Source organism: Aptenodytes patagonicus, chromosome 5 (genome assembly GCF_965638725.1).
Source record: "Aptenodytes patagonicus chromosome 5, bAptPat1.pri.cur, whole genome shotgun sequence".
Classification (NCBI taxonomy): Eukaryota; Metazoa; Chordata; class Aves; order Sphenisciformes; family Spheniscidae; genus Aptenodytes; species Aptenodytes patagonicus.
In genome coordinates this window covers 69,877,602-70,165,959 of record NC_134953.1, presented here as the reverse complement: position 1 = coordinate 70,165,959, position 288,358 = coordinate 69,877,602, and the positions used below count along the sequence as shown (strand labels likewise).

Here is a 288,358-nt window from a genome sequence, read left to right as displayed (position 1 = left end):
GCATGCAGCTGCAATATTTTTGGATCCTTTTTATGCTGTTTACCCAGTTGGTTTAAGATGTTTTTGAGGTTTTACAGCCCTGTGTAAAGAGCAAAGTTTCCTGCAATTAACATATGCTGTAAATTAATTAATTTTGGTACTTGAAGGTGTTTCATAAACTCTTGTAAAACAATTCAGTGACAAAACAATTTGTGAAGTTTCACCCATAGTTCAAAGCCCTCATCCTGCAAGGACAAATACACATATTTTACTTTCTGTAATTTAGCAGATGTTTATATCTAAAGGATGACTGATGTGCTTAGAGTCAAACCTGGTGAAAGTCTTCAGCAGACCTAGATCTTCAGTAACAGGCTGAAGCTACTTTTGGCCCGTAAATATCGATAAATTACTTTAAAACTAAGCATTTGAAAATTACTTTCAGTTTTACTCATTTGCCAACCTTGGTTTTCTCAGGACTCAGATCCTTGCAGAAAGATAAAGGATACATATAACAGTTTTGCACATGGACCAGCCAGGGACATAAATTGCTACAGTGCAATATATGCTATTCTGATGATTGAGAACAAGACTTTGCCATCCTTTCCCAATTTTTCTGAACTAAACAGGAATTTTGCTTTCATAAAATCTGCATACGAGCTGATCAACATGGTGCTCAGGTTGCTTTTGAATTTTCTTAAGTTTTATGGATTGAAATACATACACAAACACACATGTGTGTGCAAAAAATTGCTGGTTTGATTTTCTAAGCTGTCAGTTATTCTCTAGTAACTGTAGACTGTAATCCAGGACAAAGTCAAAACATATCCTTCCTGCCTATAGAGATTGGTCCTAAAGTTTTTTAGGGTTACAAAACCATCAGCTTACACACTAATCAGATCTTACAATATTTACTGTCTGCTTAGTAGGATTGATCTAGGGTCTACTCAAGAGATTTGGAAAATAACGGTATCTATCTTCACAGTTGTTATCTTGCTTTAATACAGGAATGAGTCCTCTACTTTACCTCATTCCTGTAGTAGGACACATGTTCAACTTTCCTATAAGTCACAGTCCCAACTTCACCTAGTGACTAAGCAGTCAACTGCAGTATCGTTTTTATTAGCCCACTTCCTTGGCAATTCTGCAATCTGAGCCCCTATCTGGAGCTCCCATCAGGCCCCAGGAAGGAAACCCAGCTGTGAAGTATGACATCTAGCCTGGCTCCATAGAAGCAAGTCACTGGGTGATCTACAGAGTTCACAAGCTGCAGATCTGGAAAGAACAGGTCAAAGATAGATGTGAGGACACACAGAAAATTGTCCCTCACCAGTCAGCTCCTTTACGCAATTTCATGACCCAGCTAAATGTAAGTTAATGTTTTCACAAATAATTTTTTTCTGCCTGGGATCTCCTTCCAGTGTGCTGAACAACTTCAGGGTTGAGAACACAAAAAAACATAATAGCTAAAATGAATGACCAAGACAGAGTGCTGTAACAGACAGAGGCCTAAGGGGTGGGGAGCAGTAAGAACAGGAATAGGAAAAAGGGAACTCCTTAAACCCAGATGTGTAGGATTCCCCGTGACCGTACTGAAATGATCCACATGTTATGTGACTCTGGGCTCCATCATTCCTGTGTAGCAGTCTGAGCATCTGAAAGTCTCCATGGAAAGTGGCTCTATATCTCTTTACCCTTCCAATGCAAAACTCAGAGTGACCTCTGCACTAGCTCCCCATGTCACTGTACATGAAATAATTTTCATTTAAAAATAACAGGAACCCATGGGTTCTATGTTTAGCCTTAGATGATTCCGAATTTGTGATATACTAAGAATTAATTCTCCTCTGCAGGCACCTGAGATTTCAGTCATGTGTATGACTGAACGGTTAAAACATGTAAGAGCTAATGCAGATCTATAATTCCCACTACCCATTCATGTCTGGCTTGAGTGGGTGGTCTAAGTGTCATCACAATGCAAAGAAAAATAAATACAATAGTTCATTTAAACATACCTGTTATTTCCTTTCTGTTACACCAAGAGTATACAATAATGACAGTAGTTTCTCTTTTTTCTTTCTACACACAGAATTATCAATACAGCAAAGTTGATAATCTGAAGAAGGAAGCGCTTTATAGGAGGTCACAAATGCACAGCAATTTTTATTATTGCAAGTCCACCTCATTCCATATGACTATTTAACATCCTTTTTGCTTTGTTGCTGTATTGCATTTTCCAGTCTCAGCTTTGTTCTCTGAACACTGAATGTCATGGCTCATGAGCTGACTTTGTCAGCCTTTGCCCACTATCTCCCACTATCATCTACATAGCTCTTTCGGGTTGCATTATCTGTAACATGTTTCTCAAGAGCTAGTTTAAAAGTGGATGATGAGGTATTACAGTCTTTGCTTCCCTTATCCAACACACATGGATCTTCCCATAAGACAACGCACAGGCAGTATCTGTCCTGTTTGCCAGTCTTTCTTCGCTTTTGTAAACCAAGAATATAATACAGTTCATAGTTTTCCCCTCGTATGCCTGTTTACATTTCTACAGTTTCATAACTTCTATAAATCAAAAGGTTCAAGGGGCATTTTCAAGGCTGACAAGTTCAAAATGTGACTGCTGTCCTACAAGTGAAGGCTGCAACAGCTGTGAAGTCCCAATTTCCAGAAGTGCTACATGTGTTAAGTTTGCAGACAATGGTATAATGGTAAACACAAATGTGGTAAGAAGTGCATAAAAAGCTCTATTATTAAATTCTAAATTAGAAGTAGAGCAGCTCCATTTTCCTGCATCTACCCATGACTGCATCAGTACCTGATAATATATACCTCTGCATCTTACTGTTTCACCTTTCTTGCTGCCCATCTTTTCATGGATCCCTAGGGCAAGTAAAAACTTTACTCCCTGAACCACTCAGTCATGAACTTCTATATCTACAGTCCCAACAAATTGCAGGTTTTATTAGCTGGGACTGCTATGTCCTGTTTTCTGCAGAACTGACTGACATTGTTTCATTAAAGGGACTGCAGGTGCTAAAAAGGTAGTGTTTCAAAACAAAGTTGAGGAGCACATTCAGAATCTGTTGATTTTGTCAACCTTCATTTTTCAGTTCCGTTACAATTATCAGTAGAAGCCACCTGCTACTTCTTGTGGGGACAGAAGTAGGACGCACAGTGGCCACATGCAATTAAAATTTTTTGTTGTATTTAAAAGTTATTTAATTTAATTCCATCTTCAGGTATTTCAACTCTCAATAATCTGAAGTAACATAAGACGTATTGGATATGTCATTGCTTTGTGACTGTCAGTTAGGGTTCCTACAGACCTGGGACCGCAAACCTTTATGACTTTAAGCATGACATTTACCTGGCACTCAATTTTCCTGTTTAGAAAGCAATAACAGTGGCTTCATGGCACTGGTGTGTGGATAGACAAATTTAATGGCTGTGAGACACTCCAGTACTGTTGAGAGGTGGCCACAGAAGAATTCAGGTAAAATCTGTAATACTAATGGAGTAATCCAGTAAGGGTTATAGTAACCGTATACATAAACACTTCAAGCTGGCCAAACACTTCTGGATGACTAGTGCAAATTAATGACCAGCCTTGGTTGTCCATTTCATTCTCTGATTTTTGTTCATTTGAGAAACAGTGTGTGAAAAATGCAAAGGCGGGTTCACAGTTTCCCTCTTTGGTAGCTGGCGGTGGACTATTTCTTCATACTGCTTTAACTTGAATCCTATTACCCATGTCAACAAAATAGTGACAGCTAAAATGAGCTGCAGTGTGGTTTTGGAATATCTCTCTCCTGACCTTCTCTATATACAGGTAATATTTTCTAGGGCTTGGTTATTGTTCCTGAATACATATAGAAGGCTATATAGGGCCTCGATATAGCTTCTTTGTATTTGCAAGGTGGCAAAAATAATTAAAAAACTGGCCTCACGGAGTTTAACTCTGAATTTGAAAATTAAATTATACAGAAGACAATTTCATGAGTCATAAAAGTAAAGATTCTAGACAAAGAATGTTCATCATGGATCTAACTCTCATTACTACAATTTTTCATACTATGAACTGATTTTAAATAATAGGGATGCTCCCTGGTAGTGCCCATTAGTCCCTTGGTGCATGCTAAAGAATGGATTCACAGAGTGGTAGATATTGAAGTTCAAGGATGCTTTCTGACACAAAAATGCAAGAAGCCCTCAGACTCCTGAAAGGCAACAGAATACAATATAATCCTGCTGATAAAGAAAGGAAAATGCCAACCAGCCAGTGCAGCTTCCCAAATGTCTACTCAAAGCATGGAGGGCAGCGAGACTGTTCTGGAAATGGAGAGAATTGTATATAAATGAGCAGAGCTGCACAAAGATAAGAGCAACTGGATGTGCACTGGGGTAATTTTAGTTAAGAAACAGTAAATAAAAGAATATTTGAAGACATCAAGAAGAAAAAAATACACTAATGATAAATTAGACCAGGTAATAAATGATCAGGAGGATTACCTTACTAATGATTAAAAAAATGACTGAGCTGCCTGCACCGTGGGTTTGTTTTAGTTTTTTTTAAGTTTGGTCTGTAAAAAAGAGAAATAAGAAAAGGTGGTATGGACAGTTAAGTAGCAAAGAAAACTGGTATCTCCATATGGCTAGCTCAGGAGCCCAAAGCTTTTACCACCCTTCCCTAGGGCAGACTAACCTGGAGGCAGGCAGGTTTTCCCCAGATGTCTACCTTCACTTCAGGGAAAGTTTGCTGAACCCAAAAAGTTTCAATGAACTGTTGTTATCAATTAAATTTGACTTCACTGTATTTCTACAACAAGCTACACTAACATTTGCAAGAGGTATCCTGAGCCTGGCTGGAGCATAAAATTAGGAGTTTGCATCAAGTCAGAAAACTCTGACAGTTTGTATTTCTTTAATTCTGGGAGGTGGAAACAGCACAGTGCATAGAGAAATATGAGGATATGGAGCTAGACAAGGCCTCAGGAGGAGTTCTCCTTGCTCTGAGACAGAATCAGGAATAGTCACCCTATTTTCCTTTTCCCAAAATCCTCTGGGAAAAGCTTGCAAAACTTCCTGAGGTAGCCTGCTCCCAACCTTTCGTCCTATAAATTGAACAGTTTTCCTAACATCAAAACAACACTACGTGTTTCAAACAGACCCATTTCTTCCTTTTTGTTGTAAGTAGACACAGGGAAATAAAAAACCTGTATCACTGTCCTCTTCATGACAACATTTTTCGCAGGTGATTATTATATTCAGCTGCCTTCTTTAGCAATCAAGGCTATCAACCTTTCATTTCTAAACCTTGTATTGTTCTTGCTGGCATTCTCTCAGCTTTCTCAGAATTGTCCACATGTTTAAGTGTGAGGTTGCAAATGGAGTACAGTGGTCCTGGAGAGTCCCAGCAGTACTAAAAATCATGGCATAATTAGATCACACTCCTGTTCCACACTTCAGAACGGCATTTGCTTTTTTCATGCAGCGTCACATTTGTGCAGTGGCTCCTATTCAGTTTATGGCCAGATAATTATCTGCGGTGATTTTGCATAACTGATCACTTCACAGTGTGTTGGTGTTTCCATCTAGAGATCTGTCTGTATTGGATGTCACCTTACTGATTTCAGAATGTTTTTCCAATTTATCATCACTATTTTCAGTTCTCATCTTCCCCTTGCAGACCTTCCCAACCTCTGGTTGGTCTCATCTACATTATTTTTTTTACCCTGTTTCACAATCTCGATCAACAGTGAAATGCTTATACAACCATACATAGGAAAGATCCTTGTGGGATTCCACTTGTTATGTCTTCAGAGTTTGATGTACCAACAGACTTAGCAAAACAACTCTCCCAAAATCTTATTAAAAATGTATTGAAATTATCTTGGATATGATCACTGTCTTAGCAACAGGATGCAAGCAAAAATTGCTATGAACAGGAGGCTAGCATGCTTTATCTACAACAGTGACAATTTAAAGGAAGTAGAAAATACATATTTCATATATCAGCATATCATTTCATAATAAATTTGGCACTTTTATATTCTAGTCAAAGACAGAGAAATCGTACAAAAAACTCTTAGACATTAGAAATAAGAGTAAAAATAGTAAGAATTAAATTCCTCCAAAAATCAAAGTCATGCTTTGTTACGCTGTGAAGCACTGCAATTCTATGAAAGGACACACTGGAAAGTCCAAAGAGACAGCCAAGCATGGCAAATTAAAACTTACAGTGAAGGGCTGAAGCAGCCAAAACAGCAACTGACTCTGGGTTGTAGAAATATTGTATCACAGCCCAAGAAGGTGATCATCTTTCCCCTTGCAGCTTTGGTGAGACTGCCGAATTCTGTACATAGCTTTTGGCACTCTGATACTGGAAAGATGTCAGTGAACTAAACATAATTCAGAAAAAACCCTGAGTGATTATGTGTAGATTAGAGAGGATGCTTTTGAAGAAGGATTAAAATACCTAAGATAAGATTTGCTAAGGAATCTAAATACGTAGATATTATAACATCTACAAATATTTGACAAAGAAGAAGCGAAATTTTTCAGAGTTATACAATGGATCATAATAATGAGTTACAAAATGAAGGCAAAAAAGCAAATATAACCAGAATACTAGAAGAAGCTTCCTAACTCCATGGCCAAGGTACGTGTCTACTAGGAATTAATGTCCCTTTTGTCAGAAGTAGCGGAACTTGCCTGAGAAATTCGATGAAAGCCAGGAAATGGATGTCATCTTAATGAACTTTCTGACCATATGACAGAGTGTTATCTAACTTCCATCTAACTTTCTATCTCACTTAACTGTATCAGAAACTAGACTCCAGATTCAATTTGGAGTATGGAGTTTGAAAAATAGGATCTCTTAGTAAACCTTTCCAGAAGCCAGTGAAAGATGATCAAGTCAGGCAAAACTGCTATTAAAGATGTCTCTCAGACTTAATGAATAATCATTGCTTGCTACTGTTAAGAGACAAATGGAATGTTTAGTTCTGTTCTTGTCTGAGCAGCTGACCAGCAAGGGGAGGAAGTTACTAAAAGAAAAAAAGAGTGTCCTGGTCATATGGATGACAAGATTAGATTAGATTCAGTTAGATTACTGGGAATCATAGAAAGATCAGGGCCTCTCTTTTAGATGACTCCCACAGCTGCATTCATAGTAAAGATCCTGCTTTTTAGACTTCACTGAGAATTTCTCTGAACTCCATCCTTCTTTAGGAGACTTCCTATTTTCAAAATATCTTATTTATCTGGATCTACAATTCATACTGTTAACAAGCATCCTGCGCCAGTGGAACTAAAACCTGCTGGAATTTCTACATACAGGATTGTACATTTAGTTTGTGAAATATTCCACTCATTTGAGGCAAAAGCTGCAAATGGCACTTTCACTGGAAGAGATAGTGGTATTCATACCATGTGAGCTCACCTGCTTCAACTTGAAATAAAGAACATCCTACCAAAGAAATGAGAAACGGAATTTTAAAGCTCTGCGTTGTACCCCCTTCCTTCGTCCAAAAGTGATCCTGCCTTATAAGTGAGATGGATGACAACTGGTGCATGCCAGGTATTTTGGTATCCGTTATGTCTTTAATTATTGCACCCTAAGAGTGCCAGGTGCTTTGTAACCAGGTAAGGGCCAAGGCCTGAGGAACTGACAATCTAACTAGGTTAGATGTTAACATGATCCCTAGCAAAGCAGCCCGAGGTGCTAAGTAGAGCTAATACAACACAACACAGCCCAGTTTCTCCCACAGTGATTTTCAGAAGAGAAAGAATGAACTCTACATGAGTATGCAAATATTTGGTATCACTGTCATTTTAGTCTGGGTAACAGGGTGCAGTCTGTTGGACCACCCTCACTGAGATTAAAAGATTTGCAAGTAGATTTGCCTTCAAGATTTGGCCTTTTGTAAAAGAAGCAATGACTTAAGTAACCAATGCAGGACTTAAACGGAGGCTCAGAGAATGTATATAAAATGGTTAAACAAGAGAAAAATACTACCCTTTTAATTAATCCACATTAATCCTTTTTTCTATGAAAGAAAACACTTCCCAGTATTTCCATTGTTTCTACCACAACGTGTTGTTTCAAAAATACTGTCTGAATCTGCTTTTAAAACCTAAATCAGACTATGAAATTGTGTATGTTTAAGTATTTTGCTGAACTGCAGTCCATATATATATTGATTTTTTAAAAACTATCCTGTGTTTTTTTTTTTTAAATAACCAGCTTCAATCTTAGTTCTGTAGAAGCTCACACAACTTATTGGTGGACATTTTCCTGAAAAACCTATACACAGAGAAAGATTAGGTACATGTCTCTTTCTGGACTTAAACAACCATTGTTGATACAGAAAACAAGTGGAAACAAAATAGAGATAAAGAATGGAAACTGTGTGTTTTGGCAGACAGATCTGCATTACCTTATACATTATTATTAATATTCATATTGTGCCCTGGGGTAGTCACACAATGTATCAAGAAAAAATTAAAAGGTGTAACTTATCAGAGTCTTTTAATCTGTTCAAGAGATTTCTTTGAGTTATATTAAATTGGCAATGTCAAAATCCAGAGACTGCTACCCATCTCTGACGAAGTTATCAAAATCAGATGAGAGAAAGCTGTGCTATAGTTGTTAGGCAGGAAGCCTGGCCAGGTTTTCTGCCATACTTGCTGATGAAACAAAAGCTATAGCTTGTAGAGAACAATTGAATATTTCCATGTGTTATGCCAGTAATAGCTTTCCCTGTAGAGAAGTGTCTCTTGCTTCCAGCTAACAGCAATGCTAGCTACCTAAAATCTGACAAATGGATTGTGTTCAAAGTTGGCTAATTGGAATCTCAGTAGTGTGGATGTGAGTTTTGTCGCTTAAAGCTATGACAGTTCTGTTCTCAATGGTAACTTAAATAGAAAGCACAGACTATTCTTTTGTCATCCATTGCTTTATGGTCACAAGTGCTTGCTGTCACAATTGTCAATATACTCAAAACAGAATTATTGTGAAAATAGTTTCTATGCATTCTTGAAGAATTTGAGCTGATTCAAAAAAGCCTCTCAAACGTGAAGATAAAATAGTACACTAAAACTGCTTATATAATATTGTTCTTGAAGCCTAAAAAGAACATAAAATTTAATCCAATTTTGGAAAGTTTAGGATTTGGGATTGTCAGAAGTATGCAGTAATTTCAATTTATTTCTGATTCTTAAAATAAATACCTTTCTGCAAAAGTACAAGTTGTAAGATATGGAGGAGCCACACTTAATATCTCCATTTAATACTATATTTACTCCTAAAATATGTGATAAATGTTGTCAATAACTGATTGTTTACACTGATTTTAGACTAGGCCGAATGTTCACTCCCCTGACTGCTTTCAGATGGGAATGTATAATGGCAAATTAGCAGACAGCACACTCATCTGGGTTATGCCCATTGCACATGACAAAGAATCCTCATTAACATTTGAGAAAAGCATATTCATAGTCTTTACAGCCTAATAAACACTGAAAAAACACCCCAGTAAGCTTGATTCAGTTCTCACTATTACTTCAATTAAGCAGTGTACTTAGATAGTACATAGTTTAAACAGGTAAGTAAGCAATGTCTTTGAATTAAGGGCTCCATTTGAATGCCTGCAGTTTGTTATTTGCTTACATCAGACCTGAAGCAAGAAGATGTAGGAAACAGCTGCAGGAATCATACAGACAACATTTGGACTTCAGATAGTCTGATCAGTAATAAACTAATGATATGAGATCATGGGTGTGTATGTTTTCAGGATCAGCATCTTTCTGTTGGTTAACTCCATTGAAGTCAATAGAGTTGAAGCAACCAAAGTGAAAACGTGAACTGGTATTTTCTTCTTGTAGCTTAAACGGGTTTCTTTAGTAAATCATCTCAGATGCCAGTCTGTTAAATTCAGTGTTCAGAAAATGGAACAAAAACCTCCAACCTTTTTTAAAATGTAATTTTTACAACCATTTAAAGTGTTCTACAAATTAATTGTAGCAGACTTCCTGAAACTTTGGAAGAAAAGATGGGATAAACATGGCAAGAGACTCTTTACTGTCTATTCAAACTGAGCTCCCACTCAGAGACCTCACAAATCTCTTCCATAAATACATGTTTATCCAATGCTGTGGCAAATCATTGCTGAATGTATTAACAATTCCAGTAACCACTTACATATGTGAGTTCTTTTTCATATGACTCATCACTATAAACGTATCTCAAAAATGAAACCGAGAATAAAAAAGATTGAGTTGATTTGTAATTCATAAGTCAGAAATAACTTTTTTAAAAACAGATTGTGTAACAGCAGAATTTGTCATAGTCTCAAACCAAAAAGTTTCCACTTCGTTCTAAAAAGCATAAGTAAAATAAAAATAAAAATTTTGTATTTTGAAGGCAAGCAGTGACTGAATAATATAACCTTATTTTACTAAGCCTTCACTATTTCAAGGCAGTAATTTCCACTTTATGTTCGGCCACCTCAAATCAATCCAGGGATTTGACAAAAAGGGTACAGCAGTATTTCCTCCAGTTTCTCTGAGCTGGCTTGCAGTAGTCTGAACTACTATTATGTCTGAACGTGACCTAATACATGGCAAGGCAGATTGCTTTTTATCATATCTCCTTACTGTCCTTGCAATCCAGATGAAACTAAGACTAAAGACTCAATTCACTTCTAGGGTAGTCCAACTTCCCCCAGCATCTCTCAAGAAGCCAAACCACTGGTGATAAAAAGGCCATGTGAGGCAAAGCACTATAGGCTGTTTGTGAGTGTGTTTGAGTTACATGCTTGAGGAGCATTGCAAAAGTGAGCTGGCAAGGCGCTGAGGATTATCATAACCCTTGTGCATCTATGCTGACTAAATTCGGAACGGTGCTCATGTTTGCAGAAGGCCCAGTCCTGTATGTATGTATGTACGTATGTGTGTGTGTACATACCTAGGGATTCATTCCAGAGATCACTGGCATATAAAATACAAATCTATATTAATTGTCCACTCTCTTATAACATGCGTACACATTTACACCTGCAATGCCAGGATCTAAAATAAAGGTACATGAAAGTACTGGGTCTGATTCTAATTTGCACTAAGGTAACTGTACCTGCTTTTGACCATGTTATGGGGCTGTAAATGGGGAGTAAATCTCAGCTAAGCAGATCTTTTTAAAGACTCCTTTTCATTGTTCAACAGGTGTCCAAGACTTCATGTAAATTAGAATCAGGCCCCACCAAAAAACAGGACAGTACATATTCAGATGACTAATAACCATGGTTTCAATGCATGTCAACATCCACAAGGAGATAAATTCATAGTGTAATTAAAATAGTTTAGAAATTCAGAAAGTGAAACACTATATTTGCAGTTTGATTCACAGAAAGACATTAAATAGTGTTATTTTTCTCATCTCATAGAAAACCTTGTTTATATTTATTGAAGAAGTGTCTACATAAGCATCTTTTTTGTATAGTTCATGAAAATAACAGAGGAGTAAGGCCATTTATTAACTGGAACCTGACAACATGTACACATGTGGTCTTATTTGCATAATAATTCAATTTAACTTCTGTGGAACTACAGACATGAGCAAGCAGCTCATGTCTTTAAAAGTTCATAAGATCAACCTGTGTCTGTTTTCCTCCTTCAGTATTGTTAAATTTGGCCCAGTGTAACACATGTGAGTACTGGGCTGCATAAGTATAAAGGGCTGATGCTCCTTCACATACTGGTTTATACTGTAAAATAATCTTCCCTAACTTATAGAAATTCAAGAAAGAATGACACTGGGCACGATATTTTCATTACATTAAAAATCTAACAAAAAATAAACAAATCCATTTTAAAAAGAAAGTAAGAATATGTACACTCAGTTAAATGCCACTGTAGTGATTTGGCAAGTTAATGGAAAAAGCAGTGCTTCTGTTTGTAGAAGTTACTATTCTGCAAGTAATTTTTTGCTATTTTTGCTATTATTTTGCTACTTATTCTAATTTAGATTAGAAAATTTGCATTTTCATTCTTTTACATTGTCCTAAAGAAAATTAGACATATACGGTTTCCTGCAGCGGAGATATACACAATATACAGGACTTCCATTTTGCTTTTTTTATTTAACTAATACTATCACAGAAACTTTTTAGCTTTGGATGAAAAATCACATCTCAGTAACTTTACAGAATGTCAAGAACTGTTAGGTTAATATAACAGATTTTTAGCTGCTTGCTTTTTATTCTCCTGTGTATAGCTCTCACTACCCCTATTTTCCTTCATTTGATCATAACACTAGTAATAAAACTTCACTTCACCCTAATAAAATAGAGTCAAAGCACCTCATTTCATATATTTCTATTCTATTTTAAATAGACACTGATTACTGATCTGAAAACATACCTTCCTATACTGTTGTACCTTTCTACCTCATTTTTCCATTTATATCCATTGTTGACTGTGATGGAATTATACTAGCAAAACAATATGATCCCAGCCTTGAGAAGATGTCTCTCTGCTAGGTCAAACAATTTGCCATAATGAAAATTGCAAAAAGAAAATAAGTGCATTCACCAAACAGTCAAGAACACTGTCCTTTCTTCTCCATGCCTCATGATAACAGATTGGCCTTGCCAACTTCCATCACAAAAACATTTTCATCTGTAGAAGATCTTATAATTCTTGTTTTGAGTGATTGCTTTTAGATGACACATAGCAATAAATAGCTTCTGAAAGACTGCAAGCCAACTAGAGCAGCAGAATATTGAATACATAAAACTGCTATTAAAGAAGGTTAAGGCTGTGTCATAAACTATCTAAAATGTTATTATTATTTCAAACTCAAGCTGATATGTTGGTGTACTGTTGGGAGAAAAGAAAAGGATACAATAGCAGGAGTGAAAGCAGAGTCAGAGTCAGAAAAAGTTGCTGTAATGATGACTTTGAGATGACTTCAGTACAAACAAGAGCAGATCCACTGTGGGTTACACAGTCTACACGAATGATACCATACCAAAGTCATTCAACTCCCAAGTCACAGGAGAATTTTTTTTTCGACTAACAGTCTAGAAGATGCAAGGATTGGCTTCATTTGCAATGAATACAATGTGGACAAGAGCCATAACTCGGGAACTGAAAGTTAAACTACATTTCTTCTGTCTTTTCTGTCTCCATTACTAATGATTTTACAGCTGGAATGTAGTTGATGGTGTTCATGCAGAACAGAAAGCAGAAAGGTCCTATTAAGTCCAAAGGTACATAATTCAGTTGTATTAACAAGTACAACTTGTATTAACAAGTACAACTTTACCGTTCAACTAACATAATGCCTATGTACACATGCACTCCTCTCCCACTCCTCAGCAGCATGCTAAAGCACAGCCTTTTGAGGGTTCTTTGGCTCTTAAAGCCTTAAAAATGGTGTCGGGCAACCATCAGTGTCATAGAAGCATGTTCCCAGACCACTGCTGTGTGTATCTTCATTTGCCCCCATGAAAGGCTCATCTCTGCCTTACAATACTGACTTCCGCACTAGCTGGTAGGAAAATATGCATTGTTTACCTTTTCCACAAAGTCGAGGAGAAGCCTTTTCCACCGACAGAAGCCTTCATACTTTCACAGAGCTTGGGCAGAATAGAGCCTACGCTAGACAATTTTTCTAGTGCATTTTAGAGATTGTGATATTCCAAATCCCCATCCAGGACTCAAACCTCAACGACACAGCACTCTGGTCCTCACCTTAGCACTTTGCCTTCACAGTTAGCTTGTGAATGGTCGTACTCTTACAGTGAAATTTGACCTATGAACCATACACTTGAGCCTTAAACAACAGGAACATTTTAATTCATGTGTGAAAAAACAGTGCAAAAGACTTGCCATATTTTTCAGATTATGCTACAAACTAATGCCCCAACCTCATAAGCCTACCTACCGCTTCTTATAGGTGTTAGGAAAAGCCTAAAGAGCATGGGCAGATTTATGGGCTGCACAGTCAGCCAGGAGGAGTTTCAGGGTGCGCAGCCTCTTCTTGATAGCACTGATGAGTTCAGCATATATCTGACTCCGTTGAGAGTTAAAAAAACAAAGTAGGTAGTTCCACACAGGATTGGGAAAGTGCTATCCCTTTTTTGGAGCGTTCATAGCCATTACCTGATGGATAACATGGTAAGTTTGCTATTCTCAAAAGGACATCAACAAGAGTTAAACTTTTAACAGCTAGACAGCTTTCTGGGCTTTCAGCGAAGAGGAGGCACCATTCTGGGGTGGCTATTTGGAGGAAAGAAGCCTCAAATTTTGATCTTTAAGTAGAGTCAGATATGGCTGCACCCAGATTTCTTGATCAGGAACCATATTCTCAGTGTGTTTATTTTTATGCTTCAGCTTTTGACTTCAATTCTATTCACTGTCACTTGTGAGGATGTCTGATGGTGAAACATAGCAAAAGAAAAGCCAGTATTGAAAGGTTGGGTTTTCCAGAATGGATTATACTTGTAAAAAATCCAAAGACATTGATCAGGTGACTGCAGTTAATGAACACAACAATGAAGGCTTTCTGTACCAAGTTATTTATCTATAACCATTTTACGCAACCTTATGGTCACAGGGAGAAAAAATGTCTCCTTTTCCTTAGCTAGCTTTGGTCATTAATGTAACTTAAAACAATCTCATGGGCTTTATTTAGTCACTTCATCAACCTCTGGAGTCCAAGCAGCGTAAAGGCATTGTACTCAGAGTTCCCAGATACACCCTGGTGAGGTAGTTACTATTTCTAGAAACCTCTGCAGACAGCCAGAATACATAGCTGAACTCCTTGTCCACTGGACTTGGTGATGACCCTTCAGGAGCATTTGTGATTTAATCAGCCTTTTCCAGAAATCTCCACTGGAAGATGTCCACTCATCCAGTTTACAGAAAATTTACATGGTAAATATAACTCAGAAAGATTTTGTAAAACACTTCTGAAACCATTGTCTCTTTAATATAACAGCAAAAGAAATGTTCAGATTTGTGCTCAAAAATAATGTTATAGGCACTTCACTGTCTTCATTTTCTCACCACTAGCTTGGATAAAGCCCAGTGGAGTAACCCATGGTCTTTCTATGACCATGGAGCTTTTTCAGCCTATCTTGCTTAGTAGCCTTGGCTGGTCCTGTAGCTAAATCAGGTCTTACTGTGGCACCTCTGGTCTTTATCTCTCCAGACACCATTTCCTGGATCTTCTTTTTAGATGAGTCTCCAAATTAGTAATTTATCCAAATTTTCTGTTTGGTAAATTTCCATTGCTTCAAACTCAAAATGCTTCCTTGCAATCTACCGCTATCAAACAACTTTGTCAGCTACCTTGTTCCTAACATCTTTCCATCTTAATAATCTTCTCATTAAGCGTTGACTAACATCAGCTACCTGTGTTAAGGGAAAAATATGCTAAAACCTATTTTAGCAATTTGGTTTACTCACTCATACTGCCAAATAAAATATAGCAATTTTATACCTTCACTATATCTTTGAAACTACGTAATTCTCCAACCAGTCATAGATACAAGTTTCTCAGTTAATGTTGATGGGCATTGGCTCAAACATTGGAAGATCACTGAAAGAATCAATCAAGCTACTGAACAGATGATTTCTGCACAATAGTATTGTTGCAGCCATGACGGTTTGTGGGTATAAGAGAGAAGATGATGATACTTGTAACTACTGTAATGAAAAATGTAAATGGGAATTATTTCTAGCCTACGTGAAATACAAACTATATTATTTAACTAAGTTATATGGCTTGCAAAATGACTTATGATTTATATGTGAATCATACATCTGGTTGAAATGTCTGAAATCCACAATCTGATAATCTGCTGACTGTGAAACTCTGTTTTGGCTTGGATTGTGAACAATGAATATGTTTCATTTTCTTCCACCCAATGCCCCAAAGAGCTGAAAACAAGGTGAAGTTAATTAAATAAATAATTTCTGCTACCTATTTGCATATGTTAACACTGATCACATTGTAAAATTTTTTTTTTCCCTTCCAGTTTATTAGCCGGTGGATTTTTTTCTCTCTGCTTTTGTATATTGTTGAGTTTTGCAACCCAGGGATCCTGGAAAGCGAAGGCTGTTCTGTAGCTGTAAAACTGACATTTACAGTAGAAATTTGCTACATCTACTTTGCTCAAAACAAACTCCTCCACAAGAGAACAGAACATCTGAATAGCATCTTCAACACCTTGGCATATCTAGTATAACTGTAATCTAGTGCCAGACACTGAAAGAATTAATTACCCAGTACCTCAGTACAGAAAACATGATTATAACAAGCAGATAAATGTCATGTACGCAGACATGATGTGGTAACAACTTTCTACTTTGATAAGGATGTAGATTTGAACTGCAATCTAGAAGTAGAGATCATGAGGGTTTTTCTTTGCCTTCCTCTGTAGAAAATCTACCTCCATACAGAAAGAAACAAGCAAATTTTTTTTTTTTTGTGACCTCTCTTCTTTCTGTTTCTATCATCAGTATATGTTCTACAATATGGGGAGGAATTTGGATGAGAAAAATGTTTCTCTTTAAAAGTACTTAAATAAAAATCTCTATTTTCGGTAAATCAAATATCTTTATCACTATACCATCTTATTTTTGCTATAACGTATGAGGTAGAAGATATGAAATACTGCATATACTGATATGAAATGCTGCAATTTTAGGTTAATCACTGAAAAAAATTATAGCTTGATAATGAGGTTAAGAATGAAAACGTGGTATATAAAAAACCTTATGTGATATACATTTCAAATGCAGTTTTAATCAACCCCTTATGGAAGAGTGTGAAATCTAAGTAATAAAAATGACATACTGCCTATGAGAGTTTTAAAGTGACACAAAGTTATATCCGAAAAAGAGGCTGGATAACCTCACAAATAGGGTTATTGGGCATGGTGTATCAACTTTCCCAGGAAATTGATTGTGGCTGACAATTGTTGGTACCAGCAATTTCCAGAACAGCCCCTCCATGCTTGTCAGCAACATAAACTAATGCAAGTGTTAGTATAGGTGTCTCAAAACCATTTTTCAGTGTCATTATAGAAAGACTAATTGAGACCAGATAGCACACACAAACTATAGAGATCATGAGTGTCTTATGAAAGAAAGAGGATTACTAATGGTTATAGACAGAGTGATAATTGTAAGGGCTTTTACTTATTTTTAATAAAGCATACACATCAGGTCCGAATGTAACATTTCAAATCAACAAGTCCCTCTCACACAAATATGAAGTAAACCCTAGCATACTTATTAACTTATCTAGAAATGTCAAGTAATGAAGCAAGGGGCATTAAATAGATCATTTTATTACCACGACTGTAGCTAACACTAGGAGCTAGGCTTCTTTTACAACAAAGAAAAAGCCCAACAAATTTTACATGACAAAAGATAAATCAGTGCTCTCGAAAAGCTATTAAGCCATAAGTGTTAATTTCCCTTAGTTAAATCTTTGCTCCATCACCTTGTTATATATGAATCATTTCATAAAAGTGAAAAAATGGTGCTTTAGAAATATTACAGTCACAGCTTTATGTCTTCCTGAATAGGTCAGGTTCTTAAACTTTCAGTAAAGGGTACCTAAATACAGCTATCTTTGAAAAAGCTAAAAAAAGGTGACACACATAGTGCACTGAAGAGAATCTGTGAAAAATCAAGAATACAGACATATCTCAGATAGATCTCATTGACTTTTAGAAACACTTTGAACAACAGCTGTAGCCACTGGGGTGCTGTAATGACATACCCCATTATAAAATGTAACACTAAGTAAATGTAGGAGTGGAAATTTAACAATTGGACGTTTAATGGCTGCAATTATGGCAAAAGAATAATGAACCTATTAGACAGAAGAACTGGCAATTACTCTAAGGCTTATTGCAATACAGCTGTGAAAAAAGTAATACAGAAGCATGCTTAAAAATGGTTATTAAAGGGGGATAATGCATTCTGTTTACCTTGACAGAAGCAATTTTTCTTCTGAAATGAAATGGAGCTTTTTGGCTATCAGACATGGGAGCTCAGATGTGATGGATCCCGCTATTTAAAGGTAATGTATTTTCAGGTATGCTTTTCTAGGTATAAATGATGTCTACACTAAGACTAAAAGGCTAGATTTATCAGCCAACAAACAGACAGAGGACAATGTTTAAGAACACACATAAATGAAAAATAAATAGCATGCAAAAATTTAAGGTACCCTCTAAGCAGTCTAAGTAGCTACTCTTCCTAAATGGAAATGTTAAATGTTAGTTGTCTCCTATCAAGACAGATTAGGTGCCAGACCCATTACAAAATTCCCACGTTGGGATTCAGATATAATTTATTTGGCTTGCTTAATTTTCAGCTGTACACATCCCAGTGAGGGTATAAGTGAATGGAAAGAAGTAAAGTGTGGTAAAGATGAAACAAGGAAGACTGTAGAAGAAAGCCTCAATTGTCTTGTATGGAAGTGTAATATTTGATTAAAGCAGTATATAATTTTTAAAATTTCGGTTTCCCTTAGATAGCCAGAGTCAACAACTAAGGGTATAAAGTCCATGGAAGTGTTAGTAAATGATACAGGACGTGTTGCTTGTCCACATAATTAGCAATCTGACAAATTCAGAGGATAGCTGTGTCAACCTTGCCCAGGCCAATGATTTAACTGGTGACTCTACGTTTTGGAAAGTTAAATGTTCCACACCAAGTCATGGCAGTGTTCCTAAAAGATACATCTCAAGCCCGACTAATAATCAATCTGTGTTCATCAGCTTTCTACTTCATTCAGTATTTCATAAGGGATTTATTAAATACACTGCAGCTCTCAGCCATATGTTCCTATGAAAGAGCTCAAAACTTAAATATGGATCTAAATTTGGATGGCAGTGAGTGCAACTAAAGAAAGGGCCTCAGGGCCCATACCTTATCATTTGGTGCAGACAGTTAGAAAGAAATGAAGACTTGCCATTAAAAGGCAATGAAAATAGGATCGACTAATTGAGAAATAGAGTCTTAGAAGACACAAAACACAGTGCCTTGTGAAGGGCTTCATAAGGCCAGGAACCAAAGTAATCAAAAAGTTATGCATTAGCAAAATTCTCATCAAGAGCTTTGCCCTAAGCTTGCTTACATCACAGAAATGAATATGTACCAAAATAGGTTTACTCTTGGCTTAGACAGCACGACTAGCAATCTGTGTGTATTTCGTTCAGGTTCTGGGACTGGCTTTGGCTGCTTTATGCAGCTGTGGCTGCTCAAAGCAGCTGGAAAACTGCTATAAGGGGCCATAAAAATGTTCCAGTTTGCTCTAAATTATTCAATAGGTCATTTAGGCCCAAAGCCAGTACGTGAACATGGGTACAGAAAAGTGGTTTTGAGCTATGGCTATCAGTTCCTGGTATGGGAATTAATTTTGAGAATGAAAGGGATGATGTTGAAATTTGACCTACTGCCTTAAAAAGGTTTCTGTTTAAAAGCAACATGAGATGAAAATCAAGCTATTCGTAATGTGTATCAAATATCCACCTTGCACTTTGGTTCTTTTTTGTTACATACTTTGGCTACTCTATGGAACTAACTAGTATAGTTACTATATATATATATATATATATATAGTATACATATTCCCTGCATACTTTCCTCTGAAAGTGTCAGTTCCTGGAAATAAGTCCCCAGATTGCTGTGAGAGCAGGAGGGCTATTGGTCTAGAAGAAACAGGCTTTTGAAGCTTAGGAGTGGGGACAATATAGGCTATGGAGAAGCACGTTACAGAGACAGAAGCAGAGAAGACCACTAAGGAGTTCTGAGGTAAACATAACCTTATATTACTTGTCCAGAGTCAGAACTCCGTTATTTGTGAAATGCAGGCTGTTTATTTATTCTTAAAATATATAAAATATATATATATATTTACAGATGACTTGTAGGTGCTATAGTGTGAAAATACAGTATACCCTGAAGTTAGTGACACTTATACCATCACTCCTTAAGCATGCCTGCCAGACAAAATGTCACGATACTGTAAGTGATGTCTCTTTTCCCACATGTACTTCCTCCTTGTTTCCCTTATCTTTGCCCAAGACACTGCTGTAGAGGTTTCAGACCATACTTACACTAGCAGTGTATTGCATCAGCGTGCAAATTATACTTACATCTATCGATGTGCAAGTGGCTGTTTCACCACTGTCTAAATTATTAGACTTCTCTTTAGACTGCAATGTATCAGTGGTGTCTCTGGCTGGAAAGGTAGCATTTTCACACATTCAACCCAAGAATGACTAAGAACGTAGCTTTAAAAGCATAGCCTGTTTGATTAGTGTTGATACATGCATCAGAAACTAGTAATAAACAGAAAATCCAAGAAGGTGAGTATGAAGGAAAGTGGAAAAAAACATGCCATGAAAAACTGCCATTAAAGCAGGATGTTATCCTCAGTTGTCATCTACTGAGGATATATTTGTTCACCAAGTAATAAATAAACATATCCTCAGGTTCTCTGCTTTGAAATGATACTACAGAAAAGCGCATTGCTACTATAATCAAGTTTAGGCTATCATTTGGTTGATGGCAAATAGATGGTGTTAGTTAACTATCTCTGGAAGGAATGATTCATTGCAGAAGGAGGAGCAGTATTTCAAAGACCTCCCTTCAAACTTAGCTCCCCAGAGATGAGGCATATTACACGAGACTAGAGAAGAATAGAGACTGTCTTTGAAGAAACGTTAACATGCAGTGCCATGTTTTAAATGTTTTAATTGCTGGTATTCAGCATTTGTATGAGCAAGATAGTCTGTTTATATAAAATTTCTCTTCCTTGTTAACTTCCTTGTTCCTCAGAAATTGCTGAGAGGAGTTTGTGCTTTTTCTCTACAAGCTGTACATATTCATCTGGGTGCCCCTGTGCTCAGCCTCCTTCAGAGAGAAAGCCCTTGCTCTTATACTTTCTGAAAGTTCTTACAATATGTGTGCTTTCTGCAGCATGGCTATCTTTCAAATATTACAGAAAGTCACTATTAAAAAAATACAGGTACTATACAGAAGGGTAAAGCCAGACTGGTTAATTTTGAATCTTCTTGAATGTGGTGATATAATTGATTTCCTGAATTCTAAAAATTGCCATTCAGATAGTCAATACACTAGGGACAGAGACTCAAGATAACGATTATCCTATAAAGCTTCCCTTTTATTATTTTCTTCTTTTTTTTTGGTTTCATTCTCATGCTACATCAGACCTTTTTAAATGAGCTGTAGGTTGTCCTGGTTCATTTAGCTCCATCTGTCTGCTTCAAACATGGTTTTATTATGTGGTAGACTGTCTACAAGTGTCTTCTTTCTACAGTAACCTTTTAAATTAAATATGCTAGCAGAGTATGACAGCTTGCTAACCAAGGATTTGCCCTGTTTTCGTGAGAGGTTCCTCTCAAAGAAAAATTCTCTTTTCACAAAAAAATTGCAGAAATTCTGCTTACTATGTTGGGGCATGTCAACTCTGTGCAGTGAAATAGAGGACAGGTCTCCGTATTAGTGGCAATCCAAGGCTGGTAGCAGCACCATATAGATGTAGTAGTTTGGATCTGGAAGCAGAAAAGTGTTGATCAAGTGGCTCTGTGACCAAGCTGAGAATCCCTGCTGTGATACTGAGGGGCATGAGATGTTTTGGGTCCAAGCTGCTTTGTGTACACCTACGTAGGTGTTTCTAAGTTGTAAGACACAAACTCTACAATGTAAGCTACATCTGTCAACATAGCTAAAAATGCATCCAAAGGTGTATCTGTGAAGACCACAGTGCATAGTGAAGAAATGCTTTAAATGGGCTAAGTGGAATATCCACAACATTCTTGCCATTAACTACTCAGTAAGATGAGTGGGAAACATCAGCTTAAATGGCGCTGACTGTGTGACAGACACTTTCAGGTCTAGTACATAAGAAGTTAAACATTCCCTGACACCAGACTACAGCATCAAATTCCTAACTGGAATAACTTATAAACACCTGAATTCTGACTACTTGAGGGAAATAAATATGAATAATTAGCTCACATATTTTTAATGATTGTCTGGTTTTTTTGCAGACAGCAAAAGGTAACTCTTTATGCACTGTTACATTTCTTGAGAGTGCAACTAGGCTGTATTATTTATAAGACAAGGACATTACTTGCTTAGCTTTTGGAAATCTTCTATGCTTTAGAACTGGACTGGCATCTTCATAGCACTGAGATGTTGCTTAAAAGCAAAACCGAATCATGACTCCCAAAGACTCACAAACTTGAAGTACATCTGCAAACATCAGAAAATGTTTAGAAAGTTTGGGTAAACTCAAATTTCATGAGAATTGTTTATCTCTAATTTGCGTGCATGAGTCATGTAATTGTCAGTGAGTGATGAAATAGGGAAGCAGGTGGTAATGTCTGCACACTGGTTTATGAGTGGAGCCTTCTGAGGCAGGATGTGTTTCAGTCTGTAGGAGAGTTACTGGGAAATGTGACAGACTGAGTTCTTTTTGTTACTGGACAAACAGAATAGATCTGAAAAAGCAGTTTAACAGGCCAGGAAGATAAATGCTCTGGCTATCTTAGAAATTCTGTTATAAGAAAAGAAAGATGATTTCTCGGATGACAGATGTGAAAATATTGCAGGCTCAAAAAATACAAAGCACTCTGAGGGCTCCTATTATAACTAGCTCATCCAAAGAGAAGAGAATAAGGAAGATCAGAGAGATACATTTGCATTGAGGAAGAAAAAATCACACCCCTTTTATTCTGCCCAATGGCCTCATGAAAAAAAAAAACAAACCACCTCGTTATAAAATTGAGATCCACTGTCTGTGTTCTTCTACTCTAGCACAGGCTGTCATATTGGTGCCTGACATTTGCATATTCCCATTGAATTTATACTGCTTGCAGATCTTTCTAAGCAGTGTTATACCACAAAAAATAATGTACTAAATATCCAGTAATACAGCATCCTTTGGACTAAAGACAAGAAAGGGAAAGAAAAACAGGTATATATTCTTCCAAAATAATGTTTTGGAAACTGTTGGACTATATAACTATGTTGTACTTCTGGAATGTTTCTAATCACTAGTTTTTACATGCTGCTATTTTGGCTGCTAAAAGAACAAAAAAAGCCGAGACCAATGAGATGGAAGTTCAGCTTTGCTGGTTCAGCTCAGGATTGGTTCAAAAATTAACAGCAGCATGATAATGGATACACATATGATGTAGTTGTAAATCTTGGGAAAGCACTGCACAGTACTTACAGTGTAAAATTCTCCACCTGTCATAAACTAAGCAATCCTGTAGGTTTGTTGACAGCCACGCCACGTTTCAGATTACAGTGGACAGAATTAAAGTTCTCTTAATTGCTGGGTCACTAATGCAGAACAATGAAATTTAGTAGAAGCATTGCTAACTGCAAAAAACATTCAGAAGTACTCTGACATTGAGATCAGCATTTCTGACTTGTCCATTTTGAAAGATGACAGCTCTATACTGAAAGCTAAAGGCAAATGTTTTGTCATTGGCTTGTTGCATTACAAGCTCCATTTAGGGCTAAACCATCCGTACTGTGCCAGGAGATAGAAACCATGTAAACCACTACAAACTTGAGAGTCATTGTGGGATCTCAACTGTATACATCTCTTCCTCACTGAAATACAGTTTCCTAGTAGTAAAGTCTTTGAATGGACTCTGGAAAGAAACCTGCATGGGAAAGAAGTGAAATTCTCCAGTGGTTTGCTCTGAAAGCTGCAGTTTGTTTATCGGAACACTTAGCTTGAGGAGCTGTCTGAAAAGTGAAAGCCATTTTATTGCAACTAGTGAGCAGAACTAGCTGGAAGAAGAAAGGGCAGGAGGTATCTATTTGGACCAAGGGTGCTAAGCAGAATGAGAATCAAAGGTGAAGCAAGAGCTATCAAAGAGAATTTTCTTATGTTCAGTGCTCTAAGCTCTTTGAGAGAAAATGTCCCTAGGATTAAAAAATGCTTTGCCAAGCATGTTTTTGTCATTATTACCTCAGTACCAACCCATGAACGTAGTGAAGTTGCCAGACTCTCTGGTTCTGTCGTGTCTTCCAGTGCATTAGTAGATCAGTGCAAAGCAAGTTAATTAAGTCCTGTTCTTTGCTTTATATGTTCTTATGTCTGTTAGTGAACAGGTTGACAAAGCCAATTCATATCCAACAAAGAACAGCCTAACAAATTCTAGCATTTGTGAAATGTCAAGTAAATTTGTGTGCTCACAGAATCCAGAGTGTATTTCTAGACACTGTAATTCCTCCAGGCTTGGAAAATAAGTAGGATCACAACAGCAATAGGCTTTAGGAAAACAGACAGAAAGCCCACACTCCCATGGTGGTTATAAATCTCCAGTACCATACCTGCCAACCTAAGTAGCATTCTTCTGTCACCGTTTGCTTAATTTATGCATACATTCATCTAGGAAATATAAGCCTAACCTACAAAGTAATCTGGATGGAATGAGAACTCATACAAAACACCAAATTACTAACCGTTAATTATCAATCATCTGCTCTGATCCTTTATTTCTGATTTCTTCATGGATAGACTTCTGTGATCAACATGCATAAGTAAAAGCTATTGTAACTCTGTCTGCAGGAAGAGCAGCACTTGGCAAATAAAACATTCCTTGAGACAAGGTAAAATTGCATACAGGTCTATAGTTTTCTGCTCTTCACTAGTGCTTAGAAGTAGTTCTCTTTGGCTAAATTAATTTCTTAATGACAATCAATTATGATACTTGTTGCTGGTTTATATTACATTTTGCAGATTTCTAGTTTTGTGCCACTGAGATATAAACTTCCTGACCTTCAATACATTAAGCTAATGTACTACCACATTAATGTAATCAGATGATCAGAGCGCTTCCCACCATCTGCGATTTACTTTTACAGTGATCAGTGCAGAAGCCATCACGTTTCAGTTGTGTTGTCCACTATAATAACAATCTCCTTGCTATGTAGTTTTTAGTTCATTATTCTAGTGCAGTCACACTTTCCACAAAAAAAGCTGCTGGCTATGAGAAAATTTAACTTGCTGAATACAAAAGGAAAGTCAGCTTTTATGAAAAATGTAAATTTGACACATTAGGGAGAGGCGATATCTTTTATTATACAAGCAAATACAGTAAGGACAAACAGACCAGACTTGGGTGCGCAAGGCCTTCTTCAGGTGAGGGTTTTTTTTCCCCTCAATAATTATAATAGCTGTGGTAATAATCTGTATGACTTTTTCTTGAGAACCTTGCCTTATCTGTATTCTTAGACTATATCATAGCAACAACATTTTTTTGCTATGTGTGTATGCAAAACTGAAACCCTAGGGATCTCAAAATCATTTGTATTTTTTCTGTATGTTGTACTGTTTATGTACCTTTAAACCATAAACAGTTCCTGCATGGAGATATGGGTGTGCAACACTGAAATTGCATCACAAATATTTGATACAGGAAATTAAGAAGTTTCCTTGGTTAGAACAAGCAGAAGGAATTAGGTTACAACGCAATGGTTACAAGAATTGAAAACATCATATTTTTCCAAAACTACGCATGAGGTCACACAGGAGAGGAAATCCTAAAGAGGGCTCGCTGCACGTCAGCAGCTTGTTCAGTAGTGTCATAGAATCAAGTACTAACTCCAAGAGTCTTTAGGCATCTAGACTTGGTTTGGAGGCATGTGCTCCTTCCAGTAATGGAGGTGACAGAGCAATGCAAACAGGAAATGCATAATAAACCTGCATACTTTGTAAAACTCATAAGCTTATCTTACAAGCTGGTTACATGATATATTCTCTTTGAAAATGTTATAGATAAACTTGTGCCAGCCACAGTCCATCAATTTTATGAAATGATATTTAATGAATGCAGCAGATTCCCATAGTATAGGAATAACTACAGAACCATCATGAATAATGAACATAATGAAAAGAAATATACCTCCAAGCACAGAACAAACTACTGACTGCATCAAAAATTAAAAAAAAAAAGAGGGTGACTTAAATAGTTACTTGCAAATATCATTCTGTAAACAAATTTGAATATAAAAGCCACACAGAGTTTGTTATTCTTCAAATTTGTATAAGGGATTTGTCATCTCTGAAATGACAATCCATTCAAAGTACAAAGGCAAATGTGCTGAAGGTGCCAGTTTGATTTACCAGAAATACCAGGAAATAGGGCAGAATACAGCTGAACATAAATTCCTATGAAAAGTTATCCTCAAGTGAGTGATCACCAGGGAGTAAAATGCTTGTGCCTCCACTTCATAGAGATATCGAGGAACAATAGTGCACTTATCACTAATCAGTACCATTGCCACTGTACTCCAGAAAATTGTATTTACAGAGGTTTATTGCTTCCTTTATTTTACTGTCCCCAAATATAAGACAGACTTGGATCAAAAATGGCCCTCACCTTTCCCCAAGCAGAAATAAAAATACACAAAAAATCCCCAAATCACTTGCCTCCCTATTCAGACAACAGTTTGAAAATAAAAAGAAATGGATTTTCTTTTGTTTTCCAGTGTACTGCATACCATATTCAGGCCAGTATCACATATTGAAAGATTAGATAGCTGATAGTGTGACCACCTGACAGACTTGGCTCAAAGATAACTCTAAAGTCTGTATTTGCTACCCAGCTCAGGTTGTCCCCCTTTAGCTGTGTTCAATCTGAGCCTAAGGAAGGGAGGGTCTGCGGTTGAACCTGTCAGTGTTAAGCCTTCTTGGCAAACTGTAGATTTCTCTATCATCTTACTGCATTTAGCATCTCCCTGCCTGCCTGTGCGGCTCCTCGTTAAAGGGGAAAGTGAATTCACAGTAAGGAGAAGGAAGAAACAAACATCCCAAACGGGATGACACATTTCAAAATACTTTACAGATAGGGGAGAGGCCGCTCCCACAGGAGAGACTGGGTGAGAGTAACCTTAAACTCCATTCTGAAAGTTAGCTGTGTAGCCCCACCTTGGTGTCCATGTAAATAACCACCAGGGCAGGTGAAAGGAATCTGGGTTTATCTCCTCCCTCTTCTGAACTAAACACTAAGCTGTACTTCAGTGGGAATCTGGGATAGGGAAGTTCCTCCTCCCTGCTGTGTTATAGCACCATAAATAACAATTTTTGTTATGTAAAAAATGGTAAACAAAACAGTAAAGAGTTATCCTAAAAATGCTGGATCTAACTGTACTGCTGTTCTTAAAGATAATTAGTAAAAACTTGGCAAAAGCAGAAAAGGCACACGTATGGTCCTGTGTCTGGCATGAAGTATAGACATCCAGAATCCAAAATTTTATAGAGGGTAGTTACATCTCAGTTAATGAGTCTCTTGACTCAGCTGATGCATGTACGCTCCTTAGTGCCAAAAGTACACATACCCTGGATAACGTAGTGTTACCTCCACTACAGACAAAAATGTTTTCAGTTGGTTATAGACATAGTAAGGGAAAAGAAAGTGACTTTATTTTTTTGGAAGCTACTGTCTCCTGTGCACAAGAAGTGTCAAGGAGAAGTTATGAACTTATGAGTGACACCAAGATAGAATGGAAAAATTGGCAGAGAAGTTGAAGGAATATAAAGAGGAAAGTAGGAGGCAAACTACTACTAAATGAGTGATGCAGATGTTAATTTGAATACAGAAATGTTGTTTACATTTTTAGGGTGACTAAGATGTGTTTTAAGGGATCTCAGAATTAATTAGGGACTTATTCATGCAAAGCAGTGGTATGCATGGGGCCTAGTATCAGTAACTCTGCTTCTCACTGGCTTTTTTTTAATGTTTCAGGAAGCCAATTAAAAAAACACAATTATAAGCAATCTGGTTATGTCATTGCATTTCCCGGATGGTAAGTCTGTAAAATGGTGCTTGGACTTTGTATAATTGGGCCCACAGAAGTCTCCCAGAGGAATTGAAATGGATGTAGAAGAGATACATGGGTTTTTGTTTGGGTTCATTTGGAATGAAAAGGCACAGCCCTACTGCAAAGCGTATTTGTGAAGCTGGGAAAAAAATAAATGTGGTTGTTGCCATCTGGCTCTTTCAAAATGATCCCTACAGAGATCTGTCTCTGTCTATTTATACCATATCCGTTGTCATCATATCTGACTGTTCTGTGAGACGGCACTGTGGGCAAGAAACATATAGGATGATACTCTAAAAATTATGGAGATGATTCTCAGTGAAAATCAGCATAGCAAGGTTAATGAATGAAGTACATAGTTTACACCACATGAGAATCCGCCCTTATGAATGAATTGCCCATTGTTAAAAGATTTTAGAACTACACTTGTCATGGTTGTTCTTAGTGTGTTCATCCTGCCTCAGAGACCGGGAAAAAGGTAAAATGGCTTTTTCGCTTTCCTTTTCTGATGAGCATTTCTACGTATGTACAAATGTAGTCTCATTCACACTAGTCATGGACCCTCTCTAAGTGTATTCACACACAAATACATATTATGTTAGAAAAGCTTATATATCCACCTATGACATTCTCTTTAAGAAGCAAGGCTAAGAGGAGCTTGGAGGGGCACTGAAGAGAGAACAATTAAAGGTAAATATCTGTAAATTAAATACAACTATTATATAGCTAACAATGAGGGTGGGTAGGCAGTGTTCGCTATTTTATATCTAATATTCAGGGATACAAACAGAATGTTTTTCTCCTCTGAAAGCTCTTCCATTTGTAGCTTTTGCCTGTGTATCTCCAGCTTCCCTTCCCCTTTATACTCTCCTTTTTAAGGCAATAAACCCTCTAACAGGCCCTAGCAAGGCTCACTTTCTGATTAAAAACATTGTGGGCATTCACTCAAGGAACAGGGACAATACCATGTGATTTAGGCATCCATTCACACCATTCAAATGTTAATTATTCACAGTAAAAAGTCCATGAGGAAGCCACATGAAAACATGTTAACAATATATTAACAACAAAAGTACTAACAAAAGATACTTACCTGATTTGCAGGAGGGAGCTGGTTTCAACAATTAAAAGGGGCCACATTCAGCCAAACAGTTTCTTCTTTCCTAATTTCATATCCCACCCAAATGATAAAACTGTTCAAAATATTTGACCAGCCAAGGGGAAAAACCCACATGAACTCCACTGAGTTTCTTGGTACACCAGAAGAAATGTTGTAAACGTCAAGTGTTTATAAGTAGTGTTCTATCAGTCTTTGTAAACTGTACCACTAAGACTCTCAAAAGAACCAAAACCAACCCAACCTCAAAAAAACCCCTGACATCATAATCTTTAAAACTAAAAAAGGGTTCTGAAATTTTATTCTTTCTTATCAAATCCAGTCTAACCCTAGGCAGGAGGCACAGACAATTGCATTACTCACATACAGCATACTTCTACAGATCCTAACCCCCCAAAAAAGGGTCTCTCAGCTTTTAACTGTTTAATGATTTCTGAAAGCTTTGAAAATGGTTTTAGGTCTAATATCACAGGTCTAGCATTACTGCTACTTAGGCATGTAAAGACAGCATAAAAATTGCTAGGTGTTCAAATGTGAAGGAGCATCTACAGCAATACAGCACTGAATGGCTTGATTCTGCTCCTGTTTAACTCAACTGAGAGCAATAAGGGTTAGTTCAGTGCTGGTTTAAGTTTCCACAACATGCCCTAACTGCTCACTGCTGGCCCAGCACCACTGATAGTTGTTTTGGCAAAACACTGCTATGGAAATCCTTGCTAAGATACAGGAACTTGCACTGGGGTGAAGGACTGGTGGGAATGCCAACACCCTAACGTAGAATTCTCACTGAACCCTTCCTGGGCTCCACCTCACAGCAAATGGCCTGATTCTGATGCACTACTTAGTGTAAAAGGGTATGAAATTTAAATCAAAATCAGTCATAAGATTTTCTCCTAGTGGCAAATCCACTCAACCATATTTGAAGTAGAAGGTGTTCCTAATTCATCCACCAGGATTTTCACCCTAACCACAGCTTCCAATTTAAAAAAAACCAACCTAGTTCAGGGAGTATGAAATAAGATAACAGTGATAGCTGATACAGGTGAACACCAGGTTAGTGTTAAAATCTTCACAGGACTTACTCTTGGAAAGGCTGTGAAATGTGAATATTTATCTGAGCCTGAATACATACTACACAGCAAGTCTCTAGTATATTCATTTTTCTTCAGCATTTTGCTATAAATAACTCCTCTAGAGAGGCCTGGTAGCTGATTCTTTCCCTACCTTTCAGCCACCTCTTAGAAGAGCTTCTTCTACTTTCCACTCTTTAGGAATCACTTTTGTATCTTGTCTTCTAATCACATCTAGCTCCTTTGCTGGAGGTTGATTTTTCTTTCACATTTTTTTCTTCAAGAGAAATACCATTTTTCCAACTGCAACCTTTTGTGCCTTTCTCTTCAAGTCACACAACTATCATTCTGCAGCTCCCTCTAAAAAACCTTCTATTTTATATAATTACTCATAGATCAAAATAGCAGAGAATGTCTTTCCTACTGTAGTTTTTTAGAGTGTTTCTGGTAACTATATAAGGAGAAAAGGCTTTGCACTATACTTCTTTTGTGTCCTAGTTGGATATTACTTGTGTTTAGATCTTGACATAACAGGAGCTTGAAATTAATTTTCATGAATATTTGTTGTAAAAAGAGGACACATTTGAAATGATAATATTTAGATTCTATTAAGGTGCAATCGACCAGCTTGCAGACAGTAGAACAGAGGCTCAGGAAGAAATTACCTAAGATCCCTGTAGGACTCAACATTCAGGGCCAGATCCTCCGTTTGGCTTCAATGGAGCAATGCTGATGTACTCCCACACACAATCTGGCCTTGTTCTCCGCAGTGCTATTGCACCCAATACTTTTTTTTTTAACAGGTTTGCCTTTGTCTGATTCAAAGATTTTTTTATATTTAAGCAACTTTTCTTTATTTAAAAAAAATCTTCTGTGTTTAAAAGGTCTAAAATGCAACCAATGAACTATGTGTCAGCCTCTTGGCTTGATAATTTTTTATTCAGTCTCCATGTGCAAACTCAAAGACCTTCAATACCCATTTCCTTTCTGATGCATCTCCCACAGATGCGTAATATTGCCTGGAAACTCTTCCAGAGATGAATGTGCTGAAACTTCATTGTATAGGGGTAAAATATTATATTACATAATATCAAATTTTAGTCTCAGAGATTTTCATCTGGAGATATGAACAAAATGTAATATTCCAACTTCTGTATTCAAGTGTCAAGTATTTAACTGCCAGACAAATGCTCTATCAGCTGGACCCCTCGGGAACTCCAGTGATATCTGGAGCTCATCAGACAATTCTTAGAAATTTTTTTCCTGGGAATTTCTTGGGAAAGTATCTCAAGCTAGACTGCACCTATGTAAAAGCAGCAGTCCAAAAGTAAAACAGTGCTTGCATCCCACATGCCTAGATAAAACATCTTCACGGGTTTATTGTCCAATGTTCTGCAGTAACAGATATGAATGGCAAGCAAACCCCAGAAATTAATAAGATCCTTTCATGCATGTGTCTACAGGGAGTCTTCATTAGCATTAAAGTTGAACCTCTAAAGAGATGGCTAGACATTTTGCATGGCACTCCTCCTGGCCCTTTACTGACGGTATTTTATTAGTATCTTCACTGAGATATTACTTACGTAATAAGAGTTTATGACAGCACAAGTGCTTGTATGAGAGGACTGCACTTCATTAGAACATATTTTCTGACATCGTGTATTCTTCATTAACTTTTAAACATTTTACTAATTAGATTTCACTTTGTGAAATGGACACTAAGTAGGATGGCTTTTATCCTGGCTCCTACTCAGTGAAAAATTATGGGATTGTGAACAGCAAATGTTAATTGAATATATAGCAGTAGCTGAGTTCTGCTGCTGCCCTTCTCTTCCTGCTGCCCTTTTTGAGACTGAAGGCTGCCATTATTGTTTCATTCCTTTGATCTCTTATAAGGGCAGCAGAGAAAGGTCAGGCTGCTCTTTTCTTTCCTCTCCTCCAGATCAGCTGGCAGTCCAGACCTCTCCAAATCTCTTCCCATAGTTTTCTATCACACAACATCTCCCTGCACACCTTACTTCTATTCTTACCTCTGATTTATTTTTCTAGTACTAACACATCAAAAATTAGGCACCTACAGCTCTCCAGGCACCTAGATAACCTCTCACAAAATGAATGACTAGCACTTGCCATATGATAAGATAGGAGCAAGAAAGACACCTACAGCAAAATGTGATACAACCCTCCAACAGTTTCATGAAAATCCTCTTGCTGCCTCCTGTCAGCCCATCTATCTCTGCGACCAAAGGGGAAACAAGCAATCTGCCTCGCAACTGGTCCTGAAAGTTAACAAAGAAAGATGTCCATAGGAACAGTGAGTCACTGCCTCCACCTTCCCACTTATTTTTGTTTAACCCTAATGTCCCAATCTAATTGAAGCTTATGTGATCACAGACACTCTGCTCATTTGCAAGTCTGTCTGCCTCCACCGAGTAACTTTGGATTTCACTGGATAATTTAAAACTAATTTAACAGAAAAACAAAAGTCTCAAATATAGGCATGAGTTTCATGAAGCTCAGCAGCCAGCTAATAGGAGAGAGCCCCTACTAGCACTTTGAATGAAGGAAAGGCAGGAGTGCTTCAAATTGTCTCTCTTTTGTTCAGTTCGCCCAGAGGCCAGGAGGAAGTAGCAAACAGGTGAGTCAGTACACATGTTAACTGGACCAGAAGTCTACACATAGCTTTAAACCAGCCAAAGTATGTTTTCTTTTGACCACCAGACAGGGCAGAGGTTGGTAGAGAATATGAGAAGGAGCTCTGAAGCCACCTTAACTTCAGAAGTTACTGCAGTAGAAAGTGTATATGGGGACACAAGAAAGGGATAGGAGTAGTGTGGGAAAAGACAGAGGACAGAGATATCACAAAATATGAGGATTTTTAAGGGATATGGGTGAATCTGGAGCTAAATCAATGGAGAAATGCAGACTATTAAGGATAAATCCATTGCTAACCAGACTTCATTACTCCCAGAACTAGTAATAGGGCTATGGCTTATGTCCCTTCACTGGCAATAAGTACAGAAACCATATCAGACAGAGCTTCTTCTAAGGATTCACTCAGATTATTTAGCTTTCTAGATCAAAGTCAACAGCTTCAAATGAATCTGGAAGACAATGGCATGAACAGCCTTATGGGGTAACAAGAAACTTCAGCTTTTATCGATATCAGTGAAGTGAGATCAATAAATGCAGTCACATAACCTTCAAAAACTCAGGCAAGTCTAGTTAATTCATTATAAATGAGTGTATCAGCACTTGGTCTGTTCAGGCGTCAACTTTTTTAGGTTGAGATAATATACAGAATTTACTGGTAAAATTTTTACTGTGTTATCTTTCCAAATAGCCTGACTACAGTATTCGTGCTGTACCCTGAAAGCGTAGGGCTTCCAGAGGACCCTTGCCCAGGCCTAATGAAGGCTTTGTAAAATTCTCCATAGAAATCGCTGCATATGGAATCAGGCTGATCCTGGATAGCAATGGCGATGTCCTTATTAATTCAAACATTTCCTTATTAAGAGGTTTTAGTACTTTCATTAACATTAATAGCATGAGAGCAATATCTTGTTAAGAGGAAATACAGTAGCGGAAGGAAGAATGCTCCAGAGAGGAAGATTTCCACGGGGCTTAAAGATCCTTGGCATAGGATGCAAATGGGAGTGACTTCTGTGTCTCAGAAAAGTTACCTTGCTTTGCCCACAGAAGAAACATGTCTGACTCTGAGTTCAATTAAATATTGCCCCCAGGCTTGATTCCCATAGCCAATGAGTTTGATGTTAACTATTCCTTATACATTACAATTTATGAATGTACTGATTTTGTATAACTTGGGTGCGGGTACCACTGCTTTGGAAAATCCAAAGCAAACATGTTGTATGGATTTCTCAAGTATCTGAATACAATTTGCGCACTTGTTCAAGAGAAACGCATAGATCTGGAATAAAATTCCAGAAAAGTTATAGACTGCTTACTTGTTCATCTCCCAGTTCACATTCATTTTCAGGCAAAATATTATTGAGCTAAATTACGCAAGTAAATTTGGATCACCAAAGTGAGAAGGCAAGCTTAATCTATCCTGAAATGTCTTTTTGTTTCCAGAAGTTTTAAACCTTTAATATTGGGAAAAAAAAAGTATATTCAGCAATTCATACTGGGGCCTGATGCCATCTATTCTAGTGCCTGTTGTGCCCATACTGGTAATGCTGCTATGAAACGTGACTCTAGGCACACTCAAAGGTGTGGCATGGGAGGAATTAAACTGCTTCTTTCATGTCTTCATAGCTAATACCATTTATCTAGTTATTATGTAGACTGATCAGAGGAAGAAAGTTTAGATACTTGGTGACTTGTCACACTAGGGCCTTCAACTGTTTGAAATAGTAGATTATTTTCAGACAGTTGCTGCTGTTAAATTATGCATTTTTGGTTTGTGATGCATATAATCAGTCACTGTATTCACAAATTCAAGATTTCCCAGTGGGAAAAGTTTTAAAGATAGGACTTCTATTGCTTTCATGCCTTACCAAGATGGAGGCAAGCAACACGTTTTCAGCAACAAATATCTTGGGAAATATACTAAGGGCTCAATCCTGCCATTCTCAGAAATTTTAGGATTTACTGCTACCAATAGAATGGTTAAGGCAGTATGCTAAGCCCAGATCTATTCTGCGTTCTGTACAGAAAACTGTTTTGAGGGAAAAAACAGGGAGGGTATCTAATTCCAGACCAAAAGGGTAATATATGTGTCAAAAAATTTACTCAAAAGAATGAATGTTAGTTTCTTTGGTTTACACATTATCAAAACTATCCACCATTTTTGTGACCAAAAGAGGAACAAACCCCTGTAAGCAGTACTAAAAACTCTCTTCTCAAGCACTGAAAGAACCTCTTCCCAATCAGGAGGAACGGACAGTTTTGCAGCTGTCCTGTGCAGCATCTGCATATCCAAGCCTGTGACATAGCCTGTCAGCACTAACTGCAGACACACAAAATGGTTGCACGCCTTCTCTGGGAAACAACTGACCTTGGTGCCTGCACACACCTTATTTTGCCCCTGACAAATCTTTTGCATTTTATATGAAGTAAAAAGGAGACCGTGTGCAGGAAATCCACCTAGATTTGCCCCATACATTCCACCAGGAGCTTAGATTCTTTTGATGTATTAAAAACAGAAATACATTGTCACTGACAGACTGAAACATAATGCTTGATATGGAGATGTACAGTGATGTAACATCACTGAGGCCCAGACAGTTTTGAAATGCGAGTGAAATCATAGGCCCCTTAGCTCGCTAGATGCAGTCAAAACAGTATCTAAGATTTCAAGCCTTACAATATTTAAGGGAGAGGAATATCGAAATACAGATCCAAGCATTGTCTGGTACATCTACCCCCATTAATATTGTGTGGGAATATTCCCACAGGATGAGGAGAATGTGAAAGATAGGCCAGCTTTGCTTATGCATCATTGCCCAGAAGAGAAGGATATCAACACAGTTTTTACATTTCAAATCTTTGTTTTGCTTAACATCGAAGTTACTTCCAGAGCCCCCCTGTGAGAATCAAGACATCATTACTCTGGGTGCTGAACAGACAGTTGGTGTATAGCCTGATTCTGGCCTGAAGATTTTTCCCTTCCCAGACAAGATATATGTCGCCAACTTTGACAATAACATTTCATGCAATTCTTTTTGATTAGAAATGTGCTCAGAAAACAGTCCATTAAAACTGAATGAAAGGTCAAGTCTCCATTTGGGTAATTATGTTGTTTTCAAGAGTGATCAGAGAGAACTATGGCAACATATTGTGGATTAGTATCTGCCACCATATGGCACTTCAAAATGACAAATAGAAACAATGCGTATACTTTGTTAAAGAAGCAAATTGTAAGCAATTTTAAAAACTGTTTTATAAAATCAGCCCTTGGTATTAAATACAGGAAACCTGTGGGATATTTTGTTTGTAACAGCATTGCTGTTCAGGTATAGAAATATCTGACACCATCAAGTCCTGGGCAATTCTTTTTTTTACTTCTGATTATTTTACTTTTTCATTTGTACTATCTAAGAAATCTGTAAGGTATCTCTAGCCCCAAGGAAACATTTGAGTTGCTTAAATACATGCTTAAAAGGTAAAGCAAAGACACCCAAGTACAAAGGTTGAGTATTTAGCCCTATTAAAATCAACAGAAAAAAAAAATTTCTAGAAATTTAAATGGGACAGAGTTTTCATATCAGTACTGCTGACAGAAAAAAAACCCCAAATTGTTCCTCTTCCCCACTGCTTCCCCTTTCTGCAAATCATGAGATGGGCTTAAAAATTAAGAATACAAAAAGAAAAATAGTTTGGTTTTTTTTTTACCTCTTTCTTGCTTTCAAACCACTGAAATGTACACAGATCAGTTCTGAGTTTTTTCTGCAAGATGAACTGCATTTTTTTTTCTTTTCAAAGAGAGTTCTCGTACGAATCAGGTCTTCAGGAAAAATCACAAAGTCTTGTGAAATATGACATCTTCAAGAATTCAGAGCGGTGTGCAATGGCGGGCCTTGGCAGGCCTGGACAGCACCCACCTGGAAACTTTGAGCTCCTGCTGCTGGGAGACGTTGAGCAGAGAGCAGAGATGGCAGGATTTTGGCACACAAGTTTGAAGAACGAGTTTTACAAGGGTGCCATTTACCCGGCACCGTCCTTCCCAGCTGTGCCCAGGCCAGGAAAGCTCTCCCAGGGCAAAAGGGTGGCCCTTTGCCTGCAGCCACTCCACATGGAGCTCTGGGGTGGAAATGGCTGGCTGGAACTCTCCAGAGCAATCCCTGCTGCCCGGCAGGCTGTAAATGCACCCATAACAGGTCCTAGGCACCACCCGGCCCACGTTGGCTGCCAGAGCTGGGACAGAGCTGCCGCTGCCCTTGACCGCCACAGCCTCCATCTTGTCTGCCCCCCGCTGAGGGACCTGTCGCCCCCTTCAGAACCGCTTCCTCCAATGAGAGGCCGGCGAAGGACAGCCAACCCTTTGCCTTTCTTGGAGAGTGACACTCCTCTTCTCCTGTGAAAGCCCACCTCTCTGTCAGGTAGGGAATGTCCCGCCCAAAGCCTGCTGGCCAGGCTGAGCAGAGGTGGCTGCCTCACGCCTCAGCCTTTTGGCGGGAATGTGTCTCTCTGCTTCAAGCTTCACCTCTAAGACTGGGATGAAGTAACTGAGACAGACAGAAACTTCTCCCAAACAAAATAAACAGAGCTGTTTTGATCAAAAACCTGCGGAAACAAACCATGCGAACAATCACATGGAAATCGTGCAGTCTCCCTCCTACCTTATCATTCCAATTACATTCTCCTAATCTACAAAATTGAAAGGTAATGAGCAGTATTTCCTTAAACCACATTAAATAACACTGTCAAAATGCAAATTTATTCATTAAGTATAAATGAGTGTGTTAAATATTCATGAATTGTTGCTTGCAGTATATAATTAATCCCATGGTCTGTGTGTCCAAAAGCATTTAGAAGATAAAGAGTTGCAAAAACGCTGCTGTAGAATGATAACATTTAAAGCATGTTTTTAAAAGCAAAGGTCGCTAGCCCTTTGGATCCTAAACTATTACCAGTGCTTATAATTCATTGTAATACCTCTTCAGCATGTACACATGCTTTCATGATTCAAGGTTTGTATCCTCAACTCTTGCTGTCTAATAATCTATTCAAGAGAAGAAATACTTGAGAGCGGAAGGTGCTATTAAATTATCCCATTCACTACCGATGCACTCAAATTAGTACACTACTTTCCACATTTTAAAATTCCCAAGGATTGCAAAGCTGCCCTTGAAAAATGATGCAGTTTGACTCCCTGGCCCTCCTTTTTCTGAAAAAAGTGCATTCCGACACTTACTTGAACTGTCACTAAGGCTAGTTGCCATTTCAAGTATCATGAAAGATAAAACAAAGGCTTCAGCACCAGAAAAAGACTGGTCTCTTTTTTTCTGTGCTTTATAGCCATTTGCGGATACAAAGAACAAACCCCAAGTCCTGTACTAAGCTTTAAGTAGGTGCTCCCATTGATGCCAATGAGAAGCATGGCACATAAAGCACTGGGATGTTATGCCTAAATATCCTTAGCTTAAATATTCACTCTTTTCTCTGCCTTTCTTAAATTCCCGCTGCTTCCTTTCATGTAATGGAAACTGCTTTCAGAAACTCTTTGCCAGCCTGCTTCATACTTTTTTGGGAAGAATCTTTGAGGTACTGATGAAAAGAACTGATTTTTTCAAGATAGCATGAAGACATAACAAAAAATAAAATCATTATAGTGTTCATAGTAATTCTCTCCACAATCACTTGATGATCTCAAGTTGCTTACTGTATACAGCTTTCAGCTAGTTGTGCACGTATAAACTCTGCAGTCTCCCCTTCCTTACACAACACTTTCAGAAAAAAAAGTACATGGCAGTGACTTGGATCTATGATGTTTTAGTGTATGAGATTTTTACCATGTCATTTTTTGTGTGTACGTGTGTGTGTGTGAATTAATCAACACAATACCAAAAAGTGATGCACAATTCCAAGTAACTCAACCTGTTGTTCACAGCACAGGCCATAGAAACTAGGTATTTAAGAAGAGCTGTGAGGCTGTGCTCTGTCAAATTTTTTTCATATTTTTCCTTGCAAAAATGTAACAAATGGTATGTCATTTGTGTGCAGACATGCTTTGTTCCTTCAGAGCCAGCAAGAATATCTCTGCATGGCATGGGCTTGTACTGTACCATGTGGATGCATCCTGCAAAGTTAGGTGCAGGAGGATTTTCAGTTTCTATACAGTATCTTCAGGGGACACATTTGCATAGCTCTCTTCCTAGTTCTGCAGAATTAATACATAGGACAAGGAAGCAATCAGACTTTTTGCTAGGTGACATCACCATACATCAAGTGTCTTTCATCAATCAAGTCACTAAGATGATGAAACAATGCAACTTGTAGTGCGTCAGAACAATGAACTGAACACCTTTTCTGAAGTGCTGACAAAAAAAAGGCAATGTGAGACCAAATAGATTTGATTAGCCTTATTTCAAGGCCTGAGCAGTAGCGCTTGATGAACTATAGGCACTATAAGAATAGGTTGAAAGCAAAGTTGGTCACAGAAAGCAGGATAATGTTTCATTGTATCTATTAAACAGGTAAGTCATCAAACCCCACAGCCAGGCAGCTGCAATCCAAACACTGTTGACACTCAATTTACAAGACATTTGTGAAAAGTGCTTTTGTTGTAATTAAAAAGCTGTGCACGTCTACCCAGATGCGTTGTAACCAGTACCTTATCTCCTGTGCCAAGATGAGGACAGACCTCACCTGTCAAAGACAATTTAGATAGCTCTCCTCTGGTCAGGAGAAGAGTTAATCAGAAATTCTCTAGTAGAATGTTTTGCTTTTTCCAGTGACGAACGCTAGTTGGTTGTCATTTAAATCTCCCATAGAAAGATGCAGATTTTGATCAATCTTCTGACAAAACAAGCCAGTTCTTCATCTGTTTCATTTTTCGACAGTTCCTCTTCTCACTTTACATACTGTCTCAGAACCTAGACTCTGTAGTTCCCAAACTCTGCCGATCCAGAAGAGATGGGAGCTGCTAACCCAGGGACTGGGCTGCCCATGGAACTCTGGTTTCTCTGTGCAACAATAAAAAGAAGGGCCCAAGCAGATGTATTAGAACAGCCTACATGTTCATTCATTTCAAACAGATGGCTTTCCCCCATCTCCCACTCACCCCCACCCAAATTTCAGAAGCCTCCAGAGGCAGAATTGTTTTTCAAAAAAGGACAGTTAGGGATCATATGTAGCCAAACCAATCTGGGGAAAAGGCTGAAGATACAAAGATGATTGGAAAGACTGTTTTGCAAAGGAAAAGTAGATAACAGTACAGTGTTCCTGCACAGCCTGGACTCAAGGTATGTCTTTAAGATTGAACAGACAGAGAACAAGGATCTACAGTGATTACACATTAAGCATCAGTGACTCTGCTTCATAGTGGGTTGTCTCACAGATCTTAGACAAGTTCAGGGAACCCTGAATGTTGCTGAAGGAGAAGAATGCCTGCATGATCCTCTAGGATATTATCCTTGGCTGGCAAATGAAGGAAGACAGGAAAAAAAAGATTCTGAACATGGAACATCTGTCTTTTGATGCAGGTGAAAGGATGGCACAGTTTGGGTGGTCTCCTGTTCAGTAGAAAGGCAAACAGCCTGCTAGGGAAGAGGCTGAAAATGAGTGCTGAAAGGGGAATTGATGAAAAAAAACCAAACTCAAACAAACAAAAAAACAAATGAGTCTTTATTCAGCATGAAATCAAGATGGCAAAACCAAAATTAGTCAAGGATGTAAAAGTAGTAGATTTTCTATAAACCAATACTAAAGAGTCTGGGTAAAAAAGGAAAGGAATCAGAATTACCTATTTATAAATTCAGCGTAGCTGGTATTACTGACACTAAATGGGAAGAACTGCATAACTGAAACATTAAAATCAATGGTTATAACCTATTTTTGAAAGATCAAGTAGAGAGAAGGGGAAGAAGAATGGAACTCTACGGTAAAAATGACAGTCTGTTTTCAGGACACTGGCAGCTCAGAAGCAAATGATCTTGAATGCAATGGATCAATACTCTAACAGATAAAACACTAGATGGGATAGTAGCTGCTGTCTGCAAATCACCAAATCATAGAAGAGAGCGGGTGACTGGATGCCTTTGCACCTTCTATAATGTGTAGGAGCAAAAAAGCTGCACTATCATCTGAGATTTCAGTCTGCCTGACATACGCTTAAAGTTTCATGATGCTGGTACTAAAACCTCTGCAGAATTTTTGAAAATTATATATGAACATTTCTTAAACCAAAAAGGGAAACTCTCCAAAAATGAGAATTTTATGTGAGATCTCATCTCACAAATAATGAAAAGAGATCAGAGGACTTGATAAGAGAACTAAATATTAGTGGCTATGATGATAGCTTGATTGCTCTTTATGGGCATAAAGAGAATGAAGCCCAAACAGTAATATGGATGGTGCAGTCTTTTTACCAAACTGAAAGTTATTGTAAAGGAGAATCAGCTAGGAGAGAGAACTGATCAATAATTGGAAAATACAAATATTTTATTTAACAGCTGTAAAATTAGGAAGAAAGCTGTGTGTGTTTAAAAAATATCTAGCTCAAAGGGTTAATGAAAGCCTCTACATAATTGTAAATCAATGAAATGAAGAAAGAAAGTTGATAACACTGAATATAGAGTAGTAGTAAGGAATTACATAAGTAATTCCTTCAATAAGCGTGGCCAAGTTGTAAGGAGAAATTTATGGCCAGAGAATTAAGGACAATATTTTTCAAACACATCAGGAATCCTGACAATGGTACCAGTTCTTTATCTGATTGAAGTGGAAGATTTGTTAAGAGTAATGAAGACAGGAAAGAAGTGTTCAATAAGTATTTGTGTTCGGTATTTAAGGAAAAGACAGACAATCGGTGATGCTCTATGAGGATGATGAACTACCAGGCAGCAAAAAACCCCAAAGCAAAACACTAAATAGAAGCTACTGAAGTAAGAAACATTTGCATAGGAAATTTCAGATAACTTGTCTCCAAGAGTGTTAAAGAGCTGACGGAAATCTCCATTGTTATTACTGCTTTTTGCTAAGTCTTGGAACAATTGGGAAAGTTCCAGAAAGCTGGGAGAAAACTTATGTTGTGTTAATATTTAAGAAGGATAAACTTAATGACCTAGATAATTACAGTCCTGTCAGTCTGAAATTGATCTGGAGCAAAGTAATGGAATGGCTGACAGGGGACTCAATTACTAACTAATTAAAGAGGAGAAATATGGTAAATGCCAATCTAAGTCCAATATGGGAAATAGATACGGCCAAACACATTTGCTGGCTTTTTTTCCCAATTGTAACTACAAGCAAAACACAACACTGTTGATATACTTTGATTCTATATGACATTCGATGTGGTATTCACAACATTTGAGTTAGGAAACCATGATAGTCCAAAATTGACATGTCGCACATTAAATGAATCAAAAACTGGTTAACTGACATTTCAAAATGTGAATTTAAATGGGGAATGATCACAGAATAGATATTCTGCTGGGGTAGCTTCCTGGGCATACTCTAGTTAACATTTTTATCAACATTTTGGAAGAAAACCCACAGGTTTGCAGAAGACTCAATCATTAAGGGAGAAGTCAGTAATAAAAAGAAAAGATCACTGAGACTAGTTGACAAGGATTACTGAGTGATCTGGTGCAAACTAATAAAATAAGATCCAAATGTAAAGCCACAAGAACAAAAGAAAAGGGGAAAGGCTGGCTCTTCTATAAGGGTTTGAAAAGCTCTAAGGGGGATAATTCAATAATTAAACTATTTTTTTTTTACTTAAGTATCTGGTTCTATGATAAATAATCAAATAAATTTGCATTCACATCTCATGCCACTACTATTAAGTATTAATGTACTTCAAGAGTAATATACAAACCCAATGTCCTGCATGGAAAAAGGGTGAAATGAATCCATATTACATCATGCTATTAATATGCATTCACAGCTCATGCTGTAGTGGTTCTGAAGGGAACATTATGGTATATTCAGAGAGTATGTCTGAAAAATAACACACAAATTCTGAAGGGAACATTATGGTATATTCAGAGAGTATGTCTGAAAAATAACACACAGATTCTTAACAAGCCCCTTGGCAGCGTATCAGATTTGAAGGAACCTCAAAGCTGAGCATGTGAATGGCATTTCTTCCCTTTGTTTAGTTTTAGTCTTACCACAGAAATTCTCTTTTTCCTTCCCCTCATTGCGGTGGCTGAGAAAATAGCCCAGTTTGTAAAGGAAACAAATTTCGGTGCCACGAGTACCTGAGTACCAGAATCTGGCCCAAAATTAGATGGTAACAATTGCTGCATTATATATGCCAGTGCTGACAAACACACCTGGAATCTCCAGTCCTTTCACAAACCCAGTTAGTCTATATGCGTTTAATTCAGCACATACAGACCAAGTTAAAATTTACACATTGAAGCCTGTTGCTTTTTAATCATGTTCTTTGCTGGACAATAAGACAGGAAAGTTAGAGGCTAGTTAGAGGCTAGAGGAGTTCTAGTTCCTTTCCTCTCTTAGCACCATGGGGTCCGCTGCACGGTGGAAAAGAAGTTATGCAGGTCCTCCTCATACTCTTGTCAACACTGTAGCTGCAAGTAGAGGTTCACACCTTTTCATGAGATGTGATCTTTCCCACAGCCCCTCAGTCTTACACAACTCTCTCAAGCATGTGCTGAATGTCCACTCCTAGGGGTTTCAATGACTTGACTTCTGAGCGTGCTGTGCTCTGAGAGTGCTTGAAGGATGTACCCTTTATGGATAGGATCCAGTGTACCTTTCCTACAGATCTCCATTTCTGTGTGCAAGTGTGCGTGCAATGTGTGTTTTAACACACAGAAATAAACACAAGTTCTTCTAAGTGTAGGTTTTGTGGCTGAGTTTACCCAACATTACTGGATATGTTTAGGATAGATGCCTTAAAATGTCTTTAAAGTCAATTAAGAAATAATTTAGGTATAGTGCATGTTTGTGTGTAGCAGATTATAATACTTTCTGGAACAGAGATCTTTGTTTCTTTGAGTTCAGTGAACTGTTAGGTATTATTATAGTGGCATATACATAAACAAGAATAAAAGTGTTTAGCACAAAATCATGTATAAGTTATGTCAGACAATTGGAAAATTGTATACATTTATTCATATTTTAAAATAACCCAGGCACAATTTTGCAAGTACATAGAAGCACATTCTCCAAATGGGAGCAAAAGCTAAGTAACATATAGCAAGAAAACACAATGGCAGAACATCTAAAATAAGTATAAATAGTATGGAAGTTTTCTAAATCTACAGTGATATCTACTATGAATACACTTGTCAGCATTACAAAAAGGTAACCAAAGAATACATGTAATAAATAGCATAACATGAACTTTCTAAATAAGTTTATGTTAGCAGCATATAGTAGCAACTGTCTAAGAACAGAAGAATGCTTGTACACTGCATATACATGCACATATGCACACATATACAGATACAACTGGAAGGCCACAAGAACAAAAATACCCTGGGAAAATGAAGGGCATTTTTATGTGTGATGCAGTATATAAAAACAATGCATGCATTAGCAAGTATCCAGCATGTTCGTGATAAAAATCACATCCACAAGTGGAATCACAGTTAACTCTTCATCAAACCAAGCACTTTCCATGCTCTACCCATGCTGGATTACTCTGTCCTATACCACATTCCTGACTTATGGAGCACATTTGGATGCTTATCTTAGGAGGAGTCATGAGCCCTTGATTCCCATGATCTGACAAGAGGAATCAGATCTCAGATTTGAAAGAAAAATACCTATGCAAAAAAAATACCCATGCAAAGCCGGAGGGGGGTGGGTGGGTGGGGAACAACAAAGGGCTTCTATTTAGCCGAAAGGTGGGCTAACAGGAATTTCACTTTCCTGTGGGGCAGTCCAGTATAGTGGCCTCACTTAAAAAGCTTTAGTTTGCATGATGGAGTGGTCCTGAGGATGTGAACTAGATTTTGGATGAAACTAAAAGATGTGCTCCAATCACTAGTGGCATTCAGCCCATGGAACCAAACTAGACACTGTGCATGGTGTGGAGATCAGGTCCTTAGCACCAACAGTTTCAGGCTACAGATCTGATCCAGCAGAGCTAATTGCTTGCTAATGTAGACATAGGCTTTGGAAATACACAGAATAAACATGAATCAACAAGTACTATAACCTATATTTACTATGTAAGAGATTAGTCTTATTTGTTCTTACTTGCCACTATCTGGAAAAAAAGACGTTCCCTATAGACACTGTGATTGCAGATGTGTGTGCATGTGTCTGTATGAGGAGGGGACAGATGAACAGCCAAAAGAGCAGTGAGCACACAATTGTTTTTTTCTCCAGTCATCCTCAGAAAGACTATTTCCAGCAGCAACAATATGAAAAAACTACAGGCATCTTAGCCAATCTTCTACACGTGCAATTCCTGTTAAAAAGATACTCCCATAAGTGTCAAAAATTTGTGATTGCTGCCCTGCCAACATCTCGACACTATCCATGTCAATGAAGTAATTCCTGATGTTACACTCAGATGTGAGATTTCCTTATAACAGAACACAGAATTGTGACTGTGAGCACTACAGTAGGTTCACAAAAGCAAGTTTAACTATTTCTGATATTCCAGTGAAAAATGTCAGATTTAGTAAATATTTCCTGACTGCTTTCAACAATTTATTTGCTGCCAGCTGCTAATGGCACTTACAGAGCTCCAGCAAAGTGCTCTGGGCAACACATGATATGAGAGAAGGAAAAAGCACTACTTCCGCTGCTTAAACTAAGTTTACACACGACTTACATTATTTATTATAGTGCGAGAATAAAATGTGTAACATGCTATCATGCATAATACATGGTAAGAACATGCATTAGTTCAAGTTTACAGTCTCTTTATGGGCCGTAAATCAGAACAGCAGTGGCAGATGCTGACAACTGCATATCTTGAGGAATTCCCAGAAAGAGCAGCAAGCAATGCAAAAAAGACATGAAATCAGCTGTTCCGAGACACCCATAAAATGGTGACTCCTTGTGAGTTAATCTTACAAACAATAACAAAACCCAGTGATAACTTTCCCACCATATTCAAAGAAACTGAGTTCAGCACCTGAGGTGAGACTGTGCCCCAAGCAAGAGCGTGCTGCTGTCTTGAGGAAGCGTCCCTGCTCTGACACCCGTCACTCCTCACCCCCCAGTTAGCATCACCGCTCCCCTGGCCCCACAGAAGGGGAGGACAGGGCAGACTTTGTGCAGCTCACAGGTTGCATAAGTCAGCTGGAGAACGCTGGATGGGGCTGGAAAGGGCCCAAAGCTGCGGCTGGGTGGGGAGCCTAAGAAAGCCGGGGGAGCAGGCCCAGGCATGCCCCGCAGATCATAATGGCTTCCACAGAAGCCCTGTCTTTCAATGGGGAGACACCCTCTCTTTCTCCTTCAGCTCCTTTCTGGAGGGTTTGCCCAGGGGAGTCCAATCCAGAACAGACACAAGAGACTTCTGTAGATTATGCAATACAAGGTTTACAAAAAGCTTGCTTTTCTCTGTGTCATTAGCTATACATCACAGCAATAGCCAGAAAAATATACATTAATCCAGTGGTTGGCTATTTACCATATCATTCTTCACTCTCCCATGATTAAGTCACATTACTCTGCATCCTCTCAGGAAAGAAGGAACAGAATGAGACACATCTGCTGAAAATGAAACACTTTCTCCTCAAAAGAATTATGCCTAGTCAGGAAACCCAGGCCTTTTTCAGTAAATACATGACTCTCTCTTGTATGCAGTAAATACAAGACTCTCTTGTACGCAGTACATCACAATGCCCACAGACAGCTCCTCTATGCTCCTTTGGCACTAACACAGAGTTTCACTCCTGTGGGTGCCCTAAGGTTCATCATAAACAAACCCCAGACTTGCTTGAGCACAACTAAAGACATATGCTATTTCTGAGATACAGGCAGGAGAAAAAAAAAAAATCAGCAAAATATAAGCATCAGTGTGTAAAGTGCTTCTGATTTTCTACGTACTAAGGGCACCATCCAGTTATAATTCATGAGTGGTTACTTATTTAATTCTTACTTACCTGGACACGTCCTCTGGTTGAGCATCTGTGCTCTGCTGCCAGCAATCTTTGTGTGGGGTCCTACTTTTGTCCAGCCCACGAGCAGGTGAATAAAGACCGTCTGCATCAGCCCTCCAAGTGTTGGATGGGCTCCTTTTTATTAGCTATGCAATGCATTACGTGCACATGGTACTTGTCAGACAAAACACTGCTTACCTTAGTACCCAGGAGTGCAAAGATTTTACTGGGATGAGTGCTGTATTCATGAACTTGTCAAAGTGATTTCCATTAGTTTTGAATTGAGTCCTCAGAGATTCCTAAATCGGTGAGACTTCAGATAATTTAAGTTGTGTCAGGCTGACTTCTTCATCCCTGGTGTTGTTTATATAGAAATCTTTAACACCACAGAATTTGTCTCTACTTTTTCCTGTAAAGGGCATGTTTTCCCATTGCTGGTAATTCCTATTGGAGAGAGTAGGACAATAGTTCTACACAGGAGCTAAAGGCATTTGAAGAAACAGAATACTTTGGAAAAGTATTTCCAGGAGAGATCAATGGGTACTCCTCTCCTAAAGCACTTTAGGGGCATTTTTTAGAAGTTGGAACACCATCTGCTCCTAAGTAGAACTATTCCTCAGTCCTCCCCGCTTACTGATGTAACTGATACGAGCAGTCTGCAGATGGAGCCTCCCAGCCCAGATGGAAAGGGAATTTGGCTGGATACATAGACTACTTTTTTCTTTCTGTGAAGAGGCCTTGGTATAAGCAGGGGGATGTGATCTGGACATCTAGTGGGGATGAGAAGGTTGGGATCACGTCTGCTGTATCTGTTTGGAAAAACAAAACCTAGTTTTTTATATTATTCAGTCAATTACCTGTGAATTAGTAATTAGCCAGTCAAAAATATTTTTTTTCTTAGGAAAATTTCTGCTCCTATTTAAAACCTTTTTTTCCTTGAAAAAAAATTAAATCAGAAGGTAATACAACATAAAACATAAAGTGTATTAAAATTTAAACGGTTATTAAAACCAATCCTACAGCAAGCCAAACAATAAATGCCTCCCCCCCCCCCTTCAAAAAGTGTATTTTAAAAAAATAACTAAATTATAAAAGAAAACATTTGGTGACTACTTAGCTGACGGCAAAAAAAAAAAAGCGCCAAATTATTTCTGAGTATTCCTCTATTAGCAGCAATGTGAAGATCTATTTTGAAAACCTCAGGTAAACTCCCTGCTTGTTTTATACACATGAGTAGTTGATTAAAATAGGACTGCTTGAATGAATAAGCAATTAGGATCTGATTACATTCAGGTAAACTGTAGTTTATTCTTTTTTTTAGAGAATTAATAAATGATTCTCAGCTGATGTCTTAACTGCTCTCAGAAGGTGAATCATCAAGGTCTCTTACTACACAGCCAAGTACTGAGATTCTTCAGTACCACAGTGCTGATTTTTAACAGATTTTGACAAAGTCATTTCTTTGTAGAATCATCTTTAACACAGCGGTCACAGCTCCTTACTCATATAATAAAAATCATGCAAATATGTGCTTAGTTTATGCTAAAGACAGGCTCATTTAAATAAGGGAACTGATGTTCATTTACTCTAGTGTGAATGAAGCCTGCTGCAATGTTTCTAAAAGTGGATCTGCTCTTACTGCAGATCCAAGCAGAGAGCAACACTTTTACTTTGCTCTGTGACAACTGCACTCTAATGATGTTCTCAATTTTGCTGTACATTTAGCTGTTCTTAGAGCTGTATTTTTCTTAGCTAGCCTTTGCATGAGATATTGTTTCATACGGCATGCAAGCACTCTACAAGGAGCTTCAGTATGAAGCACATATTTTACAACAGATTTATGGTGATTTGGTAAGTCTTAATTATCTTAAAAACTTTCTCAGGCTTAAAAACTGCCTTGCATGAACACAACTCAGGCAGAATCCTTATGCTGTGCTTCTTGGGGAGAAAGATTATGCTTCATGAGGACACTTCTCATGTAAGTCTGTCCAGCCCAACTGCACTTCCATGTGCAGCACTTTCATAGTAACTTTCTATTAACCCAAAGACCTTCTAAATACAAGTTCAATTTGACTGATGTTCTCCTTTTCAGCTCCTCTTCCCACAAGGGAGCTATAGGTTTTCCCAGCCTGCCCTGTACAATATGTGTGGAACATTCTCCCTAGTTCTGCGTGTCCTGCACAAATCCTGCATTACAATTTTTTTATTAGCTTTCCATCTATCCAGCCATCCATCTGAACTGAAAAGATGCATATGCATATGGCGATAAATCTAGCTCACTGTCTTTTGCTACTACAACTCTTCATCCATCCATGACCCTTCCCCCTCTTGATTTCATCCCATGCTATATTAGCCTACAATTGATTTTAAACTCCAGGGACAAGAAGCAGCCACTTTAAATTATCTGTATATTATAGCATTGCCTGTAGCCTTCAGATACTTTGGGCACCTCTTCTGCAAGGCATTATACAAATACATTGCAAATGAGAATATCTATCTCAAGAGCCTACAAGAATGTCAGTCAAGACAGGGAGTAGGAAAATATTATTGTTCTCCTTTTCCGAACAGGAAGGTGAGATATCAAGTCATGCAGGAAGTCTGAGACAGAGCCTGTATTTGAATAGAGATGTTTATCCAGGATCATAAACATGGCCCCAGCCTTTGTCTGACAACCAGCAAGAACACTTACAGCACTAAGAAAGCAGTGGAAGCTGAGCTATATTAAAAATAAAATCAGAAAGCTGCATTTACAGTAGAAAATAGAAGGGGCAAGAGAGATGATACCCTGGCATCACCTACCAACAGGAACAAGAAAACAATGATCAGGAGGAGAAACACTGGTGAAGAGATTTCCTCCCCATCCTAAGAGTTGCAGCTGCTGATGAGAGAATATATATGCTATGAACATATAAAATATAGATTTATATATACAAATATACAATAGCAAATAGTCAGTATACAAATACTTACATGTAAAAATAGCTTTTTACTTTCCCCTTTTCATGATTTACAAAAGCATACAAAGTTTCCTGTTGGTTAATGTTTAAGTAGTGTGAGTAAACCGTGTGTCATGTTCCACACATAATTCTTTCAAGTGTTCACAGTATTGGCTATTACAGTGTTGAATCTGACATTCCAGATGTTACAATATTTGTAGGACACATTCTAAACTTAAAGCATTAATTTAAATACAGTTTAAATAAAACTCACATGTATCGTTGAATTATGGTCATATTACAAATGAGTCTGCTGCAGTTAGAAATTTCCATATGAGTGAGCTTGGAAATACATATTTCAACTAGAGATGAGTATATTTTAAAGTTCTTGAACTGCCTCTTGATGTGCAGATAATACTGCGAGGTGGTGACTTCTTTCAACTCCATCTGAAGCAATGCAAGCTGAGAGAACTCAGTATTACAAATTATCCTCAGTAGGAAAGCGGATGCACAGAACAATTCGCCATCAGATCCAGACATGCTGTCACTTTCTTCAAATACCCAACAGACAAGAATAAATGACAGGTACCATTGTTTTTGTGTTAAGAATAAATGCTTTGTAGCATTCTTCATCAGGAAAGTGCTTTATGGACTTAAATTAATCCTCACAACTCCCATGTAAGGTAGATAGCTACTATCCCCGTTTTTAAAGATGGAGAAACTGGATATTTAAAATAAATTATGATGGCTGCATGGGAAATACTGTCAAAATACTAGTGTTTGGGTGTTGGAGCAACTCAAAAGCACAACTGGAGTAAATGGAGATGTTAATGAGACAACTTTACACTAAGCAGCTTGGGTACTGACAGCAGGCTTGCTACAACAGCCAAAGGTTCAGCATGGGCTGCAAAACACAGTCTTTGCTAAGTGCCACGCTGCTGGAGCTAAACTGTGGGACAACAGCCTCAAAAAGTACAAAACACACCATCTAAGATGGTGCAGCCTGACCAGGGTGGAAGGAAGCTGCGTTTCAGAAGTTATGAATTAATCAGGAGCTTTGAGTAAATAATATCTTCTCATGCGAGAGTTGTGTACAGTTCAAGAACCATGTTTAGCTCATCTCTAATTTTACCATATATGCAAGTGCTCACATGTATCAATGTATTCAGGTGTTTTTTAAAATTTACTCACTCATAGACCTTGGAGGTTTGTATTTTTCCTCATATTTCTTTTGTGGAAAATTTTTACTAATACCACAAATGGAACTAGTGCTGCAGTACTACAAATGAGCTACAAATACTAGTTTTAATTAACTAAGGTGATGGACAAGTTTTAAAGGACCGCCATGTTCTCTGTGTGCACCTGTATATACAGGAAATCTCACCTGTCTTTAACTACTGCTGCCTTGAAGTAAAATCCAGTTAAAGTATAAAGTGCATTGTGTGGAGTAAAACCCTAAGAAATAACAAACAATGTGTCTGCCTTCCACAGATTGATTAATTTTGCTTAACAGCTGAACCATCACCCTCTTTGTCTTTTAGTTTTTAGTTTAGCGTTACCTAAGCTGAGAAAGGCCAGCCAGATGTAAGCAAAATTATTGTAAACTGAGACATTTTTGTAATATGCTGTTAAGGGAGAGTTAAGAAAACCAGTATCAAGACACTGTCCAGTTGGGGTGTGTAAATATTATTGTGTGCTTCTTGGCCCATTTAGCAAATACGTTCTTTTCCGTGATAAACCTATGGCCTCCATATGGAGCGTTTTCATGCAGAAAGTATTCCTCACACTCATCTCTTCCTGGCTCGTAATAGTGGTAGGGAACTTTACGAAAGCCTTCTGACCTAGGGGAAAAAAAAGATACACTTAGGTATTATTTCCAAGAAAAACATGAATATATACTGCACCTGGATTCACTGAAATCCTTTCCATGTGTCAGCACCTGAGCTCCTTTGCTAAATTGTATAAGGGCTTTCATTACAGCATGATTTGTATGAATTTTCCTACAGAAAATGAAGCTACGTGTATCTCTCAAAATACACTGATCTTATCATTCACTAAGAAGCTGATGGGCTGGCTCTTATGGATACTGCACATTTTGTTTAACCTGGGAGAACTCAGTCCATAAGGCTCCATCCCTAAGCAAAGTCTTCTCATTGGGTAGTCCCAGCTCTTGAAACTGGTTCTTGAACTGTCTGAATAAGGCAGTTATAAGAATAATATACATTATAAGTAGGTAATGCAGTAAGAATTGCAGCTTTAAGGAAACCCATCCTTCTCTGCTGCCACAGACTGAATTGCTGTCATGCTGTTTACTGGTTTTATGTCAGGGCTATGCAACGCCCTGAACTCTGTGAGGACAACTTTAGTCCTGTCACCCTTATCTCAGGGAGCCTACTGTGTTTTCATAAACAAAGACCAACATATGTTCGTTCCATCTGGATGACTCACTCAATCAGTGAGATCTGCAAGTTCTAACAAGTCAGTCTCTAATGTTAAGATACCCTAATTAAACAGCTGTGACTCAAATTCCTTTTTTTTTTTTTTTTTTTAGGGTCTGCCAGGAATGATTCCCACACTGGAGTAACACAGAATGTGGAGTGAGGGTCTGCACAAAGACTTCAGGAGCACCCACTGGACTGGTTACATGCAAGACTTGAACCAGCCTAGGTACAGAAGAATAGATTTGTACTAGTATCATCATTGTTTATGACATTTCCTGCTTTTCTGAATGAGGAATAGTTTCATTTTGTATTTTGCTACCATATACTGTAGATTAAAGCATTTAACTTGGACTTTTAAAAATTGTGTTTAGAGTTACACTTCTGACAATAGGATTAATACATTGTCACCGTAAGGTCACTAACAGTAGTTGGTTGGAATTTATGTCAGTTTACTGTGATAAAACTCACAGGACTTGTTTTATTATCTAATTAGAAACCCCCTACTACTCAAAACAAGCCATATATAACCTAGAAAGTTCAAGTAGGTTGCTCAATGGTGGTGAAATGTAATTTCAGGTAACTATCCTGGGCTAATCAGTTCCTTTCACTTCCAGGTGTATTTGATATTCAGAGAACTAATATATTCGTATTTCCTCCATAGATTTGTTTTAGCAGTAGAAGTAAGTACATTTTTGTCAGAAGAGTATGAACATACTTTGTTTCCAGCTAATTCAGAAACTGCAGAAGATCTTTGATTAAAAATAGTTCCTTATGACATCTGATGTTAGATTTTGTAAATGTTTTTATTTTATCAACAGCAAATGCCATATCAGGACTAAATATGCTGACAATAGTGTCACATCAATGCAAAACACTGGGAAATGACTGCCTGATCCATTTTTTGGATTTATGATATTAAAATCAATTGTGAAATTTTGACAAGACATCAGAATTGTAGATGCATGAAAATAATTTCCTGTGATCTTACTTGCAGTAGGTGTCATTTATCATCCCATAGACGTGAATTCCATAGCAGGCATCCATAGCCAAAATTAAGGTAAACCAACCCGTACTGAGATATGAACCTGACTGGACTCTGTAAAAATACAACATACACAAAACAAATTGCAATGAGAAATTATCAGCACTTTATCAAAGAAATATAATCTATTACCTGGGACAAAAGGCATTAAGCAACTTGACAATCTGTCAAAACCATACAATTATTTTGAATTATTTATAGATATGCTCTCATTCTTGCCAGCTTGGGGCCTCAAGCTATTGTCCACAGAAAAAATACCATGTTAAATATCCGAAGTCAAACAATGCATCTCCCATAAGACAGAAGATAATTTATTTTTACATTCGAAAGACAGCAATTAGTAGAGTGTGTTAAATGAGATGAAGTTCACGAAAAAGCAAACTACCGGCAGAGTTTGTGCTGTGTGCATGTGAGTATGCACCACCCTCTTCCACAAGCAAAATCTTAATCTGCAGTGGGCTATCTTCAGCTTGAAAATTCACACGGTAATGAAACTTAAGGACATTTTGGTAGAAAACCACCTAATACAAGGCTTTGAAAAACAAAATTCTGTGCGTATCCCTTTAGGTAATTTTGTCTTATCATTCTTTAAGATAACATAGCAGAGAGAAAAACACAAAAGGACAGTGCCCAGATTGATAACCTTTTCTCAAATAACTAGTTTCATTAAATCAGTCCAAAAGTATTACCTCCATGAGTGTGAACAAATGACATGTGTAAGGATTTGGCTCACACATTTGCTATGCAAGCAAATGTATGCATTGTTAACTGCAGGCCAGATCCTGTTCACTCTACTCACACAAGTGTTACTAATGGGGGACTGGGAGTCAACAGGGCTACCCATATAACCTGGGCAAGCAAGACTTACTGTTTTAAAACCTCATAAGTAATGAGAACACACTTAGCCCTCACTGCTTAAAAACTGGCTGAAGTCCAGTTTTGTGCATGTATTGCTTTCAGTTTGACTGAAATCAATGAAAATAATTACCTTAAAATTACAAATAACTTGTCCAATTTCCAAAGAAAGATATCACAAAAGTCATAAAACCAACTTAATAGAGCCCCAACTTTGGCTCAGTCTGAGAGAGTTGGGTGTGAGGGAGAGGAAGGGATAATTTACCTTTGTGCCACATCTTTTAGCTCTTAGCTTTTGGGTATAGCAGGGAGCAGTCTGTTCTCCATCATAAGTTAAAGTAGCCTAAGGTTTGCACACAATTAAGTTTTGCCGCAAAAGAACTTCCAAGTAGGCCTATGTGCGAATCAGTTATCCCCATCAACAAAATCTTCTGAAAACATTTTCATCCTGGGGTAGGAATAAAGCTTTCATGTGAAAAAAAAAAAATCATATAGCATCTTATGCAGCCTATAAAACCCATCTTCCCTGTGAGACAGAAGAACCAACCTCAGGTGTTTCTTCCTGGTTCAGAGCAAGAACGTACTATGGTCTCCTGCCTCCCAGGTAAATCTGCCAATCAGTGGCTTTTGGCTCAGATTCTGTGTTACTTCCTTGCTCTTTCTTGTTGAAGTTTGACTAAATACTAATTAAGATGATGGGTGAAAAAGTAGTTATACAACCTTTATAATGACATTTACTGACACATACAGGACTGAGATTCAAATTCCTTCTCTGATGAATACCTGTTATTATGGATAGTAGAAAAGCTCCAAGAGCTTTACATTCCTAAAGAAACTCCAGTATGCTCCAGTTCAAACAAATTTTTTTTTTTTTAGTGAAAAACAATTACCTCAACTTCCAGAGAGTTTTACTGTACTCAAGAACACTCAAAGTAGCTTGGGCTACATCTTCCTTTCCTTGCCCATGTCTATCATCCTTCATGGGTTAGCTGGTGTGAACTTCTATCTCTACCATTCCTGAAACATCCTTTTCCTTGGGGAAACTCTTAAGTATCTGTTTAGCTGCTTTTGTAAAGGACCATTCTGGAAACAATAAATAAAGGGTTAACTTAGCACTGAAGAATGACAAGTGGGAACAAAAGGCAGGGTGTCAAATACCTGTGTTTCATTAGGTGGACACCAGCTATAATTGTGCTTCTTTACTTGACACCTTTATAGCCATGAAACTGTACATCTGTTTATCTGTCCCGTTAGGATCTTCATTTCTTCAAACAGAATGTTCTGCTACTGTCTAGCAAAGAGAATTCCCAATCTGATTCAAGTTATTTCAGAGTAACATTCTGCCATGATAAAAAGCTGCATTGCTTCTCTAACTCGCTTTCTGCTCTTGCACCGGAAGAACGCTAGCCTTGAGCTTTTAAAGCCATTTAGAATAATAATAACCATTTATAAGAACACTATCAGGACCCTTCCAATAATGGAGGTTTATTGGAGAGTACTATATTGACAGTAGCATCTGAAATTTGCTATACTCAGGAGGAAAAGGGAATTTTAAAAAAGAATTAATCAATATTTCATGTCTTGTTTTAACACCATTGGACCTTAGTCCTCTCATCTATATACTACACTGGCAGGATAAATAAAAACAGCAGAGTTCCCAGATACCTTCCCTGGGAGATGAAGTACGTGGCAGAATACAGATTATATACTTTAAAACAAAGCACTTACATTCCTCCCATTTTTTCCTCTGAAGATACATAGGGATACAAGGGAATATACTTAAGCAGTGGGGATTCTGGATGATTTGGTAACACCTTAGAATTCAATCTGGTACTGTAAACATACTTTCAACATTCTAATGAAAGCAATATTAGAAATGTGAAAATTTTAGCTATCCCTAAAAAGTCATAAATCTCTGAATACCTTTTAAAATATCATCCCATAAAACTGTAGTGCAAAGCAATGTCTCAGCCCTTGCTATTATGTTAACTCCGTGCACTCAATTTCTTTCTCTACAGAAGAGTTTTACACGTTTTTTGGCCAGGGCTTTTGACACTCATTAGAAAGAGTTCCTCTTGTTACTGTAATTGCATTCAAATTTCAAATTTCACACACTGAAAATAAAAGAATCCTCCATTTATGTGTAGCATAAGGCTATGTTACTGCACAAATCTGAGGGAAGGAGGACATTAATCCCAAAACAGGGAAAACAGAAAATTTGTTAAACATCATCTGTAGAACTGCTATAGGCAAATCTATTGTGAAATATGTATGTGCAGCAAATCCAAAATTATTCCCTATGGCTCACAGTGACTTTTTCTTATACTCTAAAATTAATGGGGCACCAGATCTAGGCAGGAAATTGTTTCAACAGCTCAGGAGAAAATAATGCACTATTTTTCAAAAAATGCATTTAAAAAGAAGATGGTTTTGCTTTCAAGACATGATTTACAGCTAGATGCAGCAATAAAAAGGCAATGCTCACAAAAAGTTACTTTGTCTGTTTATCTTGAAAATGAAAGCTTATTTTGCATACTTCCTACATTATTAGGATTCTTAAAGAAATGTTAGTTATTGGGATGTAATTCATTCTGCTAAATACCATCCAGCATTTCAGAAAAGTACATAGGCATATGCTTAACATTAAACACATGAAAAGACCAGTGGAATCAACTTAATTAAGATGCTTGAAGCAAAGTATATGCTTGCCTATCCTGCTCTTAGTGAAGGTTTAAGTGCTTAAAATGTCATTATTTAATCTCAGAATATAAAAGTAAGCTCCAAGATTAATAGTTATTTGCAAATTTCAAGTCTCAAAACACAGAATTTGCATTTTTAGTAATGCTTTCCATAAACTCCAGTAGAAAGAACTGACTATAGTTTCTCGCAACACCTTAAAAAGGAGACTTGCCTTCTGTATTTTAGAAGGAAACAGTAAAAACCATGTTTAGGATTGCTGGAATTGTAATGTGTGATACATAAAGCTTTAATTAAAAATTAATTAAAAATAAAAGCAATTAGACAGGGTTCTTTAGCCTTAGCTTTCCAATGTTCTACAAAAAGCATAAGAAATTAATATAAAGAAGATGGAATAGAGAGTGCCCCATAAAAATGTTGGCAACTGAAATTCATCTTCTTTGACATCGATAACCATGCTTTGATGTAGGCTAAATGAAGGAAAAACTAGTTCCTTCTCTCATCAGGGGAAAATGGAGGAACATCAAATATTTTCTTAATGATCAAGGGCAGGTGAGTTCAAACTGGGTAAAAGTTTAGTTGTCGCTTGAATTCTGATTTTACCATTGAATTCCAGGAAGTTCTTTTCTTTGTTCAATTGTTCCAGGATTTTTTATCTGCACAATCAATTCTAGCTCTATGGTTCAACAGACTGTAATTTCCAGTGGGGACTTCAGTGGTAAAAAAATAAAAATGAAAAAAAAAGTTTGTTAAGACAGAGATGATCTGTAGACAAGCAATTTCATGTCAATCTGATTGCAGAAAAGATTTAGAAGCCTATTTTTTAATTCTTTACTGGAAGAAATTAGAGAGCGCAGAAGGTCAATTAAGAATGTTAATTAAGATGAAAAACAAATAAATTTAGGACTTCAAGAAGCTATTAAGTAACAGAGAGCTTTCCAAAAGCATTAACTAGACACTTTTCCTTTTTTGCTTAATTTCAAAATATTGCAGTAAAATAAAATTCAGCAATGACAGATTGAAATGACAAGATTCTCCAGGCCAATTAATTGACAAAAAAATTATCTTTTCATAAAGACTGTTTATAGACTCTAATCCTCAGATGACCCTCCTACCGAACTACTGAATCTGCAGCAGTTTTATTTGCAGCAGCTTGTCAGGCCCCTTGATTAATAAGTAAGTATAAATAAGGATATTGGTCTAAACAAACAAAGAGACCTGTAATCCACAGAGTAGAGGCTTCATAACATGAGATGTCCTTTCAACATGCTAAAAGATTTGTAAAAATGATTCAAAATAAATAGAAATATTTTCAAGAATTGTGTCAAGATTAACTTAGACTATGTTCATGTAGTCATGAATCTGGTACTTATTTGTATCCGCAGTGCATCAAGATACCGTTAATCTTCTGGGAGGGGGTCAGTATACTCTGGTTTTGGCTGGCGCTTTGCCACTTGCCCTGTGTCAGCCTCATCTGTGACTGACCCTCAGGAACGAGGGTAGAAGGTACATGTCCCCTCTGTACTCCCTTGTGAAAGACAACCAGCTCTTTTTCTCCCTGGGTACTGTAGATTTTTGCATTGCTGAATAATGGTATGTTTCCTTACAACTAAAACTATGGAAAATTTATCTACCAGCACAAACTGGTGATCCATTACTTAATTCTATACTAACCAAATTAATGCTACCATTGTACTTACGTTGACTGAGATTTCTTTTTTTCTGAGGAAGCATCTCTGAATATAGCTGCTGAACAACTCTCCTTCTTTGCCAAATTAAACACCCACATTCCCCAATTCACAGGTTTGGTCTATGCCTTCCTCTTCATATCAAAAGTAGACTTGTAAATGACAGATTAGAATGAGCTGACAGAAAAATGCCCCCGCCTCTGAGAGAATGGCAAGGCTCATTTTCCTAGCACCTCTCCTTTGAGGAGCACATATACTTCTCATGCCAGAAAGCTGTTTTCTTGAGAGGAAAAAAGGAAGTACATTTGGTACGGGAGAAGGGTAAAACTCTAAATGCTGAAGAGTATTAGCACTAGCCTAGATTTAATTCTGTTTTCTGTAAGACTCGGTGCTTTGTTGCTACTAATTTTATTATAAACTTTCTGCAGAAAAAATAGCACAAGAAGAGCAATGAAGATGAAAGCACAGAGAATTGATTTCACCTGGTAAAAATGGTTGCTATTTCTGCATTATAAAGATACCTGTTAGGCAGTTGTTTATCATAATTATTCATTCTTTTGTACGTGTGTGTGTGCACGCATGTGCTTGCTTTGCATTCCATAATGATGCAGGACATCTAATAATAAACACTCATGCCCCTCTAGCAGTGAGCAGACTGTCTCACACATTCAAAAGCCCACACGGTGCTTCAGGTCATTCTGAAAAGTGAAACATTTATATATGGACAGATGTTTTATTATCCATCATGTGTGGTTTTATGCAAAGCTTAAACAAGTGGAATGCATTATGAGCAGCACAGACCATACTCCAGATTCAGACAGTGGCTGTGCCCAGCAAGATGTACCTGGGAATGGAGAAGTGATGCACTCCTGCCAGCCCAAACTCTTGTTAGATCATCCTTACTGTGAATCCTGAAAATAAACTGCAGTCAGGTGGCATACTGTCCAATTAATCTCCAGAAATATAGGTTTTCTATCTATATTAATACTGCACCAATGGAACACAGAGGACAAGAGTCCATTTCAGCTGAATTTCCTACAAACCCGCAGCAAAGGCTACTCCTAGGTCACAAACTAGCCCATGAGAATCTCCCCTCCAATCTGATTTAAAAAGAGATGTAACGATTAATAAATCCTATGTCAAAATGGCCTTGAAAAAAAGACAGGAAGGACACTTCTGAATGATCACAAAAGGGAACACAGAAATGATGGGTTTGTATTTAACATCTAATTTTAAAAAAACCCAACAACTATTTGACTTACTATTTACAATTTTTAGCAAGACAGGCAAAACCAATATTAGAAATAAGGGAGAGTCTGTTACTGCAATTACTGAAATCCATGCAGCATCTGCTTGGGTATGTAATTTATGCATATAGTTCCAATCTTTGTGTTATGTACATATTTTTTTATTTCTTCCTCTCTTTCTCTGCTCTATTCAATATACGCACGGAAACCTGAAACAAAGGGGAAAAAAAAAAGCAGCTTAAAGAAATTGACTTCTGCTGCACAGGCTTCTATAGTTTCCTTATTTCTGATTCCTTGACCTGACTTTGATGCATCTCAGCTCAGTCGTGAACTCAGGCAACAAGAGAAGGAAGTCATTTCATCCAGGCAGAGAGGGCTCCTTCAGATGCCTGTGCTGCTGAGCTCAGAGAAGAAAAGGAGAATTCCTGTTTATCAAGAGTAACCATAGAGGTCCAGCTTGCTGCAAAGCACACAGAAAAGAAGCAAGACTGAAGAATTATAATTGTAAACCCTGCCTTCCAGCCTATATATATATATATATATATATATTTATGTTTTATTTTGAGGTGATTCTCGTGCAGGAAAACCTGTGCTAATCTTTTCACGTTGAATGGCATCCCCTGTAGAGAACAAGAATTGCTAACTAAATTTCTTACAGCTGTTGTGCTTCTGCAGCTCGCACTGACTCTTCAGATACAAATTGTGCTCTTGGTGCAAGCTGTTTACAGAACAGTAAATCCCAGTCCTAATCTTTTTTTCTCCCCCACTCTCTTCTTTAATCCTCCTTTTCCAGAAATACATATTATCTTGATTTCTCTTGATTCAAGAATTCTTTATTTCCCTTTCTTAAGTACAAACTGTGGTCTGAGGCACAGCCCATGCTATTGCATGCGCTCAAGTTATTAATAAAAGATGCCTTTTGTAAGTGCCCTGGTTGCAGTTGCCACCTGGGATCTGAAGTCAAGCAGTTTATGCATGATTACCAATAACCTTGACCCACTGGAGGTGTATTGTGCAGAAAGAGAAGTGTATGGCACCACACATCTCCATTTGCACTTGGATTTCATTGATGAGCAAATGGATATTTAAATCAGAAGAGGATCCACAGAAGTGTGGACCATTACAACCATGCAATTATGTTTGGAACGAAGGGGAACTAAATTCACATAAGCAGATCTGAGGGCTAAGCTTTTGGCATCTTTACACAGACATTTTTCTCTTCAAAAATCACCCGAGTAAAATTCACTCCACCCTTACGAAGACTGATCTTATCAGGAAATGCAACTCTTCTGGTCTATGCCAGCATAGCACTTGCTCCACAGTACAATTACTTATGCTTGCAGTGGTTGAAGCAAATGGGTGGTAATGCCAAATCTGCTTTCCCTGGACAGTACTCAAGCCTGCAAGTTAGTTGTGGCACCATGGTGTACTCCTATCCCACCGTTCTCCGCTTTCCATTGGCCTATGCTAGGTCAAAGACTGACTGCAATCCCTGATGGCTGTGACAAAGGGAGTGATGGCTGAAACCTTGACACAGGTTTCATGACTTGTGCCACGGGCCTCTGCAGGGCAGCTTCATGTGCTCTTCTCTTCACCAGTAGCTGCATCCAGATTGCTAAGTGCTGGTTCAACATTTTCCCACAGCATGAAAGGGAGCAGAGAAGGATTTAGATTTTCATCCTTTGTAACCAAAAATTAATCAAAACTCAAAAGTGTGCCAAGTGGAAGAAAAAAAGACAACAGTGACTTTTTCCTGCATCTACATTTAAATCAATACTTGCTGTCTTGGGTCTGCACATTTTTCTCCAGGGAGGATGTAAACTAAACAGAGCTGCAGTTAATCCAGGATCCCCGAAGAGAATTAATTAAGCAGGCTTTCCCACCCTTTTCTTTTGGTATTAAAGGGCACTTACTACTCCTAGCTGCATATCTTAGTGAAATCTATTGTAGGTGAATACAGAAGAAATTTCTTGATTAGCTCTTACCTTGTCAAGACAAGATGCTGAAGGGAGTTCATCTAACCTTGGGTGAAAGCAGCTTAAATTTTTCATAAAAGCATTTTCTATCAGGCTTTTTTTTATGTTTAAAGCAAAACATATGAGACAACTTTCTAAAGGCGCACATTGTATGTCTGTGACATTGGGATGTAAGCAGAGGCTTTTATAAAGGTATTTTGTCTTATTGCTATGGTGAAAATGAAAGAACAGCTAACACGAGACTGTACCCTAACTCTGTTCATTTGAGTGGGGAGAACATCGGACCAGATACTCAGCTGATAGAAACCACACTGATGTACATCAGCTGATATCCTTTTAAATTTTCTACAATCTGCAGTCATTGTGTTAGTTCAATCACTACCTCTTTGATGTTAACATGGAAGGGAAGGCAGTGTTACATTTTTCTCCCTACATTTCACATTTATCTGAGAACGTTGCTTTTCACCAGGATGGAAGCTCCTCCAAAAAAAGCTTATGGAGGGCCAGCCGTAATGTTAATGGGAAGTTTCATTTCGGAAAGGAAAATATTCACTGAAAAAAGAGAACGCAAACCCCACAGGTAAGGCTGCCTTTGATGCATATCCCTCTATCAACAACTTGTCTCTCCCCAGCTGTGGTATTCATAAAAGTGTGTCCAGGTATTCTAAAATTAATTCCTAATTTGTTGCTAAATTACTCACTGATTATTTACATTACAGCAGCACTGCAAATCCTCGCTGTGCAGGGCACTGTGTACCCACATGTGACAGTCCTTGACCCAAAGAGCTTAACTGTCAAATAATCAAGAGAAACAGGTTCTTTGGAGAACGTACTCATCCTTATCCCTAGTTCTCACAGGGAACTGATGCATACTGAGATTTCCTCCCTTACATTTAAGGCATGTATATAAGTAGTAATTTCACATGCATGCGAAAGTCTCCCCACCAAGTATAGCAGGTAGAATGGAATAAAATAAATGCAAGGCCTTCTCGTACTGTTCATAGAAACTTCCTACAATACTGCACTGTGTTATAAAGCCACATTCTCTAAAATTGAATGCGGAGCCACAGTGCTCTTCTCTACACTGCCTATTTGCACGAACCAAAAGTTCATTTTAGATTATGGAACATCAATATTTTTAGCAAAAATGAAATCTTAAATCCAGACAAATTATTCTGATGTGGAAAAAAGGAGGTAAAAATAGAACTTGCGTGGGTCTGAATTTTAATTCAAATGCAAGAGGCCATAATGTAACCCATCAGTCAAGCTTTGAAGATGAACTGCTAATTAACACAGATGTTGCCTTCCCTTTTACTACTGTAACTTTCTCCAGATTAACTTTTCCTTAAAGTAAAAAAAGAACAAAATATTTCTCTTTCCTTTTGTTTTTTTGACATACAATTTAATGAAACACACACACATATATAGGTATCATATTACTGTTTAGTATCAATATTATGGTCTTGCTTACTCTCTATATTCCACCTAAATGTTTCTAGTCTTTCACTGCTTTCTTAATTAACTCACCTCTGTCCAACTGTCTAGAAAGAAGCAAATAATCCTAGCTTCTGAGCTACTGAAACTTCCCCTACCTTCTCCATTGCTCTGTTTACATAGTAGCTGGCTTTCTGATGGGCACCTCTCACTGATGTACATTGTGGACAGAAGAGGTTGAGGTCTAATTAAAGCCCCACTTGAAACACAGGGTCCCAAATCCTCAGGACACGCAAGATTACCTTCTGTCTTCCCCCTTCTGTTCACCAAGAGCCACTACATTTATTCAGCAGGGTCTTCTGAAGGCCAGATGCCTGCAGCCACTGACACAAAGATTTACACTGAAGGCAGCACCTTGGTTGCAGACAGACACTTTTGGCAGAATCATAGAATCATAGAATCATTGAGGTTGGAAAAGACCTCTAGGATCATCGAGTCCAACCGTCGACCCAACACCACCACCCACTAAACCATGTCCCTAAGCGCCTCATCTACGCGTCTTTTAAATACTTCCAGGGATGGGGACTCAACCACTTCCCTGGGCAGCCTGTTCCAATGTTTAACCACTCTTTCAGTAAAGAAATTTTTCGTTACATCCAATCTAAACCTCCCCTGCCGCAACTTGAGGCCATTTCCTCTCGTCCTATCGCTTGTTACTTGGGAGAAGAGACCGACACCCACCTCGCTACAACCTCCTTTCAGGTAGTTGTAGAGAGCGATGAGGTCTCCCCTCGGCCTCCTTTTCTCCAGGCTAAACAACCCCAGTTCCCTCAGCCGCTCCTCATAAGACTTGTTCTCCAGACCCCTCACCAGCCTCGTCGCCCTTCTCTGGACACGCTCCAGCACCTCAACGTCCTTCTTGTAGTGAGGGGCCCAAAACTGAACACAGTATTCGAGGTGTGGCCTCACCAGGGCTGAGTACAGGGGCACGATCACTTCCCTACTCCTGCTGGCCACACTATTTCTGATACAGGCCAGGATGCCATTGGCCTTCTTGGCCGCCTGGGCACACTGCCGGCTCATGTTCAGCCGGCTGCCGACCAGCACCCCCAGGTCCTTTTCCGCCGGGCAGCTTTCCAGCCACTCTTCCCCAAGCCTGTAGCGCTGCATGGGGTTGTTGTGGCTGAAGTGCAGGACCCGGCACTTGGCCTTGTTGAACCTCATACAATTGAACAGACAAAGAATGGTGCATTTTTTTCTCTCAGATGGCAGCCTTTGGAAAAAAGAGTGATACAGCAAACAATTTAGAAAAGCAGAAGACTGACGCAGAGAAGCTCATAGGAAGAGGAACTATGGATCAGAGTAGATTCCCTTCTAGCCCACTGCACAGTTCCTTCAACACTGGACAATTTCAGACTATTTTCTTCCCATATTCATTGAACAGACCGCAGGAGGGTAATCGTACGAATGGAAGCTGGGAGAAAAATCTCCATACTTATTAGAATGGCAGTGAAATGCTCTAAAAGAGAATTTTTATGGCTTCCCTGCTATCAACTGAAGTAGCAAATCAGTTAATTTTCCAAGTCTTTCACAGTCCAGCTTTTTGAGAACAGTAAACTCGAGTATTATCGGACTAATCATCTAGCCAGCTCACTGTCAGTGTAAGCTAATGCCTAGTTATCAAGTATGGTGAAGAATTCAGTTAGCTTCAGGGATCTGATATTTCCAGTGAACCAAAGTTATTAGAACACATTCATGAAGCTGGACAGTGGTCCTTTGCTTTATAAATAAATGCTCTGATTTCTCCTCCACATGTTATATTGCTCTTAGTGACATCATCTTTTCGGTGATTCCCAGTATCAGCTAGTTAAGACTTGGATATGTTGCCAATGCAGGCAAGCAGCTCTTTAGAAGGCCACACACCTGACAGCATGCATCAGAGGAGGCTGTTGCTGCTCCCTAGGCATCAAAGTTTAGGACATCACAGTTAACTGAATTCTTATCTATAAGATTTGCATAAGAAACATTAAAACAAGCTAATTCATTACAACCAGAAACTACAGCCCACTTGTTACAAAGTAGATGACTCAAGACTACATCTTTTTGGCACCAAATTGTAAAATTTAAAACTGCCCAAAATCTGTTATATGGTTACATTACAGAGAACCTCAGGTAACACTAGTAGCTACATTGCTGGAAGGAATACCAGATTAAAAATTAAGAGTTCAATCACACACAATACCAGAGATAGCGTCACAATTAGCTTTACAAAACAACATCATTCTTTATGAGGCTTTTTCTTTGCCTCTTCATGCTATTTGCCTGATAAGCCCTTGCCAACAAAGACATTATACTAATTACAATTAGTTATACAAAGTGTGGGACAACCAAAATGATTTATTGATTTTTCCTCACAAAATAAACCTTATTTTGAATTCCAAATATACAGTAAGAAAAACAAAGCAGAAGCCCCAGATGGCATGTTTACTCCAGACAGGTATGAATGTGAATATACTTATAGAGACACTCAATCCATTTAAAACTTTAATCTTACAGTAGTTGTTTGGAAAAATCAGTGCAGAGTAGGTTTTATGCAATTAAATTCCTTTTCCGCCGAGCAGAGACATTTAAGGTACAAAGCCAAGACCTGAGCTGTTTTCAAAAAAACTTAGAAGTAAGAGGATCTTCCAACAATAGTTTAAAAAAAAAAGTGTCCAGGCCAACAAATAAAAGTATGCACGTTTATCATGCAATATTAATGCAGCACTGACTATGTTTGCATTTGATATAATCTATTATCCACAAGCAGTCTGAAGAGATGAAAGAATATGAAGCTGTGTTAATTATCTTTTTGTGTTAAATATCAATCTGTTGTTACTACCACTTCGTATCTAGGCATGGAAAGAACAAAGGAATCTTTCTGCTTCAGTTCTTTGGGAACTCATTCTAAGCATTTCTACAAGACCTTCCTTTGTCCTCCATCCTGCAACATCATGAATGCTCCTCAAATCATGCTGAGAATTTGCTCATCCTGTGAATATCCCCAGTGTTCAAATGTATTTCCATGAAGGATGTACATGGACTGAGAGTCTGAGCAGAATACAGCGCTTGATCCTTCATGGGGACCCTCCTCACAAGGCTGTATCTTAAATTCCTTTGAAGTTCCAAAAAAATACCTAGACTTACTGAAAAATGAATAGCTGATCCAGTTTTATGTTCTCCCAGTCCTTTTTATATGCCCCATCCCCAGAGCTCCAACTCACTCAAGCACTTAGATGTAAACCTTCCGTAATACAGACAATGAATATAACAAGTAAATAAGCTTAGATGCAACAGCCACACTCACAAACCAGCGGGTTTACTCCCTGATCGCTGCAGTGCCTTTTGCCACTACACTAGCCATTTTGTCCTCAGTCTTGACAAGAGAAGGCATAGCACTTAGGCAAAACACATTTCTTCTTTTTTTTCTAGTCTTCAAGTCAGCATTATCTGATTAGGTCTACTTCCTACGGCTTGTTCAGTCTTGCTTATCAGACACACTGGAAAATATTTCCAATAATAAGCCACCAGAAATCTGCCTTCATATCTGGTGTCAGGCTACATATAACAGAAACCTTTTCATTTTAGTTTTAAAGTATTGCTTCATTCAACAAGCCGACTGCTGGCTGACACACAATCTAACCTAAAGGCTATGGATCAGCAGGTAAATGCAGAAATTCTATTAGTTTTCAGACCTGAGGTTTACGCCTTTCATTTCAAATGAAATCAAAATCCTACACATGAATAGGTAAAGCACAGAGTAAAGATCCTTTCTTAAAACCATCCATTACCTATTACATGAGTGCGAGGAAGAAAGCAGTTTCTGCATCTTGTAGATACTGAATTTCTTGTGCTCAATGACTCTGGCAAGGATGGTAAATAGCAGATATAAGAGAGATCCATTCTGAGGAAAAATTAAAACCATGACGAACGTTATATTAGGCAATGTGAAATCCTGCAAAGGTACAAAGACAGGCATATTCAGGTACGCTTGGTATTAACAAAACCTCTCCAAACTTGTGTAAACTGGACTTCCTTACTTAAATCCGAATTTAAAAGTCACAGGCAAACTTGTCTATAGTTTAAATGTTTTGGAAATGAGCATCTTCATTTAGCACCAGAGGAAGGAAATAGTGCAAAAGTGCATATTACAAAGTATCCAGAATGTTTATGAAAATATTTCTTTTTCCAAACTGAAAGAAAAAAACATCAACAGAGAGATTTCATTCCTTTGTTCCTTCTATAAGTGTACATACTTTTGATACGCAATCAGGTTTCCTACCCAGTTTTATATATAAATACAAGAGATTTATGAATGATTGACACCTGACTTCATTTTACCATTTGCTCTAAAGAGATATGTTCACTGGAAGTTCTCAGAGCACATGCGTCACCATTTTAACACAGTATACAGACTGAATCCCCAAATTAATAGCAGTGAGTATGATTCACTTCTGGTGTGGTCAGGCAGAACTTCACTGAAGTCACTGGAACCACTTCTGCCAGAGTTGAATTTCTCTGCGAGACTGGTATATTGTCTGGTATACAGGCAGAAGTACCTTTTGGAGATAAGGCCCCCTAATATGGGGCTCACCCTAAACCCGTGGAAAGAACACATCTAGATTCTAGCTTTGTGACTCAGAGATTTCTTTATTATATACACAGTTCCTGTATAATTGTGCCACACACTGTTTGCCTTCAAAATGGTGGATGATGATTGTCTTAGAGCAAGAAGATCAATTGTGATTACCTAATCACGATTATGATCACACTAACAGTGGGTTTTTTCTGCATGTCTCGTTCTGTGCATTCAGTTAAGGAAATTGTTCCATGGTTTTGCTATTTATTCAGGAAAAAATACAGAAGTAAAGCATGACTTTTTCTTCTTTGAAAAATTAGCTGTAATATTTGTCTTTGGAGTATGGCACTAAACAGTAAAGAAGCTACTCAGCTTGTTGAGCTCCCTCTTTCTCATTATACAAGCCTACTCATATCTTTCATTTGTATATTGTGTTTATTTGTATTTAATCTATATTTTTCTCTGGCAATGGGTTTGATAGCCTCTTGTTTCATTTTCTGCTGATGCTATCTTATAGCTTGATGATTACAAGTGAGTTGGTATTCTTTATCATAGCTCTTAGCTATTACAATATTCAGTCCTCAGGTATGGATTTCCCATACATTTTCTGCAAGAGAGGTAGAACTGTAGCTGTTACACAAAACTGAGAAGAAACAGAAGTCTACACAGTGTGAGATTTCTCCTTACGTGTTCAGTCGGATCAAGAAATGTTACGTCAGCTGGCTTAGAGTAAAAGCAAATGGAAACCTCAAGATGCAATGTCCAGGGCCAGCTCTCAGTTAAGTTCAATAAGCCAATTAAATCACAGCTTACAAAGGAATAACAAATAGCCATGATCATTCTGGTTTATCTCACAGAAGATGATAATAGAAATGCTGGTTTATTTTGCCCTTCTGACAGGTATATGCCAGCACTTCTCCTGATTCTGCGTAAGAACTTTTGACAAGGAAACAGTGCTCTGTACTCTCCAGTCAAAGGCTGACCTAAATGGTGCCTCAAAATTAACATTCTGTTGGGATATACTAAAATCAGGGCTGCAGAAAGCTAATATAAAATATAGGGCCTGAGTTGGCACCATCGCTTATGTGGTACCTTTCATCCCAAAAGGTTCTTGGTAGACTACATACACACTGACAAATGCAGCCACTTGTGGGGGAATGTGGAAGGTGTTTAACAGCATGGCAATCATAAAGGACAATTTAGGATGAGGACGAAGAACCATGTATCAAGTAAAATCCCCAACAGCAGAGGAGATGCTTGTTCAATGCTGGCAAGAGAGGAATATTGATATGGAGCAGTTTCCTAATGCATTCTTGAATTACCTTGGAAATCGCTCATCTAAGTATTGACCGGATCTGACTACATTTAACTTGTTTGATCTGATGAGATCAGGTTGTATGGCTGCAAGTTTGTGATAAGAAGCCAGTGTTAGAAATAAACTGCAGATCTCAGAAAAGCAAAGCAAGAAAACCCACAACCCTAAACCATTCATATGGAAATTATTCCATATAAACAGGTAATTTCTTCTTGAACTGCTCATATAATAGTCTATATCCATCTATCATTATGGAAACTACAGGGATACACAGATTATTACCATATGAAACAATGCAGACGTCTTACGTCTCCTCATAGGTTTACTAGCATTGCTCAGGGCTTTGCTATTTTAGAGTAATGTCATTATCCTTTATCTTTATGCTGTGTACTATTGTCCTCCGTTGTGCAGTATTCATTATTACACACTTTGTTATGCACTACCTCTGCAGATGTATATAATATGCACAGATTAAGCTAACTGATTGGGCTGGTTTTGTCTGGGATAGAGTTAATTTTCTTTATAGTAGCTAGCATGGGGCTGTGTTTTGGATTTGTGCTGAAAACAGGGTTGATAATACAGGGATGTTTTCATCACTGCTGAGCAGTGCTGACACAGAGTCAAGGCCTTTTCTGCCTCTCACCCCACCCCACCAGCGAGGAGGCTGGGGGTGCACAAGAAGGTGGGAGGGGACACAGCCGGGACAGCTGACCCCAATGACCAAAGGGATATCCCACACCATATGACATCATGCTCAGCATAGAAAGCTGGGGGAAGAAGAAGGAAGGGGGGGACGTTCGGAGTGATCACGTTTGTCTTTCCATGTAACCGTTAGGCGTGATGGAGCCCTGCTTTCCTGGAGATGGCTGAACACCTGCCTGCCGATGGAAGCAGCGAATGAATTCCTTGCTTTGCTTTGCTTGTGTGCGCGGCTTTTGCTTTACTTATTAAACTGTCTTTATCTCAACCCATGAGTTTTCTCACTTTTACTTTTCTGATTCTCTCCCTCATCCCACCAGGGCAGGAATAAGGGAGCAGCTGTGTAGTGCTTAGTTGTTGGCTGCGGTTAAACCACGACACTGATTTACTGATAACATAGACGTACACTGCACTTAGATCTATCACAGGTATTCCTTATGCTTACAAGACAAAGCAAACGAGTTATCTTTTATATACTAGAGGATCACTCTTTGTAAATGTTGAATGATTTCAGTGGTGACATTCTGACTTTGTTTTCCTTCAATTTGCTCCTAAGAGGATGTAAGAAATAAAAATTTACTGGTAGGGGGAAGGAATATAAATTAAACTATTTTATATAGTTTAATATAAAGACCATTCCTTAAAATGACTCAGACAATAAATTTCAGCAATTGTTCAAGAGCAAAAGCTTTTGTAAGTACCTGAGAACAACAATACAGGGTGGAGGAAGAAGAGAGAACATCTTCAACTGAGATCATTCAAGTTTGCCATTTACTTGTACAAGCATAACCAGAAAGCTGCTCTTCAAATAGGGAACTGTCACTTCTCCTCTGGGCCTTGAGTGATGCTTTGCTCTTGTTTTACCTTTGTATTTTTATTTGGTTTCTTTAAGTGCATGCAAAGGATTAGTTTGAAATGATGCTTGTTTTCACACATTGTAGAATGAGTTTCCCATTTCTAACTTGCAAACTGCAGTGTTAGAAATAGCCTCCATAACATTTAAACAGAGTTTATAAAGGCTGTAAGAAGCAGCTGGAGTGGAAGTGTTTTGTACAGAGCAGTGTTTGAAAAGATGCTAGATATTATCTCCCTCAGTCTTCAAATACCACAGCAAATCAGCACGTAAGACAAACCTCATTTCTTCCAGGAAGGGTTTTTTTAACTTACTTTCACAGAGATTTCTGGAGTTTCCCTTTAAGAAGAGAGTCTGGGATGAAGGCATAACAAATACAAAATTATCTCCTCTTGATAACTTATTTCACTACTGCATAAATTGCATGAAATGCAATTCTGTATTGCATGAATGCGTGAAAATTAACCATGGGAAAAATGCATTTTGCACTGCAATCCAGAACTGAAATATACATTGCCAACATGCTCCTTTCTAAGCAGTTTGATACTGCAAGTAAACGAGACCTCACAGTGTTACGCAAGGTATGCAAGGACAAATATTACCAACAAGCAGAAAAGCTAAGACTGGGGTGGACAGAGCTAGGTCTACACAGCTCAGTTAAATCTGTGCTGAGCTTATATACCATCCTCACTCATGCTCAGCAGCTTGTCAGACACCGCCTGAGTCTAGCTGTGTGGTAGATGGTGTTACAGCCTGTCAGACACTGCCTGAATCGAGCTGTGTGGCAGATGATGTTACAGCCTGTCAGACACTGCCTGAATCGAGCTGTGTGGTAGATGATGTTACTGCTCCAACTGTTTATCACCACCAAACAACTGGAGTTTACTGATCCCACAGTTCTGGCAGCACATGATGCGGTCTCTAACCTGCTTCAAGCAAAATCACCAGACTAATCCAACTCACTTTGGAAGCACAACAGCAGATAGCTGACTTTGCGCTGGGCAGTTAGGAAGTGGCTGTGTCTTAAAGCAATCCGGCCAGGAATATGTATCTTGACCCTCCGGGAATGTGCATTCATGAGCCTTGGTAGAGCAGCTTCCTAGAATTTTCTATTAACAGGAAATTGGGAAAATAAATGCATCTGAGGAGAGCAAAATAGCTGATATTTTGATTGCGGACAAGTAAATAGCTACAAAAAGACTTTGTGCCTATAAAGACAATTATTGGGACCACATCTTTTTCAAGCCTGGATTGAAGCATGCCTAGTATCCACATACAAAGATCATCGTTGTAATGGTAATTGCTTTGCCACTCCAGGAGTCCACTCCAGGAGCCTGAGTGGCAGACATAGCTATGACTAAATATCATTCAATTCACCTCTTTGTATCTTTTACCTGGCATCACATTGTTATCTACCTGAACAGTGGTTATAAACCCCCACAATTAAAATATTATACAATGCAACAGAATATTGCCAACTTGAGACAAGACCACTAGTAAAGCACTCCTCCCTAAGCAAATAATGGTGAGAGCTTTTCAGTACTTTGCCTTAGATGCTTAACTTTGTTCAAAAATAATCATGAGGAAAGGCAGAAAAGATATTTGACAGAGTGGTTAGGAGGAGGCTTACATTACTATGGATTTTCATTCAGTAGCAGCAGGCAGAAGATGAGTTCAATGCACCTTCTAGAAAATGATCTACCCTTTTCTTTCCTCCTATTTGTTAAAAAAAAAGTTTCAATCCAAATTATTTTTTTCCAAAATGTCATAAAAATGAAGGGGTAAAATTATTTATGTTCTTTGTGATGTCTTTTGGTTTTTGGTCTGACATTACACTGTACTGTGCTCATATCCAAATGACTTTGTGGATAGAGGGCCTCAGCTGCCCAAGTGCTAAGAATTAGCATTTGCACAAAGTTGTACTGAATTATTAAGTTGCCTTCACATTTTGGAGTGCTCCAAAATAAATAGCAATCTTTCAGTTTCTGTTCAAAGTACTTCCTGAAAGCAAAATGAATTAAACTATTAGCACACCTGTAAATTAAGTAGGCGTTCTGACTTACTAACTGAAGCACAGAGAAGCTATGTGAGAGATCCAAACGGCTTGCTCTTGCTCCCATTGAAACCACCAGCAGTACTCTCATTGTCTTCAGGGTCATAGCATCAAGCCCAGAGTAAGCAGCAAATCAACAAAATACAAATCTAATTCTCAATCAATTGCAATACCGATGCATAGTAGACTATAGGACAACAGGAAGACAATGTGCTTGGCAAACACAGGTTGCACGAAGCAACAGCTAATACGGCATATCCCACAAGGGGTATGCAGGCATTTGCAACATGACTATCTGTATACAATTTGTCCCAGCAGTTCTTGAATGTCTCCCTTACAGTTGGGCAACGTGCCAGTAATCATGCAATTGTGACAGAAAAGCAATTGGAGGCCTATTTAAAAAGTGAAAATCCCTGTCTGCTTCTGCCCCTGAATCTCAAGCAGACCTGATAAACCTGATGACTCCCTATTAGGAAAAACATACTCCACAAATTATTATAAATAACTAAGTGGGATGTATGCTTAGTTTTTGCATGCAAAGAAAAACCATCCTGGCTGGAGTGCATGGAGAACTTTTCAAAGTACAGAATTTCAAACAAGATTAAACCCCAGTAAATCCTCTTTCATTGTGCCTCGCTGTGCAGACTGTGCTTTCACTGAACACAGGTTTGAAATATGGGGGAGCTGATTTCCCAGAGTGCCATCCTTCATTGGCTCAAATTCTCACAGAGGTTTGTTTTCTCAGCCAACCCTGCACGTTCCTCCTACTAACGAGTGCAACTGTACTACAAAACAGACATCAAAACGACCGCTATGCCACAGAATCCAGGTTCCTACAAACAAGAAATAGAAAAGAGCCAGATATTGTTCAACCCCATCTCCCCAAACGGTGCAGAATGCCCATCAATAAATTGACCTGATGTTCCTGGTGGTTTTGTATTTCTTGTTCTCTATCTTTTCCAAAAATGTCCTTTTCAATAAAATTTGAATAAATCTTCAAAGATTTAAATGAACTGCTCTGGAAAGGGCAAGCAATCAACTTTGAAGCCAAAGGAAAATAACCATTTTTTATTACAGAAGTTATATATCATTCAGAAACAGTATCTTAATTTTAACCTATATGGCATCCACAAATGGGCTTGAGCGTCACCTGAAATAAACAAAATCTTGCTGAAAGAAAAAATGTACTGATACCTTTTTTCCAAGTTCTAACAAAAGACAGGAATTATTTAGAAGAAAAACAGTGCAAGTATGGTAAATACTGCAAATATTTCTTTGGTATGAAGCAGAAATTATTTTATAGCTTTCCTATGAGGAACTGTGAAACCCATTTTCTTTTCCTGCAAAGAGAAGTAAAAATCTTCTGAAAGTCTATTAACTATTACACTCTAAAATATGTATTAGGCACAGAGATAAACTCTCCTAAGAAAACAGTAAGAAAAAATCTAGTCAAAAGTTTCTAATCATGAAACTGTATATTACCCTTCCGGTTTCTTCTGGAATAAAAATGAGTATCACAGTGATTAAAAGGATGAAAACCATCAATTAATTAATTAATTTGTAAGGGCAGAGGAGTAAAATCCTTAAAATCCCCGATGTATTCCCATGGGTTTTGCTGAGCCATTTTACACCTTCTGAGGCACCTGCCAAGAAAAGGTCAGTTGAACTAATCCGTGCTTACACCTTGGCTTCTCCATTGAAACATGTCATCTCTCCACTGTAGAGTTACTACTTGCTGCCTATGACACTAAGTCTCAGAAACAGGCTAGACTTGATCCTGAATGGAGGTGTGACTGATGTGTCTTTCATAAGCCAAAGAAATCTATACACTGGGTGTCTCAGGAGAGTAATAGTCCAACTTCCTTTGGAGTATTTTCCTCTTCTGTCTGGCTTTCAGACCACTCCTTTTCCTGATACAGTAACTACAGAGCAGAAAAGGAACCATCAATAAAAATTCAACATCAAAGAATTAACTTTGTGGGACAAAACTCGAAGGAAAGTCAAATGTATTTGCCTATGTTCATTTACCCAAAAACCAGGGCTTAAACATGCGCTACTAGTCGTGAATTCATCTTCTCTAACTGTGAAACCACAGCTTCCCTGGTTGGTCTCACAGGCTTTTCCCACACAAAGCCATCTCTTCATAAATTGGGAATCCTAAAATCTCACAGTGAATGCCTGTCAGCAAACAAACAAATGAAACAACACATCACAGAATAAAAGCAGCCATAAAAAAAACCCCTCATGTATAAAAACTAGTTGTCAGATAGCTGACAACTCCATTCTGTCTTCCTGTAGCTTGTAACATCCAGGAAACAACCCCTTCACATTTATCACGATTTACCAATACCACTTTCTCAGGTCTCAGAGCTTGGACCAGCTACAATTGCCACCCACTCCATATTCATGGAATCCATCTCCTTCTCATGCCATCTGTTCTTTGTCCTGGACTAATCATGATATATAGGGCAATGTGATTGCTGCCTGCTCTGAATGCTGCTCCTAGTATCTTCCCATAGGTTTCAGCAGAATCACAACTGTGAGGCTATGTGTATCGTCTCTAAACCCCTGATGTAAAACCACTGGAGCAGAAAGGCAAGTTTTAGGACTAGTACTACTTCTTACGCTGTTATCACTCCTTGTTCAGTGTTGGAAGAGAGATTCTTTCTGATTTCTTACCACAACTATCCTTCAAAGCAGCATTTGGTGCAAACAAATCTAGTTGATAATGGCTTCTGTTGTTTGTGTTCAGTTTTGGGCCCCCCACTACAAGAAAGACACTGAGGTGCTAGAGTGAGTCCAAAGAAGAGTAATGAAGCTGGTGAAGGGTCTAGAGCACAAGTCTTATGGGGAGCGGCTGAGGGAAGTGGGATTGTTTAGCCTGGAGAAAAGGAGGCTGAGGGGAGACCTCATCGCTCTCTACAACTACCTGAAAGGAGGTTGTAGCGAGGTGGGTGTCGGTCTCTTCTCCCAAGTAACAAGCGATAGGACAGAGGAAATGGCCTCAAGCTGCACCAGGGGAGGTTTAGATTGGATATTAGGAAAAATTTCTTCCCCGAAAGGGTTGTCAAGCATTGGAACAGGCTGCCCAGGGAAGTGGTTGAGTCCCCATCCCTGGAGGTATTTAAAAGAGGTGTAGATGTGGTGCTTAGGGACATGGTTTAGTGGTGGACTTGGCAGTGCTAGGTTAACGGTTGGTTGGACTTGATGATCTTAAAGGGCTTTTCCAACCTAAACAATTCTATGATTCTATTCTGTAACACAGGATCATGTTTTGAAATTGGACTTTGAAAGATATCTAAGATTTACCTCTGAAAATTAGGCTTTGATTGGTCTATTTGGGAGTAAGGCTGGTTATCGGTGATAACACATGCATTTAGACTCTTAAAGAAACCTGACAGGTGCCAGACATAAGAAATTATCATTTTCCTCTGTGAGTCTGGCTCGATTACACACATGTTCAGATTTCATTTTTGTTAGCCAAAACACTGTTTAAAAAATCATTTTACAGGTTTTAGGAAGCCTGTAGTCATTTATTCAGATTTTTTCCTTTTTTATTTCAGTAAAGAAAAATGTTCCCATGGTTTAAAGAACACATCTTTCTCTATATCTGCCTCTGCTTACCCGTGAGGGGGAAAAGGCTCTGGTAATCTACAGTACAAGCAGGAAAGGTGACAATGGGAAAACTTATCTTTTAAAATGCTTTCCTGTTTTACTTCAGGTAAAACAGGCAGTTAATATGCTAGAGGCTGTTTTCTGTGTAGCCTGGAACACTAAAGAGAAGCAGCATGCTAAATATCATATATAGAGCCTGCATCATAACACTGCAGCTTAGTTTCTATAGGAAAATCTGTAACAACTTGAGATGGACGGACAGCAACAAAAGTTTAACCAGTTTTGAAGCAAAAAGTTAAATACCAGTGAGAATGTTTCTTACTATCTGCCCACAATTAAGAACACTAAATAGTTTGAAAAACTACAGTGAGGGCAATATATGCAGCAAACCACATAAGACTTTACCCTTGCAAACAAAGTTCACGAGCATTTTTGCTCACAGGAAAAGCATCTTAGTTCAAATTTGTATGATAAGTAAATATTCCCACTTCTCTGCTGGTTTGGAAGAGAGGTTAATAGAGGTGAAACATTCAACCAACATCTCTAACACACACATTTTTCTGTGCAAGAAATCGTTATTATTCCCGCTTCATGATTTTATCAGCCTGGATGTAAGATCTGCAAAATGGAGAAAGGTTTACAAAATGCAAAAATGACTTTTAGAGCAAAACAGATTTATATATTTATGTTTCTGGTCAGAAAGTAAGCTAGGGCAGTCATTTCATTGAATAAACAAAGACCAAGTCATCACCTCTCTCTTTGCTGTGGTCAAAGTCGGGATTTGCAGACCTTATCCACTGAGACTTGGATCTTCAGACCTATCCAGGCTGGTACGATTCAATCCAAGCAGTAGTAACATTTAAGTGGATTCTGTTTCTATTCTGCTTGAATTAACTGTCTGAAAGATTCATTACTTACATAGTTCAAGGCTCTGAACAAATCCGAATTAACTTCAGTGGTTCATTTTCATAGGACAGAGTTAGTTTGTACACAAGTGCAATCTGAATTTTATCAGTGACTTAGGCTGGTTTGATATGCATGGGACAAAAAACCCCTAAGGTACTTGAGTATGTTAGAACCTGATTTCCTTAATTCACATTAAAACCAAATGTATAGAGTGTTGTAGTTTAAAAAATCTTTGATGCTAATAGCACAAGTGATAAAATATGGGTCTAATCAAAATGACTCAGTATTGCACATTAAACCCTGCAGTACCCAATTACTCATTGCTGTTTCTGGTGAGAAATGGGATATTCAAGGGTATAACCTAACCTACAGCCATAAATAACACATGTATTAAAAAGAACAGGTTGATGGCAGGGCTACTAAATGCTGTTCTTTTACTGCATGATCTTAGCTTTGAATCCATCGGTGGTAGTAGTAGTAGTAGTAGCAGTAGTAGTAGTAGTAGTAGTACAGTAGTTACATGGTTCAGTCTTATTTAAAAGCAAGCAGATCCACAGACTCAGTAAAATCATAAAGTGGTTGTGCTCGTCAGAAAGCAACATTAATAAGCTTCGGCTTGGTATGGGGATGATCTTCCTTTAAAAAAACGGACTCACATGTTTTGTTTTGAACTTGTCATTTTGATTTGTCTGGGAGTCTCTTCTTGATTTGCCTTGAAAAACCTTACGAGGGACAAAGAGAGACCTTTTTGGGATGTCTTGTCACATGAAAAGGCTTTATCTTACTGTCCACCCAGTTTGCTAAATAAGCAACCTGTCATGCTTGTATTAATTCACTCAGGCCAAAGCTGAAATTCATTTTGAAGCTCGATTTTCAACATTTTTCTTCTTGAATCTATTGAGCTTGTTGTGTACAAACACAAAGCTGTCTGTCATAGAAAGGGAAAACTACTATAAAGAAAAGAAGACACCCCCACCCCCCCATAATATGCTCTGGATTGGTTTTTTTTTCCTCCTTTCAGTTCAAACAAGTGTCTGTTTTGTGCTGCAGAGATTGGTACAACACCTCATCCATTTCAAAAGAGAGACTGCTTTATGAACTCATGGAAAATGGTTATTTTATACAGCAACTTGCAGATATGATCCTCTGACAAGCAGCGCTCATTAAAAGAGCATCAGCTGGCTCAAGCAGTAGTCGTGGTTGTTATTGAAGTAAGTCAGACCCTTGGGGATTTTAACACCGTTTGTTCAACAAACAGTCTCATTCTGTCCAGCTGTAAAAAAAAAAAAAAAATCCAATTTAAAAATAAATCTTTTGTAACGGGCTCAAGGAAATGTATGGTATGGGAGGATTGAGAAGTTAGCTATTATACAGGCATTCTGTTCACATCCAGGATGATTCTGCCTTGATAAACGGACAGTGACACTATTGGCAAACCTGGGATTTGAATGGTTCATTAATGCAACTGCACACTAAGTAATGTACTTGGGTGTCAGCCTTCTCCTGGGTCTTCTTCCTCATTGTAATGCTCTTTTTCCTCCTGGATATGCTTAAAAAATATCCTGGTACTCCTGTCAATATATTAGTTTCGAAAATGTTACTATGGGCCTGGAACTGTTGTGTGTATATGTAACTGTGCATTGACACGTGCATTGGCTTGATGCATTCTGGTGATGCGAGTTCAGCCTCCTGTAGAGATCCAAATTATGATACGATTGCACTGAGCTTACAGACTTCTCTCATGCTGGGATGGAGATGGTGTGAGGAACTAAATTCACAAAACAGAGCAATGTGCTCATACTGCATGGTTTGAATAGCTCTTCCAGCTGCACGCAGTGCACATCTTGCTTTTCTTTAGAGGAGTGCGGAGATTAGATATGGCTGAGCTGGGGATGCGAGGTATTCAGTTCTTCCCCTTCACTAACATGATCCTTCTCCTTCTGATCCCAGCTTCCACCATTCCTTCCTTCCCTCTTCTTTTTTTTAATCATATTCCACAGTTCCCACATCTACCTGCCAGGGACCAAATGTCTAATCCAATGGTTTGTACAGCCCATGGCTCTGTTCCAACAGGGTGAGTGCTCAAAGGCCCTGGCAAGAATATTTTAATGTGTCATTTAGGATTTAGGATCTATTTGAAAAAGACAATTGGAATCGGTACTGTTGGTAAGGCAAGGTTTTAAAGTGCACATAGAGTAGGGGAGGATTCAGTATCAAGGGGAATGACATCCAAAAGGGACAGACTTAGTAATTCCTTCCATCTGTCACCTGTAGATGACAGAAAGTTGATTAGGCCATCTTTGTGAGATCAGAGGGGAAAAACATATTTTCAGCACAATTATGTAGCATCATGTTTAACTATTCTCATATTTGTCAGCAAGAATTGCTAGTCATTGGATGGCTTATATAAATTTATTGTGTGAACTCAGAAAAGGTGTGTGTAATTGTTTCAAACATGTTTCATTAGATTTTAAATTGTAGACTGATGTGACTGGTGCAGAATAAAGTGACCTCGTGCTTCCTGCCCCAGGAAATTCTTGGAAATTAGATATTTCAACTCAGTGGGATTCACATTGCAATGTATTTTAAATTACAAGAACTGTGTCTTTTGCTTGCTGTTGTCCATCTGCGTTATATTCTTTGATTTACTCCTATACACCGAATGTATAGATTGCTTCTTATCTACATAGCTTAGTGCATCTTTCTTACACAGAAAAATCAGGAAGGAAATCTCAAAGGAAATTATGTTGGAATTAAACAGCTGCAAGGAATCGTCAAATGCATTCTGGCCAGACCCAGCAGGAGTGTTTGAAATAGTTTGAGTTCATGTGAAAACTCACCTCACACGGACTTTTTGAAGATAGAAGTCTCTGGTCAGGATTTTTTGAAATTTTACAGAATTGCTCAGTTCTCCCCAGTCCTATGAAGACATTACCAACACTCAGCAGAGCTCTCCTTTGCTAGTGGCTACTGATTGTAATCCCTTTCCCCTGCCCCCACAGGTAGGGAATGTGAACAAATATCCACAGCAGTTAATGGGATCATCTTAAATCCTTCAGAGGCAACTATCCTACTCCATTAACCCACCGGGGACTGGTTGTAACACAGGCCACAGTGTGGTTCAATTCCCAACCTATCTCAATTGCCACAATATTTCTCAGGGCGCCATTTACCAATGCATCTTTGCACACAAATGAGGCCGAATGCACTGAACCAATGAAGATTACCTACTGTTCAAACTGTAAAGCACATCAAGGAGCATGCCTAACTAATTCCACCGCTGGGCTAAGATCATGCTGTATATTTGACAGTAAGCACAGTCTTTCCAGCTTGCCCAGGGGAACCTCCACTCTTATCGTTTTGGCTTTTGACATGCAGCACCTACAGAACAAAAATACTCAGCAAGTTGCAAACAGTAAGGGTGCACTTGAAAACTTCTTGTTCCAAGCCCAGATATCTGATATTGAACATGCCCGTTGGCACATTCCAAGCAAGAGCAATTTTAAAAACTAAACTGAACGTACTATTATTGATCTGATTTTTGTCTGCTGTGCAAGGTGCAGCCTTTCCCCCTGAAGCACCTATGCAGTTCACACAGCTGAAGGCCACTGAACTAGAGAACAAGCTGATTGATTTCCTATTTGTGTCCAACAGCACTTTAGTGGCATTAAATATTATTTAGTTGCACTGATTACATTTTAATGAAATTACCAAAAAATCCTCAACCAAAAATAACAACAACCACCTCTGCCCTAACCAGTAGCATTGTTCTAGCTCTGAAGCAAGCACACCGTCTGGTTGCATTGGAGGGTCACGTCTTGATTAAGCAGAGTGTCAAGAGTATTGATAGCATCTTTTCAGTATTCTGGGGAGTAGCCATCAATAAAACCCCAACAGAGTACAATGACTTCTACTCTCTTTTTATTAATCATGAAAATATATTTACAGTTGGAGCAGAAGTGCATTGTACAGAAGCATCAGTCCTCTCTGCTCACATCCACATTGCAATCCTCTTTCATTTTATAGGAATTGAAGTCTAAAATGGAAGTCAGTTCACATGAATCTTCCTGTTGCAAACAATTATTGTTACCAGAAATCGTCAAGGAAAATCAAAACAAAGCTCACAGGCAAATCAAAACGACAAGTTCAAAACAAAAGCACATTAAAGCTTAAAGAAAAAAAATAGATCTATTTCCTTTACCAACTCCAACTTAATAAAGAAGATTCTGACAAGCACAGTCCTGTTATATACACAGCTGCCTGAGTCCACATTCCTGATTGTTTTGTATGAAATGGTGTCAAGAAACTACCCTTTCAATAGTACTAAATGGGAAACATCTCAAGTGTATTTACTTTAAAAATCAAATGCAGGTGAGCAGGACATTAGTTTAATTTTTTTTTTATGGTAAAATTCCTCTCATTTCTGGGCTGCAGTTGTCAGTTTGTTTGCAGATTGTTTGACTTGTCCAGAGGATGCAGAATGTGGACAGAATCTCAAATTTTCAGAGAACAGCAGAGGGGAGAAGTTTTCTCCTGCAGATCAGCAGTATGTGGTGTGGGTCAGATAGGCAAGTTTGCCTGTTCATGAAAACCATGCAAATAAAAATCTTTCCCCTCACTATACAGAGAAAATCTTTCCAGAAAGAATTCACTGCAACCACTCACTGCCTGATCTCTGATTTACTTGTTTTACCAATCCCAAGTGGTGCAAATAGTCTCCTGGGATACGTCAGACTGCTCCCGTCCCGCTAGCTCCGCATGGGAGATATTCAGCATCTCACGTGATTTGGCCCTTAACACACAGAGGCAAAAAAAGAAGAATAAAAAAACTAAAATAAAATACTTGCATGGTTCATGTGCATGAAACAAGGAATCCTCCTGAACACGTACTGCAGAGGGTGAGCAGCTAGTGAAATGGAGCTCCTACCTAGAAAGGGAAAAAACGTTCTATTTCCTATGTCAATCCCATGGCAAATATTTGCAAGGACTAAGCAAGCATACTTAATTGGCTACTCTTTTTGTAAGCAGAAGCCACAGAAGATGTTTATCTTCAGATCTGATTTCATACATTAGCTGTCACCAAGGAAATTAAACATTCAGCAAGTCACTCTCTCTGTCAAATATGGAGACAGTTGGCAAATCTGGGCCATAAAGGTAGAGACTAATTACCGGCTGTATGAATTGTTGCTGTTTTCCTCTGTCAATTACGTCATGGTTAATCATGGAGTGAACTCCTGAGAGTTTTGTATCATTCCTCCCTGCATTTTTCACAAATAAAAAGTAAACAAATACAACCAGAGGTCATTCTAAGCTCTCTCTATCCACTGGCAGGAAGAAGTTCTGGGAGTTGCAGCATATCTCTCCATGAAGATGAATTTAAACATTTTAATTTCACAAGATGATTTAAAACTACCAGATCAAGACATGTCGTGATTTATTTTATGAATTTGAATAATATTTATGCACGCATTTACTTCTGGTAAAAGATTTTCTGGTTACTATTTGTAGGCGTTTCTTGCTCTTTTGGGCTCAGAATCATTTACATTGGGCTACATACGACTTGTCATAAATGGTCCAGAGCGAAGAGTGAAGTAAAAGAGAAGAATGGAAGGACTGTATATATTGAAGGTCAGTCTTCTTAGTCATAGTTATTGAACTAAGCATTTTTCCCTATGAGGCCACTCTGGACTGGGTGATCCAGAAGGATCAGCTATATCAGATAAAAGCTAAATGTCATAAAAAGGTAGAAACAGGATTTACTATTAAAAAAAGAAATATATCTGCCTATGTTGGGCAGCCAGCAGCCTATCAGTATTCCTCTAGCACTTTAGAAAAGACAAGCATCCCAGTTTGCTCCACAGGTTTTTTTTAGAAAATATGTTATTACAGTTGAATTCATTAAATAAACCTAGATATCAACGTTAGCCAATATCTACACAGAATTTCCCACAGGAGACTAGCTGAAAAGAATATTGTAAAAATGTCATTAAGGTACGCAGATAGGTGAGGGAATGAAATCTTTACAAATACTAATTTAGGGCACTAGAAGCACAGTTTGAGGTAAGTTTGCCTTGGATCGCAAGGACAGTCTAATCCAATTCTGATATGAGTTAAGCAGTCTCCTTCCATCAACTTCGACACATAGGCCTAAATCCACTATAAGCAGATAGAGAAGGAAACTATTCACACCTGTTAGCGTTACCCATCAGTTCCTTCCTCCCTACAGATAGTTTTGGTCACACTGTAATTAGCAAAATGTCTATCAATGCTCCTGAAAGGACTCTGCCAAGAGCAAGCATTATTCTCACTTCTACCTTATAGATCCATAAATACCTTTACAGAAGTATTTTCCTCCTTTCATCTGACACTAAGGAATAGTAAGGTGAAGAACCTGCTCTGTACCAAATGGCAACTCTTGCTGACAGAACTGAAGAAAGACCTCAATAATTTTGATTTCAAATACAGGAAAGCCCTATGTACTACACTTCACTTTAAAAATTGTTAAGACTGTGCATAAGAAAAAACATATGAACAATTGCATCTAACTACATGATCAAAATTATCTTTAAATGGGGTAGCTGGTTATGGTTTGCACTTGGCACTGCTCAGTGATATAGCACGGGTATAAGACAGCAGTCTTCACACAGTTCTGTGTCAGAACAAGCCATTTGTATAATTTGAATCATTTGAATTGACTAAGATAACAGCATGTCAGTCTTATACTGGAAAGAGTGGCAATGTGTGAAATAAACAAGACATGCTGCTCAGATAAAGAATAAAAACTAGCAATTATTGAGGGGTTGTCATTTGAGTTTGCTAGGCATAGAACTGATTCAGAGCATCACCATCTTTCTTTTCTGCATTAGAGAAGCTGACTGGTGTAAGATCTCTGTTGTTTCTTGCCTACTGATCCAGGGATACTGTATGTCCTGGTTTCGGCAGTTGTGGGAATAGAGGCCAGCAAATATATTTGCCTTCATCTGGAAGGTGAACTACTGGAATATGTTAAACATGTAAGGCTGTTACAGAGGTTATGCCAGTTCTGCTGTGGGGAGGAAGAGCTTATAGGAAAGAGGGGACTTTGTGTAAACATATAGAAGAAAGAGGCTCAAAAAGTAACAAAATATTTGCTAAGTTTAGACACAGATTTACTGTAATACACAAAACCCATGTGTTTTGCTACCTATGTTTCAGTTCAGCTCCTTATCATCTGGCAAGCAAGCTCCACTGCCTTGTGTGGGATTCAGCAAGATTACGATTCTGGCACTTGCTTTCACTGAAGGGAATTGTGATCCGACATGAACCTCCTTTTCATACCTACCTTCTTTATGTGGTTACAATTAGATCTAAACCTCCCTGCAGCTGTTTTAGAAATTCAAACCTTAGCATAAATACTCAAAACTTATACATAATCTTTTGCTAAAGACTGTAATTCCTGACTACATAGAGATTGATAACCTCAATTTATAGATACATACATTTTAAAGAACGCAATTCATTTAATTCTTCACTAGAGTTACTGATAACTAAACAAATAATGGGTAATAGTGTGTTTGGAGCAAAGAGGCTGTATTCTGGGCTGCGAGGGATATCGTGAAATCCATCCACTCCTGTGAACTGCATATCCCCAATTTGGCATGGCAGGAAGTACGTGTCATTCAGGCTACAACCAAATGAAGACTGGAGTATTCCCGTGCATGCTATTATGACAAGGTGACCTACTTAGTGGGTGAGGGAAAGGCTGTGGATGTTGTCTATCTAGACTTCAGTAAAGCCTTTGACACCATTTCCCACAGCATTCTCCTGGAGAAACTGGCTGCTCATGGCTTGGATGGGCGTACTCTTTGCTGGGTAAAAAACCGGCTGGATGGCCAGCCCGAAGAGTTGTGGTGAATGGAGTTACATCCAGTTGGTGGCCAGTCACAAGTGGTGTTCCCCAGGGCTCAGTACTGGGGCCAGTTCTGTTTGATATCTTTATCAATGATCTGGACGAGGGGATCGAGTGCACCCTCAGTAAGTTTGCAGACGACACCAAGTTGGGTGGGAGCGTTGATCTGCTCGAGGGTAGGAACGCTCTGCAGAGGGACCTGGACAGGCTGGATTCATGGGCTGAGGCCAACTGTATGAGGTTCAACAAGGCCAAGTGCCGGGTCCTGCACTTCGGCCACAACAACCCCATGCAGCGCTACAGGCTTGGGGAAGAGTGGCTGGAAAGCTGCCCGGCGGAAAAGGACCTGGGGGTGTTGGTCGACAGCCGGCTGAACATGAGCCAGCAGTGTGCCCAGGTGGCCAAGAAGGCCAATGGCATCCTGGCCTGTATCAGCAATAGCGTGGCCAGCAGGAGTAGGGAAGTGATCGTGCCCCTGTACTCGGCACTGGTGAGGCCACACCTCGAATACTGTGTTCAGTTTTGGGCCCCTCACTACAAGAAGGACATTGAGGTGCTGGAGCGTGTCCAGAGAAGGGCAACGAGGCTGGTGAGGGGTCTGGAGAACAAGTCTTATGAGGAGCGGCTGAGGGAACTGGGGTTGTTTAGCCTGGAGAAAAGGAGGCTGAGGGGAGACCTCATCGCTCTCTACAACTACCTGAAAGGAGGTTGTAGCGAGGCGGGTGTTGGTCTCTTCTCCCAAGTAACAAGCGATAGGACGAGAGGAAATGGCCTCAAGTTGCACCAGGGGAGGTTTAGATTGGATATTAGGAAAAATTTCTTTCCTGAAAGAGTGGTTAAACATTGGAACAGGCTGCCCAGGGAAGTGGTTGAGTCCCCATCCCTGGAGGTATTTAAAAGAGGTGTAGATGTGGTGCTTAGGGACATGGCTTAGTGGTGGACTTGGCAGTGCTAGGTTAACGGTTGGACTTGATGATCTTAAAGGGCTTTTCCAACCTAAACAATTCTATGATTCTATGACTCTATGACCGTAAAAATAATTAATTGCTTATTAACCTATAAAGGATTATCTTGAACCAGTAAGATTCTGCTAGTTGGACTTGAGCCATTTGATTATTTACTACTTCTGTTTACAGGGAATTGGGGACTACCACTACTCACCCTATCAGCCATTATGAGAAAATGACTTTTTCCAATCAAGCTATTATGGTTACATGGTTTTACCTTTTCCATTTCCTGATAGTATGAATTACTATAATATTGACATAAATAGAATACATCTTCTTTTTCCTTCTTCTTCTTCTTCTTTTTGCCTTATTTTAACAATTGGGCAGCTTTCAGATTTGGCCATAGGGCTGTTAAAATTAACTGCAAATGACAATAAATGTCATGGAATGGCATGACAAGACCAAAAGCAAAACACGGTAATATTGGGTACTAATGCTGAATCATTGTAGTGGTAAATTTGTATCATATAGAATCTGAAAGTGATACCTCACTGGTTACATTCCTGACAGGCTCATGCATAACAAATCTTTAGTCCATGGTGGAGAGAGGTACACTGGTTATTTCCAGCTCATTTCTAATTCTGGACTAGGTCCATGCAATTATTTGAAAACTGTCTGCAATAAGCTGATTGTTTCAGCACCTATTTCTTATACAGCAACAAAAGGGGTGAAAAAAAGAAAAAAAGAAACAACACAGAAGTGACAATTTGAGGGGATTGCAAGCTTACTCAGCCATCACTGGGATGCCTGAAAGGCCAGGCACTTAGCTTTCCTTGGTACAGATTAATTAGCCAGCTGTAACTCCTAGATCTCTATCTTTAAATAATGACTTGCATAAATGTCTGAAGACAAGAATTTACCACTGCTACATTACACACAGCTATGGCTGCAAGATATTACTACCAGTTGCAATTGAAGTTTGCAGGAAACTGATGTAAGGTTTTTCCATGAAGAGTAAGAAAATTAACCCTGACACCTATATAATTCCACCTGGGCTCACCTCCATTTCTGATATAACACTACAGCAAATTGCATCCTTATACTTCTTATACAACCATGGAATTGGTAATATTAAAAAATCTGGTAAGGTGTCTGTGTTTTAGCTAGAATTAATACTTGTGAAAAGGGAAAAGCTTGGGAAATGTTGCAGTAAGCAATGGCAGGTGAATTTGTCCCAAGGCTCATGAAAACTACATTACACACATTCACACACGGGTACTTATAACTTCAGTGAAGGTAAGCAGAACTATTTTGCCATTTTTCAGATTGTTTTTGTATATTTGTGCTTATTACCATTGGGCTCACAACTCTCTCTTCTTCTGAGCAGATGCACTGAAGTAGGTTTAACTACCTGCAGGTTTCAGATAAGAGTTGTTCCTTTTTCCAACTCAGGTTTGAATTCCCTCAATTCATGTAAAATTTCTGTCTGCAGTCATGGTAAAGACAAAGTGCAGGATGAAAGGAATAGCTGCCTGCAGAGTGATCCTCGATAACTGCATACCACAGGACATTGTCGTCAGCTGGAATAGCATTCAGGATTCAGGTGTCATTCATAAATGTGATTTTTAACAAAACGATAGTCAACAGAATTGCCATAACATTACAGTGCGGAGAGGGAGAAGATATCAAACACTCCAGAGCTGATCTATGCTGCAATAATAAGTGAATTACCAACATTTTGCAGTAGGTTTGTCTCAAGGAATACAAAAATAACTCAGCTTTGAAACATCCCAGTAGTTATTTAATAGGCGCAAAAGATCAACAGATAATTACAGTGTATTTTGGTAATTACAGTGGATATGATTTATGGTATATTTTAATTAACACAGAGAGCCTAGCATGAAGGATGAACACTTAAAAGTCAAGACAAACATATGAATACTTCGCCTATAAAAATAAATCCAGTAAGTAACATGTACTTCACCGATATTTGCAAGAAACTGCAAAGCTACATAAGAACAGCCCTTTTCCATTTGTTCTGTAAATGGCTGATGAGTTACAGGACCATCTCTCACTATTTGCCAGATTCAGTAAGACAAGGTATGTTCCCCATCATGAGCATATACCTTTAAGAAGTCCAAAGGAAAGAAAACACCTAGTGCTTCCGTTTAAATAGGTGACACCAAATGCTATTTTCTTAGTATTATTTCAGCCTTATGCTAATGAATTCCAACACTGTTTTAGGTGAGACTCTCCTCAATTATGCAAACTTTGGTCTTTAGTCTAGAGGTCATTATGCGACACACAAAAATTGTATAGTAATGAGGTTATTCACATTCTGTTACAGTGCATAAGAATTGGAAACCAAAAGTGACATTAACTTTCTTCCTGGTCTTTTTCATCTTCATAGATTTAGGCTAATAACACAGTGGTATGGTATGACTGGGATAAGAATATTTCAGAACACAGCATCATACCAATCTCACAAAGCAAACATCGTAGTGGGGAGTATTGCATTAACACCCCGCTTCTGAGCTCTAGGAGATGAATTTCCTATATAATACAGTGTGATGTTTACCAATTCATGACAATGACCTGGCTTCCTACTTCCTCAGAAAACAGCAAAAATGAAAATGTCACATGTATTTGCATTCAGGAGGTTACTGTGTATCACTGCACACTTCTCATGCTGTCTAAACAAAAGTCTGTTTTCTGCTGTCAGTCTAATGGCTCAGCTGCTAACCCAATCTGAACTGCCTTTGGGAGGCAGCAGGGGACTCTAGCTACCAGTAGCTTGAGGCATGAAGAAGATGAGGCACTTTGTTCCCTAAAGAAAGAGAAAAGCTACCCTCAAGACAGCCCGCATCCCACAGGATCTTCTTCTGGAAGTTATTGGATAGGCTGGAAGTGTGACTACAAGCAAGTAGAGGTGGCAGAGGATGGCCGGTGTGGGAAGCTGGAACTAGCTTGTGCATAGGAAAGGGGTTTGACTTGATGACAACAGGATTTCAGATTAGGGAGTTGCCTTAGCTCAGGCTGACCCAGAATACATCTTCAAGGACAAAAGACCATACTTGGTACATGCATGGATAAGGACATCCACGTGCTGGTATCTCAGCTTAAACTCTCTCTGTTTCAGCTCACTATTTTGTTGGAACTTTTTATACCTAAAAGAATGACTTTATAAAATGTGTGTATAATGTACGGTCCTGGTGTCTTTAAAACACATCTTACTCTGTAGCTACCAGAGTAGCTGATTAAGACAAAAATAGGTTTGGGGTTGTTTCCCCCTAAATGTTCATTAAAAATCTGCTGATATCTACAAAGCCAAGCAAAGATTGTAACTCTACTTCAGAGTGACATTCCAGTCTGGGCAAGGCAAACTGCCCAGCACCCTAATTTTGTGGAATATCAACAGTGATGTAGAACACTTAGTTCCCAGAAGAAAGAGAAGAGCTGTGGTCAGGCCAGCTCATATCCCATGAGGTGTCTTTCTGGGAGTGATGAGGATGTGCTGGAACAAAAAGACAGGGCCAGAACTTGATTTCCATTTTATGGGAATTTTTGACAGTCCAAAATTCAATTTCACTGCAAACTAATAAAGATAATTTCCAAAGCAGAACTCTACAAGCTGTGTCATCAGCCATTTTTTAGCCTGAAATTTCCATTTCAAAATGAGTTTTGAATTTTCATTTATTATTTCTCCAGTAAAACAGCAGTAACCTCTGTTATGCACTATTTTGAGTGTACTGTAAATATGACCTATAAGAATCATGCTATATTCAGAAAATGGACACGGCTGATTAATACTCAGTATTCCTCTGCTTTTCTGAATGAAGGATACACCTGTGTAGCACAAAGCAGTGCAATGCAAAATATAGATATTCAACTTTAGCTAGAGGAGTGAAGTGCAAACAAGTTCCATGTCTCCTGTCTGCATAGTAATAAAACCGTGCAAGAAATGTCTATCCAAGTGGCCTGACCTTCTAAAGTAATGAATACCCAGCAGCTACCAGAGAAGTTGCTGTACCTCGGAATTCATTTAAACTAGAGCTATTTATTAAGGGGAAGATTTTCACAAGGAAAACGTGAGTTATGGGAACAGAAATGCCAGGTGTACCTTGGGAAATCTTGTCACTGTAAAACTCTAGAGTGAACATCTAACTAAGTGTGCAAATCTTAGTTATATTTTCACTGTGTTTTATACACAATGGCTGACAAATGAAAAGTAATTATTAATTTGTGGTGACACTTAGTAACTCTTTTGGGCAATGCTGAAGTCAGAACTCCTAATCCAGCATTTATCCTCCCCCCAGTTCTCCCTCTTTTCCTCTTCCAGGAGATCTGTGGCCCTGCCAATATGTGCAAAAAACATCATGACATAATCCTGTTACATAAAGTGTTCTTTAAAAATTAGTTCTTCCAAAACAATCTCTTTTGTGACTTTCTGTGGAGTCACAAGGGGAAGAATCCCATCATGTCTTAATGCACCTTCCAGAATTTCTCAACTTTTGGGAGATAATAGATGTTCTCTGACTCCTTTGTGTGAAATGCCAACATATTTATGTTGAGATCCAGGGTCTGAAGTTGAAGCATTATTACAAAAGCAGCGAAATAGCAAGAAGTTCTAAATGCAATTTTCTGTGAGACAGAAGTACATTCTGTTCCACGTTTACATTCAATGATCTTTACATGCTGAATGCAATACCATTATCACATCTATTTGAATTCTTTTTCTGCTAACAGCACAAAAGAAATAATTCTTAATCACACAGCCAACTTAGACTTGCAAGACATTAGGAGACCGAAGTTTCCTTCCAAGCTGAAAGGGCTGCATCATGAGAGACGCGGAGGTGAAGGAGAGCTATTGTTTACCTGCAGGAGAAAACCTGTACTGTACACACTGCACATCGGCAGAGTGCCCAGCACTGGGCTGCTCTGCTCACGCGATCAGTTCCGTACAGCTTCAATCTGAAAGAATTACTCTGGATCCAGAAAAAGAAACTTCTTGTTGAGACTGTGCCAATTGTTTAGCATCTTGCTAATGGTGCTGAATGTGCCACTAGTGAGCACTTGAGGTCTGGAGCAACAGTGTATGAATGAGGATACAAAATTATTTGTCTCACTTGACTGTATTCTTTGCCTTTACTTGGCCCAGGCAGGTTAGAGGAGGAGTCTACCTGTTGTATTTGCAAGAAAGGATCAGTTTCCATTAGGAAATAATGTCTGAGATCGGCAAGCCTGCCTACTCAAGTGCAGGTGCAGCTGAAATTTGGAAATGAGAGAATGTGTTGTAATTGCATCCAACACTGAGGGAGGGTCTTCCAGGAAAACCTCTGCCTGTGCTCCCCCTTCCAGGCTGGGAAGCAGCAGAGATTACAGCCGGTGATTTTCATTGCTCTCATCCCTGAGGATTTTTGTGCAGGAGCCTGAGAAGGGATAGGGTCTCTGTTCTGCACAGAGAAGCAAACATAGCTGTACTAGGACAAAATCCTGGTATAAACATGCTCTGCTGTAAAAAGTAACTTGGATCAATGTGGCTTTCTGTACTGTCAAATACCAGCAGTACTGCATTGGACCATTTTCTCTGAGTGATCCAGCACAGGCCAGATGCTATTTCAGTACCATTAGAGGTAGAACTAAAGCTAATGGGCCATACTGGTACTGCGGAGGGAGGTGAAACAGTGGGGACAGGGAGTTCCCATAATGAGTGGCTTCAGAGCTTCTGGACCTAAATGATCCTTTCCCTGAATCCATTGGACTGGGAGGTGCAAAACTCATCTATTCAGAAACTAAGGTACCTTCCTCATCAGAGAACTGAGTTATATTATAAATTACAGGTTTTGGGTGAATGGGTTGAGTAGCTCCTGAGCCTAAAAAAATTCTTAGTTCAAACTATGTCTCAAACTTTCCTAATCATTCACTTTGTCATTCAAATACATATAAACATATATATGTGTATGTAATCTGAAACCTTCCTTCTGCAAATGACTGTGATGACATTTCTGGTATCTTCCTTACAATTAAAGAAGCTTTAATTTATTCCATCGCACAAGAAGGGAAGGACTCTACGCTCCAAACATGCACTCTCTTTTTTCAAGATCATGCTTGTGGGGCAGTTTCACTACATGGTTATAAGAGTGCAATCTTGAAACCTCTGAGATGAACTCTGTCCCGTCAATTCTGAATTCTACTCCACTAGCGGCATTAACATGCAAAAAATCTGCTGGAACATGCAATTTTTATCACAACTATTAATGAAATGCAACATCATAAACAATAAAGTTTAATTAGTAACTAAAGTGTCTATGGCAATTAAATAAGAAGGAAGTGTTCTGGAACACAGCAGGATGGATTATACTTTGAGTCATTTACATTGCAAATGGATTTTAGAGATGTTATTGATGGAAGTTTGGGGGAAATTAAGATTTTTAGAAAATAAGACATTGACTCTATGACACTCAAATGCATAACTTGGCTTAACATGAACTTGGTAACTGGAACTGCAGGTGGAAATAATGGGAGTAGCTAATAATATGAAGTGCGCTGAAGAAACATTAAAAAAAAGCATAAGAGAATCTAGTGCAATGATGTGACTCATTAGTGTCAGGACAAAATAGCACTTGAAATTAAAGAATACATATTCAGTTATACAGTAAGGAAAAAATGTTAATGTATTTCATGCCTGAGTATTTGAAACTGAACACAGCTGCTTACTATATAGTCATAACTCTCCCTGAAACACTGTAATCATTTAAGATTCAGAGCAAAGGTCCTATTTCAAGACAATTTGTGAATAACTTAAGTGGACAAGTGGTGGAACACTGTCTACTTGTTTCAACTCACAGTTCATTCCACCTGAATTATTCAACCTGCAACAGCAAAGCCGGATAATCGTTAGGAGAAGGCTGAGTAAGAACAAAAATAAAGAGGAAAAGAGCCAGGCGGCTGTGACTTGAGGCCAAGATATCTCCTCTGCGACAGGAAGGTAAAGCATTAGTGTTCGCTCTTTTGCAGAAAAAGTCAGTGAAAGCTGGATGGGGAAGGAATTATCACTGGCTGATTCACTAGGAAAGTGAGTTTTCAGTTTTGCACAGGTTGCCCTGAAAGCAAGGAAATCCTCCTGGGTTTGCAAGAGGTCAGGTCACCTCCAAACCAGGCTTGACCTCATGCACCTCATTACCCAGACTGCATCAAGACTCACTAACTCTGTGATCCCCCCGGGAATGGGTGCTCAAGCATGCTGAAACAATGCTGGTCTTGGTACAGTGACTGTGACTGCGCGAACTGCACCTGCGAGCCTCACAGTGGCTATCCAGCTTTTGACCTATCCATGAGGATATACTTAGGAAGAGGCAATTTTGGGTTCTTCATTTGCAGGGTACAGGAATTTGAATTGTTCCCACTGACGGTAGCTATAATACGGGCAGTTGAAGATTCATTTTTATGATAATAAGAATGGAAAAATATTGCCTTTTGATTCTTTCATTTCACAGGTTTCCATGAACTTGAAATGTTTTACTTTTCAGACCAACCCAATCTTTAAAACACTGTCTGCCATCTCTAATTGCCCTTGTGTTCATTTTTTTTCCTACTGTTTTCTCATCTCTCCTCCACTATCCCATGCTCAGCATATCAATCTTAGTGAAATTTAAGAGACAAAATTCCCGGCTTTGGTGCTATATTAGAATTTCAGTTGGTTTCATAAGGATCTTTGGCATTATCTACTTTCTCCTTAAGGTGAGTAAACAGAGCAAAAGGTATTTGTCAATAGCTTCATAAATAAAATCCCTTGACGCTTCTGCTCCTACTCTCACCCCTCTTTCTTTGCATATTTACAAGCATCCCAGCACCAAAAGATAGGATTTTCAAAAGCATTTAGGTGATTGTTTACTTTGCTGCTAGTGCAATAGGAGGTAAAAGTGCCCCTTACCTAATGGGAGCCCTGATAAGCCTTTGCTGATAGTAACTCCCATCTCCAAGGTTTTTTTTCCCAAGAATGTTTGTGGAATAAGCACCGTAAGAAGCCATATCTTAGCCACGGGGATGTCTGCTCTACAGGATAGATTCTCCGTGGAATATCTGCCGCTCTCCAGTGAACCACAGAGAGGGTTGTTTCTGCTGCACAGCCTTGGCCGGTGACAAACTTCTCTCTCCCTTGCTCCTCAGTATTACATGGAAACACTGCCAGTAGCTTTCTTCTGTTCTGAGGTACAGTGGGCAAAGTGAATAGCCACATATCCTTCTGAGAGCTGCTTTGCACTCTAACACTCACATCTGTACAACATGAAAGCAATGCAAAGGCATAAAAACACTAAAAGCAAAAAATCCAAATGTGCTATTCAAAGGCTTGAAGTTTTTGCTTTATGCTTTTCTAATAGCTCTGAAATGAAATGACACTAGATCTTTTTAACTGCGTGCAGAAAATCTGATCTTGCAAGTGCCGGCTGCTCCCCTCCTGGTGCGAGCACTTCTCTTATTGCTTTGGAACTCCGGTGCTCAATGCACGTGCTTCGTACCTGTGGGACCAATCTTATAGTTTATATTTTTACTATTGCAAGGTGAAAGAAAAAACAGAACTCTCAGAATTTGTATTGTTAATGTGTGGAGTGGCCACAGAGCTGACTTTTGGAGCAAAGCTTAGCAACTGGAGGGCACGTGCAAATGTCTGCATACTAAGTGGCTGAGAGCTTGTTTTCCCGTGAACTCAAACTTCAGCCAAATGACATGACATGGAAATGGCTCCTTCAGGATTGGCTCATCAGTGCTCTTGAGACCTCTGATTCACCTACCATTTTAAATGCAAAAACTTCCACAAGTTTTGTAAATATTAAGCAAAATAATGGTGTGCGCACACATGTATGGGCAGGTTTTCAGGCAGCTTGGGAAAAATGCACTCTGTGTTTGTTGCCACAAAAAAGCACCTTTTTTCCTCTGTGAATGTCAACTTGTTATGGGTGGTGGTGAATTCTGACAACCAGAGACCAGTATGTACTTATTCAGCCCTGTGTGGATGAGGAAAGACAGCAACATATGAGATCTAAACATTTTGCAAAGGGTCTTGGATCTTTAAAATGAGCCAAATCTAAATCCCAACTCTGAAAAACATTTACCTTTGAGATATTTGCTAACAGCTAGGCTCAGACCAGAGGTCTAGAGTTTGAATTTTTTTGTTCCCTGATACTTGTTTCTTCCCTGTGCATAACAATGCAACAAATAGGGAAGAAAGGCTGCCTTATAATTAGAGCACAAGACACAGCATGGGGAGAGAGGATATTCACACAGCTTAATTGAGACACTTTTCCCCAGGCTTTCTACAGCCATTGAAGAGAGAGAACTTCAGAAGGCAACTCAGGGCCCCTAAGTAGGCCTCTATTTTTAATCATCTCTCTCTCCGATGACTCTCGAAAGGACTCCAATAGCTGTGAAAAGAGGCTTTCTCTCCAATGAATACAGAAGGAGCAAGAAAGCCAAATCTCCTAATGTAGGTTTCTGAGTAGGAGTTTAAAGCTCTTCAGTTCTGTTTTTGCTTATTCCACAAGACTCTGTGCCTGACAAAAAGCAGGTACCTCAGTTTTCTCATCTGCAAAATGGGAGAGCTGGTGCCCCTTCCATCCACTGGCTCCAGGGCTGTGAGGCTAATGTTGGAGCCTGTGAAGCACTGTGCCTGTGCAATCGGAGTACAAGATGCAGAACAGACAGGATGTGATGCTTCACACGGCAGCACACTGGATTCCATCTCTAACAGCAGATGTCCACAGATAACCTAACTAGAAGTTAGTTTAGTCCAGTCCTTAACGGCTACATACAGAAATTGGAATATGAAGAGAGATGCTGATATAAATGCTGTGCGTCGTATTGAGAGGCAGTTTTCCTGACAGTAGTGCTATCCCGGATGTAGCGTAGCTATTTTAAAATGTTTTATGATTTTTAAGCATCATAAAGGTCAAAGTTTAATAACTGTGGTGTATAATTCCCTCTACCTTTAGCTCTACTTCTAGTGTTATTAACTTATCCACAGTCTAGACATAATATGCAGTGCAGCAGTTCAAGTAATGCTCTGCCAAGCTGACAGGATCAGCTTCTCAGGGGATGTAAGGGTAATTCACCCTCCAACTTTATTGAATCCTCTTTGGACCAAAACCTGCTAGTTGAACAAAAGTTGCCACAATGTGTCATATGCTACAGCATATGAGAGATGTGAGATATGGCAACCATTTGTAATTGAAAACACACAGTTGAGTGCAAGAGGAAGCTAGCTGTGTTTCAGAAAATGAATGGGATGGTTCCACATGTATAAATAGCAGTTTTCACTAACGTTATCCAGCTCCAAAGAATAAAAGGCTTGCTTTTGCTTCCACTGGAAGCAGATTCAGGCTCTAAATTGATTAGGGTAGCCACTTTTCTTGGATTACTGTAAGAGCAAAACGTGGCCCAAGTCAATGTGTCACTGTGGAGGAATCCACATTCTAACAGCATCAACACAATCAGTGCCCCAAATTCAATTAAAATAACAATTTACTCAATTAACTTGGCCTTTTTTCCTAGCTCTGGATTTTCTCAACTGCATCCATGAGGAGACTGATCTAAAACACACCCAAGCCAACGAATGACTACCACTGGCTTCAACAGTTTTAGATCAGCAGCTGTTTAAATGAACTTCGACAGCCTTTTGCTCTAAGAATTGATCACAAATATTTAGTAGTAAAAAGCCCAGCATTTTTAAGTTGTTATGTAACAACAGTGATTTTTCATATAGGTCACAGAAACTTGTGTCTGGCCTACAACTAGGTGAGCATTAACATGAATTTTTGCACATTCAAAATTAAAACTCTGTTCCTACAAAAACTCATAAATGAAATATTGAAATTTACTTTCTGTAAATGTTTATACCAGATGTGATTGCTTGACTGTTTGCAGAGTTAATGTGAGAGTGTGAAGTAAATTAATTTAAAAATTAAAATGAATATTCATAGAAGTTTTTAGTTCACGTTATTCATCCAGCTTTGTTTAATACAGAGGCCGAGGAACAAACGTGCATGGAGGCAAGACCATAATACCAGTCTCCTTTCTTTTGCCTCAATCTTTTACACTTTCTGGGCATAGCCTGCTACTCTCCAGTTCTGGCGGTCAGCAAACCTTCATTAGTAATAACATTTGTATCAAAAAAGAAAGGAAATAACTTTGTTTTGCTCATCCCAAGATACAAATGTGGAAAAAAATGTGGTATTTCTTAGCTGTAGAAACATTGTACTGGGGATAACCTCCCTTCCTGTGCTTGAGTCTATCTTCAGAATTAGTATTAATGCCGTGACACCATGCAACAGACATATGGAAGTGTTATTTGTTTCTCATTTACCAAACCGATAAGAATATGGAAATAGTTTCAGTCCATTTGTTTGATGAGCTTCCTAAGCCAGTAATAAACAAATCAATACAATTAGTTTTGGCTCATCATCATTAGAAACCTTCACTACTGGGATACAATTTAATTATACCTCTTGTTCCACAGCAAAGGAAAGCCTTTGAAAATGGACTACTTTGCCAACTATCGAACCAGGAGGGAGGAGCGAGAGGATACATCAGTGATGAAGGAGTTATTATCTAAGCAGGGTGTACAACATATAAAGCATATTGTGCAATACAATTTCCCTGATTGCAAGTCTGAAATATTCCTGCCATTAAGTGCTTATGAGCAACCCAATGTGAAATCCAGCTGTAAAACGACTGTGTATATGACATGCTTCATGTGAATGTTGCAATTAATACGGCATGCATCAATCACTTTTGGACTTGATTACAAACTGCACTAATCCTAATTGATTAATTAAGCTGCAAAGTTACATACAGTAATGTAGGTTAAAAAATCCTCACCATATGTGCGCTAATGTCCCAAAATACATTTTCATTGTGGAGATTAATGCTGTTACTTTGCTCTCGGCTGTGCATCTAGAGTCTAACAAGAAGGGCTGCACTAAACAAGGATATCCCCGAAACTAGAAATTCTTCAGTATAGGAATGCAGCTAGCTAACACAGAGGTAAGGGAAATAAACATCCACATTCAAACCCTCAGAAATACTTTCGGGAGGAAAGATCTACACCTGACTTTCCTGAAGAACTCCTGAACCACAGTTCTGCTGTGGCAATGCCTGCTGCAGAACAGTCCTCACCTCGGGGGGGAAAACAGAAAATCTCGAGTTTTAGGTGCACTGAATGCACATTTAGAGTGGCAACTCTCCAACACCGTCAATCAATGCCTCAAGACTTTAATCGGTATTTGCGCACCATCTCTTTGTGCCACAGTTGCAGTCAATCTTCTCTAAACCACGTCTGACAGGCCTGAAAGCGAAGATTACTCCAGAGAGGGGGCACCCGGGGTAGAACGGTGCCAACCTGCATAGGGAGAGGGGCCCAGATAACCTGTAGCTGGAGATGAAAGAGGTACGCAGGAGAGGAAAGAAACCTCTAGCGATCTCCCCATCGTGTCACCTTATCAAAGGCTAGGTCTGCCAGGCTTTTATTTGCCACGGTTTCAATCCTCCAGGGAAAATATCTTTGTGAAATCTAAGGTGACTTGATACATAAATAATGTGATTGGGATCACTCAAAAAACATTACATGCACTGCACATCCAGTGCAAAGCTCACCATTGTATTTATAACAATGCATCTTTGGATGACACATTTTAGATCGACTTGTAGGGACTTTTTACACGATCAATAAACGTTATCTCCAAACTAATTGCTTGGATGTTTAAAAGTGTATTTCTGCTCAGTACCCAGCACCAGGCACTGGTAATCAATGCATTCTACTGCATAATTATCATCCTAATTTTCATCTTATTTTTGAGTGACACTAAAAGGAAAAAGAAATTGTGTTTTTAAAATACAGCAACTGCTGCATGTGTACTTCGAAAAACTGGGGCATATTTTAGGTTTCTCTATGGAGACTTAAGATGCTAACTTCAGACCACCTTTTTTTAGGTATCTTGCTGTAAATAGACACATAAAAATTACAGTAGGTTGCCTTAGCTGTAATTCAAGTGTCATAATGACAATATGAGCACTGTAAGCCACTGAGATGTAGTCCATCTAAGGCTCTGCTTTCAAAGTATGTGAGGTTGATTTTCAGTTTCAGCTGGTCTCCAGTGTCATCAGAAAGGACCAATTCATTCTGGAAGGTAGGTATGAAAGGAAAATTACGCAAAGCTTCCCCAGTAATGCCAAAGTGACACTGCCAATTCAAGTATCTCGGCAGTACAGTCCCAGAGTGAGCATCTGAAGATTTCCAGAAAATAATAGGATTTTTTAAAAGCTTCTTATACAGGCCTCTACGTTTTGCTTGGCAAAGTCTGTGAAAAATAGTATGGTCTGTTTCATGTTTGTTTATGGTTACTTTTGTAATCAGGATGTGATGCAGTAATGTATTTTTGACTGCATACATGTATGCATTTGCCCTTCCTAAGGTTTAACACTTTAGCTTCTCTTTCACCAGGTCCCTGGATCATAACCCCAAAGTAATGGTCTAGTATCACTTAAATTGTCATCTGAGTACAAAGCTATTAAACACAGCTGAGCTGATAAAAGGAAGGAAGCTACTACTGGTGAAATGTATTGATGGCTGAGCGCTGTAACAAATTTATCAGTTTCTTCTATAATGTATTATCACTAGTAACTGGTGTGGCAGAATGGAGAGGGCACCTTGTTGTTGGAGCTGTTAAAAGCCCATTTTTTCTGAGGAAGTTTGCACTGTTCAGATTGAAGTGTTCTGTTTTGCTGTATTGTCTTTGTCACACCTTCCTCAGCCTCACAGGACACGACATTGGCTGCAAGCCAATAAAGCAAATCATACAAGAGGCTACAGTTAACATGAAAGGGGTGTGAGCTTGGGGGAGGAAATGCAAATTTACTAGCATAGTCATGCCTGAAGAGCATGGGGAGTTGAACCTTTGGCACAGTTCAAGGATCTCTCAACGGGCCTGCGCCTGCCTCACTCATTGCCTCTGCAGAGAGCTGAGGGGAAAAGCCAGCAGCAACCTTAACTCAAATGACTCTACAGCGAAAAAAGGAAAGTTAATCAAATACAGGCTGTTACGTTAAAAACGTAGCAAGACCATTTTCCAGGATGTCTTATCCTCTGCAGCGCAGTAAATCAGCCACATAAATATAGGAAAACTTGATCCAAACATCTTTTGCTTTGATGGCAAGACCCTAGGGCTGTGAGATTTCACAATTTTATTGTAAGTTTTACAATATCTATCATTCTTTGATTGGAATTTGATTCCACTTTCTGGAATCAATTGACTAGATGGGAGGTGCCACTTTTGCTAAACCAAGAAGTTTTCTAGCCATCATGATTTCAGAGAACAGCTGGAAAACATAAACTCTGGAAGCCCAAGAACAAGAACACAAATTAATAGAATTCCATGTTTATCATTCTGAAATCTCATCACCTTGGGAGGCTCAGCTCCAGCCTTGAACACCTGGGAACGATGGCATTAAGACACTTACTGACACCTCAAACAAGCTCCTGTTCCTGGCCCAGAATCTACACAGGGACTCAGAGGAGAAGCTCCACAGTATGTGTCAATGCAGATGTGATGACGAGCACATGTGCCATTTCCAAAGACACATCTTGCAGCATCTGGTGTTTTTGCCAACAGTACTGTTTCACTGCACCGAAGAGATGAAGTTCAAAAAGCAAGAAAACTAACACACTTTGGGACTTGAAGGTAGGACAGCTGACTGAAGCTGTGACCTTGCACGCCAGTGAAAAAATGTAAGGCTTGTTACTACATGTCTAGAAACCCTTTCGGAAAAGAAAACACAAGTGCATTTATCTCAGTGGGCATTCATTCAAAAAAGTGCACACATTTTGTGCTTTTATCTCAACATCTGATTATATACATGCAAAACAATATTTGATTCTGTCATCAAGTGGGTAATTTTGTTGTTTTATTGTTTCTTTTAAAACAGATGATAGCTGCAAACAGTGCAAAATCAGACTAAAAGCTTTAAATGCACAAAAGCTTACCTATGCATTTTCTATGGTGCATCACTATCTGACAGCTCTTCACTGATCGGGTCATTCAGATCCACAGTTACAAAGTCCGTTAGGATCTTGCAGTGAATTCTGCTGGCTGATTGTTCTAACAGTACTAAGAGGATAAAGCAGTAAGGCAAAATTCTCTATTTCTAGAATGCAGTTATAATAATAGGCCCATAACTCCTACAGCAACCACTTAGCAATATTCAAATGCTGTAAAATACCGTAGCTGTGAAATCTAACAGTCATAACTTTGAGACCCCTCAAAATTGCTCTGCTTTCCAAGATTTAGTTAAGCTTATCTGGGAAATTTATGCCAATGGGAAACATACATGTTCATCTGCAGATACGAGTTCAAAGGACAAGTCTTATGATTTCAGAATATATTCTTCCATTTTAATTGAACCCAGGATGTTGAAAGCATGCTGTAAAACTCAGTCCTTTTCCAGTGTCATTATTTCCTCCAAAACTGGGTGGTTTGAGTGGTTGATTGTTATGGAAATGAATGAAAAATGTCGAGAGATTCTGAATTTTGAGTGTTCTGCTCCTGATATCAGATCAGACTGTATTGTAATATGTAATTAATGGTGTATCTGCCCAGTGTACTCAATTACACTGCTTTTATAAACTGAAATAAATATTTCTTGTATGTATACATCCAGATGGTTGACTTACATTAGTTGTATGACCTATAACTTTGAATATCTTTATATGCAGTTAAAATCTCAAGCATATTGTTCCATCACCATAGTTTCTTGACTATAATATGATATTAATTCAGCAAGTCACTTAAAAAGCATTTGAGATGAGCTAAAACAAACAGTAAGAATTTCACCTAATCTAAAGATCCAGTAACAAGGGAAAGCTCTGGTTTTATAATCTTGCTTCAGAAGAGAAAGTCTTTCACATAATCACTCAAAATTTTAATTTCTCTGCACAGAATGAAATTCCAAATGGTTTTTGGCAGTCGTAACTCTTATGCAAACCTATTTCATTTTAGTAGCTGAACATCAATTCATACCATAATGAAAAGCAAATCTTCAAAGTTCTCTTTCTCTCCCTCTTCCCTAGCATTTAATACAAATCGATGACACAACGTGACCGCTATCACAACATCTCTCCTTGCAGATTATTTTCTTAGTTAGCTTCACACATTTAATCAACGATGCTAAGATACTAAAATCACTTTGCTGCCTTTTTTCCAATTTATCAAGACTCAATCTCCCTCCAACTTTCAGTCAGCATGTAAGTTAAATAATACTGGTTGAATGTGGATTGATTTGAGGGTAATAGTTATATGTGAAATAGCATATATTGTATTTAAATTTAGTGATCTAATTTAAGCAGAGGAATTTTTGAGTACGTGTATCACAGACGGCACGGTAGTTTATCTTTCAAAAGGTCTCCTGTTATAAACTGTAAACTTCACTCAACAAGCTCAGTAAAACATTTTATATATATAAACTGACTCCTAATTGTGTGCTGACATTTGTAATAGTGCAACAATCCCACGGATCTTTCTATTTCATTTGACAAAGTGCGTTTTACAATATTATTCGCTCTTTCTCTCTTGAGATATATAAAGGTTTAACTGGAGCTCCAGGATACACTGTGCACAGTCAGAGAATTCCTCAACAGCCAGCCAACCTCTTTATTACTCCTTCATTCCCCAGGTTTATGAAAAGGGCTGTTAATTCAGTAGGCAGCACTCCTACCTCTGTCCTGGTGCTGCTGGAGTGATGGCCCCGATTCCTCCTGCACTTGCACTGTTCTAAGTCTGCAATAACTCCAGTGAAATCATCAGTAAAACTGGTCTTTGTGAGGGGAAAATGAAGCCCTTTATCTTTCAGAGCGTAAGTGTTCTTTCTTACTGTAAAGTAAGTGCTTTTTCTGTATTGAAGCTATTAAAAATGTCAGAGTTCATCTTGCAAGGCCAGAGACATTTAACTTTTATGACGAAATTCCAGTTTGAATAATTACAAGAACCAGTTAAAAATAAGTTTTCAACAAAAAGGTGCAACGTTTTCATGAAAACATTTTCCTTCCATGCTGCATTTTCCCCACTGTGTCAAATGCACATTTGTTGTTTCCTTTCATTCTTAAATGTCTATATGCTGTTTAGCAGCCATTGCATTTCATCCCAGAGGTGGCTGCATTTCACAGTGGATAAAAGAGACTCTTTTATAAATAGTAAAGTTAATTATTTCATCTTATTTCTTCATTTCCACCAAGATTAGCTGTTATAAATAAATACATTTACAGTCATCAAATACTACTGCCTAATTTCCCATTAGAGTCATTCTCTACACTTCTTTTCCATAAAATCAGACTCAGCTTTTTTATACAAAGAGGGCACATGATTTTTAATTCCACTAGGATTATGTCTTTGGGTCAAAGCATAATTGCCTACAATAAATAGAAGCATAAAAGAGTGACTTGGAAATGGAGAGACAATATGCTGGACCTGTTTAAAAGACATCTGGTGCCCCAATTCACTGATAGCAATGCTGAAGGGCATTTGTTTTCCCCTGCTGTGTGAAAATTCAATTTCCTTTGAACTAGGGGGAAATCATATTTTTATTGATTAAAGGGAACGAAAAAAAGCAGACAGATACCCAATTTTGTGGGTATCACACAGAGCATCTCTGGCCTTGCATATGGTGTACTACTGCTTTAAATAAAATACTGTTGGTCTTAATTCCTTTAGACAGCGGCCAGATCTAGGGAGCCAAGTGTGCATCTGTGGGAAGACCAACGGAGAAACAATTCCAGATCTTTACATTTAGAGTTAGCCTCGGGCTCTAACTATTATTCAGTAGGGCAGCTTGGCAGGGAAGGCATATAATGTTTTGTAAGGTAAGAAAGGGTTTCTGTTCCCCACCCTGGCACCAGATGGAACTAGTGAACTACAATTAAAGTAATGTTTGCTCCATTCACAGATGAACTGACAGACTAAAAACTATGGGGGATGTATGCTCAGCATTGCTCTGGAAAGGAGGTGCAAACGGAGCTTTTAAAATCCTAATAGTTGTGTGCTAGGTAACCTCTGCACCCCTCTCACCAGCTCTAAATTCTCCTGAGTTGCTGCAGCTACCTGCCAGTCCCTAAAACACCACCAAGAAGCTCTTCTCAATGTCAGCATCCTCACAGTGACTCCTGGACACACACCTTGCACTGACTGTATGTGCTTTGCACAATTGGCTTTCTGATCCCTCAAGGTTATTCACATGAGGGGAGTAAATGCCTTTTCAATCAGCTGTAGAGCAGCTGTGAACAGCTGGAACAATGAAAGACAGCCTGCTAGAGCTGGATCCCCTCCATTCAACTATCCTACCACTGTGGCGACACCTGAACCTCCCAAAAGCATGGGAAGGTGATGGAGATTCAAGTATCCCCAACTACCGTGGGGCAGCTGCCATCCGCTGGGCTACTACAACCCAGCAATGGCTCTACATCGTGAGGGGGTGGGCGGTAGGGGGTCCTGGGCACACGTGCAGAGAAGGCAGCAGTGTCACAAGGACCTACTGCAAGCCTTTCCTGAGGCCCCAGCCTGGCCAGTGGGCACACTCTTGTTAACAGCTTTAGCGCCGGTGAGCAGCAAGAAACATTTGGAATAGTAACATTCAGAGCTGAAACCTGCTCGTGACACATGGGAAAGTTAATTCACTCCTGGACAGCAGACGCCACAAAAGGTTAGTCACAGAGACATAGGTCTGAACAGGCGCTGTAACCACAGTCGAGCATCATCTTAAGGTATTTCACTCCTTTGCGAATAGTTTCTATCATTCCCTCCAGTGGGTTCACTGCTCTGCCCTTGGTCCCACATCCCACGGGGGAACAGGGAACAACGTTAAGTGTCAGGTAGAGTCACACGACAGTCTACAGACAAGTCTGACTCAGCTACAGCTCTATAGGTCCCACAGGGTAAGATTACAACGTCAGGAGAGAATGTGCTACAGAGAAAGCAAGCTCTGTCCACACTCGTGTTGCCAAATTATCAACCTACTGGTGTAGTAAAGGCTTACAATGTGAGTTCCTAAACAAACACGCACCTCTCAGTGCAGATACTTCAGTCTACCTGTTACAAAGAAAAGGCATTCCCCCAAACAAACACATTTAGCTTTCCCCCCTTCTTTTAAAAAAGAAAACGCAAATTTAGTGAAAAATAGTCTGTGTCCAACCAATGCTCTAAGAACTGAGAAGACCAAATGTTATTGTGCCAATGGGATGAATGAATTTCAGAAGAAAAGGCAGTCAACTAAAACTGCCAACCATACTCGCATACTGAAGTCCACCGTACTCTTGGCCTGAATGTCCCAGTTGAGTTTAGTCACTACAGAACCAGCACAAAGCAATTTCAGCCATTTCTAAACTCAATTTTTGCACGGGAAGGATTCCGGATAACTTTGGACAGTAATCTCACTGCAGTGAGCTACATCAAGACTTTTCTATATCCAAGCGAACTCTTACAGATCTAGGATGTTTGTAGGGCTTCCATATAACAATTAAAAGCTTCCCAATATTGTTCACTATAACCACTGCCATGGAAAAATACTTAGCAGTTATTATTCCTACTCTTGGAAAAGGCACTCCAGCTATCTGGCCAAAATTCTACGGGGTTTTTTGGTACCTCTCTTGCTCACTTTTCCATGTAATTTTTTTCCTCTGTCCCAGGGTGGAATTAATTTTCAGACCCAGTTTTATGTTGCCAGAAAGAAGTAATACTTAAGAACCAGGATGGCAACCAGACCGAAAAGAGTATGATATAGCAGATGAACTTTCTGCTATACTAAACGTGAAAGATACCACCTCTGTCATGCCTTTACCAAAACCTTGAACTAAGTACAACAGCATGCTAAATAACTGCACATACCTATTAGAAGTTATAACACATAAACAGAAGACAGTTAACCACAATTTACCTCACCTTCCTTTGCTAATGAAGAGTTAAATGTCTAGGTCAGGCATCTAGACTCTCTCTAGTCAACAGAGAAGGGGCAGAAAATTTGCTTCACCTATCTTTAGGCAACTCTTTCAGAAATGCTTTTCAGAGATGCTTACTGAAAACTGCCTGAAGGGAGGTGAGGGAACTACCTAAACCAAATGCCTGTCCTCCACACTGCCAAAGCGACCCACTGAAAGTCTACCTGCATTAGGGATTTCACATCTCAACCTTATGTCATTTCAATGAAGTTCTCTGTATTTTATATTTAATATGTTAAGAATACAAATTCAGTCAGTTATCTGTGTTTAATGCAAGCCTTTGGTTTTCACGGGGCTGGGAGCTCTTGCCTGCAGTAGCTATCTCCTTTTACATTAGCATTCTGTGTCAAGAAGCTGCACCCTATGACATTAAGGGTCTAAAAGTTTTATGACTGTATTCTGTAGCACTAAAATCAAAGAATCCAAATCAATGCTACAGATCACAGAATGCATCATTGGGAGTTTCTCACCATTAAAAATACATGTCTCATGATATATGTTGTAAATACACACTCAATCAATTTTTAAAACATATATTGCTCTGAGTGTGTAGTGATGGGAATGGGAATGGCAAGGATGTCACTGAGATATTCCTGCCCAAACGTCTCCCCTGAGTGGAAGATGTTTTATTGAACTGATATGTGAAACTATCAAGACAGTTGTTACAAATACAGATACACACAGTTTGTTAGTTACAGCCAGACTCTTTTGTAGAACTGACGACTAAAGTTATGGCCAGTAATAATGCTAAAAACTGATTCTGTAAGGCCAATACTTCTATAATCCATAACGGTGCAGATCGCATGATGAGATACAACTTTTCTTCATATAATCTTCCACAAGGCTTATAAATACATTTTCCTCTGATAGATAAAGTAATGGTCCAGCAGAATTCTATCTTTTTCCTGAAAATTTATTCAAACGATGAAAATCAGGCTATTTTATTAGCCTTGCTATTACATGGGTGATTACAGGTGATTTTTTAGGAATCAGACAAGGAAGCGGAAAAGAAAAAACAACCATAAGCCAGTCCAAATGAAAGCAAACCGTACCATTTTGAATTCTGTTCTGCTGCGATGCACAGGAATGTAAGAAATGAAAGCATCTATTAAGTACAAGGTGGGAAAGGCTGCTGATCAGACTACTTAGCATCCAAAGGGCACGATAAAAGAAGTGAAAAGGGTCTAAACTTTCTGTGTGCCTCTGCAGCCCACTTGGTACCACTCAGTGCTAAGCTGATAGGACTTCTTAAACTGTAACATTGTAAGGTAATTTGGACTTCAATTGTACTTTAAATAGAGAGGGGTCCCCTAGGAATTATAAGAATCAATTACTGCATATTAGACACAGCAGATATAACTTTTGTGTGAGCCTTTAATTTGAAACCAATAGGTTTGGTCCTCAGTAGAAAAGCATGCACTTTGTAACTTTGACTTTAAACGGTATTTCCTCAGAAGTTTTTCAGCTGAGATTCTCTGTATCACATTGCCTTCCTATCCACTCCTTTCACTTCATTGCTTTTGCACATCAGAGACTGAGTTACACTTTGGAGTCTTTCACTTTTAAAGCAATGACTGAACTGTATACATTGCTATTGCAGATTTCTTCAAAATGTTTAAAAATATTACTAAACAATAAACCTCTACATTGGTTTATTATACCAGTCTTTTACCCCAGAGACTTAAGGTCAAATCTAGATTAGACAAACTGGTGTAACCTCATAGTTTCACCGGTCCGTGGCAGTGCTTCATGTACATAGTAAAAGACCAGTTTACATCAGTTGGACCAGCAATCTTTGCTCAGGAGAGAAGCCAGAGCCTGGGACAGCAGTGCTACAGTGAACTGGGACTGATGCAAACTCACAGAACTGGAAAGGTTTTACCAGGTTCTGGTGGATGACATTAGTCTGTCACTTTTACGGGCGCTCAAATTATTCAAGCTATTTAGACATAAGCTAAGATTTTCAGAGAATAAGAAGGATACAACTTGCCAAAGCAGATCAGGAATCTAATCCCTGTTTACAGGGACAGAAAGTCATTATTACTAGACGGCCGATTGCGTGCAAGATGCATTGTTGTCTGTAGTTGCAGAAAGCAGGGAATGTTCATATCACAAAATTATCATGCCTCGCAAAGTACGCTTTGTGATAGCCTGAAAAGGAATGAATGGGCAGAGAGACCAAGACATTAGAAACAATGTTTTCTGCTTAAAATATAGTATCTAGATATTTAAATGCATCTTTCTGCTGTGATATTGGAGTACATTACTTTTAGACATGGACAGGATATACTGCAAAACCTCAATCTTCAGTATATTCCCATCATATCCATCTTTTATTTACTACTAGTAGCATTTTATAATACTGATACCTGCAACACCAGCAATCATGCAGAGCTTCATAATCAATGTTTAGAAAAACAGCACAAGAGATTTAGACAAATGTTACCAGAAAATCTCTGCTTCTTCAACTAATGAAAACATCCTACAGTAGTGTTCCCAATTCTGCTTTCTAGGTATTTCGTGGGAATTCCAGATACTTCAGTAGAAAAAAAAATTCAAGATGCCTAAATTACTCAGGGAACTGTTTCATTTTCAGATGTAATACAGGCTATTTGGTCAAAGGAGGTGCTTCGGAAAATGGTTTTCCCTATATTTGTGCCATGTCTACCGATTGTAAACAGTAGTTACTGATGATCAAGAAATGTAAACAGGAATAAAACACTGGCAAAACTTAGCTGCCAGCTCTCAAATTTCCTAGAAGTAACTGAAACATCTTCCTCACTTTGAAGAGAGAAACCAGCTCCTGATGCAGCATCCCATGTAGCAATCCTGCCTGTGAACAAAAGCGCAACACAACGTCTGACCTCCTGACTTTGGTGGGGGATGTGCACGTTGAAAACCAGATTAAAGATCTGCTGTTCAGACCAGACTTGGATTTACAGGGATTTGGTGGCAGTGAGGCGAGGGGAAGAAGGTGGTAATGGCTGGCTAAGAAAGCTGTAGCACTGTTCAATTCACAGTGCAGGTGAAGGGAAATCTGCAGCACACAGCAAGCACGGCTTTGCCACCTTTCCTGAAATGAAAGTTTGCATCAGGTTCTATCAATGCTATCTGGATGCCACTGCAAAGGCATCTGAGCTCACAGTTTACCATGTTGAGTAAGAAGAATAGCAGCATATTGTGGACTATTTTCATCAGGTTTTCTTCAGCTAATTTCATTCCTCTCATGCTATAAGATCTCTCATAGCAGCTCAGAAATGCCTAATGAAAAGAGAAATAGTGTATCTGATTCCAGTCATGCTGTTCTATGGGAATTAATCGGAATCATCATTACCTTAAACACTTCCATTCAGAGTGGGTTTTATGATGAGCTCAAGAAAAGTAAATGCTGTTTCAAATAGGTACCTCTATATATTAAATCAAATAAATGAATGATAAAGTGCTGGCACTTTTTGGCTATAATCCTGTTATTGCTTAGAGCCATTTCTAATGCAAATGAAGAATGATGTAGCAGAGCTATTTAGCAATTTTCTTTGATGGGCAGTGCTGACTGCTGGAAAGCGGCAGGAATGCAACTGCTCAGATGTGGAGTGCTCCAACATGTCTTGTGAGATTCCTTCCCAAATCTAATGATCACCCCTCGCTCCTGCAAAGCGTGAACTTTAAACAAGGCTCAGCTGAGAAATACAAGCCTATCTTTGTACAGAGGCCAAGACACAAGAGCTGGGTCTAGTCATACAGAATTTTAGGAAACGTGCAATTTCTAGTGAATTCACATAGGAAGTTGCACTTCTGCCTGTTTATAAAAACGCACTTGATATGGATTTGATCATCACTTGGTCATCCAGGACTCCCTCCCAGGTAAGCATGAACTTACATAGGCAAGAATACACTCTTGTGCTTTCTAAATGTCAGGGTAGTGCATCAGGGGCCAATTGGGAACCCTGACTGAAGGATATCTTCAGAGCTCTGCCATAGACTTGCAGGATGATACCTGTGCACAACTTGACAAATGACTCCCCGCATGAGTTTTACAATCAGGAAAATGGGGAAATTAAAGCTGATTTAACGTCCTGCAGTGCTTTAAGGTCTGTGGATGATATGCATTATGAAATGTTAAATATTATTAATGAAATCTAACTGGAGGAAGAGCACTGGCTTCAATCTTGGGAAGGAAGATGGGCTTGGAAACTGTCCCTCTATTTAATAAAGCATTGCATAAGGCCAGTAGGAGGTTGTCATCAAGTAAGAGCGTACATACAAATTATGGTAGATTATATGTCTACTGTAAATTCAAGCACAGAAAACTTCTTCAGAGACTGCAAACTATCTGGACAATGTGAAATGGTGCATAAACATCAGCTTTACAATGGAATAGCATGGGCTCTCTTCAGGATATATATGGGAAAAGAATAAGCCACAGCTAACCTCAATTTCTTGGGCTTCTTCGATGTTTGTGTCTCACGAATGTGGGACATGGCACTGACTGGAAACCCCAAGCTACCAAGATGCAACACTGCTGGCTGCAGCCCAGATCCCAGCCCTTCAAACCCAGTAACACAACATCAGAAGAGGCAAAGTGTTACAAAGAGGTAGTGAGGAAGAAAGACCAGACCCCCACGTCTGCACTAGCCACCCCCAAAACACAGAACAGCCATCCTGCTAATAGTATCACAAAGCAGACGTAGTCCTCCGTAGAGTGTGCGGCTGGGGGCACTCAGAGAGACACCCAAATGTACCTTCCCCAGCCCTCAGCACACACTGCTACACACTTAGGGGGAGCAAAGCTATTTATACTGCTGCATCCTAGGGAAGAGTGAGACATGGTATTCTGAAGTGAATGAAAAGATCAATAAAACCACTTCCACTAGGATAACAGAAGGTCTGGAAAACTGGGCAGACCTTAGTGAAGAAAATGGCCAGGAAAAAAAACTGTTTTGTGCTTGGAAAACCTGTGTTGTGTTTTCCTTTGTTGTTTTCCACTCAAACTGACCAGGTTTGAAGGATGCTAACCAGCATTTTTACAGCAATATTTCACTACTTTTTTGCTCAGACTTTTCCACCTGAGGAATGGCTTCAGAAACAGAGAAGCAGGGCTTGCTGAGATCCATATATTGTGGTGAGAAGAGGTGTAACTCTGAGCTTTTTCCACAAGACTGGGCAGGGCAATCTGTCCTCAAAGGGCATATTTACAGGAAATCATCAAAGATAAATCTGTGGCTTCCACTTTCCTGATTGGGCGGATGGTACTGTATGATTGCTATTTCAGGTCCTCAGGTTTCCTGCTGTTTTCAATACTTTGCACTTTAAACTGTCTTACAACTGACTTTGGTCTTTTTTTTTTATTATTTATTAAAAACCACTTCCATCCATTTAACTAGTTAATGCTTTCACAGCCCTTTGAAGTTGTAAAGCACTGCAAATTTAGAAACTGTTCTTAATAATCATTTGGACAAATGGATCCAGAAAATTGCATATTGATGGAAGGAGTTTATGTTCTTTGCAGTCAAATATTTCCTCACTCGTTTCATGCAAAATTGCTTGGCCAAACAGATTCTCCCAAGGCTCTCTCAATAATGAATGTAACTTTCTTTTGTTCCTGGCTCTTCTCCGAACCCATCAGGAAAGGGTAAAGCATAATGACATAGGTCTGTTGTCTCCTGTAACCCTCTGGGACTGTTTTCTCTAATGTGATTGTCTGAAAATCAGCAGTTTTCTGCCAGGAAATAAAACAAGTCATTTTCCTTCCACTGAAAAAATCTGAATGCCACAGAGCCTGCTCACTCATGCAACATTAATTTTTAAAAGAATCAATTTTGTAATCTTTCAATTATGGTTTATTATAATGATAATAATCACTGAGAAGTCAGGGTTTTTTCCACTGCTAGTGTTGGTGGCTGTCATCAAATCACTTTTAGCAACGCTGAAAACACCTGGGCTAATAAACCAGGCATTATTTATTTATACTTTAGTTTTACTTATTTAGAAACATATTAAACATCAATTCCCTTAGCAGTTGGTGATGTTACAAAAACTAAAAGTAAATAAATTTACTTTTAGCACACAAAGACCTAAAAGTCACTGCCAGTCTGGCTCTCTTGTACTGTCATAATTGAAAAGTACTTACAAAAGCCAAAACAAACCACATGGACCTCGCTCATTGCTAACACTACGGAACACATGAAGTGTGAATACCTCTTGTGCTGGAAGCTCACAGAAAGGCTGTTCCAGCTCCAGTCGGGCAGCTGCATACCAGATCCCTTTGCTTTTCACACTGAAATAATTGTGCTGGGTGTTTGGTACACTGGAGCATGGACATGAAGCATTTGTGATGGCTCGTATATATACACACTATAAATTGCTGTATAACAGCTCCACACCTTTATCAATTCTTCCATATACAGTTACATACTCATGTAACAGGGAACATGCATTGTTCATACAGCAGGTCATGTCAGAGCTCAGCATTTAACAGCATGGGCACAATAGGTTTATATTATGTTCTCATTTTACAATAAAAAATTGTACAGAAAAATCACTTGGTTTCTGATCAAAATCTGAGCTCCCTGCTGTTTTAATTCCTGTAACCAACAATCATCAATAAATAATCATGCACAGCTTCTACATCCTACTGTGAAATTTTGTTTTTGTTTTAAGTACTGGATGTACTAAGTTGGGATCTGCAATTCCAGATCAGACTTTCAGGTGTTCTGCTCCAGGATTAAAGTGAAAGAGCAAGCACAAGGGCAAGGGCAAGGGCACAGAGGGGAGAGCTGTTCTTCATCACATACCTTGCAGGTCTGTGAGCTCTTTTAAAAGAGATTGTGCTGAAAACAGGAGGTGTGTTTGAGGCAATATGTTTCACAATAAAAGGACAAAAGTCTGAAAGAAGAAAGCTATATAGATGACATAGTTACAAACAATGAGGCAGGAAATCAAAGAGGAAAAAGTGTGGAAAATATCAGTAAAGTAACAATAAAGATGGAAAAAAATATTTGAAGGAAAGCAAGAAACATGCCGAATGGAAACAAGTATCCCATTAAAGAGAAACAAGAACAAGAACGAGTTTGTGACCAAAGTACAGTGACAACATTACAGCCTGTGATTTGAGTTAGCTAATCCAAATGGAAGAGTCTGAGATGGGCGTAAGGAGAAGGCACAAAAGTGGAAATGCTTCAGGAATTGCTTGGGGCCAGGCCTCAGGCCTCACAGACGACATATGCCTTAGTATGTGCTGAGCTCTCCTGGCATCCAAACAAAGACTCAAAGAGTAACCAGGCTCTGAACACCACCATACAACCATGTACACTGTGGCTCACAAATTCAACCCACCAATTAGCTCACTGGAACAGAAAATTAAACCCTACCTTTGCAAAGACACAAGACCTGCCGCCTCCAAGGAGACAATCCTGTAGGTGGATGCACCAAATAACTCAGCTGGCCTCCGGCCTCACTCTCTTCTGTAGCACTCCAACCCCGGCAGCCCGGAGATGCCTTAGCCTTCCCATCGGCTATGGGCAAAAGCAGCAGGGAATGTGGTAGAAAGGTGGAAGTCTGCAGTCCCCTCCCCTCGACGGAAAAGGCTTCTCTGCCTCCTTGGCGGGGAGGCCAGGCTGCCATGGACTCCTGGCAGCGGTGAGGCTGCCAGCTGTATCTGTGGCTCTCCTCACCCCCTTCTATCACCATCTTTACCTCCCAGTCAGGTCTAGAGCGCTCCCTGGGTATACAGGGGGTAGGACACTGGGCAGTGGAGGAATGGCAGAAGGCCAAGTCATTCATTCATTCATTGAATAAAGAAATCAAGCCATTTGTTTCTGAAATGTAGGCAATTAACATAAACTAATTAAATATCACACTGTTAGACCAAAGACATTTTCTACTGATGTCATTTGGTATAATACCTAGAAAAATCAATGCAATTATATTTTTAATGCCTAGTTCATAGCTGCTTAATTCATATCTCTTAATTCTGTTTTGGAGTGAAATGGGTTAGATTATATAATTCCCACTTCCATGAGTTTGGCATTTAAAGGTAACATTCAACCATGCCATTATGTTTAGAAAATATGCAAAATATTGAAAACTGGAGGACAATCTTACTGCATCTTTAAAAATCAGTGTAGTCTCATCTGGATATGCAAATACCAAAATGTCTTAATTCTAGTTAATGTTCTTGCCATGAAGATAATTTGGGAGCTCTATCTATGCATTCCTGAACTAAGCACTTTTAACTTTGAGCTCAATATCCCAACATACAAAATGAGAGGCTTCTCTAACCATGTCAAAGCACTGTTTTTCTATTTGTTCTTGCATGTTCCACCTCTGGATACAATAGAAAAAGAACTTGCTCATGTGGCTGACAATACTACTCAGTAGTAGACAATGCTAAAACAAAATTGCCACAGATGATAATGCATACATTTAACATTTCTCATTCACCTAAAGAGAGAGAGTATTCTACTGACTGACTCAGTGTCAAGCTACCTTCATTTTTCTAACACATCAAACCTGAAGGACCTAAAATTATCTTTAATTTTTTGTTTAATTCAGCCATGTTGCAAGATTTGACTACCTCTGATAACTTAATTTCAAAAATGTTCTTTGTGAAGTCTATATGTACCATTTGATAAAAAAGAACTTGTAACCATTGGTTTTAAAATAGTCATATTTTGAAGTACATAGAGAGTGGACACAAACTTTACTGAAGCATGCAAATCTACAATTCTGTGCAAAATGTTCTCTTTACAGGAAGTGCAGTAGTATTGTAAAATGTAATTAGATATAATCTTCCCTGTTTTCATTAGCTATTAACATTATGTAAAGATAAACTAAAGCATAAGAAATCTTTTCATTATCACATAATTGTTATTTTAATGGTTACATTACAAGCAATATAATACTATACATACTTCCACCTCCCATATTAGTGGGCACTTACTTTGAAACTTTCTGTTACAATCTGCCCACAGAGACCAATGTATTAATGCCACCATTTTAGTATAATGATGACCATGGTTTTGAAATCAATATGATAGCCTCAGGGAAAAATGTAAAGTAATAATGAAGAAAATATTTATATTATATGCCAGTCTCAGTCTTGGTACACAGACAGAAGTTTAAGGGAAACATGTGGAGCTGCTCTTGCTACTGCTATCCTGAAACTGGTCAAATACATATGAAACCCATGGTTATTATTTCAAAAACAGAGGAAGATTTTTAAGTGATCCAGAATTAAAAGCTTGGAAGTGAAACTGGAATAAGCCTTCCCTGAATATATAATCTCCGAGTACCGTCCTAAACCATATCCAGAAATATTGACTGAAATACTCTATTTCCCACTGATGTACAATGAACTGGCCTCAGTTACTCATCCATTCATTGCCTTTCTCCTAATCAAGCAAAGCAGTGTAGCTTGGCAGGAAGCCACTGGTGCTTAGACAGGTCTAAGCAGTACATAAAGCTTGAGGAGATCCTGAGGATATCCTATATAAAGTTAAATGAAGTTTCATTTAAGGCACTCCATGAGTGGGACCCAAAATACCTCTAGGAGTGAGAAGGCCCTAGGATGCCACTGCAGCTGAGGGTCCCTGGCAGGATCTGTACAGTGGACCTGAAATCCAACTCTGTTGAACACTGTGCTTTCTTGGAAGAGGAGGCAAAGGCAATTTAAGACCATGAAATAAGCCCGGAGGAGTTAAGGACCACTGCTTTCTTCTACTCCAAATATGAAACATATTTCAACAGTGTCGTCACTAATACAAAATCAGAGCAGCACAGAGAGAGCAAAAAACCAAAAAACCCCACTAAGCTCCAGCAAAGACACAATTCTCCCTTGATAAAAGAAAAAGCTACACATGACAAAAACTAGTCACATTTCTTAATGGACGGTTGTGGAGGTGTGGAGACAATGCTAAGATGGATGGACACAGGATAGGAAAACAAATAATACTTGAACAAATTGAAACTAAAATTCTTCTTTTAGAGGAATACTGCTTTGCAAATACTCTTCAGGTTATTTTCTTTCCTTAATATTTTGATTGACTGTAAAATGTCAAGAGACTACTGCTAATTTTACATGGAAGGAAGTGCCAGAACATTACCGTGTTTGGCTGAAAACAGGGCATAGAGCAGCAGAAATTGGTTCCATTTTGCAGTTCCAGACCATTCCAACCCAAAATTAGCACTGTAAGAGATTGAAATGCCTTCATGGTAAGCATACAACATTCAAAAAGCCCTATGGGCATGAATTTCTGTGCAGCAATAGCTCCTGCTTTCCCCCACTGTCCTTTTCTCAGGGAAGTCAAGTTCTAAAAACGGGATAAATATTCCTTGCCTCACAAAGGCATTTTGAAGCTTGAGTGATATCTGTAATATTGTCAGAAATGCTCTCACGGAAAATGTTTGGGACACTCTTTGGAGACAGGAGCACTAGCATCTCTAATGAATGTACTTCAAGGAAAACTCTGAAACAACATATGGAGAGCAAACTGAACACAGAGCACATATTTCTGACATTCATCTTTGTTTTTATTGTTAAGATAAAAGCATGCTGTTTATTTCTTAGGATTTCATCTGCTATCGCTTTCTTTCCTTTCTCTGTGTCTTATTCTACACTAGTGACATCATCTGCAGCAATTTTTAAAATTTTGCAGCAAATCCTATGCTTTGGAAGTTTTAATGAGTCATGTAGAGAATGTTATTAGACGGGGAGTTCATGCCTCCTTTCTGTAACCACTATGACTATAGCAGACAGGATATGCTTGCTGGGATGACTGACTTTAAAAAATAAAACCAAAGAAAAAGAAGTCTCCAAAGACCAGGATGGGATAGTAACAGCAAACTTGCAGAGAACAGATATGGGCATTTAGAAACCTTTTCTTCTATTGCAGTTGCATGTTTACTGAATACTAATGTACTGGACAGGGTTGCTCAGGTTCTGAGATGAGCGGTGTCTCCGGTACGTGGTCCCAACTGTACTGAATGCTACTACAAACAAGCATTGCTTACAAAATCTTGAAAATAGAATGGCTGAATCTTTGAACACCTGGATCAAAAAGCATTCCCCTTCGCACCCAAACTAAGCTACATGCTGATCAATATCCAAGACGTCAGACAAACTGTTTGAGGACACTCCTCAAGATTCATAATAAATCCCCACAGTTGTAGTTGTTTTTCAAAACTGTTATAGCTTCCAAAACCTGCTGAAGATGTGAATGCCTGAGAAAAATTGTACATGCTGCTCTTGTGCATGTCACTCTTCTTTAAATGCATAGCTGCCTCACTGTTAAAAGCTCAGAGAATTTCAGTATCACAGGAACTGTATAGGATGTAGTCAGCGATTGTTTTCTAAATGCGGGTTGTAGCCTATCCCAATAGCACATCAAGTTCTCCGAGAAGTGTGGCTGTGAATCCTAAGTTACCTTCAAAGACGTGCGCTATAAATCCATGTGCGCACGTATATATCTGTATGGTTTGACTGTTCTGAAATTGCAGCCTGAATTCTTTATATGGGATGCATGATAACAGACATATAAATAAAACAGTGTAGAACATCTGTTTTGTTTTTATATGGGTAAAAATACACATTGAAGATGTGCATAAGCAAGCGCCTTGCTAGCCCTGAGTTCTAAATTAATTTAATGAGACACAAAATTTCACCATTTTCCCCCACCTATGTGTATGGCGTCTCACGCAGGCTTGATTTCTTACCAATTAAATTTTCAGTGCAGTATTTGTTTACTAATCTTTCTACATTTTAAGGTAAAATACTCCATCATCAGTTCAGGCTAAACTGTTTCTACTTTTAAACAGTTTTTCTTTTGTTGTTTTGCCTACTTGTTCAAAGCTTTGAGAAGACAATCTTGTCTAGACATCATTCAGTGAGATACTTGAAACTAGTTCTCATACACCTTTTCTTACAAAAGTCTTTTCTAGTAAGTTTGACTAGCTAGTGGGTGGACAGATGTACAGGAACTCTTCTCTATCTGAAGCAACAAACCACTGTAGTGTTTTATTCCCTACCTCCTAAAGTTGCTATCCTCACTTGACCAGCAACTCTATAACACAAAATCCCCCAGTGCATCTCACGCAGTTTGATTGCAGCATGTTGTCTTTTGCTAAACACTGTAAATACAGCTCAGTGCACTTTAGGGAGCTTCCATTAGAAAACCCACAGTTACCAGTAACCAAGAGGTATCATACTAAAGTAATAGCAACATTGCATTTATTTTCTAATCCATCTAATATATCTTAGAAAAGTATTGCTGTGTGACAACTGGTGATAAGTATAGACTTCAATGGTAATCACTCTGTGTTTTTAAAGACAACTATTTCAGCTGGCAGCAAGGTTGAGTTAAAAAATAGATTAATTTCTTGATTTTTTTAAAAATTAGTTCTGGTCTATTAAAATTTTAAGCTCCTTTAGGAAAATCAAGGTCTATTTTAAACACTGTGATCTGAAAAATAAAAAATGTTGCACTATGGAAGATGATCCAGTGAAGCTTCTATGAACACCAAAGGCTTCATTCAAAATCTATGCCTCTGCTAATTTTTCCCTCCAAGTCTTCTGCCTTTGCAACCATAAAATACCTTCACTGCCAGCAGCAAAACTGGAACCACTGCGATCCACAGTGCTACCAGGGTTGCCAGCATATGAATCACTGACTTGCCTAATCCTTTCAAAAGGTGTATGTTCACGGGATGTGAGAAAAGTCGAGGCAGAATCTCATCTACACGTGCAGTCCCAGTGTTGCTCATGGGAGATATCAGCAATAGTCTCTTGACCATAAAAGCTGCAGAATATTTAAAGGGCAGGATGGAAAAGGTGTGCATGTAATTAGGACAATACCAAACACTGTATAAAGATTTAACATCCGGCTTGTCAGGAGCGGAAAACAGATTCAGTGGCACTTGAAGAAGATGTGATAAATTAAAAGCAATAGATGTTGGATTAATTCAAAGAACATGTGAAATCCACAAAGATAAAGTAGATCCTGATTATATATTTCTTGACTTAAATCATTAGGTAAAAAGAAATAACTCCATGGCTAAAGTCAGCAACCACCACAGAATCAATAGGTCTCTGAGCCCACACCAATCTATATGCAGCCACAGTTTTATCACAAAATATTAGCTAATATTGATATTTTTTAATAAAGTTTCACTTCACTACGTAATTAGTGTAATGTAGTAGGAGCTGTGTTTCTTAACAAAAGTGCTGGTGCTTTGTACAGCATTTACTGGCATGTTAATGAAAACCGGACTTCTATTGAGTTCCATTTGCCTAATAGAAAAAATGTTAATTTTTTCCTTGATTAGGAAAATGTTCATAAAGAAATATAAATGCAGTTACTAATGGGCTGCAGGGAATAAATCTAGGGCACTCAGGAACAACTGGTGTTTTACCAGGAAATGGAAGAGTGAATATAAACCCCAAAACAGTTGTTAGCTGTCCGGTGTCTGATCACAAATAGCAATAGATGTTGAGGTTTTAAGTGTTTTATAATGAAAAATCTATTTCTTTCATTAAGGTTTTATGCTTTAGACCCATGTTTTTTCAGGTAATAAAACAGTCTTAGCTGACAATGAAGCTATTTAAACCTATGAATTAAGATGGACAAATCCATTAGCATTTTTTGAAGGAATTACTTTATAAAAAGAAAGAATGGAAGTGCCAAGCCATGGTTCAAGAAAGATACACCATCAAAGCACTTCAAAAATGGTCACTATATCAAACACATACTTTGGGGATTTCTGTGATGCTCATAGGCAGTTGAGAACTTTTTGCTGACTTCATTGGTGCAGCAGCAGACACTACATCATCATGATAAAGACTATATCAAAATGTAAACTATAATTAATTTTTGCCCTTAAAAATGTTTCAACAGGCATTATACATTCCTCTGTCAGTCTGAATCAGTTTTTCCATCATTTTCTCCCAAGAATTCTGTACTTTAAAGACGCTGATGTTCCCTAACTCTGCTCATTTTCCTTTCAAAATGAAATGAACTTTAACTCATCTTCCAGAATGTATGTTTTTTAGAAAAAGCATGTTAATACAAGGCACTCATGAGAAGTACTTCCCAAGTCCCAAAATCTAACTCTCTGAGCCAGATTCAGTGTCAATGTTCACAACTTCCCAATGAAAAACTGCTTTCTGCAAATATTGCCTAACACTAACTAAGATTTTATATTTTCTCTGAATGGCCTTGATACGGAAACTAATACGTATATGTAAGCAAGTGCAAAAGTGGAAATAGCATTACTGTAATACTTCATCAAGCCAACAATCAGAAATATGGCGTAAAACTCTGATGTTCTGGCCACTGACAGCTGTAAGACCTCAATTCACAGAGAATATCACCAAACAATAGAAGTTGCAGCTACTTGAGCCTCAGAGAATGTAATTTCATTTATTCATTTCAGTGACATTTTTACTAGACTACAGCTTCACGTAGATTAGTCAGACACATCAAAACCCCACATATTAGCTGAGGTGAAGCTGTGATGACTGCAGTTGTCTTAAGAGTGTCAATCCGAACTTTAGATGAATATAATTTGCTAGCTCTAAATGACAGAGATACAATATAGATCTCATATATCGCCAAAGTAATAAATAATTAGTGAGCAGAACTGAGTAAAATAGCAGGTTGAGCACACCCCCAAATTTTGAATCTTGATGCAGAAATCAGTGATCAGAATGATCCATCTTTCTGCCTCGAATGATAAAACAGCTTTCGCACTACCTAACACATAGCACCATCTGGCATGAACGGAGGAAACTAAGAACTTCTGGAAGAGAAGCACAAAAGCAATTTAGTTTCTTCGGAATTGTCCAAGATATTAACAAAAATCCTTCAGAAACAGTCATCTGACTGCAAATGTGGCTCAGTGAACCTGCCTCCTGCAGACATGCTTGTATAGCTAATAATCTCAATAAAATGTTGTTGAATTGAACTGAATTGTTTGGGTATCGGATGGGAGTTGTCAGAGTTAAGACAGTGTGTGTGGAAAGTCAATTGTCTACCAAACTGGCTGGGTTTCAGAACATTATCTCATGTCTCTTAACGGGAATTTTAGGAGCTCAGAATACATCTCCTCAGCAAAGCTCAGCAGGCTCTTTTCGGTAGTTATTTATAAGAAGTGTGACTAGAAACACCAGGTTAAGCTGTGCTTTGGGCGGTATCAGCACATGCATTACTGGCTGTTTGCTGGGGCTTAACGTCCTCCACATGCAGTGGGACAGGAGCGGTCTGATCACACCGTCAGCCCCGAGAGGGGATGTGGAGCTGTGCCATCAGAGCCACTACTCGGACACACTGTGCTGAGTGGTTAGTCTGAGATATTTGTAATATAAACACAAATGGAGTCTGCAGTCTGGATGACATTAGACTGTTCCACTGATACTAGCAGAGATTTATTTTATCATTGCTTTTTGAAAGTGACTTTTAACGCAGACTGTTTTCTAAATGATCCTTAAAAGACACTCCTTTCTCCCTCATCACCTTCACCTAAGGCAATAACATCCAGCAGCATTGATCTATTTGCTGCTAGTTTTCATTAATTTTACCCTCCCTAAGGGTGGTGCAGCTTTGGTGCCAGCTAATTAAAACCTATTTAGGGCTGTTCGGTGTACTTTATCAGACCAGAATTAGCTCTGCTGCTTTAATGAAGACTACAGTTTTCTCTGTTATTACCAATTAAATGTTGTTATATCATTGTATTATATTTCTAATGCATGACAAAGATATAGATGGCTTTAGAACCACTTACCTGGATTGAGGCACATACAAAGATGCCACACTTAGTAATTACCTAATGTTTCTTTAAATCCTTTCACTTGACTCAATACATATAATATACCAAAACATTAGTGAAGTACTGGAAGAAGCTGCCAGCTTTATGCTCCCTCTAGGGAAGTACCAAGTAAAATGCATTAATGAAAAATTGTGAATGTCTGGTAATGAATACTATTTATGTACAACAATTATTCAAAATGGATGAGCATTCACTGCCTTGAACTCAAATGCTTCACTAATGAAGACTCTCAGAAAGAACATATGTCCCCCATATTCATAACACCGCATGCAAGGTTAATTCTCCAGCACGGATAGCCCATGTCAGAGGGTATTTTGTACTGCTGGAGAATTAAAAAATGCTTCGTTGTGAAATACAGAAACTTGTTTGCTGGACATTATTTAGAGGCAATTCCTGTTTCTTCCATGAACCAATAATAAACCATTTGTCAATATCGAAGCTGTGGGTTTTGAACCTGCACTCAGTGAAGTCAGGGATGAAGGTCCCAAGTCAGTGGTGCAGAACCAGAGCTTTTCCACAGTAGAGAAGTGCCTGCAGCACATACCTGTTCTGTTAGCTGCTTCTCATAACATGCTTTAAAACTTGAGCACCACTAGGATGAAAATACTGAACAGTCCCACTAATTACCTAAAAAGATGGTACGTCAAAGAGTAGAAATAGAAAGCTCATTAAAGGCTTGACAGACTAGAAATCTGTTGCAATCTTACTATGCATTAGTAGCATACACTGTACGTAATGACAGTATTTTAGGATTAAACTAAAATAGATGTGGTTACAATCCACTCAGTACATTTTAAAATATAAGTTGAACTTGGTTTCCTTCCAGAATTTTTGCTGGGAACATGTTGAAACAGACCTCTGTTCAATCTAATATTGCAAGCAAGAGTTGATGTTTCTCTGAGGAACTGAAGGAATATTTGGCTGAGGAACCTCAGTCTGTCTCAGCATCATAATAGTCTGGCACAATGTGTGCAACTATTTTCATCACCCACAAATCTCTCGTGCTCTCCCTTTACTGCTTCCACAAATGCCATATACCTCTAACAGCCTCATGACCCTCCCTAGAAACAGCAGACGGGTCCTGTGAATTGAAGATGTTACAGAAAATGAAACAGTTTCCAAACTGAGGTCCCCTGATTAGTAGGGAACTGCAGGATGTTTTCTTGTGATACAGAAGGTGTTGGCTGGTGACACGTCCATTGTTTCCCTTGTTTCTGGGTGACAAGTGCACTAAATGATGTTAAAAACATCACTTAGTGTTTGATGTGGAAAAGTAGGACTAAAAATGAAAGTTGCAGTAGATACAAGGATGTTACCTGATTGCCACTGTGAGAAGCGGTGGGGTTTTTTTCACAGTGTTAAAGGAAGGCACGCGCAAATGCAATGTGATGTGGGTCATGAGGCAGCTCTTTACAATTTGCCCCTGTTCGCAATGTGAAACTTTTAGTTGTTGTAATGGATTAAGGAGAAAGAAATTGGGCTACTTTGACATTAGGCTGCTTAAGAACTTTGTTCATAAGCAGTGGGAGAACAGAAGTTCAATCTGCCTTTGACATGGAAAGAAGCATTTGTATTGTGTTAATTGCGTAATAATCACAGAATCATAGAATCATTAAGGTTGGAAAAGACCTCTAAGATCATCAAGTCCAACCGTCAACCCATAATAAAACCTTGAGATGTGGTAATTTGTTGAAAAGGAATGGATTAGGCTGGAGATGAGGATACTTTGACATTGGAAGATGAGATTTTTTTGATAGGCTATACTAAGGTCTGGTCTCACAATAAGGATTTGAATAAGGTATTGTAAAGTCACTGTGACCTGAATGACTATTAACATGGAAGAGTCATAAATATGAATAAATTTATGTTTAGCAATGCAATAATATACCCATGATCATATTTAGCTCGATTAATATGTAAACCAGATGACTTGGATTATTAGAGGGCATTTTTGAAGAACGGATCTTATGTATTTTCTCTGTTAGCCTCTGTTCATCAGCTTGTTCAGTTAAACTAAAGAAGCCATGACAACCTTGACACCTTTACGACATATAGGAGCTCCCTCTGACTCCAGAATTGCAACAGCAACATGTACGCATGGTGAACAAGCTGAGGGGAAAGTTCTTCCCTATGTTTCAATAGTTTTAAGAAAAAGGAAAAATCAACTCTAACCAAGTTTTGACAGTTTAATAACAAAGTGAATCAAGGAAGTTTGAGAGAACAAGCTCTTCTACTTCAAAAGCTAACTCAAAAGTTCAGATTAAGTTAAACTGTTTGTGAATATCTGCATTTTTAATTTGGTCAGAATAGCTACAGTCCTTCACAACTGCAAATTCATGATGTGCAAATTCAAAAATTAATACTAAGGCACAGCAGTGATCTGGAAACTCCTTCCTAGTTAGCTCCAGGGAGTATGCATGACAGGTGCTCTTCCATGCCAAAACACAGATGATCAGAATTTTTGCAGCTCAGTTAAAAAATCCTGTAATTTTTGGTCTTAATTCCACAAATCCAATTTCTGCTCTGAACGTGCTAGCCAAAACAGTGGCCCTCACACTTTCATCTCCTTACAGCCCCCACTTGAGCAGCATAAAGACACATTCTCAGGCATGGAAAATAGAATTTAAGCATAATTCTGGTAAAAACCTAAATCTATTACAGTATCACCGATAATCCATTTTCACCAAGAAATAGTGCATAACACTGAGGTTTGTGTTTGAAGAAAAGCTACAGTGAATCTCAACAGAGAAGAAAATACAATATCCAGAGTTATCCTAAGGTTGTGCATTTGGAAATGTTGTTTGTGTAGGATTATCCTCTTCAAATAAAATGTCAATTTAATCAATAGTAAATTGAGCTGAAAACAACACACAGCTTTGAAAATGTTTCAGGAAGACATCCAATATTTTTGGGACTCAAGCCAACAGAAATGGAAAGAACAGAAGGTAGCGTAGGTGGGGTAAATGGGGCCTAGCTGCTGCCTCATCAAGTGCTTATAACAGTCAAAACCATATAACAATCCATTAAAAACATATCTGGGGACTCATTTAGTAGCTGGCATCCAGCATGGACTTCTCTCATGTATCTTTTGTCAAACATTATAATTGTTCTTCACACTTAGGACTTACCGGTCTTTTCCTGTCTCCTTCTTAAATACTGCATCACAGTAACTCATGCGCTTTTCTGTTGTCACATAGATTTTGGCAGTTGGGTAGCTGTCAACAGTTTTCTTCAGCATGTTGTACACAATGCCATTTCCATCCTTCCTCATGTTTCGAAAAGGTCCCCAGATCACGTAAACAGTGTTGTTGGTTTCTTTGAAAAAGTACTCAGGATTCTTGAGAAGGAGAGGCACGCTTGTGTGAGAGACCACTCTTATGGTTGTCCTCTTCCCAACATCCTCCTCATAGCCCTTTGTGGGAGCATTGTTCATCCTCCATATGCAGGAGGACTTGTCTATCTCAGCTCCCACCTTCTGGCCAGCCATCTGTCCCGAGTTTGAAACAATGGCACAGAGGTCACAGTCAAGTTGTAGAGGCTGGAAGAAGGAAAACAAAAATATTGGCAATTCTTTCTCTGTAAAACATGAAGACTGAAAATTCAGTTAAAAGAAAGACGGGCACAGTCCAACAAATTGATAGCAATACTTCTCTTTAAAAAAAACCTAACAATCTCCATGTGGTAGAGCTGGTAGAAAACCCTACCATGACAGAGCTCTGAATGCAATCCTTTTTAGTGAAACAGGTGGCAGCTCCAAACTTTTCCTTTGTTCTCCACCTTGCAAAGTCAACTAGAAAAATAATAATTCCTTTTTTCCCTCTAAATGTTACTCTTTCCACTAGAAAACAATGAAAGAAAGAAGCAGCAGAAAACAATATGCAGATCAATGCCACCTTCTCTTTTAACAACGTGTTGTCAGCAATAGGAAAAAAGTACAGAAAAAGTAATGCTGACAGTGTTTATGTGTCTGAATGAATAGTTCCCAAATTTGTGACAGAAGTCAAACATGAGATGTAACTCTAAAAAGCAATCTAGTAGCGTGAAAATCCTGCAGTTGAAAAGGAGATGTAGACAGAAGAATATGCTGTTCTCTCCAGAGAACAGTTATGACCCATGAAAAATGAGTGGCAGATGGACTGGCGACATGTGAACTAGGAACTTAATCCTGGGCAAACTGAAGTCAAAGACAGTATTTCCTAAGCACGTTCTAGGGTATTATTTCTCCAGTATGAATTGAAAATAGGAACAGTTATCTGTCTAACAGAGATATAGGGACCTATGTGACGTTCTGTTTGTCAGAGTACACACAGTAAATGTCTTTTGGTTCTTTTGTACCAACAGCCTAAAATCAAATGCCCTGCATTTAAGTTGGATTGTATGAAAAGTTCGGTTAGAAATCTAAATCAAATGAAAACTAGATCCATCAAAAAACCGACAGAAGATGGTCCAGGCCACAGATCATCTACAATTTTTTGTATGGTCACAGACTTGATCTTCTGTCATGCTCCCAATTGGAAGCCAGTGACTTCAGTTTAATGGTTGTTAAGAATAATTCCCTTCATGTTCTTTGGACATTTGGCCTGACAGGATGCTAGGTGCTTTTCTGATCAGACTTGTGGTTATTTCCCTTCAAAATCACACCTCATTTAGCTGATGTGGATGAATATCCTGGCTGCATTTGACCACTATAACCTTAGGACATGGTGGCTGACAAAACATCAAATTTCTTCGATAATGGTGCATAATATAAGGACAAGAGATAAACATCTGAAGAGAGCCAAATTATAACAGCTAAAATACCTCATCTTTGGGTGACAAATATTGTACAGAACTAAGGTGCATCCTGCCAGACTTCTGCAATAAATCTCACCATTGCAAAGGTTTGATTTCTCTATTGTGATTGGTTTGATTTCTCTATGTGAGTGGTTCATGAAAATGTTCTTTCCTCATTTTATCAGGAATTAAAGATGCCTGACTGCACGCAAAAGCATTGGCAATGTTTCCTTTACAGAACACCATGTATTTTTTTTATAGCTGTTGTAGTTTTAGAAAGCTGTCCTGCATAGTTCTCTGACAGCAGGGATGAAATCCCAGGAGATGCAGCTGAACACAACAGTCTTTCTCTTTACTGCATAGTGACAGAAATCCTCTCTAAGATACATTATGAGGACATGGCTGGGTGACCTAAACAAATCCATAAGCATAACTCACACCCTAACATGAAGTGAGTTGTTAAAGTCCCAGTAGATTAATTTATAGCTTTCAGGGTGAACTTTCAAACTAACAAATGCTGAATATGAAACTGCTAGATAGGAAAAGCCAATTTGGTCAAGAATCTGGTCCAATTTAAATTTGTCTCAACCTTGGTGTTGTGTGGTTTTTTTCCCCAATATTCTTCCTTCTCCATTAAAATGGAGATGCTCTCTTAAATTTGGAATTGTTTGATTTTCTGACCTTAGTTAGAAATGCATTGCACATTTTCTATTCCCTGAGTGTAACTGTTCTGCTCGAATAAACTGAGTACACTCACTCCTGCAATTGTGTCCCCCCCCGGTTTTCTAGCTCTTTTGTTGTGATTCATTTATCTTGTTCCAATTTATAAAGTGCTTTCATAATATTGAATGCCTGCACTAGGTCAACATATAATCTGCTCTTCTTCAATAGAAGCAGAGGCTTAACTCCTCCCAGCCCTATCTCAGAATAAATATTTTTTACAATGTAGACAAATTTTACATGTCCTAATATGCATATTTCCCAACAGAGATCCCAGAGTTAGGAGACTGACTGACACCCATGACAGACATTCCACTCACTCCAGAATCATCCACTGACTTCAGTATCTTTTTGCATCATTCCTCAACGTATGAGAAAACAACCATCAATATACATTTGTTGAAACCCCATATGGAGGGAGGCCGGCAGCTTGTGATGTTGGTTCATAAGTGTCACAGACAAAAGGGGCAGTTTCAGTAATCCACATACACCAGCTTTCTCATTTTCCTCATTTAACGTGACATTCCTGTTTGTTATTACACCCTAGCTCAGGTATGGCTGTCCCATCACTTTAAGACTCAAAAGCTGCTCAAGTGTAGCTCCTCTGCCAGGTGGCTCCCACAGGAGCTATTCAGGCACAGGGATTTGGGTGCCTGAGGGGCCGGAATTGGGAAGCACCTGAGTAGTTGCGGCTGCTACTTCTGCTACTGAACTAGGACACAGCTGACAGCTCCCTGTGACCCTTGAGGAGTTGGAGTGATGTGCTGTTGTCCCCCCTCACGCTATACTCTGGGTTCCTACATCACTCACACCCTTTTCCCGGACGCAGATTTTTGGCTGCAAGGGTGCCCACGAGAGCCCTAACCTGTATGAGAAACTATCACTTTTCCATTTAACTTGCTGTATTGTTTGTATTAAGGATGAACAGAAACAGAGACAATTCTTACACACAGAAACTGGAATACAGAGAGATGAAAACTGGAGAATTAGAGAAAATGTGCATTCTTGGTGATCTGTTTTGCAGTTAACAGTAACTGTTTACAGGTGTCCACATCACAACCACCAGGATAGCAATTAAACACTAACTCATCAACAGCCTTATCAGAGAAACCAAAAATGGTCCTGGCAGGCAGTCCAGGCTGCCCTCTCATCTGTAGAGATGGTCCAGCAGCAATGGGATTGATACAGATTGGCAGGACCATACAGAAACCTATGCTGTTACTGTTTACGCTCTCTGGACCGAGAACGTCAATTAAGGGTTTACCTGTACCTTTCACAAGATCTTCGTTCACTTGCATTGTAGATACATGAGCTAAAGAAAAAAACATAGAGAACCATTCACCTTTTCTTCTCTTTTCATGTATTTAGACACATATTTCACTCTACACACCACGGGGGCTGAGCTATTATTGCTTCTAGAAAAATATTCATTTTGTCGCTGACCAGAAGGATGTAGAATTCCTCAGCAGAGCAGCTGGGCAAGATTCTGGCAAATTGTTCCATCTTTTTCCTGAATGATACATTGTAACTGTTGAGGAGCACTTATATTTTAATCCGTAAAGAAAATGAAATGTCTGACCTTTCCATTTCCTGTGCAAGCTTACAGACAATAGAAAAGATAATTAAAACTGTGAATTAGAACTTGCAAAACAGTGCCGTTTCTCTAGCAAAGAGAAATAGCTGTGTAATAAAGGTCACTTATCAAACAGTTCTAGTTATTAAATCTTTGCATTTAGCACTGAAGTGGCTTCACAGAATCAAAGGTCAAATCATTAAATAACAAAAACAGACAGAACTAGAAAAGGTCACAAGCAAATCTAACTAGAAGTAGGTCAAAAAACATGATTCTCTTCCACAGAGTATTTCGATATTTGGAAAATTGGCTACTTTCCAATTTGAAACAATTCCCCCATCATTTCAAATGTCTCCACCAAGAGACTGAAATTCCAGCTACAGGACCGTTTGTATGGGTGGGTTTCCCAATGGCACAGATCCTGGATCACCAAGTTTCCCAGACACGGACCTGTAGGTCTGCTGAAGTCCCAAGCGGGGATGATCTCAGGCCAGATCTCAACCTCTTGGCCAAAACTTCAGCACAAGTCAGTGGAGTCCAACAAAACAATGTCTTGACAGACCAGTCACGTGCCAAGCTCCCGTCTTAGCAGAGACTGCCAGATTCACTCTTCAGTTGGACCAAATCTAGCTCAGGACTTACGCGGATGTAATTTACACTAATGAAAAGCTGAATTTCTCTTGCGACTTCTTAGCACTATAGGCTGGTGGTGCGTTGGAGACCTCACTCCAACCACCAATTCTGCTTCACTCTGTGAATCCCACAACTAATCATACAGATAGTTAGGAAATTCAGATTAAACTTTCCCAATTGTTACTTTAACAATATGATTGTAATTTTGTAAATTGGACGCAATGCCCATTCACTACATAATGAGGCAATTATTAGCAGCTCACCACATATTAATTTGCTCCTTTAATGTTGAAACAAATGAGATCTTTTCTTATAATCATCCTATTTGAGTGAATTCTAACAAAGTCAATTGAACAAAGCTCCAGAGAGACTTTCTTTATTTCAATGCCATTTATTCTTCTACTCTTCTTGGATGTCTTTAGAGTTTTAGAGGATACAACATTTATAATGATGCCAATAGGGAATAGATTTTGCCTTTATTCTTCCTGATGTTCTTTTGAGGTCTTTGAAATGAAAGGTACAAGAGAGGCATTAACCGTCTGGCATTGTTTTTATTGCTTTTCTCTACTTCACAAGCAAAAAATGTATTTTAATTTTTCCTGTGTTTCACTGATGATTAACCAAGCTGGTTTTATCTACACTTACTCACTTTCTTCAGACCTCTGACTGGGAGGAAAGGTTTGCCAGGCTTCTCTAAGACAAAATTCAGCACATTTAAAGAAAAAAAAGATAGTACTTGTGTGTTCACCCAGCAAGAGCTATCAATTTAATACAGTACTCAGAAGCACTGTATATAAATCACATTATAGAACTAACATCAAGCAATAAAAATAAAAATGATAAAACCCCACAGGTCTGATTACCCTGAGTTTGTGGTTGTACCCCCTTCCCTCCTGTGGTAGTGTTGTGTTTTTTTAATCTTCAGCAGTTGATTTTGGTCCTAGCCGCCAGCATCACATCCCAGCAAACATCTCTGTCTTCATAAAATTTAATGTTAAGATTTCATAAAGATTTTAACATTTTGACATTACTTTGAAATAAGCCCTATGTCAACATGCATCCCATTTCCAAATAAATAGAATATGATCTGCCCCGTCATAAGACTGTTCCTGAGACTGAAGTGCCTGGGATATTTTATTTAGATGAGTGTCACTGATATCTACATAAGTGCTAGCAGGAAGTTTTTATTTAAATTGAATGAATTGGAAGGGAATGCATAGGAGCCACAAAATGGGACTAATCTTGCAGTAAAAGACTGAATAAATAACCATCACTGAAATTCTTTCTATATACACTGACCCAGTTGTTACAGAACTGCTATTCTTTGATTTGCAGCTCATGTTACAGCTCCTTAAAAGGGCTGTATCAGGCCTTTGCTTCAACAGGTATCTTGTGGATTCCTGGTGTCAGTGATAAAGACACAGAAAAGGGAAGGAAGCTCGGACTTTGGACAGAGGTTGAAGCTTGCATGCCAGAGTCTCCAGCACCATCTAAACTTTCATTTGGCAAGTGTATTTTTGAAACATTCTAGCTTTCTTTCTCATGGAAAGGAAAAAAAAATAACCACCAACCCAAGCCTTCCAAACAATGAACCACAGTGCCAAGTGATGCAGTGTCATCCTTCTCACTTTCAAGACAGCTCCAGTTACTCCATGCCAGCTCATACCTCTTTCAAGATATAGCAGAACAAATGCTCACCAGAATGCTGTTGATTTTGCTGCTGCTATTTGAACAATATAGGCAGCTTTGAAACAAGGCAAGAATCAAGTATATCTCATGATACTGAGAGCTGAAAAATAAACGCCTCAAATATACGCGAGAAAACTCTGAGTAGCAACAGAGTCGAGTATATGACCTATAAAGAAGAAAACAGAAAAACAGGTCTTTTCATGTATTTTCCTCTACTCTAAAATAAAGCAAAAATTGAAAAGTCAAAGATAATTCCGCTCTTGATAATCCCATAAAATAAAATTTGAGTAAAACCAGGTCCAGTTTGATCAAAATACTTTAACTGTCTATTTTTTAAAAATCATACTTAAATAGTTTTCTAAAATGGAAATAAAATGCCCCTTCAGTTGAACATTTTTCTGTATCATGAAAAGCTTAAAGCATGGTAGTTCACATTAACAGAACAGTCCCTTTCATTTTTTCCTTTCTTCCTGATTTCCAGCTGAAACTTCATTGAAACTGACATCTTTTAAAGAAGACTACACTAGTATTTTCTTCTGGAATAATAAACTATTGAAAGGTTCCTGATAGCTCTATTGGTAAAAAAGACTCAAAACCAGAAAGGTGGCAGAGAGTAAATAAAGAACGGGAGAAATTGTTCTGTGTCTACATGGAGGGTTAATGAAGGAAGGAAGCTGCCAGATTCAGTGTTTCAAGTACGACAGAAAGACCCAGCAGAGCCATGGCACTGGAGGACTGATGGTCAACAGCCCTGCAGTGAGAGAGTGGCAGGTGAAGAAAGTTTTGCCCTAAGGCATTGCCCGAAGGATGCGTGAGGACCTGTTCTGCGTGTGCATTCTCGGTCAGTTGAAGTCATATTTTAGTTTGCATCTCAGGTGGTTGGTAAATTCTCCTCCCAATGTATGATGGCAGAAGGGATGTGCTCTTATTAACATGAATGAATATGTCATAAAAGGGGAAGGAGATAAATGGAAGCAGGATACCAAAAGAGAAGAGAGGACAGAAAAAAATTCAGAGAAGAACTGAAACAGGCTATGAAAAGGTAGAATACAGTTTAGTGTTTGAAAGAGAGACGTGTAAGGGGAAAGAGGATTTTAGAAAAAGTAAAATACTGATATATAGCCAGTGAGATAAACCATGATGTTTGGGAATGAAATCTAGCAAAAGAGAAGAACCAAAACACCTAAAGATATTTGTTAAGGTATAAACTAACTGTTGCGAAGAAAGCTTTATCAGGCATGTCAATCAAATAACTCAGCATTAGGCAGAGAGAATAGCTTTTTTCCTTTAAACTGCAACTGCCCAAGCAGAAAACAGATGGAAACAGATACATTCACTCCAGCATATACACACCTACAGCTTGTAGGTAACCAGAAACCCTGACATCTGTAGGCGTACAGATGTCTACAGTTCCAGATCCACCTAATTAACACCTCTGAATTGAGGGGTGGGGGGTGGGGGGTGGGAGGGCAGAAGAAAAGCAGAATCTTCTTTGGCATATAAAATATCAAGATAAAAATACAACTATGCCCAAGAACATATGTGGAAATGTTCATGTCAAACACAGCTGAGGATTGAATGCCTAATTATTATGGGAGAGAGGCAAACTCCATCATGCATACCCTATACAGCAAGTTCACAAGGTAAGTGCTAAAATAACATTCACTCTGAAAAACAGCCTATGAAAACTTTAGTTTCCCAGTTGCTCAAAACGGAAAAGCAAACAAACTACATTAGTTCTAAAGTACCCCTAACTTCATCCCAGTGGTTTAGCTGATGACCAGAAATAACCAGAATGTTTGTGACACTCCATCTATCACTCATTTGCAAATATACAGCCTTTGAAATATCATTGCTTTGTAACAGTTCAAAAGCTGGGAATTCTTCCAACCAAATGCTGCTTGCTGAATGCTGAATCCAGTAAGTCATTTATCTTAACATCCACCACATTGCTCACTTGCCCTCGTTAGCATGTGATGACTCTTGAATTTTCTGCAAAAAAGTTACTGGAGAAACACAATTTAAACCAGATACTGTCCATCAAACGTCATAAACAACTCCAAACACAACACAATCAGCTGCTCTTAGCCATGGCACCCCTTTTGTCACTCTACTGCAAAACTGTATTTGCAACAGTATATTTGTTACCAGCAAAAAACGTCGGCACTTGATGCAGCAAGTTATTGGTATCATAATATTTAGGTTTACTTTATCTTCTGCAATTCTCTGTTTATATTGCATGTCTTTTCTGTTTTTTGTATGTAGCAATAAGGAAGATAAAATTTGTTTCTTCTCTATACAGGCATATTTGCTCGGCAAACAATACAAAACACGAGGTAAAATGCCACTTACAACTCAAGGAGACATAAAAGGGGGGAACGTACTGTTAGCACATGGGCTGAACAGCAAATTAATCACAGTATGAAAGGACAAAAACAATTTCTCACATCCAATACCGTGTATAGCAGTAGAGCACAGGTAACATATAACTCAAAATCCTTCCTTACAGAGTAGACTTTGGAATGACATCCTTCAAAGCAACCAAGGCCAAAAGGACTCTCTCCACAAAAGCTGGTTTTTCTTCGCAAATAATAATAAGTATCTCTGCAGAAAAATTAATGACAATTCTTCACTACGAAGTTCATAGAATCATAGAATAGTTTGGGTTGGAAGGGACCTCTAAAGGCCATCTAGTCCAACCCCCCTGCAATGAGCAGGGACATCTTCAACTAGATCAGGTTGCTCAGAGCCCCGTCCAACCGGACCTGGAATGTTTCCAGGGATGGGGCATCCACCACCTCTCTGGGCAACCTGTGCCAGTGCTTCACCACCCTCAGCATAAAAAATTTCTTCCTTATACCTAGTCTGAATCTACTCCCCTTTAGTTTAAAGCCATTCCCCCTTGTCCTGTCGCAACAGGCCCTGCTAAAAAGTTTGCCGCCATCTTTTTTATAAGTCCCCGTTAAGTACTGATAGGCTGCAATAAGGAATTCTTTGTCTCAAATGAGACAATGCAAAACATTGGTTACTCTGTAACCGCTGACTTTCATTTGTATTTATTATAAATACCCACAGATGGCGGTAAAGTATATAATGTATATAGCAGATTTGTTCCAAGTTTGGTTTCTCTAATAACCTCCTATTATCAGCACTCACCATTAATCATGGGCCATTATCTAGAAACTTATTTGGCTGAATCACAGATGCAGGAATGCCTGTTAGGCCTCTAATCTAAATACATTTGAAAAAATTACACTCACAAATAAATTATAGGACTTCTAATATGAAGTTCACATCGTATTTCAGGTCAATTTATTTGGGATCTGATATGGGGAAATGATATCGAGGTAAGCAGCAAAAACTGTCAGAAAAACTACCTTGTATTCCCATTTTTTTCCCCATGAAAATCCGCCTAACAGGCTGGAAGTCTAACCTCTAATTTATTTTGGTTCCACGCTGTCTAGACCTATTATTTAATTTTGTCTCTCTTGGTGGTCTATCTATCAAATTATTTGTATGCATGGAAGGAAAGTGATAAGCTAAAATGTTAATTATCCATTTTTCTGAAATAAAAAAAAAAAAAATCCATGCCAGGAATAACAACTAGTTTTATTACAATAGCATTAAAACCAGTAGCATTTTTCATTTGACAAAATAAGCCTTAAGAAGCTTTCCGAGTCCAGTGTTTCTAATTGGAGGGTGTCTTATCTAAAAGAGAATACATACTTGCTTCTGGCCACATTCATTTCTTTTCCCCTCATTGGTATATTGGGAATATTTGCTGTACCACTTTATGACTGTCAGCTTTACAAAGGTTTAAAATCTTCTGTAAAAATATCATTTCAGGTTAAAACTTCACTTACAAGGTCCTAGTCCAAAAATTAAATTAAGTATCTTTTATTTTAAGATATTGAAATCTTTTCAGTTGCAGAAAGATACAAGGTTAAATCACCATTTTTCAGATATCTGAACTTTCAAACACTATGGCACTGGGCACTAGGACAGAAATTTAAGCTGGATTGGAGAGTTCTGCTTAAATAATTAGGAAGATTTATTTTAAGGTCTTTTAAGTCATTAATGGAAGCTGTTGAAGCATAGCTGCATATTTAAAAACTCTGAAACTAAAGGTCTGTTTCAAATGAAAAAATCCTTGTACATATACTCTCTTCTGATTGCTTTTACATCATTGCCTCAGTGTGTATGTCCACTAACTAAATTTTCATCAGCGCAGATTTCATTGCAGGCATTAGTTTGTATCACGGACTAACATTACCTGCAATAACTTTGTAAGCACCCTCAAGTGGGAACTACTGGGTTAAATGATTTGTAAATAATTCAGAGATCATTCTGTATCGGTTCTCCTTCCTCACTGAGCTTGATGGTGTAGTTTCTGCTACTACCACATCCCACACCAGTCCAATTTCCCCCTCACTTAAAAGCTTTTGCTAAAGAAAAGCCCCTGAGCACAGTGGCCTCTGCCAAATCTTACTGAAGTCAACAGGGCCTTGTGCAGGTCAGTGCATCATCTCTACGGAGTTCAGAACAAGGCCTGAGGAGGTGCTGAATAACACACACACAAATGAGGTGGTAAGTTATGAGATGAAGCATGCTAGAAGCAACTGCAAAACAAAATCTTATTAAAAAATGGAAATAATAAATCCTATCAATCTTTTCTCCACTATATAGTCTGGCCTGACAATGATATAGTTGCACGATATAAACAACACTACCTCCAAAACGGGTAGTTATAATCATATAGCTCTTCTACCTATAATTTAAATTTTTAAGAGAGAAATTAATTTTTAGTCCTTCGCACATCTTAAGGAGAAAAATACCACTGTAATGTACCTATACGCTGACTTTCTAGGAATACCTATGGCAATTCATAGCCTCCATTACAGTCAAAAGCAAAACTTCCACTGACGTCGTCAGAGCCATGACTTTACCTAACGTCTGAATTTTGGAAAGAGAAATTTGGATTCTCAGTTCATAGATGGAAAAGCTTTCTATCTGTAAACAGACTCAGCTCAGTGGCAAGAGAAACAGCAAGGAAACTTCTCAGGTGACGTGTCCAGCTTGCGGTAAGAATCTGTGCAGGGCTGAGCTCAACAATACATACTCTACTCTGAGGAATAAATTTAGACATGGGACCATAAAATGAAATAGCTCAGAAAAAAATGTTCTGTGCGATCACAAAGATCATGGTGCTGCTCCTTTGCCTGGGCAGCAGCAGAGGCCTCTCAGCTACTATTCTGCTTCAACCTGTGAAAAGGATGCAGGGTATTTTCTTGATATAAGCTATCTACTCACAAAGCCAGATGACAGTCTCCCTTCTTTGGATGTGAGCATGCATACAGATGTTCTATGCTATATGGACTTACCTGGTGACTATTGAAACTATTTCCCCCCCTAGTTTATTCTTGGGATGGAGACCTAGGAGGCCATGTTAGTTTCCTGCTCTTGCTGGCATCAAATGGGTTAAGCCAGATTCTACATTTCAACCCTGCCTGTGAGTGCACAGGGTTTGTGTAGGTTTGTTTTTGTTTTTGTTTTAAACCTGTTGACTTTAATGAAGCTTGTGATTCCTTATGTTTCCAAGGACTGTAATGACAGCAGGATCTTTATCGTCTGACAATTTGAAAAGCAGTCTTAAAGGTCAACACCAAAGCTCATCAGCTGCTCTGTAACTCCAACTGATACAGCAATGACTACCATGGTTCTGACAAAACAGGTTCTTGGGGACAGCAGTAAGGAGGGAAACTTGGTGCCCTCTGATAGCATCCGCCTGGTGACCGCTTTGGCTTGCTGGCACTATGAATATGGTGAAATACATGTCAACTGATGGCCTAGCAAGGGAAGAGATAATGGAAGACTGACAACTGCCTTCTACAGCAAACAGGTTGTGCCTCTCCTTTCCTCCTCCTTTCAGAACAATGCAGCTCCACGCAACAGGCCCTGTTGCACCTCTAGCTCCCAACAGCTCACAACCACTAATAGGGAACTGGAGAGGCTAAGTTCCACCTCACTGCCACAAAGAAGGTCTGAGGGTCTATAGTGTGCAGCTAAGTAAAAAAAAAAATTAAAAAAAATTCCACTGAAGTCATCAACAAATTATAAAATAATCATCCAAAAGAGATGCCCACCCAGGTTACGTGTGATATTGAGGGAAAAGCCCAGAGGCCAGCAATGAACCTTGGCTTGCACAGAAATAGCATTTCTTCATTTCCATGAACAGTATATATTGGAAAACTTTTCTACAGTCATGTTAGTTCTATGTTCTCTTGTCTGCTTCATGACTTTAAAAAAAGCATATATATATGTATTAACAAAACTAAAAGCAGCAAGAGACATATATATGGAGAGTTTAGATGATGTATTAATTTCATTATAAGAAAATATTTACAAAGCAAGTGTGAAAGCTTTGGCATCTCCTCTCTCTGAGTCATACTACTGCAGAATTATAGATGCAGTATGAAGAAAAATGTGTGCGTTTGTGTGTTCAGCTACCCCATCATACATGGTCTCAGACATGCACAGTGTTTTTTGGCTAAAAAGAACCAAGGGAGATGAGCTGAGGAAGGAATACTGATGGGCCACATGTGTCCCATAAAAAAAGACCCCTTTTTTTAGGGAATGCGCCTTTGTAACAGAGAGCAATTAAGCTTTGGAACAGATGCCCAGAAGATTCTGGAGTCTCCATCCCTAGAGATTTCCAAAGCTTGACAAAGCACAGACCTGACCTAACCTTGATGTTAGTCCTATTTGTAGATTATATTGGACAAGATGGACTCCAGAGGTTTTTTTCCAACCTATCTTTTTCAATAATTCTATAATTCTATCACTTTAAGAGCCAAGGGGAAGTTGGATGAATTTTAATGAAAAAGACGACACACGTTTTTAGTAGTGAGGGCTATTCATCACTGAGGAGAAAAAAAACCAAAATGAAACAAAAAACAAAAACACAAGAAAAGATTGAAAGTTGAATAATTAGTGAAAAATTATTCTCTTTTTTCTTGTCTGTTCTTGGTTCTTTCTACTGCCTGTCACACACAAAATAACATATAAAATACGGCAGAAGAGAGAAACATTCCTAAAATGAAAATGGGATGATAAGATTTGATCTGCATGTCATATCACAATCCTGCACAGAACCTACACCTAATAAATCTTATTCCCGATAAAACATTATTAGGCACAGTTACACGACTGGAATCCAGATTGACCTAAGATCATAATCACAAGTGCACTCCAGCCAGCGTAGCATAGGGTATGGGCAGGCAACACAGCGCAATTTCATTCCTGGCATATGTGAACTAGCTCCAGGACTGCTAAACTGGCTGTTTCAAACAGTTTAGGTTCATTACTTCATAGGATATTTGTAGAGACTGTACATTTTAGACCTCACAGGTCTTCTTTCTAAGGCCTGTTAGCAATGAATACAAGGTGATATGTACCACGTCATGCCTGCAGAACGATGCTGTGAGTTCTTGTTACTACTTTTAGCTCTGCTAACAGTGGTACTGGTACTCCACCAGTACTGGAATGTGGCCAAGATGCAGACGTGGTAGCTCTAATGGACTCTGGGGTTAGGAGAGGGGTAAAAAGAAAAAAATACCCCACTGATGCAGAATGAATACATCTTTTCCAAAACATAAGTCAAGACTGCTGTCACGCACTAGTGACCACTGAACAGTAAGCTGTAGCTTCACAGCCAGAGGGCTGTGGAGATTGTAAAGTCCAGGCTGGGACAGAGGGAAGGAAGAGAAGAGATATGTTGCAAGAAATCAAATGCACATTGCATTCTAGAAAAATGAGGAAAACTCCCATACAATCAGACCTGCAACGCTCCAACTACAATACGGCAGAATTATAGTGGCTACGAAATGTAGGATGATGAAAATCAATTCTGAAAAAGTATATCACAAGTGAATACTGTACTTATCCCCTCCCCTTGGAATAACCTCACTGTAGCAGCAAAACCATTGCTAGTTCTGTGACAAGATCCTTGCAAAAATCCCGCAGACCCTGTTTTCCAAAAAAGCAATAATGAAAAAATAAAGTCCTGTGGTGCTTTTCCTCTATCAGCCTTGTTTATGAATTCATAGCACAGCATGAAGGTTATTAAAATCCCATATGTGAGAACCACACACAGCACAAGGAGATATGAATTGGCATTCCACAGAGATAATGCTATCTAATGGGCAAAACAAGTAGCATGGTCTCATTCTTATTCAGAGTACATTTGGAAAGGGCAAAGCATCTGGCTACTGCTCATGGATAGCTGACCAGACACAAACCATTTCTTCTCCTTACCTGTTGATTAATGTTAAATGTAAAGAGCATGGCTGTTATCTTGCCGGGCCTTGATATTCCCAGGACACCCTTTTACCCACAAACCATTTGATGTGGGGTGGATTAAATGCTATTTGGGTGACCCAGATACAGTAACTATTAAATGCATTGCTGTTTACTTCCACATACATGCATTTCAAATCAAAATGTAATTAACTGTGGAGATAACCAATACACCTCATGAATTAATTCCAGAGTCCTGCCTATCCAATAATTTATTTTCCAAAATTATTCATTTATTTCCCATTTTATTGTTGAAACAAAACAGTTAATGCTGTGCTTTATTTTGCTGCCAAAAATGTTTTGATCTCAAGTAGCACAGAGCTATTTTGAACATTACCAGCAGCTGGAAAAACTTCAAGGAAAAAAAACCTGTTTTGGAAAAAAGGTTTATGGAAAAACCCCAAACTAACAAAGCACAGACATCCACAAAAAGTTTCCCCAGTGTTCCAATAGTCTGAAACTTTTGTTAAAGAGAAAGCAACCCCCAGCCCATGACTCTAAAAACCTTGACAAGAGTCAAGTTTAATATCTAAAACACACTCTACTTAAGGACAACGATCAAAGGTTTGCAAGGCTGTTTCTCTGTCTTGCACGTATGATCAACCAGCCATCACAGTGAGACCACACGTGTCTGATGGTAGTCATCACTAATGACAGAGATGGAAAGCACCCCAAAATAGGAAAGACAGGATCTGCCGTGAAGCAACATGAGACAAAACCATCTTCTGGCAGGATTAAAATCCATGTGCCTGCTTGGTACTCTGCTATATTGCTGAGGGAGGCTTTCCTTCTCATCCATATCTCTATGATCACACACTGCTGCTCAGTATCCCCTACTTGAACAATCACTGCTGAAATTCAGAACTGGGATGATGCTGTGAAGTTTGTGTTCAGATCTGAACTTTTTCTAATTTCAGGAGTGTTCAGACTCAAGATTCTCATTCATACCAAATTAAACACTCTTTCAGCTGCACCTTCCAACCTTGTCACTATGTGATAGGCCCCATCGCAATATTACACCATCTGTTTCAGCTGTTGGATACTACTTATATGCTACAATCAACATCACTGTCAGAAATTACAATCTGTATCAATATTTTACAGAGGCAAAGGAGGGAAGACAGTGAAAAGAAATTAAGTTTCATAACTAAAATGAAAAATACTTTCCCTCTAATGACTCCTGCCTTCCAAACTGTGTTTCTTTATGCATGAGACAATTTGACTTGGGATTTGCTACCTGCCTAGGTTTAGCTACATACTTTGGAACAGGAGCCCCACAATAAGAAATACATAAAACATAACAATAATTTTCTGTAGCACACCATTCCAAATAGAGATGGTTATCCTTCCTATCACCCTCACAACCAAAGCTACAGTCAGTTATTTAAGACTGTTCCACAAACGAGCTCTTTGGCTTGTATTCAGCACGCAAATATGAGACTACTGGCTAAAAATTTCAGGGTCTTTGTTAGCAGCCAATTCCTGGTTTTTGGTGGTTTGTTTTGTTTTGTTTTGTTTTTAAAAGAATGGGGAATAACATCTCAGGCAAGAGCTGGGTAACATTTTGGTTTGCACTTGAGTGCCAAGATGAGCTTTTTAAATGTCTCCATGATCTCATGAGCATTGCCTCATCATCTCACAAATGTTGATACATGTAAGGCCAAATCTGAAAAGAAATTTTGGTGATCTTTAGGTGACAAATCAAAAAATGCAAACCCATACGATCCCCACTACTTAGCACACATTCAGCCTTAGACTTGCAAGGTGTCTTCCTTTTTAGACTGAAATGTTTCTTCGGTAGCTGAAATTCCACATGATGCCCAGGCTAGGATCTTCCTGTGGCACTAATTCAAAACCTCCATCCCACTGACACCCAGGAATGAGAGTGCATTGTAAAAAAATTGAATCCAGCAGATGAGATCAGAGAAGGGCTGTCAGAGATCCTTTTGGGTCTTATTTCTGCCTTCCTGCCACCAAGTAAAAATTGACCATTTGTCCTTAGTTATTATTTCCTATCACATTACCAGCTAACTTGCAAGATAAACTTCCCTGTGATGCTGAGACATTTCATTTTCTCCAGAATCTTTAGAATTCTTAAATGAAAAATCTTCTGATTGTGGTGAATATTTATTTTTAATCCATCAGTTTGTTTTAAATGCCTTCTGATTGCTTTCTTTGGAGGGTTGGGGTTTTTCTGGGTTTTTTTGGTGGAATAGATTATGACTGTTCTAGGCCTCTGATGTCGATACTGATTCGTATCTAGAGCACTGTCCAGAGAGTAACAGCTGACGTATGCGAACACAGGCGACGTGCTGATACTGGAGCTCAGGAACACAGTTCCATAGGCACCTCCAAGTCTTACAGAAGCATTCAAGGTGCAAAGTGGATTTCTTGCCACATCACCTGATGAATGAGACATCTAGTTTGACCTTGGTATCAAAGGAAAACATGTTTATGTCTGTAAATATGTCAACCTGAATTTCAGTCTTGCTGCATTTTTAATGTAGACACCAGAACTTCACTGCTCAACACAGAAACTTATGTACACTTGCACCTTTAGGACATGCTTCTTTATTTCATTATTTTTATTATTGCCACCTTATAACAGTCTGCGTGTTTTTCTTACCATGAAGTATTCTGTCGTTTCTCCAGTGACAGCTCATTGGCTATGATACAGGGGAATTCAGAGCCCAAATGCTGGGACTTTGTACTCACAAAGTAGTCAGGAACACAGCTAAATCTTCAACTGTCTTGAAGGGAGAAGCAAAGAGGGGAAACCAACTACTCCTAATCCTGGCTGCAGCTAAAGAATGGTCCAGCTTCACCTGGAAATTGGAACAGCACAATAGAAGCTTAATTTCTGAAGATTTCTGGTTGGGAAACCAATTAGTGACGGCTGTCTGGAGTGCTTGGCCTAGGAATACACATGCAATGCATTTATTCCATAGGGATGCCAAAATTTTATTGCCTGAGCGTGAAGTGAAAAGGCTCGTAATAGTAAGTAATTTTTTTCCAGATTCATGAAGGAATGATTTGTGGTTTTGAAAAGGCACAGCTACAGTGTAATTGCATTGTACAATGACACTCCCTCCACTTTGGAGGAGGCAGAAGGTTAGGTCACCTTCTAGAACAGTGCAAACAACCCTTTTTAAAGAAGTATGTGAAGAAACATGTTCTTCAGGGTTGGGGAGATTTTCTACATGCAGTTACCCTCAGGTTTGAGTTCAGCTCTGAGGATACTCTGTCTCTGCACAATACTTTTGGGTGATTCCACAGCAAGTCATGTTAGTTTAAGGTTCTGATGCTGCAAAATACTTAGGGTCAGCTGTTCTTTTTCATATACTATTGGGTTATTTTTGCTTTAATCACAAGCTCACAGAGTTTTGCTCTATGCTGAAAATAAGAGCCCACCCTTGTATCTTTTTCACTGCCACTACCATTACAAAACATGAGGAAAATAACTCCATTTTACTTTTACCTTAGCTCCTCAAAAGAAGCCTTACTATCAAATCAGAAGAAAAAACAAAACAAAAAAAAAGAGGAGAAAAAATGACTTTTGTTCTCCTGACCTTGGGAAATAAAAATTCACTGGAGCTTTCCTTCATCTTCCCACTTCATTTCTGCAAAGTCACAGAACAAAATAAATATTCAATGAAAAAAAAATCTTCTATCAGTCTTTTGAATACTTTCGGGACAGAAATCACTTAGAAGTTATGTGTCAGGGCACCTTGTCTGTTTTTTTCCTCTCCCTTTCTCAGTCTAAGGATGGTATTGAAAAAGCAAAAGCACTTATAAGTGCTGTTTGGGGCATAAAATCCCGTGCCATTCATCTCTCACTAGGACAAATTTTGAAAAGAAAAGCACTTATAAGTCTCTTTTTGTCTCCATCGACATTATTCCTGTGCTGGTTTTGGCTGGGGTAGAGTTAATTTTCTTCATAGTAGCTAGCATGGGGCTGTGTTTTGGATTTGTGCTGGAAAGAGGGTTGATAACACAGGGATGTTTTCATTACTGCTGAGCAGTGCTGACACAGAGTCAAGGCCTTTTCTGCCTCTCACCCCACCCCACCAGCGAGGAGGCTGGGGGTGCACCAGAAGGTGGGAGGGGACACAGCCGGGACAGCTGACCCCAATGACCAAAGGGATATTCCACACCATATGACGTCATGCTCAGCATAGAAAGCTGGGGGAAGAAGAAGGAAGGGGGGGACGTTCGGAGTGATGGCGTTTGTCTTCCCAAGTAACTGTTATGTGTGATGGAGCCCTGCTTTCCTGGAGATGGCTGAACACCTGCCTGCCGGTGGGAAGTAGCGAATGAATTCCTTGTTTTGCTTTGCTTGTGTGCGCGGCTTTTGCTTTACTTATTAAACTGTCTTTACCTCAACCCATGAGTTTTCTCACTTTTGCTCTTCCAAGTCTCTCCTCCATCCCACTGAGGGGAGCAAGCGAGCAGCTGTGTGGTGCTTAGTTGCCAGTTGGGGTTAAACCATGACAATACCTTTTCTCAGATGTGTTTTGAAATAAAAATAGAAATGAAATGCTATTTTCACTGTTTTGATGTTCAAATCAGGCATGTCTCCTCTAATGTCTTCTTTTTGCATTTGCTCTGTAACAAATACCAGTTTTGGTGTATACTTCATTCTGTTTCTCTCTTTAATCTCGGTGTCCCCCTCCCAATTCAAGTAATGAGATTATGATGCTGTAATCTTATTCTGAGCATGACCTTTGATTTCTATGGATTTCTATTCCAAAAAAGATACATCTGTTCTGCTGGCCAGATGACAGCAATATAAACATTCAGCTAATTTAATTGTTGCATTAACTTTCTGAAGTGGGGGAACCTTCACTGACAATGGCAGTCATCTCCTGAGCTAGAAGTCACAAATGTGTGCTCAGTGGCAGCAAAATCATCAATACATTTTTTAATAACTAAAAAAGCAAACATAATCCTGAGACATACATAAAGGGTTATGAAATTATCTTTTCACGCTATTCAGCAGCAATGATAGTAAATTCAGTCTGGGCATTTGACTTCAGCACAGACTTGGATCAGCTGCTGAAAGGCCAGAAAAGGCAAAAAGAATAATCCATGCCCTAGAAAACTTAACCAGCAATGGAAGAACTGCGTTAGTGTGGAGAAAAGAAAATGGAGGAGACGTGATAAATATTTCCAAATATGTAAAACATGCTGCAAAGGATTCTCCATGTCTGTTCTACATGAGCAGGGTGGTAGCAAGAGAGATTTGGGTTAGACTTTAAGCAGCTTTCTAGGAAGTGGTACACTAAAACAGTTATAAACAATCTTGCCGGGGGCACAAGTACGAACTAGATAACTCCTGAGGTCCTTTCTTATCCTATTTTCTGTGATTCAGTGAGTTTTAGTAGGCTGATACACATACAGCACTTCACAACTTAGCCTTCTTGGGTTACACTAAAGAAAGGCGGCGATACTCTGTGCTGTATAGTAACAGTCTCTAGCTCAGCACATGTGCACTATGTGGGAAAGTAGCTACCCAGGTATCCTTTAGTAAAAAGGAGGCTGGGCAGACGTGTGCGTGCGCGTGCATGTGTACGAGTGTAACAACTCACATACTAGTAAAGCAACCTGCAATTTGACAAACCCTAATCCCCAGTTTTAAAACACTGTCATGTGCTTCTGACATTCAAGTTCAAGCTACAGCAAAATGAAACTGAAATGGAGGTATACATTAGCCTATCACCTTTTAAGATTTCTGCTGAAATCCTGCTTAAATGCAACAGAAGGGTTGCAGTCAACCTTTCTTTCCTCTAAATCTATTCAAACATTACCTGAAGTATTCCTAGCAAACCCATGCTTCTTGACAACAGAAGATATAAAGCTGTCTTTGAGTAAAAGCTGTATTTCTTCTTAGTTTATGATAACTTTAGACTTGCTATCCTTTTTTTTTTTCTCAGTAGAAAGAATAGGAGTAATTGTGGAATAAAGTACCACTCATCATGAGTAAGGATGTCAAATTCTGTTCTATTGTAAGCTCTGTCAAATGATAAGCAATTAGACCCTGCTTTCAAGGTCGCTTAAATAAATAATATTTTGTATGAGTTACTTTCCAAAAACTGTCTAATATACATACTGCAGTCTGGAATAGCGATATGTCTACACTGACTGTGGTGTTAAATGCATAATTCAAGTAGAAGAATTTCTATCTGTGAAAAAAAATGTTGTTTTTAAAGTCAATCTGAGGGTGTGCATTTTCACATGTTTCTGATCAGCTCTTCACTGCCGCTTTTCCAAAATCTTTGCCATATTGTCAGCATCATCTTCATATATAGCTGCCAGTGGAAAATGGATCAGATGCTACAAATTGCTCAAGGGCAATGAAGCCTTGAAGGAACCTTCTGCAGAAAGTTTCTGAACATGGAGCCTAAGCCTGCTGTGCTCTAAATTTCCTTGGTGGGATTCTCCCATGAAGGCAAATGTAACGCTTGTTTGCTGCAGAGGCAGCGTACATGTCCTATGGTAAAGAAATGCTAGTTTGTGGCTACTACATTCGATAATTTATTCAAGAAAAATATAGTTATGAATGCTTTAAAACATTGCTAAGTGACTGAGCCTACTGACCTACAAAACACAGGTTAAATCTGCATTTGGTTCCAAGCTCTTGCAAGCTTACATGCTAACCAAGTAACTGTTTCACTTGAAAAAACAGATAATGGGGTTCCAATGGCAATAACCCTTGATAAAACATGAGTGTATTGTGTGTAATCTCTGATGCCCCTTGCATCACAGAGGTATTGTGAATCAGTGACATTCAGTTTCCCATCAAAGAAAACCCATCACTTGTGGAAACGCACATGTAGAGATTCTGCTGCAGTAGATTTCCACATCCATCACTACAGCTGAACTTGTCCAGTGAACTACAGACTGGCCTCAATACATGCAAATCAGTTTAAGTACTGAACAACTCTCTCTGACAGAGATCAGTCTGTCTACTCCATTTCCCTTATGGCAAGCAAATACTGCAGTCACACAGAGCTCACTGGAAACAGAATTACTTACACACGGCCACACAGCAGAGGGGCTCTGCTGCAATAGGAAGAAAAGGTTATAAGGTAAAATAAATACTACCAAGCTTGGGAAAGACATGCTGTAAAAGCTGATGTGCTTTAATTCTTGGCACTGGGATGTGAAAGCCAGATTCTTAAGATTTTTTTTGTGCTGTCTTTGACTTTACACTTGTAAATATTAAATGTAATAGCACAACAAGGTCACTCTATTCAGCACAATGATGCTGAGATTGTCTCTAAGATGCAACCTTTGGATCACTGTTCTATTTATTTACTTATTGCTTCAGCAGGATTACTCATATGGGCAGAAAGAGCTAGATGTATACCACTGGTAATTAAAAAAAAAAATCCTGACTTTGTACGAGTCTGCTAATGCACACAATTTCATTGCAGAGAAAAGAAACAGAGGACCTCATTCTCCTTTCACACTAACATAAACCTGAAAACCTGGGTAAGCCATTTATGCCAGTTGCGGAAATAAGAAACCTGCCCTGTGAATTGTAAACCACTATAAACAGATCTAAGCAAAGGAAGGTAAAGAGACTGCACAAGTTTCTGCCGAAAAACTGCTGTGCTGAGGGAAGATATTGCTTCTAGTTGATAATTGTACTTTTTACTTTTGTCCTTGTTGCTGAGCACAAAAAATACCAATTATGTTCCCCAAAAGCATGATACATGAGAAATAATAATGAATACAGATATCCTTTAAACCAAGATCGACTTGTTTAAAAGACCTTTGTTATAAATAGGTGCTATTGTTAAAGGGCTATGTAAGAGTACAGATGAAGGGTAATTAGGAGGATAATGAAACCACCTCTGTGAAGAAGCAATAAACAGCACGGAGTAGAAAAGGTTGAGTCTGTCTGTGGGTGCATTTTCAAGTTTAGGAGTCCGAACTTTGGCAGCCACATCCATTTCTGAACTTCTAAACTGGTGGAGTGGCCATCAGGGCTACTTCTGATATCAAGTTACTTCTCAAAGAAATATAAATTCTTCTAGTCTTGGAGCAAATGCGTAACAAATGGCGTATAACTCACACTCCCTTGGACTCTAAGCCTGATAGTGTCACCTTAAGTAGCACTTCCTTCTGAATAGGCCTCCTACAATCAATAGCATTATTCCTGGAGTGAGCTATTGTTTATGTTCACCAGACCCCAGAATATTGCAGTCTGAGGCAACATTCATTTTTGTGCAGTTTTGTTTGTGCTGTGTAACATTTGCTCTCTCCTATGGGGAGACTCCACAGACAGATGCAGGGAGGAAGAAATGGGAACAGAAGTTTAACAAGGCAGAAGGCAGGCAGGGACAGCGGATCCCATATGCAGCCAAAGTCTAAAAGACAGTTAACAATATATACCTTGTGGATCCTGGCCCAGGGGAGCGAATCTGAATTGACAACTTTTAATGGCAAGACCAAGACTTTGGCCTGTTCAAGGATCTGGTATAAGTACCTGACTGGGGTGGGTGAGAGTTAAGAAGGTGGAACCAGACTCTTCTCAGTGGTGCCCAGTGCCAGGACAAGATACGATGGGCATGAACAGAAATAAAGGAAATCCTGTTCGAACATATAAAAAAACTTTTATATTGTGAGGGTGGTTGAACACTGGAACAGGTTGCCCAGAGATGCTGTGGAGTCGCCATCCATGGTGGTACTCAAATGCAACTGGACAAAGCCTTGAGCAACCCACTTTAGCTGACCCTGCTTTGAAGAGGGAGGTTGGACTAGACGATCTCCAGAGTTTCCAAACCCAGAGGCAAATATCTTGATCAACCCCAACTGAGCTATGTTTACAGGAAAGATCAGTCACAAGAGCTTTTTATTTTTAAAAAAAGGAAGGCCGTGTGTAAAAAAAACTGCTTGAAATCCTCTCGCTGTTCAGCAAAGAAAAAGGTGTAAGGCTGGACATATTTTTTCTGGATCTCAAAAAATGATTTGATACTGCTTCATCCAACAGATTGATTTCTAAAGTGGGAAAGCATGGCATTGAGAAAGACAGAAAACAGAGCGGGTTATAAATCTTTCCATAGAGAAGAAAACAAGGATGTCTATAAAAGGAACATTTCAAGGTTTTAATGTAGAGAATGTGTAGTGCCATATGGGTACCTACTAGAACCACTTAAGCTTTTTTTATACCATTTGTCGCCATTACAAAGAAAATGAATCAGGGCATCTAACATAAGTCAAACGTAAAAATAGAAAAGGATAGTAAAAATTTTCTGCTAAAGAGAAACAAAACGAACTGCAACCTGCTATGGTGGGCCTTTCTTAGACATAGTGGGGTAATTTCCAGTCTAACACATAGTTTCTGTCAATGATGGGAAATATATCTCTTAGATATTCAAATAGCACATAGTCTTCACTACATATTACAGTTTCTGCTAAATGTATTTTATTGCTTTTTATTGTTTGCATAGAACTAGCAATAAGCTGTGTCTGTACAGAAAGTTGGAGAGGAAGATTCAGGTCCCCAGGAGCTGATTCAGGTCCCCAGGAGCTGATCTGGGTTGGCTGCTTTTAAATGCAAGACTGTAGAGAGCTGAAATCATAGTTTTGAGACAAAATATCAGTAAGCTCTATGCAATCACTAGGCAACACTGGCAAAGTACTACAGTGCCAAAACCCAAATAGTATTGTCTTCTCTGTATCCACAGTGTGGAAAATTACACCAAAACAATGAAGAATGAGGGGTAACAGTTTATATAGATTGACTTCTATTATTTTGTTTGGTTGTTTGTTTTTTTAATTTACAATTATGTGTAAGTATCAGCCCACATTCTGGGCAACTATCCCAGGAATCAAAATATGTAAAGACCACACATATCCAGGTTCATTTTGACAGATTAAACCCATGTTCTACAAAGGGGTTCAGAAAGAATGGTATGGTGAAGTGTGAGCTCCTGAGATGGAATGGTACTAAAAATCATATAGACTAAATCATGAAAGGAAGGAATGAACAGTACAACACCCAGAACAAGGAAAGGATTTGGAGGTGATGATAAATTATACACTAAGCCATCTGTGCAGTATATTTTCAATTGATGTCACTTTCTGAAACCGTCAGAGAGTAGGACCGCATTAGAAATACTTTAGTAAGTAGCCTGAGCTCTGTTATTTGCAAGAAGGAAGTTTACTGTGGATGAAAAATACAGCAGGAAATCAACCAAAATCATGGATTTCTGTGGTAGAAGCAAGTTGTTTTTAAAAAGAAAAAAAAAAGGAAAAGAAAGAGAATTGAGGGAATATCCTCATGTAGTATAAATGTCTCTCAGCATCACTGCCTTCACTGTACACCCATTGACTATCTCCCTTTAAAATTTTATCTATTACAAATTGGAGGTAATTCAGCCAATACAAAATTTAGCATGTGATTAAATGCTTTGGGATCCATTCCAAAACACACGAAAAATCAATGTCTTTATCTGGTTTCGGATGACGCCCCTGTTAAGCATGAGCTGAAGTGTTTTGCTAAACAAGTATCAGGGAGAAAGAAAGATCTCACAGAGGTCATTTCTGTCTGTATATAAGCACTTAAATGCTACTAGTCTATCTGAGATAAGAAGTTTTAGACAATGTAAGGTGAAAGCATTTGGACACTTCAAGAACAGCTTCTTGAAGAAGCCTAAATGTAGCAGCAGAAGATATAGTAAGTTCTGGATAAGTACTGAGCTTCACATGTCCTTTGGCTTGACCTGTCATCCTTATTTGTTATCATCTGATCATCTATGTTCTCCATGTTTCTGATTTCAATTCACATGAACAGGGTGTTATAGGAAAACATGACTCTACAAATCCTTAACTAGAAAAGAGAAAAATGTGTCACAAAATTCAGATATGGAGATCAAAATAACAAAGGATCTGAAAAGCTTCTGTAATTTACATATATTCCAAGACTGTCAGAGCCTGTACCAACCTAAATCTTAAAAAAAGATTCCAATGGACTTCACAATATGAGATAAAACAATAATTTTAGGCTATGCTATAACATAATTCATTGCCAAATGATTTCCATACAGTTTCTAAAAAGAGAGAGCTTTATAAGAATAGAAAGCTTTGTAAAAGTCTGGTAAAATTGATATAAAAACTGCAATAAAAGAGTCAATATAATTTCAGAGTTAGCCATCTATTTTCACTACTACTTTAGGTATTTTGTGGAAGGCTTTCACGGTCTTAGAGACTTTTTAATGCACCATTCCTGAATGCTAGAGAATCAAAGAAAAAGATGGAACTAAAGACAATTCCAATGGAAAACTGAAATAAATATTAAGTACTACGTGCAAGTAAAAGGTGACTTGCAGCTTATTTTCTGTCATAAAAAAAGTTACACTATGCTTATTTTGTTCCATTACTCTACTATAATTCATTTCCTTAAAGGAGAAAAAAAAATCCCTTCATTCCTGTGCATCAATGTTTAATTAGAGCATATTTCACTCTATAGTCCAAGAACTACCGGTTCTGGAAAAAAATACAAATAGTGTTCTAAAAATGATGTCTGCATGGCTTGATACATAATGTAGACACTTCCATTCATGATTTCTTGTCCCCATGATGACAGCTTTTTATTTCAGGTAAAATCTCAGAAAAGGGAAGGAATTGAGTTATGAGTTTGTGGAGAGAGCAAGATGAAAAGTTTTTCAGGCTTTTTAATCCCGAACCTATCACCTGGGTTTGTATTTTGTTACTATTACTAATGCTGAAGATTACCTAACAACACCAGCTGTCCCTTTGGTATGAAGATAGATTTAGCATGAGTAAGAATATAAGAACATAGTTTTACACAGAAACGAGTCTGCTTTAACTCTGCAAGCTCTTAGGGACAGTCTGTGTAGGTGGACATGTACTGGAGCAAAGAAGGTGCCTTTAGGAACCCATGCTGGCAAAGGTGGCTCTAACTCAGATGTCCTTACATTCCAATATCCCCCCTTTTGCCCCTTTGCTCCGACAGGTAGGTAAAGGGGACCTGGCCTCTGACAACAGCAATTTAGATATCCAGGCATCTCACCTCAACCAGGAAGCACAGGGAACAAAGCCCTTGCTCAGCCTTTGGCCATATTCGTATTCAAGTGAGGGCATATTTCAGAATAACAGCATCTTACTTCAAGTAGACCACTTACAGTGCAATGGCAGAGGCACAGCTCAGGAGAGCAGCATCACTGAAGCATTGAAACAATTTATTTGCATTCACATGACAAAAAGTCTGGATAAACCTTTTACACTTTCCTGTCCATCATTCTCCTGTCCTGGTCTCTCCATTTTTCCAATTTTATGTTTATTGTTCTTCACTGATATCCTGAAAAGTTCCAAATCACACAAGCAGTTAATGCCAATTAGAAAGCTGCACTTTAGAGCCAAAATATCTGGCTCCAGGTAATATTTTTCCAAAAGGAGAAATGGATGAAATAAAATTGTCTTCTAAAATGAGGGCCATAGCTAAAGACAGCTCACACTCAAAGGAGAAGAGTCTTAGGAACACAATTCTCATTAAAAAGATGTTTCATCCACACCATCACCAATAAGCCATGAAGAATAAATGAAGAAGCAGAACTAGAAATAACGTAATGTAGTGTGTAAGAAAAGAGACTGCACTGAAAACATAACTAACTTCTTAAAAATAATTAAGTAAAGAATACAAATTCATCACCACTGATGTAAACCCTTCAAAGCTCTGACAGCCTGAAGTTTCCCACTCTGCAGCATGATATCCAAGGTTCATTGCAAACCCCTGTTTATCCAACTAACTGCATTTCTCAGTAGTTCTACCTAATTAACAGTTTGGCAATGAAGGAGGCAATGGGGAGCATATATATGTAAATACACCAAAATATGCTAGGGAACATTAAATGTGTAAAATCAAGCATTGAAAATTTAGGGAAGTGTCAGAATTAAGGTTGCTGTGCAGCCCTAATTGGGCAACCTTGTGTGCACGCATTATGATACTGTCTTTAATTACCCAACCACCTACTATTTTTTCCACTGGACCCCTGCCTGCACTGACTGACATAATGAGCAGCTACTCAATGCCTTTGTTTTCTTGTTATTAGTCAGCGTGTCCCCATGCCTCATTTACTGAGCACTATTCCCACCCTGCTCTGAGACTTATTAATTTCTGCCTGGGCTGTCATACGGTACTTATATTCTAGTAGCTGCTTACTTCTCAAATACCATTCTGAAGAGAGACAGGAAAAGATTGTATTAGCCCTCTTCAGCAGAAGGGGTCTGAGAAACTAAGGTGAAAGTTATAAATTAAATTAAGAAGTATACACTCACTGACACACTGAACCTGGAACAATTAGAATTCTTTGGTAATTCGTATATTCAAATAATATTCATTGACTTGAGCCATCTCTGTGAAAGATGAGTGCTTCATAAATCAGACCCAAGGGTCTCAAACTAAGCATTCAGAAAGTAAACAACATACAATTAGTAAAAACATGGCTTGATTATATTGGAATCACACAGAAATTCTGTAACAGAGGCAAGAATAGAATCTAGCAGCTAGCATTAATGCTTAACCATGACAGCCTTGCCTTCCATTCCTGTAACGTCCCGACTCCTTCACACCGTGCCATTTCTTCAGCAAATGAGGCAGCAGTCCTAGCAACCTTCTTTATACATTTCCAGCTGGCACCAGAAATGGTAAAATCTGGACAATGAATGAGGCTGAACTTGTCCCACTATGCACAGCCGTGAATACATCAAAGAAGTCTGAATCAAAAGTAGACAGGTGATTTCAATTATGGCATTTCCCAGTCCCTGAACCTTGACTTTCAACTCGACTAGTATTATGTCAGCTTCAAAGGTACACCTATGTTGTCCATGGCAGGGCCAGAACCTTCCTATCCACCACACAGATTTCAGTCAGTTGAACTAACATAGTAATAGTGTCAGTGGCAGAATACCACCCCCTACTTCAGTAGCCACACTATTTTTCTTTTTTAATGATAACGACGTGATTGTTATTGGGAAAATATTTTTCCAACCAGCTCTAGGGAAAATAAGAGATTTTCCCCTGACCAACAAATATGTCATTAAGAAATAAAATATTCATGTTAAAGAAGCATCCAAAATTTTGAGTCTAACAGGCAGCCGTAATGCAAAATCCATTATGTAAACTAATTAAGAGGTATTTAACAAGACTATGTTCTAAATTGCTTTTTCTGTCTTTTACCCACCCGTTCTCCTTTCGGGAATACAAATTATTCACTGAACATACAAGCCCACTGCCCCGCAAGCATAGCTAAATAAAAGTCTAGAGATCATAACAGTGGCCTTGGACTCAAGAAGCCTGAGCTGTGGTCTAGCCTGCTGCTGACCTGCTTTGTGGATCAGGTAAATGACAACCTCAGGGTCTCACTTTCCCAGTCTGCAAAATAGGATTGATACTTGATCTGAAAAAGAACTGCATGGACTTGTTATATTCCTGTTATTGAAAAAAGCCTCCCTAGCTCAAACCTCTCCACATGTAAAACTGTGTGTGAAGGCAAAGTATTTAGCATGGTCCATTTAGTTAGAGAATTATCATGTATCCTGCAAAAGCCCCATTTGCTCCGTGCACATGGAGATCAGTGGAGTTACACCTCCGACCTTCCAGGCGTCAACCCTGCAGGGACTGGAGAACAGACAGGCAGATCAGTTCCAGGGAAGCACAGGGGGGGAAATCTGCGGCACTGGCATGTGCTCCATCAATCAAATTTAAAATGAACGAGAATTTCTTTTTGCAAAGTCCTCTTAACTTGATGTGGATTTAGCTAACGGTCAACTCTAGACATGGTGCAAGCAAATGCAAGGATCCTACAATGGAACGATGGATAAAGCCTTTCTCAGGTGCTCACTTTCTGTGCACAGCAGGTGCTCAGATATTAGAACTGAAAAATTAAAACAGTAAAATCTAAAAATCTGTGTAAATATATGTTCTAGAGGAACGATTTCAACTGACTACTCAAAAGTATAAAGAGGTCATCTCACTGCCAGTAAAACATAATTAGCAGAGTGACATAGCTTTTACTTATTAATTATATTTCTTTTGTATCAACGCTACAGGAACTGCAGCAAAAAAAAATGACAATCAGCAAAAATCTTTTCTGATGACAGGTTTTTTCTCCTATTAGCTCTGCAAAACATATTAATCCTGAAAGAATGATATTTCCTTTCAGTTTTGCATAGCAGTGTGTACAAATAGAAATGTTAACTGCCAGGACATAATTTTCAGTATGCTTGTCTTACTTCAGATGTGTGTTTTCTGTTTGGAGCACAGCTGTTCATATTTCCCAACATGAGCTTCAGTGCTGTAAATATCTTCTCTATTGAGGGCTATGTTCCCAAAGTACTGCACAGGGGCCACATGTACAAACTGTATTAGTGCTAATGTAAGCTGTGCGCATGCAAATCCATTCACAGCACTTAGAAAATGCAGAGCACGGACTTTGACCCCCGCCACTTTGCCACTGAACCAGAATTGCTCTATTTAATGCTGCGACTGTGACATAAATCAGGTTTTTCAAAAGGCTTTTATTCAGCTAAAAGAACTCGTTCCGGGATAAAATTTAAATAGATCATGCTGCAGAACTGCATTAATGAAGCAAATTACTCCCAGCAACCTGGAAAACAAAATAATTTGGAAACCGAAGGTAAGAAGGGTTTATTGCCACATTTTTTTCAACAGCAGAAGTCTGTGTTGTGTTAGCTCAATTTCTTTACTTCTGGATTTCAAAAAACAAGTCCTTTGACTGTCAGCATAACACAGCTGGCAGCACTATTGCCTCTACGCTAGAAGGTCAGAGATGCACATCTCTGACTGAGACATGGGCTTGTATCCAATGCTGACGCTGCAACAGAGCGTTTGGGGGATGTCATTGCACAGTTAGAACTGCCTGCCTTCAGATGAGACATTAAATCAAGGTCATTTCTGCCCATCAGTGGGGACCACCTGGGTGAAAGGTAACAATCCCATGGCAATCTCACAACAGTAGGACATGAGCACAATGGTCTTAACAATATTTCCTCCTAACACATAGCTTCTGGTATCGGAGATTCTTTGGAAGCAATTGTTAAGCAAAATAATAGAAATCCATGGGACTATCCAAACCATGTCAACCATATTGCCCTCCTTACTTTGCAAAGCTTTCTCTGTTTAGAAGGAAGGGTAGCCTACCTCTAAACACAATGAGACTACTGAGTCCAAGTACACATTAATACATTTTGTATAGATGTAGCATATACTCGTAAGTTTTTAGAAACACGGATTCATGAATTTCCAGTTTCCTGAAGGCAAATTTGCAACAATAATTATCAAACTAAGTTAGTATCATTCAGTCAGTTTGCTGCTTTAGGAAGAGGGAAAAATGCAAGAAACATAAGACTATGGGAAATAAAAGCTATTTCTGCACCTTCTCCTCTGAGCCCAGCAGTCAAGTTTATTCTACGGCTGGTGACAAAAGTGGTGGTTGGCGGCCATCTACCCCCTCTGTGCCCTGGCTTTGTGACTACAGGGAGAGAATCTGATGAACAGACATGGGCATTTTTTAGCTTTCATAGGATCTATCCTATGAAATCATATTGTAAGATCAAGAGCAGAAAGAAAGAATGGTACAACTACCGATGGATGTCAGGCTGTCACTCTGAAAGTGGTGAAATATCACATCTTTTAATAAGAGCTAGAACAATACAGAGATAACGTAACAGGATGGCCTGAAAGCATGGTGTACTGCACTCAGGGAACTCAGGCAGTCGCAGAAATCTCCCATTCTGATCAAGGATTTCACCTATTCTTCATGGACTATAATCAAGCAAGAAGATTTCTTTTTTTTTTTTTTAATCAGACACAGTCTGAACCAAAGATGAGGGGGAATCATAAGCCTATAAAGAAACCTTTGGGTACAGCAAGAGATTTGATGGAAAAAAAAAAGGAATCTGAATTGATTTGCAGGCAAGAAATTATAAAGCATGTTTTTCTTTCCAAGGAAGCCCTCAAAAGGAAATTGAGAGGACTTGCATCGTTTCAGGTATTGATAAAATAGGGCTCTTCACTGTGTTAATTTGAGCAATCCTAGGCAGGTCTCAAGGAAGGAAATATGTTGCTTCATTCATTCACGTGACAGGGGAAATAAGAATGGAAGAATATCAGATAAAAGGCAAACTGGACTAAAGTTATCTTTGACCACAACTGAAAATGAGAAGCAAAACCTAATATATACATAGTAGATGGTGAAATAAAATTAAGCATACAAATAAAAACACTGCTTCTATAAAAATAAGAAATATGCATATACTTAACATCCATCATGGGAAAAATTCCAGTGAAGTTACAATTAGATTTTGAGAGTAATTTCAGTAGCAATCTATTTCATTTCTATAACACTATAATGATTTCATCAGCAACAAATTCTCTAGGTAGTATCACACTGGAAGGTTTAAGGATGACACTATTAAATAGCATCCACAATTGTTACAATCAACTGCATATTACACAAAAGGGTGCATTTGTGGATGACTGCTAAATGTACCACTTTGCCAGATTAGCATTTTGCTGAAAGTAACACTGAGCCTTCAAGAACCTATTACCTGTGGACCAAAGCTCACGTCAAGTCCATTTTCTGCTGCAAAATGAAACTGAGCATCCTTTCACAGTAGAATTTATATTACGGCCACAAATACTACTGATAACCATAAACAATTTAGTTACGATGGGGCAAAACGTGGGTTTTTAAAATGCCACTGAGCATAAGGCGGGGTATAACAGCTGTCGATACACGGATGTTTCCTCACCTTGTTTCAGTCTCCTTTGCTCTTAAACTATTGCAGGAAGCTGTGACCAGTGCTTTGCAAAGGGCGACAGAATTTGGGCTGTGAACCTGACAAAACACCAAATCTATTTAACAGGAAGGGACTGCTGCAGACACACACAGAGGTTCCACAAAGCACAAGAACCTGAGGTTTCATTTACAGTGATACTGGGAGCAAACCTAAACAAGCAATCTAGAAACATATCTGCCCTCCCAAATCCTCTACATCATTAAACAATAGACACTACCTCTGTGTAGAACACTTTTTAAAGATTATCCTATCTCAAATACAAAAAAGTAGTAGAAATCTAGGACATCCTCCAGTAGAAAAATACTTCATTGCATCCAGAAATAACTAATGGTTATATAGAGAGATACTCATATTGGAAAGAAAGAAAGAAAAATGTTACATCCATGAATCCTCTAGCAATTTAAAAATTCAAACAGATTTTAAGATGTATTATGCAATAATATCTAGTCACTCACATCTAACAGAAATGCCTGTTAGTGATATGTAGTTGCTAAAATTGTATTTATGTTTATAAATATCTTGCCAGACAAACTAGATTCTTCAAAGAAAAACGACATGCTTAGTGAGTGAAGGGAAATTACTAGAGGCATTTTTGCATTTAGTAAAGACTGATAAAAAGACCGATTTTCAGGAATTCAGAATACAGCTTCCTAGATAATTGGACAATTAATCTGAATGTACAAGAACTACGAATGTATATACAAATCAGGTGTTTTGAACGTAAAATGAACCGCTAATTTCTTAACAGATCTGGCACATTCCATTATGAAAGCTGTTCCTCTAATGAACAAACACTTTTAAACTGCAAGAACGCTACTGCAGAGTGAATGGAAAAAAGGATGGCCAAAAACCCTATTTCCAAGAATAACTCAAACCCCTGCAAGATTTCTCACACGGACTGAAACAAACAAACAAACAAAAAAACCCAAACCAAAACCAAACAAAAAAAAATTACTTTGCCTTTTAGTTCTAAACCTTTTTTAATTGGCCTCATACAACACACATCTTCTCCTTGTTAAATCTGCCTTATCTTTACAAACAATCTTCAGGAGAAAATAAATGGTATTTGCAGAAAGAGCAGAAAAGCATGAGGAAAGTAACAAGCTGGGCATCATCTTGGGAAACTATGAAGTGATTCATCTCATGAAAAAACATCCAAGACATTTTAGGAAAAAAAAAACCCAAGTAATTTGATATCTAGAAGCAGAGGTAACATGTTATGTCATCTCCTCTCTCCCATTACAGCTGAATCCCATGCCCAGTTTTAGGAAACTGAGACAGCGAGAAGTGAGGAGGGGGTGGGCTTTTGCTATGGATGAATTAGGAAAAATAAGGAAGAGTTTTGCCTGATAACATGGTGATAAAGGTGGAGCTGCAAGTGTCTGTATACACTGAAAGAAAGAAGAGAATGAGAAGTGGAAATATTTAAGATCTTTAAAGAAGCAGGAAATAAAGAGGTATAAACAGCTGTAATATTTTCCATATCTCAGTCTGAGGAAAAAATGAAGTGGTGAACTATTAAACCATTGCATGATCTTCCATGGGATGTGGGCAAAGGCCCAAGAATTGCAAATATAAAAGCAGACAGGTTAAAACCTGAGTTAATGTGGAATATGGGTCAATCAAGTACTAGCAGGGAGATGAGCAGCCAATTTGTTTTTTTCAGCTCTAGATTTTATTTTTTGTATATGCAACTATTTAGCACACACTGAAACTAGCGGAAAAATACATGCATTATTCATGTTATTAGTGGTAGACATGCACTGTAGTTCCAGTGAACAGGACTAGAAGTAATACTAGAGGAAATAGAGGCCTTAAAGGAAGACACTAATCTCAGAAACCTCAGAGTGTCACTGTAATTTTTTTTAAGGATTCTGTTATGATAATAGTTAGGTTTGCAGAAAATTATTTCTGCGCTATTCAGATAAACAACCTCACAGAAGGCCATTTCTTCCCCAGGAAATGAAGAGTGGATAACACCCACCAGAATGGGAGCAAGCCATTTAAGAGCAAGTGGAGGGACCTCCACAATGCTAGTTCCTATGTGATTATCAACAGCCTGAACATAACAAATGTTTTAGATTTCATGACAGAATTTACCTCGCGTTGTGCCCAGCAGAGGTGGCAACTCATTTTAAACAGGAAACAATATCACCCCCATCCATTGCTTGAAAATGACTTCTCATCTACAATTATCTGTCAGTTTTGCCTTCTCATTTTCAGCTATCACCAGCCTCCATACCTACAGGAGTCCAATTCTCCTTGATTCTTGTGCTCAGCTCCAAAATAATTTATTAGGAGTTACACATGCTTATCAAAGACAGACAGAATTCATGCAGAAATTAATGACAGTCTATGGAAGTTGCTATATATCATTATATAATACATGCCAACACTGCTGTCACAGTACCTGGATTGCCTTGTCCTTTGTCAATCAGAATAAAGCATTAGTGTAGTGCAAAGATTATTTTTGTTGTTGTTCTGACAATAAAGTTCTGGCTGTAATACAATGGTAATGAGTGATAATCTATCAGGGAGAGTAGATCCCCAATAATTTTATGACAGTCAATCTGACTGCCCGCATTTTACTTTTTGAACATGACCAGAAGTGACTTGATCCAAAAATGTTCCTTGCTCTTTATAAACATGAATCCTTTGCAAACATGAACCTGAAGCAGTGAAGAGTACTTTGGTCCACACCAGCGGCAGGACAGAAATTGAGGCTAGTTCGTAAGAGTTCCAGCCTGTTCCTCTGCCCATTCTCTTCTGAGTAAAAGACCAACACCAATCACCATTATTTGCCTCGTTAACATCAGTTAACAACATCAGTTGTCACCAATACTGGTGATGACAAGGCGCATCCAATGCCAAGGACCAACTGGAGCAGAAATGGACAGCTCCAGAGTGGACTCACCTGAATGGGTGATCCCACAGGACAGTCCCTCTACCTCCAAGGCACTCTCCTGTGGGACTCCCTGAATGTCTGCCATTGAAAGGATTAATGAAGAAACACCATCTACTATATGTTTGAGAAAATTACATGTCTCTGGCTTCCAACTAGAGAGTCTGTTTAGCCTTGAAAACACTGAAAAGTGCCTGTACTCAGCCTTTGGGAGACAGTGGCATGGCTGCAAATAAACCTTTTAGGGACTCGCTCCATTTGAGAAAGAAGTTATGCTTGTAAAGACATCGGAAAGAAACTTAAAAATGTACATGAGCTCTGACCTAGATGCAATTTTGCCATAGGTTCTTCTGGTTTCAATCTATTCCCAGTTGCTTTTCCAAAGCCTGTCACTTGAAGACTGGATCAATATAATGCATTAATCTTGGGGCTACATCGTGAATCCATTCAGGAACCAAACCTTGCGCAGAATGCAGCAGTAGCTGGCTTAAGAACAGCCTCTCATCTCCCAAATCTCCCAGCTATGCCTTCGAGGCTGTCCTAAATGGTAGTATATTTTTGGAGAAGAGGTAATCTGATGATCTAGTGAAAGAAAGTTTGGGCGGTGAAGGACAAGCCAAATTGGAGAGGACAGAGGCTGAAGAAAGAAATCAGCAGTTTTGGACAACACACAGTGAATCTAAAAAGGAAGAGCTAACAGGAAATAGGATAGACATTACAAATCTTTTACATGCTAGAAATAAGATTACATGAGAAACTGTACTGTAAGCTAGAAAATGTTAATAAAGCAATAAAATTAATTACACAAAAAACACCTGAGAACAAGATTGTCAGTCATTGATCAATTCCATAATATACTCTATGTCATCAAATATAGGGTTATTGTTTTTACCTAAAGGCCAAACTTTATCCTTCACCTTGGTGTTTAATTTCTGTTGTAGGATATTTGCCAGTGCTGATCTAAGCTTTCAGTGTACTGCCCTGGAACTACTTTGGGGTGACCCCTGGGCATGCAGTCAGGCATTTCATAGGAGTCTGAAGGCATTTGAAGAAAAGCTTAGAAAAATACTTTTTCAACTCGATGCACTCCAGAAATTATATTTTCTCTTTACAAACACGAACCCTAGGCACCAAGACTCAAAAAGGCAGAAGGGAGGGAACTGAACTAGAACCAGAGAAATCAACCCAAACCAACTTGCACTTTGGCTGGTGCAATATTAGTACAAGGCCCTTGAGCATTCTTTGCAGCCTCCAATTGGAGCAAGCAGGTTCTGCCCCCTGGAGAAATATTGATCCAAGACCTGTGGCATTTCCATCAATTTCAAATCCAAAAGTCTGGGTCCTAACTACAAGAGACTCTTAAAGACAAATTCAAGAAGCTCTACTTTGAAAAATGATGCTATTACTTGTGGAAAAGAAGACTTGACTGGTATGAACAAGGTAAAGGCAGTAATGTGCACCCCTGGGGTTGGGGACAAAAATAGAGGATGAATTGTTGTTATTAAGTGGACAATCCCAAAATCACTCTAGTAATTTCTCTGCACTCAGTTTGGGAATTTCATTTAACGCTATTTATTAATCTAATGGGCATGCCAACTGCTTTTCTGAGTGACAGGAAACAACAGATTACTGTAATCTCTGACTAGCTGTAATCTCTGACTAGCTGAATATGAAAAATATATCAAATGGGGAGGAGTAAAAATAAAGATGGAGGAAAGAAATACTGCAAGTAACAATAACTTCATTTTCTCCCCACCCCTCCCCAGACTGAATTGGTTTTCATTTTAGGGTGCAGCCCCATGGACACAATTTACCATGAACTTTTCAATGTTAGTGGTAATATCACTTATTGGTTTAGAGGTAGTTCAAAAATGATTTATAATGAGTAGACAAAATTTACAGCTATACCCACAGAAAATGTAGCTCCTTGTTACAGATACTGTAACTCTATCAAGTAGATCTCTAAGATGCATACACTGCCAACATAGTAATGACAATAAAGGGCATGAGGTTTTTGATACAACAGTCATACAGGCCCTCTTACAGACCAGATAACACATATGTGGTAGTATGGATTAATGTATTCAGCCAGACAAGAGAGATTATCCCAAGAAAAGCAATTATTGCTGGTGCAATCTGCATCTGCTCTAAGAGGGTCTCTGAGCTCATTTCTCTCTATGCAGCAGTAACACCAGTCCACCTGTTCCAGCCTGATCTGCGAGCAGATAGCAAGATTAACAGCTCAAAAATGCATTTAAGGTTCACATTTTAATCTAACAAAAAGCCTAAGAGAAAAAGCTCACATGGTAGAAACTTTCCACCAACTCAGAGAACAATTAAAAAAACAAAACTACGTATTCAATCCACAGAGCCTTGCAGCAGAACCTGAAGCTGCCAAACGCAAGCTATGACAGATGGCCATGGGAGCAAACTTGGAAAGCAAAGGCTTTCAAGGAAGATGGCTGTGGATTTAAAGCTAGCCAGTAATTGGCATGATTGTCAGTGTTAGGAGTCTGTCTCTTGAGCAAGTTCTAGCTGCTGTGTTTATGTGTGCACCCATGCACGTATGTGTGACTCTGTGTGTGGCTGGCACGCTGCTTCCCTGCAGGGAAGTATTAATAGCCTCAGGTCAGCTCAGCACTGCGCATCTCTGCCAGAATAGCTATGCTGGGCAAGAGCTCAAAGAGCTAAAATCACTGATTGCCATAGCCAGCAGAAAGCCCTTGTGTAGAAATAATTACATGAGCAAAATTCCATTTTCATTGGCTTTTTACTTTGTGGTGTATTTTATACACCAGTACAAAGTGTACCTTAGCCGTCATCACTGCATCCAAAACCAGCAACACTTTGCTGCAAAGGATACCTTGAACCGCTATGAGAAATGGACTCCAGGTATAAACTCAGGAGGGTGACACTGAACTTCTTATGATGGAGGCATCTTAATTTTTGAACAGCAGTAGTGGGAGGATATTCAGTGAGTAAATGATAGGGCACTGCTCTCCCAACTGATGAAATAGAACACCAAGACACCTTGCTTGCTATTAATGTAAACCAGCCCATCCTTCATTTAGCAACTAGTATTGAGAAAAGCTGAAATCGCATCATGGTAACAGAATTCAGTTCTCGTCCAGAGTAAGAGCAGTAAGTTCCTCCTTCCTCTCTGTTGTGGTTTAACCTGGCAGGCAGCTAAACACCACACAGCCATTCACTCACTCCCTGCCCCAGTGGGATGAGGGAGAGAATCGGGAAAAAAAAAAGTAAAATTTGTTGGTTGAAATAAAGGCAGTTTAATAGGACAGAAAAGGAAGGGGGAAAAAAAAAAAGAATATACAAAATAAGTGATGCACAATGCAATAGCTCACCACCCACCAAACGATGCCCAGCCAGTTCCCGAGCAGCAGCTGGTGCCCCCCGGCCAACTCCCCCCATTTCATATACTGAGCATGATGTTGTATGGTATGGAATATCCCTTTGGCTAGTTTGGGTCAACTGTCCTGGCTGTGTCCCCTCCCAGCTTCTCGCTGGCAGGGCATGGGAAGCTGAAAAGTCCTTGACTAGTGTAAGCACTACTTAGCAACAACTAAAACATCGGTGTGTTATCAACATTATTCTCAACCTAAATCCAAAACACAGCACTGTACCAGCTACTAGGAAGAAAATTAACTCTATCCCAGCCAAAACCAGGACACTCTCCTTGACCACAAGCCTCATCCTCATCTGCTCATTACACTAGCGAGCCCACCTTTCCTATCTTCCCCAGTGGTTTGGTCTCATTCAAGAAGCTATTACACCAAACCTCTCTGCTCTTTTCTTTACCAGTCCAAAGAATACTCCATTCACTTTGTCTGGACCATCTGCCATTTAACTAAAACAAAACTTTACTGATAGGAGTTTGTCTATCAAGCTGGCTAACTGCAAGACTTAGGTTTGTCTCTGTTTTCCAAATGGTCTCAAGTCAATTTTCATGGTGTCCTGTCTCTCATTTGGAGAGGCATTGTTCACACCTCTGACATGGAAAACACAACTGGCACCTTCTCATAGGGAGTCTAACATTATCTAATATAATCCTCCCCTTCGCTAGCAGTAAAAAAATCCTCAAGAAGATGGGAGAAATCTCTGAAAATTACATATAACCAAGGTGGATGGCAAATCTAGGCATCTTTTCCGGTATAACCTGTAAGCTCCGTTCAACAGATCAATCCAGTCCATGACTGTGCATCATAGACATTTATTTCTACCAGTCCAGATTCTTTAGGGATTGACTTTTGATGGCACAGCTCACTGGCTGACAGTAATCTCTTCTCAAGTCCCTTAGATTTTTTTTTTAAAAAAGCAGAGCTGCCACAGAGGCAGCACTGCTTGACTCATCACATTCAGGCTCTCTGTGGAACAGATTTAGTTTCTTTGTATAGAATACTCGATATATTTATCCTGGCACTTGACTTTTTCCTCATGAGACACCATCAGAGTTGTGGCAGCTTTAAAAACCTAAGCTAATTCCATATATACAGGAGGAAAAAGGCTAAGCTGGCAGGTTTTACTCTACTGAGGACACACATCATCTGTGCTCCCTTCTCTCCTGTAGGTTCGCAACAGCCTGAGTGGTTTCACAATTGGACCTTGCAGCTTATTCTGATGGTTCTCTCTTCTCCCAGGCAAAAAGGGGGTTGGAAAGAGGAAGAGGGCAGTGGGGACTCTGGTGATAATTTGTTTAGTGAGGTCTACTTCTGTAATATAAGATGTGCTCCTGGAGTTGCTCATTTGGTTGTTAAAGTCTTTGGCAGGAATTTTACTTTCAAGTGTGTGCCTATGGCTCCCAGAGCCAGGAGTGGGAGCTCTGGTATAGTTAGCAAACACAGAGGGGTGGGGAGACGGGAACCTACAACCCACCACACAAACCTCTCTCAGAAGCGTAACAAGGAATGTGATTGTCATTAAAAATGTTATGTAGCCAATCCTTCCGTAAGACTTCCATGAAAAGTTGTTCCTGAAAATTTATATAGCAGAAGCAGAAAAATATCCAGAAGAATATACGGCATGTTTAGTTTTACTTCCATTATTATTACTATTATTATTATTATTATTATTACTACTTGATTACTAAGGCTGAAATGATGTAACTGAGCAACTGATATAAAGTTGTGTCTTAGAAGGGATATCAATGATAAATGACTATGAAACAGATGACCTTTTCTTAACAAAATATCCTATGAATTCTTAAGCTGTAACAATGAATAAGATCCCAAAGGAAAAGACAGGATGGAAGTCATGAATTTGTCAGAAATTAAATACTAAAGCAACTTTCTGTCACAGTGAGTTCCGGTTGATGTAGCTTTTTAGTCTTTCTAGGACCCAGTTTTTCCCAGCAAGAGTATGAAACAAACATCTCTGAAGTTAGCTGAATACACCATGCAAGTTCAGAGTCTGGTACCTTCTGTTTTGACATGAAGCCCAGTGCTATTCTCCAAGTTTCTCTTCATAGTAACTGTCATTCTGTATCCATCATTAACAGAGGCAAAACTTAAACCTTCCCAGGTTGATCACTAGCTTTACTTATTTTTAGTATTTCATATAAAAATTTCAGTCCTTTTAAAATTTTTTCTTACTTCCTATATCTGGAAAGAAACTAATATTAAAACGTCCATCACATTCTTTGCTTTCTTTGCGCTTTTTTTAATTTAGTTATTCAAGTTTTGTAAGAACATGGTCTCTCATGATTGGTGTGGGTCCTTCCTATGATTACTCCTAACATGTCTGACAACTATGCTTTTGCTATTGTTGAAATGGTATGTGCCTTACCTTACGTCAGATAGCACATCACATAGCCTGTATTTCTGCATGTTATGTTAGTTTTCCTTTATACTTCAGGTGCTGTTGTTTTTTAATGCTATTTCTTTATTCTGTTAAAAAAAAAAAGGACTACACAAATATGTGTAAGGTCTGTAGCCTCCTCTTTTTATTCATATCTGGGATATTTCATTTGTGGAAACTTCCACTCATTTCAGCTGAGTTCTACTACAGAACTTCAGGCAAAAAGAAAAAAAAAGAAACTAGTCTTAGGCTGTATGTTCACATATGTATATGGCTGTGTGTGCCACAACTGGCAAGCAATTAATGCTTGTATACTAGTTTGTTCAGGTTACGGGACAAAATGGTATGTGATATTATGATCCAAATTTATTTCTTCAGTATCAACACAGTGTTGATGAGTCTTTCAGTTACAATAGTATTTTTAAAAAAATCTTAACTGCTACAATGCATACTCCTTTTATCTAGTGCTCATCACTATGCTGTGAGATTCGTCAATGTTCATGACACAAAGGCTCTCTCTCCCTCAGAATTCATTTTAGATGAAGCCATTAGATCTCACAGTTGCAGTTTAATGTAGGGATTTTAGGTCATCTCAGAACTTACCCTTTTCCAAGAACAGTTTTAATCTTTGCATAGTACTTGAATATACTTCTTACAATTATGTTTCAAGTGTTATTGCAGCTATATTTCAGATTTTACGTATGTAAGAAAATGCTATATTATTTTAATACTGACGGTAGAGTAAAAATCTATTCAATAGTCACCTTTCAGGAAGCACAATCAAATATCCAAGAACACTATTAGACTTGCCTAGCATAAAGTTTCAAACTGCTAATGGGTTTTAAATTGATGTCATAATGCTGCAATTTAAATACATGATGTTCATTAATTTTGCCAGAACTCTTTGTAGAGTAGGAGTGGTACAAAAGAAGGAGGAAGGTTACATTTCCTATACCTGCTTGCCCATTTTTGATACACAAGAATAATCATTACATCAGCTTGGGGTGGGGGGTGAAGTTTACTCAAATGACAATAGGTTTCAATTAGGTAACCACTGTGGAGTTGTATCAAAGTAATATTTTCTATGAAAAAATACCAGGAATAGGATAAAAGTAACTAACACGATAGGGGTGACATTTCTTAAAGATGGATTTCATGGGACCTATCACCAAAAATGCAGAGGTACAAAGCAGAGGAAATAAGGGATAGAAAGGTCATCCTGCCCATACACCTTTTCACTGAAAGGTCAAAATTCCTGTACTTGAGCAAGACTGCAAAACTGGCAGCCATGGTCTCTCGCAAATCTCAGGGAGTCCCCTCAGAAGTGGACATTGAAAAGGGAAAAGAGATCACATTGTGGAGGACTACTAAGGAATCCGGTTCTCTTGAGGGGGGAGGGTGGGCAGCGGATACAAATTTTCTAGGTGAAGAATCATCTATTTCAGAAATATTTCAAAAGTCAAACCAAAATGTGCCTAGACATAGTGGGCCAGTATAGTACAACACTTCACATCTATTTATATTTCAAATATAGTATGTTTACTGTACATAAAGTCAGTTTTTCCAAAGCTGTTGCTATAGCTACAAATCAAGGAAACCATAGCAACAACCCTATATTATGTACAGCCTTAATTAAGGATTAAGTTATGTCTCTCTTTGCATTTTGTATTAAAATACTCCCATACAATCTAGTTATAATGATCTTAAAAAATTTTCAGGCTTTTTAATAATAAAAATTCCATAGTATTATATTGTCAAGTCAAACACACAACACCCTTAAAATATCTTTACTGCATTATTTTGATCATACCTAATAATAGACACATCACTGTTTTTTACTTGAGATAAACACAGATGTTCATATCACCATATTTCCTGATCTTCTTTAATACAAATCTTTGATCACTTCAGCCTTAACCACCAAGTAATTGATTTTCCATTACCTCATAAGGTTTTCAAGTCTCATCCCACTCAGCCTTACCCCAGAAGAAATCAGCTCCTCCTAACTTCAACTTTTTTCCCTACGGATTAAAGTCTTGTTTTTTTTTTTTTTTTCCTTTTTCCTCAGAAAGTAAATGTGTGAGGGAGGGACAGGAAAGGTAGAGTAGTAGTTCATCTAGATTTTCTAGCTTCCCTGTCACATCAGATGACTGACTGGGTTGTTGGTAAATTACTCTAATTGCTCTGTTTTGTTGACCTTGTATATGTACTATTTAAGCACACTGAGAAGCTGGGATTAGAGAGCGCTGGCATGGTGCGTGCAGCCAGGCCTCAGAGTGGAGCCTGGGAAGAACAGGTAAAGGAGAACAGAGAACAAATGTGAAATGAAGAAAAGGAGAAGGATGTTGGAAGTGGCTGAAGAACAGGAGGGAGTGCTATCGGACAGCAAGAGACATGTAGGACCCAGTGGGGTGACAAGCTTCAAAGGACACCCTAGAAGACTATGAACACATTCAAGGGTACACGTAGATTCTCTCAACAAAAGGGAAAAGAGAAAGCCAAAATCATGTCTTTAAAAGCCTTCTCTCCTGTCTTCCCTTCCATCACATAAATTTCTGATAATTCATTATGGTATAGTTTCCTCACCTTTTGGTCCTTGCCCATTGATGAGATGGCATGTGTCCCATTTTGCAAAAACCTTAGCACATCTGGTTAGGGCATTAGCTGCACTCACAGATTGGACATTCTGCTTATCTTACATACCATAGCAGCATAAAAAACTAGAAAAGAATACCCTGATTCTATGAAATGAGCAGAAATTCAATGTATTTGGCACTTACAGAAATGAAGGATCTGTTGTTTTAATCTCTATGAACAATTGAGAATTGCTGGCCATTTTAATACAAATAGTATACAAATGCATATTTTATAAAGCAATCTGTGTTATAAAAAGTGTAGTCTGAGAAAGCTATGAGTGTGAGTTAGGAACATGAGCAGTGTAAAAGCTTTTCACATGGGCAGCACAATAAAACTTCCCTCACACAGGGAATAATTAAGGCGGGAGAGTGCATTCACAATTAGCAAGGCATGTTCAGTTTCTTCATTATCTTTTTAATTAGCAAATATTAATGTAATCTGCAAATACAAGGAAGAAAACAATTAAAATTACTAAGTTTAAGGAGTCCTTCATGACCTAAACTAAATTGAGACAAATGTCTTACTAATTGACACTGGTCACCAACTTTGAGGACATTCATTTCCATTCACTGTTAAAACTTCCAAGTGTGTTACCGAATTTAAGAACAAATTAAGGCTCCCACAAGCTACATCTAACCTCTGATGAAGGCAATGGTGAATAAAAACGGATTGGCATGCTCCTCTCCTCTCCAGTTATCAGTTCAGACTGATAGTGATCAAGTGACCGTGGCAGCTCTACCTCATTCAGATTCCACACCTGCCGCTGTGGCAATAACCCAGGGACATGCAGAACACACTGCCCTCTCGTTTTTAGTGGGTTCCTGGTCCTTCTATATTTAAGATATGCTGGATGGAGCCTTAGCCCTTTTGAACTCAACAGCAGCTCCCATTCATTTCACTGGGACTAGGATTCATACCCTGACTCAAACAGATTTCCTCTTGGGTGCTTGTCCTTTTTCTGCTCTGAAGATAAGGTACTTCGGCCTCCAATATACTCAGTGCTACATCTTACATGGACAACAATTAAAAGATACAGAAGTTTAAAAGAAGCCACCTCCTAAAAACTATAACCCTCTCTCAATCTGATTTTCATATTTAACACTCTAAAGGTAAAATAATAACTAACTTGTTCAATACACTTATAGGACTGAATATCATGAAGTGGTAAAGTATGTTCATTCTCTATAAAAGCTGCTATGTGAATGAATTTCATTCATGAATAGAATAATTGCAATTTTATAAAGAAAAAAAGTAGCAGTAAGTGGAAGTCTGATAGTATTTCTCATGACTGACAGTGCTATAACTGATCAGAAACAACTTTTAGAAAGAGTTAGGTTTTTTACGTTAGCTTATTTTGCAAGTTTGCATCTGTTATAAATAGTACACAGAGAGAGAGAGAGAGGAAGAGTCTGTGGAAAAAGCACCACTACCACCAAAACCCAACAACGTCATTATTTTGCCAACTAAGACAGTTTAAAGCAGGAGTCCCTGTAAAATATAATTTTACCACACAAGTACTTTTATCACACAGCAAGTATTTTGCAAAGCAGATACAGACCAAAGCATTTTACAATACAGACTGGAAATACATACCTGGCTTTCAAAGAGCTACCAAGTGTTAATGTAGTAGTTTCAGAAAAATCCAGTAAACCTCTAGCTCTATAACTTTTCTACACTCACATATGTTCATTTCACAAACCATTCCCTTTTCCTCTTCCATGCACATACAAGCACAAATAAATGACTTCTTCCTTGGGTATCCCAGGCAAAACTAAACATGTTTAGGACTTGTATTGGGTTTGCATGGCAAGGTTTTGGTAGTGGAGGGGCTACAGGGGTGGCTTCTGTGAGAAGCTGCTAGAAGCTTCCCCCATGTCCGATAGAACCAATGCCAGCCGGCTCCAAGATGGACCCACCGCTGGCCAAGGCTGAGCCGATCAGCAACGGTGGTAGCGCCTCTGGGATAACGTATTTAAGAAGAGGGGAAAAAAAACCCAACTGCGCAACAGCAGCTGCAGCTGGAGAGAGGAGTGAGAATATGTGAGAGAAACAACTCTGCAGACACTGAGGTCAGAGAATAAGGAGGGGGAGAAGGTGCTCCAGGCACCAGAGCAGATTCCCCTGCAGCCCGTGGTGAAGACCATGGTGAGGCAGGCTGTCCCCCTGCAGCCCACGGAGGTCCATGGTGGAGCAGATATCCACCTGCAGCCCATGGAGGACCCCACGCCGGAGCAGGTGGATGCCCGAAGGAAGCTGTGACCCCATGGGATGCCCACGCTGGAGCAGGCTTCTGGCAGGACCTGTGGCCCTGTGGAGAGAGGAGCCCACGCTGGAGCAAGGTTTGCTGGCAGGACTTGTGACCCTGTGGGGGACCCACGCTGGAGCAGCGTGTTCCTGCAGGACTGCACCCTGTGGAAGGGACCCACGCTAGAGCAGTTCATGAAGAACTGCAGCCCGTGGGAAGGACTCACATTGGAGAAGTTCGTGGAGAACTGTCTCCCTTGGGAGGGACCCCATGCTGGAGCAGGGGAAGAGTGTGAAGAGCCCTCCCCCTGAGGAGGAAGGAGTGGCAGAAACAACGTGTGATGAACTGACCGCAACCCCCATTCCCCATCCCCCTGTGCTGCTCAGGGGGAGGAGGTAGAGAAAATCAGGAGTAAAGTTAAGCCCAGGAAGAAAGGAGGGGTGGGGGGAAGGTGTTTTAAGATTTAGTTTTTATTTCTCATTACCCTACTCTGATTTGATTGGTAATAAATTAAATTCATTTTCCCCAAGTTGAGTCTGTTTTGCCCATGATGGTAATTGGTGAATGATCTCTCCCTGTCCTTATCTTGACCCATGCGCCTTTCGTTATATTTTCTCTCCCCTGTCCAGCTGAGGAGGGGAATGATAGAGCAGCTTTGGTGGGCACCTGGTGTCCAGCCAGGGTCAACCCACCACTGACTTTATTACAAGCACACACAAGAAAATTTCCTTTTGAGTTAAAGGGACTGAAGGCTTGAAATTAATCTGAAAAATGTTCTTGCTTGTATAAATATCAGTTTTCACTGCAACCAAGCATGATTTTGAGGCCAGCTCACTGCTCTCTCCACTGCAGACATGACAGAAATGAAAATAATTCAATGCTCATTTAAATGGTAGCATACATTTAAAAGACACTTTGCTCGGAAACATTGCTTTCTTTAGTTTTTACACTGGGCAGGTTGGTAGAAAAGCAGTTATGTGGGATCAGAGAAAGAGAGTCTACTGGTCCATTTTGCTGTGCTCTCGATACCAGGTCTTACCTCTTGTGTTTTCACATTTATATATCCATAATGAGTTCTCAGAGGCTGCCTTTGGCCATTAGAAAATGGTATCCATTTGACACTGGTTTGTCCAAAGCAGTTTAGGATTAAAGGGAAAGTTACTTCATTTGTGAGACGAACGATGATCAGACAGAGGAATGCTGCAATGAAACTCACAGCAACAACGGACTTTCTCTGTAGTGAAAAGAAGAAAGAAAATAAAGAAAATAAATTATTAAAATTAAGAATTGGTTTTAATAAAAAATACGATCTTCTGTTGTAGGATGAGGGAAAAACACTTTAGAAAGCTTCACGTGAAATTATTTTTATGGTAGTCACCTTGCTGCAGGAGCACAAGGAGACAGGTGACTGGATCATTTTGTTTCAATAAATTTGCATTTCAGAGGTTTCAAGAGTTTCTTTTAGAACTGGTTTAAATTTTATTTGCATTTGGAATGAAGGTTTTTATGTAAACAGCCACACCAAAGTCTCCATTCAAAATTATCAGTGCTCTAGACACGTAACAAATACACAAAGTGAAAATGCCATTTGCAGCCATACGCACAAAGTTTATTGTGAAGAACATGATCACTGCAGATTATATTTATTGTGCGTTAATTTTAAATCATTCCCGTGCAACAGAACTCATACTCTAACCTTAAATATTTAAAAAAAAATGTGAAGTCAGCACAATGTTCTGCCTTATTCCAGGTTCATGAATTTACAAAGTGAGGCATTATTATCTTGGACAAGATGACCTCCATTGTTAATAATGTAACAGATCTCAAGCCTGTATCTAATTAACCTTTGCTTTCCACCTCTAACCTATCCAGTTGGTTGGACTGGTTAATGTAGCCACAGAACGATATCAACTTTTTCCCTGGGTAACTACCCAGTCTGCAGGAGAAAAAACTTGTAAGAAATATGATGTTCCCCTCATTTGTAGCTATTTTTTAAATACTGCAGTCAATTACTTCTAGACAAATTAGTTAAGGACAAAACATGTTAGTCGGCATATGTAAAGATTCTAGGTATGATACTCTATTGTAAAGGTTATTTTTAAATTTTCCCTGAGGGAATGAAACAATGATCATTTACAGGTGGTTTTACTGTACTTTAATCATGTTCTAGCTTTACCTAATTTGCCACAGTTTAATCACCCTACTGAATGTAATTCTATCCCTCTAAACAGTAATATATACAGAAAATAGGGGGGAGGGGGGGAATTATTTGCCTAAGGGCCTACATAAGTATATAGTAACACTTAATGCTGGATGGCAGAATCTGATCACCCCAATTCCTGTCTACAAATATCACCAACTAACAGGAACCAGCAGAGTACACATTTAAGACAGCTTTTGTACATGATGGCAATAAGATCGCACATGTGGCGATAGAGAAAGGCGAGCTCTGACTGCAACCATGTAAGATGAATCTGTTCTTTGCCTGGAGGTTCATTTGACAGTCTGCAGAAACTAAAATTCAAAATCTTGAGCAGAAGAAACAATGATATTTACACAGCAAACATACTGGGAAAGACGTAGACAAATTTTACTGAACACGAGCACACAAGTCCCACGTGCCCATGCGCAAGGCCTGGAGGCACTGCTACCATGCTTTGGTTCAGTTTCTGGCCATAGAAAACAGCGAGAATCACAAAGAGCACACAGCAAATTTGAAGGGGTATTACTGTATTCCCACACACAAGAGTTAACAAAATAGTACGTTATAGGGGTCACAATTGCATGGCTCTATCTGTTTTGATGTATTAGGAGGCTGCAATTTATAAGATAAAAACAACGGAAGACTGAGATGGAAAACTTGCGTGAATGAGGTCACTGTGAGGAGAAAGGGAAGAGCATGAAGAAGAAAAGTATTGTGGCAATGTGATTCAGTGAGGAATCTTAGTCAGCTAATGGCTGTGCAATGTAAAATTAAACCCACCAAATCTTCCGAGGGCAGCGCAGCAGCTGCAACCCAATCACAGCTTTCAGAATTCATGGAAGCTACTGCACTTTTCATCAGCTCCATTATAACAGATTTACATTAAATTGCAATAAACTGGCTGGGGAGCACTTCTCTGTCACTTCTCTTTGTACCAGATGGAGTCAGAAATGTTTAGCTATATATCAGGGCCTTGTAAGTGTTAAGAGCAGCCAAGATGTGCAGTGCAAGTGATAATCATAAAGCAATGAGAAGGAGTGTATATTAGTCATATTATTTATTGCAAATCAGAATTAAAATATTGCAAATATTTAAAGGGGAATCTAGAGTCTCATTCCACTACATGAGCATGCTTCATTCAAAATGTCCACAGCAGGAAGCAGCAATACTGCCCTGTATGATGCCACTACCTGATTTCCACATATTCTATCTTCCTGGTTTGTTGAATACCATTTTTTACTTCCTTTATTTTGTGCAGATATGTTCTGAACTTGAAAACATTGCAATCAGCTTTGTGTGCTTCTCACAGGGAGCTGTTCTAAAGAGGCTCTGCCCCGAGAAGAATTCAGATTGTGTAGCTAGATTTCTTGGCCTTCATTAGAATGCCATCTGATTTTTATATTGCTCCCCTTTAAATACACTGTACTACAGGAGGAAAGAAAAATGTGTGGCCTTCTTCTGTTTTATTGTGTGAGAAAATATTGTTTGAAAAAGAAAACAGCAAAGATTTTTCTGTGTGTGTTGCTTAGCCAGAAAGAACCTGCACTAACGAGAACAGTGCAATGAGAGAAAGGAATTTTTACAACAGAAAGGAATCAAGGCATCTGTTATACTTGTTTTGGAAAAAAAAAACAACTGGTCATATGCAAACACAGTGTCTACTTATCAACTTGTACAAAGGAAGGTTGTGTTAAGGATTCAGTTTCCCTCTAATTTTTGTTAAAGGCATGAGATCCAACAATATGCATTCTCTGAGGGAAAGACTATTGCAAACTGGAATTTCAGTGGCTCTATAAATTTCACTGTAAAAATACTGAAAAACAACAAAGCATCTACTTATCATAATTTTAGTCTTCTTAAGCATCAAGTGAGGCAGTCTGCTCAGTGGCCAAGATTATTCTAAAGGGCACCTCTAAAAGTAATTTGTTCCCCTTAAGTTCCTCCCTCCTTTACCTGCTCAAGAAAAAAAATAATACAGGCGCTATTTGTCAGCAAGTGCTTCTTGTAAAATCTCCCTTTCTGCAGAAAAATTATTTTGTTATCTTTCCTCTGATAAAACTTAAAATTTAGCATTGGAGACTCCAGGAATTCTACATGACATTACGATAAGACAGAGAAGTATGAAGCTATATACAGGGATGAATACCAGACTCTAATTTGTCTCAAACTTTGTCTGCATCAACATTTTAAATACTTACACATTCTACCATTTAGGAGAGCTAAACCAACATTAATTAGCAAGTCTGCACAGAAACAAATCTTATTCCTTCTTAATTTTCAGTTCTCATGAATGCAAATAGTCTCTTAACAAAAGAAATGTTTCTCTAACATGGAAACGTCCCCTGTATAAATCTCAATCAATCTTTATATTTTTCTAGCTAATTTAATGTAGATATTTTGATGTGCTGACATTTAAATTAAAAAAAAGTATATTCAGTTATAAACATTTTTTATACATATTCAGTGAGGAGTAAACAATAAGACGTATTTTAAACAGTTCCTTAGCTGGATGACTTGCACGGTGTATTAGCTTTTGTAACATTTTATTTCATTCACTATAGTACATGACTAGCCTAGATGACAGTTGCAAGAAGAAAATTACCATACTTATGCATACAGGATCCTATAGCAGAAGAGTGATGGAGTTTACTATTTGTTAATGACACTAAGTCTAAGTAGCTGCTCATTCACGGTCTAAAAAAAAAAAAAAAACCAAAAAAAACCCCCAAAAACAAAAAAACGAGATAAAAGTGGACACACTTCAGATCAGAGTACATGTGGTGCAATACCTGGGACCCGCTGGGCAGAAAGCACACACTAGAACTAAACAGTTTCTTCTCAAGTCTTTTTATTCAATTATTCAATCCCCACAATAATCCTAGAATCATGGAATAGTTTGGGTTGGAAGGGACCTCTAAAGGTCATCTAGTCCAGCCCCCCTGCCATGGGCAGGGACATCTTCAACCAGATGAGGTTGCTCAGAGCCCTGTCCAACCGGACCTGGAATGTTTCCAGGGATGGGGCATCCACCACCTCTCTGGGCAACCTGTGCCAGTGCTTCACCACCCTCAGTGTAAAAAATTTCTTCCTTATACCTAGTCTAAATCTACCCCCCTTTAGTTGAAAGCCATTCCCCCTTGTCCTGTCACAACAGGCCCTGCTAAAATGTCTGCCACCATCTTTTTTATAAGCCCCCTTTAAGTACTGATAGGCTGCAATGAGGTCTCCCCGAAGCCTTCTCTTCTCCAGGCTGAACAACCCCAACTCTCTCAGCCTTTCTTCATAGGAGAGGTGGTCCATCCCCCTGATCATTTTCGTGGCCCTCCTCTGGACCCACTCCAACAGGTCCGTGTCTTTCTTATGCTGAGGGCTCCAGAGCTGGACGCAGTACTCCAGGTGGGGTCTCACCAGAGCAGAGCAGAGGGGCAGAATCCCCTCCCTCGACCTGCTGGCCACGCTTCTTTGGATGCAGCCCAGGATACAATTGGCCTTCTGGGCTGTGAGCGCACATTGCTGGCTCATGTCCAGCTTTTCATCCACCAGTACCCCCAAGTCCTTCTCGGCAGGGCTGCTCTCAATCCCTTCATCCCCCAGCCTGTATTGATACTGGGGGTTGCCCCGACCCAGGTGCAGGACCTTGCCCTTGGCCTTGTTGAACCTCATGAGGTTCACACAGGCCAACTTCTTGAGTTTGTCCAGGTTCCTCTGGATGGCATCCCGTCCCTCTGGCGTGTCGACCGCACCACCAATAATACAATCCCAGTTTCGGTTTCAGTTATTTCTCAGACACCAGGCTCATTCTCTCTAGCGTGTATATCAAAATCAATAAGCAGTAGGCATGATTCACACTTCTAAGGTTCAATTTATATTTACATTATTAAAATAAGAATTGAAATAAAAACAGAAGTGTCATACTACTATGCTGTTCAGGATTTAATGAAAAACTTCATGGAAATAAAACAATAACAACAGTACTTTTATGGGTGCGTGTATATATATATGTATTTGGCAACATGGTCTCTAACACTATTTATAACCTTCATATCATCTGGTTTTGGCTATTTACCAGTGCCAGGGTGATTCATTAGCTTCAGTTTGGCAAGAACTTGACAGTGTGAACAAGTTTTAGTCATTTTTCTTTCATAATCTGTTAAGAAGTGTGAGATGACAAGACCATTTTTTATAGTTCAATAATGCCTGATAGAATAATAAGACACAAACATTTTTGTGTTGTATACAGTTGTCTAGCAGGGAGGAAGAAAGGAAATATTTTCAGCATAAGAAGAGAATTTCATAAGTTGTAAATTTTACTGAGGTATGTACTAAGTGTCTTTATTCTACTTTCTAGCCCAAAGCAACACCCTGCCACTTAGAATGTATTATATGGCAGAGACTATCAAACCACTTTACAAGCAGTAATAAAAGCCCATCCTAGTGAGATTAACAGTAAAAACCCATTTCACAGATGCATAAACTGAGGCTGAAAGGAACTTTCCTAAGATCACAAAGCAATCAACAGAAGCTACTCCTAAATTTTTAATCTAGAACTATGTTGTTTCTCAGGTTTACTGTTTCTATTATAACTAACTGCCTGAATTTGTTAAGTGGCAAAGTTGAATATGATATTATGGAAGACTCTAGTAAAGAGCCCTTGGAACCAGTGAAGTTCCATGTCCCAAACAGTAATTGAAAATAAACCTTTTTTCAGAAATTGACTTTTTTACAGTATTCCTTTTTTCTGTTATTTTCACGGATACATGATAACACTGTGCCTGGAAGGACAAATCAAAGGTAAAGACTTACATGAGGGCTTTGAGTCTCTTCGATGACACAATATGCAGTAATATTGTATTAGTTTCACAATACCTACCTTTACGAGCATACTGAATAACTCAATCACTTTTTTAATATCTCTGCACATTATACTACTTTTATTATAGGACTGATGCACAGTTTCAGGTTTTTTACTCAAGTATAATACCAATTGAAAACAATAATGGCTACACTTACTGAATTTGTTTCATTTTGTAGACCACTATATGTAAAAAATAGTTGTATTTCATTTTCTCTTTTATAGTCTTGAGCATCATCTTTGAATACTGCTTTCTGTTACAACAGAGCATAAAATGAAATTCTTTCAGCACAGTAGTTCAGTATACCTTACTGATTTCACTGGTATTGGAAATAAATATGCCTTCCAGCTATTTCTTTTGTCCTGAACCTCCCTTTAACAGGGCTGCTGGAGGGATACTCAGGCAGGGGTCCTAGAAGTTTTCAAAGAGGGAGCAAGACTATACAGCAAAGATCCTTTTAGAAACAGACATGTCAAACAACATTTGCGTAAAATCGGTAACTGAAGATTTACTTTCTTCTCCTGCAGAACTGAAAGTTAACCTGAATATGTTCAAAGGCTCCACAGGAGATGGCTGTCAATGTTTGTCTCTCAGGAGAATAGAACAAAGCAGGTAAGGGGTTATATCACAAGTAAGATTTGGTTTGGGTTCAAAAACAGTAAAATTAAGATTAAAGCAAATTTTTTTTTTTTTCCTGGAAAAGGGCACCTTTGCTAAACTGGAATGTAAGTAGCCAGGAAGCTGAGGAGTAAGATCAGAAATAAAGTTCAGTGATGGAGAAGCAAGGCAAGAAATACAGCATACATAAAAATAGATAGAAGAGATACAATGAAAGAAACATACAACTTCTAGCCTTCTGTACGTCCTGGAAAGTATTTCTTCTAAGAACGTACCCTGAATCAGGACTATGTTCATAGCTTACGATGTTTGAGAAGGCATGAATAGAAGACACATTACTTGTTGCTTGCCTCCACTGTAGGAGCTCTAGCCTTTTTTATAGCTGAGGCAGCTGAAGAGCTCTCACGAACACAGCTCATTGTACCTTTTATTGTTGTCATTTGTTGAAGACTTGTTACATAATTCAGTTTTCACCATGATTCACAATGCAGTCCCATACGAATGGGGGTGTATCTACGTTCATAACAGCTCGGCATAGTGTTTTTCACAGCAAAATAAAACATATTCAAACATCTCCTTCATTAAAGCCAAAAAGCTGCAGAGAGTGCTCAGGCTCACTGGGGTAAGACCTGAGCAATGAACAAAAACAGGAATCAGCACAGTATTGTCCAAACAATTGATGTAGCAGCAGTCTATATTAAAAGCCTTCACTGCTTACATATAGGAGGATTATCGCTATTGACATTTAGTCTCAGGTAACTGCATAACTTTATTACATACAGCATTGCCATCAGAAATAGCACACGTATTTGGGTAATAATATGAAATTATGTAAGGTGAAGAACTTCAAAGTTTCAAGGAGTAACTGCTGAAGTATTTTGAAGGTCTCCCATATGCTGTCATGCATAAGAAGTTACTACATTTGAAAAGTCCCAGTGATTCTGAGCCCTTCAAATTGCAAAGTGTTGCCAGATTTCAGGAATTAATCTGCATCACTATTCCCTCTTGCCCTAAACTCAAAGCCTGATAAGAAGGAGCATTTTTTTGTCTGGAGATGTTCTTATCCCTTGAAGTGATTTCAGGCTTTCCAGCACTTTGAGTTCTCCATATCCTATAGCGATTGTTTCTCCCACTCCTTTCCTGCTTACTCAAAGCTGAATTTGTATTTCCTTCAGCAGTCTACTTCTGGCCTAGGGTTCCCTCCGCAAACAGCCTCTACACCCAACAAGGCACAAGCACAGCTCCAATCTTCACAAAGCACAAAGTCACAGTACCACCAAGGCAACCTAAACTTCTGAGCAAGGCATGCCTTCAGCCAGTCTACTACTTCATTTTGTACTCTAATTGAAAGCTGTCCAGTAGCTTAAAAGATCTAGTCCATTAAAATGCCCATGGCAGAGAAGCACACTTTAAATAAGGTTGTTGACTTTTCATTATATAAGATCTGTTAAGAATATTTAATCTAAAACTGCTGTTACTGATTCATCGATGTCCTTCACAACTAGGGTGAACTTCATCAGTAGCTGTAGATGCATATTATATAAATACTAATGTAGTCTCTGTGTGATAAAGTAGTATTAAAAAGGGAAAAAAGTCTCTGCAGTACAGCTCTCAAATGGTGGGTTGTTTTTTTTTTTTTTTTCTCTGGATTATTGCCCAGCTCTTCTTATCAATAGCTTGGCAAGCTTTCAGATACACACACAGACTGACGTACGCTTCCCTATAATAGAACTGCTGGTACAAGAATTTGTGATCTTTCAACCCGGCAGTTAGTTGTTACTACTTATTGAAGTACCACCTGATTGTAGCTATTTTTCACCTGCTGAGAAAAAGTTCAAAGAAAAAAACACCCATATGTGAGTATTAACTCTTACCCTGCCAGATATACTTCACATAGATGACCCCTCTCTCTCCTCTATAGAAATATGTAAAGATTCATGATAGGCAACATCATAAGAATGAATCCCTAATTGAGCAGTTTTCACAAGCATTCTGAAAGACACCCTATAGCTGCCAACATTTTCATGAAAAATCCCTTTGAAAAAGTTGATTCTTTCAACCAGAAATAGACTCAAAAATGCATAAACCAGAAGAAAAGCAACAACAAAAAGCCCTACAGATACATCAAGAAAGATTCTTAGAAAACAATAAAATACCAGCAGACCTCTGGTCTGCAGATCTCTATATGAAAAGATGTAGTTATTAAATGCCTATTGCATTTCTTTGTTATTTTATGTGAAATACCAGAAATACTCAATTTCTTATTTCAAAAACTCACAGGAAAGGGAATGTGATGGCTTCTAAAGTGAAAGTGAGATAAATTCAATTTCTGCTCCTAGCAGTAAAATCATCAGTGCGTTTGGTACGCAGCAGGAGGAATGGCTGTTAATCACATACCTGTATGTTTAGCAAACACTACACTGGGATGTAACCTCCAGAAGTACTAACTTCTAGATAAGAAAAAAAAAAATCAAACAAATAAAATTAAACATATGACAGCAGCCCAGGGGCAGAAGAAATGAAAGTAAATAAAATGTTGTAACAACCCCATATTCTCAGTATTCTCAGGCTGCACATCTGTGAAGAAAATGCCTTTTGCTGGAAACCTTCACTTGCCTGCAGATCACTTCTACCTGCGGGGGAAAGTTTATGCTACAGAACAAAAACTGTATAACCAGAAATTCACGGAAGTGAAATGTAATTGCCTACCACCATCTGGACAAGCCCAAACTTCCTCCATTGAATTTTCCTGTGTAAAGATCCCTGACTGCCATGCTGGACTTGAAGCTAACAAAAATTGGCCCCGTGCCTCAGTTTCCTTCTAAAGGCCAGATAACACTGGAAGACAAAAGAGATCTTGCCCAGTCTGTCAATTGGCAGGACTTTTGCTCTGGCCCTTCACACCACCTTCCTCCCATACTGTTCTTTGGGAGGTCAGCACTTTTGGAAAGTTGTTCTGGATGCTCTCTGCCACAGTGTATGCAGCGCACCTGCTATTCAGAAGCATGAAAAGGAAAACAGAAGCAGGTGGTCATTATTCATTGTAGCCTTGTTAGGCACCCTCAGCCAGCCAGTGCACCCTAACACAATGCAGATTAATGTCTTGTTCCAGTGGCAGGGAGGCAAACACTGTTTAGAGTGAGGAGGCACGTGGGCTCCTTCAAGGTCTGGCTGAATGGTTGGCTCTGCTCTGAAATGTAAGAAGGTACAAGTACTGAATACAAGGGTTAGAGACCTCCTTCACAGCCACCAGGCAAAGGTCTAAATTCAGAGAGCAGAAAGACAAGTCTTTTCAAACTGGTCTTCCCAAAAAAAAGGAGGACCACTGTGAATTAGAAAGAAGCTATTCTTAAGCGGAGATGATGCTCTTCAGCCAGCCTGCAGGAGGGTCTTTTGCTCCTTGAGTTGTGTAGTTTCTTTTTTTTTTCTTTTTTTCTTTTTTTTTTTCTTTTTTTGCTTTTGACCAAGAGACTCTCCTGCACGGCTGTAGCTATATTGGCCCAGGTTGGCAGGAGGCAAGGGCAGCCTCCATGGATGGCCTTTTACATAAACCCAGTAAACCGGGCTCTAAATTGTTTTGGCAAGGCCCTTTCCCTTCATCAGACACAGAAATCTCCCTGTTTTCTCTGGATAAACCTGCTCTAGCCTACGTTGTCCATACATAGTTACTGCATATGTCATCAGAAAAGTAAAATGTATTATTCAATGCCTCCAAGCATTGTCTGCTTTTGGCACATAGAGTAACATTTCAATAGGCATAATAACTTATAGCCGACAAAAAGCAAGACCTAATTACAGAGAAGTCTAGGCTGAGACCAGGTATTTTGTAATGGGAATTTTAAATTTTCTGCCATATAGCTGGGAACATACTACTTTTAGTGAGGAAAACACACTTTCCCTGCTTAATTCTTGTTCTTTTCTTTATGCTGTTTTCTCTATTGGAAGCTTAGAAAAAGGGACTTTGGAGGAAAAAAAAAAAATAAAAAAAGGACTGATAAGGAAGCTAGACACCAGCATGGAAGTGTCATCTCTGAAGAGATCTTCAAAGCCAAGATTTAGATGTAGACGTTAAACTATTTCTGTGGCATACAACCCTTCAGAGCAGCAAACTTTTGAGCAAATGGAGGCATGCGAAGGATGTGGTATTTGCTGGGATGGTCACACTAGGGTTCGTTCTACCTGATGAGTTCATTTTCCAGTGCACGAGCAACATGCCAACTGTAGGATACACACTGAATTCATTTCTAGGGTGGGTTTTTTAGGGGGTTGTTTTTGGACAAAGGTATGCAGAACTCAGCAAGGCACTTTTTATAGTATACATTAACAATCATATTATTATCACAGCACTACAGCATAGAGCTTTCCATCTAGGATGCAGATCAACTGTGTTAAACACTGTACGCTCATAGCGGCAGACCCAACAATATTATGATCCAAATGAAAAATAGAAGGCAGGCCTACATTTTAAATCTCATTTGTAGGAGGGACTGCACTGAGCAATGCAGCATCTGTACCAACACAGAGGGGCAAATGGCCTGTACATTTTTGGCAGAGGCTTTCCTTTCAAATACTAGCATCATCTGACCCCGCTTTACTCGCTTCTACTGATACAATCACAGGAAAATGTGGCAAACCAGCAGGAACTTAAACAAAATTTCTTGCCCGTTGGGTACAATTGTATTCCTTCTACATGTAGGATTCTGTTCATTATTCATCCTTGGGTAACATGAGCAAGAGGTTATCAGAAGTTGCCACAAGGGAGACTCTCCAGATAGCAGAGAATATGCAACATTATAGCTACAGAACATAATGACTGCTCACATACTGCTCAAGCAGTTGATAACATATCCCTCAGTTGACTAGGGAGCTCCTTAAATCAGGGCACTGAAACTCAATAAAAGCACTGATCAAGGCAGTGGCCTCAATTTAATTATGAGCTTTATTGATCATGTCTTCTCTTTAGGAAAAAAAAAAAGAAAGAAAAAAAGAAGAAAAAAAAAAGGTGTCCATGAAGCACTGAGTTTGTGGCAAGGCCTGGTGGGACACTGCAGAACAGACGACTCGGCTGTTCTGACAAACCCATAGTGGACAATCTTTGCCTTTTGTGCTGACTTCTCACTTCTAGGAATTAGGAAAATAATTTTATGTGAACTGGGTTTCATCAGAAGGAAGCAAAATACAATTTCACATTTACAATAAAATCCATGATCTGAGACCTATTTTGTGAATACATGCAGTTGAATGGTATACCTGCAGTGGAATAGCACCCAAAAGCCACGATCAGGAGCCAATCTCCATTGTGCTAAAAGCTATAAATTCTTTGGATTCATTATTTCTGCAGAGCATCTCAATAGGAGCTAGAGGAAATCATAAAAATTGATAGTTTTCCGAAAGAAATTCTTCCAAGCAATAAAGTTTAATCTCTCACTGATCTGTTATCCTGATTGATAGAATAGTACAGGGACAGTAACATATATATCCTACCCAAACACACATTCTATTATCATCACACTCCTCTCACACTGGGTGAGCTAACTGAATTGAACTTGACCTTCAAAGCCCTTGGAATACAACAAAATATCTCTGTTTTCTGACATTTATGGGTGGCTTTTCTGCATGGCTGCTTTTATCGCCTAGAAAATAATGGTGAAAGCTGTGTGTACAAACCTACTACAAACACTGACAAATCACATGAAAGGAAGACAGATTTATTCAGTGTAGATTACTCCAGAGCTAATCTAATCAAATCCAAGATTTACATTTTTAAAGCAGATCAAAAATTCATAGAGTTAGCATTTTGATACAATAGATATATATTACAGGTTTTTTTTAACCTGCAAGTGTAATTGAACTGATTTGGGTTTTCTGGGCTTTTATTTTTGCTTAAAGAGGCTTTATGTGTTTCATATGAAAATGCATCATTGAACTAGCACATGCACAAGGAAAACCCTATGGAAAATTCATACAGAAGATTATCAATCTCTGTCTAATAAAGCTTAGATAAAAATGCACTTGGACGTGAATCTATATTAACAACTAAAACTGCTAGATGTGAAAAGGCAAATATATCCTACTTGTGTCTTTCTTAAACTTAAAAGAAACCACTCCTAGCCACTCTACCAGAGCTGACCCAGAACATTTTGATGGACAAAGTGTGACACAAACGTGCACCTAACACAGTTTTCCATCCTTTAGTCCATGAAATATAGAGGGACTGTCAGGTGTCAGAAATTATTCCAAACCCCTGTTCCCTTCATGTACGTTTTACTTATTTGCATGCAAGAAACAAACAAAAGGAGTAAAAAAAAACCCCAAAACATTCAAACTGAGCTTAATTTTTGTATGGTTGTAAATTAATGAAAATTACAGTGGCAACACTGCCTCATACAGTCTGTGGACTGTTCTCTAGAAGGCAAGATGGGCTCACGATACAAAGGATGCACCTCTACTAGAGATGGACACAGATGGCTCTTGTTCTGCTGCCTGACTTTGGGCAAGTCACTGCTACTCTGTTCCTCATTTTCTTTGTCTGTAAAAGTACCCTAACATCCACCAGGGCATATTGTTTTCAAACAGCAGCAAAGCTTGGCCCAATTAGAAACAAGTATTTTCACCAAGTATTTTAGTCAAAGACATAATCTACTGTCTGGGTACCCGGTTCTATGCCAGTATATCTAGCTACTTGCACCAAACCAAAACAACCGTTGAATCCTGTTCCTCCTTCATTTAAAGATATTTCTAATTGATGTAAAGGAGAGCAAGAGATAGCCAGAAGCACAATTAAATTTGAAAAGGAATAGTAAGAAAAATATGCTTACAAAATTTTATTTTTATTCCTTCCCAGTGCCTTTGCGTATCAGTTACTCAATTTGCAAATTCAGGATCCCTCAACTCCCACTTGAGTCAAGTCTGGCGTCACCAAACCCAGCTCCCGAACACTCTTGTTGAGGTCTGTGGGAAGGAATACTGCGTCTTTGTAGCTTACAACCATAAGGAGACTTCCTTAATTGCCAACTGTGCAAGCCTTGACCTGGATATGAAAAACAAGTTCTCATCTTCAGTTTTGCTGCTGATGCAGGAAGCAGATTCTGCCCACAAGCTTTCTGTAGGATATAAATGTCTCCCACACACTAACAGCCCAGAGGCCATTTATTGTCAATTCTCTTTAACAGCACTCTGGTCTAAAGCAGTAGCATAAGGCCACTCAGACCCTAATGAACTCACTGCAATGTCCCAGAGGTTACAAAAGGGTGTTTTCCTTTCTGTCAGGAAAGCTGCCAGAGACACCAGTGAGATTAAATAATGTGCCCCAAGACCCTTTGGAAGTACTAGGCAAAGCTGAGTTTTCCTAAAGTTCATTTAGAACTAGAATCATACTCAGTTATTTCTAAAAAAAGAAGCATTACTTTTAATGTTGGAGTGTCTAGGATCTATGATATTCAAAAAGCACGTAAATGAATGCAGTAATGTTACTCTTACATTTACTGTTTTGTCTGTTTTCAATAATTTCCATTATTTTTCTCAAAGGTCTTCATTTTTAGGTAATAGTTATCAGTTTTTATCTCTAGCTTTACCCCAGTGCTGCTTAAACAGCAGTTACCAATAAAAGAATGAACCTGGATGGGACAGAGTACCCCCTGTCCTGTGCCCACATGTGACTGACCTCCTTTCATGGTGCCCACGTTATCTGTCAGAATATTTGGATTTGTAGTAGTTTGTACAGTCATTACAAGTTATAAGAGTTTATGATCTGTTCCAATCACTACAAGTCATAAAAATTATCCCAGTGCTCTGAAAAAGGCAGCACAAGATTTTCTCAGTGAACCTCTAAGCCTTTTAGCCATAAATCTCAACAAATAGTGCTGTTTGTTTTATTTAACCTTCTATACAGATTAATGAGACAAGTTGCCCACTAGTCAGGGGAGGAACACAAAGATCCATCCTAACTTATTTCATTTCTAGGATTATTCACTGTAAGCGTTATATAATGTGACATTCACACATTACTGAAGAAGTTAAAAGAACAAAATGCACATCACTAATCAGCTGATCATTTTTCATTTGATTTTAGATGCCAAAATTAATGATGCCCTTCCTTTTTCCTTAGATCTCTTTTTTTATACTTGGTTTCATTAAATCAGAAACAGAGTATGTGAGCAAACAAAATATTTCTCTGCAATTTCCTTGCTTCTGCACATGTAACTAACCCCACCGTGCTAGAAAATAGATTTAATCAGTTTAAACCCTAGGTCTGATGGGACTCCAACAACTTTTTTGGCTAGAAGATCCAACCTCAGATGTTAATGTTCCAAGACATTAAATCTTGATGTTTTCAACTTCTCATTCTTAGTTATTCAGTGTTCACCACAAATCTCACCAGTCAAGTTTCAGCTGGACTTACTCCGTTTCCTCTTGCCTGAAAGTTTATTACCTCATCGAGTGCCACAAAATCTAATTTTATACCCTCTGACCATTCTTAGATACTCTAATCCTCCAAAAAGTCACGCAGTACTCCCCATTTTGCTGTGCTGGGTAGTGCCTCTGCTTCAGCAACTTCTTACTACCTAATGATACCGTTTTCAAATTCTCCTCTTTTATTGACCTGAAAGAATTGCCATCTTTAATTCTTTAATCCCATAGGTTTTCTACAGTTATGCCCCAGCTTTCCGTTTAAGACCTAAACCTTCCTGCCAGCTTCTCCTTTCATAATTGTTTTTAAGAAAGTTGTACTTAACTATTCTTCATTTATATATACTCCTCTGTCTAGCTGACTAATTCCATCCTAAATTCCTTCTCAGAACATCATCTTTCATCTCATATTAATTCTTTTTTTTTTTATCATGTTAAATATCCTTTCTCTTTCTGGAAACAGAGTCAGTTTCCCTCTGCAGACCAGTACATGTGCCCCTTTTTTCCTGTAGTTGTTTGGCTTTTGTTTTTCTGTTATGATGCCACTCCTGTGGTTGCTCTAATGGTCATGGGCCACTGTATTTCAGCCCTGTTAATATTTTTAAGCCTTTGTTACTGAGATCCAGATGTTTTGACTGGTGCTGTATTAAGAAAAAAGGTGCTGTATTAAGAAAAAGAAAGTATCGTTCCACTTAGGCCCTGCGAAGTGCCCTCTACAGCAAGAAGTACGCAGTTGGAAATAGGTAATGCTATAGGGAAAGAATGTGCTTTGGGGGATTACTGGGGGCACCACCTTTTCGTAATGTATTTGCCTAGAAAGTATTAATCTAAATGAAAGGCCAGTAGACTAGAAGGAGTTTTCTAAACAACAGACTGCATTTAACATATCTAATTAGTCCTATCCATTCTCAGAAATTTACCTTTGATATACCTCCTCTCAACCAGTTTTAGCAAGCTAAGTGAACCAAAGTCTTCTTGTGCCTTCCAATAAGCAGGTCCTCCATTCTCCTGATAGACTAGCTTCTCAACCACTGTTCTTCTGCTGTTGGGTCATCTTCCGTGACTACAGGTATTGCACTCAGTCTTTCAAAAGGGATCTCACTAGTGTGCGTGTATCAGCTATAAAACTTCCCTGAACTAAGGTATTTCATGGTTCAATTTTATTTAGATTCCTGATCATCTTGTGAGTGATCAGCATACCCATAATGAGTCCTCTGTCATTTGTTCCCAGCTGATGAGCTGCCAGTATATCAAGCACAGTGGCTGCTTGATTCCTTTGTTTTTCTAGGGCTTGTCTAATTGATAATATTTTCTATTTTTTTTACATTGCAGAACATCCCTGGTGTCTTCTGTAACTATAGGTCTGATGTTAACCGTAGGAGCCAAGCGACCTCCAGAAAGCTTTTACAAAAAGACTTTCAGAAAAGCTCAGGTCTCAGTAATGCCATGCAGGACAGAAGAGGCTGCAGCAGCTAGAATAATAGGAGCTGTTTGGTTTAGGGTCAGATTTTTGGAAAGCACTCTCCCCTTTCTAACGAAGAAGTTACAGAAATGGGTCTTGAAAACAGCATCTCAATTAATTTTTGAGTCTTTAGACACTACTTCAAAAACAGTTTGGAATGGCCAGCCTTAACTCACATTACTTCAGAAGCATCTCAAGGAAACACATTGTGCACAGGCTGTACCGTGACAGAAAACCTACGACAGTCAGGTCACTTTACATAAGAATATTCACTATGCTTTTAAACAGAGTTAAGAGGAATTTTCACACTAAATGATTTAGCCTCGCAAATTTTGACCAAGATTGTACCAAGGAATGTCGTATGTTGTCCACTGAAGGGTAAAAGTGTACAAAGCATTAGAGGATGAAGTAAACTACTAGGGTTATGCACATTTTATTTCATCCTTCCACCTTTTTTTCACTGAGCACCAGAGCTGTCATCTCCTAAAAGCCTCATACTGTCACCTCAAAGAGACAGCATCTGACACGTCCCTTTAAAGTGAAAGGAAAAAGATTTCGTGATATCATAAAACTGGAGATGATAAAATCAGTTTAAATAACAATAAGTACAGAAAGACATTTGCTGCTCATCTTTCACTTTTGCCTGTTCTTCTTGTTATTGGAAGCTCACAGAAATGGAGAAGTAATGCAGATTCCTTTCTTACACCCAAAGTATTTCCCTTTGGTGATCCAAAAACTACTGAAATCTATAGGAAAGCTCTGCATTGGTTAAAAATCTCTGTCTTCCCTGACCACAGGATGTATTGCCTGCATGATATTTATACATAGAAAAATCATGGATAAATTACTGGACTATTTTACTGCACAGAGACCTAAGAGAAAGGAGAATCAGAGAGGTTTTGACAAATCAACGATATAGCAAAAAAGCCATACAGCAATTAAAGAACCAGTCCTGGTACACAAGCTCTCTTCGAGAATCTCCTCTGCACCATGAAAAAAATAAAGACCTTAAAAGACACCCTTTGCCACCTGCAGCAGAAGCATGCCACAGCAGGCTACGCTGCTGACTAGGGTGAAATGTTGTTATTCTATTATATAGGAGTAAATGGTTTGCTCTTGTTTTAGCCACATTGTAAACCCAATACAAGTGCAAACAAAGCTGCTCTTAAGAATCAACAAGGTCAATAAGCTGAACTAAAAGCCCATTAAAAATTACATCAGAGAGAATGAAATGATACAATAATAGTCCACTAAGGCACAAATTCAAAAACAATCTGATCACAATGCAAAGCAGTTCAAAATTTGTCAGTTACTCAAACTATCTAAGATTCAAACCAGGTAAGGTAATCACATCACTAAGAAAGCAAAATTTGATTTTTTTAATTATGCTCTTATCTAGTAATGAATAAATTAGGTTTGATTCATTTTATTCTCTCCTCCTATGCAGCACAATTACAACAGTACTGGAATGAGATTTTTAAAAAATTACCATTTCATCAAAGGTTTTTAATATCCATCTATGATTTAATTTGATCACCAAATTTGATCTATAATGATATTAATAGATAGAAAAATCCATAGTAGAGTCCATTATTTTTGAACTTTATCATCTTTTTAGAGAGTACAATAGTAAAATTATCTATTAATTAGATTAATTTCAAGGGAGTGTAAATCATCCTGACCCATGATACTTGCTTGCAAAGCTATTGTGAGAGAATAATTAATAGGCAATAGTCCAGGAATATTATTCTGAGCAGATGTGAACCTTGAACTTCCAGTCACTAGACTTAAATTCTAACTAAGAATACATCATCTTATGGAAACTCCAACATCCTGGAGCGCTGCGAGGAGGAGAATTAAAAAAAAACCTCTAAGTAGATTGTTGTTGTTTATATATATAGTCTGTATCACTGCTTAACATGACGACAAAATAAAAGTGGATACAAGTAAAAATCTCTGAATTTTAGAACTTAAAGGTGAGAAGGACTGTGCCACTCAAATAATAGAGCCCCATATAAAGAACACGTCTTACAAGTCATTTCATTTGTAACCTATTCTGCTGGCAAACTGTATGGCCTTGGGCAAGTATGTAATCCTAAGCAGTAGCTGGCAGTAAATGCATACAGTAAGGAAGAAAAATAAAACACTTAAGCATAGGTTTGCAATTTTTCCTCACCTTTCCATCACATGAAATCAATTTCTACAGATTCTGGATTAGATCTGTCCCAAACATATATCTGATTCCTAGGTCCTAGGTTTAAAAATTTGATTGTAAGGTCTTTATGGCATCAATAGCATCCACTAAACAACGAATGGGAAGTAATCAAGACTAGAATCTTGTATTCACATGTAAATTTTCAGCGGAAATTAGTCACTGTGTCTTCTGATGAGCTGTACATCACATTGCACTATCTGTCTAATAAATTGTAAAATGTTTTCAGTTGTGACGGATGGAGCTCTTATCTGTAAAACCTCTTTATAATATACCGAGAGGCTACCAAAATGTTCTGTTTCAAGAGCTGAAGAGAGGACAGAATTGTTTTTATGCACACACAGGCTCACAGGAACACCCTGTAAGCACTGATGGATGGAAAGTGCTATTCTGCTCTACAATGGCATTCCCCCACGTGATGATTCCTGTACCATGTTTTAGAACATCTAGGCTTTTAACACAGACACTGTGCAGAACAAAAGCAGATCACTGAACTGAAAAACCTAGAATCTTGCATCCCAAGATTTCAGTAAAGATCAAACTGAATGGATGTACATTTATAATATTGTGACTAAACAAGGAAAGGGTGGACGGAAGACAAAGAACCTTCTTCCCATCCCTTGAATCCCCAGTTAGTTTTAACTCCTATGTAGTGCAACGTATTGAGTAACAGAACACGATAAACACCATTGCTTTAGCTATAATTGTATGACAGCTTTTAGCACCAAGCAAGAACACTTTCACTTGGGGAAATACTTCATGTTTCTGACAGACTATTTAGCAGATGCTAAATGTGCTGAATTCAAATGAAACGTGTGCACAAGAGGGTCAGCGGAAGAAGGACCTTGCAGTATGGCCCTTGATCCCCAGTCAGAAGTATTTGGTGTGGTATTCAGTAAGGCCTGGAGTTCTTTTATAACAAAGCTTCAAGAATAAACCACCAAAACCACCACCCGTACTTCTGCTATCTCTCTGGGAAATCTAGTGAAGTGAAATTGATTTTCTTTTTTTATTAGCGAGGCTATTAAGCATGAGGCACCAAGAGATGAATGGAGAGCAATCCACATAAAGAGACAGAAGCATCTGAAAATGCCTTTTATTTGTTGCACAGTTGCTTTTTGAGAAGAAATACCTGCATGGGTGGAAGATCAATCTCTGTCCAGACTCCACTGGCAACCCACACAGTGTGCATCCAGAAATCTGCAGGTGCAGTAAGTGGCCACTACAGAAATCTGATCCTAAATTTGTCAAAAGAACAAGGACACTTCTCCTAACTTCTGAGAGACATCCTAGCTCACTAGAGACTGTTCCAATAAAAGCCATATATTGCTGACAGCCCACTTTGACTGTTCAGTATAAAGAAATTTGAAACTGGGGCTTGCAGATGAGGTTAAGAAACTCATTATCCACACCTCCCCCTTTCCATCCTTTTCTTTTAAACTCATGTCCTCATTGCTTTTTCTTTGATTTTCTCCTGCTTTGATCATCCAGAGCTGACCATACAGATTTGTTCCCTAAGTCATCTTTCAACAGAAGCCGAAGTGGTAGGAGAGCTGGAAACCGGACCTAAAAGGTGTTGGATAGCAGCACATTGCTGCTGTAAAACAACGGGCCTTTATTCTGATCTTGTTTCTTACTGATGCACTGGTTTCCTGGCTGATCTTTTAGACAGCGTGATAAAAATATTGTAGGCATAATATTTCATTTTCTGGTAGTAGAACAGTTTGGCACACAGTGACAAAGAGAACAAAGGAGGATACCCCCCCAACACATGCACAGTTTAAGACACACTTATGGTCCTATGAGAACAGAATGAATTCCTACAAGCAGAATTAATAGGATACCTTATTCTTTAACATCTGAAGGAGGCAGAAGTAAAAGAAAAATGAAACTTAAAGTGCCTTTTATTTCAAACAAAAGGAGGCTATTTAAACAGGAGAGTCTCGTGGGAAAGATTTCGTATCACTACAAACAGTGCACTTGTTCAGAATATAACGGCAATGATAACATTACTAATGGAAGTAAGACGTCCTCTCAGTTTTCATGTGGATTGTAAATTAGAGAAACAACTACCAGAGCTAAGATATCCATGTCTGCATGTGCACGTGCATGCACACATACACCGCTCACCCTTTGCAATTACTGAATTGTAATGTCAGATCAAAGATAGTCAGAATACAGATGGATGATTTCTCATCTGCATCTAGCTGTGGACTTTCTGTTTGTCATTGGGCCTAGGCAATAGCATGAAGCAATATTATACTCATTAGTCCCTGGAGGTTTCTGCAGTTTATGATCAAACAGAGATGAGTTTTCCATCTTCCCACTGCTTGTATATCATTTAGCATTACAAGATGTTCCATGAATAATGGAAATAATGAAACTATGTCCTCTAAGACACTCTCCCCAGGCCAGAGACAGCATACGCTGTAGTTATTAACAAATTATATATGCGTTGATTAGCTGGCAGCCGCCACCAAGCAGAGTGTGTATTACAGCTCAGCTTTGCCTGTCTTTCCTTCACCTCTTCTAAATGGTCACTCATGTTCACAAAACTTTTAGGAATGTAAGTAGCTCTGAGATGACCAGGAAATGCAGAAGTTATTTGGAGAAGAGGACTGGACAGACAGATGAATAGGCAGATAAGCACCATGGCTGTATAAGCATCATTTCCGATAAAACTTAAATTGTGACTGTTCTTCTAGTTATTTCCTTACTGGTTCTTACACATCACAATTTTAAAATAAATAATAAGTAAAGACAGACTGAACAACTTTTAAAGTGTGGAATTTTCTCATTTATCTACAAACTTGAGGACAAGAAAGAACGTCAATGCTCTACCTGTTCTTCACAAGCATTTATGAGCATTTCTTGGCAGTCTTCATTTCTTAGGAACAGTAAGACAGGATCCAACTTACTGAGTATTGAATAATTTTTTTGTGGTACTTAAGCACACTGTAGCAGCAAAGGCCCTTAGAGACTTATTTAGTAAAGTAGGCTGGAATACTCTAATTCTGGATCTATGCTGGCTTTAGTAAATTCTATAACAAATCCAGGGCCATGCAGGAATTCACGGTTGTAACTATATTGAGCAGCATGGCCAGAAAAACAGTTTAAAGCAACTAAGATGGAATTTAATTCTTCCAAGCCAAAAAGGATTTTTCTTGAATTGTTGCCAAAAATGAGTGCATGTTACACAATTTTAATTCCATTTGTTGGAAGTATATAAGCATTAACTAGTGCAGTTACATGAAAAGTAAGATCTACAGGAAGTAAACATCTTTAATACAAGAACTCACTGCTGAAAACATGCTAACATTGGATTTTTGGGTGGGTTTTTTTGTTTGGTTTTGGGGTCTTTTTTTTTTTTGTTAATAACTTGAACGTGACTTATCTGTCTACTATCCATCCTTTCTGCCCCTAGTAACTCAGGTATGCATTTGCAAATTTCAACAAAATCAGAAAGAGTGCTAGGCTGGTTTCTTATCTCAGAGGTAACTAAATTCCCAAGACAAAAACCAGCAGCTGGTCAGATCAGCACCCATACTTGAGGTCAGATGGGCACAACTCAGCTATTCGACGTTTTGCTTGACGTTTTGCTGGCTGACCAGCATATGCACATAGCTCCAGACTTGACAGATCGTTTGCCATCTTGCATGCCAAGAGTACAGCAATAGAGAGCAGATGATCAGGAGTGTACAAAGAGGATAAAGGGTAAATTAGATCACCGCTCATGGAGAAAAACTTGCTTACCCAAATATCACCAATCTTGTAAAGAAATTTTAAAACTCAGTATCTCATCAGACATGACTAGCTGAAGTCAGAAGAGCCCTATGTGCCATTATATCTGCATACCTCAAATTTACTTCAGAAGATGCTTTAATGCCACAAAGCTGGAAAATGCAAATATTTGTTAAATCACGTAAGACAAATAGTTCCACGATCACACTGCGCTGACAGAGCCTGATTTTCTCTTCATACACACCAGCTAATGTGATGTATTACAATTCATATCAAATGAACTATTCCTGATTTTCATCAGAGTGAAAAGAATTCAGTTCAAGATTAAGCAACAATTAAGTTTTTAAAATCCCATGAACTAAATGAGAGGCTGAAAGATGCATATACTAGAGATTTCGTAAGTCACTGATCTTTATTGGACTGTGTTACCTTTTATATCAATGGTAAAAGTTACAAACTGATAAATAGACAAAAATACCTTTTTAGACAGTCATGCTATTCTGGCATCTCGCTAGAGATGAAGGGCAAAATACATTGGCTGCATGGGAGGCTTATACAAAAAGCCAGGTATGGGGTGCAGGTGAACAAGAGAAAAAAAAAAAAATAGTCCTGAAATTTGGGCATATCCAATGCACCTGGATAGAACTACACAGCTTCTATTCCCAGGGATGCGCTTAAACACATCCTCAAGGCAGCGATGTGATTACAAGGAATTGGTGCATTGAAATGTTCTGAGAATGGAAGCTGATCCAGTTCAAACAAGTAAGAAATGAGGATGCTACAATGTTGAATATTTAATTAACGAAAGAAAAACAGAGAAGATTCACTAGAGACAACTGTTCTGCATTCCCAGGCTTTGGCTAGCTGGCTTGAGAAACATTTCCATTGTAAAACTCAATTTAAAGAAAGGAAAAGAGATAGAGGTGTGCAAGAGTCTGATATTGTTCAATTAACATTTTGGTTTAAGATTTTAACAATAGCATCTTGAAAAAGCCCATTTAATGCGTAGGAAAATGTCTGCTCCCGATTGATTTGGCATGTTCCAGAATTGCTGTCTGATTATACCTCAGCCCAGAAGATTGAGAAAGCTGTCTTAAAGGATTACAACCTACACACTTACATTTCTGATTTGTACAGCTGCTGGAGGGCATCACTGAGTGAAAGCATTTTGTGAGGGTATCGTACAGAATGTGCATCTCAAGTGTTTTACACACATGAATTCAGCAAGCCTGCTTTCCTGGACAGCAGTAAATCAAGGACCCAAACATCCTAGGAAGGAAAAGGGGAGAGTAATACATTGTATAATTTTTCTCTATTTTGTCCTGTGAACACACTCTTCTGATAGTGCAGAGGTGTGTTTGATAAAGCAATTTGATAAAGCAATTTGATTGATAACAACCGTGCCATTCCTCTGAAGAGTCCACATGCGTATCACAGATGGTGAGATAACTTGCTGTAATTTTCTCACCAAAGAACACTGAATCAGGCTTTCAGCCTACATAGCAGACAATAATTTCCAATAAAATTCACTAAAGGAGAATTTTTTTTTTGTTTTGGAGGTAGGGAAAGAATTTGCACTTGCACTTCTCAGATTTCGATTATTCCAGCATCCATGTCTCTGCTGCGATACTGGAACGTGTTCTACACTCAGCATGTGCCCTGGTGATTCTGAGTGCACATGTAGGCTAATGTCAGATTTTGACAGTGATAAACAAGTGAAAATATGGGAAAGCAAAAGCAGAAAAAGCAGGCACAAATAATACTGAACTACAAGTTACTTAACTGAGATGCCTGGAAGACTACAGAACGAAGGGTCTAGTCTAGTAATCGCTTTGTAATATCTTTACATTATACTGTACTATCTGGGTAATGCAGTGTCGTCGTGCCCTGCTACGCAGAGCCTAACTAGAATAACTGGACTCAATTACATTTAGAGTGGATTTGTGGGGTGAGGCATCTAAATCTACAAATAAACCAACCATATTTCACTACATGGAAGGATTAGATAAATTGAAAAAAATCAAGTATAGCATTTCTATGATCCAAGCTACTCAACTGCAGCTATCCCTTAATGTTTTAAAGAGTTTTTGCCAAATACAATGGACAAGCTCAGAGAAGACTGTCAATTTGCAGGTGCACTGTGGATGTACAGGAGTGTCCCGTAACATCTAACTAGAAACACTGACAATTACGGGCCTTCAAAATATGTACCACTCTGGACCTCAGCCAGCCTTCTACAAACTGAAAAAATAAGCCTTCTGGTTTAAGAAGATTTAATTTCTAGTTCTCTAATAAGCAGCCCTTCCTCTTTCATCAATAATATCCAACATAAGGCAAAGTTATATCAAGCCAACCTTCTATTTTCAGTGACTCTTCACATTTTCTAAACCATCAACAGGCGAAATCACTGCCTAGCCACTGACTCAAGAAACAGCACACCTGGATTCTAATGTGTCACTGGACTTGGGTACTTACTGTGGTGAGGGAACACTATACCAACATGCATAGCTAGTCTGGGTTTGTTCCTTGAGAGGTAAGAAAGAAACGTAACTCAGTCCCTATAACTCAAATGCTGTAGTAACCCTGCTCCCACGAATCTTATAGTTTCCCTGGATAGCACAAAACTTGGGAGTGCTGGAGTTTGCCTGCCAGTGTATTTCTCACAGGTGTATCGCTCCGCTGCGATACACATGCTCCCACATGCTCCCTCTTCACCCAGAACCCTAAAAGCATTTCCACTGGCAGCATTCAGGGAGATAGATTGGTGGAGTCGCACCCTACCGTCCCTGAGGCAGAGGCAGCAGAAGGAGGCTCCGCGAGAAGCAGAGGATCCCCTGCCTTCTTGCCACCAGGTAGAAAGAGGGGACCTAAGCGACAGGGGGGAATGGAAACGGGTCCCTGCTCGGCGTGCCAGGCGAACCCCCGCCCGGCCTCCCTCACCTTCCCGGTTGCCTTTACACAACAGATATGGGGCCCTCGAACTTGAGGGCGAGGCAAACGAGGATGTAGACGAAGGTCCATCCGGGGGGTCGCCTAGGGTGAGGCAGTCAGCCCCACGCATTATGACTGCCGCTGCTAAGAAAAAAAGGAGGGTAATTGTCATAGGCGATTCCCTTCTGAGGGGAACAGAGGGCCCGATATGCCGACCGGACCCGTCCCACAGGGAAGTCTGCTGCCTCCCTGGGGCCCAGGTCAGAGACATCACTAGGAAGCTCCCTGGTTTGGTACGGCCTTCTGATTACTACCCGCTGCTGGTTATACAGGCTGGCAGTGATGAGGTTGCAGAGAGAAGTCCTGCAGTGATCAAAAGGGACATCAGGGCACTGGGGCGACTGGTTGAAGGATCGGGAGCACAGGTAGTGTTTTCCTCAATCCCTACAGTGGCAGGGAAGGATACTGAAAGGAGCAGGAAAACACACCTGATCAACGCGTGGCTCAGGGGCTGGTGCCATTGGAAGAACTTTGGTTTTTTTGATCATGGGGAGGTTTACACGGCACCGGGCCTGCTGGTGACAGATGGAGTTCAGCTGTCTCACAGGGGGAAAAGGATCATGGCTCATGAATTGGCAGGCCTCATTGAGAGGGCTTTAAACTAGGTTCGAAGGGGGAAGGGGATAAAACCAGGCTCACTAGAGATGAGCCTAGGGGTGGCGTGCCGATGCCGGGGGCGAAATCGATAGCCCAGCTCAAGTGCATATACACCAATGCACGCAGCATGGGCAGCAAGCAGGAGGAGCTGGAAGCCATTGTGCAGTGGGAGAGATATGACTTAGTCGCCATCACAGAAACATGGTGGGGTGACTCTCATGACTGGAGTGCTGCAATGGATGGCTATAGACTCTTCAGAAGGGACAGGCGAGGAAGGAGAGGCGGTGGGGTGGCCCTGTATGTTAGGGAGTGTTTCGATTGCCTAGAGCTCAACGATTGTGATGATGATACAGTTGAGTGTCTATGGGTAAGGATGAGGGGGAAGGCCAACGAGGCAGATATCCTGCTGGGAGTCTGTTATAGACCACCCAACCAGGATGAAGGGGCGGATGAAGCGTTCTATAAGCGGCTGGCAGAAGTCTCTCAATCGCTAGCCCTTGTTCTCGTGGGGGACTTCAACTTCCCGGATGTCTGCTGGCAATACAACACGGCAGAGAGGAAGCAGTCTAGGAGGTTCCTGGAGTGTGTGGAAGACAACTTCCTGACACAGCTGGTAAGTGAGCCTACCAGGGGAGGTGCCTCGCTCGACCTGCTGTTTACTAACAGAGAAGGACTGGTGGGAGATGTGGTGGTCGGAGGCCGTCTTGGGCTTAGCGACCATGAAATGATAGAATTCTCGCTTCTTGGTGAAGTAAGGAGCGGGGGCAGCAAAACCACAACCATGGACTTCAGGAGGGCGGACTTTGGCCTGTTCAGGACGCTGGTTGAGAGAGTCCCCTGGGAGACGGTCCTGAAGGGCAAAGGGGTCCAGGAAGGCTGGACGTTCTTCAAGAAGGAAGTCTTAAAGGCGCAGGAGCAGGCTGTCCCTGTACGCCGTAAGAAGAATGGGCGGGGAAGACGACCGGCCTGGCTGAACGGGGAGCTCTTGCTGGGACTCAGGAAAAAAAGGAGAGTTTACCGCTTGTGGAAGAAGGGGCAGGCGACTCAAGAAGAGTACAGGGATCTCGTTAGGTCGTGCAGAGAAGAAATGAGAAAGGCAAAAGCCCAACTAGAACGCAATCTGGCCACTGTCGTTAAAGACAACAAAAAAAGTTTTTACAAATATATTAATGACAAGAAGAGAGCCAAGGAAAATCTCCATCCTTTATTGGATGCGGGGGGGAACATTGTCACTGAGGATGAGGAAAAGGCTGAGGTACTCAATGCCTTCTTTGCCTCAGTCTTTAACAGGCAGACCAGTTATCCTCAGGGTACTCGGCCCCCCGAGCTGGAAGACAGGGACGGCGAGCAGGATAAACCCCCCATAATCCAAGAGGAAGCAGTCAATGACCTGCTACGCCACCTGGACGCTCACAAGTCTATGGGGCTGGATGGGATCCACCCGAGAGTGCTGAGGGAGCTGGCGGAGGTGCTCGCCAAGCCGCTTTCCATCATTTATCAGCAGTCCTGGTTGACGGGGGAGGTCCCGGATGACTGGAGGCTTGCCAATGTGACGCCCATCCACAAGAAGGGCCGGAAGGAGGATCCGGGGAACTACAGGCCTGTCAGCCTGACCTCAGTGCCGGGGAAGGTTATGGAGCAGTTCATCTTGAGGGCGCTCACAAGGCATAAGCGGGACAACCAGGGGATCCGGCCTAGCCAGCACGGATTCATGAAAGGCAGGTCCTGCCTGACCAACCTGATCTCCTTCTATGACCAGGTGACCCACCTAGTGGATGAGGGAAAGGCTGTGGATGTGGTCTACCTGGACTTCAGTAAGGCCTTTGACACCATCTCCCACAGCATTCTCTTAGAGAAGCTGGCGGCTCACGGCTTAGACAGGTGTACTCTGCGCTGGGTCAAAAACTGGCTGGACGGCCAGGCCCAGAGAGTTGTGGTGAATGGAGTTACATCCAGTTGGCGGCCGGTCACGAGCGGTGTTCCCCAGGGCTCAATACTGGGGCCGGTCTTGTTTAATATCTTTATCGATGATCTGGATGAGGGGATTGAGTGCACCCTCAGTAAGTTTGCAGACGACACCAAGTTGGGTGGGAGCGTTGACCTGCTCGAGGGTAGGAAGGCTCTGCAGAGGGACCTGGACAGGCTGGATCGATGGGCCCAGACCAATTGTATGAGGTTCAACAAGGCCAAGTGCCGGGTCCTGCACTTTGGCCACAACAACCCCATGCAGCGCTACAGGCTTGGGGAAGAGTGGCTGGAAAGCTGCCCAGCAGAGAAGGACCTGGGGGTGCTGGTCGACAGCCGGCTGAACATGAGCTGGCAGTGTGCCCAGGTGGCCAAGAAGGCCAATGGCATCCTGGCCTGTATCAGCAATAGCGTGGCCAGCAGGAGTAGGGAAGTGATCGTGCCCCTGTACTCGGCCCTGGTGAGGCCGCACCTCGAATACTGTGTTCAGTTTTGGGCCCCTCACTACAAGAAGGACACTGAGGTGCTGGAGCGTGTCCAGAGAAGAGCAACGAGGCTGGTGAGGGGTCTGGAGAACAAGTCTTCTGAGGAGCGGCTGAGGGAACTGGGGTTGTTTAGCCTGGAGAAAAGGAGGCTGAGGGGAGACCTCATCGCTTTCTACAACTCCCTGAAAGGAGGTTGTAGCGAGGTGGGTGTCGGTCTCTTCTCCCAAGTAACAAGCGATAGGACGAGAGGAAATGGCCTCAAGTTGCGCCAGGGGAGGTTTAGGTTGGATGTAAGGAAAAATTTCTTTACTGAAAGAGTGGTGAAACATTGGAAGAGGCTGCCCAGGGAAGTGGTTGAGTCCCCATCCCTGGAAGTATTTAAAAGACGAGTAGATGAGGCACTTAGGGACATGGTTTAGTGAACATGGTGGTCTTGGGTCGACGGTTGGACTCGATGATCTTAGAGGTCTTTTCCAACCTCAATGATTCTATGATTCTATGATTCATTCTTGGAATATGCACAAAACTGGCTGCTTGTCTGCAAGCCTCCTTCCTCTGCCATTGCATCAGCAATCTGTTTGAAAAGCCTGCTTTAATTCCAACTCTCACACATTTCATTTACTGGCATTTAGTTCTGTTCTCAATGGCTTGCCTCTGGAGAATTCTTTCCCTCGGGAAGAAATGCCGCAGCTTCACTGATCGGCCTATGCTCTGTATATAGCAATTTCACAGGAGTAGACTATATTGCTTGAACTCCATGGCACAATTTCCATTGTTTTGCAACAGCTTTAAGGCTCTCAAAACGGTCTCATCAGCAACACGATTATCTGTTTAAAAGGCTGCACTGCTCTTTGAGTGCTGTCATTCAGTAAGCCCACCTGCACTGAATGGAATGGCATCCTTGTTGCATGTCTAGATCACGTTTTGGGTCTTGAAAAACAAACAATGCTTCAACTCAAATATAGAGCTCCAACTAAACCACCAAGGCATCTTTTTAGCCCTTGCTGCTTTTGATTGTAACTGATAAAATGCCAGCTACGTATTTTTCCCAGTAATACAGCCTGGGAATTTGCTTCTACTTTGGCAAGTTCAAACAGTTTCTGCTACAACTAACTCCTGCACAGAATCCTATTCTAACTAAGATGACTAGCTTTCTTGACTATTTCCAATGCAAACAGTCACTTTCCATTTTATGAACCAAATATAAAAAATGTGTTCTTTGGATAAGGAATTGTCAATCTGTAATTTTAAAATCCTTAAAGATTCTGTTCCCAGGAGTGGGAATATCCAATCTTTCACAGAAGCCTGGCTTTTAATTTCCTTCCTGCTTTCCTGCAGTTGTATTTCAGACACCTTTTTCATAACACTGTTTCTGAATTGTCTGTTTTTTTACTTGTGTGAAGTGAATGTACTCTCGTGACTTTAGCACTCACGTGCAAAATACACGTTTTTGAACTCCAACAGCACCCAGTCTCCTCAGCCTCTACCACTGAAAAAGAATACTCTATTTTTTATTTTCTTTTTATAGTGAAATAGCGTTTTGCTGTGAAATGCCTAGAATTTGTCCCTCAGCTTTTCTGCCATTATCACTCTTCAGATAGAACAGAAATCCTTGTCTCACCCAATGAAAGCCATTAGTCCTTTCCTAGCCATAGGACTTGCAAAACTGAATCTTCCATGGCAGTTGCAGTTAGCAATAGCCTATAGATAGATTTTTGGAAAGTTCAGATCTTCACATTTAGCCTTTTCTGCCTGTTGTTTTTTGCTTTGTGGTACATTGTGTTACAAGGGTTACACTCCCATGCCAGGAAAGAAATATATTAAAGTTAGTATCCAAAACAACCAAACAGCAATAATAACTGTTTGCAAAGGAACGTGCAGAGGTAAATGACTTTGTATTTCAACAGAAATGATACTTACCAACTTGACATTATCTAAATGAGCAACATGCAGTGGGCCACTCCCAACATTTCTGTTGTTTCAGTTACAGTAAATTTCAGTGACAGAAAAATTTTTATTAACACTGGTAGAAAACTGGCCAGCTGTGCTTTGAACCCTTTCAGCAAAAGTTAAGTTCAGAGCATTTTTAGAAAGTCAAGAACAAAGAGTTGAACTTTGACCTCTTGACATCAAGAGGTACAGGATAAAATATACAAGCAAGTAACATTAACTGTCAACTGGATCATCAGCAGCATCTACCCATAATTGTATTCACTGTATTAGATGTAGCTGTACGTGAACAGCAAAAGTATAGCCTGACTGGAGCAGCAACACGTGATCTGCAGCCTTGCCTCTCTGCCCAGCCATTCGCGTGTTACCCAACCACAGAAACGCACACTCCTGAAGGATTGGAGGGATCCATCTTCCTCAGGTCCCTGGCACAGCAGAATGGCCTCCTTCCTATGGAGCATCAATTAAAGGCAGACTGAAAGAATAGACTTTGATAGCAATGTACACATGAAATGAGCAAATTGTAGATTTTAGCAAGCACTTTGTCCGTTCTATGGAGCAGGCAGACCCTTGCTCAACACTGTGCAAGTACAGCCCCAGTGTGTCTTATGAGGATCCTGGGGACCTTTCAGAGAGAACAACATTACAGCACCACTGACACATACCAGCACTCTGTTTCCCGGTTGCAGAGCGTTAAGTTTTGTCACATCAGGCTGGAAAGGCAACTTCAATCTGGTTATTAAAGTTTTCTCTCATTACAGTTGAGTGTTTTTGTTTCTAAGACAAAATATTTCTCCTAAGAATTAGCAACCATGCATGCAACTGTGCTGAGGAGGTAGTTAATTAACCACCTGTTCAAGCATTCCCCATCCCAAACAAAATGGTTTGGGTACACTTGTGGCATGCCTGTTTAAGTCCTACACAGAAGCACAGGGCTTCCCCAGAGGCTTGTCCACATGGTGAAAGAAAAAAGACCTTCTATCCCCTGAGAGGGGCACTGACTAGACTCGTACAGTAGGGAAGGGATGTCTGGCTTTTACATTCCTATGAGTGCCTGTCTCCTGATGCTACCTACGCAATGATCCAGTTTGTTATAGTGTTTTCTAAATCCTAGCCAACAGTTTTATCTCTGCAGATATAAAGGAGTTCTTAAGAAATGTACTTCTTAAAAAGTCAGAAACTGTGCTACCAAAGTCTGTGTGTGTGTGAGTGGGGAAACATCATGCAAGCTCAAGTTTTTCCCAGATTACTCATTAGGAGCACAAAATAATTCTATTTCATATTTCTACATAGAAGCTCCAGACTTTGAGCCCAGTTCTTGTTGCTAACAATAATGGCTGACAGGTAGATGGAGGTTATAATGGCTCCATTATAAAGGAAACCCAAAAGGATACAGAGTTAAAGGTTTCACAGCTCACCAACTCTGTCACTGCTTGATGTTTCAGCTTTTGAATTCTTGTCTTTGCATCTTCCTTTTAACAATTTTATAGAACTTTCTAGCTGGACTACCTATTAAAGCAGCTGTGTTATTTGCTGGATAAAAATTTAATAAAAGAGCTCCCTCTTTAAAACAAACAAACAAAAATAAATGCAACAAACGTGTAGTTCTACTCTTGCCCTATTGATTTCAAATCCCACAGGAGTTTCACTATTGTATTATCATTTACATGATAACTCAGGGTAGAAATTGTTCAGTGAAATGCACTGAGGTTCACCTTGGGACCTGACCCTGATAGGGTTCCATCCTCCTGCATTTTCATTTTGCCTTCAAGTTGAGTATTCATTTTTAAACTGCACCAAAGCATACACATGGCTCATGACAAAATTCTCAAGAGGAGGCCCACTAGTTTTAGGAACAACAGTGGAAAGAATACGAACAGAGCAGTGTGAAAAGAAATCTCAGCAAGGCTCTGCCCGATTGAAGTCTCTTCTGCATTCAACATTTGAATTTTCTACATTATTTATTGCCACCATCAAAAGTTTAATCCTTAAGGCATCATTCTGCATGCAGTTGCTTATAAGCACATGAAACCCTAGGTAGCTTAATTCCAATACAGTTATATAAATTATTAACCTCACCTCCAAATATGATATGCATTTCATCTGAGGAATTGTCTGAGATCCAGAACTTTAGTGTGGAGACCAAATTTCTTATATCCAAGCTCGTTTTCAAGAGCTCTGTTAAATGATCTTTCACTTTAAGACTATACTATAGACAAGCGCCATTTTGTAAACTGCAAGCAGGACCAAGAAAATACCTCCAAACCCAAACATTTACCTAATGGAATTGTATTTTCAACCCACATTTCTGAATTTTTCTCTCCAGCTGACCAGACAAACATTCCAAACGCTTCCTCCTCCTCCCCCCCACTAAAAACTCCCGGCAGATTAACCTACAATTGTGGCTAATTGTAAGGTACCTTGAAGTAACTTACTACTTTGAGTGCATCAAACATGATAACTTAAGACGTGACAAATCTCACAAGAGAAAACTCTCTGCAAGCACCACTTCTATTATTCATTCCCTACTGTCACCCTGAGTGTTCTCAGAAGAGTTCTCCAAATGTCACCTTCCCACTAACTTTCACATAGCTACCTACATGTGGCTAGAAATACTGCTTCAAGTATATCCCAGTGTAAACGTTCAGTTTCCACATACACAGAAAATGCATTAGTTTCTCCTAAGGAAAAAAAATAGGGAAAAGAAAAAAAAAAAAAGAAACCACGTTGTATCCACAGAGCCAGTACATCCTTCTATGTTATCCGCAAAACTAAAAGTAGATAGAATGAAGTTATTTTTAACATCACTAGAACTCCAAAGAGCTTCCTCCAAGGGTCACTGAAGTACACAGAAAGGCACGGGTTGACTTCTTTCTGCAGCAGTCCTGACCTTGCATTCAGTCCATGACTGCATGCTCAGTTTGCCCATATTAGTGACTCAGTCGCTATTTCCGTTATTTCCCTCCAAAATTTGTATCTGAGAAATAGCAACACTTTGTGCAAATATCTATATTCTTGTACATGAGGAAATATGTATATTTTTTGTTAATATTAGTTTTTACTTCTACTTGAGAAGTTTTAGCCATCTAGCTAAGAAAAAGGAACAAGATAAAATAAGCAGTTGTCAAGTGGAATGCTATACATCAAGCAAGGGGCTGTTTGGCTAAACTACTGGTAAGTACCACTAATAAATCAGCACAAACCAGAATTCACTCTTTGCCCAAAATGGGAAGAAAAAGCTTTGTATTTTGAACAAGTGAAAGAAAGTAACTACAATGTGTAAGTATCTTCTGTAAATATCCTCAGATCTCTTAACTGGAAAGAGAGAAAGCATTCTAAGGTTCGAGAATGAAAATGCTGGTAACATCTCAGCTGAACCCATTTTAGGATCTGATCCAAAACTCGGTAAGTAAAGACATGGTGAGTTTCCACAGGGCATTAAGCTGTTGTTTCCATAGGCAATCACCAATAACATTGCTGCTAGTAAGGAGTGGTTCTGAAGCAGGCAGTACATATCCAGAAACTGCACTGCAAATATGTGCATTTAATTTTTTATTGTATAATACCCTTTGGACATAAGGAGTTTTGAGAATCCCAACATTACAAGCATTTTAAGTGTAATTCTGGGTTTCTTGAGCTAGCCTATTAAAACAGTAGTCTTTCTTTCAAATCCTAGATCCCTTGAAGTCAAAGAGTTTATTCTGCCCGAGTAAAATGGTCCACTTCCTCCACTGATTTCTTCTCACCTTTGTCTTCAGAGAAAAGCTCAGATTCTCTCAGTAGCTTCCACTGTAAAGATCTTTACTACATTTAATAGTATTTATAATGTCTGGCAAGGTAAAAAATGCTTTCCACAATCAAAACCTTTATGAACATTTTTAATTCTGTTCCATTCCAGTCTTACTGAGAGAGAGATATATATATTACAATCTGTATTTTTAAATGAGGGAAACTAATGCAGATAGCTTAAGTAATCCAGATAAGGGTGGACATCTGAGCACACCAGATTCAGCACACAAGCCACAAGATCCATTACAGTTTATTAAACTGCTTTCAGCATGGCCTTAGCTACAAAACTGTCTTGTTGTAAAAGTAATGCAAACAACCTGATTTCTCTTGCATACTTTCTTATTTAAAAAAAAACAAACCACCTTTTTCCTTAGAGCATAAAAGACATGCTTCTTAGAGTTTGTTTTTCATTAGAAATCAGGAGTAGTATCAACATTTCTTCAAATTACCTTTGGAGGCCATATCTGGTTAGTTTAATTCTTCAAAGATTGCCTTGCTCTGTCTCCTTGGCTCTTTATTCACTGTCATACATTGGCTCATTTTATGTCTGGCAGTTCTTTCATTACCAGATTTCATTTTGAATCCGATTTCCCCCATCTCATTACTTCTGTCTTGCTCTCTGTTCTCTTTTTCTTTTCCTGTCTGACAATTCTCTTATTAGTGGATTTGGTTTTGCTTTTGTTCCATGCTTTCTGGTTTTATTCTCTAGTGTCTTGTTTTTGCTTTTTTACTTATTTTTCTCCTGTCAAGGCCTCCTTTTCTTTCTGCCTGTTCTCTCAAAAGGTATATATTTAGCTTTTGTTTCAGGTTACCGGATTTCAGCATGTTGTGGAGTTGGTTTATCATTAGATACTGCAATGCAGAAGGAACAAGGTTTAAATCTTAGTTCCTTCAAGCTGTTTGGTCTACGAGCACAATCACTAATCTAAGTATCAACCTATTTATATAGCTATTAGCTTTGCTTCTCAGCTACTACAACATGCCCTAGATCTAAACTTACTGGGTTAAGAGCAAGGATGCTGCTTTTAAACTCATTACTTTCTCCCAGTGTTCTCCATAAGCCATTAGGTTCCCTCCAGTTAGTACAGAGAAAAGGTGACACAAGCCATGCCTTCGCGCTGCTCCTCGCAGGTTCTCCTAACATGATCGCTACAGTAAATGAATACTCTCCTGAAGCGCATTAACAGGCACGACCATCGTTACTTGCAGTTCCTTGTGTCTCAGCTCCTCCCCAGGGAAAACAGTTGTGTGTGCACATCATGCAGTCTTGCTGTAAGACATTTCAGAAGGAAAATGAGAGCTTTTGTGTGCTTCATTGGGGAAAAGGTGGAAATGCTGCTATTAGTGAGCTTCATCCAGCTGGTCTCCTAATTCTTTAAAGAGCTCACTGTACCACCAGGATTGCATGTGTCCTAGGGGCTAGCAAGCACCCACTGGAGCAGAGTGACCATTTCCAAGCAGTCAGGGCCCTGAGTGAAAGCCAGGGAGACCTCACTTATTTGCCACCTGCATCACTAATTTGCTTCAGGTGCCAGAACTTGAGGCAAGACCAAGAAAGCATTACTGGGACAGGGAGCTAATCTGAAAGGAGATGCTTGGCCTATACTGATATTTGGGGATCCACTTATGAATGGGATATTTATTTTTATGGGAGTAGAAAACACAATCGGGTGAACTTGCTGCCATTGACTGCAAGGAGGAAGAAAATATTGTCTCACTGCCCCATCATATTGTTGTTCTGGTGTTTTTCAAATTGAAAGGGAAGTATTGCAGTCATAAATTTACTCCTCCATGTTTATGGATGGAGAATTTCTGCTTCCAAAGTGTGCTCATTTTAGCTGGGATAGAGTTAATTTTCTTCATAGTAGCTAGCATGGGGCTGTGTTTTGGATTTGTGCTGGAAAGAGGGTTGATAACACAGGGATGTTTTCATTACTGCTGAGCAGTGCTGACACAGAGTCAAGGCCTTTTCTGCCTCTCACCCCACCCCACCAGCGAGGAGGCTGGGGGTGCACAAGAAGGTGGGAGGGGACACAGCCGGGACAGCTGACCCCAATGACCAAAGGGATATTCCACACCATACGACATCATGCTGAGCATAGAAAGCTGGGGGAAGAGGAAGGAAGGGGGGGACGTTCAGAGTGATGGCATTTGTCTTCCCAAGTAACTGTTAGGCGTGATGGAGCCCTGCTTTCCTGGAGATGGCTGAACACCTGCCTGCCGGTGGGAAGCAGCAAATGAATTCCTTGTTTTGCTTTGCTTGTGTGCGCGGCTTTTGCTTTACTTATTAAACTGTCTTTACCTCAACCCATGAGTTTTCTCATTTTTACTCTTCTGATTCTCTCCCATATCCCACCGGGAGGGGAGTGAGCGAGTGGCTGTGTGGTGCTTAGTTGCTGGCTGGGGTTAAACCATGACACAAAGGCACCAAGCAAAGGAGCTTTACTAGATTTCTAGGTGAAAGCTCAAACTGATGTATTATTTGTCAAGAGACACATTAAATAAACTTGGCCTTTTTTGCTGTCATCAGCTGTCTGAAAGATGAGCTACAAGCATTAGAGTTTCTTTTAATGCCACAGCACTTATGTTAGAGAAAGCACAGTTGAAGCATCTTCTGTTTGGAAGGAAGGTGTGATGTCAGGAATGAATATTGCTTGCTGGGGCTGTTTGTTCCTCAGTGGGAGACTGGCTCCTGTGCAGTGTCTCCTGTACATGTTTACACTGTGGGTGAACAAAGTAGTAAATTGCCTTTGGTAAATTAAAATTTGGTGTATCAATAGGAGGATGAAGTGCCATGTCATTTTCATAGCCTGTAAAGAGGATCTCTATAACGTGACTCAGCATTCCTTTAAAGGTCATTACTGCCCAAGTGCAAGGAGCATGCTTCCATTCAGTTATTTTCAGAACACAGCCTCTCTATTGCTGCCAAAGAAATTTTCAGGTCATTTTTTTGTTGATAGGTCACAGGACTTTCTCATAGTTTCCAGTTTTCCGGACTTAAAAAATCAAAAGCAGTAATCTATACAAACAGCAGTGCAGACTATCAAGACAACGATTTCTACTTAAGCTTCTGAAAACTAAAGAAAAAGCACATCATGTGTCATGCACTGTGGGCTAGGCACACTAGCACCCTGTTCCACTTGCTAATGAAAGCTAAGAAATCAAAAGGATATAATGCATACCGTGATACGGGGCAGCGCAACATAAAATGTAAAGGCATGCAGCCATGCAGCATTATTTGCTGTGTTTAAATCCTGTGGACATACTAAAAACTGCAGCTGTGTGAACTAGATACCAACCCTTCCTTGCTATGCACAAATTCTGTGTTCTTAGACCAGTATCAGATATATCAAACTGAATCCAGGATGAGAAAAAGAAAGAAAATAAAGAAAATGCTCAGAAACTTACTGTTGGTGGGGCAGGCTTTTTTTTTTTTCTTTAAACAGATGCATCTGCACCAATTTCTCAGACTAAATTGTATTAATCACATTACCACAGTAAGTCCCACAGCAAAGATGATTCATCTGATCTGCTGATAAGGAAGGCCATCTCTGTTCCTGCAAACCCTTCTCCACATCACCTAATTTCCTATCTTGTGGTTTAAATAGAATTGGGACTAGATTGCACACCCTTGATACAGAAGTCCCACTAACATTTCAATCACTGTTCACCACTATGCATAAAAGCTCCTATTAGTGGTCTTTGAGTGCTGCTGAACCTGACAGCACTAAACTGCAGCAAGCAGACTGGGATTAGAAATTTCAAAGACATTTAGATGCCTTAAAGATGCACTGTCATAATCTGCCTTCGGGAATGATTTGCTCTTATAGCACAAAAGCTAGTGTGTTAGCAATGTACTCCAATTCCCACAGACTTTCCTGCAGCCTAGTTATAGCTACCATAAGCCCTGTTTCAGCATTCTCCACTGTCTATGCTGGATTTAATCACAATAAGCACCCCATGCACCCTTCACAGGACAGCCAGAATCAGGTATTTGTAGACACATGCTGCTTTTAAACGAAAACTATATGGCAGAGCTTCCCTTTTTTCCAGCATCTTGAGAAATGGAGCAGTCAAAAGACAAATAGTAAATTTCCTGAAGTCAAACCTGCACCCCATCGAAATTACAGACTGATCTGCATTCAAATGCAAGACAAACTCTGTAGGCCAGCCCATAACTCTACCGTACCTGTTAGTCTCGTACTCCAAACTGAGACTGGCAAGAAACACCAAAATTTGCTTCTGCACTGCAATTATTAGCAGAATCCAAACAGTCCCAAATGGAAGATGCATAAGGGATCCTGGGTCCTCAATTTCTCAACTTTTGTGGCTTGAATTCAGGCCAAAGCAGTGACTGTTTTGAATGTGAATGCTGATCTGGAGTCACGAACTGCTCCTGTTTCTGCCTGGAGCCCATCTATATCACAGAGTAACTGCACATGCCAGAACCATCACGGACCCTGCACACTTCTGCCAAAACTGTACCCACTTCACTGGAACTTAATTTGGCCCAGAGTCTGAAATTACTTAATTCAAACAGCACCTTGTTATAAATTTGTTGGGAACTATCCCCCAGTTGTTTATCAGCAGGAAGACAAAAATTTATACAGTTTATATTTTCCAAGGCCAAGAATTGCTGGCTTTATAGTAACACTATTGACTTGTAAATACACAGCAAAAAGGAGGGTAAAAGTCCATCATGCAGGATAATATCCCTCTCATAAATACTCAAATTATACCTACCTAGCAAACAGAGAGCAAGCAAGGCTTCTGAACCATTTAATACTTCAACTGTTAAGAGAAACCCTTCGATATTGCTAGCAGATAAAAGATAAGAAGTTGTGAAATGAATATCCTTTCATTTCCCTTTCACTTACTTCACATTACTTGAGATAAGAGTAAATTACCTCAAGTGCATCCCTTATGGAAAAAACAAGGATATGTTTCCATACCCTTAAAGTATTTATATTTTCAGTTTACATTTCTTCCCTTCAACTTTTGTCAGAGATGCACATAGTACTTTCCCTCCTGTATCCTGTCCTCAAGAAAAGCGTATGGTATACAGAAAACAAGTGTCAAACAAGGACAAGATTTGGGCCAAATCTATGTATCTTGATTTTTTACCATCCGCTTGATCATAGTCTCCCCAGAGTTCAGAAGTATTTAGATGCAAGTGTCCAGCTAATGCACAGGAACAGAATACTTCAAGCCAAAAGGAAAGCAACTTATGAGTAAAACACAATATTAAAATGTCTACATATTTCAGACCGTACTTCAGGAAAGCTCTCCCTCATAAAGGCTTGAGTTTGTCAGTAAAAAAGGCATCCAGCAAGTAAGCAAACGCAACTATTTCAGAAGCCAAAGGCCAACTTGCTGCCAATTTTGTAGCCTTGTAACTCCCAACCAGGAACTCTCATGACTGAAATACTTTGTTAATTGCTAGTGAGTATTTTTCTACTCTAGAAGAACTTCATCTACACAAACCTGAGGCAAGCACAGGAGGCTGACTCTGAAGATGTCACCCTTAAATGAGTTGACTCAGGTAGGCATCCATTCCAACTTCACAGCACTGCTTTTCATCATGTTGTTTTAAAAGTTGTTCCAAAATTTCACTGGTTTGAAAATACATACTAAGAGACAGAAATTGCAAAGGAAGTGGGAAAGGCTATACTATTCCTATAAGGCAAGATAAATTGAAGAAAAAACTATGCTCTGACTGTTTTTTATATTCTTGCTATTTTTGAAGAAAAACCTCAATCTTTTGTGGAAGATAATTTCTGATCAATTGGTTCTAATCAATTGTTTCAAAACCAGTGATTGAATTTTGTACAAACCACAGGAAGATTGCCAGTGAAGTCTACACCTCACCCCTAGTAAGGCTGTTTTATGAGCTGTCATATTCTGCAAATCTCATCTAAAACTGAGCTCTGCCTCTGAACTATTTAACAATTAGATGAAATGTTTTACTACAGTTTCACTGTAATTCAACCGAGATGAGAGTTTAAGTGAAACAAAACCTCAAAATGCTACTCTATTTATATACCCATCCTTATATTGCTTAAAATACCCAAGACCACTTCCAGCAAAAATTTCAATTGCTGCAAAAACTTAATGGGCCTTAACAATTCATATACCACAGAGCCAAACACGGACAGACAAACTACAGGTTCATGTTATTTAGAAAACTGTAGGATACCAAAAGAGCACTCCAGGGTAAAAAGCTCCCTGCCGCTAATGGTCTGTGTTTGAGCTGACAGCAGTGACATACATATACAGGGTGAGAATTCCTGGAGGCAAAGTCATGATACAAATGAAACACTGTCTTCAGAAGGGGGAGGCCCAGATTCAGTGGTAATGTCTATTGTTAATTTGCACACATACATACAAATAGAAAAAGGTTAAAAAGCAAACCAGGCTGAAAGTTAGCTTGAGGAATAAAGAAGTTGCAGTATGGATTGATGATACCATCAGAAAACAGAGAAGGAAATACATGCATGCACAGGGGAGAAGGAAGGGATGCCCAGAGAGAAGGACAACAGTTACTAGGCCAATTGGTGGATGTGTCATTATATTCACACTTGACCTGGCTGCCTAAGTATAAAGAAAACTCACAAGTCCTACCTAGCCCTGCCCTTTCTATAAAACCATCAGTTACAAAACCAGGTCTGTTACTACAACCTTGACTAGTACAGAAGGTACTTCATACTTGCATGAAACAAATAGGAACTGACTGAGTCTGCACTAACACATGAGATTCAGCAGATGGGCCATTAGAAGTGGTGAGCAGCATCCCATTATTTTTCCAGTATCTTCCCTCTCATTTGTTATTTTTAGCTTGCTGTTCTAAGAAAAGAAGTCACAGACAACTATATCCTGCCTGTCCATTCACCATGTTCAGTAATCGTGTTTCCTTACAAGTTTTGTGAAAATCTGCTTCACAGGGTATACTCAAAAGTTATCCACACTCATTGCGCTTCTGATCCATACCAATACACACAGACTAGCCAGCTACCCAGAGCTCTTGTAGTTCAGGATCTGTCATAGCATTGATTTGAGAGAGCCCTGCTACTAAGGAAAAGAGCTAGACAAAACAGAGGAAAAAAAATCAGAGGTACTGCAAGGAGATGCCATTTCATAAAGGCTGAAGGGAAGCAGCCAGAAAAGCAAGAGAGGTGGAAGGAGAGAGGGAAGCATACAAAGACATAAGATCCCCATCCTGAGGCAACCAGGTTGTATGAATTCCACTACTGATGGAATTACTTTTTACTCATTAAGAAACTCACTTTAGATAGTCTGTTGGTGTCTGTTCTGATTGTCTCCAGTACAGAGAGATTCGTTAAGAGGGTTAGATAACAATATGTCCATAAGACAAATGAGTCAATGGAAAGGTGTTTCAACATCTGCATAAGGTCACAAGTAAAGCGCTCAGACTTCTATTGGCGGTACAATAGCTGTTCAACATTGGCCACCATAAAGCAAGTTCCAGTGGCACCATGAGCATACAGCAGCCAAGTTCAGGGCTTATCATGGCCCAGCACAAGTCAGAAGAGACTACTAGGGCTTGTACATAAATACATTAACTCTTATCTATTATCGGGAAACAAAATGTTTCCATGCAGAAAGCGTAAGATTTTTGCTTACAGCAACCCTAAGACATGAAAGCAAATTCACAGGACTCATATTTCTGATAATCCTTTTTGACAGAATTCATTAGCCAACTCAGGAGTCCTGCAGTTTATTTTGATTAGGATGAGAAATTTATGATAGAACCAAGTATCTCATGCAATTCTGTCTGCTAACAAAAAAAACCCACAAACCCCACAAACCCAAAAAAAACCAACAGACTTGCCTTGAATGCAACAGAACTTTAGGTAAAAGTAAGTATTTTGTTTACTCACACAGTGACAAACTTCTTTCTAGCTGACATTCAACCCAAAAAGACTTTTTGGCTTTTCCTCTGGACTAGACTGCCAAGGATTTTGTGACTACATCCAGTGCTTTAAATACAGCCCTCTCTCACTGCTCTAGTACTCCTTCTACTTTCCCTTGCCCATATATCCAAGCCTCCATAAAATCATATGCAATGAAACCTTCTGCCCACGTGCACCCTGTGCTTGCTCATGTTTGAAGTGGAAGCTGCTATCACTCTGCCATCTGTTCTGTAAAAGAGCATCTCTGTCTCATACATTTTTCCCAGATGAAGGGCAACTATTGTTTCCCCCACTGGTAGCAACAGTTTTAGTCCAATTCAGAACAATATCTAGTAGCAAAAATACAGGGCAAAAATACTGCATTACAACCTAAGAAGAAAAAAAAAAAAAGTTTAAAGTTGCCTGGAGAGCAACCCAAAAGACTCTGAAGAAGCTAAGGAGACACAGTAACATTACACGTGAGTGTGTGGGTCTGCCCTGTTTTAAACGGAACCTTTTTGATGCTAAAGAAAAGCGATAGCATGAAAGTGTTTATGGTAAAAGGCCAGCTTAAAATGTCCTTGGCTCAAAGGCCATGCAAGGCCACCTGTCTTTGCCTTTTTTAAAAATAAATCTCCACACTTCGTTCATTTCTTTTCAAAGCATAACTGGAAGTGCAACCCAGTTGCGGTAATCTGGGAATAAATTTAATTTTAAGAAAGCGTTTCAATTTTGAGTGTCTGATCCTACAACTTTAGTCCTATATCAGACAATCAATGGAGGCAGCCCTATTTGTTTTTCCTGCAAAACCACTGCTCTTCAGTGCAGTGTTGTGGTGTTTCACGCGCATATGACCATTTTTCTCTCTTGTTCAGGCCAATATCTCTGTTAGTGGCTTTCCTCTCTGATCCATGAGCAGATATTATGGATTCCTTGCACTGTGCGTTTGTGTTCTTTGGTCCCTAGCTACAGACATTGGATTTTTTCTTTTTAAAATTTTCTTTGAAAAATTCTGATTTGCTGTCCATCTTTAAGGTCAGGCTTACAAAACATGCACACCCTACCTGTGCTTGATATAGCTTGTTAAATATTTTATTTTATTTGTGTTTTTATTAGCTGGATACAGCCCTCTGGGGCACTTTTATGAAGGATGTTTTTGAAATGTAAATGTGATTTATTTGATATTACAGCTTATATTATTCTACTTGCACAGTGCCTTTGGGAACAAGAGAATGGAGTTTCTCTTTTTACTGATGAAAAAGTCCTATGGTAGGTATTTTCCTCTCTTCTACACACAAACACAAAGAGCCTACTAATTTCTAAAAAAAGTTAGCAGTGTTCATATGCTCATGCCAACCAACTTTTAGTGCTTCTTTCATTTTCTGAACTGTTTTGGATAATAAAAACAATAAATGTGATACTCCCATTTAAGAGGCAAGTTAAAATTTACATATGATGCAGACACAGCTCCACCTTTAATAGACTGAATAGTACAAGCCATACCATTCTTATCACGGTCGCTAATGAAAAGTGCATAAAGCAGTACAGCTAAGTGGTCTAGAACATGCTGCTATGTTTGCCATTGCAAGAGAAAAGATGTAAGAGCAAAAGAAAAGTTTGCAAACCCCTATGATTACTTACTTATGATATGAGAATGATTTTACTACCTTTAAACAGTAGTTAAAAAAATGGCCAATTCCTTTATGTAACACCAAGTCCTTTAAGAAGAATGTATTCCAGGAGAATATTCAAACATCTAGAAACGATGGGCTAGCACACTCCCATTTGAAATACTGTGTTCCGCTTCCCCCTGCCCCCAAGGGGGTGGAATGGACATAGCAAATATATTTCACCATAGTTGTGCAATGAAATCTTCTTCTGGTTTCAAAGGAAGCATATTTGTATGACTTCTACAACCTGTCAAATCCCAACAATTTAGCAGAAATACTTTTGACTGTAATAAACAATGGAAACCGTTTCAAAATAGTGATGCATTGTCTGGGGAGATATTAAAAGTAAAGCAAGTAACTAAGAAGCTATCTGCATTTCACATGCACAGTATTAAAATACACCCACAAGAACAAAAGGCATTTGTGTAAAATTTAAGCAATATTAAGTGTGCAGTTTTTCCAGTGAATTGGTAAAGCTCAGAAGATGTAACTAATTAGAACAGAAGGCTGCAACAGTTAGACTATTTTAGAAAGAATAGTTAAGGTACGTTGCCATATGGTTCTGAAAACTCATTTAATGCAATCCAAATAGAAGAACATGTGCATATACCCCTGTGAGTTGCCCAAGCATTAATACTGCCTTTTAACTCAGCCATTTAGTACAGGCACAACTGTTACTGAGCTGCATGACTTTAGACAGTGAAGGTAAAATTAAATTGGGAGAAGATTTCAAAAGCTGTGAAAACAGCATAAATAAAAACAAATTAAATATTCACCTATGTGTTATATGACATATGATTTTCCATTCTTCTGAAACAGATAGCAATGTATACCAATAAACTTTATAACTTCAAAGGAGCGACCATATCTTTGCACAAACTCACACAGTGGTTAGGACAGTGTGGTCACGCAGCGGATCCTGAGGTAACGGGCATAATCCATATAATATTTAAATTGCAAAGTTACATGCTCAAAATACAGAAAGAGCCACAGCTAAAAATCACTTATAGAAAAGGCCCTCATGTTTCAAAGTATCAGGTGCCATCTGTTCCTATTCAAGTGTGCTACTTGAAAAAAATCAAGGAGAAAATTTTTGAGTTTAAGAACGGCATGACATTTATGAATCTAAGAAAGAAGTAGAGTTAGAAGTTGAGAAGATAACATTTCAGACTTTGACCAACAAAATTTGGCTGTCATTCACTTCTGTGGAAATGCAAACTCTTTTTTACTAATGAAGAAGCACCATTGTTGAAAGTTAGTCTCGCCTTTAACTAGGACGTTGCACTATTGATATTGATCCAGAACTAACACCAAAAACAGAACTTTGGCTCTTCCTCTGTCAAACTTGGAGGAAGTCTGGACCTCATGTAAGTACTGAGGCTTAGTTCACAACCTAACAAAGAAACTGTTCATCCTACTACCCTGAAAAAAAAACCAAACACCCAAACAAAAAACGAGTAGTTTGAAAACCTTATTCTCTCTTCTTCTGCTGGAGCTATTTCTTACCCACTGCGTCAAGATCTATCATAGTATAAACTCTGACTGCTATTTATTTTTACCATTGCACTTAGCATGTTTTGGGCATCAAATAATACACAAAATAAGCCCTTTTATTGAATCCAAAAGAAGAATGGAAGACTATTTTTGCTATTGTTTAATGAATAAAACTGTCTCATATCCATAATCCCTGGCTCATCCCTTAGGAGGCAGAATATAATCCCCTGGGAGGTTTCGGTAAAAATGGAACTGTGCTCCAGTTCTGTAACTGGTAATTGCCTTCCACGAGCTCTGTGCTGATGCAAGGACACTGTGCACAGGAATAGCTGTTCTGCTCACACCATCAGTGATAGGATAATGGCCCTCTATTCATACCTATTCCAGTTCCTGAATCTTAATCACCTGGGGGCTGAAGACACTCCCTTAATTGTGTATATTTTACAACCAGTCAATGCAAAATTAATTACTAACTCTCCCAGTCCTCCAAAAGACATTTTAAAAGATTTTTAGACCTATACATTTTTAAAAAGTGTCCTCCATTGATCTATGTCTCTGCCATAGATCTGTGTGCTGCTTTCTGTTCTCTCCAATCTGAGTCTTGAAAATAAGGTACGTTTTCTGAATCCCAATGCCTAAATGTATTCGTTGACATTTAGTAATATGTTTTACTACTCTGGCCTTTGAGTGTGTTGTATTGCAACTGCCTGGTCATCCCATAGTTTCCCCACAGGTCAACGACACTTCTAAAGAAGGAATAAGCAAAATGCTATTTGAGCTGATGGTATCACTTTCTTATTGCGATGCCTTTGAATTAAAGGTTGTGAATAACAGTAACAACACGACGCAGCTCATTGCTTTTGGTGTCAGCTCCCTTCAGAAACTACCTTATTGCTACCAATGAGGCCACACTCACAACAATGGGCTACAGAAGAAAGTTGCGTTGCCATTGCTTTTAAGGAGACAATAGATTTTGCAGAAAGTTAACTCTGAAAATAATGTGGTTGTAAACAAGATTTTCTGAAAGCTGCAGCACTTATTTTGAAGAAATCTATGTGAGACAGAATACACAGGGAAACTGCAAAGAGCATTAGCTTAAGAATAATTCTTTTATGTCACTTCCCTGATCGGTAACATTTAGCCAGTGTGAAAAACAGCTATTTAAAAACCCATACTTAAACACGTAAGACAGATATTCAGATGTTTTCATAATCCTCAACACTGAAGAGTCTTACTAGTAGAACTTTGCATCATTGAGCAGTCTTCCAAGAGAACAACATAAATATTATACATGAATTTATGATTTATTTATCTTTACCCCAACTGCTTTAGAGACTATATTCTTATAGTATGTTGAAATCTAGCCATCTGTGTTACACAGAGAAACTAGCCATCCAGCGCCCAAAACCAGCACGCTTTGGGAGAAAGCAGATGGAAAAGGTGCCAGAACAAACATTATCTGATAAAAAGGTGTCATAGGGATGTCAATTCTATAAAGAGAAAGATATACTTATAAAGGTCTCATCTGAAAGCCTCCAGTTTTACGGAACAGGCGCAACGAAAATACGTCATGAGGGCACACATGTTAGAGCAAGGGACAGACTTCTTAATTCTAGGTAAGTAGTTTATCTATATAGTGATCAAAGCTTTATTCCTTGAAATCAGCAGAACTCCTATTGATTTCCATAGAGACTGCATTTTCCTTCCCATAGCTATGTTTCAATAGGGGAGACCTTAAGGAAGGGTGAATAAAAAAACGCCTCTAAGAGGAAAATGCCTCTTTTGAAAATAATTATTAAAGGCCCTTCTTTGTCCATATACCCTTTTCTTTCCCCCTCCACAGAAGAAATCAAAATCTGTTTTTCGTCTTCTCAGATCAGCATTGCCTGTTGTTACAACTGTACCAAAGCTGACTGATTAGCTTTGATTTTTTGGTCAGCTATTTCCCATTAAGAGTCTATGGTCTTTGTTCTGACAAATACTCCAGACAAATTAGCTGGACATCAACTACCATAAACACGTGTCTACCACCATTTTACAAGCCTTAGTCTCTAGCTGACTTTCCAGGAAGGCTGCGTCATACCTACCAGTTGAGTGTGCATGCCTTTGCTGTCCCAGAACACGTGAAATGGCATTAGACACCTATGTTGAAGCAACTGAATCCCATTGTTCAGTACAGACCTTCCCAAAGCAGGAAATATTTTATCAGTCTAATAAGACCTATTCCAAATTCAGCACCTGGGTCAGGACAGATGAAGAGGAACCTCAGAGCTTTAGGTATCTTTGTATACAGTTTCATTCAACTGTTGTCTTAAAGGACAGATTCCCCAAAGACCATATCGAGTTTATAGATTCAAGAGTGGTGTATCCTATAAATTCACTGTACACTTGGGTTTACATATTAGTCACTGCTATTTTGTAATGGGATATGGTTATAATAATAGTATTTCATGTTGTTTCACAGTTAGGGAAGATAGAATAATCATTTGGGAACCCACAGGGGGCCAGTGAAACCAAGTAAATGTTTTGCTACTCAAATTGTGGCATGAAAGCAAACTTTCTTCATCAAAAGTGCTGGTATAGATTTTTCAAAATCTCTTTAAATACCTTTCCTACAAACCCTGTCATAATACATAATAATGTTGTCTCCCAAGTCCCAATCATGACATTAATCACTGAATTACCTAATAATTTCTCAGAAATCTTTATGATGCTTAGCACATTCTTTCTACATCTGATTTGCCTTTGTGTTTTATAAGCAAGTGATTGCAAGGAAATATTTAAAAACATGCATTACTTAAGAAAACTTTGATATAACAAATGATCACTTTCTGCTGGCAGGAAAACACTGTAACAAGTTACAATAGTTTGAAAGTTGAAGTGAAGTTTGGAGGACAATATTCAGAGTTAGGCAGAAGAAAGTTGGGTGAATTAGAAAAGAAGGGAACATAAAATGTCTGGGAAGAAGTCAGGGAATTTCTTAATCTCCTATTCAGAAGTAAGCTTGGCAGCTCCTTGAAATTTGAATGTATGTTTACACTAAACACCAAGTTGTAATTTGTCATGTGTGTTTTAGGACCAAAAAATTCCAGCAAATTCTTCTAGAAGAGAAATGTGTTAAATCATATTTCAAAATATTTCAAAACTTCTGTTCTCTTAGACTAGGGAGACCCTGGTGCTTTGTACTACTAGTTTTGGTGCAACTGGTTTACTTCCACAGAAATCATTCATCTATCAGCATGGAAAACAAAAATGTCAAAGCAGCTATAATATATGTGCACCAATAAAGTCATATGTTACGCTTTTTTTTTTTTTTTAAACCCAGCAAATAGGAAAACACTTTATTAACCTTCACTAGAATTAAACATGGATTTCTAAAACAAAAGACCACTGGGTGACTTCTACCCAGGAGTCCTTCAGAGGGCCAATGAGCCCAAGCTGCAGACCAGTAACCAGAAACTGCCAATGCCTTTTCTGGCCTTGGCAGTATCATTTAAACATCCTTGCCTCGGTTTCTTAACGTGGGATCATAAATAACAATGTCATAATGCTGGTGGTCAGTTTATTCCCATGGCTAATACTGTCAGTTAATTTAGCTATAAAGTAGTTCGAAAGGAATTATATGTGTGAAAAAACACACACACACACACATCCTGAGAGAACAGACAATCCACAAACAAGCACAAGTCACTCACTTCCTCCATGTTTTCTAGCTGCTCCCAAATCACTTTATTCAACTTACTCAACCATCTCAAATTCATTTTCCCCTTTAGCTAGTTTGACTAGATTAAAACAATCAAAAAAACCCAAAGCACCACGTCACGCAAAGAAGTCTCTGCTCAAGGTTTTTGTGTCTCTGAAAAGAAAAAAAAAAAAAGGAAAAATAAAAAGAAAGAAAGAAAAAAAGTAAGAAAAAGTAAAAAAGAACATTCCCCCCATTCCCCAAGTGGACTAGCTCTGTGTGATGAGTTGATAGATGAAGTTAGAAAGCAATAAAGAAATCCACCCTCATCGACTACGTCACAAGAATATGGCTCTAGCGAGGGCTCATCAGCCGTGCTCTGCATCATTAGGTGTTCCAGTAACAGCCATGTGCTGAAAGGTAGGAAACTTGGAAAGAAAAACAATATGATCTGACCACTTCTGAGAGCAATGTGATTGAAAAGTACCTGAGAGCAATGGAAGTTCATGTTCCTTTGGGAGAGACCCCATCCACTCACTCTTGTTCACAGACCGCACGCATGCAGCACTGTCTTTGTTAGGCTGTTAAGTGATACCACAGGCCTAGTGCAAGCCCTCGGCTGAACCCTCCGGGGAGGGTCTGTAGGATTACGTCCTATGTTTAGTTTTAGGTCTTGTTCACCAACAGAAAACAAAAGACAACAAAAGATGGACCAAAAGATGAGGCACATAGTATGAATGCAAGACTAATAGTATTTTAAAAGTGATCTAGAGTTGAAAATTTGGGGGGGGGGGGGGGAATCTGTTGTTTGAGTGAGGAACCTTTATCAACGTTTGCTCTGACATTCAAAAGTAAAAAATAATAAAAAAATAAGTTAGACAGCAAGTGTATAGCAAACAAAAGGACCCCACCCCAAAAAAATATTTGAATACCCAAGTTCCATTTACATCTGTGTGACTTAGACAACTTCATATTTTTAGTCCAAAGTGTTTACTATTAAACAATGTGGTAATCACAATCCAATCTATTCTAGGATCAGTGGTGCTTGTAAAATTCTTAGTTGGTGGGGATCTCAAATTTTGTAGTAGACATGCATGTGTGTGTAACACAACAGACATTAAACAGAAAAAATTAATACACAACAGGTATAGTACAGGCCAGAATATTTATATGCTGCAAAACAAAAAAAACCCAACACAAAACAAAAAAAAAATCCATTATTTTGCAGAAGACGTTGCAACTTTCTCCTACACATCCCCTCTTGGTGCTCAGACCCAGAGGCTGCATGTCCAGCCCAGGGAGCCTGGGGACAGAACATGAAAATCCTACTGCAGGCTAGGGAGAAGGAGCACAAAGGCATCAGAGATCCGTAGTATGAACATTAAATATCGCAACAAGTTGTTACACAGAATTTATTCGATGCTATGACACTGTTCTCTTTAATTTTCATTCCATTATGCCACCATGGCACCTTACTGTCAATGCAGAATGCCCAGGAAGTATTTTTGCCACTTTTGTAAGGTTTTGGTGAGGATAAGACCCCACTAACTCCAAGGTAAAAGCCACCCCTGTCTGGGACACTCAGTATAAAAAAAGGGTAAGTTTAAATACATCTTCCACAAGTGAAAACAGATTTTTAAACAGTTTTACTAAATGTGTCAAAGTTCACTTAGGCTAATCCTGTTCCAACCTAATTTAGTATTCAAAATCCACTTACTTGAGCAGTTTAAGAACTAGTGTCTTTTTCAACGCTACCAGTTCTTTCTGGTATGCAGCTTCGGGAAAGCTCTATTGTGCCCCACAAGATCATACCAAAAAGCTGACTTGATACATCACGGCCACATATGCAAGAAAATGCAAGGCATAACATAACAAGGTATTTTAAATATCTATTTTTTTCCTCAAATGATCTACTCAGAATATAGTTTCTACTCTGGAATACCATACATCCAGTGCAACACATTATGGCTGCCTGGGATTGATATGATGTTGGGGAGATTTTTTTTCTTTCGTTGTCTGAAACTAAACCCAACAAATGCTAGCAGGACTAGTCTGTGTTATGGACCTCTTCATTGCTGACAAAGAAAACAGGACCAAGTCACTGTAAGATTCATCTTTCTTCACAGCTCGCTCTCATCCCTACAAAGGCTGCATTAAACACCTTCCAAATGACAAAACAAACAGGTAAAGCAAAAACAACAAAAAAAGACAGACATGAAAAATATCGGTTCTTCCTTTAAAACATCAAGAACATGAATTTGAATTTTCTATCTAATGCCTACACATTGTGGCTTACAGAAAAATTAAAAATGTATAAACAGAATTTGAAATAGCTTGAAGAACTGCAGAACAACACATCTGTTAACCAAATGGAAAATATCTAAAAAATTAAAGAGGTTGTGGAAATTATTTGTTTTATTCTTTTGCATTGCACACAATCATTATGTGTTCTTCTCTACTAATTGAGTCCTCTAAGCTATAAGAGTTTAAATAAACAGAAGCATCCAGCCATAATGTCTGTTTATATCAGCCTAACAGCAACAAATTAGGAAGAGTCTTTAAGTAGCAGCATTATTACAAAAGAGCAACAAAATACTTGCATAGTGTATTTCTCTCAGACCAAAGCTATCAGCAGTAGTAAGGGAGGATAGCCTAAAACTGCTTTTGAAGACCTCACAGTATATAAGAGCATGAATTGACTTCGGTAAGTACCAGGGATAAGAGATGATACAACATGCTAAGACTCACACTAAAATAAACCATTTTTGAAGATTAAGGTGTTCTTCATGTAGCATTTCCCAATCTATTGTGAGGAGGAGAAAAGGATGGGTGTGAGGTCAGCGAGAAAAGGAGATTGAGTGAGTGTAACCACAAAGGGAATATAGGAGGACGGGAATGTCTTCAGCATAAGTAGACTGCCTTTAATTTGCATTAAAGACATGCATAACACTACTCTCCTGCCCCCCTCCCCCCCCCCCCCGCAAAAACAACCCAAACCAAAACCCAAACCCAACATACATTCCAAACCACATTTTACTGTTTGCATAGGCTCCATTTTGAGCTTGTCAATACACTGAAAGAATCCACAAGAAAATTAATGTGATACAGCAAACCAATGAGAAAGTTATATTTTTTTTTCTACGTCTTGTTCTACTTCATTAGCCAGCAAGAGTAAAGTCTTGGAGCGTGCAACTGAGCAATTTGTCTGTTGTCTCAGAAACATACCAAACATATTTGATATGCTGCAGGGAAAAAAAAACAAACCCAAACCTCTCTCCTTGACTTCCGTATTATTAATCCGCATCTGAGAAGTCATGTAGTTTTCATGCATCTGTACCCAAACAGCCAACGAAAGTGAGAAAATGAGATGCCCATGTCCTTTCATGATATAATCAAGTCTTTCCATTATTTAAAAAAAAAAAAAGTTTTTAAAAAAATCTAGAATCAGGGCCATGGATCAAGGGAAAGATAACCAGTCTTTTCTATAGCACATTACCATCTCACAACTAAGGCCAAGAAAGATGTTACCACTTCATAAAAGACCAAATCATTAATTTTGCTACCACCAGAAATGCTCTTTCCAGAAAGAGATCCATTTTTACTTCTTCAATACGATTAAAACATGTCTACAGCCAATCCTTATTCAGAGCTAAAGGCAGTTTTTAAATAACCAGTTATGATGTTAATTCTTTGCTAACAAGATTTGTGGTTTATAGAGCAAGCACAGTTTAATGTAACTATAATTTGCCCTCCTGCTGCTAATTGATGACAAAGCACTACATACTTTTTTAAACTTTAAAGAAAAATTAAACATAATTTTCTAGTGCATTATTGACCTTTATTGTACGCAAATTGCTTGAAATAATAATGTTATGATGATCTACAATCCAGTTCTAGATTACCTTTAAATTCCATACCCTGAATACCTCTGTTACATACCATCAACCAATTAATATAATCTCTTTCCTTGAAATGTGAATATTAGTGGAGGAAAATGGAAGGGTAATAAAATGTACAACCAGAATAATGTGGGTTTGAACACATTTTCCAACTTTGAGACTTTGTTATTTGTAATTTTGGAAAAAATGACACTGCTACACAGGCATATATAATAAATATAAAACAAGCCTTATTTATTAAAAAAAAATCCATTTCCTTTTAGTTAGTTTACAGATATTTCCACTTCCCTTAAAGCACTGCTTTTTCTTTTAGCTAGCAGAAATTCTGGTAAAGGTAGCCAATGTTTGTTCCCTGACATTTCTGCTGAGAAGAAAAAACAGGATTTGCTCATCTCGCTTACTGAATCCACAGTACGTGTGTGAGAAATAATCAGTAGATCTCAGTTAATACTGCAGAATATTTCTGCAAATAATCACTGCAGTTGTAATACTCAGTCCCATAGTCAGGGGGTCATCTTTGACTCTTCCCTCTCAAGAAACCTTTTCAGTGTCTCAAAGCTACTTCCCATATAACATTTCCAAAGCACATTATTGTGTTGTGTGCACTTCGGTACAAACCAATTTGGGTCCCTATTATTTCGGTTTTGATGATTTTTCCTTCCCACAGCTGCTAAAAATTTATTCATTTCAAATGCCCCCAAAAAGCTGCTGCCAAATTTATCTTCTAGTTTCCCCAAAGCTTTCATTGCTTTGATTATTTCCATTGGATCCCCTTCCAGCCAAATAAAAAAAGAGCTATTGTTACACCCTGCAGAGCTCAACTTCATCCTCTCCTTGCAATGTTCACCCCAGCTTTTCTTTCAGAAACCCCACTGGCAGCTGTGTCTGTTAGCACTTTCAGTTCATCTGACCATTGCTTCATGCTCTTCAGGACTCCATGCAGCTTTGAGGCCTACAAAGCCTTGTCTGATAGAAACGAAGTAAAACATCTTCCTTCTCTTTCCAATACTCCCAATCCGCTCTTCCTTGCTCTGCCTTTCCACAGAGGTCAAATACTGAAAAAAATCACCCTCTAAGCCCCCGCCACGTAATTAAGTTGGGCCAGATCTTCACAGCTTTCCATTGTAATAAGATCATTTCAGCCACACTTGGCCTCCTTTGGCTCTTCTGCTTTCTGTCAGAATTTCAGATTATCTTTATTCACAGAAATTTTAACAAAAAACCACCCAAAACTGCAGTTTTCAAGGTTGCATACAACAGCATTTGTACAAACCGAAGTCTGTCTTTGCATGCATGCACCAGAATGCTCAAATTGTCATAGGGACAGAGAGCAAAAGTGACAGCATGTAAGTCTTCTGACAACATAAGCAATCTATTGATCAAACCTGAAAGTAATGTCTTCAATATTAAATGCTTGCACAGAACTAAGTGATCCAGTGCAGGGAATATTCTTTAGTAGGCCTGAACTGATTTTTTTCCTCTATCAAGCCAAAAAAAAAAAAAAAAGGGTATAAAGAGAGTAAATATATTATGGAGTTCCTCCTCTTCAGAAAATATTTTTCATAGAAGCCCAACATTTGCATACCTGTGAAGAGAACTTTGCTAAGAAATTCATATTGTGACTTTACAGTTTACATCCATTTTTTAATGGACGTACATATATAAAGTTTGCTGTTAAGCTCCCTGGAAGAAGCACTGCACTCCTTGCTCTTTATTTGAAGACCAACTGAACAAGAGGCTCTTGTCGTTAATTAAGCTTCTTAAGGCTCTAGAGTAAAAAATAAATTTTACCACCACCTCAGTTTAAATGGATAAAGCCTTAACATAATGAAATTAGTAGAGAACCTCACCCTAGAATCCACAATATAAAGATAATATCTTTAAAATATAATACTTCACGTAGCACACGTAGTAGGAGAAATCCAGAAAATTATGAATGACATTTACATGCTTGCAACTACGTGCAAATTTTGCAGCCACAATTAATTAGGCTTTCTAAGACATCTTTACAAAACACAGGCACTTACTTAACAAGGTAAGGTTAAAGCAAATGTCTTCAGTGAGGAAGAAGACAATCCCAGTTTATTTCTAATACGCTATTGAAGATATTATTTAAAATTAGGGCAATACCTATCTAGAAGGGCACTAAGTCATGATACCCAGATCACTCATACAATTCAGAAGAGAGATTTTTATAAACAGGCTCCAGCCAAGGAAGAGTCCTAGAGTTAGTGACAAGTACAATTCTGTCACACAAGCCCTAGGGAGCCACAGAGTTTAGACAAACTTGAATAAGGGAAAGTGCTCTCCTAAGATCAAAAAGAGGAACAACAAAATTGAATTTGCTTGATTAAAACTAATTTGATCTATTTCCACAAGGAAAAAAAAGCTCGTCTCTGATCAACTGAGATTTTTTGAGGATACTACCAAGATGAAAATCACAGCATAACTCAACCTATTCGTTTTTAACAAAAAAAGGAAAAGGAGACGCATCTCTGAGGTGAGCTCTAAGGCGACAGCTTAATTACAAGGATAGGGAATTATCTTTAGGAATAACTAACTTTAAAATCTGAGGAATGGCCAAAGGTTACAATGTAAGTAAGCTTTTAGTAAAAACACCATCTCTTCCTTTCCCATTTCTGCCCATGACCACAAGCAGACTCAGCCCTGCTCCGTGGGAAACAACAGGGATCAGTCAGCCAAGTAAGGTTTGGTATACGAAGGTAGAGATACAGTGTCCTCTCCCCAGCTGCTGCACTATGATCAGGGCCTCTGCACACGGAACACACACTTTGGACCATATCCTCCAGCAAAAGCTGTCTACCTTCCATTGTATGTTGCAATTGTTATGGAAGATTCTTGCCCTCATTCAGCAGGGCACAAGAACCCTTGGAGAACAGCTTCTGTAATCCATAGGGTCACCCTGACCTTCAATCCAAGGAAGAGCTGAAGCTGAAATTGATGAGAGCTCTGGATGGCACACAGAGAAGGCATAGTGCCTGGGAACTACTGACAACAGGGGACAGGACAGGGGACAGTCTACAGGCAGGAACCTGCTAGGGATCCTGGGGCCCAGCCAAGAGAAGTGGACACAGACACTGAACAGACTCCAACTTTACACTCAGGTGAATCACTGGGGAAACCTTGGACCTTTCGGGAGATTAACCTGAATCCACAACATGATCCAGCAGTTCTGTGGAATTAGGATCAATACTGTCAAGTGGGATATCAGTGTTAGATAGATAACAAGTAGAAGTAGAAGATGATTTGACTTTTAAAATACTCAGTGGTCATAAATAAGTGAGCACTGCGAATTATATCAAATGCAAAAGACGGCAGATCATTTAAGAGAGGTGCACAGGCTAACAGATAGTAAAGCAGTTCAATACTGATAAGCTTCAACCAATATATCTTACAGCAAAAGGAGTATAAATTCTTGCAAAAATCTGTCCATAAACAGATGATAAAGGAAAGAGGCAGGAATGTACCTCTAACATCCCTAAACCAGTAATGGTGGATGCTGGGGATTACAAGGGAGTGCTGCTGCTATTGGAACAGAGCGATGGGCTACATGGACCATTGGTCTAACCAAGCAACGTATTTATGCTCTTTAAAAAAATGCAAGCTGTTGAGACTGTTGTGTGCAGAGAAGAAAATGCTCAAGTACAGGCGAGGAGGGGAAACGGTTCAGTGTGCAGCTGCAATAATAAAGCTGAGTGTGAACAAAGACAGCCATCACTACCACCAATTTTGCAGTTCAATCAAGTTTTTCATTCACAAGACTCCAAGGATTATACAAATGTTCATTAATGAGGTAACCAATCTCTTTCCAACTCATTTTCAGATGAGTTAACTAAAATAAAAAAGAAAAAAAAGATAATAAAAGCTAGTTTCCCAAGCTTGCTGTTTTACGATTATACTGCTACCCAATAGGAGATTTTATGGCATATTCACCTATAAGGCAACATCTAGAGAGCTCTGCATTTAAAAAAAGCTTGATGAGATGGGATAATACACAAACAGAAAGGAAAAAAGCTCAAGTGTTAGACTCCTTGGCTCCATCTCCTTTTATTCTCCTGCAGTGAACTTGGTGACAGAAAGGAATTCGCTCCTTCAGATACCTGGTATCAGAAGCTAAGAATACTGAATCTCCCTCCTGCACACACACACACAAAGAGCAAACAATGATCGTGGCAATGTACCAGAGTCCTGTCCCTGAGCAGACAGACATGAAAAGAATTTAGTTAGAAATTGGGAATCCTTCTGATCACAATGAAAAATTGCAGTGAAGCTAGACAGAACTAGAATAAGAGCAGCCACATTATCAACTGTAATGGGCAACGGCTGCCACAGGCTGCAAACAGCATTTGGATTTTTCAGCACAAACCAGGAGGATCTATATAAAATTTTAGAAGCATTTTCAATCCACAATGTCCATCATATGCCAACAAAGCGTAATCATGAATTTGGAGAAAAAGCAGATTGGTAGGTTGCCAATCTGCATGAAACAGCCAAGTCATGCTATTATGAAATCTTAAAAAGATGAACTAATGTGCAATAGATTAATAAGGGGAAATAAAAATATAGGAAACAAATAAGAATACTCAGGAACTCTATTAAGACCTACAAATACATGCAAAGCTAGTGAGCAAGGCCACATCCACACAGAGATGATGTGTGGTACAGGCTTAACGTCCATTCATCCAGTACCTCAGAAGGTAAAAAAGCAAGCAAAAAGCAAATGCGCAAGTACAAAACACAGATGAGCTTAATACCAAGACATTTTGGAATCGAGAAGAAAAATACCTGATAGTAAAGCAGTGTTTTATATAACGGGTCATGCGCACTAACTGTGGTAAAAGGAATAATTATGTCACAGCTTCCAGACAAGAAAATAATGCACCATATTGAAGTAGGGAGCAACAGGGATCAGTGCCTTGGAAGATAATATTTTGCATGTATAACATTAATGCAGTGCCCTGTTTGCAAAGCAAAGATAGCACTAGGTATAGAGAAAGACACACATATACACAAAGTACAAACAATTAAATGCAATATGAATGTTAGTCTATGTACTACACCATGCAAATTTTCTCAGAATTATGCAAGAAAATAATGCAAAGCTACTGTCAGACAAACCAAATTAAATAATCATGAAACCGAAGGAAGTACACAGGTTATAATTATATACAAAACCACCAAAGAATAAATATACACACTTAAGTTTCAGGAAGTACACAATCACTGCCTTCAGTTAAAACAAGTGAATGGGTGCTCCTAGCAATGCTAAAACAAGCAAAGTATTCCTACAAGAGATGCAGCAGATGCAAAATAAAGATGCAGCCTGAATATGTCTCTTTCAACTTGATACAGCCATCAGAGGTAGCATGGAGCTTATTACCAATCATCCCGCCTTGAAGCACTACGTGAATGAAAAGGCAATCACATAACATGATGCCAGTGAGACGGGGCTTGAAGGATCATTCCTATAAAAGGAACAGTCAGTATCTTGTGTGTGAAGGTCACTATCACCAGAGGAAAAATATACGCCTGATTGAAAAGAAATGTCTTGCAGTAGTGTTTGTATGTGAAAAGTTTGGTTCAAGGACAAGAAACCATTCTAGTGGAAAGAGATCATCAATCACCAGAGAACTGAGGGTTTTTTGTTATTAAAAAAAAAAAGGTAATGACAAGAAAAAAAGACTGAGATATACATAATTGACTTCCCATCCAGTACAACCTTGCAGCATCAAAATATGGCAGCTCAACAGTAATATTAACTCTTGAGTTCGACAGACTCAGCTGAAACGGTTTTATACCCAGATCAAGGGAGACACTAGAATGAATCAAAGAAATCACAAAGAAGAAAAGTTTACTCAGTCTTATATCCAGCATCTTTTCAGGATGACACTCCTTCCCAATAATACAAGTTCCCAAGAACAGAAAGACCTTCCTTCCTGCATACCAGAGCTATGAGGTAAGGGTATAAGGCACAATTAGATGTGGTGGTAGCTGAAGCTCAGTGAGAAATTATCACTGAGAAAAGAAATTCTCCAAATATTAATTTACACATCTTTTGTAATATGAACAATGGATGCTATACAGACCTCAGGCATGACAAAAGACACCTGAGCCCAGTGAACAGCAATAACTCATATAAAGGTGCCCAGTCTAAGCAGAGGGAAAGACATTAGCACAATGTAGGAAGAGCCCTACAAATTGCTGGCTAAATGGTCAGACATTTACTCCATACTGGGCAAGCAGCGAAACCAAAACCAGAAGTCGAAAATTAGAACAAAAATAGATATTTTTTTACATTCCTTTGTTTAAAGGCATTATATTGAATGTCAGCCCTTAAAGGAGAAGGCATAACTTCAACTACCTTTGAAGACAGAGTCAGTCATTCAAGGCGAATTACACAGCTGCAAAGCTACATCTGTTTAACAAACACTAACTTATTTGTAAACAAATTGCAGAGGACTGGGATATATTTCACAAAAAAGCAAGTAAATTTATTCATGACAAACCAAGTTGTAACTGGGAACACTGAAGAGGACAAAATATGCTCTTGAGACTTGATCAGCAGACCACAAAAGAAAATGGCAAAGTTTTCTAAAATCCTATTCTATCAAGAATTTCTTGTCTGAAAGGACAGATTCAGACTTGCTTTTAAAAAAAAAAAAAGTTAAAAAAACAAAAATTTGGGTCACTAGAAGTTCACAACACAAATTAAACTGTGAAAGATTAACACATTCAAAATCAGATAGGTTTCCAGCCGTTAAAGCACCAATTTGTTTTGCTTTTCCTGACTTGCGTTTAGTATGTAAATATACAGACAAATTTTAAAAGTGTAATTAAGACAAAAATGAATGATGCATTTTTTTTCAGCACTGCCATTCCAGATGAAACAGAAGGGTAGGAGAGGTTCCCAGGAGAGGGTGTTGTAGTAGGATCGTATGGCTGCATTCACGGTAGGGTGCAGGGATCCATCTCCAGACAGGGCTCAACGATGGGAACGCATAAAACCTGACTAGTACATGGTCTTGCCAACCGGTGTATCACCACTGTAAGCTGTGGATCACAGATGCTACCACACCTCTCTTTGCAGCACAGGTCTCAAGTGCAGTTTCATCTTCTGCCGTTGGCAGGAGTTAGTGATAACAGCTCACTACTGCTAGAGGAGCTCCTCTTTTGCTTGCATTACATAGATGGTGCTTTGGGTGCCAGAGGTCCCACTTCAGTCCCTCCTGACTCACATTGTGTCTTTTCTTTAAGCAGCTATGGTTCGTTACTCATCAGTCTGCAGGGTTCTTCCGTTCACATCTCTGACTAACTATTAAAGCACACTAATATGGAAGATTTACAAGAAAATGGACTTCACTGCCTTTGATAAAAACAGTATTAATCACGCAAATATCTGCTCTGTGCATTTGTAAATGTTGTGAGGAAACCAAGAAGTCTGGCTGTGTCCCAAGAATGTGCTTATAGCACTAGAGCTATCTAGTTTAAAATCTCATTTTCTAAGTACTAGATTAAATAAATACTGCAGCCCACAAGTGGAGAAATTTAAAGTCTTTTCCAAAGCTCTCTTATAATATTAAAATGTCAGTTGTTATGCAAGAAACCTTGAGTCTGTGGAAGGCCAAGTAAAGAAAAAAAATCACCTTGCCATAATTCCCAAATGTACCCAAATAAAACAGTTCAGGCAGAAGAACAAGTTGAAGCAGAAGTAGCTTCCAGTAAGTCCTCCAGCTTCTGCATGCAGCACAACTGCAAGAGGACTAGGTTTGAGAGTTTTAGCATAGCAGAAGCCACAACTATGTTTCCTAGTCCTTTAATATTATTACAGTGTTAGAGGATCCTCCTCCTTTTGAAGCAATTTGGCTCTCATCCATTCAAAATTGATTCTGCAGTGCTAGGAGAAAGGAAAGTCCAACTTCAGAAGCAATGTGGATGCTTTCATATGAGTAAGACATGGTTTTCTATTTGAAAAAGTTAAATAGCTTTCTCAGCCTCTTTGGCTGCTAATTTAATCCCTCTGTTGCAGATATTTTTGGTTAAGTTGCTGGAAGAGTTGTTCTGCTTTACAGTCCAGTGGAAAAAAATAATTCTTTGAAGACATCTCAGTCTGGAGAAAACACAGGCAAAACATTAACTTTCTCCTTGGAATCATGATAAGGATTGGACATAAGGGGCTACTTGAGAGAGACTAATTCTAATTTCAGCTACCTGAACGCTGAGAGTCAGACTTGTAAAACGTTCAATTCTTTTTGCATAGCAAGGCACACATCTTAGTTGGCCAGGGCAAAGCAGATCCTTTCTGACCTCTGATCCAGTCTGACCTCTATGTCATACACAGTTATGTTTCACCCAAATAACCTGTATCGAGCTGAAAGACTTGAGTTATGCATTTTAATTTAGGAATGAAATACTTAGCCTACTGTAACTACAGAAAAGAAAAAAACAAAGCACCAATGTTACACAAAGCTTTTGCAATGGCCAGGAACTAATGAGCAGAAGGAGGTCCAGATAGTTCCAAAAACCAAACCACACCTCTGCAGCACAAAGCTGAAACACTCCCAGACCTCCTGCCAGGCTAAGCCAGAGGGAAAACCTGAATGATCACAGGCCTGCAAGCAAATCACTGCCGAGACACACAAGGGAATTCTCTGCACCAGCTTCCTGGAGATTACGCTGACCTGACCTACTTATTATCCAGACGCCAGCTACAACCTGGTTTTGATGCTCACAAGGAACCCTGCTTTCACCGAAGTCGAAATATGTAAGGGGAACGGGCAGAGCGCAGAAGAGGAATTCATTCCTGGCAAGCAATTAGCAGAAACCCTGATGCATGAAATACAATGTAATCATCATATTAATGGAGAGTGCTATGTAATAAAAGCTACCCCTAATTTCTTTCAGGGTTCACTGAAGGGAAGAAACAGGCCAAGGAACCTTTAATTCCACACCTCTAGTACATACAGATTAAAGACCATCTCCCAAAACTGGAGCAAAGCAGATATTTCAAGAAAAGTAGCCAATTTCTCCTTAAGTGCTCATGGTGATGCAAGTCCACTGTCTCCCAAGGGCACTGTTCCAACGCTCCATCCCTTGAGTGCAGTGAAAACTAACAAGAGTCACTAATGTCATGTTTGCTACAAAGGCTAGGTCTGTTCCTGGTAATATTACTAGTCTTATTAGCAGCATTTGTTACTGTTCAGCACATCCTGCTGCATTGCTGACTAGCAGTGATCAGTTACGTACGGCTAGTTCTGTTCAGAATTGGCTGCAGTCTTGCTTTTAGTTGGTGAAAGTGAATTCATTCTCTCACTTTGCTGGGTTTATGCACGTAGCTCACTTCTCCCCATATTGATTTTAAGGCCTCAGGGCAGGACATATTTCTTTTATGACTTCTACTTGTTCTACATGAATTCATATGCATACTTGTAAAGTGCATCTGAGATGAATATATAAACACATTATCTACTAAACTATGTGAGTGCTAGCAAACTATGAGCAACCCAACTGAAAGGTGGCAGCTCTGACAAGTATCAGATACATATGACACAACTTTCCCAAAGTTGTGTCTCATTTAGTTTTCCATCTCTGCTTTCCTACTTTTATTCTGCCACTAAATTGCCTCACTTCAGCTCCCATTCTCAAATCCTCTCTTTCTCCTCCTCTCTCAGACTCAACCAAAAGGCCACCTACCTAACTCCTGTAGTGGGCGCACAGCCTTATATTGCCTTTCACATTTCTGCTGCATGAGTTATCACTTGATCGCTGCAAGGATGAACAGTGCCAAAAGCATCAGTGTGAAGCAACTAAAGTGAGAAAATTGGACCAAAAAAAAAAAAAGGACAACCAAAAAACAGAAAAAAGAAAAAAGAATGATATAACAGCCCCTGTTTTTATGTGAAACATAAGGCAGCTAAACTCAGCACTGTGACGTAAAATAGTACTGACATCTGCACTTTCAGAACGTGTGGTCTAATCTCCATTGGAATCCCTAGTGCTTAATCTGTCAGTCACCACACACAGATTTAGTATTTACTGCCAGGTATTAATTCTCAACTGTTTCAAGCATAAAAATCATCAGGATTGGACAATAAGGCTAAGAAAACATGTTTTTTATCAACTCTTTTCACAGAGATGTCCTACCTTGTTTTAATTAATAAAAAAGCAATCCTATTGGCTAAAAATTTAATCTTATCCTAAGTATTTCGCCAGTGTGACCACAGAAATATCTCTGAACAGACTCAAATGTGAGGCTAAATTCTCATTAAGAACAAAACCAAAATAAACCTCGCACAGTGGCAGATTAGAACCAAATCTCCTTTACTATAAGTGGCAGAGGACTTTGGCAGGGAAATTTCTGGGGAGGTTTTTCACCTCTGGACCGTACCACCTTCTCTAGTTCAGAACAGCCTTGAATTTTTACCCCCTGGGTTCCTTTGATTACTCTGGATGTAGATAGATCATGAGTTATAACAAGAGAGTACGCTCCTTAGCCACGTCATGCAGGTGTCCATTCACCCCAAGCATTTGCAAAACAAAGGTTGTTTCTCTTTCCTTCCTACTGTTCTTTTCCTTTTAGAAAGTGGAAGAGTGAGTAAAATAGATGGCTGTACAAAGGAAAAAGGGAAAGATTATTCCCTTTAGGAAGGACAGGAAACAGTTAATCTGAAACAAATGTAAATAATTACCTCCAGTCTCCAGTTCCTACAAGTAAGTTCTAAATTGCATACAGTTCAAAGGGTTTCTTTGCTTTACTGTTACTAGTGTCATCCAAATATTGGGCCAGAGGCCCCATTCCTCCACCGCACTAATGAAGCATCAACTATATTGAGAATGTGATGCACTGAGCACAGCTCACTGGAGTCCACTTGCAAGAACCCAATATGAAAAGAGTAGCACTTCGGTAAAAATACTGGCAGCCCATGATTGTGTCATTGATAGTGAGAGAAATAAACTTCCAGGTCCATCACCATATTTGGATCTCCTAACTTCCAGGATGAGTTTCCTTAGTATTGTCCTGGACTATTCATAGCTTATTTTGAATATGCTATATGGCCTACACTATACTGGCATTTCAGGACAAGAGTTTTGAAACTTCCGTAAAGTAACTCATAAAAGTAACTTTATTTTATGGCTGCATCCCTCGTAAGACAATTTAGCACCGATCAGTCATCAAATTTCTTACCCCTTCATTCGTATTTTCAAGGCAGAGGCCACAAGGAATTACATCCCAGAATATGTCAGTTCCTTCATTGACTAAGGCAGTCTCATATATTTTATTCTACTAAAGTCAAATCTCTTCTCTACCTTCTCATTTCAAAAGGTACAAACAAACAACAAGCATTTTCCAGCCAATTCTTGGCAGAGCTCCTTTAAACACTACAGAGTCATTCTGCTTGCCAACTCATCTACCAAATACTTTATTTTGAATTGGAATGACCCTCACTGCAGTAAATTTTTAAATGTAAATGTAGCCGACAGACTGCCTATATTTGCCAAACTAAAAGCTATACATTTATAAATACTTCTGTTCAAGTAAGCAGAGAATGCAAGACTAGGTGTTTATTTTATTTTTATTGATGATAATGTTTCTGTCTGATGGAAGGCTGAAAGCTTAAATAAAAAGCCTCCTTGTAGTGAAGGTCAGCACAATCAGATACTTAGGACTCAAGGTTTAATTCACCATATGAAGGTTAGTAAGGAAAACCATCAGAGACTACTTTGCACGATGTTACTAATGCAGAAAAGCTTGCATACCAATTGCAGCAACAGATTTTTATATAGCACTGGTGAAACATTTAGAGTGTCAACACAGGATCAATTTAACTGTCCAGCGTCCAAACAATTACAAAGAGCAACCCTGAGCAAGCCTGCTTGCCAATTGTGAGCTAACACAGAACCTCATCGCTGGATCCAGGCAAACAGACCTTTATTATCACCAAAGAAACAAGAGAGAGTATTGTAATCTTGGTACTTACTGAGGAAATATTTTCCTTGTGCTAGGCTGGTATTTAAAAACAAATGCATTTTAAAAAATTATAAAATACAAACGAAATGACTGTATAAGAACTACAAGCATGAGCCCACTAAACACTGTCTTGAAAGGTTTCCTTCAAACACCCTACTCTTTCAAATCAAATTATAAAGTTATGTGTTTAATTCTGCTCTGAAAATATTCCAAAATTATTATCAGCCATATGCAAGCCAGACTTTCACAAACTCAGGCTAGTGCTGTACATAACCAGTGGACTTCTGCCTGGAATAGCAAAGATAAATAACAATGCTGTGCTTCAAGATGTCCCAGGACTTAGTTACAAATTAAATAATACATTACCTTCTTCAAGGAGAAATCATGTAGCTAGAAGTCCACGAAATGTTTGATCTAGCTACAGACTAACTGCAGACAGACATCTCCACAGTGTTATTGTTATTGACAAAACTTCCACAACAGGGACACAACCTAATAAACCAGAAGGATCAATTATTTCTGCACTACATTCTTTACCATCTCAGTTCTCCAAGCCCTTTAAGTAATGTCCTTAGTAGTCATTCAAAGTAATGGCAGAGAGTCCTTGGGAAAGTGTGTTTAACTTTATCAGACTTCTGGAGACATCTGTGAGCTAAGGTCTGGTATTTATCAGCATATTCTGTAGTCTGTATAGCACATGCTTACATTAAGTACCAGTTTCTTTTCTCAGCAATTCTTCTATGAAAACACTTTTTTTTTTGATGACATGGGATCATTTCAACATCCCAGGAGAACAGCATCCCCTTCTCCCCCCCATACTCCCCCCTGCTTACATCCTCAGAAGCTGGCTCCAGCAGAAACAGCCCCAGCACAGCCCATGCATCAGGTGGTAGGAACAATCATAGAATCATAGAATCATTAAGGTTAGAAAAGACCTCTAAGATCATCGAGTCCAACCGTCAAACCATCACCACCGTGTCCACTAAACCATGTCCCTAAGCGCCTCATCTACACGTCTTTTAAATACTTCCAGGGATGGGGACTCAACCACTTCCCTAGGAAGCCTGTTCCAATGTTTAACCACTCTTTCAGTAAAGAAATTTTTCCTCACGTCCAATCTAAACCTCCCCTGCCGCAACTTGAGGCCATTTCCTCTCATCCTATCGCTTGTTACTTGGGAGAAGAGACCAACACCCACCTCGCTACAACCTCCTTTCAGGTAGTTGTAGAGAGCGATGAGGTCTCCCCTCAGCCTCCTTTTCTCCAGGCTAAACAACCCCAGTTCCCTCAGCTGCTCCTCATAAGACTTGTTCTCCAGACCCCTCACCAGCCTCGTTGCCCTTCTCTGGACACGCTCCAGTACCTCGACGTCCTTCTTGTAGTGAGGGGCCCAAAACTGAACACAGTATTCGAGGTGCGGCCTCACCAGTGCCGAGTACAGGGGCACCATCACTTCCCTAATCAGTCCCAGATTCAACTGCTTCAGACAGCCACTGTGCCTGCATCTGTATGCGGATGCATTACTTCATTGAGAGCTCCTTCAAAAGCAAAGCACTGATAAAACACCAGCAGTATGTCATTAAATACCTGTCTTCACAAAGGTATCTGAACCTACATATATAAAATGCTGACATCTTGCCCCAGCATGTACTGGTTACTCCAAACACTTCATTAGAAATACGAATACATTTGAATACAAATCCTTTCTTGCACAGTGGCCAATTCAGATCACAGTTCTCTTAAACATCATCTTTTATCAGTGCGCTAACTTTATGCCTTTTTTTAACCAATAAAATATGGAGGCCCTCTAGACACCATTTCTTCGCTGGCTCTCACAGAAGATAGTACAGTAGACAAAATTTTCTGGTTTATTGGCAGGTGATCTGAAATTCACGTGAATTTGGTCAACATACCCATGAAAGTAGAGCTGCTTGGAGTGGACCACCTCCCACGCTTCAGATCTGATCACTGGAACATCCACCCAGCGTATGCAGCAAAACAGCATAGTTGGAAAGACTGGAATCGGGAAGCAAGTAGAACAACACACACGCAATGGATTCTTGCAGACACGCTTCTGGATGGCGTGAAACTGCAGCAACACTGTTTCTGATCTTTGTAAACCCCGCAGGAAGAATCCCTTACCAACGCATATTAATTAAAACTTTAGTTGATCCTTTCTTTAATAGAAGCATCAAATTTGCATTTCCTTAACCAGTAAGGCAAAGTGGGTATCTAGTGATGAAAGTGTTAGGTATTTGATACTCCTCAGAACTACAACCTTAGATCCTATCAGCAGTCTAGTAAAAAGGCTCAACTTCATGAAATTTACTACAAGAAATCTTTCAATAGAATCACAAAAAAAAAAAGGGGGAGGGACACCAAGAAGGTTGTTATAGAAGGTAACAAAGTATGTTTGCCAAATTTTACCCAGCTTAAACCACCATTCTACTCACATTGATATATAAATGAATTAAATAATTGATCATCTTCCTAACAATGCTCAAGAATTATATTGATTGTGCCATTTAAAGAGACAAAAAAAAAAGCCATCTTAATTCTTACAGTGAACATAAAAGAAAGAGTAATTACAGAACTACTGGATGGAAAACAATCACAGTATTTTAGTTAAAGAAGCTGAGACTAAGTAGTATCATGTACTCATCTGTTGTCTGTCATAATGAAGACAGTAATTTGTTCCAATCCCATTTAAGTATCTTAAATCATTTGGAATGCATGGTAAACTTCACAACGGCATTGCAAACGTTTAAAAAGCTATAATTTTGTTGGGAATCTGAGTTCAGGATTAGGGTGGCAACAACAGGGTGTGATTAAAGTGAGACGCTTCACTTTCAAAATTTCCAGGAGGGGTTCAGGGGCAGGGGAGGGGATGCCGTTTCCTTGGAAACTAGTCTACATGTATAGTTGCAGTGTTTAATATGGATTACATGACATAGTTACTACGAAGCAAATATAATTATTCTTCTTTAAAATGAACCCATCTAGAATACAAAAATTTCCAATCTCTAAGAAACATAAAAGGATGCTCAATAGGAAAGATCAAACAGCAAGAGCGCACAACCAGAGCAGAAGAGAACAGTCACCAGTGTCCAGGCTGTAAAAGTAATAATGAGACTAAATTCCGTGTGTGTCCTCCTTTGTGATGAATGACTGCCACAAGCACAGCTCAATCTTTTATTTGTTTGTTCTCCCTGCAGTCATTATTGGTAGGACACGTTTCACTTGGCATAGGTCTTGGAAACAGGCTGCATTTCAGGAGAGCAAACTCATTTAAAGGCATTTTTGTTAACAAATACATCTTTTATAAGGGCCTCACAGAAGATATTGTTGGGCGGGAGTGTTGATCTGCTCAAGGGTAGGAAGGCTCTGCAGAGCGATCTGGACAGGCTGGATCGATGGGCCAAGGCCAACTGTATGAGGTTCAACAAGGCCAAGTGCCGGGTCCTGCACTTGGGCCACAACAACCCCATGCAGCGCTACAGGCTTGGGGAAGAGTGGCTGGAAAGCTGCCCAGCGGAAAAGGACCTGGGGGTGCTGGTTGACAGCCGGCTGAACATGAGCCGGCAGTGTGCCCAGGCGGCCAAGAAGGCCAATGGCATCCTGGCCTGTATCAGAAATGGTGTGGCCAGCAAGAGTAGGGAAGTGATCGTGCCCCTGTACTCGGCACTGGTGAGGCTGCACCTCGAATACTGTGTTCAGTTTTGGGCCCCTCACTACAAGAAGGACACTGAGGTGCTGGAGCGTGTCCAGAGAAGGGCAACGAGGCTGGTGAGGGGTCTGGAGAACAAGTCTTATGAGGAGCGGCTGAGGGAAGTGGGGTTGTTTAGCCTGGAGAAAAGGAGGCTGAGGGGAGACCTCATCGCTCTCTACAACTACCTGAAAGGAGGTTGTAGCGAGGTGGGTGTTGGTCTCTTCTCCCAAGTAACTAGCGATAGGACGAGAGGAAATGGCCTCAAGTTGCGGCAGGGGAGGTTTAGATTGGACGTGAGGAAAAATTTCTTTACTGAAAGAGTGGTTAAACATTGGAACAGGCTGCCCAGGGAAGTGGTTGAGTCCCCATCCCTGGAGGTATTTAAAAGACGTGTAGATGAGGCGCTTAGGGACATGGTTTAGTGGACATGGTGGTGATGGGTTGACGGTTGGACTCGATGATCTTAGAGGTCTTTTCCAACCTTAATGATTCTATGATTCTATTTACCAAGAAGCAAACTTTCAGGGGAAAAAAAAAAGTACATATAAAATACTGGCCAATCATCTTTGGGTTTAGCTTAGCTAATATTTTATGTGTATTCTGGAAGCTCAAAGCCCTCTGCACTTGAGTGATCGGCTATGCAGGACTGCTCATGTAATAACTTAAGTGGTTTTTAGACGGAAATTCCTAACTGAGTGGCCATAAGACCTTCCATAAGATACAGCTACAGAAGGTGTACGTATTAACTGGATATATTTTAGCCCCCAGAAACATCTGCTCCTGACCTGGAACACACTTATGAATGCCCTTGATTTTATGATCACTAGGGGTCTCTAATGTCAGCAGAAGTACTGCAGCAGTCACTTGCCCTGCAGACATCCATGCACATGGTTAAGTGTTTGAATATGCACTCAAACACAACCTCCACAAAGAACACTAGTGGAAATCAGCTGAAACTAAAGGCTATAGCTAAAGGCAAAAAAATCTCATACAGTTTACACTGAAGTCAACCATTAAAAAAAAAATCATTAAAAAAAATAGTCTGCACAGTTTTCATCATTTCACCTGCACTGTTGAATTACAGGAACCAACAAAAAGATTAGGAGAAAGAAAACATTTAAATCACTGTGGTTTTTTAAGCACTTGAAACTGTCACACATCCATGAAAAAAAATGATAGAAGGATAAAGCTGTTTAGGTTTTAAGTCAGAAACAGATCAAAGTCGGCCTTGGATTGAAAGTCTATTTAAATCAGTTCTTGATAGAATAAATTAAATTTTCAGATATGGAATGAAAAATCCAATAGAAAAAATGATCTACAAAAACAGGTCTGTTACATGAAACATTCCCTGATTACTAGGCACCTAAATAGCTGTCAACTGTCCTAACAACTCCATGTTAAAAGACACGTGCTCATGACAGAACAAAACCACCATCATCAAGTTAAATCCAAGTTATAGCCCTCTATGCAAGTAGTGGCTTGCCACTCCCCTTCCTTTTTTAAGACACACAGTTATTTAGTAGATGGTGTTTGATAAGGAAATACTGAATGAGTACTACAAACAAATTGTTGGTGAGAGTTTGTTCACATTTTAAATTTATACTGCATTTTAGTGAACTATATTACTAGTGCCAAATTTCATTAGACTGTGAAATTCAAAACCCACCTCTCCTTATGCAAGAGACTCCATGAAAGAACATAAACAGTATACCTCATGATTTGGAAAATATTCTCAATAGTCCACAACATTTGAAGTTTCCTATCACAAGTAAAAAAAGAAAAACAAGACCAAACTACAACCTTTATTTAAAAAGTGTGCTGACAGAAAAATAAATTACTAATTTAAAATTAGTTCCCTATAATCACAGGATTCATCACTAAACATTTAGATGTACTTTTAAAAGTTGCTAGCTCTTAAGCTTATTAAATACTAAAATCTAAATGTAGCCAGGTAAATGTTACAGACTTGCGTAATATTAATAAAATCTTTGGCATCATTTAAAGCCGCTGTCTGGGCACAGGGGCACATCAGTATGAAAACTATATTTTAAACACAATCTATATAGGGTTATTGTCCAGTTTATTTATTACTGTTACCACGATATATGGTAGCATGATGATTGTCCTAGTCACAATGGAGTCCTGTCATACTACTAAAGAAAACCATAATTTATAGTAACTACACATTTCTCATTTTTAGCAGTGATCTAGGACAAAGTCTTACTAGGGTATAATTCTTGCAAAATACAGCACTGTTGACGTCAAAATCTAATACAAAAATTTCCAGTGATTTAAACTTAGTCTCAGATGGCATTGAGTAAAGAGCTCTAAATCAACTGAACACTCCTCTTAAATAGCTATCATTTAAAGAACAAGATCACAAAGAGGTGGAAAAACCCCAAGATTTATCAAAGGTAAATGGGCTTCTGATAGCTTCAATACTCTTTGTGCTAGAAAGATACCACTGAGTTGGAGGTGTCATATATAAAAACAGAGCTGTTATTTATAGTTGCTTCTTCTCTAAATTTAATGTTCAGCCTTCCAAAGCAGAGTTGCCATTTTTCCTCTTGTATGGAGACTCAAAAGGATAAAAAAAATGAACCTACACTGGACATGTGCCTTTAACAATCCTGTTCCTTTGACATGCCCATGCCCACTGGCTAAATCCTTTACCACCAAAACAGCTGACATCTCTGCTGCTGGAACAATAGCTGCACTTAAATGGCAATTTATTTATTCCATATATAGATCATCTAATTATCCCTCAGGATAATTAGCCAAATTCAAGAGGCATTTTTAAAAATAAAATCACAAAGACAGTAAATCTGAGCAAGACATGACTTGCTCACAATGATATAGTAAATTAGTAGAAAAGACAGTATTTCTGGCAATAAATGGCAAAGCTCTTCAAAAGGACCATATAAGCTCAACTTTCATTTCCTCCTCATTCTTAAAACATTTCTGTTTTCTGAGAACAAAGTGGAGAAGGTAGAACAGAAGCTACTAGGGAGGTATGTAACCCATTACAAATACAGCCACATTTCAGCTTTTATAATTTACATATATGTAGATATAAAAAGAAAAAGTCAAGTCTATGAAATTGTTCTGTCTTAGGTTTCAAAACTTCTTGAAGTATTTCCTACTAGTTTGGTTTAGCATCTTACCATGCCTCTCATTGTGTATAGGTCTGTAATAAAGTCGTTCTGCTGATTCAAATGTAGTAGTAGTAAAATTATGCAAGAAGTCTACTAAATTAAAGCAATTATTAAAAATAAAGGTAACTAAAACACTACCATTTATAGGTACACACTGAATACAGAGTAACTTACTACCTGCAAAAAACCAAACAAACCAACTAATCTATCAGTCAATAGTAATCAATCAGGTTTGCTCTCTAGGGTTTTTGGTACTGTCAAAAGCATTTAGGAATAAACCCAGTGATGAAGCCAGAGGAAACCCTTCCAACTTGTCTGTCTAGTGAACACATCTCAAGTAGTAGCAACCAAAAACTGGCACAGACAGCTTATTTTGAGTTCAAAAAGCACATAAAGTAATAGTCAAACAATGGACAGAGAAGGACAACAAACAGAACAACAATCACTTGGATGATGTTCCTTATACCTTACTAGCTCATGATGAAAAGAACAGGTTTCTCTGGCTGCTGGGAGTAGGGCATCGAGAACCAGAAGGCCCCTAAATAAAGCCTAATAGAGATGGAAATTATATTTTTTGTTTGTTTGCAACTTCATGTTTTCTTTAGATACCATGTCTCTAGTTCAAGTATTTATGGGCTTTCACTTTATAAAATTGGAAGAAAATTTTTAAATGAGGACATTTCAAAAATAAAAAGATTCTTGTAAAATTCGACTTTTTGTGGATACTTTTTTATGCCATCTCCCCTCCTACCACCCATTTCACCATCCCATGTCCATTTGGGAAAACACATACAAGCTCATGAGTTATTTCACTGTCATTGTATCTGTAGTTTTCAATGAAAAGTCACCTTTCGGCAAAAACATTCTCTAAAGGGAGCTACAGTTGCACGGAGTTCTGGATATGCAGAGAAATCCCTGCTCTTCCAATCTTTGTCCGTAAGCGAGGCAGGTTCCTCATCGGTGCCAGGGAATACAAAATGCTTCCCCTTATGATGCCTGGAGTAATATTTGAGGTCTTGCCTCTGCTTATGCCTCTTCCTCTCTTCACTGCTCTTACTTGAGCAAACCTCCCACTGGAGTCAATTAGAATTTTGCTTGAGTAAGCACTGCAGGGTATGGCCTGTTGGCGTTAAATAAGTCATCATTTGTAATTGGCATTCTAAGTTCCATCAAACTACAGACTATACCTCACACTGCCTTAGTAAATGTTTGCACAGGGTAACAATTTGGATCATATTAATACTCACAAGTGGTCCAAATATACACTGTACAAATACTGAGGTTAGGTGAGTTATTTCAGGACAAAAGATATCTAGATCTATTCTTCTTAAATTAGTATGTATTTTGAAAGTCATAAGACATCCCAAAGTTATTTATTTTAGGGCACGCACATACTTCTTTTAGATCATTTGGTCCAGTGCCAGTAAGTACTGTGTATACCGAAGACCTTATAAAAGCTTGTTTTATTAGTAAATTCATCCTAAGCCTCTTTTTAAATGTAACATTGTTCATCTTGCAAAGGCTGTAACAGCATGCTCACCACTTTTCATGATTACACTAGCTGCTATCAAAACACCCCAAAATCTCTCTCTATTGGGATTTCTTGTTGGGACTTTCTCTCCAATATCACTCCTCCTCCCCCTTCAAAAGGGGCATTAAAACAAGCTTTTGGTTTGTTGTGTTAGCTGTATTATACACTCAGGTTGTCTATTCTTTGAAGCACTTTGGGACTGGAATTTGTATGAACCTCAACAGATGTTGTAGAATGTAACATCAGAATTTTTTTTTTTTTTTTTTAGGATCCTAAACCACTTAGCATAATATCATTCTGCATATGTGAAGGACAAACTTCACACTGATGAATCTCGCAATTTCTGTTCACACATGTGCTTCTGTTAGCTTCTACAGAAATACACGTAGGACCCTAAGTTACTCTAACTTTCAAAACCTAGTTTTTCCCTCAGTTTCTTCAAACAAAGAAACACAGAGACTTTACTGAGTCTTATGACATGTATTTCAATCCAGAAAGTGTTTTTTTTTTTTCCTGTCAACGCTTTTGCAAGCCTAAATCATACTTTTTTTTGGTTTGGGGTTTTTTTCCCCCCAAAGGAAGTCCCTATTTCTTGGAGCACCGATCTATTTCAAACATCCCCATGCTCAATTCCTGGTGCATCTTCAGGATTAACGACAGCTAAAAGACAGAAAATATTGAGCTTGTGTAAGATTAAGTCATGCTTACAGAGAATGGGTAACTAGAAACTCAAAGGAACACATGAGCTTATGTACACTGTGGTTATGTACAGGCAGAACAAAAAGTGAAGAGAAAACACTCTAAGAGCCAAATCAAGTGGATTGTTTCTGTAGCATCCTAGAGTTAAAAGGCAAATTACAATCAGTCCCTCAGTAAAATTGAATTTGACACCTCTTTTCTATTGAGATTAGGAATTATCATCTTGCAAGCCTGCACTTTGGAGCATCAGTGTCAACCTGTCTGGAATGTAATTTAGATTTTTCAGTAACATAAAATGCCTACTCTTCTGCAGTCATTAGTGGCTGGCATAAACATTCTGACAGTATTATAAATGAAGGCCCCGACAGTTTGCAACACTAATCCAATATTTTGCCAGTAGCTCTAGAGTTTTCTGAGAGGGGGAAAACAATGCACCTCTAATCAGAATCCCTTTTTTTATTCTTGTACTGATGGTTTGCAAGTCTTTTTGTGGGACCACCCTGATTTCTGTTGAAGAGCTAGAAAACACGGAGTTAAGAATTACAAACATTTATGCACATGCTTAATGTTCTTATCATAAAAAAGACGAGCTAATATAGATTATCAGTTATTTCTTACAGATGAATCTAAAACTGAGGGAAAAAAAAATGTTTCTTTTGAAATGAAAACAGTCTGGGATCTCTCATTCCCTCTAGTGGCTACCAGAGCTTAGGCACTGGATTCAAGAATGTATGTGAACTGCATGCTTTCATTTGATATATGTAACTAGACTGAGCTCTGCCGTGATGTCGCATTTTAAGTGGAACTCCCTGAAGAAATCGATGGTGAATTCTGCTTAAAAACATAGGCATATTATGGCCTATAGTTGCCTAAGGAAGATTTCTTCCCAGCAGGGACAAAAATGAAGGTCATTCTCTACAAAGAGAGAGCACTAGGGCTGGACTTCAAGTAATTTAAAATTAAGTTAACATTTTGATTGTTTCTCATGTGTTGTGCTTGCCTGAGCCTCAGATCGGAAAATATAAAATAAAGATTTAGGAAATGTGAAACAAGAGAGAACTGGTGCAATTCATGGTGAAAAGCAGGTAATATAAAACAAATAGGAAAAGGCGAGCTGCTTTTTAACAAGATCCACTTTGATCTGACAGATCAAGAAGTTGGAAAACCTTCTGTCTCCTCCTTAAAACAAACAAACAAACAAAACTATGTTTTGTGCTTATTGCTATGTTTAAAACTCCGTCGAAAAGAGAAGAACACTAGTCTAAATAAAGTGTAGAGCAGCAACACGTGAATATTGCATCTAACTATTTAGGTTAAGCAAAGAAGATGGATAGGTACTAGAGAAATTTCAATCCCAAACTCAATAATCCCCATCAAGATGAAGGGAAATTTTGAGGAGTATAATATATGCAGAAAAGAGTAATTCAAACTATTATTGCTAGCTTCCAGGTTAACTACAAGCACTGATGGCAAAAAACAAAACAAAATCCTGGATTTTACAGTTCCTGTTCACGGTGGATTAATGATTAAAGATAAATAAAATGATCGATTTACATTGTACAAGGAGGGGCAACTATTGAAAGTATTAAGATGCTATTAAACTGACAGCAAATGGTACAAAGTCAGTTCTGATACCCCATTTTAGAACAAATAGAAGAATTGGATTTCTATGACTGGAGCACATATAACCAATTGAGAAATTTGGGATTAGCTGGTTTATAAAGGAAACCTAGGACTGGACTTACCAGACTGGCAGTTTGATTAAGAGCATGAAAATAGCAAAACTGAAATATAGTTCTATTAAAGATCCAAAGATTATTTTGGACTTTGAAATGCCTCTGCTTGCCTTGCCAAAAAAAAAAAAAAAAAAAAAAAAAGGAGTAAACGTCATATAGCATCTCTGTACAGAAGTATCTGCAAAACTTTTGTTCTACTGCAAGACAGTAAAATATCATTCTCGCTTCTGAACATCACACATCAAAAAAAATGGAAATTAAATGGGGAATCCAGAGAATGATCAGCAATGAGGATGATCAGATGAGAGATTTTAAAAAAATATGAGGAAAGGCTAGGGTAAATACTTCAATTAATTCATATCACCTTGTCATCGCTCCTTTGCTTCAAATACATAAAAGGCTACTGTTTTTCATGCCTGTTGGACAGTACAAGTAGTAAAGGGATTAAGTTTCAACAAGACCGAGAAGGACAACATTTTCAAGCAGTGATGACATACAGTAGTTTAGCCTGCAAAGTCTGCCTTATTGACGATGTTAAGAACTAGTTAGACAATCATTCATCCAAAAGGACCGATATAGCTGATCTTGCCTTAGGGCAAGATCACAGAGGTGATCACCGAGGTCCTTTCCAGACCTGTAAGTCTATGAACAGGGGAAGAACAAGAGCAGTCACTGAATCTGAAAGAGAGAAGATAAGAAGCAAAACAAGTGAATTAACAGCAAATACTTTTAACACATTAGCTTACTAGGCCACAGAACTCATTACCAGGGAAAAATAGAGGTTGAATGTTAAATACCTTACTAAAAGCAATCATTCATTTTTATAGACACTGAAAAATATCCTCAAACTTACCAGGACTGTGCAGCTATAGCACTAGTAACATGATTATTTATGGCTGTTTACATGCTCATTTTGCAATACAAGGAATAGTTCACTCAGAAGGTAAGTGAGGATGAGACTGATGCCCTCGACAATTTCCTGTCCCAAAAGACAGGGCACCAATCTGCACGCCCAGACATTAAGAGAAAAATATTGCCTATCTCAATACTCACAAGAAGCCCAGAATAATACTGCATTCCAAAACTAATGCATTAACATCTGTTTTACTATGGTTTGTACTCTGCTTAGCAAGTGTTCTCCCTTTAACAACATCGTAGGTAGGAGGTAAGAAACTCATGGAAAAGTGTTTGCATTTCTGGAGAAGTGGAAGAACCTGCTCCCATAAGCTCCAAAATGCCAGAACCAGATTTAACACATTTGTCTTCCCAGTAAGTTGACGTTCTCTCACCAACATTTAACATTTCTTACCATGGAAACTGGATATCAGAGGGTGATGCTAATGACCTACACTGTCTTTCAGCTTCACGTCATCCAGTTCGAATCATAACCAGGCTAGCAAGCATTCAAAAACCATCATACCTAAGTGACAACAGATGAGATGAACTCAGTAGGAGATGAAATTTCCACCTTTCACAAATGTATCACCATACTTTATTAGTGCATTGCAAGTTCTTCCGCTACAGGCCAGATCTCCTACCCTGTTTTGACTGTACCCAAGACAGTGTTCTCGGCTGAACACACTTCTTTAGTGTGTAAGGGAAAAAAAAACCAAACAACCTTACAGAACAACCCTTCCGCTGTGATTTTCTGCAGAGATTCTGGTTTTTCATTGGGGTTTTTTTTTCTACATTAGCCTAAAAGCAGATGCTTTTCTCTAGATATTAGAAATGTAATAATACTTTCCCAATACAAGGATTTGCTTTGTCAGTAAATTAAAACTAGGTCATATTTCTGACTGACACTATTCAAACATTACATCTTACACAAGAGTGATCACCCACTATTTACATAGCTGTTATGAAAATCTGCATGGTTATGGTGTTCATCCCTTCTCACTGAGTGAATTTAGTGGTTAAAAGTTGTCATATGAATAGTTATTTCTAGTAATCATTGTGAAGGTAAATATAGAAGGGAGACACCACTTTCTAAGGTTCTGAGACAGAACCTTAGTAAATCATGATAGCTTTGAAAATGGCATATTAAAATATACATGCATGTAAAAAAGGCCCTAATAGAGCCTAATATTTCTTTTAAAATTCCAAGAGCGCCCTCTTGTGTGAAAACTGGCAGACATTACGCTGTATGCAATGGTGAAACACATGATGTTTTAAAGTCTGCAACAACATAATTACATTCCCCCTTGTCACCTCGTAACTTTGCCTATTTCTGACATGTAATTTTTTTTCTCCCAACCTGTTTCACTGGATTTTTATTCTCATGGACGCATGAGCAGGCAAAGTCAAAGCCAAATCAGTGCAAAATAAACTATTCCATATCTTGTCTCATAAATACAGTTTCCTCCAGTGTTTCCCTACTCAGCTCTGTGGGAGTGATACTTCCTCCAGGCTGCAACACTGACACATACCAGATCCTAATAAAAATAATAAGAAAATGACAGCCACCACTTTCAAGCTGATAGGAGAAAACTGAAAAAACGTAACTAGAACCGCTAGAGGTGAGTGAGCAGGGGACTCAGCTTGCTTTCCGTTGTCCATCTTCAAATCAGACAGTTTGCAATGGGAAATTTCCAGAAAATAATGGCCTGTTTACACTGGAATGTCAGTAGGAAAGCATCATTTGGCACAGAGGAAGATGAAAACTGAAAGGCATCACAGACACTTGCCCAGAGGTAACATATTGACTAATGCCACAGATTTCAAATTGACAGGTGCTCATTAAAAGCCACAAATGCAAGCAACCAGAGTGAAGCCAGATTTAGTAGGGAAAATGCACATATTGCCTGCTAAAGCTGCCATAATTACCAAAAGTAGAGCAGAGTCAGAGCTACTGAGGAAGACTGGGTAAAAGCAAATAGGGAGAGAGGCAGATGAAAAGACCTAAAGCAAAGGTAGAAAGATGAAAGAAGAAAGGGAGAGGAAAGGAGTTTACAAGTTGAATCCACGTAGAACATGAAATCCTCATCACTTGCGTTAGTCATTCTTTTAATTTTGTGCTTGCCTTCCCCTAGCAATTAAACTGAACGTCCTTGACAGTCTGTCTTCTGTAGCAGCACAGAACTGAAACTAGACATCAGCTTCAGCTCTTTATGGTCCCCATAGTATTTTAATTTTCTAAATTGGAGATTTATGGAAATTCTGACATTCATCTCGGTTAAAATGCTAGCATGTTGCTTACAAACACAGACTTCTCCTTTTAGCTAGAAGGTTGACAAGAAAGGCTTTGCTGCTTTCTAATCATTATACTGCACATGATGGGCTGTGAATTTTATGAGCTTTATCATCTTACTGCTTACATCTCTAAAAGCTCTGGCCACAGGCATGCTTTTGCTCTCTGTATTCTTTAAACAACAGTGGTAATAATTAGCAACTGTGAGCAGCCTGATTATCATATGAATGGAGAAACAATTGAAAATGCAGCAGAATTAGGACCCAGCAAACACTTAAGTCTTCAAAATTACAGAATCTTTAGCAACAGATGTCACCTGCCACCACACCATTACATTAAATACTTTAACAGTAGGCTCTAAATTGCACCACAAGACTTCAGGTTTGATTGAAGAGACTTCATAGCATTGCTGACCTCTTTCCCTATGTAGACACATAATAAGGGGGCCTGAAGTCAGGTTAGTATGTTTCCAGCAGACTTATTTATTATTATTTATAAAAACATATGCTTTTTGTCTCTTCTCAGATATCAGAAAGTAAATCTTCATGTGATTAGTTCTGCATATATGTCAACAAAACAACTAAAAAAAACTTAATGTGATTGAGAATCTACTGTTATTAATGGATGGTAACGTTCTAAAAGTGAAAGAGGAGTGACAAACAATCAGTCCTTGTATCTTAAAGAAAATTCTTAAGACACATGAACTAGAATGCTAAGCTGTCCTGCTGAATGGCAACTACCTTTATTTCTGCCTTGTGCTTCAAGGGGCTTCTACAGGAGAAGTTTTTAAAAAGGCAAAACTACATAAAGCCAAATATGAAACATCAGTCCTTCTAACTCTGCCTTAATTATCCTCAACAGAGTGAAATGGGCTGTCATGCTGCAGAACACTGGTAAAGGGTTAAGAAAGGCTAAAAGAAGATGCAAGTTCTGTGACTGTCGACATTCACCTTTGTAAAAAGGCAATGAAACCAGACCAAGAAACAAAATTACTGCACAGACACCCTTTCATGCAAGAGGCTAACCATGAAAATTAGACAGAAGACAACTGCAACTGAGTATGGGCTCTTCTACATCAGAATGAACATGCAGAATAATGATCAGCTGTAGCCAACAGTGTACACGGACCAGATCTAATGAAAAATAATGCACAACTTCCCCAGAATATGTTGTGATACAGGCATGTCTGTCACCAGTGGTATTCCCAGAGAGAAAAATACTACATGTAAACACCAAGGTGTGTTAAGAGCTATTTATAACAAAAGGTGTTATCTATTTTACAAGTGCCTCCATACGCCAGACCCACTCAGTGCCTTTCCAAAGTCCTACTTTAATAACACGAAATTTCATTAAATCTTCCAATAACTACTGGCCATAAGCCAAGGCACTAAGACATTCCTCTCATCCTGCAAAGGAACAAATCCTAATGGACCTTGTGTGCAATTGTTAACCCATCAACAGCCTTTTCTCTGTATCCACATCCTCAGTGTTGTAAGTAAGCCAGAAGCGGCCTGGGATCAGTCAAAGTATTTACCTACCTTTCTCTCATACACATATCCTTCCTCCTTTACTACATGCTTCTCTTCTAGACCATGGTAATATTTACATTTAGTGTTCCCTGTGTGAACACTGAGAGGCAGATAACACCATATGTAAATTATTTCTGACGGAAACAGTGAAACTTCATTTTTTATTAGTGAATTATCAACTTGCTTTTTTCCACAAACTAGAAATTCAATCCAAACTGTAAATCATGTCCTCAGAACTTTCAAATTTTATTTGCAGAGGTATTTAGTCACCTGAGAGCCATAGCAATATTTTAATATACCTCTGAAAATGGCTTCCTGCTGTTGCTTACAGCTTGAGACAAAAGACCGGGGTGGGGGTGGGGTGGGGGTGTCAGGGAAGAAAAACACACTTTAAAAAAGGCAACAAAAAAAGAAATGCAATGGTTTCCCACATATGGTAGTTTGTGACTGCTAGTTTCAGCTGCTGAGTGTTCCCACTCCCTCACAGCTTCAGCGGGGGTGGGGGGGGACACCAAACAAAACTCTTCATCACACAGCACTTCTGGAATATCTCCAAATCCACAATAACATTCCACCACTTTTTCCTCAAACATTTTTAAAGCCCAGCAGTGCCACTGTCACCCGTTAACATCCCAATTGCCTGAAGAACAATTTCCCTGGCCTCGGGCCTCCTACAGCACAAGGCACAGAGCTGTCACATCTCTTGTAGGTTTGCTGCCTCAGCAAATTCAATTTACACTTTTATTTGTTTATTTTCTAAGCGAAATCCAAACTGGATCACTTCCCCAGGAAGGAAAATTGATGTTAAAAACCACCTGAATTTGTCTCTCCTGGCAATACTCTAAACAAGGAGTTAAGAAATAATTTTCCCTTTATAAAAAGGAGGGAATTTAAGGCTTTAGTAGACAGCAGCTTAGATCATCCCAGCAATCAATCCCAACGAGCAAAATCTAGGTCAGTGAAACTGAATGGAAGTCAGAAGGCCCCAAAGAATGAAACATTCAATTGTTAAGAATTATGGAAAAAGCTTAAGATCTGGTTAGGACAAAGGTCGTATTAAAGCTGCCAAGTGGAAATACAAAGTTATCTGGAAAATAACCTCCTTCCAAATCCTACATGCAACAAACTACTTAGAGAGTTTGTCTTGAAACAACAAAAATGAGACTTTGCGGGGAAAGAAAAAATAAATAAATGCAGCCATCTTGGAGCTATAAGTATTTATTGCAGTGATCACAGGCTTCACCAAGACCACCTCTGACATCATTTCAAGATTAGTAGAATTAGATCCAGTATTTTACAGAGTTATGAAATTTCTACTAGGACAGAAAATACCTGCTGTTACAAACAGGTCTCCCTTGGCCTTACAAATGGCTAGAAGAAATGTAAGACTTACAAGTTAAGACACATTACAGTAAATGAAAGTAATATGCATTACTTCATTTTCCTTCCTGCTGAAGCAGGAACATAAAACCTTCCAATTCTGTTTCACATAAAGGATTACAGACCACTCTGTGGAACTGCTCCGAACAGTCTCCGCTCAACTTCTCTGAACACAAAGCTCCAGCTGACCTTCAAATCCACATGGATATTGCGTATCTTACACTGATCACAACTTCAGAAATCAGAGCTGCTAATAGGACTGTTGACAGAACATCAGCTACTGGAATTTTGTTAGTGCTCTGAGTACCTTTAAGGTTTCCCTGTCCTGGAAGGTGAACTGAATGAGGTAACTGAGACCCCCAATTATTTAGTGATGTCCTAACTGGTCCCTACAGCCCTTTAACAATTCTTAAGCACGATATGGAAACAATGCCACATCCACCACTCCCCCACCCCCAATCAAACCTACAAGTTGCAGTTAATTGCTTATGTGTACTTTTGGGGGCGACACACCCACCTAGAGCTATCTTTAAGTTTTTCTGGTGGAAAAATGATACCTCAAAAAGCACCCCCTGCAACAGGACCAAAGAAAAGCTCTGAACCCCAGGCACAATATGTACAAAGGCTCCTGGATTGTCACCATGGAAGCTTGTTCTGCTTACCACGTGAAAGCAAAACAGTAAAGCCTGTTGTGCTCCTTGTGTTTCTTCACAGTACAAAACAGAATCCTGCTGATCATTCCTCATCAGAAGAGCTGTGACACCTCCAGAACTCCTCCAAAAGGGATCTGCATTGCAAGGACAAAGTAAAGGGTAGCTTTTCTTGAACCCTCATTTTATGTGGTGTGGAGAAAAGCTTTGGAGTAGGCAAGAAGTGAGAAATCTAGGTCACACCTTGCAATGAAAAGTTTAGATGTTTAAGTGATAGAAAGACTTTGTTATGTTCCATACTATTTTACCATGCCGTTCTGTATGGACTCCTGTGAAAAAGATCTTCAGCCTGCTCACAAGCAAGATGGAAAGAAGCTATTACTTTGCACTGGTCTTGCGCTATTCTCTCAAAACTCAGACATTTGGGGTTTGTTTGTTGGTTTTTTTTTTTTGGGGGGGGGGGGTATGTTGTTTTTGTGGTTTTGGGTTTTTTTTCAGCTCAGCATTGTCATCCCGTAAGGACAGAAGATAAAAATTTTGAGACCAAGAAAGCTCAAGTCACTTGACCCCATCCACAGAGAAGGGAATGGAGGATGCCTCTCCTATATTTTAGGAGCTATATTTTAATAAACCTATTTATTAAATAGGTTATAGAGCTATATTTTAATAAACCTAAACTTGCCATGACATTAAAATAAATGCACAGCTATACAGTGTTATCGAACTGGAAGCTTCAAAAAGTATACAGACGGATCTGGTCAGTTAACTACAGCCCTTCTGCGTTATTTCAAAGACACTTGCATCATTCTTGTTTCTGGACTGTATTTCTCATCAACAAAACTCTTCTGCCAGGGATGTGATCCAATACTAGTGGCTATAGTACTAAAGATAGATTGATTTCACAGCCGAAGAGTTTAATTTTCCTTATATGCCCAACAATGTCTATGTGCTGTCTGGAAAGCTTCAGGTTTTGGAATGCTTAGAAAAAGATCAGAAAGTCAGACTTTAAGGGGTGAGAAAATATAAATATATTTTCTAGACAACAGGAGGCTATGAACCACTGCTCACGAGCAATAGATATTGATGTTTATCTCTTTATTTATTTCTTATGTCCAGCATTGAAGCATCTAAACCATTAGACGCCACAATTTCATCTTCCCAACCAAAACGGGACTTGAAGAGACAGCTTGAAGGTCACAGACACTACTTGCAAAAATGTTCAACAGAATAGTACCTTTTAAAGTATTCACTAGTATTTAAATGTAATATACTGCCTTTGCAACGCTCTACTACTTACTATAAGGTCTTCTTAATGCAGGCACGCATGTGAATAGTTTAACATCAGCATTATCAAAAATACTAACATTTAAAAATAAACAAAAAAATTAGCAATAGCAAAATTACTTAAGGAATGCTCTTACATGTTTACAAAATGCTGGCTAGTAATGCTCAGGTAATCAGAATATGGGTTACTAACACAGCAAACAAACAAACTTCATGTCTCTAATGGCCACATTTGTAGCTTTAAAGAGCAACAACCTCTTTAAACATAACAGATCTACATAACATCTCTAGATGTTATCCAGATGAGCGCCATATTTAATCATAAGGAACACTACAGTACTGTTTTCCACACTCAAAGTTTCCAAACTACTATGTCTTTTACCGAAAGAGGACCTTCACTTCATGTGATGGCAGCCTTCTCTATACTGCGCTGAGAGACTATGCTGAGTATCTTCCTTCCCCAAGTAGCCAAGGAAATAGTATTTGGAGTGGTATGGAGAGGCTAAGGAGGAATAATTTTTCATTGTCCCTTTCAAGAAAAGAAATAGGGGGCATCAAGTGAAGTTAGAGGTGTTTTCTGTGCATGTGGCTTATTTAAGCTGTGGCACTCCTTGCCATAGTACACAATAAAACTCTGTGTGTTCATGAGAAGACTGGACAAGTTCATTAAAGAAGTTTGTTAAGGGTTATGGAGTAAACAGAAACCACTGCTGGCTCAGGAGGCCTCCCCTCCCAAATTGTTGGGAGCTGGGAGAGAGCAGGGGAAGCATTATCTGATGCTTGCTCCGGTCTTTTACTTCTGCCAAGCAGGCCTTTGGTCTCACCTTTCACAGCCAGTCTTATATGTGCATTAGCATAACTTACATTGTTATTATTACAATGATACTCAAAAGTCCTCATGAGGATCAGAGCATCATGCTGGATGAGCACAGGATTAGAACTGCTTACGACATGAAAGGCATCAATACCTTGCTGGTACCCCTAAAGCACCTGCACAGAAGTGGGAATGGGAGGGGGCAGATCTCCACATCTCACTGCTCGGACCACCCCACACAGCAGCTGTAAAATGCTTTGTCATATCTACAAGTACCTGTTTAAACTATCTATCTCCTTCAAAATAAACACCACTTCAGGTAAGATACTTGAAAAGCAACTCAGAGGCCTTGGGATCCTTATAAAACAACACACAGACTCCTATGACCTAAATTCTCACCGATATCAAAGAAACAGAAATCAGGCACCAAGTATACTTCTTACTGTGTGCCCAAATGCTTAAATTGCTTTTCAAAAATGAGACTGAGTCCCAGCAATCCTGCAAGAATTTTTTAAATCCTGAGCACGACAAGCTTTTGAAATGTTACCCTTTGGGCCAACATGATGCTATCTCCAATATTTTATGCCGAGCCTTATCAGTCCTGGCGGGGACCCGGCTTCACAGCTTGAAAATCTGTGCAGAGACAAACATCTGGCAGCAATCTGGATGTGGCTCCTCTTCAGCTGCCCGATTAACAGCGCACAGTGGGTTTGGATAGCCACTATCTCAGACACCTCCTTATGCCTCTAACCAGACTCCCTGGGGGAGGACAGTAGCAAACCACAAAAAACATATCCATAGAGCAGTCTCTGGAACTGATTAGTCTTTTCAGTCAATATTCTTCATTTGTAAAATTCAGGGCCTGGATTCCAGTTCTTCTGACAGCAACGGATGAGTGACTGGCAGAAGCAGGTTCACAAAGAAGGAAAAAACCCAAATCTGTTCCCCTCACTCTCCCCGCAACTCCTTCCATCCATTATCTGGTGTCAAGATTCTCTGGCAAAAGTGGCTGACAGATTACTGGAATAAAAAAAAAAAACCAGCAGCTGCAATTTCTGGTTTTTGTTATGAGATGTGTCCTACATAACCCAGAAAGACTGACACCACTGCCAGCCGTCTTCCGGGCCATTCCATAGCAGAAGGGAAGCTGTTGTGACACAGATACACATCTACTAGAAACTGGACAGATGGGAACAACGCAGATTTTACCATGGTACTGTATGGAATGAGACCCAAGAGCTTTTACATGATGGGTGTCACCATGGTCCTGTGTGGTCTCTACCATCAGGAATCAAAGAGCCTTTTCTTCAAGTCATCACCAACCTGGTTAATTCCCACGTTGTAAAAAAGCAAGATTCATGGGGGCGGGGGGGTTAGTTGGGGTGTGGGCTTTTTTGCTTGTTTGTCTGTTTTTTGATAGAAACATGGTGAGCGATAGACAAACCAGATCCAGGGAAAAGAACAAGGTGGCTGAAAAATCAAACTGAAAGTGAGAACAGCTGCAAGAGAGAGAGGTCTGTAGCAAATAGGAATCTTATTGTAACATCTGTCAATACCACACAGGCATAAAAAAAGGGAGAAAGCAAGGCAGGGGCATAAAACAAGGATCAGAGGCTTGTGAGATGGATGCAAAGAAGTGAATCTAACCCACAAGGCTAAATCTAACCCAAAGCATCCCAAATAAAGTCAATGCATTGAGAAGAATGGTGCACACGAAGTAGTGTTGACACTGCTGATAACACAAGCTGACAAATCTCCTAATATATTAGGCACAAATATTTTTTCATGCAATATCAGACATGCATGACTTCTTATCCCTTTGATTTCATTCCCTTTTCTGCTGGCAAAAGGATTGAGTTAAGATCCAGTCCAGTCAATGAGCTGCTTTCCATTGACTTTTGTGAGCTCTGGCTCAAGCCCATAACTTCTCATGGCCAACGCACCATTTACAGTATTTGCCTTGTCACTGTCCAAAGAGAAAATTATTTCAGTGTTTTGCATATCCATTTGCTGAATCAGAGAGAACGCAGATTTTGCTAACAGCAGTAGCAAATAGCTGGGAGGAGAAGAGACAGAATTAATTTTGAACCTTAACAAGCCAAATTACTGGGCTATTCAGTCAGTAATTGACATGTTGGAATATAATAAGGGGTCCTAAAGACTCTGAATGCACCCAAGTCACCTACACAGCCTTTACGTTCCAGCAGGAGGGGCAGGGGAAGGGAGTCAGGACAGAACAAGCCAACCTTGCATATGCATTACCAGACTTGGTATCAGACTCTTTAAGTCTGGACATTTTGTTTTAGTGTACCAGGAGTGGAACAGGATGTCATGGATTAGTTCAAATTATGACTAATACAAACGACAACAGCTCTAATAATTTCCCATGTGCTTACAGAGCCACAAAGAGAGCAGGCATCATAGTGCAGCTAAACTAGAATTCAGAGATCTGTGCAAGAGAGAGTATTTGTCCTCCATGCTTGAGCTAACTCATTAACTTAGAAGACGAATCCAGTCTTTTACAATGTTATTGTACTCAAAGCACTTTTCTGTATGTAGATTTCAGGACATCACAGTCTAGAGTCATTAGTTTAAAAAAGGGTGCAGAAAACTTGTACTAGCAACACTGTACAGCAACTGCTTACTTGTGGGAAATGCAAAAAAGAAGGAAAATGAAAAGGAGAGCAAAAGATACTGAAGAAGCTCCAACAAACACACAGAGATTAGTTGACACAAGTATGAGGGCTTTGGTTGGTTTGTTTTTGGAGCTTTTTAAGAAACCACAGGATGGAGGCAAAAATCTCTAATACCTCATTATTCAGCTTTTTTAAAATCCAATTTATGGATTGTAAACCACTTTTTGAGCACCAAATGGTGTTCAGAAATGGATTCGTCTTGCCCACCTGTGCTTTGTATTCTAACATAACCTACCAATACAAGCATCTTCACTTTTATCTGGTTGACTGTGAAGGAGTGAGCAACCTCCTGCACTTCCATACTCTTTCTCAGTAATGATAATGGTGCAACACATGATGTTTCCAACACTATCACTGTCTGCTGCCTCCCTCTTCTTCCAAGGCACAGTTAAAGAGAGAATGTTTTTCATGTTTACTCTCATTTCTTCTGTCATGCACACAGTATAGCATCTTACACTTCCAATTTTGCATGCTCTCTCCAGATATAGTCCTTGAGAAAATATTTTGACATTTGTTTGTTTCCATACTACAACTCTGAATGAATTTCATCATATTTTGTTTTTTTTAAAAAAAAACCAAAAACAAACAAACAAAAAACAAGGGGACAATCCACATGCTGCTGCACATTCTGAAGGTACTTTCACAGCTAAGCTTTCCAATTATAGACAGGTGTACTCTTCGCTGGGTAAAAAACTGGCTAGATGGCCAGGCCCAGAGAGTTGTGGTGGATGGAGTTAAAGCCAGTTGGTGGCCGATCACGAGCGGTGTTCCCCAGGGCTCAGTTTTGGGGCCGGTCTTGTTCAATATCTTTATCAATGATCTGGACAAGGGGATCGAATGCCCCCTCAGTAAGTTTGCAGATGACACCAAGTTGGGCGGAGTGTTGATCTGCTCAAGGGTAGGAAGGCTCTGCAGAGGGACCTGGACAGGCTGGATCGATGGGCCCAGGCCAACTGTATGAGGTTCAACAAGGCCAAGTGCCGGGTCCTGCACTTCGGCCACAACAACCCCATGCAGCACTACAGGCTGGGGGAAGAGTGGCTGGAAAGCTGCCTGTCGGAAAAGGACCTGGGCGTGCTGGTTGACAGCCGGCTGAACATGAGCCAGCAGTGTGCCCAGGCGGCCAAGAAGGCCAATGGCATCCTGGCCTGTATCAGAAATAGCGTGGCCAGCAGGAGTAGGGAAGTGATCGTGCCCCTGTACTCGGCACTGGTGAGGCCGCACCTCGAATACTGTGTTCAGTTTTGGGCCCCTCACTACAAGAAGGACGTTGAGGTGCTGGAGCGTGTCCAGAGAAGGGCGACGAGGCTGGTGAAGGGTCTGGAGAACAAGTCTTATGAGGAGCGGCTGAGGGAACTGGGGTTGTTTAGCCTGGAGAAACGGAGGCTGAGGGGAGACCTCATCGCTCTCTACAACTACCTGAAAGGAGGTTGTAGCGAGGTGGGTGTCGGTCTCTTCTCCCAAGTAACAAGCGATAGGACGAGAGGAAATGGCCTCAAGTTGCGGCAGGGGAGGCTTAGATTGGATACGAGGAAAAATTTCTTTACTGAAAGAGTGGTTAAACATTGGAACAGGCTTCCTAGGGAAGTGGTTGAGTCCCCATCCCTGGAGGTATTTAAAAGACGTGTAGATGAGGCGCTTAGGGACATGGTTTAGTGGGCATGGTGGTGTTGGGTTGATGGTTGGACTCGATGATCTTAGAGGTCTTTTCCAACCTTAATGATTCTATGATTCTATGATTCTATATTAATTATTTATATGTGTGATATAATACCATTTTGCAGAATAACAATCAAAATAGAAGTGTGATTTTTTTTTTTTTGCTATTTTATAGGCTGCTTAAAAATATCCATACTTGGCTCTGTGGTCCCTTATCCTTGCCTTAGTCAAAGCCTTTCAGGGGGTTTTATGATGTCCACAAAAATGCTTTTTGCATCCACAGTATGCTTAAAAGCTCTATTTCACATGCTAGCCCCACATACAAAATCCCATTCATGGAGCTATAATCAGACCCAGTTAGCCTCCACAGTGAGATAAGGGCATACTGGCATTGTGATGAGACCAACTGGCTGAGAACCAAAATAGTTTGAGGGTCAGCCAAGGAAAGTGAAAATTGAACATGTTAATTCATGACACCGTTGGAAAAGGAAATGAAAAACCATGAGTGCTAGAAAGGAATAAGGACCTTGGCCCAAAGCAGTCACCAGGCAGCTCCCAATCCCATTTTCTCCTTGTGTTTCTGACTGTCTGCAGGTAGTGTCTCTTCTCCAGGTTCTTGTTTCCTTCACCGATGTAACTCTGCCAGACAAACTAGCTCTTTCAGATATTCATAGCCCAGCTACCAGTAATACTAGCAACAACCGTGAAGATTAGCTTTAATGTAGGAATATGCCCTATTTACTCTTTCTCTAACTAAAGATTGCTCCAGCCACTAAAGCAGAAAAACCGTTTTCTTTGCTAACAGGCATGCTATAAAAAAAAAAAAGAAGAAGAAATGATTCTTAGAGAAAGGTAACAGCCCACCTCCAAATCACAGTCTTAAAAAATATCAAGCACCCATCTTAGGCTGGAATATAAGGCAGGATAACTTTCAAAATGTCATAGTGCCACAAGAGTTGTCTTCCTAGATGGATGGTTCCTATGAAGTAGGTTTTACAGTCGTCTTTTCCACATGCAATGTTGAATTCATTGTTGCTGCCTAAGAAAACAATACTATATGGGACAAATCCCCACAAACTGCTTTTACCAGTAAGTGTGAACTACAGAAAGCACCATACGCTACAGACTGAATGTAATGTTTTAGAAGTCATCTATGATGACTTCTAAGGAGCTGTGCATAAACAAACATTGTCTGATGATGTTTCAGTAACTTTTAAACACCGCTTAAACAATTTTATAAAGTGCTAGCAATGCCAAGCCCTACTAGCAATACATTCATTTTAAGAGACAGAACATAGCTTACTAAACTGGTTTACATATGTTCAATAAATCATTTATAATGAACTGTGAAACCCTTAGAAAAAATAAATACAATAAATTAAGTTCATTTGGTAAATGCAGCTATTGACTAGCTATTTAATAAAGCACTCATGACAGACCATATGAAGCATCTGTCTGTAGCACCACAGGCTTACTAAACTATTCACCATTGAAACAGGCAACCTTTAGTAAAAAAACACTAAATTTAATTCTAAAGATTATTGACCTGCTCTAGTTGTTAAATACATCATTCATAACACATTTAATGAAACATTTATTCCGAGTTATGCAGCCCTCAAAACAAACACATTTTCACAGCTGTTGAACTAGCACCAGTCTTCTATGCAGTAACTACTTCATAGATTATGATGGACTTATTAACAATTTATAGGCTATCCTGAGTTAAGACAGAAAACATTATGCATTTGGACATCTGGCAGAACTGAACAGCAGGGGCAGAGAAACACCACGTGAGCACCATGCCCTTGGGGACTTCCAGAGTAAAATCCCTGCTTTCTTCCGTCCTGGAAGGATCCTCTAAAACATGGGGCTGGTTCTTACATGTCTCTGAACTTTTGCAACTACCTTAAGACTTGCTAGTTTCGCTTGCAGATTTTCAAAGCCTACCTTCTGTTTCTACTAGTATTTATGCCTTAGCAGTGAGCAGTTTTTTGGACTCAGTGTGAGAAAGGGAGTTGGTGCAGTACCTTTAAATAGGACACATTACAGTTAAAAGGTCAAGATCCTAGCACTTTCAAGCAGCTTAAAAAGTTAACCAGGAAAACCACTTTTCTCTATCAAGTAAGGCAGAATTAACCACCTTTTTCCTGTTTTGTAAAATTATGATTTGCAGGTAATATTTGATTCTTCAAATGTCATTCATGTCCTGAAATAAAAGATGCAGGTGCAACCACTGCTACACTTCCTGACTACTGACCACCCCCCACCTTGGCCTTGGGACATAGCTTTGTCACTACATCTGATTTCAATTAAGCTATGCTTTTTTTCTTGGAAATGCTGTGCAGAGCATTACCTTGTTACTTTGCAGCTTCAATAATGGCAGAAGCTCTGCAGAATTCAATTCTGTTCTTTCTTACCCCAGTGAACCCTTGCTGATATTAATGAAGTTGTGCCACTTTACCCAGAAATGTGGTTATTGGTAGGAGATAAAATATGTAAAGCAACAAAGTTTATCTTCGACATTTTTAAGGAGCTCTGTGCTGCATCATTTATACCATGGAAATGTGTTGCGGCTTATGGAAGCACCCAAGCCTGTTTGCAACACCTCTGCAGAGTGACTCAGTACTGCTCAAAATACCTGCTGTATTTATTTCTCTGTCCCAGCACCATTCTCTCCCTTATTCTTTTCCTATTCCAAAAAAATGTTTTCATTCTGTCTTCTGGAGAACAGAGTTTACTTCAAAAGCAACACCACAACATAAAATGGCTTCAAACTCCTGTATGGCTAGTAAAATGGTTAAGGCAAACCAAATTACCTACACCAGGACCACCAGTAGTCTCGTTACTGACACTAAAGAATCCTTCATATATCTGCCCTGGAAAGTCATTGCTACAGTAAGACAATCCTGATGATTCAACAATTTTGAATAAGAGTTATCAGAGCAGCAGTTTTTTGAATTTTTTTTTTTTTTAACTTATAATACTGCTTTGTTATGATACTCCTGTAAAAAGCAGTGCTTAAGAAAGAAGTAAAATCTTTTCTTCTGGGCAGTATAGGTCAAGCCTCACAGAAAGCAGACTAATTAATCCCATTTGAGTGCAGTCAGAGCTGACCTCACACAAGTTTCATAGAAATCTGCAAAAGCCTAAACAAGAAAAATTCAAATTAATAAAAGAGACTAAGACTTCAAATTCTTGTGGCTGGTCAGAAGTTTCTGTTGTTAAATCATTTGCAGTGAAAAAATGCCTTGTTCCATTAGAAAAAAAATGTAAATAAAATATCTGCAGTCTCCTGTTTTCCTAGATTCTAAATTTAACTAGATGGCTTAGAAAGCAGCAAATTATTCAAAAAGACCCTTCTGAGATACTGTCCTTGACAGCCAAGTTAGACTTGCATTTAATAAAACCACTTGGCAAGTTACACCAAACTGTTGTTTTGCTTAGATAAAAAACGAACAAGAGAATAAACTGGATTTAAGACAGGACATTATTCTGACTTATGTCCAGTCTCTGCTTATTATTTTGTCAGATTTCTTTTTTAGTAATTATCCTTTAAAATACCAGAGGGTGCTGAAAGAGACAACAGTATTGTTCAATCCAGGTGTAAGTTAATAAAGGCAACAGAGCTGTTTCAGTTGTCCTTTAGTTTATTTCCTTTACTAAAAGGAGATATTAAAAGATTTTGGAGAAAGGAAAAACAGTATCAAAATCTCTGGCTATAGCTCTGGAGGAGAGAACCCAACAGGGAGTTTTGCCTTAAGCCAGAGCAGAAAAAATTCTGATCGGCTAAGCACAGTAACAGCAACTAAACCAATAAACTGACAGAAAGGAGTGTTTATTTACAGCTTCTGTAAGTTGGAACGCAGACCTTTCAGTTGAAAAAGCTGGAATATTTTCTTGCTTTTGAATATGGAGCTCTGAACTGCTGAAAATGAAGCTTTATTCTAGTCATGCATAGTAATCCACTTACGGCTTCCAGTCTGTCAAAATCAGAAAATATTAAAAATATTGTGTCCATATCAGACAATGTCTAAGAAAGAAAATTTAGGAACTGGGAAATGTATTGAAAAGCCAGAAACTACATCCAGAAAGACAGAGGATATGAGATACAGTCAGCAGTTACATTTGCCCTTACCCTCTGTCCACCAAAACATGGACATGCATGCAAACGTTCTAGGCCATGCAAACAGCAATCTATTTAAGATTGTGCCTATTTGTCACTGATAGTGGGCCTGCAATAATATTCCCTGTAATAAAATCAATTCTGGGGCTGTGGGATGCTTGCAATAAACTCTAGAACTTGTATGGGTTTTTTCCATCTTTGTACCAAACCAAAAATACATAATTTACTTCAGGAGTCAGAGGATCCAGAGCATACGACAGCCACTGTTTACACAGTTTGGCCGAGAACCTGGACTAAGTTTAGCCTTGAATCCAAAAGATGAAACACGGCAGTGTTTTAGACATAGGATGGTCATTTGAACCTTTCCAAATAAGGACAAATAAGTCCTGCTAGCAGGAGGGCCAAAACCACACTGAAGTAAAGAATTGTGACCGTGTTAGAATGAATTCACTTTATAGGCACCAGAGGATTGACCTTTGTTTCCTACAAACATTCTAGAATAACTTTACCAGTAAGTGTTTTAGCAAACAGTTGATTTTAAGCTACGGTGAACAAGTGGCAAACAGAAAAAAAAGAGAACAAAAATAGTTTGACAATACATTTGTATCATAATCCTCAAGAAAAATGTAAGATGAGAACAAAGCAAAGCACTTAACTCCTCTGAAACCTGTAAGACTAGATTTGGGCATATCTAGCAGACAATCTCCATGAACAGCATTGTACATTCTGCCATTCCATTAAAAATAATGTTAAGTAATGCAAATGGCACAGTCTTACCATGCACCGTTTGGGTGAGCAGAACTCAAAGTTACTGTGCCTGCACTACAACCCTTGAGAAACAAGGGAAGGTGTGGACTTCAGCAGAAACAGACAGCTGGAATAAATCACTCCTGTTCATCGTACTTAGCTCTATTAAAGGCATATATATCAAACATTCCCTTACTTATCCTTAATACCGAAAAAAACCCATGGAATTTTCATACCGGTAGTAAGCTATAATCCTCATTCCAGGTAGTCTCTCTTGTATAATTACATAAAGCTTACTTTCTTGGTGAAAAAGTTAATAACCCTGAATAAAGGTTTTAAATAGGGCCTTTGGGAAAAACAGGGCAAGATGAGTCAGTGAACTGCAGAAAGAAGAGCTGAAAAGAGATGGACCGAGTTTGCACTTGCTCTCTCACAAACCATCAAATTACTAGAGGCTTATCGGTTTAGCTAGATTTCCCTGTCTAGTTGAACACAGGCGGAAAAAGAAGAGTTATACTCCACCACTTCAGAAAATTCTCAGTTAAGTCCATTATGCATGAACAAATTAAATTTAGGCTCTAGGACAAAAAAACCCTGCCACATTAAAGTTTGCTGCCAAATACAATCCTTCAGGCTTTCTTAAGAGTATTGCAAACTGTAATTCTTTTCAAGAGAAGCCTGCACTTAATTGCAGAGACCTTAACAAAGGATCAAGAATGCTACATTCGGGATAACCAGTCAGTAATTTATTCATGCCCTAAGCCAATTGGTAAAGGGTTCCTCTACTTCATGACCGAAGGGCCACCATTTCCAGCTCTTCAATCTACCCCTCTACATGTAAAATAATTAAACTTCCAATGTTTTTACCTTCTGGAGGTAACACTATGCCACCTCAGCAAGATTAAAGACAGAACCAAAAATGCTTCACCTGCCTATAGTTGAGGATGATTCTGTTAACACAGCTATTAGACATGTTTCAATAAACTTGCTACATATGGTGTACTACAATTAACATTAGGAATAATCTGATGAAACAAATGGTTACAGGACTGGTGCCACAGCCAGAGGTTCGGTTACTTAGACCATGGGACTCATTTTGAGAAACCTGGTCTACTAGGGGCTGATGGGATCCATCTGTCAGAGAAGGGGAAGAGCATCTTTGGTTATAGGCTTGCCAAGCCGGTGAAGAGGGCTTTACGTTAAAGTTGCCGGGGGAGGGGAACCTCAGTCCATCCCACTCCTACCAGTTTGATGCCAGGGCCAGCAATGGATGCCCAGAGCCTGGAGAAAGATCACAGGTCAGCAGGAGAGCACCTGAAGAGCAGCACAAAGGAACTCCAGGCAGTAAGACAGCTTCATGGGGGGCCCAACTTAAATGCCTCTATGCAAATGCACGTAGCATGGAGCATAAACCAGAGGAGTCAGAGACGTGTGCACACCTGCAGGGCTACGATCTTACTGGCATCACGGAGACATGGTGGGATGTCTCCTATGATAAGAGTATTGGAATGGAAGGATACAGGCTCTTTAGGAAGGACAGGCAGGGGAGATGAGGAGGGGGTGTCACCCTGTATGTCAATGACCAGCTGGAGTGCATGGAGCTCCGCCTGGGGATGGATGAGGAGCTGACCGAGAGCTTATGGGTCAGAATTAAAGGAAGGGCAGAGACAGGTGACATTACGGTGGGGGTCTGCTACAGGCCACCCAACCAGGAAGAACGAGTGGATGAGGTCCTCTATAGACAGATAGGAGCAGCCTTATGTTCACAAGCCCTGGTCCTCATGGGGGACTTCAACCACCCCGACATCTGTTGGAGGGACAACATGGCACGGCATAAACAATCCGGGAGGTTCCTGGAATGTGTTGATGATAACTTCCTTCTCCAAGTGGTAGAGGAGCCAACGAGGAGAGGTGCTATGCTGGACCTTGTTATCACCAACAAGGAGGGGCTGGTGGGGAATGGGAAGCTCAAGGGCAGCCTGGGCTGCAGCGACCACGAAATGGTAGAGTTCAAGATCCTTAGGGCACCGAGGAGGGCGCACAGCAAGCTCACTACCCTTGACTTCAGGAGAGCAGACTTTGGCCTCTTCAGGGATCTGCTTGGCAGAGTGCCATGGGATAAAGCCCTGGAGGGAAGAGGGCCCCAAGAAAGCTGGTTAATATTCAAGGATCACCTCCTCCAAGCTCAGGAGCGATGCATCCCAACAAAGAGGAAGTCAGGCAAGAACGCCAGGAGGCCTGCCTGGATGAACAAGGAGCTCCTGGACAAACTCCAACACAAAAAGGAAGCCTACAGAGGGTGGAAGCAAGGACAGGTAGACTGGGAGGAATACAGAGAAATTGTCCGAGCAGCCAGGGATCAGGTTAGGAAAGCTAAAGCCCTGATAGAATTAAATCTGGCCAGGGACGTCAAAGGCAACAAGAAAAGCTTCTATAGGTACGTCAGAGATAAAAGGAAGACAAGGGAAAATGTCGGCCCTCTCCGGAACGAAACAGGAGACCTGGTTACCCAGGATATGGAGAAGGCGGAGGTACTCAATGACTTTTTTGCCTCAGTCTTCACTGGCAAGTGCTCAAGCCTCACCGCCCAAGTTGCAGAAAGCAAAGGCAGGGACTGGGAGAATGAAGAGCCACCCACTGTGGGAGAACATCAGATTTGAGACCATCTAAGGCACCTGAAGGTGCACAAGTCCATGGGACCTGATGAGATCCAACCGCAGGTCCTGAAAGAACTGGCGGATGAAGTTGCTAAGCCACTATCCATTGTATTTGAGAAGTCGTGGCAGTCTGGTGAAGTTCCTGCTGACTGGAAAAGGGGAAATATAACCCCCATTTTTAAAAAGGGAAAAAAGGAAGACTCAGGGAACTACAGGCCAGTCAGTCTCACGTCTGTGCCTGGGAAGATCATGGAACAGATCCTCCTGGAAGCTATGCTAAAAGGCACATGGAGGACAGGGAGGTGATTTGAGACAGCCAGCATGGCTTCACCAAGGGCAAGTCCTGCCTGACTAACCTAGTGGCCTTCTGTGATGGAGTGTCTACCTCAGTGGACAAGGGAAGAGCTACAGATGACACCTATCTGGACTTCTGTAAGGCCTTTGACATGGTCCCCCACAACATCCTTCTCTCTAAACTGGAGGGGTATGGATTTGATGGGTGGACTGTCCAGTGGGTGAGGAATTGGTTAGATGGTCACATCCACAGGGTAGTGGTCAACGGCTCAATGTCCAGATGGAGATTGGTGATGAGTGGTGTCCCACAGGGGTCTGTATTGGGACCAGTACTGTTTAATATCTTCATCAATGACATAGGCAGTAGGATTGAGTGCACCTTCAGCAAGTTTGCAGATGACACTGAGCTGAGTGGTGTGGTTGACATGCCAGAGGGACGGGATGCCATCCAGAGGGACCTGGACAAGCTCGAGAAGTCACATTCCCCACCAGCCCCTCCTTGTTGGTGATAACAAGGTCCAGCATAGCACCTCTCCTCGTTGGCTCCTCTACCACTTGGAGAAGGAAGTTATTATCGACGCATTCCAGGAACCTCAGATTGTTTATGCCCTGCTGTGTTGTCCCTCCACAGATGTCGGGGTGGTTGAAGTCCCCCATGAGGACCAGGGCTTGTGAACGTAAGGCTGCTCCTACCTGTCTATAGAAGAACCTCATGAACTCATGTGGTTCAACAAGGCCAAGTGCAAGGTCCTGCACCTGGGTCAAGGCAACCCCCAGTATCAATACAGGCTGGGGGATGAAGGGATTGAGAGCAGCCCTGCCGAGAAGGACTTGGGGGTACTGGTGGATGAAAAGCTGGACATGAGCCAGCAATGTGTGCTTGCAGCCCAGAAGGCCAACTGTATCCTGGGCTGCATCCAAAGAAGCGTGGCCAGCAGGTCGAGGGAGGGGATTCTGCCCCTCTACTCTGCTCTGGTGAGACCCCACCTGGAGTACTGCGTCCAGCTCTGGAGCCCTCAGCACAAGAAAGACATGGACCTGTTGGAGCGGGTCCAGAAGAGGGCCACTAAAATGATCAGGGGGATGGACCACCTCTCCTATGAAGAAAGGCTGAGAGAGTTGGGGTTGTTCAGCCTGGAGAAGAGAAGGCTCCAGGGAGACCTCATTGCGGCCTTTCAATACTTAAAGGGGGCTTATAAGAATCATAGAATCATAGAATCATTAAGGTTGGAAAATACCTCTAAGATCATCAAGTCGAACCGTCAACCCAACACCACCATGCCCACTAAACCATGTCCCTAAGCGCCTCATCTACACGTCCTTTAAATACTTCCAGGGATGGGGACTCAACCACTTCCCCGGGCAGCCTGTTCCAATGTTTAACCACTCTTTCAGTAAAGAAATTTTTCCTCATGTCCAAGAAAGATGGGGACAGACTTTTTAGCAGGGCCTGTTGCGACAGGACAAGGGGTGATGGTCTTAAACTAAAAGAGGGTAGATTCAGACGAGGTATAAGGAAGAAATTTTTTACACTGAGGGTGGTGAAGCACTGGCACAGGTTGCCCAGAAAGGTGGTGGATGCCCCATCCCTGGAAACATTCAAGGTCAGGTTGGATGGGGCTCTGAGCAACCTGATCTAGTTGAAGATGTCCCTGCTCATTGCAGGGGGGTTGGACTAGATGGCCTTTAGAGGTCCTTTCCAACCCAAACTATTCTATGAATAGCAGCAGCAGCAGCGTTGCAGAAATCATAAAATCACGGAATAATTAAGACTGGGAGACCTCTAGAGATCACCTAGTCAAACCTCCTGCCTAAAGTAGGCCTAATTTCAAAGTCACATCAGGTTGCTCAGGGCCTTGCCTTGTTGAGTTCTGAATACTTCCAAGGCTGTATATGCCAAGCCCCTATGCCCGTATTATTCCAGTCTTAGCATAATTTTTTTCTCCTTATATTTAGTTGGAATTTCCCTTATTGCAACTTGTGGCTGCTGACATTTTCCACTATGCTCCTCTGAGAAAAGCCTGTCTCCATCTTCTCTAACCCTTCTGGAGGTAGAAGACTGTTAGTAGCTACTCCCTAGGTCTTTGCTTTTCCAGGCTAAGCAAGCCCAGCTCCCTCAGACTCTCCTCTTAAGATTTTTCTTTTCTAACAACTAGGACATCAGTGGGTGGTTATCTGCCTCCCACTATTCTTTGCAAAGGAGAAACCTCAGACTTTGGGATTTTTCACTTTTAATTTTAGTTCCTAGAGAAAAAAAAGGACGTACACAACAACTTCCCATACACACATAGACATACTTGCTATTTATTCTAGGGGATGAGGACAGGGGACAAACTTGCCTAGCAGTTGATCCAACAAATCCTTTCCATCTGCTTTGTCACACTTCAGAATTACTCTTGGCCTGTGGCAGGAAAAGAACGGGGCAAGCCCTGATCTCCACTGGGTGCCTACATTTACCAGGGAAGAGACAAGCTTTAAAAATCCATACAGTAGTTAAAGACCTCTCTTTTGAAGAGAGGCCTTAATTAAGCCAGATGACAGGCTGTCATTACAAGAAATGCCTTCAGGCACCTCACTTATTCAGACAGCCCAGGTGCAATCCATTGTTGGCTTTCAGAGAGGCAGCAGTACCCCCATGGTCCCGCTCCCATGGCAAAGGAGCACTACCACGCAGATCCCTTAGCCTGTGCACAGCTTGGGAGGCAATCATTTGATGTCACACAACCAGCCTCCCACAGCTGGCTTTCATGGAACAATGTTTCTCTCAGCAGAACAAGAAACAAAAAAAAATTGTTTGGATCCTTTTTTTGTCAACCAACACACATTAAAAAAAAAAAAAAATCTAGTGTTATAACACAGAAAGGAGAAGCCAACTTTTCCTTCCTCTCACAAGGAAAAGAACACCTGGTGATGCAGCCTATTGCATTATGCATATATTGCCATAAAATCCCCACCTGTGGCATGAATTACTAACAGTCTAAGATACAAATTAACCCCAAGAAAACATTCAAAGTGCAGTCCCTCTCACAGTTCTACAGTAAATCTTACTCTACTTACCCACACCTGTTTACATTGTAGCAACAATGAAATTAAAAGAGAAAAAAAAGCCGAGACTACCTTCTGTTATTTCTTCCTAACGGTAGACATCTTCCAGTCTGTCTATGGCTAATCCCATTTTACCACTTCAGTGCTGGAGAAGTCTATCTCCCCATCCATATGCAGCCAGGGACAGCCCCTGCTTTCTTCTCAGTTCCTGCCACCACACTCAGCCCATCAGCACTTGAACCATCAGCCAAATTCAGGGAGGGTCAGTTGTCTTTCACAGCTCTTACTCCTGTATTTTCCCCCCCATTGTGGGTCTGGGAAGGAAAGGATGTACTCACACCTAGCTACTTTGGAGTTTGACAGAGCAGTTAGTCAGCTGAGATATTTGGCATCTTTTTTTATTTAGAATCACTCTGAAGGTGGAAAGAAATTAACAATTCTGAAACACTAAAGAGTAAGAAAACAAAAATTCAGATTTTTGTTTAAGGTTCTCCTGTTTGCATCAGTTCTGCAAAGAAATAAAGCACGTGTGCTGTGAAAACTAACTTTATCTTACCTGTTTTTTCATATTCATATTCAGTCCCCTACACAACAGCAACCCATATGTTTTCCTGTTTATTGCAGAAATAAGCCTGATTTAAGCTCCTGATGTAAGACTGACTGGACCTTTAAAATCCCTAATATTACAGTACAAAGATACAAGAAATCTTATACCTTCTCAAGCAACATTTCTAAATACAATGTAATTTGATTTCAGAATTATTAATGTAGTTTTTCCTATAATTTCCAGCTGAGGGCTTATTACAGCTGATGACGAAGTTGCCATCATAGAATACCGTCAGGGATAGCCCTGGCTAATTCCCAGTTCTTTTGCAGTTGTTCGATAAGATGTGGACAGCACTTCTGGGATTTCATTTCTGACTGGCAGAGTGTAATAAATTAGGAAACAAGTGACATCCCTTATCAAAACTTAACCCAAGTGTCTATTATTAGACCTGATCTCCAGACTCAGGTTTCAGAGGACAGTTTCATATAACTTCATTTAAATAGCCGTAATACTTATCTATTTGCAGGCTAGCATTTCACAGCACGCGTTGCCTGAATCTGCTTTGAATTAGTCCTTTGCATCTGCTATTATACTTCAAAGAAATTACTTCAATTAAGTTTAATTACTTCCTTCCACAGCTTTGGATACAGCCCTTATTATATTTCATTACCTTTCCTCATGGACTGCATGGCAAATAGATGACTAATAAAAGTATAAAACCAAAGAAACTATTAAGCAAGTACCTTACGTATACATAACAATACTGTACATGTATCATACTAATTAAGTTATTATCATAGTCTGCAATCACATAAATGGAATATTAAGAGGGAACTTTTCACACAAGATCAGCAAAACCTGGCTCGTTCTCTGAAGTTTTTAATACCTTTCTTACCTAATTTATAAATAGTTTTACAGTCCTGAAAGGAAACAAGTCTATTAAAGCACAAAAACAGTTTATACTTTTTACTCAAGAGTATATTAAAGAACATCATCTAGGCAGCGAGTCAGTTACCAATCACATTCCTCTGTACCCTGCTTGTCTAGTAGTTACAGAAGCATGCAAAATAGCTCTATCCTTTCCAGTCGTCTGGAATATCACACTCATGACTCAATACGGATCCTATAATCTCACATTTTCCCAACTACAGATGGTAGGAAAGATGATGTAAAGCAATGGTAGTGCTATGTAAGTAAAGCAATTCTTCCCATTTCATTTAGATGATAAGGTCTCAAGTATTAACTTGAAAAACAAAGCATAACTCATTTATATAAAATTGTTAATGACTATTTTGAACCAAGGTTAAAACAATCCTATGTTCACTGAAGGGAAATACTAGATCAACGTTATCATACCATTTCTGGTCCAAGCAATGAGATAACCTTTAAAGGTCCCTTCCAACCCAAACCATTCTATGATTCTATGAAAACAACAATTTTTTTGGTGTTAGTAATAAAATGCTGATAAACAATGTAACTAACAATTAATAAAGTGCACAGCTGTTTATGGAACTCTTTAGTGAGTGAAGAAACATATGACTAGTCATCACAATTCTCAGGCTGCTAGAGCTGTAGACCTTGAAGACTGAACAACAATTTCAAAACTCACTTTCATTTGGTACAAGAAAATAACATGTTACCTCCCACTAAATAATTTTTAAATCAATTGGATGTTCAGGTTTTTATTATATTTTAGTTACACACACACACCAAAAGTAGACTTTCCACAGTTTTATCTAAACTACTGATGAGTTTTCCATTTTCCTTCTTACAAGGATGTTTATTTCCATAAACGGATTACATTTTCCCATAAATTGCTTTAGAGCACTTTCATGCAGTGCTTCACAAGACGCTTTATAAATACAACAACAGTGGCTTAATGGTGCCATTAGCAAATCACGACAAGCCATGGTACCTTGCCTTGAGGCCCAAAAGGAAATTCAGCTCTCTGGCCTTATTCACAAGGGGCTGAGGACTTCCCTTTGAGAGCAAGATTCGGCAAACAGACAGAAAAAACTAAAAAGGAGCAGGTCTGTCAAATTCAATTTTCTTTTCAGTGTCACTGATAATGTTTTCCTGCAGATTTTGAAGCTAAAAAGCAGCTACAATCCGTTTCCACACGTCTGTGACCTGCATGATATCTGCCTTTTGGGGGATGCACTTTTCACTGTACAATTGTTCCTCATTGCAATGGCCTCAGGCAGATTTGAAACTGACGATCAGAGGTACAAGGTAAAATAGGAGTCTATAGCTCTAACAGCTCTTGCAGTTTGCATTCAGAATAAGTACACCAAAGTCAGCTTCTCCCACTAGAATCAATGAATGGCAAGTAGTAATAAGGTCTCATGCAAGACCCCAGTGGGGAAAAAAGCACAGTCAATCTTCTGGTTAATTCGTAAGTGCCATCAAGTGTGACTTTAGTTTTAGCAAATACCGAAAGCTGAATTTTCAGAAACATTCATTTTCCAACCCTCACCTGAAATACCAGGTGCTCCAAGAGGCAAAGAAAGCTATGCAAGCAAAGCTTTAACAAAATGCCAGCTGAGCTTCACCTCACATACCCCAAAAGCACAAGCACTCCTGGGAGACAGCAGAGGAACTAACACACTGCCTCCTAGACACGTGGTCAAACTTGGAATACCGATGGCATTTAGTAAAACAACCGGAAACACAGTATCTTCAGAGGCCAGCAAGATGCAAGACCACAAGGAATTTTAATATTCTTTCTTTATTTGACAGACTTTCAGTATCACTCTTTCAATAAAGGCCAACTACAGTGCAGTCACTGTTGTCTTTTGCTCACATAGCATCCAACAAGGGAAAATTTTGTCTAGTCTTATTTGGCCACATTATACAATAAACTGAAGTAGAGCGGACTTCGAATGGCTTCTTCAAGATCTCTGACTGATACAATTAAGGGTAATCATTCTTTTAATTAAAAAAATTCAGTTGTAGGACACAGTGATAGAAATAAAATCTATGATCTTCAGAAATAGGAAGCAGAAAAGAACCAAAAACATTTTAGGGATATAGATATATATACACTCATATGCTGAATAAGAGACCACATCTGAAGAAATAAAGGGCCTAAAAGCATAAATCGAACAGATATGGTCACTGTCTGTCTATTAGGCTGTTTGAGTGCAATTACTATAAATAACTATAGCATTAGTGCTATTAGAATACAATACTGCTTCCTAAATAATTCAGACTTACCTACAGTCAAATGTAGAAGTTAAGCAACGCACATATTTTGTGGTACCTGGAGTTTGTGCAGGACTGCAGGTGAGGAGGTGGTGGCATATACAGACAGGGAGATGGCACAGGGGTATTGTTCAAAGGTAGCAAAGCTAGATAGCGTACAGCCAGCTCAGCTGATCATAGCTGGAAAAGGTTATAGAGGTATCTACAAATCCAGGACAAACAGTGATCTCCAGCAGGACGAGAAGTAGGAAACAACTCCCTTTTTCCGTTCTAGGCACACTGAAACCATATTCTAGTGCTCAGAAGGCACCGATTTATCAGACTGGACAAGGTAACTTGCTGGCTCTCTATCTCAGGGCAGTGGGGCACGCACATAATAGAGCTGCATTTCTGCTATAGAACTTCCCATATAGCTTCTCTTCCCATTTAAACGGTGGGTAGATCCAGATTAGGCTTATTGCCTATACATTGGCAAACAGTCTCCTACTGAAGGGCAGACAATTAGCAGAATGGGCTAATACTACTGCAGAAATTTTTTTGGTAGTAGTACCCACATAAAGATTTCCTGACCCCTTGTAGACTACTCTCTCATGCTTGCACCACCTCCTCGGCTGGGCCCAATGCAATCTCTGCAATACTCAGGAAACTAATTAATCTTAAAAATGACCCTCTGGGAAGCAAAAATAGTTATTGTAATCCAGTTCCATTTTCTGCTTATGTTACCACAGCCCCACATACAGCTATGCTGGCACAACAGAGGGGAAAGTGAGTAGCTGTAGGTGGCTCGTCAGAGGTGCCAGTCTCTGAAGCCAGAGCTACGCTGAGGAGAGGGTGAGAGGCGCTGCTCCCTGGGACAGCGACCACACGTTGACTATTTGGATTACGCATTTGGCTCCGGGATCCAGGTCTGTTCTTATGGTTAAGGCAGCGGTTACAGGCAAGGAGACCAAGTCTCTATATTTAGTATTCTCAAGAGGAAGTGTGGTTAGATGGGGGAAGCTTCTATGGCATTTCAAGGTCCTCAGTTCTCTGGTTTCATCTGAAGTGACCTCGTAAAACCACTAAGATACCTTAACTGGTTTAATGAAATATGAGTGGGCAAGTGGCAGCGAACACGAAGGAAAAACATAGTATGAACTGCATTTCATAATAAGAGCTGCGAACTGCAGAGAGACTGCCAGGTCTCGATAACACAGCAGTGAGTGCTGGCTGAGAGAACATGCACACTGAAGTAAGGATACGGTTCAAGAAGTGTTCCTAAAGATGCCAATTCTATTATCTTGTTTGGAATGTCCAATGGCTCTTTTCTCTTCCCATTTCCCTACTCAATAAAAACATTTAGTAGGGTAAAACTAAATTTTCTGTAAAAATATTTTTATGCCCTGTGGAAGAAAATGAAAAAAAGATAGAAAAGGGATAGAGAGACATGCAGACAGAGCTGTCTGAAATTCTCTCGTTAATCATATGGAAAAAAAAAGTTACAGAAGTTTTTCTTCAGGCAAAACTTCCATATCCCAATTACAAAAGATGCATCTTCAACCAGGTTTTTTCCCCACGTTACACATTCCACAGCTCCTAAGGATCCCACAGAAGAATGAGTCAGTCTCGTTCTCCATTCCGTTTTTTAAAATGCAAAGGCTTTTTTTTTTTGTCTCCACATAAGAAGCACTAATAGAAAGCTCCCCTCTGTTAACAGTTAATTATTACCTGACTAGCTTGCCACAGATGAATGCAAACACAGGAAAATGACAATAGATCAGCTGACATGCAGTAACTTGTAAATAACTTATTTACATGGCTGAGAGGGCTAAGCTAGAAAAGTTTAGTAGAACTATAATGAATATTAATAATCACTTAAGACCCAGTGTGGACACACAAACTGGAAGTAAATCTTTATTCCTCTGCCAAATCAGAATGAACAAAATCTTATAGAAACTTTATTCTAGTGTAACTGCATCCCACAGCAGAACACAACACATTGAAACATGAAAGCCTTCGAGCCTTTTTGGATTAATCCAAAAAATAAAGTGACTTCCACTCATGAAGAAGGGACAGATCTTAGGAATTTAGAGGAGTACATACCTAAACCACAAGCACATAATTTCATAATTTAATGTAAAATAATATAACAATAATTATTCAAAGTACACCAGGTGGTGTTCTACTGGCCTCAATGGGTTTGTAATAATACCAATATGTATATTAAAGAGCTAATAAATACACATTGTTATTTCTTAAATGTAATATCATCCCATCATTCCAAGAAGAAAATTATGTTCAAATCTGAGTAAACAATAGATTTGGAAGAAGCTAAAAGCTGATGATTAACAAAAGGTTGTGAAACTTGCAAGGAAAAAAAAAAGGTATTTGGTTTCTGGCTTTTCCTATTTAGAATTAAAACACCAAAGCTTATGGAATGATGTCTCATGTCGTTACATGCTCAGGGAGGTATTCTGTTTGCCAAAGACCTGGCAAACTTTTGCTAGTACTGAGATTATATATAATTTTAAGGAAAAGAATTTTAGAAAGAGACAGAAGATACCTAATCCTGCACCAAACCAACATGCAAGAAATGCATCATTAGAAGAAACAGGATCTACAAACAATTCATTCTGCGTTTCTTCTGTACAAATTGCTATTCCCATGAAATAAACATGTTTTTCTGATTACTTCCAACTGCTCCACACCTGCATCTTGCCTGTCTAGGCTAGCATTCCGCTGCCTATTGTTAATGCAAATTGCTGCAAAATGTACCTTTCATAAGAAGCTACTGATTCATTTAATTATTAGCAAGTGTGGTGCTCCCATGTCAACTTTAAAATGTCACACATGCTATACAGACATACAAGAAATGCTTAATAGGACTGTCTTGACACAACACAAGCCATTATTCCTGAACAGCATCACTTACAAGATTTCATCTCCCAAACCCCTCCATTACAGTTCCTGCCTCACCTTTGTTCTTCTCAATAGTAAAGATGAACAAGAATATCCAGCATGGTATTTTATCCAATTTCAAATATATAAACCAAGAATTATCATGTTTTCCAGGCGCTTCTGCTAAAATGGTCAGAAGCAAAATAACTGTCATTATTTTAAATACAAAACCCATTTATATAAATTTTGTACTGATAACAATTTCGGTTGATTGACTGATTTTAAAAAAATAAAGTACTATACAGCTTCTGAAAAGCATATGAATGGACCAGTATATCTTACTCGATAAAACTTGTGACACTACTATCAAGATCGTATTTGTAACAGTGTAAAGACAATATTTGCATAAACATTGGGTGTTGTTGAAGGGGGAGGGGGGAGTGCAGAGAATATTCAGTTTAATATTTAACATTTTCTGAGATGACATACAGCAATTCACACCTCATCTAGCCATGTTTTATTCTGTCCTCAGACTCAGGAACACGACATACATTACAATCAGGCATTGTCCTTTTTTAGTCCAAGTTCCCATTCTGTAGAAACCAATGAACCCACCGGAAAAGTGTTGGTCTTTCTTATCTCAGCAGTGCATGGGTTATTTACAAGAACCGCCACACAAAATGCAGTAGATGCAGTTTTTCCTCCAACAGGAATAGCAAATTCATCCCACATGAGTATTTGATGCTGACAACAGTGAGGCAACTGCTCCCTCAGCTTTAAGAGATGACAGGGCCCAAGGCAGAGTTTTGCCTTATTTCTTGGGAATACATCTGATAAATAGAGCCGCCTTTACCCACCTTGTTTATGGATCCCCAAAAAGATCAATTCTTCCTAGCTCCTGGAGAGAGGTCTCGGAGAGATCTCAGATACTAGCAAGATAAAATACACTTCCACCTCTTCTTTGTTACATACGTGTACATTCTAACCTTCTATGCTACGAATGAGACCATGGATGGAGAGCAACTGATAAGCAAAAGAAAGTATCAGCGAAGTGTCATGGATAACAACCGCAAAATAAATTATCCATTTGGTTCATAGGCTGGCTTTGTTCCTGGGGACAACCAACTTGCCACACAGCAGCATCTATCTGCAGCGATTAAGGGACTGAACAGCAGTAACCAAACCAAGCCCATTCTTCCCATGGGCTTCCCACGGAATTTCCAATTCTCTTCACAGTGTCAGCCATTTATTTGCAAGTGGCTGCATGCCCCAGGCCCCTAATATCTGAAAGTCAAACTGCGCTGGGATAGAGTTAATTTTCTTCATAGTAGCTGGTATGGGGCTGTGTTTTGGATTTGTGCTGAAAACAGTGTTGATAATACAGGGGTGTTTTCATTACTGCTGAGCAGTGCTGACACAGAGTCAAGGCCTTTTCTGCTTCTCACACCAGCGAGTAGGCTGGGGGTGCACAAGAAGGTGGGAGGGGACACAGACAGGACAGCTGACCCCAACTGACTAAAGGGATATCCCACACCATATGACGTCATGCTCAGCATAGAAAGCTGGGGGAAGAAGAAGGAAGAGGGGGGATGTTCGGAGTGATGGCATTTGTCTTCCCAAGTAACCATTACGTGTGATGGAGCCCCGCTTTCCTGGAGATGGCTGAACACCTGCCTGCCCATGGGAAGTGGTGAACGAATTCCTTGTTTTGCTTTGCTTGCACGCACGACTTTTGCTTTACTTATTAAACTGTCTTTATCTCAACCCACAAGTTTTCTCACTTTTACTCTTCCAATTCTCTCCCCCATCCCACCGGGGGGGGGAGCAAGCAAGTGGCTGTGTGGTGCTTAGTTGCCAGCTGGGGTTAAACCACAACACAAACTAAAAATCTAAAATAAATCTACAAACAATAATTTCATTTTTCTTGCACAAAATAGCTCTTTATTTTATAGTAAAAGCCGTTCTGGGGAGGAGATTGGTCCAAAAATTATTTTCATCCAATAACCACCAGGAAGATAAAGAAATTCACCTTCCATTCCACACGTAAGCATTTGACTTTTCCTTTCCTAAAAAATACACAGAAACCTTTTTTTTTCCTTTAAGCCACACACAAAAAAATCCCTCTATTAAAAATGTCAACCTGATGCATAGCTATTGCTTCCTTGGGAAAAGATGAAAGAACAAACTCTGGACAGAGCACCGTGTCCAGTACTACACTTCTGGAAGGTGCACAGATACTGCTGGTATGAAACATGGCAAAGGAACAGAAAAAATGCAGAAAGTTCTGCCTTTTCAAATTAACTGAGCAAATGTTGTGACAATTCTGACTAAAACCTAAAAAATAAAATAAAAAATGGGATCTTTTAAGCTGCATGTCAGACCCCCTTAAATTAATCACGAATGTTTAGCTACTGTGACAAAACAAGGTCCACTTTCCTTTTGGCTACCATCTCACTAGAAATAAGTAAGAGCACATCTGTCCTATATTTCAAGGGGTTTGATATGTTACATCAAAGTATAAGAATTTTCTGCTTCCTATGCTGTTTTATGTCATACTATGACATGCCAAGTTATCTGGCATTTGTGACATGTCAAAATGAAAATTTAAAAAAAGAACAAGATATAAACCACTGAAGCTCATGCACAAGTCTACAAGAGGCTGAATTTTGAGACCACTCTACCTTTAATATGCGATTCCATACCCGTGATAATGCACACAACAATTGTGTATCCTGGGCCAGGGAGAAGTTTAAAACATCTTGATGACACATGCTTCATTCCTTAAAGATGAACTGCAAAACAAAAACCTTTCCCCCATTACTGCTTTATCACATAACTACTTAAAAATAAAACTCTAAGTATGAGACAGCTCCTAATTTCATGCTGGTTTTGTGCTTTTAGTTTTTACACCTCTAATGAATTCAGACAGGAAACTCCAGTTTTAAACCAACTGAAGTATGCTTACACTGGAGATTGTCTTGGTTTAGCTACATGGGCACCAAAATCAAATTCATTCAATCAAAGCAAGTCCTCTTGTAGGACTAGACTGCCGTCTCCGTCTGCTTGGGAGGGTGCTAATCTAGTACCTTTAAAGTACAATTAATTTAAGATAGTTGCAAGCGAGAATGAAAAATGGTTTTATACTTCTTTGACTTTAACTTTCCTTAAATTTTCAAGAAGCCAACATAATAAAAAACACATTACAAAATTCCATGTACTACACTCCATAAATCTTACATGGTAATTAAGCACCACTGGACCATGATACAGCAAATCCTAGCCCTGCACTTTGACAGATTCATTAATGCACCTTCATTCACTTTGGAGCAATTTAGAGGTAAACAATGTAGAGCAAAAAAAATAAGTCTTTTAGTTAGAAACAGAATAATTTTAAGAAATGTATTTAAATTAGAAATTTCCAACGTAGAAGGAGCATCAGAAAGAATTAACTATGGAGTTTTGCAAGTTTTGTTTGGTGGCAGGGGGAAGGGCAAAATCAGCCATAGCAAATAAGGATGGAGTGATCCAACAAAAAAACTGGTCACTGCCTCAGAAATCCTGATTCTTCTCTGTAACTTCTTGTTGCATCAGCCTGTTACTTTCCAACTCATTTGTGCATACCTCATAAGGGGCACCTTTGCATATTTACACTTTCTATCCCTAAAGATATAACCACATATTCCTAGGAGTGTTTCCAGTCACAATAGAAATACCACAGCCACCAAAATTGTTGGTCATCAGGTTAAGACAGGCTGAGAAGAAAGCTCACATTACAGTGAACCTGCAGCAAATTTAGACGTTGCTGCGAAATGACCCATCAGATGGGCATCCTCCCATGAGGAGGGGAGGTCACCTTTGTTCCTTTCCCTAGGATCTCTCCATCTCTTTTCATGTCAGAGGAAAGAGCACAGCATGAGAATCAAACAGGATCCAAGTACAATTCTCAGCACAGGAAAATGGATGGATGCCACACATAAACATCGCTGCAGTCAATTTAACAGTAGAGGGAGTATGTGAATTATCTTGGGCCTGATTCAAGCAGGATATAGAAGTCATCTCCATGGAAGGCGCCGCATCCTGCAAATCCCTAGCTGTGAATGGAAGTATGGTGAGACACAAAACCTACCCTGCAAAACAGAGCAGAGGTGAAACAAGGAAAGTGCTTCTGATGACGTAGAAACTTGGGAGGAAATATCTACACTCTCCGTCATGCACATAGGGGTTAAACAAAAAATAAATCAAATTAATAACTAAATATCCAAAATGACAAGGGTCCAAACACCAGGACCAGATCCTTTTAGACCTTCTGCCTCTGCCCTCTGAACAGCTACTTGCCAGGGTGGAAAATTTAATCGAATGAGATCAGCTTTGCTATTTTAGTCTCAAAAGTGCAGATGGAACATATGCCTACAGATAGTAATGTTATCTGTACTACTGCAACGTCTGAAGACCTGAATCAGACACAGGCCATTGAACACTCAGAGAAAACTCTCAAAGAAAATTCCTGCCAAAAACAGCTTACCATGTGGACTAAGGGGAAAATGCACTTTAAATGGATTTAACTAAACCAGCTGAGATAACCACGGAGAGAAAACATGCAAAACAATCACAGGTGAACACACAGGTATGGTCAGCTTTGACAGCATCCTGCTGAAAACTCTTACAAGCATGTGCTGATGGGTTTTGTTGGTTGAAACCTGTAAGTTACATTTTGCAAAACAGTTCTTTCAATCTTTGGATTATATATATAAAAAAAATATTAAGCTACGGATTTTAGTTGGCCACCTGCTTACTTTGAGAGAAGAACTCACAATCAGTTGTGGTAACAAGAGTATTGCCTCACATTATACAAATACTATTTAGACAACAGAATTTCACTGAAGGTTTCAACTCACTCGTGATCTCTGGTGGTAGAAGGTCATGTCCAGCCTATAGGTACATGAAATCTCTTTTGTTCACCACACAGTAAATACACAGCACACAAAACAGAAGGAAACCTCTTTCTAGATTTCACACTTAATCCTCACTGTATGGGCCCATCACACGTGGACTTTTTTAATTAAGTTCTACCACATTAAGCCTACACAGTTAAAATTGTACTATGATGACAACATAATCCATCTCCATCATCATCTTCTTCAAAACCTCCATTTAAAAAGAAGAGTTTCTAAATAGGGGAAGGCATAATCCTCTGCAGAGTGCAGAATGTGTGAACTAAGTTACCTGTTCTATTTGCTTTAAAATATCATGGTCCAGTCCTCAGTGGGGGATATCAACATTTTACAGAGTATCGTTATCATTCATATTGTATTTATTGTGAAACGACAGGTACACTGAAGTATCATTTTTCAATTATGCAAAAACTAGCATTTCTTTGAAGTAATTTATTGAATAACGTCTGTCATCATTTTAAAGGGTCAGTGGCTGATACAGTGGAAGTTAGAGTTCAACATCTTTAGGGATAATAGTGACTACATAAATAGTAATCACTCTGTTAATCTAGTAATCAGTAAGGTGGCATGTAGCTACCATAGTAACAAGCATAAGATCAACTGTTTGCTTCCAAGAAATGCCTACGCTTCACTCAGCTATTCTGCCATGATTTTTAAAGACATGATGGAAAAAATAAAAATACATCCTGCATCTTAGAACTCGCCTCTTTCTCTGCATTTCCTCAACAGAAGAGAGACTTCCTCAGAAGAAGAGAGTTTCACTGGTTTTAACAAGAATGTCCCGCTACTGATTGGGAAACAAAGCTTCTGGAGCCATGATCAATGACAGCCCCGCCAATCTTACCTAGAGAGAGTGCACAACAAACACCAGAGAGACAGTGCGCACCCTAGGCAGAATCGCCTTCCCAAGCATTTCTACAAGGGCTACACACAGAGATTATTTTGTGTGGTAGTCGTAGTAAAAGGAGGTCTTGGTATCTAAAGGTTATACACTTTTTCTAATATGCTCTTAACCACTGTAAGTAACTCCAGTTAATTATTAATAGCCACCTCTGTTCTTTGCACTTTACAGACAACTCTATCCAATCTCATTTGTGTTAAACTCTCACACATACAGAACTCCAACATTCAACAAGTCTCAATATCTTCGAGAGAGAGAGAGGGGAAGGAGTGAGAAGGGGGGAGGGAGGAATTTAAAAATCTAGGAATGGAGGCAGGGCAAGCCACAAGGCAGTGCCACAGAGGCACTCAGGGCTGAAGTGGCAAGCACGCACAGTTGTTCTGGCTTCCCATCCACTGTGCCACCACCTAGTTAAAACCTGTACCTATGGCACAGATTTTTTTTATTTTTTTTTTTAAATGTTTCCACACAGGCTACCGACTGAATAAACAAGAGCATCAGGACAAACCTGAGAGAAAGGAGGAGGGTGTAGCTAACAGGTTTGTATTTTCAGGAAGGAATTAGCCTGGTGTCACATCAAAATATACATATTATTCTAAATTTCCTTGTTATGGTAAAAGCTTGAGGAGTACCTGTAGGTATTACATTAAAAACTTATACACCGTTAAGTATCTTGATCTAGACATTTAAATTACTCCTATGGGATGTCCGTCTGAGAAAGTCCAGCGTGCCTTATGGCAAAGCTAATCTTCACATATCTGTTTCACTTTTTATCCTTGCACCTGCCTGTATTAACAAGATTAAGAATTAAGCTAGCAGAGGGCTGTCTGTCAAGGAATACCAATTTATCTATTGATCTAATCATCAGAATTACCAAATGGAGCTCCAGGCCTGGGCAAAGGGAAGGTGTTTATTGTATTATAATTCAAACTCTAAAAGGAAAGCCCTGCAGAAGTCATGCTTGAGGCAGGCTGTGTCACCAGACTGTGTAGAGGAAACGATTGGGAGGGGGAAAGAGACACTGTAGTTTTCTTGTAAAAGGATATTCTTACTTAACTGTTAGGGCCAGAGGGAAGATTTTGCATGTGATCTCTCCACATAGTCAAAAAAAATGAAAGAGGTCTGGATCGCTTGCAGATTCAAGCTAAGTCATTCAGGGTGTGTTTAAAAAGGAGTGCACACGCTTATCTTTGTGAAGCCAGGCTCCATTCACGGAGGTCATATCTCCTCATCCCAAGTCACAGCTTAACTCTCAACTGCATTAGTGCTGTCTGCTTAAAGGAGTTTGTTACCATCTATCTCCAAGCAGAACCTGCTAGTTCAGGGAAGTTTCTGCACTTGAGGCAGACTTTGCCATATTCATTAATATAAGCTGCCACAACCTACATGCTCACAAAAAGAAAACTCAAAAAACATCCATGTACCGCAGACCCACTAGTAGGGAATGAATGAAAGGGGAAAACAGTGCAGCAAAATAAGAAGTTGTTTTTAAAGTTGAATGCCAAAAAAAAGTGATAAGAATTGAATTCAAGGAGAAATAGGAACATTTATTATTTGGGGACTGTTTTGAAACTTTGCAATTTATCCATTTTGCTGATATGCTGAAGGCAACTGCTAAGAGAGGCCATCCCAAAGTTTGGGATAATCAACCCTTTGTTAGAAGATCAGACTGAAAATAACAAAGCATTCACAGATCAGTTTTATTTACTAAAAGGAACAGAGTGCAAATGTATTCAAAATATACACAGAAAGGAGCAAGGCAGATAGCAAATTAATCGGAAACAAACCACTTTCAAGCCAGGCACAGGAGAGTGACTCCCTGCAAGTGACAACACTGTAAGGAAACAAACGCTGTTTGTTCTCAACTGACTGCACTTCCGCCTCCTCCCCTTTCATTCAATACTTAGTGCTAGTGATGCTCCCTCCATCTCCATGACATGCTGGTTGCAAATACTTTTACCTCAGTGAGGAAAGCAGGCTGGAGAAAGCATATGATCACATGGTAAGTTTACACTTATATTTGCTGGTGTGAAGGGGAAAAACCCTCTATCAAATAGGTCGCTTAATTAGCAAATGTAATTAAATATATTAAGTATAATTGTGTGGAGCATGTGGATCTTTGGTAAATTCAGCAGAGGAGTGTGTACTTAAGGAGCAACTGGGACAGCTGTGTACATCTGCAACCTTTGCTTTAAAAGCAGTAAATGCTGCACAGTCAGAAAAAGAAAATAACTTCCCCCGTTTTGTCCTTTGTACTGGAAGTCTGTTGCCCGAATGCTATTGCTCCTGAAGGAATTCAGCTCAGAGTCAGCTGAGACAAACCAGAGCCCCTCACCCCCCTCCTGTTATTCAGTACACAGTTCCCTTCCCGCTAGCCGATAGCTCGCAGTTCTGACAATGCAGGGAAAGAGGAAAAGAGGAAAAGAATGGCAGAGGGAAACAGAGCACAGCTGTACGTTGCAGAATCTCTCCATATTCATTTGCCAAACAAAGCCAGTATTCAAAAAGACAACGAAGATGCAATAGGACCATACCGAATCCATGCCTCTGAGCAGCGAGGGGCTCTCTAACAATGCATTCAAGCAACAGATAGAGATTTACCTTCAAAATGCAGGCCATGTTCTTTCTCTATCCTTCCTACCACAGAGCAGCAGGATTCTACTTTGTGAGCAGCAGTTCCAGTGTCAGGCAAAAGGCTGGTAGAGCTGCAGAACTGCTAGAGCCTACATTCCTGTAGATCCAAATAAGGGTACCACGCATCCAGGATCCGTTAGTCATATTAATCTTTTTATGCCCCGTTTGTTCCACCCATCAGCTCCTACCACTGGCTGGGAGCCAGCCCAGTACCTCCCCTCTGTCACATGACCCAGTTTGATTCATGGCTCCAGCATGTATTTTTGTAAGCTCCAGGACGCTCTCGCGCAATACTATATGTACAAATGGCAATCTATACCTTGCAGATGTTTTGCAATGGTTGGAAATCAAGCTGCGTGTTTATAATTAATCCCTGTGCAACTCTCTAAACGTTCTCAGGTGACAGTTGCTGCAAGTCGGTCAGAAAAGTCCAAACTCTCTCTATTATTTGGGCTCTAAAAATCCTTACGCTGCTTGTTAGTGTGAAGTATTGTTTTATGTTCAGCTCTTTTCATTGTACAGCAGGCTTCCCTTTGTCTGGAGGCTGCAACTGCTTCCCTGTGAGAGCTAATCATTTTCAGCAACCAACACAAATATCCCACCAGAGGTGCTTGCGTTGTGTTGCGCCTGCCTTTTTGTATAAAAGGCTGGCATACATCACAGGGAATGGAAAGCGTGGGCTGGTTTTGGTTTTTTCATTTGTGCAAGTCTGATAAAGACTCTGAACTTTCTTTGGGCTTTCCTGCACTGCAGTGGGATTAACTGCAGATTAATACATTCAGCTATTGAAGAAATCTTTCACTTTACATCATTGCATTAAATTCAAATTCTTCTCTTACATATCACGCTCTATATATTATAAAGGTTTCACTTCATACTTGTCACTTCTCCTGCAGTCTTTTTCTCCCCCTTTTACACTTCCCCAGTACTTCTCATTACTACATCTTGGAACCCTTTGCATTTTCTGTACTTGGCACCTTCCCTGTATTCCTTGTGTGCTACATTGCTTCATTCCTGCTGCTTTAATACACACCAAAGCTCTCCCTCTCCCTTAATAAATTCCTTGTAGTGGATGTCTTCATCCTCTCTGCAGCGACTCAGGGTACCTGTTTACATGCAGCCAATACGCTCCAGTTAATGTTATGAAACCGCTTACCACGGAGCTCCTTAATATGTGGAATCCAGAAGGGGTTAGTACTGTGCTGCACATTTAATAACCAATACTGTTCCCTGCCTGGCAAGCCTCTCCTATCCAGGTACAATCCCTCAAGACAGTAAGTAGGTTGAAACTAAAGGAATTAGCTGTCCTCATTTCTGTGCAGGGGCAAATCATCCCCAAGAGCAGAACAGAAAGGGACTGGGGAGGCTTTCTCCAGCTCACACTCCTTGGCTG

General features: G+C 39.2%; 1 protein-coding gene across 1 annotated transcript; it reads right to left on the bottom strand.

The window, feature by feature from the left end:
• Nucleotides 1–49,862: 49,862 nt before the first annotated feature.
• On the bottom strand, nt 49,863–287,126 carry ST6GALNAC3 (ST6 N-acetylgalactosaminide alpha-2,6-sialyltransferase 3). Its single transcript, XM_076340420.1, has 5 exons — nt 286,933–287,126; nt 172,079–172,273; nt 124,977–125,386; nt 53,159–53,266; nt 49,863–51,570 (listed from the first exon to the last, which is right to left on the bottom strand). The coding sequence occupies exons 1-5, from the start codon at nt 286,948–286,950 to the stop codon at nt 51,384–51,386; spliced, it is 918 nt and encodes a 305-aa protein (XP_076196535.1). The 5' UTR covers nt 286,951–287,126; the 3' UTR covers nt 49,863–51,383.
• Between the last annotated feature and the right edge of the window lie 1,232 nt (nt 287,127–288,358).

What these genes read in the sequence shown, in the direction of transcription:
- ST6GALNAC3 (XM_076340420.1), bottom strand. An exon ending in TAAATGTGAAAACACAAGAG is followed by an intron (nt 125,387 to 172,078) that starts GTAAGACCTGGT and finishes TCCTTCTTCCAG; the next exon opens with CCTCTACAACTTGACTGTGA. An exon ending in ATAAATGACACCTACTGCAA is followed by an intron (nt 51,571 to 53,158) that starts GTAAGATCACAG and finishes TTTTTCCCCTAG; the next exon opens with GTCAGAAGGCTTTCGTAAAG.